Raw genomic sequence first — 252,233 nt, 5'->3', positions numbered from 1 at the left:
ATGGGGGAAAGGGATGCACAGATTGTTACAGCATATGCTAGGGGAGAGGAGCAGCATTAGCATCTGCCTGTAACCCAGCCAAGGGCAAAAGCATTGACTGTTAATGGTGTAAGATGACCAAATTCCAGGGCCATTCTCCATGCAGCAAAAGCTAAAGCAGAGAAAAATGAATCTCTGCTTTACTATAGGTCCTTCAATAGCAGCAAGCTGTTAAGCTGGGGAAGGTGTTAGGTTCAAACAGCTCCCAGAAACAGACACAAGGGTGACCTCTTGAGTGTATGAAACTTTTCCCCTCAGACAACTAACACCAGTGGGACCTCCACTGCATGGGGCAAGTTAGCCTTGGCAAAGGGCTTTTCATTTCAACCAGGAAAGTTTATAACTAGAGACAGGCCTGAACCAAAACTGCGGATCTGCTTGTATATGAACTTTGAATCCTGCTTTGAACTGCTAGCTACACGCTCCTCTCTACTGGCAGCCTTCTTCTCCTACTGGGTCCATTTTTCATTTTTTTGGCTACACCACACAGCCTCCGTTCTCCTTCAAACATAATTTGCCTCATTGAGCCCTGCAAGGGGCTCCACCAAGTGAGGCTTCATGTTTAGCCACGAGGAATTAAAGTTTCTACCTTCTATTCCACATTGAGCCAGTGTGTAGCATGTTTTTCCTTTACTTGTTCACTCAGAGCCGGCGGAAATCATTGTCTCCTATGCTTCAGGCCAGGAAGTTGTGGGCAGACTCCAAGAAACCAACTTACATGAACAGAGATGGAAGACTGAAAATGGGCCACTGCCAAATGCACATCTCCAAATGTCTCCTGTTTGGTACAAAAGCTAAGAGTGGGAGTGACCACCCAAAGATGTGTCATTTGCAGAACTCAAGGGTTGCATTCGAAAGCTGTGTGATAACGGGCCAATAGCTGAAAATAGAGCTATAAAACATCTATTATCGTCATTAGACCTACAGCCAATATTAGCCAACAGAGTGATTAATTACAATTAAATAAGATCTGACATTTTTACACTAAGAAGAAAGACTACTTCTTGTGACTGGGTTTTTATATTTTAATTTGTAATTGTGTGTCTAGTAATAAGGGGAAAACAGAACTATTTCCTTTGTTGGGTTACAATTGAATACATCTCTGGTCTAATTTTGTCTTGGTCACAGCTGTGTGATTTCACTGGCTTTTTACCCTTTAATATTTAAATATTCCATAATTGTTAACTTTTACAATCAGCTCATTCATCTCTCTAAATCAGTGCAGTTGTTAGCACGTACATACATGCTTTGGGATTCTTAATGCAGGGCTCAGTATGCTCAAAGCAATTAGTTATGGGCTGATAAACTCACACCCATTTGTGGAGGATTATTACAAAGCAACAGATTCTATGATGCATAGTATTTAAATTAGACTTTTTTTAGCACCAAATCATTGATTCTTGTTCTGTCCCCCCCCCCCCCCCCCCCCCCAAGATCTGCAACTGTTGTTCAAATCTTTTCTCTTAAGCCTCTTGCCCTGTTTGGATTGATTAATTTTGCATTATTATAAAAAAAAATCCAATTCTGGGACTTTGGTTTATTTTGCTAGAATAGCCCCTCCACTTCCAAAGAAAGGCATGAAAGAGCCAGGGTTTATGGAACAGAAACATCAAGACTGGGGAGCAGGAAAAGCAGATGGTAGCCTGAAAGGACAGGAGAACATCCGAACAGTTAGGGGGAGCAACAGCTACTAAAATGAGGAAGCTCGGGTGACTGAAGAGGGACTTTTATGAAAGAATAGACAAAGCAGCGAGAGCTGTTTGGGATTGTCTAGTCTTACTGACAGCATGAATGCTAATACATAACTTTCTGCTACCTGACTCTGCGGTGTCATTTAGCTTTATGGCTTTCTAAGGTCTCCCAAAACCAGCCATCTTCACTGTTGACTGTGAAGGCTTTTCCCCAACAGTGTAGGGAGCCAGCACTACCAATGCTAACTTCAGCAAACTAACAATGAAGGGGAAATCTTAGGTCTCAACAAATAGTCCTGTAGCACCTCAGAGAATGCTCATTTTTTTTAAAGTTACAAACTAACACGGATACCCCTCTGAGACTCTTGGGTCTCAGTGTCTAGTCTGTGGCTTGGGGTGGCTCAGTTCTGGGAATGTAAGAAAAAAGGTGGAAATAGCCAATAAAATGAGTCCCCCATACGACTGGCAAGGAGTACAGTAGTTCCTCTGAAACTCCATGTTCCAGGGGATTGATGCTAGGGATGTGTCCCTCTTGGCTGTTCGTCTTGGTTTGAGTGCTCATTTCTCAGGAGGGTTACACCCCTGACTCTCTGAATCCTTCCCATCCTAACAGACCTCCTTTCAGGCACAAAGATGGCCAGGGTGGCAGCTGGGGATTAGCGGAGCAAGTTTTACTCATGCTCTCCGGTTAGACAACAGGGCCAGATTTTGGCCAAACTTGTCGTAGGCCTGCAAATGATATTCTCCTTTCTAAATCTCCCTTATTAGGAAGCATCTGTATGAGGCCAGTGTGAAAGCGAGGGCTCTCTGACAACCCCCGGGTGTTCAATCGGTTCTCTGATTTTTATCTAGCAAAACCCATAAAATACTTTCCATCCGCCTCTTTCATCTGTGTGTACAGAAAGGGCACTATTAGACGGCGGCAGGGAAACTTCAAACAGCATCCTGGGGAAGCCTTCGCCAAAACACGTTTCATGAGACTTAGCGCCCCATGCAGCTGCACGAAATTAGTTTGGTCAGAACTCCTTGCAGGCTTTCTAAACCACTGTCTATAGTTCCTTTAATAGTTTCTGGCATGTCTACTGTGCCTCACAGCTTAAGAGCCCCAAATGGTTCATAAGTGTTGTGTAGATATATATGCAGCCACCACTGATGTGCAGCCATTTCTAGGGCAGAACACAATGTCTTTAACAGCAAGCGGGAACATTGCATAACAGTTGAGTGCAGCAAATGATGTGATGAAGGGTGGGGGGGAACGCCCAGTACATAAGCAATTGAGTGAGACCACAGTTGGATTGAGGAAGGATGAATGAGAGTGAATTGCAACTTTACTTCTTTGAGCTTTCTTATAGATTATATATGAAATTCTGGCCCCATTGAAATCAATAGGAGCACTGCTATCAACTGCATTGGGGCCAGGATTTGACCACCCTAACATTAATAAGTTAAAACAAATATATTTTAAGAACTGTCACCTGACAGACACTTGCTGCATCCTTCTATAGGGCTGCTATTTTATTGGTCTCACCTTTGTCAGGGTCCTTCCTTCTTTTGCCACCTACTAGTCCAGACTCAGTTTAGAGCCTATGCCTGCAAACCTTTCCTATCAGTCTCGTTAGGCATTTTTAACCACACCCAGTCGCTGAGGGCCTTCTGACTGGGCATGGACTTGTAGAGGTCACAGGCTCGTCCTGGGAGAAAATGGTCTTATGTTTTGAGAATTAAGCTTCTAATTTTCAAGCTCTTTAGCAGAAAGTTCGTCTACATTTGTTCTATCAAGCACCCGGCTCAACTGTGGCACAGTTCACAGCAAAAACAGGGAGACAATGCAATGCAGCAACTAGAGTAGCTGTTCTCCAATCCACATTAGCTCACACAGCGCCTGGGCCATTATAATCTATTTACTGTGGGACGGCTTGTTAGCTGGGACATCAAAAGTTATCCCTCAACACTCTTCTGAAACATGTCTTTGGATTGTCCACCTGGCAAGTGGAAGGAACTGGACAGGCCCCCCAACAGGGGATGTCAAAAGGGGCTATTGCCCCAGGAGTTAGCAATTAGGTAGCAGCCGGAGCCCTAGGCCCTTTAAATTGTGGCTGGAGCACTAGGCCACATTCTCTGACCAGTGGTAGGGGGGGGAGGAGTGTCATGCTCTGTGCTGAGGGCCAGCTGCCCCTGGCCCTGCCCCTTCTGCCTTCCGTGCCACCTTTTCCAGGAGTGTGGCACCAGGGTCCCCCTCCATGTGGCCCAGGGCCCATGGAGGCTGTTAGCACCCCTGGATCTGGGGCAGGTGTGACCTCCATTCAGTGTCTGAGACTCATATAGTTACCTACATGCTTCCAGCTCCCATCCCGCACACACCATACGATCCATCGTCTATAGCCAAACCCTTTGATACAACCGCATCTGCTCTAATCCCACTGACAGAGACCAGAAACTTCAGGATCTCTACCAAGAATTTATAAACCTCAACTACCCACCCGGAGAAATAAAAAAGCAAATTGAAAGAGCCAGATGAATACCTAGAAACCATCTACTTCAAGACAGACCCAAGAAAACCAACAATAGAACACCACTTGTCATCACCTACAACCCCCAACTTAAACCTGTCCAACACATTATCAATAAACTACAGCCTATACTGGAACAGGATACCAAACTCCAAGAGGCTCTGGGAGACAGACCCATAGTCTCCTATAGACAACCACCTAACCTCAAGATGATTCTTACTAACAACCACAGGACATACCACACTAATACAAACCCTGGTACCTTCCCTTGCAACAAACCCCATTGCCAGCTTTGTCCACATATTCACTCTGTTGATACCATTATTGGACCTAACCAAGTGAGTTATAAGATCAAGAACACATATTCCTGCGCATCCAGAAATATAATGTATGCTATCATGTGCCGAAAGTGTCCGTCTGCTATGTACATTGGACAAACGTCTCAGACACTTCGCCAAAGGATCAATGCCCACAAAACAGATATCAGACAGGATCACAAAGAAAAAACAGTTTCTTGCCATTTCAACCAGAAAGGACACTGTCTCAACGACTTAACTACCTGCATCCTACTACAAAGACCTTTCAAATCTGCACTTGAAAGGGAATCCTCTGAACTGTCATTCATGCTAAAATTCGACACTCTACATCTGAGTTTAAACAAAGGATCTAGTTATCTTACCCATTACAAAGATAGCTTCCCCAATTATCACCTCTAATATCATTAGCCCACAGACATTCACCTCCCCCCCCCCCTCATCCCGCTTTGGTTCTGAAATTTGATTTGTCCTTTTCATATGTGTTCATTTTTTAAAATTGTATCCTTTGGTATATATGGTTGTGACTATTTTCTTCCACTACTTGATCTGAGGAAATGGGTCTGGCCCACGAAAGCTCATCACCTAATAAACCATCTTGTTAGTCTTTAAAGTGCTACATAGTCCTGTATTTTGCTTCAGCTACACCAGACTAACACGGCTACATTTCTATTACTCAGCTGAAAATGGCAGCCTTGTGTCAAATGGCCCAGTGGGAACTGGACAACAACCAGGCCTGGTGTGGAACTTCAACCCATGATTTTTTCAGTCCAGAGTATGTGCTGTCAAATGGTTTGGTCTCTTACTGACAAAAGATAGTTCAAGACATACTAAATGCCTTGTTTGAGCAATTCACACCCCTCACCGTGCCTGTGCTTCTTATTTTAATGCCTCAGGTGACATGTCTGCGGTGGGACATTTAGCTTTCCTGAACTCTATTATAACAAAGCACCAACTAATTGCCACGGAATTCCAATGTACTTTTAAAAAGCCTGCAACCTCCAAGGCTCTAGAGATGTCTGTGTGGGCCCTTTCCGTCAATGGTAGGATTTACTCCAGCACTTCTCATAACAGCTTCTCAGGACATTATTTCATGAGGAAAATTATTTTGCTGCTACAGAGTCTGCATTGAAGCTTTGGTCTTTTCCCAACTGAACTCCTCCATATGCTAAGAGCCTGTAGGCACATACAAATAGTATATGGTCTTTCTGTATTTGGCTCTTAGCACATTATAATCAATGTTTCCTTAGCTTTTTCTCTTGATACACTTGAAACATAATGGGTTTCTGCTTTCCAGACAAGACAGTCTGGGTTAGTAATGTGATGCAGTAGTGCATCATAGTCCTCCACTGATATTAATATTACAAATGGCACCCGGTGGGAAATATTGTAGAAAACTACTCCGCTCTTCCCAGCCCTATTGAGTCTTTGATTAGGCCTGTAGGCGTACATGGCACAGACTGTAAGTCAATGCATGGGCCCTTCCCTTGGAAGAATGGGTTCAATTCCTTGGTTAGGTAATAAGTCATCTTAGTCAAATACATAACAAGCCAGTCTGGATGAGATAAGCATTATATGATGTGAAGTAGTCTAGAGCTAAAAGAGCAGGAGGTACTGCAGGGCATCAGTGGAGCCATTTTCGACTACAAAAACTTGGTGCGTCTAGACTGGCAAGTTTTTCTGCAAAAACGGCTGCTTTTGCAGAAAAACTTGCCAGCTGTCTGCACTGGCTGCTTGAATTTCCGCAAGCATACCGACGATTTCATGTAAGATTGTCAGTGTTCTTGCAGAAATGCTATGCTGCTCCCGTTCAGGCAAAAGCCTTCTTGCGCAAATGCTTTTGCGCAAGAGGGCCAGTGTAGACAACACGGTATTGTTTTGTGCAAAAAAGCCCTGATCATGAAAATGGCAATTGGGGCTTTCTTGCGCAAAACCGCGTCTAGATTGGCACGGACGCTTTTCCGCAAAAGCAGTTTTTGCAGAAAAGCGTCCATGCCAATCTAGACGCTCTTTTCCGTTAAAAGCATTTGCGGAAAATCATGCCAGTCTAGACGCAGCCGAAGTGTTGAAGCAGAAGAGAAAGGTTGTTGAGGTGGAGAGGGGGAAATAAAATGGTCACCAAGGCTGCAAGTAGTAGGGGTGCTGCAATCAGAGCTAGATGGAATTGCTGCTGGGAACCTAAGTACTGGAATTTAAAGTGGATGTTGCAGGTCAGGATACAGGTGCTTTGGCAAAAACCTATAGGCAGCAGGAGATTGCTGCTGGTTAGGACAAAGAAGGTATGTCTACACTGTACCTGTAGCTCAATATAAGCTATGCAATTTGAGCTACACAAATTGTGTAGCTTCTTCCAAGTATATTTCAAAATAGCTTATTTTGAAATTTGGTGCTGACTACATGGGGTCTAATTTCGAAATAGAGCACTATTCCAAAACATCCCTTAATCCTTGTGGAATAAGGTTTACAAGGATGTTGGAATACCAGGCCTGTTATTTCGAAATAGCTTTCAAAATAACAGGCTTGTTTAAAATATGCGGAATAGCTTATTTTGGGATATTGGAAGTATCCTGAAATAGCACCGCCATATAGACACCTTTTTGTGAAAAGTGCAGGAGTGAGAGAATAGAGCTTTGCCATTTGTCCAAATGAAACTTTCCTGGGGAGAAGAGACCCTAAAATGGCTCTTGATTTAATTTTTCTGGGTTTCCTATCATGTTATATTTAATCATCTCTGTTATAAAATGATTCATTTGCAACCACAGCTGCCATGGATGTGTATTTAAGTTTGGCAGTGATTTTCATCTTGTGATTCAGCTGGAAGGCTGTAAAGCAAAAGTAGCTTGAATTCTGAACAAATGAAAACTTCTTGAACCAAACATCCAAGAAAATACCCCATGAGAAACAAAACTACAGCCTATTAGGTTTATGTGAGAATAATGTAGGTAGGCTCTGTGGCATTATCACCAAAATGTAGGTACATGCACTGTGGTGGGGGCACTCCTTCCTGCCCCCACTGACAGACAGGGAGGGGCCCTGAATTCACAAACCAAGATACCTTCTACCCCCTAGAGCCTGGCTCACTGGCCTGAGTCCATAACCACAGTCTCAACATATGGCCCTTTAAGGCAAGGCTTGCGCTGGCCGATCAATGTTATAGTGGGGCCACACCTCTGGTAGGGGGACACAGGCCCACCCTACTCCACTGGGTCCTGGCCCAGGGCCCTGTGAGTGACCAGACGGCATCCCACTCCCTCAGCAGGGAAGTCCTGCCGAAACACACCGAGGTTCCCAGGGTGGGAGAGGCGGCTCCCACTCCTGCCCTGGGCCACTTCCTACCTGGCCCACTGGGACTACTTCCCAAGTACTGGTGAGGTTTGCTGCCCTCCCTGGGGCAACATCTCCTCGGCAGGTGGCCTCTGCAATGCCCCCAACTTGCCACAGGGTCTCTACTGGTTTCTCTTGGAGTCTTGGGTCACTGCTGGTCAGGCACTTCTTCCATAGGTCTTTCTCTTCCAGCTGCCAGCCCAGACTGAGCCCTTCCCCAGGCTTTTATAGTTGAGCTGCAGCCTGGGCATGCTCAGTAGGGCTGCGGGGGAAGGGCCTCTGTAGCCAGGTAACCCTGGCTAGGCCCTGTGGATTCAGTGTGAGGCAGCCTCGTCCTGTCACATGCATGTATGCACAAAGACAGGGACAACTTCCCAGCAAGCAAAGTGAGCATTTAGAATAACAAATCAGCTGTTTTATTTTCACTATCTTGAGACCTGCCTCACAGGCATTAGCGTTCTTACATTTTCACTTTTTATGAGCTCCTTATATCTGTGGAAAATATTGAAAAATAATCTTTTTATGAGGCACATGTGTTATTGGTTCCAAAGTAGAAAAGACTTTAGTAAAGGTTGCAGGAAGGCTTTCATTCTAGCCTTCCTGTTCCCCCGGTTCATAATATTCTGACAAAATAATACTTTTGGGCTAGGATTTTTCCCTTTATGTTCTTAGACTATAAGGCTATGTCTACACGATAGCCTCATGTGCAAAAACATAGGCAAATGAGGCCAAGCATGGAATATTGCTGTGCCTCATTTGCATATTTCTTGCACCAAACGGGCGCAGTATAGACATAGTCTAAGTGTTTCAAGGAAGGAAACCTACTTTTTTCTTTCCTCTAGCCTCCTTACTGAGCCATGTCATGGGCTGTTACACCTACAGCACTGTATATAATTAGTAATACAGGCAGTCCCCGACTTACGCGGATCCGACTTATGTCGGATCCGCACTTACGAACGGGGCTTTCTCGCCCCGGAGGTCGGGGCGAGAAAGCCCCATTCGTAAGCTGCTCCGGTGCCCCTGGTCTGCTGGAGACCGTCTCCAGCAGACCAGGGGCACCGGGCGGGTTCCCGCGCTTCTGAGGCTTTGCCAGAGCAAAGCCTCAGAGGCGCGGGGAACCGCCGCTGCTGCCGCTTCAGTCTGGGTGCCTGTGGTCTGCTGGGGACCGTCCCCAGCAGACCACAGGCACCCAGACTGAAGCGGCAGCAGCGGCGGTTCCCTGCGCCTCTGAGGCTTTGCTCTGGCAAAGCCTCAGAGGCGCGGGACCCCCCCGCGGCTGCGGCTTCAGTCCGGGAGCCTGTGGTCTGCTGGGGACCGTCCCCAGCAGACCACAGGCACCGGGACTGAACCTGCTGCCGCTGCGGCTCTGCTCCCCGTGTCCCTGGTCTGCTGGGGGGGGGGGAGGGCGCAGCTAGTGTGCTTTCCCCCCGCCCCCCCAGCAGACCAGGCTTTTGTTTTCGACTCTGGGGCAGAGCAGCTGGGGCGCTGCCGATTGGTCCTGCAGCGCCTGCTCTGGGCACTACTGGACCAACCCGGCAGCACCCCAGCTGCTCTGCCCCAGGTCCTGATTCAGCCGCTGCTGGTCAGTTTCAGCAGCGGCTGAATCAGGACGCCTGGGGCAGAGCAGATGGGGTGCTGCTGGGTTGGTCCAGTAGCACCGAGGAGCGGCGCTACTGGAGCAACCCAGCAGCACCTCAGCTGCTCTGCCCCAGGCGTCCCCAAGTCAGCTTCTGCTGAAACTGACCAGCGCTGACTACAGGAAGCCCCAGGCAGAGTTGCTCTGCCCCGGGCTTCCTGGAATCAGCTGCTGATCAGTTTCAGCAGCAGCTGACTTGGGGACACCTGGGGTTCTTAAGTTGATTCTGTATGTAAGTCAGAACTGGCGGTCAGTTTCAGCAGTGTCTGAATCTGGATGCCAGTTCCGACTTACATACAGATTCAACTTAAGAACAAACCTACAGTCCCTATCTTGTACGTAACCCGGGGACTGCCTGTAGTGCTTGGGTCTCAAACAATGGGGAATTTGTTTGTTTTTTAACTGTTTGAGGTAAATGTGTTCCACTGTTTTTGGGGTGTCTAATTAGGTGAAGGGCTTTGCAGACTTCAAAGGAGATTTTATTTATATATTTACATACAGATAATTCATTAAAAAGATCAACTTTTAAAAGTTCTGCTACACATGTGATGGTTTAAAAGTTGTACTATGCATGTGAGGTCTGAGAGGCATATCCAGTGAGTGAGTCAGGAGTGGGCAAAGGGACACTGAAAAAGATAACTATAAATAATTAAAAATGGGGTTTACATATGTGCTGTAACAGTGTTTAGGACAGAGACAAGAATCCACACACATAATAACATAAGAATGGCCATTCTGGGTCAGACCAATGGCCCACTCAGCTCTGTCTTCCTACTTTGCCTAATGCCATATGAGTCAGAGGAAATGAATGGAACAGGGCAGTGTTTCGAGTGATCCATCCCCATCATTCCCACCCAGCATCTAGCAGTCAGAAGCTTATGGACACCCAAAACTTGGGATTGTGTCTCTGACCATCTTGGCTAGTAGCCAGTAACAGATCTATCTTCCATGAACTTACCGAATTCTTTTTTTAACCCTGTTATATTTTTGGCCTTCACCTCATCCTCTAGCAAGGAGTTCTACAGGTTGAAAGAAGTACTTCTTTCTGTTTGTTTTTAAACGTCTATGTATTAATTTCATTGTGACTCCTAGTTCTTGTGTTACTTGTAGGTGTAAATAACATTCCCTGAATCACTTTTTCCACACCAGTCATGATTTTATAGACCTCCGTCATATCCCCCTTTATACATCTCTTTTCTAAATGGTACAATAGAAATCTTTTCAATATCTCCTCAGATGGAAGCTGTTCAATACCCCGATCATTTTTATTGCCTTTCTCTGTACCTTTTCCAATTCTATCTGGACCATATTTTCCACAATCATAGAATCATAGAACACTAGGACTGGAAGGGACCTTGAGAGGGCATCGAGTCCAGTCTCCTGCCCTCATGGCAGGACCACGTACTGTCTAGACAATCTCTGACAGACATTTATCTAACCTACTCTTAAATATCTCCAGAGATGGGGATTCTACAACCTCCCTGGGCAATTTATTCCAGTGTTTAACCACCCTGACAGTTAGGAACTTTTTCCTAATGTCCAACCTAAACCTCCCTTGCTGCAGTTTAAGCCCATTGCTTCTTGTTCTGTCCTCAGAGGCCAAGATGAACAACATTTCTCCCTCCTCCTTATGACACCTTTTTAGATACCTGAAAACTCTTATCATGTCCCCCCTCAATCTTCTCTTTTCTAAACTAAACAAACCCAATTATTTCAGCCTTCCCTCATAGGTCATGTTCTCTAGACCTTTAATCATTCCTGTTGCTCTTTTCCAGTCAATCTCCAATTTCTCCACATCTTTCTTGAAATGTGGTGCCTAGAACTGGACATAATACTCCAACTGAGTCCTAACCAGCACAGAGTAGAGCGGAAGAATGACTTCTTGTGTCTTGCTCACAACACACTTGTTAATGCATCCCAGAATCATGTTTGCTTTTTTTGAAACAGCATCACTGTTGACTCATATTTAGCTTGTGGTCCACTATACCCCCTAGATCCCTTTCTGTCATATTCCTTCCTAGACAGTCGCTTCCCATTCTGTATATGTGAAACTGATTGTTCCTTCCTAAGTGAAGCACTTTGCATTTGTCTTTATTAAACTTCATCCTGTTTACCTTAGACCATTTCTCCAATTTGTCCAGATCATTTTGAATTATGACCCTATCCTCCAAAGCAGTTGCAACCCCTTCCAGCTTGGGATCATCTGCAAACTTAATAAGCATACCTTCTATGCCAATATATAAATCATTGATGAAGATATTGAACAGAACCAGTCCCAAAACAGACCCATGCGGAACCCCACTTGTTATACCTTTTCAGCAGAATTGAGAACCATTAATAACTACTCTCTGAGTACAGTTATCCAGCCAGTTATGCACCCTCCTAAGTTGTAGCCCCTGTAGTAGCCCCATCTAAGTTATATTTGCCTAGTTTATTGATAAGAATATCATGCAAGACCGTATCAAATGCCTTACTAAAGTCTAGGTATACCACATCCACCATTTCTGCCTTATCCACCAGACTTATTATCCTATCAAAGAAAGCTATCAGATTGGTTTGACATGATTTGTTCTTTACAAACCCATGCTGGATGTTTCCTATAACCTTACCTCCTTCCAAGTGTTTGCAGATGATTTCCTTAATTACTTGCTCCATTATCTGCCCTGGCACAGAAGTTAAACTAACTGGTCTGTAGTTTCCTGGGCTGTTCTTATTTTCCTTTTTATAGATGGGCACTATATTTACCCTTTTCCAGTCTTCTGGAATCTCTCCTGTCTCCCATGATTTTCCAAAGATGATGGCTAGAGGCTCAGATACTTCCTCTATCAGCTCCTTGAGTATTCTAGGATACATTTAATCAGGCCCTGGTGACTTGCAGGCATTTAACTTTTGTAAGTGATTTTTAACTTGTTCTTTTTTATTTTATCTTCTAAACCTATCCCCTTCCCACTAGCATTCACCATGTTAGACATTCCTTCATCAGACTTCTTGGTGAAGACCAAAACAAAGGAGTCATTAAGCATCTCTCCCATTTCCAAGTTTCCTGTTACTGTTTCTCCCTCCTCACTGAGCAGTGGGCCTCCCCTGTCCTTGGTCTTCCTGTTGCTTCTAATGTATTGCCTAACGTAGTGAATACAAGCAGAGAGAGGGTAAGTTTAGAAGATAGGATACACAAAGAACAAGTTAAAAATCACTTAGGAAAGTTAGATGTCAGCAAGTCACCAGGTCCTGATGCATCCCAGGATACTCAAGGAGCTGATAGAGGAGGTATCTGAGCCTTTAGCTATGATCTTTGAAAAATCATGGCAGACAGGGGAGATTCCAGAAGACTGGAAAAGGGCAAATATTGTGCCCATCTATAAAAAGGGGAATAAGAACAACCCAGGAAACTACAGACCGGTCAGTTTGTCTGTCCCAGGGAAGATAATGGAGCAGGTAATTAAGGAAATCATATGCAAACACTTGGAAGGTAATAAAGTGATAGGGAATAGCCAGCATGGGTTTGTGAAGAACAAGTCATGCCAAACTAATCTGATAGCTTTCTTTGATAAGATAACGAGCCTTGTGGATAAGGGAGAAGCGGTGGATGTCATATACCTAGACTTTAGTAAGGCATTTGATACGGTCTCGCATGATATTCTTATTGATAAACTAGGCAAATATAACTTAGATAGGGCCACGATAAGGTGGGTGCATAATTGGCTGGATAACCGTAGTCAGAGAGTTGTTGTTAATGGTTCTAAATCCTGCTGGAAAGGGATAACAAGTGGAGTTCCTCAAGGGTCTGTTTTGGGACCCGTACTGTTCAATATCTTCATCAACGATGTAGATATTGGGATAGAGAGTACGCTTATTAAGTTTGCAGATGATACCAAACTGGGTGGGGTTGCAACTTCTTTGGAGGATAGGGACATAATTCAAAATGACCTTAGCAAGTTAGAGAAATGGTCAGAGGTAAACAGGATGAAGTTTAATAAAGAGAAATGCAAAGTGCTCCACTTAGGAAGGAACAATCAGTTCCATACATACAAGATGGGAAGCGACTGTCTAGGAAGGAGCATGGCGGAAAGGGATCTAGGGGTCATAGTGGACCACAAGTTGAATATGAGCCAACAGTGTGATGCTGTTGCAAAAAAAGCAAATATGATTCTAGGTTGTATCAACAGGTGTGTTGTAAGCAAAACTCGTGAAGTCATTCTGCCACTCTACTCTGCACTAGTTAGGCCTCTGCTGGAGTACTGTGTCCAGTTCTGGGCGCCACATTTCAAGAAAGATGTGGAGAAATTGGAAAGGGTACAGAGAAGAGCGACAAGAATGATTAAAGGTTTAGAGAACATGACCTATGAAGCCAGGCTTCATGAACTGGGCTTGTTTAGTTTGGAAAAAAGAAGATTAAGGGGGGACATGATAGCGGTTTTCAAATATCTAAAAGGGTGTCACAAGGAGGAAGGAGAAAATTTGTTCCTCTTGCTTACTGAGGACAGGACAAGGAGTAATGGGCTTAAAGTGCAGTAGGGGAGGTTTAGATTGGACATTAGGAAAAATTCCTAACTGTCAGGGTGGTCAAATATTGGAATAAATTGCCAAGGGAGGTGGTGGAATCTCCCTCTCTGGAGATATTTAAGAACAGGTTAGATAGACATCTGTCAGGGATGGTGTAGACGGAGCTTGATCCTGCCTTGAGGGCGGGGGGCTGGACTCGATGACCTCTCGAGGTCCCTTCCAGTCCTATTATTCTATGATTCTATGATTTATAAAATGTCTTGTTTCCTTTTATTCCTGTAGCTAGCTTGAGCTCATTTTGTGCCTTTGCCTTTCTAATCTTGCCCCTGCACACCTGTATTGTTTGCCTATATTCATTCTTTGGAATTTGTCCTACTTTCCATTTTTTATAGGACTCCTTTTTTATTTTTAGATCATGCAAGATCGCGTGGTTAAGTCAAGGCGGTCTTTTGCCATATTTTCTAGCTTTCCTACGCTGCAGAATAGCTTGCTTTTGGGCCTTTAACGTTTCCTTGAAAAACTGCGAACTCCCCTAAGTTTCCCCCCCCCTTCAGTCTTGATTCCCATGGGACCTTACCTATCAGTTCTCTGTGCTTACCAAAATCTGCCTAACTGAAATCCATCACCTCTATTTTGCTGTTCTCCCTTCTCCCCTTCCTTAGAATTGTGAACTCTATGATTTCATGATCACTTTCACCCAAGCTGACTTCCACTTTCAAATTCTCAACCAGTTCCTCCCTATTTGATAAAATCAAATCTAGAACAGCTTCCCCCTGGTAGCTTTTTCAACCCTCTGAAATAAAAGTTGTCACCAATGCAGTCCAAGAACTTATTGGATAGTCTGTGCCCCACTGTGTTATTTTCCCAACATATATCTGGATAGTTGAAGTCCCCCATAACCACCAAATCTTGGACTTTGGATGATTTTGTTAGTTATTTAAAAAAAGCCTCATCCATCTCTTCCACCTGGGTAGGTAGCCTATAGTAGACTCCTAGCATGATATCACCCTTGTTTTTTTACCCCTTTTAGCCTAACCCAGAGACTCTCAACATTTCCATTTCCTATGTCCATCTCCACCGCAGTCCAAGTGTGTACATTTTTAATATATAAGGCAACACCTCCTCCCTTTTTTCCCTGTCTATCCTTCCTGAGCAAGCTGTACCCTTCCATCCCAACATTCCAATCATGTGTATTATCCCACCAAGTTTCAGTGATGCCAACAATATCATAGTTGTATTTATTTATTAGCACTTCCAGTTCTTCCTGCTTATTACCCATACTTCTCGCATTTGTATATAGGCATCTTAAGATACTGATTTGATCTTGCCTCCCAGTTTTGCCCTGACCCTTCTCTCTCTCTGCCATTATAGCCCATGCTCCCTCCCATTTCTGACCCATTTCCCAGAGCTCCATGTTCTCTACTTACCTGTGGCTCACCTGTCCCCGTCAAACCTAGTTTAAAGCCCTCCTCACTAGGTTAGTCAGTCTGTGTCCAAACAGGGTCTTCCCCCTCCTCAAAAGGTGAACACCATTTCTGCCTAGCAGTCCTTCCTGGAACAGCATCCCATGGTCAAGGAAGCCAAAGCCCTCCTGGTGACACCATCTTCGCAGCCAGGCATTCTCCTCCAGGATGCACTTGTCTCTGTCCGTGCCCCTACCTTTGGACAGGAAGGATAGAAGAGAATACCATCTGCACTCCAAACTCCTTCACCCGTACTCCCAGAGCCCTGTAGTCACTCTTGATCCACTCAGTGTCACACCTCACAGTATCATTTGTGCCCACATGGATGAGTAGCATGGTTGGTAGTCAGAGGGCCGGATAATCCTCGACAATGCCTCTGTAACATCTCAGATACATTATGATGTACATTATGGTTTTTCTATCAAAATTTAATTTCATCTGCCATTTTGTTGGCTAGTCCCCCAGTTTTTCGATCCCTTTGGAACTCCTTGCAATCTGCTTTGGACTTAACTATAGTAATTTTATATCATCTGCAAACTTTGCCATCTTATAGCTTACCCCTTTTCCAGTGCAGGCACTGGTCCCTGTCCAGCTCATTGGGGAACCCCACTATTTACCATTCTGCACTGTAAAAACCAGCCACTTATTCCTACCTTTTGTTTCTTATTTTTTAATTAGTTAGGGTATGTCTACACTCAGGGCCGACCTGAGGCATTCTGGCACCCCGGGCACAGGCGTGTGGCGCCGCCCCTGGGGCGCACGGTGCAAGCATGGCCTAGTCCGCTGCTGGCGCACGCACCAGGCCGTGTAGGGCCCTGTGGCCATGGGGGAAAGGGCGTTGCTGGCCGGTGCACAGGGATGCAGGCGGGCCGGTGCTGTGAGAGCCGGGTGTGCGGCGCCTGATGGCAGCTGTAAGGGACGCTGTGCCCCTCTTACAGCTTCCATCAGGCGCCCCCCATTGGTTGGCACCCTGGGCAGCTACCTGGCTCACCCATGCCTCCATCTGGCCCTGTCTACACTCCATTCCTCTTTCGAGAGAGGAATGCAAATGCAGACAAATGAAATTGCAAATGAAGTGTGGACTCATTTTATAAGGAGTAAGGGTTATTTCAAAAGAAGGGTTTTTTCTTGAAATAACCGTATCTAAACAGCATTTTTAATCTCGAAAGAGGGTATTTTGAAAAAGCGGCCGGCCGTGATTATGCAAATGAAGTGCAGGAAATTCAAATCCCCACTTCATTTGCAATTTCGTTTGTCTGCATTTGTATTCCTCTCTCAAAAGAGGAATGGAGTGTAGACATGCCCTTACTGATCCACGAGAGGCCCTACTCTCTAATGCTAGGAAAGCCTACTTTGCCTAAAAGCCTTTGGGGAGGGACCTTGTCCCAAGCTCTCTGAAAGTTCCTGCACACTATCACAGGATCCACGTTTGTTGACCCCCTTAGAGAGTTCTAATCCGTAAGAGAGGGGCATGATTTTCCTTTGCAAAAGCCTTATTGACTCTTCCTCCCCAAAATTGTGTTCATATATGTGTCTGATAATTCTGTTCTTCACTGGAGTTTCAACCAATTTGCTTGGAATCAAAGTTAGGCTTACTGACTGTAACTGCCTGGATCGCCTATAATTACACATCACTAATTAGTAGTTCAGCAAGTTCATAACACTGGCCTGAATAACAAGGCCCTGATGACTTCTTACTTTTCATTTTTTCAATTTGTTCTAAAACCTCCTTTTACGGATACTTTAATCTGTGACACTTCCTCAGATTTGTCACCTAAAAAGAATGGCTGAGGTGTGGGAATCTCCTTCATATTCTTTGCAGTGGAGATTGATGAAAAGAATTAATTTAGCTTCTCAATGGCCTTGTCATCCTTGAATGCTCCTTTAGTACTTTGAATGTCAAGTGGCTTCTTATATGCTTTAAAAACTTGGTGTTACTTTTTGTGGCTTCTGCAAGAGGCTTTTTAAAGTCTTCTTTTGGCCTACCTAATTATACTTTTATGCTTCTTTTTCCTCAGCAGCATTTGATATCCAATTTTTAAGTTTTTTTATATCTTATTGCTTCCTTTACTCTATTGGTTAGCCATGGTGCCATTTATTTGATTTGCTCACTTATATTTTTTATTTGGCATTCAACATTTAGCTTGAGCCTTTATGATGATGACTTTAAAAAGTTTTCATGCAACTTCCAGGCATTTCATTCTTGAAACTGTTCCTTTTAATTTCCATTTAATAACCTTTCAATTTCCTCCTCATTTCTGCGTAGTTCCCCTTTTTAAAGTGAAATGTTATTGTGGAGGGTTTTTTTGGTCTATTTCCCCCTATGAGGATGTTAAATATAATTACATTATCGTTGCTATTACTGAGTGGTCCAGCTATATTCATCTCTTGGATCAAATCCTTTGCACAGCTTAGGACTAATTCAAGAATTGCCTCTGCCCTTGGGGATTCAGGACTAACTGCTTCAAGAAGTAGTAATTACTAGTGTCTATTCCAGGGGTGGGCAATAATTTTCACAGAGGAGACACTTAATGAATTTTGGTATGTGGTCACAGGCCACCCCGGAAAGAGGTGGAGCCTAGAGACGAAAGGGTGGGGCTGGCAACTAGCCTCTCCCCCAGAGTTGTCTGGGGCTGGAGGCTTTGAATTAAAATCACAATAAAGGGCTCCTGGCTCTGGCCCCTACCAGGGTAGCACCACAACAGGGAGTCATTTAAATAGATTCCTGCTGCCTGAGTCACTTCCTGGAAATTCAGTTGCATGGGCAGCACGATATAAATAGAAACAGCCAGATGCAGTCCGTGGGCCAGAGGAAAGTATTAGACAGGCCAGATCCAGCTCCTAGACCTCATCTTGCCCAGCTCTCGTCTATTCTATACTTGGGTGATATGTTCCCAGTCAATATGGGGATAGCTGTAATCCCCCATTATTGTTGTGTTTTTTGTTTTTATAGACTTTGTAATCACCCCAAGCATTTCACAATCATCATCACCATACTGGGCAGATGGTTGGTAGTATATTCCAACACGTGTACACTTATTATGCAAGCATAGAACTTTATACATAGAGTTTCTATAGAACTGTTTGATTCATTTAAGATTTTTACTATATTTAATTCTGTGCTTTCTGTCATCTGGAGTGCCACTCCCCCACTAGTGGAACTGATTCGGTCATGCCTGTGCATTTTGTACCCAGGTGTTATTGTATCCCATTGATTATCATGGTTTCAAGTTTCTGTGATGATAATTATAGAAATAGCCTAATTTAATAGTAGGCACTAAAGTTTATCCACTTGAGTATTTGGTCTTCTCGCATGTGTATACAAGCACTTAAAAACATATCAATATTTAGCTGTCTGCCTTCATGTGATGTAATTGAATGGAACTCAATTTTGTGTGACTGCTTCTCTTCAGTTCTTACTCGTATTTTATTAGCCTCTAGTCTCTCCTTTTTACAAGGCTATAGAGTATCTCCATTAATAAATAATTGCCTATGAATTCGTCTGTCCAGACAGACTTGTGTTCTGCACCTGTTGGCTTTCCACCAGAGTTTATTTTAAAACTCCCTCTACAACCGTTTTAACTTTACATGCAGTCTGGTTTTGTTTTGGTTCTGATGGACCCCATGTTTCCTGTAAAAGGCTCCTGCTTTCCTGAAAGGCTCCCCCATTCCTAATAAACCTAAAGCCCTCTTCCCAACACCAGTGTCTCATCCACACATTAAGACTAATCAGTTCTGCATGTGGAATTGGAAGCACGGAGCTCCTGGACTTTACTCTTTTACCTAGCTCGCTGTTGTTGTTCCATGAGACTTTAGTCCTGCTCTACAGTACAGAGTCCAAAAAACAAAAACTGGTCTGGTAGCACTTTATAGACTAACAAAACATATAGATTAGTGATAGAAATGTAGCTGTGTTAGTCTGGTGTAGCTGAAACAAAATACAGGACTATGTAGCGCTTTAAAGACTAACAAGATGGTTTATTAGATGATGAGCTTTCGTGGGCCAGACCCACTTCCAGATGGTATCATGAATTTTTGTGGGCACAGCCCACTTCTTCAGATGACCAGAGTTTTGAGTTTAGGGTGTGCAGACCCAAAATAAATAGGGGAGAAGGTAGAGGGGAAGGCAGAACTGGCAATCAGTAAGCACCTGAAGATTGGATAGTTAAAACAAAGCAGATAAGAATCAAAGGCAATAGACAGGGAGGGTATTAATGCAAGAATCTACACAAAGAGCTGTTTGCACCTTCATTGAATGTTAGGGGCTTACTGATTGCCAGTTCTGCCTTCCTGTTTTTCCCTTTGATATTTTCATAACCTCTGCTCCTTGTTTCCCACCCCCCTCCTTTTTTTCCTTCTCCCGTATTTATTTTGGGTCTGCACATCCTAAACTCAAAACTCCAGTCATCTGAAGAAGTGGGCTGTGCCCATGAAAGCTCATGATACCATCGACATGTTCTGTTAGTCTATAAAGCGCTACCAGACCAGTTTTTGTTTTTTAAGTTTATCCTGCACAGACTAACTTGGCTACCCCCTGAAGCTTCAGTACAGAGGCTGTCAGACTAGGGGTGGGACTGGGTCCCAGAAAGTCTCATCTGTGTATCCATCTGTCTCCCTTAGCTCCTCCGGTTCATCTACTCTGATGTCAAGGACATGGGCAGCATGAGCCCCTAGCTGCTCTTCTTTTGTCTCCAAGACCCCTCCCCTTTTCTTCCTTTCTGCCTCCCAGGAGTCCAAGCCACCCCCTCCTTCTGTGCTGTCTGGCGCTAGCACCACATGGCTGGGGGTGGGGAGGGAGACCCCCGCCCTGGTGCTCAGGCAGCTAAGCAGTGTGATCACTGTGGTCTCTGCCCCAGTGCTCACAGTAGTCAGAAATGTTGCAGTCGGTTCAATAAACCGGATAGACATTTGCTAGCATTATTTTTACTCTTGCAGGGGTTATTGGTGTGTTTTGTGTCCGTGTGAGACTTTTTGTTTGTGTGTATTGATGGGGTGAGGTGGTTCTTGGCCTAAATTGAGAAAATGATTTTTAGTTGTATCCACATGGTGCATATTGTCGGTTCAAAGTCTTAGCTTTGCGTTGCTTAATTTCCTCTGGCCAAACAGCTGCAGCTTTCACGTGCTGAAAATCTATGATATAGAAGCAGGATTCTAAGTAGAACAGTATCTTGGTGCCCCTTAGCACATCTTGCCTCTTATGCCGCACGGGGCCTAATCTTGAGGATTGCTTAACATATATCGCACAGCTCAGAAATAAGTCAATGAGCCTTGAGCCACACAGCATCTTCCCAGGGTCAGGCCTACACTTCCAGAGGTTGCATTGGAATTATTTCATTTTGTCTGAAAGGAACTCTGACAACTTCCTTGGGCAAACTGGAGGAAATTCTAAACTGAAACTGAGTGGACAGTTTTCAACAGGCAATTTATTTGGGGAAATTTAAGCCATTTTCTTGGCCACAAATTCTTACCATTCTGTTCACCTCCAGAAATTGCTTGACACATATTTGTGCAATCACCTTCTAGTCCCTGGGAGGTTCCAGACCATTCACTGCAACTTCTCTTTGAGTATTCAAGTGTCACATTTTGAGCTGTTGGACACTCAAACCACGAAATAGGTTGGTCCCTCGGTCACATGGGCTTTCTATTCCTTGACTGGATGACCTAAAATTTACAAACTATTTGTGCAGTTCCACTCGGAACAAAGTTTGTTTTGCAAGCAAATGAATGTTAATTATGTCCATGCTCTTGGAGCTTCCAAAGCAACCAAACTTCACTTGCACAAAGGCTTGTGAAACACAAATTGTGTTGTAAATGCAAGATTGTATAGTGCCGGATATAGGGCATTAGATTCTTCAACCATGGGGTGTTGTTCTAGGAATAAGGATCGCTAGGAAGAGATAGGATTCACCTAATGAAGAGAGGGAAGAGCATCTTCTCAGGTAGGCTTGCTAACCTAGCGAGAACAGCTTTAAATTAAGTTCTCTTGGGGATGGTGACCTACATCCTGAGGTAAGTTGGGAAGTGGGATACGGGGAGGAAACACGAAGAGGAGGGTGCAACAGATGAAGCCTCCTGATTCATCCTGCAAAAGTAGCAATTGGCTGGTTATCTTCAGTGCTTGTACATGAATGCAAGAAGCATGGGAAATAAATAGGAAGAATTAAAAGTCCTGGCACATTCAAGGAACTATGAAGAACAGCTAGCCAAAAACTCAAAAAGTAATAGCAAAATGTTTTTAAATACATCAGTAGCAGGAAGCCTGCTAAACAACCAGTTGGACCACTGGATGATTGAGATGCTAAAGGAGCACTCAAAGACAATAAACTCATTGTGGAGAAACTAAATGAATTCTTTGCTTTGGTCTTCACAGCTGAGGATATTAGGGAGATTCCCAAACCTGAGGAATTGTCCCAGATGGAGATATTATTAGAGGAGGTTTTGGAACAAATTGATAAACTAAACAGTTACAAGTTACCAGGACCGGATGGCATTTACCCAAGCTCTCTCCTGAGGGAGAGTTAAAGAGCTTGGAGGTACCCCAAAAGAAGAATTTTTAGGGGAAGTAGAAGTAGGTGGCAACCTGGGCAGTGGTGACCGTGAGATGGTCAAGTTCAGGATCTTGACAAAAGGAAAAAAGGAGAGCAGCAGAGTACGGACGATGAACTTCAAAAAAGCAGACTTTGACTCCCTTAGGGTATATCTGCACTAGTTCATTAATTCAAGCTAGGTAGGCAAATCAGGGAACTGGGGTTGCAAATGAAGCCTGGGATTTAAATATCCCGGGCTTTATTTGCATGTTCCTGTCCGGCCGCCATTTTTAAATCCCCCTTAGTCCAAACGAACTGCCCACGGCTACATGCGGCAGTTTAAAGTTAATCCGAACTAAGTATTTAGTTCGGATTAACTGTTACTCCTCGCGGGCAGTTCGTTCGGACTAGGGGATTTAAAAATGGCGGCCGGACGGGAACATGCAAATAAAGCCCGGGATATTTAAATCCCAGGCTTCATTTGCAACCCCAGTTCCCTGATTTGCCTACCTAGCTCGAATTAATGAGCTAGTGTAGACATATCCTCAGGGAACTGTGGGGCTGGATTTCCATGGAGGCTAGTATGAGGGGGAAAAGAATCCAGGAGAGCTGACTGTATTTTAAAGAAGCCTTATTGAGGGCATAGTTTGTTTCTATCCCAATGTGAAGAAAGAATAGCAAATATGTCAGATGACCAGTTTGGCTTAACAGAGAAATCTTCAGTGATCTTAAACACAAGAGGGAAATTTACAGGAAGTGGAAACTTGGACAAATGTTTAGAGAGGAGTATAAAAACATTTTGGGACCATCTCAACTGTCCCCCATTTGATATTCAATTACCAAAGTTAATTGTAATATTGCAACAATCATTTACACAATTTGCATGCTACATGCTGATTATTATATCATGTATCTCCCTTGTTATTGTTATAAAACTTAGAGCATCATTTTACAGTTTTAATACCATATTCCAGTAATATAATTTTATATGTTTTCTGTAAAGCTTGTTTTTTAATGTTGCTTACAAATTTGACATTTAAACTGAAACCTACGAAGAATAGTACAGCAGTTTTAGAAATTTAATACACCATTGCCTATTTAATTTTTTTCCATGCTGTTACTTAAGATAATTTTATTTTTTCACAACTTTTTTGAACAATTTAACATTTTTGAGCAAGCATACACTTTTACAGATATTATTAGTGTACACAAAGCCATAGAGAGCACGTCCTAGAGAATCTCCAGGGATGCTAAGAAAGCAAGAAGTGAGTTTGGAGAGGCAATGGAAAGAGAATGTGGGTTTTTTAATTGGAAACAGTGGTCTTCCTGTTCCAGTCTTTGTATGACCAGAACTAACTGGGAGGCATGAATTGAGCCAGGGAGTGAGGCATGGAGATTTTAGTGACAACTATGCCTAAGGAAGGATTATACAGTGGAGCAACAGACATATGAGTGGAACAGGGAATGTTTAGTCAAAGAGACGCAGAATTCAAAATGAACGTTCCTAAAATGTACGGATTCCTGTGCCAACAAACTTGTTCCATGTTGTGTACCTGTTAACCAATAAATCCTATATCTTACAATGATGACTGAGTTAGAGTTGCCTACGATGTTGGGGTGAGGGCTCATGGTTTCCCCATGAGCCACGCCTAGGGATACTGGCAATGCCAAAGTCAGACACAGAAAGGTCAATAACATTTAGGCTTCTTGCCTGGCAAGAGTGTGAGTGGAGGTTTTGACTGCCCTTTTTTGTTAACATCTTGGATTTTAATTCTCATACCCACATAGACATGCATGCCTTAAAGAGCCATATTCCTTTTATGACTTCTGAAGGAAGGATAGATTTTATTACCATACAGTGTCAGATTATTTTTATTTGCACAGGGACTGGAGTGCATAGTTTCTGAGAAGAGCCTGAGTGAACTGAGTTTATTTAGTCTTCATAGAAGAAGTGTGAGAGTGGTTAAGCACTGGAATGGGTTGCCTAAGGAAGTGGTAAATTCTTCATTCTTAGTGGTTTTTCAAGGTTTGGCTTGACAAAGCTCTGGCTGACATGATTTAGTTTATTTCAAGCAGGGGATTGGACTAGAATAACCTATTGGGACCTCTGCCAACCCTAATCTTTATGATTCTCCAATTTTATGATCATTCTCCCCTTTACTGGAGTTAGCTGCTTGACATTCCTTTATTGAGTTGAGAGTATTTTTACTGGAGACTTAGTTGCCTGGACAGAAAATGTTCATTCCCTTTCACTTTTTTTACCCCCTTTTTTAAAATCCTTGTGAAATAAATGCTGCTTGAGTAAACATTGTCAGGGAAGTAAAACAACCTTTACGTGGCTTTTGGACAGCACTATTGCAAAGGCTGGTCATTGCTCCTAGGAAAGTGTACTTTGGCTAGAACCTTGATTAAACCGACACCATTATGTATCTCAGTACTGGAATTTAGACTTTTCAAAAGCTCCTAAAACTTTCAGATTTTGGAGTTTTTCTATGTTAATAGTATATTAAAAGTAGGAAGCCAGCTATACAGCCAGTGAGGCTATTGAGTGATCGTGGTTTTCTCAACATGTTGGAACACCCAAGAAGAATCAAGTTAATATAGAAAAACTTCAGAAATCTGCATTAAAGACCAATATACTAGAATTCTTTAAGAGGATTATTAAAAATATAGGCAAAGTGATCTAGTAAATATAAATTGACTTTTTCAAAAAGGCTTTGAAAGTTTTTCAGCGAAGTGAGTTGTTATAAGATAAGAGAAAAATATCTTTATGGATCAAATAACTGGTTAAATGATGAGACAAAAAGCAAATATGACTAGTTAGTTTTCAGACTAGAAAGAAGCAAACAGTAGAATTTCCAGTAGTTTGTACTGGGAAAAGGCAGTACTGTTCAATGATCTATATTAAAAAAGCAGATAATGAAGTGGCATAAATCTGTAGATCAGTGTTTCTCAGCCAGTGGTACGAGTATCTTAGGGGCACTTGAGAGAAGTCTGAAGGGTATGTCAACACAACTGAAATTTGGAGAAAACTGAATTGTTGTTTTAAGTTTTACAGCGCTTTGTTATTTTTGTACTTTTTACACTCAAAAATTTCATGGCCTGCCCAACTACAATTAAGTTGTTTAAACAAATGTGTTGCATTGGTAGAAAAAAAATTAGTGTGTCTGAAAACTGTAGGTACTGGGGGTACTTATAATTTTTTTTAAAAGGGGGTACTTTATAAAAAAAGGTTGAGAAACACTGCTATAGATGATGCAAAACTTCCAAAGATAGTCAAATCCAAAACAGACTTAAAAGAATTGCAAGGAGGTTCCACAAAACTCAGTAAGACTGAAGAAGAATATGACATTATATTTAATACTGACAAATGTAAAGTAATGCAAGTTGGAAAACATAATTGTAACTATACATATACACAAATCTAGAGTCTATGTTAGCTGTTACCATTTTAAAAGATCCTGGAATCATTGTTCACTTAAGATGCAACAGCCATAATTGGGGAAAAGGATGCAGAAAAATAACCAAAACTCATAGTTAAGAGAACTGGAACAACTTTATATAAAAAAAATTTAACAAGACCAGAACCTTTCAATTTGAGAAGAGATGACAAAAAAGAGAAGACATTAGAGCTGTATAAAATCTTGACTCAGTTGTTGAAAAAGTAAATAAGTGTTATTCTCCTACAAACACAAAAACTAGGAGGCACTAATAAAGTTGCTAAGCCATACATTTAAAATAAACCAAAGAGACATACATGCAAAACAGAAAATTAAACTATGGAACTTATTATTAGAAAACATTATAAAGGCCAAGACTATAACAAAGTGTTTTTGTTGTAATAGAAAGAGATGAATTCATAGAGAGTAAGTCTATTCATAGCTATAAGTCAAGATGTGCAAGGATGGTGTCCCTGGCCTCTGTTTGACAGAAGCTGGGAATGGCTTAAGTCATTATTTGATGATTATCTATTCTGTTCATTTTCTTTAAACACCTGGCATTGGTCATTCTCAAAAGACATGACACTGGGTTAGATGGACCTTTAGTTTGACCCAGCATATTTTTGTGCTTGTACTCCTAAGAAAGGTGCTCAATATATTGACACTTGAAATATTTGACAATCTGCTGGCTTATTCTTTGAATGGAATCCAGTCACACGGACAGGTCTAATAGTGGTCACATCGCCAACAAGACTTAGCAAATTACACAGCATATTTCCTGCTTCCATAATTTTTAGATCACTCTGCAAAACATAAGCAAACAGAAAACAAAACACAAAGGGCCTCTGTCCAGGCCTTTTGGTTAGTACATACATTTATTTCTGGGGATTATTATATCTAGTCCCTTGCAAGAATAACTGGATTTGAGCTGAATGTTTTTACATGTCTCCATCTGGAATGGTTATTAAAATTACCATGGGAGTGGTCATATACTTAACTATTAACTGGAAAGGTTTTCTTTATATAGGTTGCTATATAAATCTTTTTTTAAATAAAGGTTTTATTTTTCCTTTGCTTAGCACTTTTTAAGCAGCACTGTGTTTTTTTATTTTCCTTCAATATTTCTATTGTTCCTTTGGCTTTTGTTTTTATTTGTGTTGATTTTTTCATCAGAGTGTTTTCCAAAGTTTGCATCAAATTTTCTGTTTAGATCTTCTTTTGTACCAGCTTAAGTATTTGTTTATTTGAAGTTAACAGGAACTCAGGAGTTTAATCTGTTATTAATTCAAAGAGGTTAATAACATAACAAAGAAACAATTAATGTCTGGTACAGAGAAATATTTTACCCTGGCCACTGCTTTGGCCATTGTAATTGGAAGCTTGGCTTCCACAGGGGTCAATTTACAATTATATCCTTATGATATTATTATGGGATTCCATCTCTTGTTGGTTTTTCCTACAAACCAGATTCAGGAATCACAGGGGCTTTGACACGTTACTCTCATCCCTTGTGCTTTTAGATCTTGCAACAGTTTTTTTTTTCTTTTTCAACTAGCCCTTCTGCCAAATGAACATTTTTCCTGTTGTACTATATTTGCTTTCAATATAGCTTTTTCAGATACTCTGTTACAAACCACTGTATTTATTTAAAATGGAGTTTGATTTACTAGCCACGGCAGGTGTTTTAATATAAGACTTGTACAAAAGAATAATGTGCCCTTTCTGCATCCTCCTGCACTGATTTAAAACTGCCTTTGCTTATGTATTTATTAATTAACGCCAGTAACCATTATATGCTTCCTCTGTCCCTTTTTTTACATAAGATTTTCTAATTATGTGGACCTGTAATTTGGCTATGAGTTGCTATGGGCATTTTTACTAATATATGGGACCATCCTGATGGGGACTGCCATCTTAACCAATCCCATGGATAACAAGCCATAAGAACTCACTGGCAGATCTTCTGTAGCTATTCCCACAGTCTCACTAGCCTTAACTCCTAGTTGCAGCATTGACTATGATCTTATCCCAGCCATCAAATCATGTAACGAAACTAGCAAAGTCTCCAAAGGCTGCCCATCCAAATGAAAAATATTTGCTCCCCTTTCCTGAAGTTGAGCCCTTAGCTATGCTTGCAATGATCCTCCACTTGGCACTCCATGTCAGCTACCACACTGTCCTCAGCCTTGTCCTATTTCATTATAGCTACCACATCCCATATTGCTGCGGTGAAGACATTCTAGCCAACTTGAGTGCTGTGGACAGCACTCACCTTCTGAGAAGAACTACCTGTTCCTCTTACAATCCTTTCTGCCTTCCAAGCTACTTTAATCAATCCAGCTTGATGTAAATCCCTCCAAGATCCTATGAACACCTTAATAGGATTCCTTAAGCCATCATAAATCAAATCTGCCAGCTGTTCCTTCTCAATTTCAGCCAAAGAGGATACCGGCAACAACCTTGTACAATAAGCCATAAGAGAAACTCTTACCTTCCGATGTATCAACAAACCCTTCCTTTTCCATTCAAAGGGGGACAGAAAGTATCAAGCTACCTTCTGTATAGAACTAGCTCTGCCATCTTTGCTTAACTCTGCCTCAATTTCTGCCAGCAAGTCTCTTCCTTCCATAGCACAAGTTACTATCAGGGCTTTCATATTTCTGTGGTCTAAATATTGTCTAGCCATGGATTCCAGAAGCCCAGGCAAAGCTCTCTTAGTCACAGAGCCTAGTTGATTAGCCAGTGACTGTTTTTCAGTTTCAGTCAGAGGGCAGTTTACTTCCTGTTGCATTTGCCGTGAAGGCTGAGGCATTTTTACTATCACTACTGGCACAGCTCCCAGAGGCCCTGGGAGATGCTCCTCTTCCTCTTCCACTTGTATGATTGTTCTTTCCAGAGGTGCATGAGTTAAGGCTGTTATCGGCAGAGCCTGGATCGTGGTCTGTGCCACAGCAGTTTGCAAGTCACATTTCAAGCTTTTATTCTGCAGTATTAGTTTTGCCAAACTTCCTTGCACAGCATCTCGCTCCTTTACAAGTGTATCCATAGCATGATACGTAGCACAGGGGCTGCTATTTGGGCCTTCTAAGGAGTGTAACACTTTTCATACCGCAATGGCAAGTTGTCCACATTTTCTCATGTAGTGTAGGGACTGCACTGGCCAGACATGGATCAGACTCCAAGCTTTTAAACACCTGTCTTAATAAGAACTTTTCAGCTTTCCCTGGGAACTTCGGGGGGTCCCCTTTAGTTTCTGGGTCAATAAACCCTTCTCTTTCTGTGTTTGTGAAACTTCATCAAATCTGAGAATGACCAATACAACCCCACTCACCAGTATACATTCCTCTTGTTATATTGCATCTCATGTTGACCCCTATGTGATCAGTCACATGAGTCCAAACTAATCCAAAACACCCATTTGAACTAGTTGGTGCACACCACCATGAATCTGGTTACCAAGCCTCCTACCAGGCCCTTGTTCCAATACAGTACGAATTTAGGACCTATTAATTTAGACCCAACAGAAACATCCTATGCTATCAGAATGTTGGACAGTCGGGGGGATAGGAGTATTCCTATCCCTGCTCCCCTTTGCCTTCCCCCCATTGTCCCTTATGAATCTTTAATGGCTCCCTGGATCGCATGGTCTGATATCTGTGCTTCCCAGCCTTCGAGGGATGTGTCCGTGGTAAGCATGACTGAGGGGTTTCTTGTTGGAATGCATTTAGAGATTGACGCCGCCCATTGAAGGGAGCAATTGACTCTGTTGGGCATGCAGAACAGTTTGTGTAATAGTTCTCATCCCCCTTCCAGGGCTATCAGCAGTCCTCAGTCTCTCTACTGCCGCCAAGCCCAATGGCAGCCTCAATCTAGTCCCTCACCACAGAGACAGGCCACAGCTTCTAAAATCCACTCCTCAGTGTGGTTAGGCTGAGGTCCGAGAGGGAAGGGAGGATCCAGGCCTGCCCACTACTCTGATACCGCACCAATCAGTACTGCAAGTGGGTCCTTGGGCCAGGACTCAAAGTCAGTGTTGACGTTTACACCAAAAGAAGGGCGAAATGTCTGTGAGCAGTGCCTTGGGACCTAACGCTGGCCAATGACCATGCCGGTGAGTGTAGACTCCCTTCCCCTTGGTACCAACTTCTTTGAGACAAAGCCAATTTTGGCAACTGTGAACCAGTGACTGGGGGACCAATGGTGTTCCTGAGACCTATGCAAAGAAGAGGGTGCCTGATGCCAAAAGCCCAATTGGGAGCTGGAGACCCTTAGCTCAGAAGAAGTCCACCTTAAAGAAAACAGCGCCAGTGAGCAGGGGGTACGTGTCCTTTGAGCGGTGGTAGAGTGTGGAGAATGGTTGGCCCTGGCATGTCAAGACTGCTGTGGGGTGGGTGCCTACAAAGTTCTATGCCCAGCCCCCAGCGATGGTTGTGTCAATTCACTGGGCCCCATTTTGTCCCTTATAGATTGTGCAGGACCACGAATGGTACTTCTGTCAACACTAGCCAGTTAGCCCGTCATAAGACGGGATTTTTAGGTCTCTCCTCCACGTCAGTCTTCTCTCCTGAGCCTCCGGTCTCTCGCTCTGTCTCTCTCGCTCTCTTTCTCCTCCTCCTATTGCTTCCCCTGCGCTTTCTCTTCTCCTCCCCCGCCTGCCTTTCACTCAGGGGACCGCGGAGCCCAAACAGCTGTTTGGGCTCCTCACTCCCTGTGCTGCATGGGGAGAGCAGAGCCCAAATGATCGCTCGTGCCACTTGCTCCTACGCGGTGGCCAGGCTGAGCGGCACAGAAGTCAGCCAAGCGCCACTTCGTGGGAGGCGAAGGGGGGCAGGGAGGTGACATTCACGGCCAGGGGGCGGGGCCTGGAGCCGCTGTCACGCCCCATGTCACCGCCCCGCCTCCCTTCGCCTCTCACCGTGGCACTAGGCTGACTTCTGCGCCGCTCAGCCAGGCTGCGGCGGGGGAGCAAGCGGATCAAGCAGCCATTTGGGTTCCCCCATGTCGGCCTGGCTGAGTGGCAGAGAAATCAGCCAAGTGCCACAGCGGGAGGCAACAGCGCCACTCAGAGGGAACAGCCAGCATTTCAGCGTTACAGAGTCACAGACATTGGGCTACTGTATATATGGTGGGAGAGCGAGAGCGCTGAGCACATGAGGGCTCTCCCCTGTGGTGTGGCCCGGTTGCTGCTGGCAAGTTTCAGGGGTGGATGGAACATGGGTGCCCTGGGATGGGCAGTGGGGAGCAGGGAGGACTGACCTGCTCCACCTGGGGTGCGGCTCTCTCTGGCGTGGAATCCCCACTCTGGTCTCCGACCTGTTTGGACTTGGGGACTTGAACTTGCCCATCTTCTTAGGCCTTTTGACCAGGAATGCAAATGAGGCACAGTGCTGGCTAGCTGACAGCACTGGGGGAGCTCCTTGCTCTGAAGCTCTGGTACTTGGTGCCGAGTCCAAGCATTTGTCTTGTGGGGCTGACTCCATAAGTAAAGCCTTGAGGTGACTAACTGTCCTTTTCAATCTGGGCGTGGAAAGATCTACAAATCCAGCGCTACTCACTAATGTGAGACTATCTTAAGCACTGAAGGCAGTTGTCGAGTGGCTCAATGACTGGCATAGGCCTCCGGCAGCTAGCACACTCTTTAAAGCCTTGCTAAAGGCTAGATATACCACATCCACCACTTCTCCCTTATCCACCAGACTCGTTATCCTATCAAAGAAAGCTATCAGATTGGTTTGACATGATTTGTTCTTTGCAAATCCATACAAGTGTGAGTTGAAGTCTCTGGCTTTCATAGATCTCACCCATAATTTTTGCTGGATGGAACTGGGTCACAATAAAAGGAATTTTAAAAAATAAGGAAAGGGGGAATTAACTAAGGCAAAGTGGGGTAGATAAAAAGGTAGAAGAGTCTTATATACATGTTAGTCAGAAGAAGTCTCAGAGGTGCTGTATTCCGACCTAAGCCTAAGGCAGTAGAGGAAGAACTGATGGAGAGTTGACGGCTCACAGTGGTTAACCACTCTGGGTATGTCTACACTACCCCGCTAGTTCGAACTAGGGGGGTAATGTAGGCATACCGCACTTGCAAATGAAGCCCGGGATTTGAATTTCCCGGGCTTCATTTGCATAAGCGGGGCACCGCCATTTTTAAAACCCCACTGGTTCGAACCCCGTTCCACGAGGAGTAACGGTAGTTCGAACTAGGAAGCCTAGTTCGAACTACCTAGTTCGTGCCCCGTGTAGCCACGCTGCATGGGGTTCGAACCAGTGGGGTTTTAAAAATGGCGGCGCCCCGCTTATGCAAATGAAGCCCGGGAAATTCAAATCCCGGGCTTCATTTGCAAGTTCGGTATGCCTACATTACCCTCCTAGTTCGAACTAGGAGGGTAGTGTAGACATACCCTCTGAGATAGACACTGTGCATGCACCACCATCCAGTCTACAAATCTCTGCAGGGTGCTGACACACCTCATGGGGAACCCTCATTGGGATGCTCCTTGAAGAAGGATTTAGTTGGGGTTTGCCCTGCTTTGAGCACCAGGCTAGACTAGATCTCCTGAGGTCTCTTCCAACCTTAAGCTTCTATGATTTTATGATTCTGTGTCTGAGCATGTGAGAGTGCAATACACTATCTAGAAACCACTGCTGAACTTTCCCTATCAGGGGCTACTTAACCAAAGCAACCTGTACTACCTGTCAGACAAGGGGCAACTAGAATCCATTTATTCCTCAAAACAGAAACATCCATTGCAGCTGTGCCTGTAACTGTCCCATTTTAGAAACATTTGTTAACCAGAGAAGCTAGTGCTTATTTTGTGTCTGTCTTATTGGGAGCAAGGGAGGAATTCCCCAGGGCTGCAGATCTCCCTGAAACCATGCTGGTGTCAGATGGGAAAGGGATCCCTTCGTTTTCTTCATATATCTGGGGATACTTCAGTAGTGGATGCCCAGGAATGATCCCTGATCAGGCTCTGTTGGAGCAGCCTGAAAAGACTGCAGTTGCGCATGGCTCTAGTCCAGCAGTATATTGGATGAATCTACAGACAGTGCAAGGGAGTGTGAGCTATTACTTACCTGGGGTATTTCTGCTGCCATCTGATTGGACATAACACTTTGAAGGGATTGTTACAGCCTGTAGCCAGGCATGAAGCCCCATTTTAACATCCATCTTTGTCTGCTTAAAACCATGCAGGGCACATAAGAGCAGGAAAACAGCATATTCTTTGAAAACCTTGGAGCAGGAGGTTTAGATATGCTGGCTCAGTGACCGTGACCAACTGTAAGCAGAGATAGGAGGGTGGTCAAACTAATTGTTGACCAAGAGGCTGTACATCGCGCTCTTGACTTAACCCATATTGATACGAACACATACCCGTCCACGGGGGAAGGAATCTCCCGCCCAACAAGAACATCCGGCAGTCCTAATTTAGTTATCTTCCTCTCTTACAAGTGTAAATTAACTTGTAACCTGCTTGTAAGAACTGGCACCACAAAATGGACCAGTAAAATTTGGCCTCTTAAGATAAGAAAGAAAATACGGGCCCCCAGGGGTATAAAGATAGGTCCAGCAGCGCATTTTCTCTGAGTGTCAATCTACCATCTATCTGCTGGTCGGGTTTGGTGTTTGACCTCCCGAGGGGACGCCCACCTTGTATTCGTCTTTCCGAGGAATTGAGAGACCGGCCCTGGCCTGACACGCTGGAGTCGAGAGGCACAGAAGGGGGTAAAAATTGTACCTGGATGTGGTCCTTTGTTTAAGTATATATACATAGTGTTAGAGCTCTTTAAAGATTAAGCTGTCATTTGGTACCATTATTTCTATTTTTCTATCTTTACCTTTTTCCTGTAACCATTTTAAGATCTATATTCTGCTAATAATTAAGAAATAGAGCAATAGCCATTGTAACCATATGATTTATAAGTTCCTTTAATAAACCTGTAACTGTTTAAGTTTTAACCTGACTCCTTCAGTTGCTGTAATAGAACCAAGCACAATTTAAAAGAACTTCAGCCGGTCATAAAGGGACAGACATAGGGAGAGCTTGGGCGTTTGGATCTGTGTCACTCCCAGGTGACAAGATCCATTGGGGCACCTTTCCAGCCTTTCCCAGGCTGCCCGCTGTGAAGGAACTTTGTGTTCTAGCAGTTAAAATCTAAGGTGTAATAAGCTCTTCCTACACACTGGGGCGTCTGTTAGCCTGTTTGGCTACCCTCTGCGACGGGACCTTGGTCCTAGCAGTAAAGTCACGGACGTTAAACACTCGGGGCTCCTTTCAGCCTTCTGGGCTGCCCGCTGCGACGAGACTTCGTGTCTTAGCAGTTAAAGACTTAGGAGACATACCCACACACACTGCCCTGACCGTCGGCTGACACAGCCCACAATCTGGATCAAGCCGGAATTGGCACTCAGCAGGTTTCTGTGAATGTGTGGAGCACTTGGAAGTGCTGTAGGAGGAAAAGTACTAGTGAAGTGTACATTAGATTTAGTCATAATTTTATGTGGTGCTAAGATTTCCTGGTTTATGATCCCTGGGCAGGCTGAACTGAAGATAAATATTGGCAAGTGACTTAAAAGCTCTGAGCCAACTTGGGGCTGACTCAGCTGGTATCTGGAGTTCCCAGAGAAGGCTCAAGTCTGATTCTTCTTTTATAGTCCCCATTATATTAGCAACACCTATTCCTTGCCTTGTGCTTTCAGATGACAACTGTGCTGCCAAAGGGGCTAGAACCGACTGCTGCTCAACCACGGTCTGTGGTTCTTAAGGCTTACGGAGGAGTGCAGGGCTCAGTTGCTGGAGTGGCCTCATTAGCCCATCCTAATATTTTGTATAAAAAGGCTGGTCAGCTGCTCCAGTGGAGAGAAACCTTTATAAAGTGCTATCAACCTTCAGACTTCAGGCTCCCTAAGAGGTTCGGAAGTAGCCTCCGCCATGGCCAGCCTAGGGCACGATCCGAAGCTGCTGAGCTCATAGGATCTCAGTCCATTGATGGCTTTGGTCTGGGCCATCTAGATCCACAAAGGGGCCTGGGTGCCTACCTGCCATGTAAGGTGGGTTAGTGTAACCACTGAGGTCCTCAGATGCCCGCCCCACACCTGACCCTACATATCCACCATTAGACATACACTAAATTGCTGAGTCCCAACATTGCTGAGCTGCTCCATTGCCCTAGGTCGTATGGCTAAGCCCCTGAAGAATTCTAGGTATTCTCCACCAATCCCTCAGGCAGGGCCTGGTGTAGGGATGCTCAGAGCACGTCCATCAGACTAGGCCTTACACACCAGCCAGGAATGAGCTCACTGGAAGCCACTGGGGCTGGCTGGCAGGTAGGTGTTATACCCGTGAGTCTGGAGAGCTCCCCTGGAATTGGGAGAACCCATCTGTGAATCCCTGCTCTGTCTAGTTTGCAGCTGGTACTTGGCCCCAGCTCCACCACACTCCAGGAAAGTGCCCTAGCAGCCGGCCATTGGCTACGAAGGGTGGGCAGATCTCTGGTTTGTTGTGAAAAAGGTTGACCTGCCATAGGCTGCAAACTCTAGGAGAGGCTCAGCCCTGAGAATGCTCAGGAGAGGAAGGTGCCTTCTTGCTTAAGGGATGGGGCTCATGCAATCGGATCTGCTCAGCATTTTCTACTGGCTAGTCAAGCCACTCCCCACTTAGCTTGCTGATTTCTGCAGCACACTTTGTACATAATTGTCTCGCATGGATACTGCATTCAAGAACAGATCAGTCATGGGTCTCATCTGCCAAGGTGGCTCATCCCGTGTCTGCATTGCTCTGCATGGAGTTATGGAGCTGAATTGGCTACCTAATACTCAGCTGAAGGGCTTAGAAAATTATACACATTGGTGATGTGCAACTGCCCTTGCTCAAACAATTTTTGCCTATTTCAAGCTGCTTGAGGAAAGACACGAATTCACAGAAGGATCAAAGAGGAAGGGAATGTTCAGGCCTACCACATGTTGCTGTGCAGACTTGTGTTCTCTAATAATGAGCAGATATGAGGAAACACTGCCTGGAAACTGCGTATAGGATGCTCATATTTGGGCCCAGTTGACTAGAAACTCTCTCCCACAGAACATTACTTTTTGGTGCTGCAGCCATCTCTGTTCCTGTGTAGTTCACAATAGCCTCTGAGGAGATTTCTCAGAATTTGTTTTGGCTCTCCCGAACCCTAGGGAGTGTGACAGCTGATTGTTTCCACCTTGCATGGACAGCAGGACCACAGCAGTCACGACAGAGACTTCAAACAAAACTAAACCGTTGTTCCCGGAGGACCAAGAATAATAGAGATAATGCACATTTGATACATTTGTTCTTTGATTCTCTTGTTGTGCTGACATGGAACATCTTGGAGTTGGCTAAAAACGACACCTTGAAGTCTTGGGAGAGCTAGAAGAAAGGCAGAGATTTCACTAACCCTTTGTCAAATAGGACAGAACTGCAAGCGCCAGGAGGTTGCTGGCCTTAAAACAAGGCCCAGGCTGAATACTGTGGTTTGAGGGAGTCTAACCTCCTGCTCCTGAGTCCGTGGTTGATTGTTTTCAATGTTGATTTTGGCTCCTTCCATTAGGTTTAAAACACAGCCTGTGTGGCTTGTAAATGGGAATTGGGAACTGCATCTTATACTGAACTTTAGATTGCATAAAACAGACAAGCTGTCTTCTGAAACGACTTTGCTACCCTTCCAAGTTTTTATGTTTTTAAAAGGAGTCTGTGTCACAATATTTCTTTTATATTTATTTTTTACAGTAACCGCTGCGAAGGATAAAACTTAACATTGCTTCAGAGGCACTTTAAACAGGCGTACTGGTTTGTGATCGAAGGGATGCTTGTGAGCCCTTGGACTGTAGCCACTGCTTGGTTAGTAGGCTGCATGAACTGTTCTGTTCTATTTATTCAAATTCTTATACCATATTCACATCTCCCTACCACCTGAGCACTCACCGAGTTGCAGTAAGTGATGTGGATGACATATATCACATGATAAACCTTCTCCGTTTCTCTCTTGACAGGGAAAATGTTTGTGTAGATTTAACAAACAAAGCCTGTAAATATCAAGCTACACATTGGTCTGCCAATGTAGGTTTGATTAAGAGTGAGCCACTTGGTTTTGATTTAAAAATACCAAAGCAGAAAAGAGCAGCCTATAAACAATTGCATAGACTTTCCAAACGTACACAGGAAAAATAGAAGGTAGGCCAAATTTGGGACCTACAGCCTTGATCCAGAATCCCTGTAAGAACAGGGAGTTGGACAATCTTGCAATGATTAATATGGGACATTCTGCCTGCCAAATATGCAGTAATTGCATCTCGACAGTTCTGCTGCTGTTTGTTTTGGGGGGGAATTATTTCTGAATTTCATTATTTGGTGTAATCATTTTCTTTTTTAAAACCTCTCAATAGCAAATGGGACAATGTTTGGGGACATCTGCCCCTGACTCAAAAAAAAAAAAAAAAATCCAGGATCTTATAAGGCAGTAGTTCTGGAACCACACAGGAATCATATATATAGTAGCCCAATGTCTGTGACTCTGTAACACTGTAGCATTTGGTGTTGCCCCTGGGGGGGGGCGTTGTTGCCTCCCGCTGTGGCACTCGGCTGACTTCTGCGCTGCTCAGCCAGGCCACCGCACAGGAGCAAGCGGCACAATTGGCCGTTTGGGGTCCGTGCTCCCCATGCAGCACCCCTGTGCTGAATGGGGAGAGCGGGGCCCAAACGGCCACTTGCACCACTTGCTCTTGCATGGCGGCCCGGCTGAGCAGCGCAGAAGTCAGCCGAGTGCCACAGCGGGAGGCGAAGGGGGGCGGGGCAGTGACGTTCACAGCCAGAGGGCGGGGCCTGGAGCCGCTGTCACGCTGCACGTTACCGCCTCTTCCCCATTCACCTCCCACCATGACGCCTGGCTGACTTCTGCACCACTCAGCTGAGCTTCCACAGGGGAGCCCAAACGGCCGCTTGCTCCCCCGTGGTGGCCCGGCTGAGTGGCGCAGAAGTCAGCTGAGCGCCATGGCGGGAAGCGAAGGGGGGCAGGGTGGTGATGTGCGGCATGACAGCGGCTCCAGGCCCTACCCCTGGCCGTGAACAGACCCTGGCTGGGGGCAGGGTGCAGGCACGAGGGGAAGGGGAGGTGGAGGACAACTGGGAGACTGCAGTACTGGGGTGAAGGGAAACAGTGCAGGGAGGCAGCTGGAGCTCATAGGCAGCCACTCAGCTGGGCTGCTGCGCGGGAGCAATTGGCACAAAAAGCTGTTTGGGTACTGTGCTCTCCATGCAGGAGGAGGGGGCGAAGAGAAAGGGAGATGGAGAGAGAGGCAGGAGACGGAGGAGAGCTGAGAGAGAGAGAGGGGAAGGCAGTAGAAGGAGGGGAGAGAGAGAGAGAGAGAGATGGAGCAAGAGACCGGAGGCTCAGGAGAGAAGACCGAGATAGAAAGAGAATAGGACGTGGAGGAGAGACCTGAACGTCCCATTTTATGACGGGCTAATTGGCTAGTCTTTTTATAAAGAATAAATCCTTGCCTTAATGTAACCCTGCCTGAATAGAGGTAGGAGCATGTGGCTGTCTTAGGACACCTCAAAAGAGAGAGTGTCTTGTTCCTGGCAGGTAGGTGGTAAGGAATATTGCATGGACGCATTTGCAATTCAAGTATGATTTCTGTGTAATTTTTCTTTAGTTAAGGCAAAACTAAATTTTCCTTTAGTTAAGGAAAGAGTGGTGGGGCGGAAATAACAATAGAGCACAGTATTAATGGTGAGGTGAGCCTAAAAACAAACTAGTTCAAATAAAATAAGACCCGACCTACACATTTGTTCAAACCCAAACCTTTGCAAATGTTCAAGAAAGCTCATCTGCATTTTGTACCATTTGTTATACTTTTGCAGCTGGTGTGAACCTTGATTCTGCAACCAGGATGGGATAGGCCAAAAACCTGATGAGAGAGGCTGTTCTTGAAGTATTTCCAACTGGACTGGAGTCAGGAGCGTATGGAAATTGTTCTTACACCCTCAATACCCATTGCTTGTGAAATTTCCAACCCACATTTGTAAATCCAACTGGTTCAGATAGTTTGGACATGAAGGTGGCTAGCCATATGGAAGCTCAGAACCTGTGAGTCTGGCACTCTCCTAGGTGAGATGTGCAGGGCTGATGTTAACTGCAGCAGCAAAAGGAGAGCCTCCGTCCCCCAATGCACAGTATCCTGGGATGTGTTGTTGATAAGTGTGATTTTTCCCCCCCTTAATCTCTGTGGCTGCAGTGCGGATAGATGCTGCACGAAGGCTAATAAATTAGGTTCTGTCACTTAGGGATTTCCTTGGAAAGGTTATGTTGTAACTGAAAATGTGTAACTTTTGATTAATATGGTTGCTTTTCCCACATGGGCTGTTAAAAGCAAATGTGTGTTGCTGAGTAGGGAGGGATGACCACAGAAAAAGAAATAAAATAACACGAGGGTGAGAAATGTAGTTCTAGAGGCTCCCAGCAGGCTTGTCTTAGGCTTCACAGGCCCAGTAGGGCCTCAGAGCCCCATTAAGCCTTAGGCCCTTTTGGAGAATACGCTGAATGGCCTACTGGTTGAGCTCATAGCAAGACTGGGTTGGCTGTTGGGAGTGGGATGCCCTGTTATGCACCTGCTGTTTTTTGGAAAAGGTTGACATGGCAGTGGCTGAGGGCATGAATTTCACTATGGCACTAGTTACAGCAGTGGTGTTATATAGACAAGCAAGATGAAAGCTTCACCTCTGTAAACGCTTTCAGTGTGTTGCACGTCCAACTAGTCAAGCAGTCCCCTCCCAGCTCTGACAACAACCCTCATCCTCCGCCCCTCTGGGTGCCCTGAAAGATTGGTCAACTGGTCAATTAACTTCAAGCTTGATCTGCCACCCTGCCATGACCTGCCCTGCTGCTGTTCACGGCTCCCCGCAGTGCACTTCAATGCTAAGTGCAGCTTCTACTGCTCTTTTCTAGGGTTGCCAGATGGTTTCAGCAAAAATACCGGACACATTTGACATTACATCACAATCAACATTACATCTTATTTAGAAAATACCCGACATTTATATTGTCTCAATTTGGATCCTGAACAGAAAGCTCAAATACTGGACTGTCCAGTTGAAAAACTGAACACCTGGCAACCCTACTTCCCTTCCCCACGTGGCTCTACCAACACACAATCCTGCCACTCTTGGGCTGCGTCTAGACTGGCATGATTTTGCGGAAATGCTTTTAACAGAAAAGTTTTCTGTTAAAAGCATGTGCGGAAAAGAGCGTCTAAATTGGCACGGATGCTTTTCTGCAAAAGCACTTTTTGCGGAAAAGCGTCCATGCCAATCTAGATGTGCTTTTGCGCAAAAAAGCCCTGATCGCCGTTTTTGCGATCAGGGCTTTTTTTCGGAAAATAAATCTGAGCTGTCTACACTGGCCCTTTTGCGCAAAAGCTTTGCGCAAAAGGACTTTTGCCCAAATGGGAGCAGCATAGTATTTCCGCAAGAAGCACTGATTTCAGACAGTAGGAAGTCAGTGTTCTTGTGGAAATTCAAGCGGCCAGTATAGACAGCTGGTAAGTTTTTCCGCAAAAGCAGCTGCTTTTGCGGAAAAACTTGCCAGTCTAGACGCAGCCCTGGGGTCTTGGCTTTACTACTTAGTGACAGCATAGGCTGCTAAGTCAGTATGGAAGTTGGAGTTAAAAGTTGAACCTAACAAACTCATTTGCAGCTGTGACTCAAGTGAAAGTTTAGAGTGCGACACTCAAGAGGACTAAATCAATGCAATCCCATTGCTCCATGTTCACAGCCTTTTATTATTATTTTTTGCATTGTAAAAAGCCGTGAGTACACTTTGGTTTCCATTTTCAGGGCATCAGTACATATGTAATTACCATGTCGTTACAAATTAAACGTGTGGTTACTTGTTTAAAAATGGGTGGTTTTGTTCTTGAGCACTTTAGTCTGGCCAGTTTAAGACTAAACCATAGCAAAATGGCTGTCTGCTCTGTGAATGGAAAAATGGGCTGATAAACAGACTGTTTTGTATTACTTGGCAATCACAGGTCGAGTTGTCAATTTTATAATGAAGTCAGAGCAGACTGGCTTTACAGTTCCTGGTAAATAAACCACGACAGAACCAGAAAATAAGGACACTGACTTCAATAAATATATTAATAAAATAAAAGCCAATTTTAAAACATCCAGAGGCTGAGCTGAAAAGATTAGTTCATGTATAAATGAATTAATAATCAAGATAAGGGACTATTTGGCAATTTTCCAGTCAGCTTTTGTTATGAATAACCTAAGCATACAACTTTGACACTGGAAAACGGGGCAATTATTCATTTATTTGTTTTATTTTGGCAAGCCTAATAACAAATATTTTTAACACTGGATGACATTTTCCAAACTCATGTCTGAAATAAACAAATGACAAACACTAATTTTCCAACAAACAAGGTTTTGACTTTTATTAAATTCAGAGCAACAATAGATTCCAAGGTTACAAAAAAAGAGCTGAATGCTACTGCATGAAGTTTGTCCTGCTCTAGTATCGGCTGGGTGCCCCACACTGAACTTGAGCATGGACTAAAGAAGTCATAAGCAAAATTAATGTTTCTGTTTTTATTTTCCCTTGTACTAGGGTCAGTTGGTTGTTTTTTCCCTTAGTAGCAAAAATGCTTCTTTCTGGTTCGTTACAAGCAAAAATAAATGAAGTCCACACTAGCATGGTAATTTCTTACTCAACAGCCCCTGTTGGGGAGGCATTTTCAGCCATATCTTGGTGGAATGAAGTATCAGGGTGTCAGTAAATATTAAGCTGCAATGAAAATTAATATTGCATGTCTTAGTTTTCCTTAATAATGCATTTAGGGCCCAATCCTGGCTCAGCTTAAACACAAAACTCCCACTTGGTTTCCACATGAACAGAAGTTGGGTCTTAGCAGCTATCAGTTTGGGGCACTATACCATTTTTTTATAAAGTTGACTGTCTGAAAGAAAGCCACAATTCTGCATATGTAATTAAAGACAATTATACATTTTACATAATCACAAACCTTGCAAGGACAATAAAGAGTTAACAAAAGCAGTATATGGGCCATGCTGTGACTGGGCTAAGAGCTGCATGGATTATTTGCCTCAGATGCCCAAAACCTAGCTATCACCTTTGAATCACAGAATGTAAAAACAAATCTAGTGAACCGGCCTCATTATTCTACCTGAAGTACCTGTCTGCAGATGGAGTGTCAAGGTTGCTGCTTCCTGGGCAAAAGCATTTGGTCAACCCTAACACAGTTCCTACATAAACTCAATTACCAATTTGCTTCCCCCATGCAATATCAGTTCTTAAGTGGAACCAAAATGTGACGGTGCAGAGGTATGAACAGATCTAGGCATAAATTTCTCTTGCTCTAGAGATCTACCTTGAAACATGGTGATGAAACACATACCAGTTTCCAGCATGCTACAGTTCTTTGCCTCAGATTGAAGAAAAGTGTTTTGCTGTCAAAAGGAGAGCAACCTGGTTTCTCTCTGCTGTCCTTCCAGTGCAAATATCTCTGAAATATACAGCTTCTCAGACCAATACTGGCACTGGAATACAGCATATATTCTATTTGAACAACACAAGGATGGACCTTTCAAAAACCTGGTCACTAGTACCAGAAAAAAAAATTAAAAGAAAGCTTCTACTAACACAAACAGACACTTAGGCTATGACTACACTACAGGGTTTTTGCACAAAAACGGCGGTTTTGCACAAAAACCCACGGAGCATCCACACCTCAAGTGTGTTTTTGTGCAAGAAAATTTACAGTAGATTGGCAGAACAGAGGGCTTTTTGCGGTGAAGGTATACCTCTTTCTGTGAGGAATAACTCCTCTTTGCCCAAGAATTCTTGCACAAAAAGGTGTGTGTGGATGCTCAACAGAGTTTTTTTGCGCAAAAAGAACCTAGCAGAAAAAGCACAGGTGCTCTGATGGCCATTCTATTAATGGCCATCAGAGCTTTCTTGTGCAAGAACATCCATGCATTATTTTGCGATGCGCATTTTGTAGTGTGGATGCGCTTTTGCAATGTGCTTTTGTAGTGTGGACGCACTTTTGCACAAGAAGTTTTTGCGGAAGATCTCTTCCGCCAAAAGCTTCTTGTGCAAAAAGCCTGCAGTGTAGATGTAGCCTTAAGGAGCCATTTTCTGAAGGAGATTTAATCTGTCTCAGTGTGAACCTCACAAAAATTGTTGTTTAAATCATTACTATATATAGACATCTTTGGTAATATAAAAGGATATATCACTTGTTCTTTTTAGTTTTGAACATGAAGGGAGAAATCAAAGTTTTCCGTTAAAAGCATTTGCGGAAAAGAGCGTCTAGATTGGCATGAACGCTTTTCCGCAAAAGCATTTTTTGTGGAAAAGCGTCCGTGCCAATCTAGACGCTCTTTTCTGCAAAAGAGCCCTGATCGCCATTTTCGCGATCGGGGCTTTTTTGCGGAAAACAAATCTGAGCTGTCTACTCTGGCCCTTTTGCAAAAAAGGACTTTTGCCTGAACGGGAGCAACATAGTATTTCCGCAAGAAGCACTGATTTCAGACAGTAGGAAGTCAGTGTTCTTGCGGAAATTCAAGCGGCCAGTGTAGACAGCTGGCAAGTTTTTCCGCAAAAGCAGCTTCTTTTGCGGAAAAACTTGCCAGTCTAGACACAGCCAGCGGGTGGAGTTTTCAAATGCACTTCAGCACTGGCCTAACTCTTGTTCCTTTTGAAGTCAGTAGTAAAACTTAGGCCAATATTGAACACTGATCACCCCACTATTTTTTTTCTTACCAACCATACTGCAGATTACATGGGTTTTACTCTCACTCCATGTAGCTCTTTAGAAATATGCAGAAGGGTGTAGTTCTGGCTCCTTGCCACATTACGAATTCTTCCTCCTTATGCCCATGACTCCAGGAGAAAATGAATTCTTGTATATGAGAGAAGAATAATCCTGTATAATTGGAGGGGTACTTGCAAGCTATTTACACTTGTATTCTGGAAAGCATTGCCAAACGGCTTAATGAGCCCTGAAGCAACATAAACACATAAGCTGAGCAAACTGTAGTATTATTAAAGACAATATCTACATTATCATATGGGTTGTGGGGTTCTCTTTGTTTTATTTAAGCACAAGTAGAAATAAAAATGCAAAATAACATAAAAAGTACAGAGGAACATGTCAAATCAGCGCTTTGGCATTTCTCAAGCCTTTTTCCATTTTGCAGTAGCCACTGGAAGTAAACTGAAGAAGAAAGTATTTAAACCCCACAGTGAATACACATGCCAACAGATGTGTCACTGATCCTAGTTATTGTGAATGGATCCTTCAGTTATTCCTCTAACAATGCTGAACAAAGCCAGATTTTGAATTAAACAAAAAGTGATATTGAATAGCTTCCAAGCAAAAAATCTAACTTCCCATTACAGCTGATACCGCACAGAAACTACCGGGGAAGGTCAGTAAAGGTAACTTAGTTGTAATGTACAATATTGGCTGGGTGGATCATACTTCCAGTGAGTCACATGCCCCTTTCCTAAAGGATTTACACTTTGTATCATCTACAAAAATGTTTGCAACTTGTGCGTATAGTGCCTGGCACAGACAGCATCCTCACTCTCTCACCCCCCCTTGTTCAGTATGTGGTTCTGTCCATCAAATGGGGGTGTGGGTAGGCAAGCAGTACATTTACTGTAGATCTCTGACCAGTCTTTCATTGACATTCTAGAAGGGTACCAAATAACCCAGCTCCATGAGTATACAAAGGTGAAATCCTTGCATGTACTTGAACAAATGTGAAATACATGCATTCCTGCATACTCAAGATAGCCTCCCCTTTCATTGTGGAGTGAGCTGTGCTGTGCCAAACCAGCCTGTCATTGTATTCATCCGCTAACTAACTGAAAAACCACAGTGCAAAGAAGCAGGCTTTGGTATAAGCTGATCTTTTACCTGGTATATTTTCAAAGTCAGTGGAGCCTTACACCAGCTGGTTATAATCACACCAAAATGTCAATATTTTATAAGCCTTCAAAGAGGAAAAAAAAGATATTCATAATACCAGAATAACAACTGGCTGATATAAAAAGAGCTTATTCTAGCCCTCACAAGGAGGAACATAGGAACGCTGTGATCAGAGCCATCAGAGCTGCAGGGGAGGAAAACTCACTCACAACTGCTGAAAAGGTATTTTTCTGAAAAAATGCAACCCCTTAGGGAAATTGTGTGATCACTTTCTGCACTGAGAAGCACTCTGCACAGAAGCCCGAGTATGTCATCACAAAGCTTGGGAAGCTACTTCTGTTTCACTCTAAGGCTGATGGTGGTCCCCAACTCATGAAAGGCACCCAATAGCAGCAGAAATGCCACACTTCTTTTGCCTGGGGGAGGAAGAGTTGGGGGGAGATTAAGGGTGTTAGGCTGGAAAAGCCTCACATACTTGAGGAGAGTAAACTGGTAAGGATCCACAGGCTGAAACCTCTGATTATCGATGGCTGTGTCTACATTGGCCCCTATTCCGTAATAGGGATGCAAATGTAGCACTTTGGAATAGGCAAATCCGCGGGGGATTTAAATATCCCCCGCGGCATTTGCATTAACATGGCTGCCGCTTTTTTCTGGCTTGTAGATAAGCCGGAGAAAAGCGCCAGCCTGACGCGATCCTCCGGAAAATAGGATCCTCCGGAAAGTAGGAATAAGAGATCCACCGGAAAAGAGCTTATTTTCCGGAGGATCGCGTCCAGGCTGGCGCTTTTCTCTGGCTTATCTACAAGCCGGAAAAAAGCGGCAGCCATGTTAATGCAAATGCCGGGGGGGATATTTAAATCCCCCGCGGATTTGCCTATTCCAAAGTGCTACATTTGCATCCCTATTACGGAATAGGGGCCAATGTAGACACAGCCCTAGTGTATAAAGGAGGCATATGGCAAATTTAATCTTCTGGGGGATAGTGGGATGCCCTATTATGCAAGATACTCATATCTTCCTCTTCAAAACCTGGTTCACCAGCCAGTCCTGTCAACATGGCTCTTGTTGCTCTGTTGAGCTCACGATATGAGGGGAAGGTCTCAGGAGTGAGCACAGAACCACCAGGAGACACAGGGTCAGATTTCTGCATGTATAGTACCCACCCCTTCCCCAAATCTGAATAAAATTCCTAGGTGGGCCAATGTGTCCTTAGGAACTCCAGGGGGATGATTTCAAGCCAACTTTAACCTGATTTGAAGAAACACACATTCCTCTTGGAAATACAGTAATTCCTCATTTAACACTATAGATGCGTTTCTGAACATGTTCGTGCTAAGCGAAAATGTGCTATGCGGGGTCAATTTTCCTATTAAAAATAATGGAAAAGGTGGGGGTTGCATTTCAGGTGGTGGTGGCAAAGTCAATTTTTTGTTGGTCCTGGGTCGTCAACATTAGATATCGAGCAACACAAGATATCTAGCAACTCAAGTCACTGCAGTTTGTCAGAACACAAAGATAAACGTGAGTGAGCGGAGGAGCGCTGTGACCACGTGTATTCATCCGCTCATGTGTATTACCACTGTTTTCACCAACTTATGCTGCTGCATGAAGTAGTCTGCCACTTGATTATTTTCGTGTTATTTCAGGGTCAGTCATGTTATTTGAAAAACGTTCCCTAAAAAAAAATCATGCTATTGCGAAAACGTGTTAAGCAGGCACGTGTTAAGCAAGTAATTACTGTACTCCTGACCCTGAAAGCTGCCAGTAAGTGAAAATGACAAACCTCTGATTGTTCTTGTTTTAATGACAGTGTGTGTGCATGTTAGGCAGTGTTCTCCAGCCGGCATCTCAGTAGTCAGGCTGCAGTCTGATGACACAGCCTGATGTCATCTCCATGGGGCTTGGGTCTGGGCTTTGCTTGGGTGCTGATTTTACAATATAGGGATTTTAGTGACATTGAGAGGGCTTGTTTTTTTTCCTTGGTGGACATCAATTACTAACATTAAGGGAAGCTATGGGCACCCCCAAGTAAGACAGCATGCTCATTCCCTGGGAACAGTCAAGCAACAAATCAGGAGACGGGGGGCACATGACCTTGCATGCTCCCCCACATACATCGCCTCTGATCTCAGGTCATATACAACTGTTTCCAAAAGAATGCAAAAGATGCAGAATAATCCCAAAGTCACTATGCCTCATAGAGTCCGAAGAGCCAAAGTTCCCTCTGCTTTGCTTCTGGGATTCTTTTCAGTGTTGGCTTCTGAAAGACTGCAAAATTGCTGGATAAAGGGCAAATGAAAACACCACTGGAAAATCTAGACCTGCAGGCACCCATGGTGAGCTGAACAGATGATGGGATGAGACAAGTGGAGACTTCAGCTATCCAAAGGGTGCAGGCTAGAGGCAGAGATGAGAGGAGACTTCAGGCACTCATACTGCACAAGTGGTTTCCAGAGGGTAATTTCTTTGCTGGTGTGGAGGAAAAAAAATGTTCGAAATTGGAATGTGATCACTAGAGGTCTGCCCAGTCTTTGGACAGACTTAGATCCAATTTGACTCACAGTCCACAGGAAAAATACCCTAGATGGAAGTTAGCCCTCTGTAGTCTTCATTTTCCAAAAGTCATAATCTTCATCAATGCTTTTTACTGACATGACAACACGCCAAAGATTATTGTGAACTGGGTATTTCTTTGGTGAGTAAATACGTAATGCTGCTTTTAGATGCTGAAAGGACGAGAGTGTATGGGCCTGGGTGCATGCTCAATGCAGTCTGGCATAAGGGTCAGCATGGTATGATATATGGGTCTACATGTATGAGCAAACTGTTGTGGTATAGGGGTCTACGTACATGACCAGAGTAGATGATAACAAGGATTTTCCCCACAAATGTACTGTCTGATTTTGAAGTGGTCTGTTTCTCTGTCCCTTTCCTGTCTCACCATTTTTAATTCACATGCCTCTTGAAGACATGATGCAAATAAAAAGGAAAATACCTCAGGTTAGTCAGAAAAATAACCCACATTCCCAACTTGCATGTTTAACCTACTTCTTGTTTTGTTTTAAAGAGCAAACAAATGGCGGAATTTCTCCCAAGCTGAAACTTCCTGTGGCACTGGGCTATCAAAAGTCACTGTGGAAAATACACAAGCAAAAGGGTATAAACAAGACCCACAAAGTCACCATGCCACAATGTTTATAGAAGTGCAGAGCCATCCAGACATAGGCAGAAGCCGTGGCGGGTAGTTCAGTTCAGAAATACCCCAGAAAAATTGGAAATCAAAGAAGTCCCAGCAGGTTGCAGTTTGGCACTGTGCATCATCACAGTATACCGCATCTTTAGAGGAGACGCCCCAAGGCACTGCAGTACAGTAGTGCAGAGAAAACAGGCAGGAGATGGCTGGAAGGGAGTGGCGGGGAAAGGAGATTGCCTCTGCGACATCACTGCATGTGGAAGTAGATGGGTTTGACTTTCCCAGACAAGATCTTGGGAACCTGGACGGAGATGATCTCAGCCATCATTTCGGGGAAGTCCACGCTGACCATGTGTGATTTAATTAAAAGGTCAAACGTAAATTGGTGCAGCTCCCTGGCAATCTAAGAAACAGAGAGAAAGTAGGAAGGTTAAACGAATGATATTGTTTATCCTGCTAACATTGCGGTGACTATACAGGAAATATCAGCAAGTACTATGTTACAGGATTGGCAGCTGTGCAATAAGACTCAATAGTTTCTGTTGCTCGGAAGCTACAAACTCTTCTGCATGTGGGAACAGCCAATACCTGCCAATTATTGATCCTGAGAAAGAGCAAGTGAGCAATCCAGTGCTATGGGACTCCTGTTCTTAGTTCAGCAGGCACCAGACTGTGGTTCTGCTCTGTTTAAGTGACTGTAAAAATGGCAGCTTATTCAAACTGAGACCAGCGCCTTGTGTATGTGCAAAGTCATGTCTGCTGGATTTGTTGAGTAAAATCTAGTTTCTCTTATCATTTCCCTACAGAGATACAGCTGTGTGGAAGTGGATGGATTCTATACTTCCTTGTCTATCACCAACAGAACTGTTAACCAAGTGCTGACTGCAGAATAAATACATACACTTATTTTAGTCTTTCTACAGTATTCCATTGTATTTCCCTTTACTTACTGCCAGAAATACCTTCAAGACTGAAACTGCTGAGGCTAGATAACTGCTAATCTGGTTTAATTATCTCAGACAACTGACAGGTTTGTGGGTACTGGTGTCTTAGATCATATTGTTTCCTGAAAGTTTTTCTCCCTTTTTCTTTATTATCAGTGACACTGGCATGGGAGCAGGATCTGTGTCAAGAGTTTGTCTGCCTCTGAGCTCTCACCTACAGAAATGCCAGTAAAAGAGAGAAGAATTAAAGAAATAACACCAGGTCAAAATCCTCCTTTTTGACATTTCAGCCACAACTTATGAAGCTGAGTCCTTATACTCCTTACATTTCTTGTTTGGATCTGCAAGATTCCTGTCCCACCACCTAAAAATCTCAGAATCCTAACTGAGACTGCTAGACCTCAGCTCAAGTTATTATTGTTTTCAGATTTCTGACCATTCAATCCCCTCTTACAGGCTGCACAGTGTCCAAGAGCTTGGTGAGCTGGTAGAAGCGCCGAGAGCAGGATGTGGGATTCTTTCTCTTGCAAGAGATGATACGATCAAGTTCCTTTATGTAATTCATTCGAAGTTCATCAAAGAACTTCTGATTCTTCAGGCCATCCACCGGAACTGGCATAGGAACAGGGAGAAGAAACAATCATAATGTGGAGAGAAAAGAAAACAAAAGGAACAGGAAGACTGAACCTCCCCTTGCCTCCCTCACACATCCCCAGACATTCCTCTCATCTTCACTTCCCCTGTGAATGATTGAGACTCGATGTCTAGGGTTGAGAAGTGAGGAAGGGGGATTGCACCTCAACAAATGCAGCCTTTGTTTGGGGCTGTGATTATTACAACACAAAGGTAGTTCCACCACGGCATCTCATTTTTATTCCTAAAGTCAACTCTCTGCCTCTCAGCACAATGGGGGGAGGAAACTACATACAGGGTCACACAAGACATATCAGCAATTAGTCTGCTCAGAGAAGGATGGCTGCCACTCACTAATACTGAAGAGGAGTAGAGCCTTCATGCAGAGAAACTCCTGGGGAGTGATCTGAAGCCACCCGAACTCTTGGGAAAGATGTCGCATCCTCACACACTGGCTGTACATTCTGGATTTGTGCATTCGGTACCTGGCAAGATGCATTGGTGAGAAGATTAAAGCATTGCTGGTCTGAAATGCAGGCTGACTGAAAAATTACCCAAAGACTCAACACCTTTGCATTTACCCGAAGCATATTCTATCAAGTTTCTATCTTTTGTGGGATCTCAACAGCAGCATGACTTAATTTAGGAAAGTTTTCCAAAACACCCTGTTGCATCTGCTTGATGGGGAATGGAGGATCATGTGGGATAATAAGGATCACCTGAGCTTCTCACTTGCAGAAAAATTAGGGCAACAATGTACCGTATTGAACAAACCACAAGGGGCATGTGTCCTTGTGTGAGTGCATGGAGGAAGAATCAGGATTTGTGTGGAGCACAGTGCTCAGTCTTTATGTCTGTGGTCTCAGTGATGACAGTAGGGGAACGTCAAAATCCTCATAATTATTTTTTTTACGTAATTTAGCGGAGGAGCAATCAGACAGTAACATGGCAGGAATTTCCGATAGTCCGTTGCCATCATTCCATGCTGGTAAAGTAACAAAGCAATAGTTCTGCTGTTGCTTCCTTGACAGGAAGCAGATTTTCTTGTCAAGTCTCTAATTCCCTCCTAATCCTCCCCCCCCATGCTACCCCATACTCTTTTGACCATTGTCTACATTTTCCATGGATTTCTTCACTGTATAAACACAGAGGTGAATCAGCTGCAAATGATCTATGACACAGAGAGGCCTGAGCTTCTAATACAGCAGTTTGAACCTGAAAATCAGGGGCTTCTGGAACATACATCAATGCACGAGCAGCTGAAGAGATCAGCAGCAGCTGAAGAAGCGAGTGAGGAGGGATCCAGAACACCAGCTGAAGTTAAGAGACTGATACCAACCCTACAACACCCCCAAGACTCAGTAGTCAGGTGCTGGAGACAGCACCAGTGTATTGTGGAGATGGGGGAGCAGTCAGGCATATCATTCAAGCATGCCTAATGGTTACTGTTATTAGTCATGAGAGCAAGGGCTGCAAAAATGAGAAAGGAAGGTAAGAGGGAGAAAAAAAGGGAGACAAAATAATAAAGTATCAGAAGGAAGAAGGGAAGGAATTGTCTGGAGATTAAGACTGAGCCCTGCCTAATTCGGCATCAATACTGAGATATTTCCAGCCTCCTCAGGTTGCAATAAAACAAGGGCAATGAGCCAGGTCACCAACCCTCCTCTTTTTGGGGACTTGATAAAGAGGGACCAGATGCTGGGACTGGGGTCCCTGACATCACAGGACATTGGAGCCTCACTTGGCTGGAGTGCTGGATTTGGTGTTCAGGGGTTTCCAAACAACATGAAAGGGAATAGGGTAGTTCTGTGTGGAAAAGGTCACAGATGCCTCATGTTATAAAAATACTTGCAGTTGTCCCATTTCACGCCCCAGAACATGTATACAGCTGATTTATGACTTGGCATACTAATCCCTAGTATGTTACCAGGACAAGTCATTACTCATCTAGGCCATTTGCCACAATAATCTGTTCACTGTCAGCTATGCAAAGCTCCCCTTTATTGAAGTATCTTGCACTTTGTAGGGTGCTTTGTGCAAGTACTTCTGTTGCTATTGACTCTGCAGGGATTATCATACTGTCAGTAAAGCCAGTTAACAAGTTCATTATATCTTCCTTTATAAAACTGTGCTGTGGGTCTGAGAAGGCAACAGGCCTGAAGGAGAAACTCATCGAACTCTTGATTTAATAGAGACCCCTTTTCAAGGAAGGCAAATCAGCTGAAGGCAAGTGTTTTGACTATGTACTGAATGAGGCGCTTGGACACACTGGCAGAGAGGGTAGTGTAAGAACTCAGACAAAGAAGACGACATTCAGACAGGCAAAGGAGAGAGTAGGTGGTTTCAGAATGAACCTTGTGGTACAGCGCTCTCTCAACCACCCTTTGAAAAGCCTCGTAAGAATAGTACGGTCTGGCTGATGGGCAAAACAGAAAGGTGTCATAAAAAAGCTGCTATTTTTAGTCTGGTTCATTAATTTATAGCAGTAGTGAGAATGTCTGCGAAAGAGCAACTGGAGTCTGAACACTGCCAGAGCATCTCCTGCCTCTCTCTGCATTTTAAGTCATGCTACATCTCTGATCATGCCATAGCAATGTCTCCTGACCCGCCCAGCAGCAAAAGTCGAGCCACACTGGCTCTCTGAAGCACAGCAGGATCTCAGGGATCGATCTCTTAGGCTACGTCTAGACTGCAAGCCTCTTTCGAAAAAGGGCGTTTAGACTACAACCAGTACTTTCGAAAAAGCTAGCTAGGCAGTCTGGATGCTCTCTTTCAAAAAAGCACACTTTGCATTACATAGCGCCTTTTTTCGAAAGAGCACTTTTGAAAAAAGGCATTATTCCTCATAAAACGAGGCTTTCCGCCGTTGAAAAAACTGATGTACTTTCGAAAAAACGCAGCAGCAGTCTAGACGTAGGGGAAGTTTTTTCGAAAAAACCCTGTAGTCTAGACACACCCTAGAGGCAGCACCACCTTTTTCTGAATGAGGAAGCTATCTGAATGCAAACTCCAGGCCTGGTGATGAAGGACAGAAGAGGCTCTGGAGCCCCCCTTCAGCCTTTGGCAGACTAATACACAGAAAACCAGCAACATTCTTGAATTTTGAAATGTTGTGAGCCATGCTCGGAGTGAGGTTATCTGACCTATGCTTGTAGACAGCACATTAGATATTTGTCCTTCTTTTATTCTCTATTACAACATTTTCAACATGAACAATATCAAATTATTGCTATTTAACACTTACTCATTAAAGACCAAGTCGGGAGCAAAGTAAAGCATTCTGGAGTTAACATTGGTGAAAGATCTCCATCCCATGGCAAAAATCATTAGACCCATCCAGGAATACTGAATTAGTGCCATTTGGTCATCCACGTGCAGGTTACGGAATCCTACAAAAGGCCATAAACAGATTACAAGGTCAGTCTGGATTCAAACAATTCACCAAAACTTCTTTTTTTAATATAGTACTTTAATTCCCAATCTGTGCTCCTGGACTTCAGAAAGTTAAGAAACAGCAGTCCTCTCCATAAGTCCCAGGTTACCAATGTATTCAGCCACGAACCAGCACATATGGGATGTCTGCATACACAAAATAACTCATTCTCTTCTTCCAGGATTGTTGTAAGCATGACACAAGAAGTAGTTCTGCTCTATTCTGCACTGATTAGGCCTCAACTGGAGTACTGTGTCCTGTTCTGGGTGCCACATTTCAGGAAAGATGTGAACAAACTGGAGAAAGTCCAGAGAAGTACAACAAAACTGATTAAAGATCTCAAAAACATGACCTATGAGGGAAGATTGAAAATATAAACGGAGTTTGTTTTGTATAGAAAAGCGAAGCGTGAGAGGGGACAGGAGAACCATTTTCAAGTACATAAAAGGTTGTTAAAGGGAGGAGGGAGAAGAATTGTTCTTCTTAACCTCTAAGTATAGTACAAGAAGCAATTGGTTTAAATTGCAGAAAGGGAGGTTTAGGTTGGGCATTACACTAGGGAGCTATTTCAACCTAACCCCCCTTATTTCAAAACAAGTGGAGTGTCCATATCACTAAGATCATTATTTTGAAATAATGGGCTGGTTATTTAGAAATCTGTACTCCTGCTTTCCTTAGGGAATAACGCTTATTTTACTATTGTTCATTTGAAATAATGGTAGTGTGGATGCTCCACTGCTGCTATTTCGAAATAACTACTCCCCAGACTAAACTGAAGTAATTAGTCCCCAGTGCTTCCTGGGGCTATAAGTTGAGGTAGCTCATCCACAATAACGGAGCCTGCCTCAGATGAATTTCAAGGCTTCCCCATAGTTTGGACACACTATTTTTATTTTGTTATATTGGGAGTTATTAAATCTATATTAGTTATTTTGAAATAGTTTCCTAGTGTAGACATGGCCAGGGTGGTTAAGCACTGGAATAAATTGCCTAGGGAGGCTGTGGAATCTCCATCACTGGAGGTTTTTAAGAAGAGGTTTGGCAAACATCTGTCAGGAATGGTCTACTCTAGACAATACGTAGTCCTGCTGGGAATGCTGGAGACTAGACTAAATTACCTCTTGAGGTCCCTTCTGGTCCTATAATTCTATCAGATGACAAAATTGCAACCTTGATGTATTTCAATGTGGGAGTCATGGCACTAGTATAATGTTAGTAAACTGGACCCCTCCAAGTGAGAAACTGCAATTGTGAGTTAGGTCGTGTCTAAACTACACCCCTCTGTTGGCAGAGGGATGTAAATTAGACATATCAAAAGTGCAAATGAAGCCAGGATTTAAATATCCTGCGCTTCATTTGCATAATGGCCACCACCGCTTTTTTTCCAAGCGAGGCTTTTCAGAAAAACCCTGGGGCTACGTCTACACTGGCATGATTTTCCGGAAATGCTTAAAACAGAACAGTTTTCCATTATAAGTATTTCCGGAAAAAGTGCGTCTACATTGGTAGGATGCTTTTCCGGAAAAGCACATTTTCCGGAAAAGCGTCCGTGCCAATGTAGATGCGCTTTTCCACAAAAAAGCCACGATCGTCATTTTCGCGATCGGGGCTTTTTTGCGGAAAAGAAATCTGTGCTGTCTACACTGGCCCTTTTCCGGAACAGTTTTCCGGAAAAGGACTTTTGCCCGAATGGGAGCAGCATAGTTTTTCCGGAAAAGCACTGGTTACAGTAGGAAGTCAGTGCTTTTCCGGAAATTCAAGGGGCCAGTGTAGACAGCTGGCAAGTTATTCCGGAAAAGCGGCTGATTTTCCGGAATAAGTGGCCAGTGTAGACACAGCCTAGCAGTTTAGATGGTGCATTTTTGACAGAAATGCCTTGTTTAGAAAGATCCCGTACTCCTCATTTTTTTAAGAGTACAGGATCTTTCAAAACAGGGCATTTCTGTTGAAAATTCCCTGTCTAAACTGCCGTGTTTTTTTGAAAAGCCCCATTTTGGAAAAAAGTGGTGGCTGCCATTATGTAAATGAAGAGCAGGATATTTAAATCCCGGCTTCATTTGCACTTTCGATACGTCTAATTTATATCCCTCTGCCAACAGAGGGGTATAGTTAGACATACCCTCAGTGAAGAAAGAAGAGAAAGAGATGTGAAAACATAAACACCTTGGGGGTGCTAAAAAAGGACACATGTTGACCTTACTGTGTATCTACATTGGACTGTTATTTCGAGATATCTGGTGTTATTTCAAAATAACAATGCGAGCGTCTACACAGCCATTCTGTTATTTAGAAATAATTTCAAAATAACAGACTGCTTATTCCGAAATCTGTAAACCGCATTCTATGAGGAATAACACCTATTTCAAAATAGCTATTTTGAAATAAGGTGTGTGTAGATGTTCCACTGCTGCTATTTTGAAATAGCCCCTCACCAGGGACATTTTAAGTTATTCCTCCCCAGTGCCTCCTGGAACTCTAAAATGAGATACCACGTCCACAACAGGAAAGCCTGCCTCGGACTTATTTTGAGGCTTTCCTGCAGTGTAGACGTGTTATTTTGAAACAAGCTATTTCATAATAACTATTCCGGAATAGCTTATTTCAAAATAGCTGTGCAGAACAGATTTATCCTTATATAGTATCATTCTCCAAGAGTCCCAAAGAACTTTCTAAATAATATTTAAGTCCCAAAAGTAGTTAATGAGATGGGTAAAGTGCCACTTAACTCTCTCTCTCTCTCAGCTTTACTCTGCTAAATGACAATTCCAAGGCCACACAACAACTCAGTGATAGAGAAGAGATCACAGAGCTCCTAGCTCCTAACCTTAGAGTCAATCTAGTCTGATTTACTCTATATATCTAGGCTGTGTCTACATTGGCACCCTTTTCCGGAAAAGGGATGCTAATGAGACAAAGATCCTTTACAAGAAATATTTCTTGATATCTTTTAGCCCAAAAGATTGATTTACTCTGTTTCAATTAAGATAGTGGCCTATATTTTGAAAAGTAGCTAATGATTGTGGTACCCAACAAGACAGCTGCAAGAGGCCTGGTTTTTCTGAAAATGAAGCTCCTTTAAATTGTCTCAAAATCTGGTGTTCCAAATTACCAGTCTTTTTGAAAATCTAGGCCTGTACATATTGTTAAATGTTTAAATAATGTTCAAGATATTGCCCCTTACTTTTAAAAGCATCAGATTTCCTCCTACATTTTAAAGCATATTTACACTAATACAATATGAGTGATACTTTGGGAATTTCTTTCTTCTGTTAAGATTAAGCTAGATTTATTCCCCAAATAGAGAACGTGAAGGACATATTGGCTACGTCTACACTGGCCCCTTTTCCGAAAGGGGCATGGTAATTTCAGAGATCGTAATAGGGAAATCCGCGGGGGATTTAAATATCCCCCGCGGCATTTAAATAAAAATGTCCGCCGCTTTTTTCCGGCTTTTAGAAAAGCCGGAAAAGAGCGTCTACACTGGCTCCGATCCTCCGGAAAAAGCGCCCTTTTCCGGAGGATCTTATTCCTACTTCAAAGGAGGGTTACTTCAAAGTAGGAATAAGATCCTCCGGAAAAGGGCGCTTTTTCCGGAGGATCGGAGCCAGTGTAGACGCTCTTTTCCGGCTTTTCTAAAAGCCGGAAAAAAGCGGCGGACATTTTTATTTAAATCCCCCGCGGATTTCCCTATTATGATCTCTGAAATTACCATGCCCCTTTCGGAAAAGGGGCCAGTGTAGACGAGCCCATTTAGTATGATTTGGATTTAATTAAAAAAAAACCATTCTATTTATTTAAATTCTTGGCTCCTATTGATGTGCCACTTTTCCAAGAAGCTGCTTGAGAGAAAAGGGGAATCACTGCTCCTACATCTGAAATGGATGCTGTAACCAGCTTCCCCACAAAGCTGTTTTTTGCAAGCTCTCTGATAGGGGCAGATCCACTGGGCAATGTCTGAGCAGGCAGGCAAGTTTCATGGAGAAGTGCCTTTATTCCTTCAGTCATGCATCACTCTGGGGCTTAGGATTCCAGATGCCTGATGTGGGGCAGCAGTGCTTACGCTCAGAGGCAGAGACTTAAGCATCTAGGGAACTTTTACTGAAAAAATGTAGGCACAAAATGAGTTTAGGTACATACCAGTTTTGTGGGCAGCTGAGCAGGAGTTTTGTGAATCCCAATGGGCCCTGAGTCTGAGATTCAGGGTTCTGAAATGACACTTCTGTACCTAAATCTTATTGTGATTCCAGCCCAACACCCCAAAAGTTAAATCTTAATAAGATTCAAGTCATTATTCATTTTAATTTTACAGAGTTAAAAGCCCAGATAGTTTCTTGCGATTAATATTAACATAATACATTTTTATGGAGGGATGCTTTTAGCTTCTCTTAATAAACATTTTTATTTGTCATCTAGACATTTTTATTTTTACAAGATTGGCAGCTTATGAGTTTGCTTAACAAAAAAAATTGGAAATATTAGTTCTTTCTAATCAAAATCAGTTATTTTAATTGATTAAATTTACTGTTTACATTCCATCACTGATTACTCACATGTTAGATTAAATTGAGGTTTCTAATATAACTGAATATCCGCTTTGTGTTCTGGAAGCTGTATTGTCTAGACAGTGGAAAACACTGTCTACTCAAAGTGGAAAACAAGGTTTATCTGGGCAATGGTAAACATTGCAGATGTTAGCTCTCTGTACAGTAAATGAATGACCTTGTATAAATACATGGTTAGATAAAAGATACCTAACAAATTCCAAAATAAACAAAAAACACTGGAGTAGCCATAGAACCTTAACTCAAAGGGCAAATGTACGGACATCTTGTACCACTTTAACATCTAAATATCTGTCTTTGAAGCCATCAGTTGGACAGGTGTTTCTGATGTGGCTAGATGAACACTGAAGGTGGCATGCTCAAGCAATTCCCACCCTTGTACAAACAACAAGAAGTGCCTGAAAACTGTCCCCTGTGCTGACACACAGGCAAAAGGTTTCAGGTTGGTTCTCTGACACAGCACATAATTCAATATTGTAGGGGGCTTTTTAGAGCAAATTTCCAAATAATTTACAGTATTTCCTGTGAAGGAATTAAGTGAAGCATTTTTTAATCATTGCCACTTATTGTAAACAAATCTGTTTGAAACAAAAACATTAAGCATTGTTTCAGTTCAACTGCAATTTCCTGGCTGAATTTATATATATGGTAATGGAGGAAAATGTACTTTCCCTTTCTCCTCAACTTCCTTGAAATGGGAAGAATTCCTGAGTTCAAAGGTCTCCTCTGACTGATTTTTGTGCTGAACCTTGAGCCCTGTCAGCTTGTGGTTACTTAACCCTTCCTTTCCAGCTAGACTGCTGTTTAGATTTCTACAGCTTCATGTCCCAGGCACCCCTTTGACCTACGCAGTTTTCTTAGGACCGTTATATTGGTCTTTCTCTTGCAGAGGACCATTCAAATTAGTTCTGGCTCACACTGAGAACAGGCATATATCAGAATTGTTTTTCTCTGAGGCCTTTTTTTCTCTATTTACAGCGTCTAGCTACAGCCTTCTTGCGAAAAGAAGTGTAGCAATACCTTTTTCCATAGTAGTTAGCCTTTGTATTTATGGGGGGTTAAACATAAAGTGCAATGTAAATATTAACCTATTACCTTAGCATCGTTCTAACTCTGGTTCTTTCACCCTGCACAAAGTGGCAGCTTCTTTGTTCTAGCAGATTAATTGATATTAACCCTTTCAGGCAAGGGTTTCTTGAAATCAGTTCCTTAAGACTATTTCCTTAGCCAAGTGTCATGCTCATGTGATTCACTTATACCCAATTAACCAAAGTTTGCCTACGATGTGCCTCATTAATGTAAAATCTGAGAGGTCTTAAATCTGCAATAGGGAGGACCCTGTGGGCTTTGTCTGACTGTCAAGATTTGACCCTGTGGAGGGCCACATACCTATTCCAGTAAGCTGTATTGGGAGGTTGGGTTTCTGGGCAGAGATGGGATGTCTGCTTCAGATGCCTGTAACAGGAAGAGCTAATGTGATTTGTCCTAAGTTTTACAGGGTGACCGAACCTTTCCTGCATTTTGAGACTGGAAGGGACTAGAATTGCTACTCTGCCTTCTGATTTTTTTTCTCTGGGCTTGATGTACACAGTAACCTGAAGGAACAAGGTGAGCTAATAACTACTTCTGTAGTAATGAGTCAGGTCATGTGTACATGGGATGTTAAAACCTATGAAGTAATATATCAGACTGCATGCAGTAGGTCAAATCTTATTACAAGGGTCTAACATATAGCGGAAAACTCATTTTGCCCCAGCTGCTAAGGTTGATAATTTCATCCTGTCACACATGGTGGTCTCAATCTGTGGGTCCTGCTTCAGCATAGGACCTGGGTGTGGACTGTGGGCCCACCATCATGTTGCTTCATTTCTCGGGGCTGATGGAGGCTAATTTGGCTCCCACTGAAATTTAAAGCAGCCACAGGCTCATTTGTCTTTTCATTTAGAAGGCTGGCAATTCAAGCAATTTGCAGTGTTCAATTTGAATTCAGAACTCAAACTGGGGACTGCAGTATACACACAGCTCCAAGTGACTGCATTAAGTGTTCTGTGAATACAGAGGACAGTAACCTCAGGGATGTGCTAGCTTATGACATTTGGTAATGGTCCCCAATGCAAAGTTTTATTACCCTTATAAACTATACTAGATTTTTTTGAAGATTTTATATAAAAAAAATACAATCAGTTCTTTGTACAGCAATATACATTATTTAACTGTCACCTGCAAAGGAAAATAAATTGGGCTTTTGCATATTTCTTTTACTATTTTAAAATGTATAAATTTGAAAACCATAAAAGTCACTAGAAAGGTTTTCTAAAAAAACATTTTTTTCCTACAGGAATTGAGGACCCTGAAAAACTCTCATGACTGAAGGACTTGCATATTTTAAAACAGCAATTTATGCCTTGTATTCATTCTGCCCAGGAGGATAAAACGGCTGTTTAAATCTTCAACTGCTATTTCAGAGCCCATTTATTTGAATTCTGAGGTGGTCTTACTTTCAGCAATTTGTACTGTTAATCAAGAGTTCTTATAATACATTTTAGTTGAGTTTGCCATGGAGAATTTCTGTTCACACTGGCTTTTCAACACATTAATTTGATGTTTTACCCAGCTCTGAATATATCATAAAAACCTTTGCTCATTATCTGTCAAGTATGTTCATTAGTCATTTCTTATTTAAAATAAAAATACATTATTCTGAAACATTTGGTTATAGTTCCCTAGGAATAGAAATTCTTCTTACTGGCAACTTTCAGTAGCTCTGTGCTCAGAATGTTTTAAATACTTTCATAGCTTCATATAAGTTGCTCAAACCCAATCACTGCTTTTTCACATATAGTTTGATTTACTCAGAAAAAGCTTTTTGATTTCTTTTTATTAGTAATTTATGTATCATATCTAATAAACTTTCAGTTTTTCTAATATTAAAATGTCAGTGTTCTATTTATCATTTCCTAGGGGGGGAAACTAAGGGAAACTGCTCCTTCACAAATGTAGCAGGGATTTGTAGTTGATAGGGTACTTGTTTCTGAGCCTGAAAAGCATACCCTCTGTGAAACAGAGGTAACATTTTCCAGGTACTGTATCAGGGACTCAGGTCTACAGTCATAAACATAACAAGCCTATTATTTACCAATAATTCTTAATTCTCTTTTCCCATGTTATAGCAAGGAATAATGGACATTATAACTTAATCTACTACAAAGCAGGGAGGCAAAGCAATTCTGAGAGATATCTTGTGGGCCTCGGTCCCCTGCCCTCTCTATTAGATACTTCTGAAGCAGAAGAATAAAAAGAATATATAGAAAGGATGGAAAAAGCCATGCTCTTCCTCAAGGGGAATATGATGAGAGAACATAGGACTATGAGAAAAGGAATTTCTTGCAAGTAATACACCCCTCTTCTCCATCCTTCAGAGGGATAATAAGTAAAGCCCTGCAGGAATACAAAATGTATATCTGCAACTGCTCCACAAACGAATACTGTATTTGCAGATTTGCAGGGCTTTAATAATAAGCCAGTTGGCAAATGCAGCTAGCAGTGCCCACAGAGGAAGCTTACAGCTTCCACACCTACTGACCATACATACCAAAAGTGCACTTATAAATGTAGAGGTGCCTTACATACCTAAGTACTAGATACTACTGTCCAAGAAAAACAGGGATGGGGGAAGAGGGGGTTAACCATTATGGAGATCCACAGAAAAAAAAGAAAATCAATGGAACATAGGAAACCCATAGGAACATAGGCAATCAGAGAGACTGTGGAGAGAATGAGAAGAGAATGAGGACAGGACAGGGTGAGAGGATATTGCCAGGTTTCTGCACAGAACTACTGCTTTAGACTAACAGCCTGCTGGCTTGTTTCCAAATGAGGAAATGGAACCTTCAAACCCTTTATCCCAGAGAACTGGCTTGGTGGTGAGTCATTGGTGGTGCTGTTCTAGAAATTCAAATTGAAGCAAAAGGACCTTTTCAGGCTCTAAGGGTGAAAGGATGACCCCAGGGGTCAGGCATCTTGAAGAAAATCTGTGGAGTAATGAAAGGTGGTCTAATTCCTTCACACACTGTTGAAGATAGTGACCTTAAACAGGTGATCTGCTGAGAAAAAAAGAGAGGCCACACTGACTTCAGTATGGCTGTGTGATGATATGTGGGTGTTTAGAAGAGCAGAGAGATTTCTATCTGCAGGCTCAAACTCCGCCATAAAAGAAATGCAGCCTTTAAAACCCAGGATTACTTAGTGTGCAGACGGACAGTTAAAGGGATGACAAAAGGTTGGCTTTTTTTAAGGGGACACTTATGATTCTGGGACATGATGTGTTTGGTATTTGTGATGGTAAGGTACGGGCAAAGGGGTGAAGAAGTGCAGGGTATGTATGGTTACGAGGCCTAACTTTTGATTCCCTGGCTGTTGGTTTATGTTAGGCATGTTCTGTGTGTAGCAATCCTAACTGAAACACTCTCTGTTGTGAGATAAAATCTGACACCAAACTATAGCTCCTGAGAGAGAAGGTTTTATGGGCACCCAGGTCATATCCCGGTAAACAGGCCTTTCCAAAGCCAGTCAAGCACATTTGTGTCCACAGCATAAATCTTCAGTTATAATGTGAATTATCCAACATAAAAACCAAACAACTGTTTTACTGAAGCAGTTTTGTACAGATTCACCTCTCTATCCAGTGTGTGTACACAGATTTTTTTTTAAACAGACATGGGTCAATGATGAGAAGTAGGATTGTCGAGGCAAAATTCTACCTGAACCCAAATTCAAAGGATGCTTATTTAACGTCTATGAAAAGAAACAAAACAAAAACAACATAGAACATTCAAAGGGCAGAAAACCTACCCTGTGTGAAACTGGGACACATTGACTGGATACTTAGGAATGACAAAATAGGAATGATTGCCTCATTCTAAGCCCATTTTAGAATTCAACCCTAATTACAAAGTTACTCCACAATAAATACCACATCACATAGGTTTCACCACCAGTCAAGTCCTCTGCTCTGGGCACACAGGAATACCATCATTAACCATGAGGCTGCCAGCAGCAGTTGTGAACTTTAATCAAATGAATGAAACAGGTCAACTTTGGAAGCCAGCAGGGTAATGAAGTCAGAGAACATTTTTAAAAGGTAGGGATGCTTGCCACAGGACAACCATGCTCTCCTCTAGCTCTCTCCTGCTATAAACTGTGAAAGTGATAATTTGCTAATAACTTGTGCTAAATATTCCAAACTCCGGCCAATTATTGGCATACTTATATTTTTCTGGACAGGTTTGTCCTTAGTTTTATGTGACAGAGAGACTATTACATTTAAAACTTTTTGACCAATTATATATTAAGATGAATTCCAGCACTTGGAGGAGGAGATAGAGAGTGAAACAGGCTGGAAGGACAAAGATTCTTTCATGCCAATGTGCTCTTTTCCCAGCTATTTTCAGACTAGTTTCCACCATTTTCCACCTCCTACATAAGGGCTACACGGCCCACAGCCTGTCTGTTTGCAGCCCACAGTTATATTCCTGGACTATTGTGAAGCCAAAACAAAAAAGGAGTCAATACAGTGGTCTTCTGTTTATATGCATTTTAGTAGTTAAATTCCTGGCCTGTCACTGCCCATTAAAAGTGCTGTCATATGGGTGGAAATTAGATAAATATTGCATTTTATTAATCTCAGCAGAACTAATTTAAATGGAGCCTGCGTGTTGTGTCATCTTGCCTTAATTTTTGTGTTCTTGCCCATCAGTGTGAAATAAACTATTTGCATATATATTTGCATGTATATGCAACCACACTTAAGTTGCGGCCCTTGGCATGTGCTGTATCATTGTGGCCTTCCAGGGCTTCCAAAGTTGAGTAGCCCTATCCTACATCATCAAACAGCAGAAGTGTGTCATGGTTTTGGTCCTTTGTTTTATGAAGGATGCTGCAGCTCCAGCTTAACCCTCACGTCTCCCTAAAGCAGACAGAGAACATTGCACAGAGAAAAACAGAGAAGCTTCTTTTCTTAAGCAACTTATCCCTGCAGTTCTAGAAAATATTTAGGGATTATATTTAGGGAAATATTTAGTTTTCTAAATATTTAGCCTTCTAATATTTTAGGCTTCTTTTGGAAGAAGCTTTTTTCAGAAGAGATCTTCTGAAAAAACTTCTTCCGAAAGAGTGTCCACACTGCAAAAGTGCATCGAAAAAACAATCTGCTTTTTCGAAAGAGAGCATCCAGACTGAATGGATGTAATGCTGTGGTTGCTATGGATGGAATGGTTACCAGGGCACCTGAGCTTTTTCCTCTTTCCTCTTCTTCCAAAAGAACTCCCTCTTCCCCGTCCACACATGCCTTTTTGCAAAAGAGCTCTTTACCAATGCCAGAAAAACGCTTCTGTTCTTTTGATTTTCTTGCAGAAGAATGCAATTGCAGGGTGGACGTTCCTTAAGTTTTGTTGGAAAAACGACCGTTTTTCTGACAAAACTCTGTAGTGTAGACATACCCTCAGATAAATGAAGAGCATAGTGCTCCAATTTGCAGAAGCTGTTCAATAACGGCCAAAACCATACCTGTGGTCCAACCATCGGCCAAGAGACAAAATCCAAGAGTTTTCAGCTAAAAGCACAAGCCTCTTTTGCTTGAGCTAGAGTAAATGTCTGCAGCTGTAGCAGACTCATTCATCTCTCATGGACCAGCCAGTAGGACAGCACAAAACTCACGCTATAGCAATATGAGTTGTACTCAGATTTCATAGATGTAATTTGTGTTCACAGAAGAAAACATTCTGCAAATATTGTGGATTTGGGGGCCCAAATTGTTTGGTTTTCTTATTGAAATGTGTCCCTGCCTCAATTTGAGTGTGAAGGGTTTTAGGGAGATGGGGAAATATGCTAGAATTTGCCATTTTCCTCCTCACCTGGTAAGGCCTTTGCCCACTTCACCACATGCACCAGCTGTCTCTCCCCAAGCTCATTCAGGCTGGTCAGTAGGGCAGCAAAGGAGTCGGGTTGATTGTTGTCATGGCCTGCACACACCACAATAGGCTCAATGGCTTCCAGAACGTTGAGGAAAATGGGCTGACACTCAAACCCGTCTATGCACGTCATCACCATCTTGGGGGTTTGCTCCTCTGTTGGGCTGGATGAGTTGGCTCCCTCACCATCTTCTTGCATCTTCAGGTTGCCCAGTTTCTTCAGCTTGCGGGCTGTGGAGAATGACACAACTTGGCATGACATTAATACATAAACCAACCTTAAGGCTTCTTATACTTCCAGTCCCACCAACTACTATGAGAATGAAGCTGAAAGAGAATTGTGCCTTCACATTTAGTCTAGGCCCAGCTACAGCATGAAAAAATGTACAGGTACCAGGGTGATGTGAAAGAACAAGGATGGAGGTCTATTCTACAGAGAAATCCTTCAATTTATTAATTCATACACAGCAGGAGGTTACTTTCAGATAATTTATTTTGGAAGGATTGTCTGTGTATTTTGGGGAAAGAGTGTGGGAGTGAGGAGGGGTGTATTGATCCAAACAACTATGCAAGTAAAAAACAAACAAACCGTAACACAACATATGACCCTGATGCTCAGAAACCAATCATCCTTTGGCACTACAATGTAGCATAATCTCTACATCATAGTTATTCTGCTGGAAATTTATATTACACCCATCAACCCATCTATGTGGTATCTAGGCACTAATGCTAGAGCCCTGCAAATCCGAGGATATCCACTTTATACCCACGGGTAACCATATCCATAGATGTGGATTCAGATATCTGTGTCTTATTTTTGTGGATACGGATGTGGATACAAATTTTGTATCTAGAACCTTCCACATTTGTGGATATCCACTTTATATACGCGGGTATCTTCACCCGTGGATGTGGATGCAGATCTCTGTGGCATATATGCGGATACAAATTCTGTATCTGCACAGGGCTCTAACAGTTGCCATGCAAATTATCGTGACAAAACAAATCCAATACTGTAACTTTATTACAAGAATAAGCAAAGGGAGAAAATAAATTGTGAACAGCAGGTCAAATCTAAGCCAATCACTGTAGGACACATGCATTGCTATTTGATGATTACTCTACAAATGGGTCAAGGAAATCAGAAGACTAGATGGCACCAGAGCTGCTACACCACAGACATCTATGTCACTTCCTTCAAAACGTGCAACACTCAAGACAAGATGGCAATTAGTTAGAATCAAGTGGAGCTGTCACCTTGCAGATTAATGGTGTTAGAACACAGATGATAAACTGCAGTGCACATGAGCCATAATAAAGATGCTCTGGAAGCCCGCAGCTACACATTATAGAGATGGACATCACAGTTTAAACAGACAAATGCATTAGCTCAGGGCTCTCAACCATTTCAGAATACTGTATCCCTATTATCAAGAGTCTGATTTGCATTGTGCACCCTGCCCTCCATGTTACACCTCACTTAAAAACTACTTCCTTACAAAATCAGACATAAAAATACAAATGTCGCAGCATGCTATTATGGAAAAATTGCTCGATTTCTTATTTTTACCATATAATTATAAAATTAATCAACTGGAATATAAATATGGTACTTACATCTCAGTATGTAGTGTATAGAACAGTACAAACAAGCCATTCTCTATGAAATTTTAGTTTGTACTGACTTTGCTAGTGCTTTTCATGTACAGGCAGTCCCCGGGTTACGTACAAGATAGGGACTGTAGGTTTGTTCTTAAGTTGAATTTGTATGTAAGTCGGAACTGGCATCCAGATTCAGCCGCTGCTGAAACTGACCAGCGACTGACTACAGGAAGCCCAAGACAGAGTTGCTCTGCCCTGGGCTTCCTGGAATCAGCAGCTGATCAGTTTCAACAGCGGCTGAATCTGGATGCCTAGGACAGAGCAGCTGGGACGCTGCCGGGTAGGTCCCCGCAGCGCTCAGGCGCTGCGGGAACCAACCCGGCAGCACCCCAGCAGCTCTACCCCAGGTGTCCCCAAGTCAGCCTCCTCCCAGCAGACCAGGGAGATGCGGAGCAAAGCCTCGGAGGACGTGGGCAGCGGGGCAGCCCAGACGCGCCGTGGTCCCGCTGCCCGGTCTGGGCTGTCCCACTGGGCTGTCCCGCTGGGCTGTCCCGGTCTGGGCTGTCCCACTGCCCGCGTCCTCCGCGGCTTTGCTCCGCATCTCCCTGCTCTGCTGGGGGGGAGGGTCCCCCAGCAGACCAGGGAGACGCGGAGCAAAGCCGCGGAGGACGCGGACAGCGGGACCGCGGCGTGTCTCGGCGGTCCTGCCACCCGCGTCTCCCTAGTCTGCTGGGGGAGAGGGCGCAGCTAGTGCCCCCCCCCCCCAGCAGATCAGGCTTTTCTCGCCAACGCCTGGGGTAGAGCAGCTGGGGTGCTGCTGGGTTGGTCCAGTAGCGCCGAGGAGGACCAGGGAGACGCGGAGCACAGCCGCAGAGGACGCAGGCAGCGGGACTGCGGCACGTCTGGGCTGTCCTGCTGCCCGCGTCCTCCAAGGCTTTACTCCGCGTCTCCCTGGTCTGCTGGGGGGTTTCCCCCAGCAGACCAGGGAGAAGCGGAGAAAAGCCTCGGAGGACACGGGCAGTGGGACCGCGGCGTGTCTGGGCTGTCCCGCCACCCGCGTCCTCTGTGGCTTTGCTCCACGTCTCCCTGGTCTGCTGGGGACTTCCCTCCCAGCAGACCAGGGAAATGCGGAGCAGCTTTTCTCGCCCCGGAGGACGTGGGCGGCAGGACCGAGGGACCGCGGCGCGTTTGGGCGGTCCCGCGTCCTCCGGGGCGAGAAAAGCCCCGTTCGTAATTGTGGATCCGACATAAGTCGGATCCGCGTAAGTCGGGGACTGCCTGTACCTTGTTGTAACATTAGGCAAATATTTAAATGAGTTGATATATCCTTTTGAAGACTCTGGGTACATGCACTTCTGGTTGAGAACCACTATATTAGACAGATGGACAAATGACTAGATCTCACATATAAACTATACAGTCCATAAACAAAACACCTGCAACTTCATGTGTACAATTTTAGAAATGCTTTGAGATTGGATATTTAGTGTTCAGTTTAATTTATAATTTATAATGTACAGATGTTTACATCAGTGGCTGACTAGTTCATATGTATGAAAAATACTGAGCTGAGCATGTTATTCTAGATGATAAATCTTTTATTCCCCAACAGTCCCAAACAAAAATTAATCAATCACAATAAAAAACTGATTGCATAGTTCAAGCACAGAAACTAACACAAAACCTGTTGCCCTGGGGTTCTGGCTCCCACATTATATGATACTCATTTGAAATATCCTTTCAGCTGTAATTAGAAAAATAAGCCTCAAAACGTAAAAATGTCAAGTCAAAGTGCAGCTTTGTAAATCAATGAAAAAGCTGATCTTTAAATAATATGCTTTGGACGATCTACAGTAATAGCAATTAAGGGAGGCTGCTCTGAGAAAATGAGAACATGGCAATAAAAATCAGAGCAGTATGGAAAACAAGAACAAAGTGCAGCATGACATAATCCTGCAATTATTTGTGTGGGTCACAAGCAAAACAAAAAACTAAGATCACTCCTCCAGAACTCTGATGGCAGCCACACTATCAGGACTCAGAGTGATGTAGCTGGCGCTCCTTACTAACCTTGAGATACTTTCCATAAAAAAAAATCTATCATCAGGGCAGAACATGAGAACTGTGCACTTTAAGTTAATAGGTGATTTGATTTTGGACAAACAAGGCGAGACATGAGGACAAAAAGACAATTCTAGGTTACTAAAAATCCCACCACAACCAGTAAAAAATCTGAAAGGCTGCAGGCATGATTGAGCAAGTCAATGTCATGGTGACATGCTGATGTTCTTTGTTCAATCCTATGTTGTAAAGTCTGTGTGCTTATAAGGAACAAGGTCCTTCCATTTTAATGATCGGAAGAAATTTAAAATCAGAAAAATCAGAGCTGAATAATCAAGACAAATAAATAAAGAAAAGTGGTATCCATTATAGGTCCTGCATATATAAAACATTATCTGTTATTATATACTATAACATACATAGGCCTGGATCTGTTTATATGTGAGACCTACAGTAAGTGTTGTATTAATATTTTAAAAACTGAGTTATTGATAAAAAGAATGAACATAAAGAAGACAGCAAGTTGAAATAATCACTCTAACTCTTTCTTATGAGACTACATAGATAAGAAAAAATGGTATATTTCTGGCCAAAAGGTGTGTCAGTGATAGGATTAATTCCCATATCCCAGAGAAGAATGATATAAGCATTTATGTTTATTTTTATTGCCAGGGATGGAAGTTTGATTCTTCCCATCAGCAAAGAAAATCTGATTTACTAGATCCAGAGGAACTTCAGATCTTTCCTCAGGGGAGCAATTATATTGTATTCAGCTTGAATACAATATAATTGTAAGCAGCTTTATCTAAGCTTTATCCATTCCATGACACTGGTGAGTACTTCTCTACAGCTATATATGCCACATCCCTTATGTTACCTCTTTACAATATTTTATTTTTTTAAAATCTAAAAACACAAGAGGTTGTTTCAGTGAGAGTACAGGTGAAACATTCAGACTTCTGGACAAAGACAGCATCCAGGAAAGGACCTTTTATATTCACTCCCTTCAAATCAGCACAACTCCTCTTGGCATAAAATTCCCACAGCTGGCAACAGTCACTCTGCACATGCATAGGAGCAAAAATAATTAGAGTCCAGATCTATTGGGAAGAAGAGAGATTTTCAGCTCCCCAGCCCCAATCTGTAAATAATGTGCTACCATCATTACAAACATGATGGAAACATAATTAGATGAATAACAATAGTGAAAAAAATATTAATTGCTTTTGCTCTTACCAGAAATATGAAAAATTTGGGAGCTTCACAATATACTGGGTTAAATACACTGGTCTTCCACTTACTGACCATAAATTACAAGTGAGATGAGTATTATATACTCCCTTTACTTTTTATTGAATACATATTTTTGCTGTGTTTTGGGGAAAAAGCCAGCTAATTTATGTTAGAATATATATTTGAGAGAGTTTGTCTGTGTGTCTATTTGTTCAAGAACTCCTCCTAAACAGTAAAGAGCTATGAGTACCAAATTCAATATACAGCTTCCTCTTATCATAACTCAAAGCAAGGTAAGAGCTTGGTTGTGCCAGGAAAATGGGATGTGCCTGGAATGGGATTACGGATCATAAAGCCACACAGAAAAGAGACAGAATCACCAGGCACATAAAAGGGCTATCTGGGGGTGCACCCTTCACCCTCTGTCTGAGACTGCTTCAGCCCCAAATCTCCACCCCCTCACGTGCCCTTTTGGGAAAGTGGGAGGGCTGAAGCTCTCCCCTTGATCTGTCTGGGAACTATACTGTCTGTTCCCCTTTGTCAGGGAGCAAGGGGAAAGTGCACAGTGTGCTGTATTACTCATTCTGGCTGGAGAACGCAGGGGGGCAGATTAATCTGGACATGCCCCAGCCAGGGGACAAGCATCCCTCCTCTGGCTGTGCCCGCTGGAGCTGCAGTGGCCATGAAGAGGCACTTCTCACCTGACCCCAAGCTGCTGTGTTGAGAGAGGAGTGTGGTTGTCCTCTCTTCCCAAGTAGCCTGTGTGACGGCGCGTTGGGGGTTCCCCGTCTCCTGCACCCCGAAATGGCACAAATAGACTCCACCAGCCAGTGGAATTGAGGATGGTTTATTGCTCCTCCAGCACAGCGCAGCACAGATGTAATCTGGTTTCAGGAACTGGGGCTAAGAGGCCTCAGTGCCCCCCCTTGAGGTAGGGGAGTCCCAGCCCCCTCCCCAGTTCCTTATTCCCTCCCTTCCAGCCAGGAACTAACTAACCCTCTTCCAGCCCTGCCCCCCAGCCAGGGCAGCATTCCACCTTCCTTTGTTCCTCTCCATGGGGGGTGTCTGGCCACTGGTTCAACAAGTTTGGCATTACCTTGGCCTAGTGAGGCTTTCCCTGCTGGGTCTTGCTCCAGACAGCAGGGGTCACCACAGCCCAGCAAGTACCCCCACTACGTCACAGCCTGCATACTGAACTAGGGATGTGAGTGAGTAGTTGACTATTTGACTACCCAATAAGCTTATGGAGTTCTCGAGTAATCGCTTCCCCCCTTTGCTGCCTCTGCTCAGTCCCAGCTCCAGCTGGCTCCCGCTGAGGCTCTGTGGAGGGCCCCGTTATTGACTAATTATATAGTTGATACAAAGTGATACAAATTGTATCAAGTACACGATTAACCAGATAATCTCAATTTAACATCCTTATACTGAACCCCTCTCCTCCATCCCCATCCCAGAGCAATGATACAAATGAAGCATGTACATTTTCATTTTATTTTCCAAAAAACAAAAATTAATTGAGGTAAGGACCTGAGCAACACTGGGTAAATTTTCTAGTATGACGATAATGATGAAATACTTTCCATTCAAAATTAATGTTATGCAGCAGCTAGTAAAGTTAGGCATTTTTAAATCAGCAGATCTGGATAACTTGGTTCCAAGAGTTTTTAAAGAGTTTGCTGAGGAGCACTCTGGACCACTAATGTTAATTATTAATAAGTTTTGGAATGCTGAGGAAGTTCTAGAGGACCTGCCTGATTTCAAACATGGGCAAAATAATGGAATGGCTGAAAAAAGAAGGTAATACAAGTAATGAAATTGAACATCGGTTTATGAAAATACATCTTGTCAAACTACCAATGATATCATTTTTTTATAACAAATGTGGTTAGTAAAGGTAACAGTGGGGATGTCATGTGACTATATGTCATTTGACTTAGTACTGCATCACTTGGGCCGTGTCCAGACTCAGGGTTTTTTTTCGGGAAAAGTAGCCTTTTCCCGAAAAAACTTCCCCTGCGTCCAGACTCAAGCCGCGTTCTTTCGAAATTATTTCGAAAGAACGCGGCTTTTCTTTCAATGGCGGTAAACCTCAATTTAAGAGGAAGAACGCCTTCTTTCGAAAGTTCCTCTTTCGAAAGAAGGCGTTCTTCAATGTAAAGAGGCCGTCTTCGAAAGAGAGCATCCAGACTCACTGGGTGCTCTCTTTCGAAAAAGCGGATTTCTCTTTCGAAAGATCCGCCTGCAGTCTAGACGCGATCTTTCGAAAGAGGCTCTTTCGAAAGATGCTTTCCAAAGAGACTCTTTCGAAAGAAGCCTGCAGTCTAGACATAGCCATACCGATTAATAAAATACAATGATGCAAAATCTATATGATGGGTTAAAAACTGGCTTACTGATATGTTCCAAAGTTTAATTGTAAATAGGGAATCATCACTGTACTGGTGTGATACTAATGGGATCCTGCAGGGATTCGTTCTTGGCCCTACACCAGGGGCAGGCAAAATATCACCTTCGAATCTGATCCAGCCTGCCAAGCCACTGGATTTGGCCTGCTGCCCAGCGGGAGCCTCAGCCAGGCTCCTTGCCTGCCCGGTCCTGCCTGGTGCTCAGAGCAGCTGGCTGCAGGGGCAATGTGTACTTCTGTGAGCGCTGCAAGCCCAGGGAGAGACTTCATATGGTGCCCCCACCCCCAGCACAATCTTGCATCTCCCTTTGTTGGTTTCTGGCCAATGAGAGCTGTCTGTTTGCAGGAAGTACCCTTCCCTACTCCTGGGCATGCAACTTTCAGAGAAGCACACAGTCCCTGCAAACGGCTGCTCTGTGTGCTGTGCAGGGGCAGGACAGGCAGGGAGTCTGGCTGTAGAACCTGCTGGACTGCTGGCCAGGAGCTGCCCAGATGAGCATCTCCCAGCCAGAGCTAGCCTCTGGCTTCCCAGCCCCTCCCTCCCTTCCACCCTTTGCCCCCCCACTCCTGCACCTCTACCTCCTCCTAAACCTGGACCCCAACCCCCTGCATCCTCACTTGCATGCCTGCCCCAGGTCACAACCCCCTCCCAGGTCCTGTACTTCCTCTTATACCTCTCCTCCAGGTCAGAATGATCCCCTGCACACCCTCCTGCACCCCAATCCCCTGCTCTAGGTCACAATCCCCTCCTTCACCGAAACTCCTTCCCAGAATCCAACCCCCCTTCTGCACTCCACTCCCTTACCCCAAGCTCCCTTCTGCACCCAACCTCCAATCCAGACCCCGCATCTCCTCTTTTAATATCATGGAAGAGTGCGGCCCTTGACCACTTACCAAATTCTTTGAGTGGGCCCCACCATCAAAAATGATTGCCTGCCCCTGCCCTACACTATTAATTTTTTTTTAACGCATGACCTAGAAGAAAACACAAAATCATCATTGACAGAGTTTTCAGATGACACAAAGATTGGGGAAGTGGTAAACAATGAAGAGGACAAGTCACTGACACAGAAGGATCTAGATCCCTTGATAAACTTGCAGCAGCAAAATAATATGTTTCAGTATGGCCACATGTAAGGGGCATACATCTAGGAACAAAGTATATAGGCCAGGCTGACAGAGTGGGGAACTCTAACTCGGGAAGCAATGACTGACAAAGAATTGGATTCATGATGGATAATCAGCTGAACATGAGCTCCCAAGTGCCTTGCTGTGGCTAACAGGGCTAATATGATCCTTGTATGTATAAATGGGAACATCAAGTAGGAGGAGGGTGGTTATATTACCTCTGTCTTTGGCACTGTTGCAAATGCTACTGGAATACTGTGTCCAGCACTAGTGTCAACAATTCATGAAGGATGTTGAAAATTGAAGAGAGTTCATGAATGAGTCACAGGAATTATTAAAAAGCATGTTTTTCAATCCTTTAATGAGAAATACAAGAAGTTCAATCTAATTAACTTAGGAAAGAGAAAGTTTAGGGGTGATTTGATCACAGTCTATAAATACTGATATGGAGAACAGAAATTTGATATGAGAGGGTTTTTCAATATGGAAGGCAAAGATATAACAAGATACAATACTGAAAGTGAAAACTAGATGAATTCTGATGACAAAAATATGCACGTTTTTTAACACACAGGGTAACTACATATTGAAACTGTTTACCCAGGGTGCGATGGAGTCTCTATCACTGGACATTTTTAAACCAAAACTGGATGTTTTTCTAAAAGATCTGCTTTATTTCAACCACAGTTATTGGACTTGTAACATAAATTAATTCAGGGAAGCCCTGTAGCCAGTTTTATTGCAGGAGGTCAGATTAGATTATCACAGTGGTTCTTTCTGGCTTTAACACGGTCTCTCATATTTCAGTCTGTGGTCAGAAGAAAATCCAGACAGGATAAGCAAGGAGAGCTGCAAATCAGGAATGAGGTGCATGGCCAAAACTGTGGCCTAGGAACCCAAGATCAGAATAGCAGTGGGTTCTACAGGATGTGACTACAGTCCACTGTCAGTATGTGTGTTGTCTATACGTGTGTATGATCTAAGACAGGTTTACATTGTATTGGAAGCTCCTATTCAGGCAATGCCCTAGACAGGAGTGTCAGAAAGTTTTGCAGGTCAGGACCAAAATGGATTGACAAAATGATCTATTTATATATGTATTTTAGAGTGCGTCTGTCTGTCTCTGAGTGCATTTGTCTGCAAGTCTGTTTGTTTAAGAACTCCTCCTAAATAGCAAGAGGTAGGACCACCAACTTTGGTATGCAGCTTCCTCTTATCATAATTTAAAGAAAGGTCAGGGTTTAGTTGTGCTAGGAAAATGGAAAGGCCCTGGAATGGGACTGCTTTCCATAACATGGAAAGGGAGGGGGCTGATCAGAAGGAGAGCTGTATGTAGAGTGATCACTAAGGGCAGTGAGTGCAGAGGAAAGCAATACTGCACTGTGACCATGTCTCATGTTGCCAGCCATTGGACCAGGTAAGAGGCCCCCCTGTCCCAAACAGTGCCAGATGGAGGGGGGATCTCCTCACCCATTGGCCCTGTGTCACAGCCCGCCCCTGGCACTACCCACAAGGCTGGGCAGTGCAGCCTGCCCACCGCAGAGGAGACACCCCCTCAGAGGAGAGGCTGGGAACTGCAGCCTGTTCTATGGCCAGCTGGAAGCTGAAGGATGGGGAGACAGCTGCAGGCCAGAGCTGGCTCCCAGAGTCATGCCCCTGTGGACAAGCTGGAGGCACCCTAGAAGAAGCTGCCATCTGGGAAGTACTGCCTTGGCCCCCCAAGAAGAGCTGCCAGCCAGGGAGTGGAGCCCTGACTCCCTCAGGGGGAGCCACTGCTGGAGCAACGCCACCCTTAGTGCCAGAGACAATCCCCAATAAGCTCCCCCGGGTCTCCCAGCCCTCTGCCCTGAGTCCTCTGCCCTGAGTACTGCACCTCCCTCCCCATGTCCTGATGCCCCTCACATACCAAACTCTGCCCTGAGTCCCTCACCCCCTGCGTGGACTCCAGGCCCCCCTCTCAAATCTCTGCCCTGACTTCTGCACTCCTCCCCCTGCTCTGAGCCCTCCTCCCATTAAGTCCCCCATCCCTGCCCTCACACAGTGTTCTTTACCCTCCCCAGCCCCTTGCTCTGACTTCTACACACCCACTTACTGCCCTGAGCACTCCACCCCCATGGCCTGACTCAAGGCACCTCCTGCCCTCTACCCATCCCCTGTCATCTACTCCCAGCCTCTGGCAGTCAGAAACTGGACCAATCAGAACATATGGGGTTGCATTGCTGACCATCCTGGCTAATAGCCATTGTTGAACGTATCTTCCATGAATTTATATAATTCCTTTTTGAACCCTGTTACACTTTTGGCATTCACAAAGTTCTTTAGTAATGAGTTCCATAGGCTGACTGTGTGTTGTGTGAAGAAATATCTTTATTCATTTTTGTTGCCCTTTTCTATATCCTTTAAAATTATAATAAATCTTTTTTTGAGATAGGGCAATCAGAACTGCATGCAGTATTTAAGGTGTGGGCATTTCATGGATTCATATAGAGCTATTATGATATTTTCCATTTTTATAATCTGTCCCTTTCCCAATGGTTCCTAATACTCTGTTTGCTTTTTGAACTGGCGCTGCACATTGAGCTGATATTTTCAGAGAACTATCCACTGTGACTCCAAGATCTATTTTTTGAATGGTAACAACTAATGTAGACCCCCTCATTTTGTATTTGCAGATGGGATTATCTTTTCCAGGGTGTACTACTTTGCAGTATTTATCAGCACTGAATTTCATGTGCCATTTTGTGATCCAGAAACCCAGTTTTGTGGAAATCCCTTTGTAACACTTTGCAGTCAGCTTTGGACTGAACTATCATAAGTAGTTTTGTATGGTCTGCAAATTTGGCCACCTGACTATTTGCCCCTTTTTGCAAATCATGCATGAATAAGTTGAACAGCCTTGGCCCCAGTACAGACAACAGGGCAACACCCCTATCAACTTCTCTCCATTCTGAAAACTGACCATTTATTTCTACCCTGTTTCTTGTCTTAAATCTTTTACTGATCCATGAGAGGATCTTCTCTCTCAGTCTATAACTGCCTACTTTGTTTAACAGACTTTGATGATGAAGGCCCTTGTAAAGGCTTTCTGAAAATTCAAGTGCACTAAATCCACTTAGTCACTCTTGTCCACATATTTATTGACATTATGAAAGAATTCTAATGTTTGGTGCATGGCCAAAACTGGTAGAAGGCTAGGTAAGGTGCATTACCAGAGCAGTTTGATTGCTTAGGAGTAGAACATCTGGGGTACTACATGTTAGGGATGTAAGCGAGTAATCAACTATTTGACTACCCGATAAGCTTATGGTTATCGGGTAGACAAATGGAGTTCTCCACTATTTGCTTCCTACTCCCACTGCCTCTGTCTCAGAAGCAGCAAGGGTGGGTACAAGAGCTAGTGCTGGGGAGAGCTGTCTTAAAAGCTGATTCCCCCCAGCATCGTCTTTGTGGTGCTGTCTGCTTCCCCCCCTCCCCATCAGAGGCAGCAGGAGCGGGAGATAGGGCAGTAGTAGTAAGAGCCACCAGGATGCAGAGCTGCAAGGGACTCCAGAGCTACCACGAGCTGGGACAGCTCTGCACAGGGGCCCCTTGTGTAGTCAATACAAATTGTATCGAGTACATGATTAGCCAGATAATCATAATTTAACATCCTTACCACTGGTCAGTATTGAAATGCATCAGCAGAGCTCTATAGGTGTCCAGACTGCAGTAACAAGGGAGTCTCTAGGGTAGTGTGTTGCACTGGGATCCTCACTGAGAAGTTACAGACACTACCAAGTGCTATAACTACTTCACATCTTCCATTCCCCCTGCTTTTTTTTTTGGTTTGATGGTATGGGTCATGTGAAGATCCTGTTTAATGGATTTCAGCTCTCATGTCAGAGTGAACTAAATCAATAATGAAGGCTTCAAAACTGCTGTTCTACGCCAAAGCAGAGGGAGTTTTAAATAAGACATTTGCTTGGTCTCCTCCTTATAGCACTATAAATACTCCAAAGTGCAGGTTCATTGGTCACATAAAACCCTTTACCCAGAAGTGACTCATGATTACTAAACAGTTAATACTAACTTTTTGAGCCTGGATGCATTCCTGAAAGCTTTGTCTTTTGACAGTGGGGAAAATAGCTGTGTATGCGAATCCACAGCATACACGGCTTTAGAGCTACTTTTAAACCTGCATTAAAAACCAATGTAAAACAGATGAGGCAGAACCGGTCAGGCTGACCCAGTGAGTGAAAACTACGCCCAATCGTTAGCAGCATTAATTGTCGGTCTGTCCTGTGTGAGAATACAGCACTGATGTATTGCTGCTTTTATTCAAGGAAACTTCACTATGAATCTTCAAGTAAAAAGAAAAAGAGCTTAAAATAAATAAAGGCATGTTAGCTTTTGCAAACATAACAAAAGACTGTTTCGTTGGCCCAGGGCTTCGCGCTCTGCATTGCTGTGTGGGATATCCAAGTCTGATTCCTTGTCTTTGTCCTTCTCAGGCTGCCATGGGCTAGAAGTAATACTGTGCACTATTCAACAGCGACCCCCTCTGGCCAACCAAGGAAGTGTGGATCAGTTTCCAAGAAGTACTCCTTCAGTATTCCTCATTCTAAGGATCACTATGATGAGCCTCCAGGGGATACATATATTGATCCTGCACTCTTAAAATCAATGGGGATTTTGCCATTAACTTCAGTGATAGTGCCATAAGGTAGCATACCACTAACATCTCCAATGTGAGCCAAGGGAGTGTAATGGTGTCCCTCACACGCACATCTTTTACACGGGCAGTAGGAAACGCCACAAGACTGGAGGGTAGAAGCTGTGAACTTCCTCTCCCCCTCTATTACCAAGTGCCACAGAAATTTCAGCCCATCAGATGGTGAATTTATCCAAAATATCCTGCGTCTCATTATACATCTGGTTGGCCATGTGCAACAGTAAAAAAAAAAAGTCCTGCTCAAATGTCACAACCATCAGTGGCTCGTAGGATTTTATTTCATGATGCTTTTCTGCTCTGAAACATGCCCCAAATGATATCTTCTTAGCTCCACCAATACATGGATTCAGTCATATTTGCTCACTTCGTTGACTAAATCTTTCTCTGGTTGGTTTTACTCCTGTTAGTCCTTCACATTCAACTGAACTCTGGAGATGCAAGCAGCATTCCATTCTGAACTGTGCACTATCAACAGAAATTGATAGTGGTGTTCTGATTACGAAAGGTTCTTTGTTGCCAATGAGTGAGCAGAAAAAACTCAGTTTGACTCAAAAGCCCCAAAGGGTTGACAGATTAGTTAAAACAACCCTCTGTCTTCTACTTGTAAAACAGGAAATTTGATCTCGAGTCACCATGATGAAAAAGGGAGCCCCACTATTCCATTTTTACCATCACATTTTTGAGCAGAACTGAGATTTGAATGAAACATTCAAACCAGTTTAATGTTTTTAATAGCACATTCACTTTTGTACCCACTGAGGTATGTTTTCACCTTACAAGGACTGCTGGTTTCCTGACATTAGGTGAAGCAGAAACCATACATTTTTACTTCTTACACTTTTGGTCTCTCCTACATCTTGCACCCAGGCAGTGCTGCTTAGTTAAAAGAGGTTGTTTTTAGACCAGTGGTGGGTAACCTGCTGTCTGAGGGCTGAATGTGGCCCAGTGGGGTTCTATGTGTGGCTCATGCAACATTTCGTTTACCACTGCCCATGCACAGAGTTGGTAAATTCTACTGGTTTTCGTCTGCATAGTTTTTTTTCCCTAACGGTATTACAAAAGTGACGTGCACATAAAGCAAGGGCATGTGACGTGAGGTGTGTGCCGACTGCACACAAAATTGTGAGAGCTGTGCACTCCTTCTATATCCATTCAAAGTGCTGCTACACACTGGCACACACTATGCAAGCACAGTTAGCAAAACTACCCTGTCTTGGGAGGCCATCTTTGTTACGACACTCTTGCAGCCCACTGAGCTGAAGGAGGATCAAATGTGTGTCCCATTCACTAGCCTAGGTTGCCCCTCTCTGTTTTAGGTTATGCAACCTGCCTCTCCCCCACCCAGCACAGTGTGATTGAATAGCTAGCCAGACCTTGTGCACTAATGTAGCAGTGAGTGGGAATGAGAGTAAGGAATCATATTTACATTCAGTAATATATTTTCCCTACTTGTCTGGAAGGAATGGATGGTAGGGATTGGGCTGGCTGCTTGCCTCTGACCTTTCCTTCCCTTCTTTTACCTTCTCTGCTTTGTTACCACCATTCTTGCACACACACTACTTGTTGGTGTAAAAGCAGAAGAGGTGAGGCAGGCAGGGTATTAACTGCTCTACTGAGCATGTGTGCATGATGGGGAGGAGGGGAGGTAAGAATAATCTTGGAGATGGGAAAAAAACTGATCTAAATCATTGCTCCACAGAGATCAACAAAACTCAGCCTTTTCACTGATAAGTTCCTTGACTATTTCACAGCAGTCTAGCAATCCCCATCACATATTATCCAACTCAGCAATGGGAAACACTGTGAAATTAACATGCTTGTGTAGCTAACAATCACTAATGAAGGCTCCCACGCCTCAATTTGTGCTATGTTTAATGCTGCCAGTCTCTTTCATTTTCATTATACTATACTATACTATACTATAAGTAACCCTAACTGGCAACTTCCTTGCTTCTGCCTGTTACATGTAACATCAGCCCTGTTTGGGGAGGAGGAGGGGGGTATTTTCTGCCCCATGCTCACTTCAAATAAACATCAGAAGTTTGCCACAAATTAGTTTGGGTTTGAGCTGGTTTTGACAAAGCTTCATCATATGTTTTTCATCTTTTATTCTTCTACGGTAGCTAAACTGGAGACCTGGCAAAAATAACTTACAAATCTTGCACAGCAGAGGCTTACATTTAGTCAAAAAATCAGGAGCAGATACTCATTTACACTAGGCCCTTTCACATTGGTCTGGCAGTGTAAAGTCACCAGAAAACGGGGAATGAGTGGGGGAAAGGCACTTTGGTGTATCTGAAAATATGACCTTCACAGTTTTTACAAAATTTTCCTGGATTAACAAGAATTTAAATGAAGGGAAGGAATGTTTCTTACAATTCAAACAAAAGATTTATAAAACTCAGAACTTAATTTAATACATTCCAGATGTTTCATGAAACTCAACATCACTGGATTCTCACCAGGCCCACTTTCTGGATACCAACCGTAAACAGACTAGATTTACTGACTACGTGATCAACATTAGCTACTCCAGATATTGATGTTGACTCCCTACATGGCACTTTCAGAAAGAACCAGAAAATTAAGCGGCTAGTGCAACAACACACCCTGGAAGAATTATATTAACTATCGACTAGCAATCACAGCAGACAGGGGCAAACTGTGTTTAATGTGTCCTCCATATCACAGCAGAAGATAATGCACATTTTTGTCTCAAAAAACCTGTTGTCACGTGCTCCAGAACTTTCAGCAAAGGCAAAAGAACATGGGACTTAATTTCTCTCTCTTGCTGGTACAGTAGACTTCCGATAATCACTACCTTTGGGAGGTGGTGCCGGATTATCGGATATGCCGGAGTATCGGGAGGTACTCCGGTGGGGGGCTGCGCAGGGAATGGCGCGGCGAGGGGCGAACCCTCCGCCATTTTGCAGGAAGGTGGGGGGAGCCCCATGCCACCGCCAAGAGTTTCTGGGAGGGGAGCAGGCTCCCCACTTCTCAGACTGCAGTAGTTATCGCCGAGCATGGGGATGAGGGGCGGCGCTGCGGGACCAACCCGGCAGCACCCCAGCTGCTCTGCTCTGCCGCTTCCCCAAGTCTGCTGCTTGTCAGTTTCAGCAACGGCAGCAGTGGACTTGGAGAAGCAGTGGAGCAGAGCAGCTGGGGTGCTGCCGGGTTGGTCCCACAGCGTCGCCCCTCACCCCCCTGCTCGGCGATAACTACTGCAATCTGTGGGGTGGGGAGCCCGCTCCCCTCCCGGAAACTCTCAGTGGCGGCACGGGGCTGAGCGCAGCCAGAACGGGGCAAGTTCGGGGACTTAGCTCTCATGGCTGTGCGAGACAAAACGGCAGAGGGTTCGCCCCTCGCCGTGCCGTTCCCCGCCCACCCCCTACCCCCTGGCTGGACGCAGTGCAGGTCCCGGCAGACCCGTCACAGGGGTATAATCTCCTTCCCCTCTTCTCCCATTCCCTTTCCTAGCCGCGAGCGCCCATGGGGCTCACAGCAGCACTTCCGAGTTCCAGTTGGTGCCAGACCATCGGGAGTGCCGGACCACTGGATGCCGGACAATTGGAGTTTTACTGTATTTACTGAACACCAGTAATACCTAGGTCCTGAGACGCTCTCTTCTTCCATGTTCACAGAAGTACGTTTATTTCAAGTTGCACACGTGTCTGAGCTTCAGACCTTTCAGATACTTTCATGATGGCTCCGGTGGATCTTTTCCTGGCATTCCTAGCTGCTTTCAGGGAATTTTAGGGCAATAACCTGAGGTGCAATGTCCTTGGAATTGCCCAATCAGATAATGAAAGTACCTTATACCTCAAGAAGCCACTGCCAGATAAGCCTTTATTAATATAGATAAAATGACATCAGAACTCAAATATAATGGGGAGCTTAGAGCTGCCAACCAATCAGAAATCTACAGTTGCCGATCCAGTGAATGAGCAAGCTTGATTTTTTCCTTCCCATATAAACCCATTTATATGATACTCCTCAAGTGGTCAAAATGGCTGATTTGTTGGCCTCATGCCCTGAAACAGCACCCAACAGGGGCTAAGTTGACCCAGAACCGGCCTGTCTGTTGTGCTTCATTCTTTCCTTAAACGATAGCTGTTTGCACACTACAAAAGGAGCACAGTGACCTGGAAACTAGCCAACTGCAGCAACAGATGCCTTAGTATTTCCTGTGATGCACCTAAAATATTGTTCCCAGATAGCTATAGGGCATCAGCTAGTATTTTAAAAATATCTGCCTAATACAATATCTCCTCAGTGACATTCTCATGATATTTTTATGGGCCCTGTTGAGCTGCATATTTCAGTACACTGAGAAGTTTCTGTGGGAATTTGTAGTTATTGCTTTGCTGCTATGGCAAGTGACAGCTGGATCCAGCGTGACCCTCTCTGAAGTGGTAACAACCCAATGGAACAGCAGGATTGCCACGGTGACATACATAAGAACATAAAAACGGCCATATTGGGTCAGACCAAAGGTCCATCCAGCCCAGTATCCTGTCTGCCAACAGTGGCCAATGCCAGGTGCCCCAGAGGGAGTGAATCAAACAGATAATGATCAAGCAATCTCTCTCCTGCCATCCATCTCCACCCTCTGACAAACAGAGGCTAGGGACACTATTCCGTATCTATCCTGGCTAATAGCCATTAATGGACTTAACCTCCATGGATTTATCTAGCTCTTTTTTAAACCCTGTTATAGTCCTAGCCTTCACAACCTCCTCAGGCAAGCACAGGGGTGGAAAATAATTTTTGCCCAGGGGCCACTTCAAAATTTTTTGAAGTAGCCCTGGGCCACCCTGGAAGAGGTGGGGCCTAAAGAGGAAGGGGTGGGGGGAGCTCCTTTGCTCTCTACCCACTAGGCACCCATGCCCTGGAAGAGGCTTGGCACGCTCCCTCACCCCCAAAGCCTGGGGGTGGGGGAATGCGAGAAGCCTCCTCCCCACAGGGCTGGGGCAGGGTGAAGTGAGACCCTGATTGACGTGGGGCAGGGTAGTGTGCAAAGCGTCCTCCGCGCCCCCCCCCCCCCCCCGCAAGCAGCACATGGCGCTGCTCGTGGCAGGGCAGGAGGAGGCTTCGCGCATTCGCCCGCCCCCAGGCCCTAATTGGCCTGGGGGCGGGGGAGCAGCAGGGCCTCTGTGGGTCGGATCCACCTGCTTGGCAGGCCGGATTGGCCCATGGAGCCCCTTATGCCAACCCCTGGGCAAAGAGTTCAACAGGTTGACTGTGCGCTGTGTGAAGAACTTCTTTTTGTTTATTTCAAACCTGCTACCCATAATTTCATTTGGTGGCCCCTACTTCACCTATTATAGGAACAAGTAAATAACTTTTCCTTGTTCACTTTCTCCACACCACTCATGATTTTATATACCTCTGTCATATCCCCCCTTAGTCTCCTCTTTTCTAATGTGAAAAGTCCTAGTCTCATTAATCTCTCTTCATATGGGACCCATTCCAAACCCCTAATCATTTTAGTTGCCCTTTTCTGAACTTTTTCTAATGCCAGTATATCTTTTTTGAGAGCAGTGAGAGTGAACTGCAACTGTTCTGACCCCCATTCTCGATCCATCAGCCCACACAGGGTAAATAAACAGGAAAGAGGCGCATTCTCAGCTTGAGTTAACTAACACCAAGTAAAATTCTAGTGAAGACAAGGCAGTCTGTCGCTTTCACAAAGGTCAGCAGGTCAAGTTAGGATACATTTGCCCAGAAAAAAAAAGAAAAGAAAATCTAGCGGCTATGCATCTCAGTGCTTGGGTCAATGGACATAGCCCATGCTACAGAGCTAAAAATAGCAATGGAGATGTCCCTGCTCAGACTGTGTGTCAGCGCCTGGCTCCAGGCCAAGTGAGAACAGCTACACTGATACTATTAGTTCCATAAAAGTGAGATCAATGAGTCTTGAGTCACTGACCTGGGCTCTGAGACATGCTGCAATACAGACATGCCCTAAGAAACCACCATGACCAGCTAACTCAGCTGAAAGCTACAACTTGCCTTGTCTTCGCTAGATTTTTACCTTCTGTTAGCTAACTTGAGACAAGACGCACCATTTTCCCCTAGTGAACACAAAACCTTAATGACCTGCAAACAAAACTGCTCTTGTGGACAGGAGAGCTCTATAGCCCGGTCACTTTAATTTCAAGGCCTTTTCACAAACGTTGGAGTGAAATGTGATACAGCCACAGTAGAAGTCAGGATTCCAGTTGCGTACTGAAAAACAAATGCTTGCTCTCCCCTTATTAACAAAGGGATGCTGTCCAGCCCAGATCAAGGAACCAGGAGCATGGGAGTTCTCAGCTAGCTCTGATTCTGATTTACTGGGGGACCCTTCACTTCTCTGTGTCTGTTTTTCTACATGTAAAATCAGAATGCTACTACTTCCATGGCCATGGCACAGGATGATTTATGAGTTAGGGCTTGTCTTCATGTACAGCACTACAGCTGCACTGGTACAGCTGTGCTGCTTTAGTGAAGATGCTCCTAGGCTGACAGGAGAGCCTCTCTCAGCAACATAGTTAATCCACCTCTCCAAAAGACAGTCGCTATGTTGAGAGGAGAAACTCTACCACCAACATAGCACTGTGTACAGGTCAGGTAGCGTTAGGTCGGTACAACTACAACACTCAAGGATGTGGATTTTTCACATCCTTAAGGCATTGTATTTATAGCGATATAAGTCTATAGGATAGACCTGATGGATGTGTTTAAAAAGCACTCTGAAGATGAAAAGTACTAAACTTTAATGCTCTCTAGGTAGGATTAATCCACATCCACCATGTTCCAGAAAATAAACATCAACACACAATACATTTGACAGTTTAAGTGAAAGCATTAATGACACAATTGTGCAATATCTGAAGTCAGCACACACCAGCATGAATCAGCCTCAATGGGGTTAAGGAAAAGCCAATATTTTAGTGACTCATTCTTTTATTTTCCAAACTAATACATAACTAATAATAAGGTGCAAGCACCTCAATTACAGCTCAAACATAACTATAATCTCACCCGCATGGTTATTTTAAAACAGGAGGAAAGGTCACCAATTAGCTAGAGCTTCTCAGGACTCAAAGGGGGTGTTTTCGAAGGCACATTAGGGAGTCAGCAAAAGAGCTGGAGAATTATATGATTGCAAAGGGAGAGGTGTAAAATGAGAAAATTAAATTGAAGCCTAGAGTCCTTGCATATTTACTGCACCTTTTAAAGGATCAGCCCACTTTAAAGACCAGACCTTGAGGATCATAACCCATGCATGTCATGCCACTAAACACACAGACACAATAAAATGCAAACATTCTGAATAGGTAAAAAGTGTTCTGCAATAGAAAACTTAAAACACAGTAAGGCAAAGTCCCTCCAAGAGAAGTCTCTGAAAATGGCTCCTGTTATTCAAAGGCAATAACAATACAACTACAACACAGGCTACTAAGGATGGGGGAAGGCCCTTTTTTGGGAGGATGGAAGTTGGTGAGTTAATGAGAACAAACTCAACAGAAAAACAAGAGGGAGATGTTTGCAATTACAAGCAGCAATAACAATATCTGACTCTGATAATACGTGAATCCTGTGATAACTTTTATAATTCACAAGTAAGCAGACTACAGAAATTTACGGGCAAATAATGAAAACTCAGTGAGAGAAGATATTGCACTCATTTGTTAAAACTTTGCTGACAGGTGGGGAAAGAACTATTATATGGCTGAAACAGAGAGCGTGAGGATTACCAAAGTATGGGCTGAAGAGGTCCTCCTACTGCCTACTTTTACAAAAAAAGAGAGTCCTCTTAACCCGTTGCTGGCCATGACATGGGATTACTTGTTCTCTTTCAATGATAGGGTTGCATGGCACTCCCAATGGGCCAGATGGGCCGAGGTGGTGTCAGAAGCATGTATCCCACATATCAGAGGTCCTGCAAAGGTAACTGGAAGATGAGATCTGTAAACAGAGTGCAACGTGTCTCTTATACGCTTATCAATTAATTGCAAGAATTTAGCAATAGGCAATGTACGGACCCTATGATGAGGGCTGCCAATAGATTAATGTAGGGAAAAATCTGAAAAAGTGCCGCAGGTGTGCATTCCATATATAAAACATATGGGTGCACATGAAAGCATCAAAGTACACTGCCAAACACACACTACCTCCCAGGGTCATCCCTGCTTCGTAGCACTTTCGCAGGCGACAGGAAGGGCAGTTTTTTCTTCTGAATTTATCGATGGTGCAGTCATTCCGGCTGGCACAAAGATATTTCTGTTTACCTAGAAACATTAAAGAAAAAGCAGATGGACAATGATTACTGCATTTTCACAGCTCAGACAGAAGGTACAATCAGCACAAGCTCTCATGTTTTCCCATAGCATCACTGTATGGACCTGACATTGTTCCCACTGAAGTTAATGGAAGTTTTGAAAATTCACATTCCTAGTTTAATTTTGTCTTCTAGAAAGAGTCCCATATTCAGAGCACTGCAGCTCTGATTGCATGTTAAACAGAAAAGGCACCATTTTGACTCCTGGCACTGGCAGTTTCTGCAGGGCATTCCTGATTTGAAAGGATCTTTCCTGCATCTGGCTAGCAGATTGCAGGGGCTATTGTGGCAGCTGCAGTATTGTTGGGGGCTGGCCAACACAATATTACAAGCTCCAAATATGATATTGTCTTGATGAAACATCTCTGACCTGGAGAATGAAATCTGAAAGTAGCAGCCCAAGAGGGCAGTGCTATTAGCTCCCATCAGCCATCACAGCAGGGACTTGGGAACTCTGATCCTTCCTCCACAGAAAAGATGTGCGGTAAAGGCAAACACAACCCATATCTCCATCAGGACAGTGGCCAGATGGAGCTGCTTTCTGTGAGAGGTTAAGCAAAATTGGTGTACACCTCATCTCCTCCCAGTGGAGCAATGATGCTGTACGTTAACTAGCTATTGAGAAAATTAAACATGATTCTTCACTTATTATATTAGCAATGTCTGTTGCTAATTAGCCACTGGCAATACAGTAAAAACTTTGTTTACTGGTATGTTAGGGACCCAGGGGGTGCTGATTAATAAAACATTCTGATTAAATAAGAGATACTTACCAATGGAATACCAATTTTCAAAGAAACAGAATGCAATAAAATGAATAAACTATAACATACTATACAGACAGACGCTCTCCAATCCAGTAGTAATACTGCACTACACAGAGCGGATAATTTCTTGAAGCACTTAGGTGTGTACAGGCTACGTTTTCTGGGTAGTGCAGGGCATACATCTAGATTGCTAAAAATACACTGAACACTTAAAACGATACTAAACATAATTTAATTTATCTTTGATATTCAGAAAGGCACTTCAGGATCTTGCGGTGCCTCAGGGTCATCATTATCAAGTATCGTTGTAGATGCAGAAGGTGTAATGACTCTTATGACATACCCTGGAAGCTGCTTTTTTTAATAAATCCCTGATATCAGCCTGCTTACTTATCTTCTAACTCTTTTGGACATAAGTAGAGTACAGAATGTGCAACTGCACAATGTCCTGAGCAGTTTACTAGTCCCGATCAGAGCCATTCCATCCATAAGACTATTCAGGGTGGTTGCCCTAGGCACTACACTTTGGGGGACCCCATATTTCAGGAGATACAGGCCCTGGGCAGCACCGGGGTTGCTGGCAGCACAATTGGCCCCGCTCTGCTGTCTGCTGGTGTCACTTGGGAGAGGAGGGCTTTTGGGACAGGGCAGAATGAGGGTCAGGGTAGAGTGGGAGCAAGGCAGGGGCAGAGCAGTGGCAGGAGAAGGCGGTGGGGGAGGGAGGCTGTGCCAGGCCCTGCACTACTGTAGGGCCCTGGTCCTGGTTAACAGACTGAAGATTTGCACTGGGAGATATCAGAAATACCAGTCAATAGAGCTTTCTGGTTAGAAATGTGCCAGATCACACAGTTTTTACTGTACATATAAACTGATTTTGCTGGGCTCCATGGCTCCCTCCTTTGCGTGTTCCACCCAAAGCTACCTGATATCATATATCTGTCTAAAGGCCCACTTTAAAGACCATCTTCCAGCCTGTAGACTCTTTGAGTCACAGAGGGTCTATATTTTGTTTTCCACAGTAAGTCATTAGCAATCAGCAAACAAATAAGAGTAAAAAAGAAAGGTACAAAGAAGATAACCACAGAACTGGGATAGAATGAGGCAACAGCCCTGCCTCGCTCACGATACTTCCTCAGCCTCTGTGAAATACTTTGGTCATGGGAAGGGGAAATGGTCTGACTGGATCTGCTCCTTGCAGTCTTTGGGTTAACAGTTATACCACATTCCTGTAGCTCCTCTGCACAAACATCAAACCAAACACTGGCCACATATTTCCATTAACTCTTTATTGATATGGGGCCGAGTGCATAAAAAGGCATGTAGCTGACTCATCCTGGATGTGTTGTGGGCCTGTTGATTTTCAGAGACAGAATTAATAGAATCGCCCACGTTGTAGACTTTGCATTTCAATAGCACATTTAAAGACAGACTGAACAGAGCACTAAGCAACAGATTGTGGAGAACAAACCCGAGTTACCTGGGAGTGACCTGGATGTGATCGAATAGGTCTGTCTAGCTCTAATCACTGTGTGCCAAACTCTGCTTGAGTGAGGACTGAAGCATCTGGCTCAGATGGCATGTATATCAAGGCACAAGAAATAGGCAATCGGAAATGAACTGTAACCATGGCGATGCCTAGCAGGGTATAGGGCCCAGGTGGAGGGTCTAGGAAACCCCCTGCTGCAGGCCCAGTCCCCACATGCCTCTGCTCCACCCCTCCCGACCACACTCTTTTCCCCAAGCCCCACTCCTGTTTGGCCCCTGCCCAACTGCCTTGCACCCTCCCCCGAGCAACACAAGCCAGGGGATAACTAGGGGGTCTGATGTGAGACAGCAGCAGGGGTTAGGCTCCCCACACACTCTCCACAGCCTGCTCTGCTCTTCCAGATGCCCCCTCCCATCCTGCTGGGCTCCACTTCTCTGCAGTAGTGGGAAAGCAGGGTGCCCTGGGGTGGGGTGTAGGGATGTAATAGTATAGTCGATTAACCCATTAACCAATAAGCAAAAGCTTATAGGTTAATGCTACAGACTACATGCATTTCTCTCCCTCCCCCCGCATATGGGTAAAGAGGTCCCTGGCAACATGTCAGGAAAGTAACTGCTCAGTGATGCAAAGTTCCCCCACATCCCAAGGGGCTGAATACGTTGTACATGCAGTATTCATAGCCTAGTGGAATATTTTTAACTGAACCTATCTTCTAACTGTCCTTGCTTAATGTGAGATTTCCTACGAAGCAGTGAATTTATGAATGCCAACAGAGAGCTGAGAGGCCATTATTTATCATAATTTATAGCTGACGTCTTAAAAGCACCATTCTTCAAGTTCACAGGGAAGGGAAGTACTTGTAAATGATAATATTTATCCTGCTTCTATCTTATCAACCTCCATGTCTCAGTCTTGAGACATACCAAGAATTAACTTTCTCTCAGTAGCAATGTGTTGTCTATTGCTTTACATTTTGCTCTCTTGTCAAGTCTGAGCTCATTTGGTAGATCAGATTTATCTGGTACACTTCAGGCTCTGACCACCCAAACCTGGACTAATCTCAACAAATGAAGAAGCTGTACATCCAGTGTACTAAGCTGTTGTGGAGGCACAGAAAATTATGCCTGCTCAAATTTCACCAATCGTGGTTTACTCTGAAATCCCCCACACCTTGGCTTTCAATGCCACTTAAGGAACCCATCTTTTGATCCATCCAAGCATAGGTCTAATCTAGCAGCTTTATTAAAGGATTCACTTTTGTTGCAAAATCACATCAACAACCTGTAATCAAAGTGTCATGTAAGAATTATGAGGTTTTCTGTTATAATAATAATAATCTTCCTTATGAAGCCTGACGCGAGGCTGTAGCATAGGTCTGAGAACTACAATACTGTTAAACTCCATGTAACTGCCCTTATTAGCATCAGGTAGGTTATAGCACCCCAAGAGTATGGCTGCCAAGAATGGAAACATAATGGGGCTGGAATGCATTACCTACAGCAGGTGATATTTCACTCAATTCTTTTAACACCACAAACTCATCAGCTCTCTCTCTCTGGCTCCTCGCGCCTCTCTCTCTCTTATTGTCACCTTAAGGGACACAGAAAAAAAAAAACCCTTCAGAAGCACAGACCATGCAAAATCCCACAGAACTCCAATTCTAGCCTCTTTTTTAGCAATTAAACTGAAATGGCTGGATAATGTTCAGCCTCAGTAGAAATGGGGTTATTTCATATTATTTGTGTGGGTGTGTGATGAGGAGCCAAGCACTGAGTTCATGCTCTCCCTGACAGATCTCCTTGTACGAGTTAATCAAACAAGAATGGATGCTCTGCTTCCCAAAGCATTGACGTGGGGAATAGCAGAATAGCTCGTGTGGACACTTTGCTCTCTTCCCCACAATTCCTTTCCTATGGTGAAGATGGACACAAACCCCGCCTTTGAACTCACCAATATTACCAGGGTCTGAAAACAAGATGGAACCGGGAGAAACAGGAATCACATGACACATATTCAGGGCCAACTCAGAACTTCCTACCTGTGTTTTTCAGAGGGGGCTCCAATACTGGTTCACCCCTTGGAAGGAGTCGCCCAAGGGCAGCTCTCTCTAAAGTACTATCTGGTTCTACCTCTTTGCAGTTTGGCTCCTGCTCCGCCCCTACCATTTCCCTAGTCTAAACTACAGTGTCTTTGCTAAAATAACAGCTAAAAACCTTAGGAAAGCCAAGTCTCTCTCCCCACAGGGACATTAGCAAAGAAATGCAACAAGATAACTACTCAAGACACACAAGGACGTTCCAGGGTCAGATACATCATTATCAGAACTTTCTCTCTGGCTAACCAGACACCAGCACAGCGCTAACCCCCCTCTTTAATCGAAACACATAACAGCTTCCGAGGCTGTTTTTTCTGTTACAAGTGTTCTCACTTTCCTCACTTAGCATCTATGGGGCTCTGCATGTATGTGTGAGGTAATACCACCAAAAGCAGTAGGAGGGCTCTGGGGATTGGTAGTGGAATACAGAGCTTCTTAGTCAGACCACCTGCAGTCTGATGTTTCAGTGGTCTACTTGGAATGAATCAGTGGCATCAACCTAATTCCTTAGGGGATTAGGTTCACTTCAAAACATATTAACATCACCGGCTGCTACTACTGGTCACTCTGTTGGGCAGACTCTTATCTAGCTAGATATATAATTACATACAACTGTGCATGCTTTAAAAAGCACCTGTACTAGATTCTGTTTCCTGCCAAGGGATTTAGGTAGACACTGGGCTCATCATTTCAAGTCAATTGTTGATTGAGTGGTCAGGACCTGCTATTCTCGCTGGGACAGCTGGGTTCAATCCCCACTCACAGAAGATTCTCCCTTTTTTACCTGGATTGCAAAGCTTTCTGTTATATGTGCGTGCACAAGGAGCTGCGGTTTCTAGTTTTTACCCTATACAAATAAAAGGGCTAACTGTTCACATACCTGTTACTTTTTCACAGGGACCTGCTTGTGTCATTTTGACCTGGAAGGCAGAGCATTTTTATTTTTTTAATTAACAGGGCACCCTAAACTTCTCACATCTGGGAGTGCCATGGGTTAACAGCTCAGATGGTGGGCAAGAAACCATGTTTCATGTCATCTGCTCGGCCTAGCTAAAAGCAAACCTGGCAGGTTCTAAACTGTCTCCTGTCCCCTCCTACTTGGATGGATGATGAACATAACTGAGGGTATGTCTACACTACCCCCCTAGTTCGAACTAGGGGGGGTAATGTAGTCATACGGAGTTGCAAATGAAGCCCGGGATTTGAATTTCCCGGGCTTCATTTGCATAAAGCCGGACGGCGCCATTTTTAAATGCCGGCTAGTTTGGACCCCGTGCCACGCGGCTACATGCGGCACGGACTAGCTAGGAAGCCTAATCCGAACTAGCTAGTCTGTGCCGCATGTAGCCGCGCGGCACGGGGTCTGAACTAGCCGGCATTTAAAAATGGCGCCGTCCGGCTTTATGCAAATGAAGCCCGGGAAATTCAAAACCCGGGCTTCATTTGCAACTCCATATGACTACATTACCCCCCCTAGTTCGAACTAGGGGGGTAGTGTAGACATACCCTAAGATATTATGAATTTATGTGTGGATCTTATTAAGATGGATGCCAACTAGGGAATCTCCTGTATGTGTATTAGTAATGTTGTATCAGCACTTGTGTTTTCTCTAATCATCTCCGCAAGTATCAATGAGAACAAATATACAACAATTGACATAGAAATGAATCTCTGGATGTTGTTGTGTGATCATGGATCTCATATGTAGGACAGTAGTACAGTAGACCTTTGAATGAAAAAGCACAGGCAATAATGAATAGCGGTTAAAATACAAAAAGCATCTCACATATCTATGTGCCCTTTTCTGTATTATTTCTAACTCTTTTCAGGGTAATTCATTCTCTTTCCAGTTTCAGGAAAACTGACACATTTGCAGTCAATTAAAAACAAAAACAAAAACTGAAAATAGCTTAGTTTTTACTGCTCTTTTTTCCTATTTTCCATTGTTTATAAAACTTCTCAAGAACTTCAAGGCAGGGTTTAATTCTGGAATGGCTTTGTCTTTTTTCAATTTAGCAAATGATTATCTTCTTCCGTTTCTAAGCCATGGAACTTATGGCATTGTTTATCTTCTCAGTGGTGCAACTGCTTCACCAAGGGTGTCACCAAAAGCCTCTGAACAAAGAATTTCATTTAATAGCTATGTCTGCAGAGGGAATGCCTACCATTTTTTGTTATTCCCGTAACAGTAGCTGTTTAACATGTTACACATGCAGGTCCTACTGTAAGGGAATCTGAAACAAATTTGATATTTTTAACAGGAACAAGACACTGTACCAGGCAGCATGCATGCTAACATTATTCGGTACCCAAGTGTATTTCAACAGAATATGCACATACCGTATATAGTCTATACCCTTTTTCTGAGGCTGGATTTTACAGGTAATATAAGTCACAACACAATATTAACTGCAAGTACTGACAATAATCCCATATATGGATTTGGGGCAATCTCTCCCTCTAAAATGTAGATAATAATCCTTCTCAATCTAGGGAATTTAGTGATATTAAATGAATGTTTGTAAAGTGCTCTAAGATCTTTGGCTTGAAAGCTCTATGTCGAGTTAATTTATTGTTGCTATTATACATGTGGTAAGTAGATGTTAACTATTGTTTATTGTAATGCCTTGAAGTTCCAACCCAGACCTAGGGATGTTAAATTTAGATTAATTAACTAATCAAATAGGCGATGGGATTTCCATCAACTACTTGATTACTTGTTAAGGGCACCTCAGTCTTTGAACTGTAGCAAGAGTCCTATTGGGCTCTTGCTACAGTTCAAAAGTAGAAGCCCTTGCAGGGAGCGTGGGGTCAGCAGGACTCCCCCGCTGGCCCTGCACTCCCTGCAGCGCCTGACCCTTGGAAATGTACAAGAGCCCTGTCGGGACTCATGTACATTTCAAAAGCAGAATCACAGTAGAACTGGCACCAGGGGAGACTGCTTCAGTCACTGCTCATGCTGTTTCCCGCTGTGCCTCTACTTCCTGTGCCCTCAGCAGACACAGTGCTAGGAGTAACCAGCTTTTAAGCCAGCTCCCCGCAGCACCAGCTCCTGCTTCTCCCCCCCTGCCCTCCGCTGCCTCTCTCTGATAGAGGCAGCAAGGGGGGAAGCAACTAGTCACATCACTAGTCGACTATCCAATAAGCTTATGCTTATCGGTGGGGCTCGACAAATTATGGAAAACCCTACTCGCCAGACAAAAAAGGGACTCGCCACCCTCCCCCTCGCCCCCAAAAGTGTTTTTTTAACGGCATAAATTCCTAATAAGAATAAGAACAGTAATTACTAATACATTCTTAATAAATATCACACAAGTTATTAATAAATATCTTTTAAACTTCTACCTTTTCCCTCTGCTGCCATGTCTCCTCCTCTTGCTCCATCAGCTCCCCTGGTGCCTGCTGCCCCCCAACCCCTCACCCTCCTCTGCTGTCCAGACTCCTGCCCTTCTCGCTGCCCTCAGCCTTCCTGAGACCTGCCCCCCTCCACCAGCCCTTCTCTCCCCCCTGTGCCCACTCCTCCAGTAGTCCCACTCTGATCAAGTGAGCTACCCCTCCTCATCCCCTCTCCTAACACCTCCCTCTACACACCTGACCTGCCTCTCTCCTCTGAGGCTGGTCCCTCTCCTGCAGGTGTCTGCCCTTCTGCTTCACCCCCAGAATCTCCTGGCACCTGCACCCTCCTGGTTCCTCTCCCTTCCCTCACTGTCCCTGCCCCCTTTGCCCACTTTTTCCCTGATACCCACCCCCTCAGGACCCTCTGCCCCCATTCCTCTCATGCCCCTGTGCCCTCACATGTGCCTTGCTCCATCCCCACCTTCCTCGTGCCCATCCCTTCTTTCAAGGCTTCTCCCAGCACCTCCCCCTCCTCCCTCTAGCCCCCAGTGCCCTTACCCTCTCCTCTCCCAGCATCACCCTGTTTCCCCCTCCCACTGACACCTCCCCTCCTGCCCTTTTCCTCATTGTCTGCACCTGGCCCTCTGGGATTTGTCTCTCCTGAACCCCTGTCCCTTGGTGCCTTCCCCTTTCTTCTTCTTCTTCTCCTGACCTCCTTCCCTTCCCTCCCCTCAGCACAAGCCCCTTCCCCATATTTTTCCCCTCCCCTCTTCACAGCCCAACCCTGCCACTTCCCCTCCCCCAGGGCCAAGCAAAACATCCCCCCCTTTTTTTGTTGTCTTTTACACATTTGCATTTTGCAAAGAGTTTCTTTTGTTTTCATTTTTGTCCCAGCATTTTAGCCCTATAAATAGCAAATAGCATTTTCATTCATTTTTTTCCATAAAGGCAAAGGTGCTTCAAGTGAACTCCCCCTTTCACTCGCTGCTGGGTCTCAGCAGCCTTTTCCCTGCACTGTCCAGCCCCTCCCTATGGACAAGCACCCCTCACTCCCAACCCACAGGGGAAACAGGGTGCAGAGCCAGCACAGAGCCAGCGGGGTGCAGGGAACAGTGGGGGGGAGGCAGGGGTGGCGCGGGGAACAGGAGGCACAGGGGCAGAGGAATGCAGGGATGGGGGAAGCAGCGTGCAGGGTGCGATGGAGGGGGCGCAGGGAACAGGAGGGACAGAGGGATCGGTGTCTAGGGGCAGTGTAGGGAACAGGCAGCACAGAGCTGGGGGGGGAAGCAGGGATCGGGAGGAGCAGGGTGCGGGATGCAAGGGCTGTGCATACCCAGAGGGAGAGCAGGGGATCCGAGGTGCAGGGGCGGCATGGTGAAAGGGTGGCAGGAGCCAGTTGGGGTGCGGGGTGGGCACGGAGAGCCAGGCGGTTGGCTGAGAGCAGTCTCTCACAAGCGAGGGGCTGGGGCCGTGGCAGGACTGGAGCCGGTGGGGTGAGGCCTGGCTCCGCCACGCGCTGCAGCCAGCTGCCGGGGACACGCAGCCAGAGCCGAGCTGCCACAGCCCTTTAAAATCAGCGTGGCCATGTCACGCCAGCGTCCTGGCATATGCCGGCACTCCATCTCCTCGCACCACAGCTGCACGCAGGCAGCCCGGCGCTCAGAATCACTGCAGTTCCCCCTCCCTGGCAGCACTCTGCTCCTCCGCCGGCTGGCGGATTGGATGGGGCTGCGCCGCCCGTAGTGAGGGCTTCGGCCAACCCGTTACAACGGCTCACCGGGCCAGTCCGCCCCTGCACTCGCCAGCTGGCAAAATCTACTCGCCACGGGCAAGTGGGCGTGTGTATTTGTCGATCCCTGCTTATCGGATAGTAGACTAGCCGCTTACATCCCTACTCAGATCAGGCCCGGTAGTGCTATATTCACATAGTAAGAGACCACCCCTTCCTTTAAGAACTCTAAATAACCAAAACTAACAAAATGGTAGTGAAGGGGAGGAAGAGGAAGTATTATCATCACAGTTTTATAATAGAGAACTGAGGTACAGAAGGATTAAATGATTTGCCTAAGGTTACACAGAAAGTCTAGGATTTTAACCCAGGTTGCCTGAGTCACATCTTACTGACTTCCCAAGACTACCTTTCTTCTCTGTAATACAAGTGAGTGTTTCCATACTCTCTGCTAAATGCTATTTCCTAATTTATTAAAGTAACACGTCTCTGATACCCTATAGCCCTGCACTTCTACATAAGAACATAAGAATGGCCATCCTGGGTGAGACCAAAGATCTATCTAGCCCAGTATCCTGTCTTCTGACAGTGGCCAATACCAGATGCTCTAGAGCGAATTAACAGAATAGATAATCATCAAGTGACCCCTCTCCTGTCATCCATTTTCTGCCTCTGATAAACAGTTGGTGACCCCTAGTTCTCATGGTATGGGAACAAGTAAATAATTTTTCCTTATTCACTTTTTTCACACCAGTCATGATTTTATAGACATCTATTGTAACCCCCCCTTAATTGCCTCTTTTCTAAGGTAAAAAGTCCTAGACTTTTTAATCTCTCTTCATATGGCACCCCTTCCAAACCCCTAATCATTTTTGTTACCTCTCTCCATTCTGAAAACTTACCATTTATTCCTACCCTTTGTTTCCTGTCTTTTAACTAGTTACCAATCCATGAGAGGACCTTCCCTCTCATCTCATGACAACTAACATTACTAAAGAGCCTTTGGTTAGGGACCTTATCAAAGGCTTTCTGGAAATCTAAGTACACTGTATCTATTGGATCCCTCTTGTCCACATGTTTGTTGACCCCTTCAAAGAACTCTAGTAGATCAGTAAGGCATAATTTCCCTTTACAGAAACCATGTTAACAAATTATGTTCATTTATGTGTCTGATAATTTTATTCTTTACTATAGTTTCAACTAATTTGCCCGGTAGCGACATTAGACTTACTGGTCTGTAATTGCCAGGATCACCTCTAGAGCACTTTTTAAATATTGGCATCACATTAGCTATCTTCCAGTCATTAGGTACAGAAGCTGATTTAAAGGATAGGTTACAAACCACAGTTAACAGAATTCAGATGTGAAATTATGGAACTTTCAGAACTCTTGGGTGAATGCCATCTGGTCCTGGTGACATGTTACTGTTAAGTTTATCAATTTGTTCCAAAACCTCCTCTAAATGACACCTCAATCTGGGACAATTCTTCAGATTTGTCACCTAAATGCAATCATCTCTCTCTCTCTCTCTTTCTCTCTCAAAATTCTTCCTGTCACGTGAAAGAATTAGGTCATCAGGCTCTCTGGTCACTAGAGAGGGGTGTTGGTGAGCATAGCGAGTAGTGGGCGCAACCCCCAGTACATTAGAAAGACTATTTTTCCATTTTGTTCCCTGACACAAAAACCTGTACTTTATTGTGATTCCAATCTTTTCTGCAATAATGCAATGCCAACAGACTTAAATGTAGACCCTGGAAAAGAAATTGACCAACACAGTTTGGTATTAGGTGTAGATAAGAAATAATCAGAACAGGACAACTCTTAGAATGCATTTATTGACTGTTTGGGTAAATTAAGCAATAAGGATGTCAGAAAAGGTAAGCTTCTCTTTTCCTAAGGCAACACCTATGCTACAGCAGAAAGCCACTTAAGCTATGCAATTCCAGCTATGTGAATAATGTAGCTGGAGTTGGCATACCTTAAATTGAGTTACCGTGGGCTCTACACCATCAGCAGGTCAATGGGCGAAACTCTCCTGTCGACTTCCCTTACTCTTCTCAACTGAAGTAGAGTAATAGGGCCGACCAGAAAGTGACCTGTAGTTGACTTGGTGGGTCTCCACTAGACCCAATAAATCGACCACCAGTGTTTCAATCTCAGAGCACTGATCTGAGCTGTAGTGTAGATGTACAGACAGTCCCCGGGTTACGTACAAGATAGGGACTGTAGGTTTGTTCTTAAGTTGAATCTGTATGTAAGTCGGAACTGGCGTCCAGATTCAGCCGCTGCTGAAACTGACCGCCAGTTCTGACTTACATACAGAATCAACTTAAGAACCCCAGGCGTCCCCAAGTCAGCTGCTGCTGAAACTGATCAGCAGCTGATTCCAGGAAGCCTGGGGCAGAGCAACTCTGCCTCGGGCTTCCTGTAGTCAGCGCTGGTCAGTTTCAGCAGAAGCTGACTTGGGGACGCCTGGGGCAGAGCAGCTGGGGTGCTGCTGGGTTGCTCCAGTAGCGCCGCTCCTCGGCGCTACTGGACCAACCCAGCAGCACCCCATCTGCTCTGCCCCAGGCGTCCTGATTCAGCCGCTGCTGAAACTGACCAGCAGCGGCTGAATCAGGACGCCTGGGGCAGAGCAGCTGGGGTGCTGCCGGGTTGGTCCAGTAGCGCCCAGAGCGGCGTTGCGGGACCAACCGGCAGCGCCCCAGCTGCTCTGCCACAGGCATCTGGAGAAAAGCCTAGTCTGCTGGAGGGGGGGGCGTACTAGCTGCGCCCCCCCACCCCAGCAGACCAGGAAGACGCGGGCGGCGGACCGAGACACACCGCGGTCCCGCCACCTGGGTCCTCCGCGGCTTTGCTCCCAGTCTCCCTGGTCTGTCCCGCTGCCCGAGCCCCCCCGCGGCTTTGCTCTGCGGCTTCCTGGTCTGCAGACCAGGGAGACGCGGAGAAAGCCCCAGAGTACATGGGCGGCAGGACCGCAAGGTCCCGCAGTCCGTGTCCTCCGGGGCAGCCCTGTTCGTAACTGCGGATCCGACATAAGTCGGATCCGCATAAGTTGGGGACTGCCTGTACCCTCTTGTGCAATGCATACTGTCCCTCTGGCCTTCCCTGCTGCCAGCAAGGGTATGACAACACAAGGCCATCCCCTACATGCTAGTGACATATTTCCTAGTGTGTTTTTTTCTGTATCACTTTATCATTCTCTCTGTGCCATTCTAATATAATTGTCACTATTAACGGAATTCTCTTGGCTCATTAGCTGAGATTACAATTAAAACAGAAGTGAAGGGCAAAGAGGGAGAAAAATTATCTAGCCTCATCTTAGAACAAAGATTAATGTCAGCTGGCTAGCCATGCAAGCAGCAGAAATTATTCAACTAAAAGCCTGTTGATCACCATTTACTGCTGACCCTGATGCTTTGATTCTGGAGGAAGCTGCTGCCATCTGTAAGTACATCTGGAATTGTCTTTATAATAGTATAAAAATGCTAAAAAACTATTAAAGTAGTTTTGGATAGAATATAAATCCTCTTCTTTCAAGGTATATATACCAATCTACAACTACCAGGAATTAGAAGAAAACTTTTCTTGGAGACCAGTTATCCTAGAGCTGCTTGCTACAGGGTTTCTCACTCTTTTCCCCTGAAAAATCCAATACTGGCCATTGTTAGAGACAAGATATTGCACTAAAAGAGACACCTAGTCTGATCTAGTCTGACAACTTCTGTGCCTCTGTGTTCCCAAACTATTATTACTCCCATTAAAAAGTCATCAGGAAGACATAACCAATTAGCTTTCAGGATCCAGTAATCTGTTAGTGGTAGTTGATTATCCTTGCAAAGTGACTTTGGTAACTGCTGTGTGTGCAGCATAATTTTAATGCAACTGATGGAAATGAAGGAACATCGTGTTTGAGACAAATATATCAGCAGTCTGGTAGAGCTAGAAAGGCAGCTTAGCTCAATCTGGGAGCGTGGATGTTGGGAGAATAAAAGGGGAATTATAAGAACTAAGAATGTTCCACCTCAGATACAAATTAGGGATGTGAAAGACTAGTCGACTAGTCATTCCTCCCACCCCAACCCCCTTGCTGCCTCTGTCAGAAAGAGGCAGCAAGGAGTGTGGGAAAAAGAGGAGGTGCTTCCAAGTGGCAGCGCCATGTGGAGCCGGGGGCCAGGCCCCGGGCTCCATGAGGCACAGCCGCTTTGAAACGCCTCGTGCAGCCGGGGGTCCCCTGCTGACCCTGAGCTCCATGCAGTGCTGCCACTTTGACAATTTCACGGGAAGCATGGGCCAGCAGAGGACTACTTGAGTCCCCTGCTGACCCCATGTTCCCTGCAGCACTTTTGCCTTTGATGTGTAGCAACAGCTATTGCTACACTTCAAAGGTGGAAGTGCCCTTATCAAGTAATCGATTGACTTGATTGCACTGACTATTTGATTAACCAAGTAATCAAAATGTTACATCCCTAATACAAACATCACCCATTATCACAATGTTTTCTTTAAACTTTTCCATGCACATGTGGAATCAATTTGTTATGTGCACCGAGGCATGTGCGAATGTGCACCACCAGAAGAAACAAAAAAACCTAGCTGCAGGTGCTCTACTAATCAGGTGGGTGGCATGTGAATCTCTCCTGAGCCATCATATGATATGATGGCTCCCACTCTAGGATGGCAAAGAGGAGAGCCAAGAAAAGTAATCGAAAATAAACTGCATTTATTTCCCTTCTGGAAAAATCATTAAGCCACGCTGAGTCAGACACACTGCCTGTGCCCAGAAATGGGGGTCAGTGGCTCGCAATGCATGTCACCCTAGTTCCAGCAGCAGGGAGGGGCCAAACAGGCTGCACACCAATCTTCAAAAGGACTCTGCCAAAAAGTTAACTCAGACTGCATGCACTTTTCCATTGAGCCTCTTCTGCACCATTAGGGCATGTCTACACAACAGGGCTGAAGCTGAAATCAGCTACGCAACTTGAGCTATATCAATTGTATAGTTTAAGCTGAAATAGATTATTCTGTCTTATGGCATGGTCTACACAGCAGGAAGTCCAAGAAAGAGCACTCTTCCTCCGACTTCTCTCACTCCTCATAAAATGAGGGTTACAGAAGTCCAAGTAAGAAGTCCTCCAGCTCGACATTATGTTGAAATAACTGCTTGTAGTGTAGACATGGATTATGTTATTTTGGAATAACATCAGTTATTCTGAAATAACGCTGCTGTGTAGACATTGCCTTAGAGACCTCTGAGAAAAGGATCCAGAGGCAATTGCAGGCAATGAAATTCTTGGCATTATGACTCCAGGACCCTTCTGCCAGGGAGCACTGGGTAGAGGGCACTATAACTGCCCTTCCCCATGGCCTCCAAGCACTGTTCCTTCTACGCTATGTGGCAGCATGGCTTCACAGGTGACTGACTGGGCAGGGCTGATTAATCACCTATGAAGTTGTGCTGCCCTGCAGCTTAGAGGGAACACTGCCCCCAAGCTTTCATGAGGTCTCAAGGAATCTGCATCTTTGGGGAGCAGAACACAGCAGGAGATGGAAGGGATTAAAACAGAATGGTTTGATATGAATTCCACGAAGGAAATCTGAGGGGTCATCCCCTCCCCCACCAGGGAATCTGACACATTCAGGCTCCTTTATGGGGCTTTTCTCTGGGAAAGAGAAATCAGGACTAGGAATATTCTTTCAGCAAATCATCCAATCGAATCCTATTCTGATCACTACCTCAGACAAGGTGTAAGAATCCTGCTGTGAAAAAGAAGGTCTGCAGCTCTAACTCAATGCCTGAATCTGCTCTGGTAAAATGAAAGCCTAAAACTCACTTAGATGGAAGGGTTTCTTGTGTTCATCCTCTCTGCACTTTTCACAGAGATTAATAGTCATGATTATTCTTTCTTTGGATGCAGAGAAAATGCCTGGTGGAATAGTTACAGCAGAACCTTCCACCAGGAAAGAGGAAAAATAAAAACTTGCCTGTCTGGATTCTCTAGCATACAGGAAGCAGAATGGGACCGCATTCTGAGTAAAAGAAATGCCAGATTTGATTTAAAAATAAATTAATCCCAGCCCATCCGGCTTGCAATGAGGAAGCCCAACTCAGGGCTAAAGAATCTGTGTGCACAAGTTTTGGAACAAGCCTGTATTTAACCTGGCCCTACATGTGCCTTAGAATGTCCATAAATGCAAACTGCTGATGGGCTAGTGAGGAGAAAAGATTTATTCCTTTTTTGCCACTGTTCCAGCATCTTGTGGTCAAGATTGCGAGTCTTGAGTGGAAAGAGTTAGTCAGGATTTTTATTAAGAAGAGAGTGAGCTTCTTTCCCTTCAAGCACAAAGTGCCACACAGTCCAAACAGCCTTCTTTATAAAGGAGCGACAGTGCTAAGATAGTGGTCATTGTTCGTTGAAAAAACATCTTTTGTACTTCTGTATCTCCCATTTCAATGTATTTCTATGAAGTGTTCTGCCTCAACATCCCTCTTCACACCTGTGAAATCTTTGCAGGTATTTACAATACTTAATTGATATTCAGATACTGTGATGAGGGCCAAAGAAGTACCGAGATGCATAGGTGCCCCCACGTCACCAAACAGCCTGAATACATGGATCTTCAGAGCACACTAAACAGCCCATTTCTCGTCCATAGGTTTTGCAGAAGGAGGAATTTGCTGCAAGCTGCTGGCATAGATAAATGGTAAAAGGAGTGTATTTTCAGGTTTGTATAAACAGCTGTTGGTTTTGTTGGTCTGCATTTTTAGAGTATAGTAAGGTACCTCACTAGAGCTTTTCAGATACACACTTTTTATAGGACTATAGAAATCTGAAGTAGTAAAAAAGTATTGGATGGTGCAGAATCCCAGATTTCAAGTTTACATTTGTATAAGAAGCAAAGGGACTGTCTATGGAAAATTACTCAAAAGGAATATGAAAATTGTTACAAACATGGAATCAAGGATAGAAGTTGGTAAGAACCCTCATCTACTGCTCCCCTACCAAAACAAAGACACCCACAGATTATCCCGCTACCCTGCAAGGTAAAGCAAATCCACAAAGTTCTCTTTTTTGGTTCAATTATTCGTTAAATAAAATGTATTGCTATATGATTTATTTAAAAAGTGTCAATGGCAGATAACCACAGTGAATTCCTGCCCTACACTTTTACTTCTGATTATCTAGGTTAAAATCTGGATATAGGTGACCTAAATTGCCTCCCCCTGAATCCCTATGTAATTCATCCAGTCAAATCACTTTCTAGTTTTAAAATCTCCACCTACAAGAGAGCAGTAAGCATTGCAATACGTATAAACAAAGTCATGCAGAAGCCCTAGTCTATGGCCAGTTCTACACTAAGTGCAAGTCTACACCACAGAGCTACAGCTGAATTAAGCTATGCAACTTCAGCAATATCAATTGCGTAGCTGAAGTTGAAATACCTCACTTTGGCTTTTGGTACTATCTACACAGCAGGAAGTCAAAGGAAGAACACTCTTCCTTCGATTTCCCTTACTCCTCCTGAAATGAGGGTTACCATGAGTCAGAGTAAGAAGTCTTCTGGCTTGACTTTATTTTGAAATAAAGGCTTGTACCGGAGATGCGCTTTTTGTTATTTCGGAATAATGTCAGTTATTTTGACATAACGCTGCTATGTAGGCATAGACTTAGGCTATGTTTAGACTGCACTGGTAAATCGGAAAAAGGTACGCAAATTGTATATCTTTTTCTGATTTACTTTCAAAAGAAGCTTTTCCAAAATTTGGCGTGTCTACACGGCACCAAATTTCGGGGAAAAGTGCTCTTTCGAGCCATCCCTTGTTTCTCATAGAACGAGGGTTCCAGAGATGGTGAAAGAGGATATCTGCTTTTTCAAAAAAAATTCCGAAAAAGCAGACTCATTCCTTGGACGCAGTGTTGCTTTTGCCTTTTCTCAGCACAGTGTGACAGGCAGCCAGTCTACACAGGGAGCTGGTTTTTAAACTCACTTCCCTTGCAGGCCATCTCCTGCCTGGCACCCACGCTGCTGACTCTGATACAGAGGCAGCAGCATGGAATGGCAGGAGGCTTCTTGGGGGTGAGGCGCACTGGCTGCCAGCCCTGCCCCCAAGGTCTACAGAATAGTTTACTTACAGATAAGAATTCATGAGGTTACTTGACTATTCAATTAACCAATATTTAATATCCCTAGAGCCCATATTAGATGTTACTAACTCCTGGGTGTAAAAGGAGCAGGGGTTTTAGTGGAAGAATGAGCAGGCTTTTAATTATGGCTGCAGTATTGATATTGCAGACAAAGTTTTGTCCTGCAAAGCAAAATGGATCAGAATCTGATAAAGCAAAAGAAAATTTTCAGTTTTACTCTCACTCTTTAAACATGAACTAACATTGCTGGGTAGCTGAAAATAGAACAACATATTAATGAGATTTTCCAGTTGGAAACCAGTGTGCCTTCCCATCTCCTCTGTCTTGCAATTTAGTGCATTAGGTAAACATGTTTTATTCTAATTAATCTGTCAAGGGAAAGGAAAGAATCTGTTGCTAGAAGAATTATGACCCTAGTAAATGTCATATGATCCTAATTTATAAGTAAAATAATAAAATATTTCTGACACTCCAAACACACCCTGAAGACTAGAACTTGAGACAAGAGTAAATCCCTTTTAAAGAATTCTGTGAATTTAGTCCATTAAGGAGGTGACAGCATTGTATATGACAAAGCATAGTGCAAATAGGCCAGGGTGTCAGCTTTGGCCAGCACCTCACTACTGATATACAGCACCCCCTGTTATTCCAGTCCTGGGTTCCCCAAGCAGCTCTGCCAATGTAACTCAATGCCAAGTTACAACATCCCTGCAATTTCAGTCTTGACTCTGGCAAACAAGTCCAACTGTGCAAACGTGCATGACGCTTTTGCAGTGACGATGTCTGCAGGTTAGACCTAGAAAGTCCTTGGATCCGAAGGAGGCTTTAATCACTTGACTTGTGGATGAAGCAAGCAGACTGGGATGCACTCCAGCAAGTTGTCAGTCACCCTTCATTATGGATGAAGATGCTGAATGGGGGTAGTCAGGGTGCCAACAGCCTCCATGGACCTCTGGCACAGTGGGGTGTGTGTGTCACTCTGCGCTCCAGGAAGGACCTCAAGCAGAATGGCCAAGGCCAGAAGCAGCCAGTCCTCTGCGCTGCCTGGAGTGTGCCACTCCCTTCCCCCAGCCTTCAGAGCTGCCCAAAGTGCGAGACATGGAACTCCGGGAGGCAATTTAAAGGCCCAGGGCTCCCACTACCACTGCTGCAGGAGCAGCAGTGACAGCAGCAGGGAGCCCTGGGGCCTCTTTGAATCACCAGGCCCCAGGGCAGCTGCTGCTTTTGCCCCCCTTTTGTCAGCGGGCCCAGGGACAGTGTCCATTAACCGATCATTTTAGTTCCATTTTACTTTAGCTGTTTCTCAAATGTTCTTTCAATTATAAAATATCCAGATGGAAGTTATACCTGATTTGGGGGGGGGGGGGGGGGGAGAGGGCACGGAAGCGGAGGGGAGGGAAACTTCCACGTTGCTTTGAAATGTTAAACTATTTTGTGCCACACTATTGATTTGTTCTTTTTTGTTACATACCCTTAAGAGATAGCACTGGTGTGGACAGCACTTAGTGACAGTAACTTGCATCACCCGGCAGGATGTTGGATAGACTTACTGCAGTAGTTTATACCTGCACATTGTTTTTCATGTTCCTATTAGCCTACATGCAACAGACAATGTGACAATGCAAAGCAGGCTTCCATTTCACAGATGGGTAAAGTGAGGTACAGAGAAGCGAAAACCCAAGATCACAGTGAATGCAGCCAATGACAGAAGCCAGAGAGTGATTCCTCTGAGTCCTAATATCATGCACTATTAGCTGATAAAAAGCAATGCTTTCCTGCTACAATACTATTATAAAAAACATTTAGCTTATTAGTATTTGCAGCCGGTGCATTGAATAGGTATTAGCATTACGGAACAATCATGATCCATGTAGTTAAATGCTCTCCAGAAGTCAAACTTAACTATTCTGTAATTGACAGGAAAGCTTATGTTAAATATATGGGCCCGATCAACTAACAGCCTTGAACTGCTGGCAAATGAGCATGCTTTTGATCTGCTGTTTTAAAACCTTTGGCATTTCTCACCATCCAGCCTAAAACCCCTGTGTGATTAATGTCTTTTCATTCTGCATATAAAGTACAGTAGTGTGAAAATTCAGACAGTGAAGGCGAGCAGGTTTGGGCATGTTAGGTCCATGTTTAACACAGGAGGCTCATGCACTAAGGACTAGAACTCAAAGGTGGAGCTGGTTACAGAACCTTCAGCCTGGGGAGGCATGGTAAAGGCACAGTGGATGGAGTATTACTCCTGATCTGACCTGTTATGGGTACCATGAAACGCTCTCATTCTCAGGAAGCTAATGGGAGTGTTAATGGGACAGTGCTGAGTGCATTTAAAGATGGAGGGGAGTATGAGGAAATGGGAAACTGGAAAGGGAATAGAAGGAAAATACTGGATTATGATATTTGGATTATGGACCAAAGATGGGTGGACAGAAATATGGTGACCCCTAGGCAGTGTGTAAAGCCAGATGGGTGAGAGAGATTCTGCTCCTTAGCCCAGTTGAACTCACTCCCAGCAGCAGGTGTCAGAAAGAACAGAGGGCTGGCCCAGGCTCTGGTTATGTCAGTATTATTTTTCTGTGACTGGTTCATAATGTGGAATGTGAAAGGTACAATAACGTGTATTGGTACCTTTCTGTGTCTGTAACCAGGGTGGGCAAAAGGGCCTCTGTGGGCTGGATCCAGCCTGTCAAGTGGGTTGATCTGGCCTGCGGAGGTCCTGCTGCTCCCCTGCCCCCAAAGCCAATCAGGGTCTGGGGACAGGGGAGCACACAACACTTACAGTCAACCCTGGAAATTGACACAAGCACCGTGCGCTGGAGGGCAGGGAGCAAAAGACTGTGCTCTCCCTGCCCCCCGGCCAATCAGGGGAGCATACAAAGGGGGGAGCATACAAAGGGTACATCTAAACTACATCCCTTTTTCGATAAAGGGATGTAAATTAGATGTATCGAAATTGTAAATGAAGCTAGATTTGAATTTCCCATGCTTCATTTGCATAATGGCGGCTTTTTTAAAAAAAGCCGCTTTAAAAAAAAAATGTGGTCAAGATGGGCCTCTTTCAACAGATCTTTCGAAATGGGGCATTTCTGTCAAAAGAGCCCCGTCTTGACCGAGGTTTTTTTTCGAAAAGTGGCTTTTCAGAAAAAAAAAAGCCGCGTCTGCCGTTATGCAAATGAAGCGTGGGAAATTCAAATCCCGGCTTCATTTACAATTTCGATATGTCTAATTTACATCCCTTTATCGATAAAGGGATGTAGTTTAGATGTATCCAAAGTCTCCTCCTGCCCTGCAAGGGGCTTGGCATTTAGTTAACCGCTAGCTGCTGCTCAGCTGGAAGGTGACTCTAAGCACGGCGCTTCCTTGTAGGGCAGGGGCAGACTCCCTCCTCCCCCTGTTCCTGATTGACCTGGAAGCGGGGGGTGGGGGTGGAGGGGAGCGCACGAAGTATCCTCCCACTGACAGGGGTGCAGGCTCCTAGAGGGAATCACCAGCTGTTCAGAACAGCTGGCAGTTCTCTGTGGGGGGGAAGGAGAGGGCAGGTGCAAAGACTTCACGCACTCTTCCACCCACAGACCAATCAGGGTCTGTGAGTGGGGAAGCTAGGAAGTGTTGTGGTCCCACCCCTTCTGCCTGATGCCCCGCCCCTTCCGTGGCAGCCCAGGGACACATCAAAAATTTCTGAATTGGCCTCTAGTCAAAAATTACTGCCCACCCCTGCTGTAATTTGTACCTTTTTGTATTAAGGGACTTTAGGGTCCCTCCCTGCTTTCTGCCCAATCCTCAGGCCTCTGCTTCCTCTGCTCTATAGGCCCCTCAGAGCCAGCAGGATAGCCCAGTTTCCTAAGAAGGTGTTAGACATTTAATGATTCTGCTAATGGCCATAGACATTTTATATAACTAATGCATTTGTTTCTAATGAGACGATGAAGTGCAAGGCCATTTCTAAGAAACCGGAGATGTCAGGGCTGGAGAGTTTGCTCTCTGGTGTCTGTGTGATCGGAACAGAGGTGCATTACCTTCAGCTGCTCTTTTGAAGAAGACTTTGCAGCTGCCACAGGTGAGAGCTCCGTAGTGGCACCCAGAAGCTTCATCGCCGCAAATCAGGCAGGTCTTCTGTGGTGGAAAGTAATAGTCAATGGGCAAAACGTGGTCCCTGCCAGCCTCCAACCTTTGGAGATAAATGATAAAGAGAGTCAACAAACACAGTGTAGATGAGCTGTGGGTAAGCTCAGCATGCAGCACTGAGACTGCTCACTTCAAAACAGCAGACCAGTAGACACATGATAGGTCACACACTTACACAGGTGGGAAACAATAGAGCTGAGGATGCACCCTGACAACACACACCCTGACATGGTCGCCCTGCTGACTTTGGGTGGCAGGGGGCGGCACCATGGAGGTATTGTTCTTTGCTTATAGTGGGAGTGAGAGCAGCAGCAGCCCCAGTGCTCAAATCCCTTCCAAGTAAGTCCCCTTGTCCCTCACCTGCGTAAGCCGCAGAGTGTGCAGCCCTACCACAGCTCTTCCCTTTGAATTAATTCCAACCACCCTTACCACTGCCAGTGGAAGAGCAGGACTCAATTATGAGCAGACATGCTGTGTGCTGACTGGTAAAACACTTGAGCTGACAGAAGCATTTCTTTTAAAGTCTGTGAACTAATGCAAAACTGTCTAACAGGTTATGGGGATGGGCCACCTTCCATCAGATATTACACTTGAACCTTTCCTCCTCCAAATTCCCTCATATCTCCAGAGCAGCTCAGGGATAATATCTTCCCCACCCCCAAATATCTCTATCCCATTTTGAACGCATGACGACCTTCAAAAACTTGCAACTGGCTGGAAAGACCTTTTGCATTCCGGGCTATCAATGATACTTATTAAATATCCAGGAAGATTGCACATTCCTGCCCCATGAGTGAGTATGCTGCTTTCCTCGGCAGCATGAGGATGCAACAGGACAGGACTGAGCAAGATGCGGCTTGGGGGCCGAATCTGGCCCACCTAACACTTTGATCCGGCCCGCAGACCGCATCTTACCACTTTGTATTCATATCCTACTGTCCATGCCACTGAATTTCCAGGTGGTGGCTCAGGCAGCAGGATCTTATTTAAATGGCTCACAGTCGCAGCGTTAGGGGCTGCGAGCCTTTTAAATATCCACAGCAACCCCAGGTGGCTGCCAGGCAATGTGGTAGTGGAGGAGATGGGAGCTGCAAGCCCTTTGCTTTGTTTTCACTTCAAAGCCTCCCCACCTTTCACTTCAAAGACAACTCTTGGGGGAGGCTAGTCCCCAGCCCTGCCCCTTCCGTAGGGTTGCCAGAAACAAAAACACCGAACACTCCCCCCCCCCCCCCCAAAAAAAAAACACCGGGGAAAAATTCTGTTGAAGGGGGAAAAAAAGAGGAGAGCAAAGTTGTTGAGCCAAAAAATAAAAATAAAACAGCATTAAAACAGCATGTCTCCTTTTAGTGCAGGGATAGGAACAGGGAGGGGTTGAGTACTAAGACACAGGGGAAGCATTGCTTCCCCTAGGTCTTTTGGCTGGCAGCCATTTTGTGCCGGCAGCCTTGGGGAACCAGGTAAGCATGGGGGCTGGGGTCAGGGGGCTGGGAGTGTTGGGGGTCGGGGGAGGGAGGAGGCCAGGCACTGAGTGTTTGTAGGGTTGCCAGGTGCCCGGCATTTTCGCCTCCTGGCCGGGAAAACTTTCAGAAAATACCGGACATTTTTAGGTGTCTGCTATTCTCTGAATTTTTTTTTTACAGGACAGGAACTGAAAATACTGGACTGATTGGGTGAATACCGGACACCTGGCAACCCTACCCCAGGGAGGGGGTGGAGTTAGCCCATGACCAATAAATATCAAAATTCATTAATGGCCCCCCTACAAAAATTATTGCCCACTCCTGCACTAGGATGATGTAGTGGCTGCTTCATTTGTTGTTAACAACTCTAACTGCCTGTTCTGCCGTGATCATTTTGGACTGATGGTTAAGGCAGGGGTCATGCCATTCTTCATTATGGGCTAGATTTTGCTGGCCCCCACTGAGTGCAATGGAGGGCATAAGAGCTTTCTCCTATTCATTGCACAGCTCACATGAATGCCATGCAGAAACCCAGAAATAAGGTGACATGGAGGAATGGGCAGGAGGTGGACTAATAGCTCAGTCTCTTCCAAATACACTGGCTAGCACAGCCAGCTGGCTGTGTGTGGTGAGGGGAACAGTCTATACCCTGAATAAAGAAGAATTAGCAGATGAGCTGCCCCTGTGTGCCATGGGGAAAGCATATTACCTCCTGCAAGACAGAATACCTCCTACTTCCCCCAGGCACTGTAGCTCTGCACCACACTCCACCGTGGGCTATACCCAAATGGCACAATGTACAAATACCATATTTCATTCGAAAGAATCACTATACACTGTGAATATTTTTCTTTTTATCTAGCCATTTAATTGTCATCTTACACATATTAATCTCCATTCAGGACTTTTTCACTGACATGAAAACTTATGCCTTTAACCTGTCCTCTGATATACACTCTGCATGGCTGTGTAGCTTACTAAATCACATATGTTCAGCAGCTGATTTTCAAAAAGACATGGCACGCAGACTGTGTATCGGAATTATCAGATAATGCATGTACTGGCAGAGACACTGGGAAGTTTGATCATATTTTATTGTTAGTTATTTTTTACGATTTGTTTGCAATAACACCTACAGACTGCTGGGCAAATAATGCTTAATAATCACGTAATATGGAAAGGGACACTAACATCTGTTTGGCTCAAATTTTAACCTGTCTTTTCTTCTTCTATCTGTTTGCAAAATCCATATAACCTCCTGATTTAATTTAACCCTGAAAATACTTTAGTAGGGGTGCATCTACTCAGCACCCTAACTCGAAATAAGATACTCAATTTGAGCTATACAAATTATGTATCTTATTTTGATGCTATTCTGAAATAGCTTATTTCATTATTTGACATAGACTATACTGTGCCAAATTTCGAAAAAAGCACTATTCTGAAATGTCCCTTACTCCTCGTAAAATGAGGTTTACAGGGACGTTGGAATAGCGAGCCTGAAATAACAGGCTTGCTGTGTAGATGCGGGATAGCTATTTTGGGATACTCAAGTATCCTGAAATAGTGTTGCAGTGTAGACATGCTCTAGATGTACTTCTAAAACTCAAATTATAGTAGGAGTGCAAAATCCCACAATAACAAATCCTGCAATTCTTATTCAGTTGAATAATCCTTACACATAAGAAGGAAATGTTTCAGGATTGCCCTCTTAACATGAATAAATGATGGAGAAAACCTAACAAAATTACAGAGGAAAAAGTCTGAAACTTCTAGGGCAGCCGTGGCCAACCTGCGGCTCATGAGCCGTACACGGCTCTTCCTCCTCCATGGTGCGGCTGGGGGCTCCTTTTAAAGGGGCAGTCCTTTTTTTTTCTTCTTTGCTCGACAACTCCCCTCCCCCCTCCGGTTCTTTGCGCTAGATTCACAACTATTTTGGCTCTTTGCTTGTAACGGGTTGGCCACCCCTATTCTAATAACTCCTTTGAGTTTCCTATTTTCACTGTCCAATGCTTATGTCATTTACACAGAACTCAGAGCATAGTGATGCGTCCTGGTGGTTCCTCATCGTCCCAACCACAACTGTAATCTATCATGATTCAGTCTATATTTATCTGCCACTGGACTGGTTCCATTCAGCTTGTGCCCAGTATGCCTGTGTGCTCTGCAAGATCATAGGTATGTCTGCACTTTGGCATATGATTCATGAGGAAGCCTGTACACTCAGCAAGAGATGCCTGTGAAAATAAGGCTTAATTAAGCAAATGCTCATGAGTTATTTGCAGGTTCCAGTTCTCAGCTTTTCTAACTTGAGTTGCAAATATTTATTTCATAATGGGTTGATATTTTAGCTACTTCAAACTGATAATACTGTCACACATAACAGGAGTGCTGTCTATTGTCCTTTTTTATGAGAGCTTCACAATTAATTAAGCAAACCAGGTTATTCATATCTTTTAAATGTAAGATTAGGTCCTTCATCCCTAATCACAAGTAGTCCCAGTGAGATCAATAAGAATACTCATTTAAGTAAGGGCTGCAGAATCACACTCTATGGCCTTGTCTACATAGGAAAGATTTACCAGATGTTCCAATATAGTTATACCCACAAACTTCCCTTGTTCCAGACACACTTACTCTGGAATGAGTAGGATTTTTTTTAGCTTAACTTAAACCCCTTCCTTCCCAAGAGACATAAGCTAAATTGGAAAAGGCCACTCTTAGACCAGTATAAGAGTGTCCACTTCGAGGAGAGGTGCGTGGGCACTACTAATATAACTATATCAGTTTAAATCCACATATAAACTTTACTGAAAAATTGCCATGTAGACAAGGTCCAAGGGTTAACAGAATTTTGGGAACAATTCCTTCCCTTTCCCTTTTCTTCCTTCAAAATAAATGTTAAGTTATTACACTGGAAGTTTCCTTTAGAGAAAAGTTTGAGCCTAAACTCATTGTCCGTGTCCTTTCTGTTAAATAAGGAGTCACACTTCTGGGGATATTCCACTGTGCAGTCACAGGACACTGAACTCGCCTTCTCTGATGATCTCAATTTACAAGGCTGTAAATTTATGTTCTATTTTATTTGACAGGTAGATTAAATGGAAGGAGATATATGCTTACTGCAATATAACTGCCATATATTACGCATGCGTTACTGCCATAAACATTTTGTTACATTGTCCTCTGGCCCTTCCCCAACTTGTCTATTTTGTCCAGCCTTCGCATCCCAGCTGTTATGGAACTGGTGTACTCCAAGGCAGAGGATTGTCTTCTTTGGAGCATGTCTGTCCAGCACCTAACACAACAGGGCACACATCTTCAGCTAAGATTGCTAGACACAATTGAAATACAGATCTTAATAATAAATTACAGGTGGAACAAAAATAACAGTTTTGCCGCAAATGTACTCATATTGCAGGACTTGCTACAGTCCTAGACACACTACCCACCTCTTCTCTAATGGTCTGCCATATTTTTCTTATCCTTTTCCACCTGGCAAATGTTAAGTTCTTCCTCTGCTTATCCTATCTATTTATTGTGGAAAAGAAGTAAATATGCTTCCCTATTGTTTACCTCTCATTTCTGCAGCAGCTGTTTTGGTGGTATCAGTATAAATGTGCAATCCTGGAATGAGAAATTTTTTGAGCTTTAATTGCTTAAAGATTCAAGGGAAGATTATAATAAATGCTTGTCAAGCACAATACTAACATGGCAGATTTTAAAATAATTCTCAGCAACAGAGTAGTGTGTCCAGGGTGTGTGTGTGTCTCTATCGGTAAAAGAGTCTCAATTCAGTCTCCAACTTTGCACTTCCAGTGTTGTACAAATATTAGTATTTAGATGCTTAACCGCTTGATTTGCAGTCAGAGTTAGATTTCCAACTGTAGATACAAAAGTAGAGGTCTTACCATACGTAGGATAGTAAAGCTCATTGGGCCAAATTCATCCCTGGTGTAACAGCACTGACTTTGGTGAATTTAGAACATGGAAGAATTTAGCCCCCACAGCTCCTCCCCGTAATATTTGTTTAGTTTAAAATGAAAACAGCCTCATTGCTATCAAATCCGCAAAGTCAAGACACTTTCACAAGACTATGTCCTGCACCTTCAACCAAACGGCTGAACAAATTCCTGTTCCAGGATCCTCACTGATGGAAGCCATTGCCAATGATATATGAAGCAAAATGAATGCTACTTAAATGTTCTGGTAAGCCCTTGATCTAAGAGCGATAGTGGTTGTTTGAAGATATTATAAAATGTACATGAATGAGTTAGTGAGACTGAAGTAGGCTAACAAAATGCTGCTTTTGAAGTGTCATTTTATATAGCAGTGCTATAGACAGTGTGTCTAATTGTGAGTCTAACATCAATGACAGCCTAATTCAGAAATGAGGCTGGCAAACTAACAAGACACATTTAACTCTGTAACTCCAGGGCAAAGGTGGAAATTGGTGTCATGCCTGCCAACTGGGGCCAGACCCTAGAATAGGTTTTATCAACCAGCCAAGACCACATCTAGTATCTAGGCATGGTGCATGTGTCTGTCAATGCATATGAACAAATGGACAGAGCCCTGTGCTTATAAAAAATTTACATCCACATTTGTATGCACAAGAATGAGCCATGGATATCTGCATTCACATCCACAGATGCGGATATAAAGTGGATAGCTGCACATTTCAGGGTTCTAGATACAAAATTTGTATCTGCATCTGTATCCACAAAAAATGAGCCATGAATATCTGCATCCACATCTGTGGAACATTCATATTACTGCACCAATGCTATAAACAGGCACTTGTGGTATGTAGGTAGCAATTCTTCTAGGTGTGCCAAGAGGGAGCCTCACCTTCGTGGGACTTTGGGATGCAACATGATGTGGTGCGCCCACATCTGCTAGAAATTGTTTTAAGAGGACCTACTCCTAGTAAGATCCTGAATAACTAATAGCATTTGTACTTCCTAAATCTCTGAAGCCAGCTCATGCTGTGTTACTTAAGACTTTCCCTCTATATAAATGGATGTTTCCCGTTCTTTAAAGTTCCCTGGTTTCACACACGGGATACTGCTGTCCATCTCCAGGTATAAACAAAGAGATCCTTGCTATGGAGTTTGAAAAAAATGTATGGCAAATGTCACAGTAACTTGCAAACTCAAAGAATAAAGATAGCGCTGTGCAAGCAGACACAACTTGTATAGTACTGACGTCGGACTGAGATTCCAGACTCAGTTCATGACTAGAAGGCCAAGGTCAGAACTGCTCACAAGGGAGCAAAACAGCTTTTAGAGGGGAATAAAAAACCAAAAAACAAACAAAAAAAAAACTCTCTTGCTTCTTGGCACAGAAGAAGAACTTTTAGTGCAGCACTGGCAAGGCTCTGTAGGAAGAGTAATACCCCAGGCTGTAGAGCAGTCGGTATATAGATAACTTTCTCAATTGAGAGCCATTTATCCTTAATAGAAAGCTTCTGTTTAGCAAGAGTTAATTTCTCCAAATAGTCTGACTTTAATTGTACACCCAAAAAGCTGAAAACTGTAGACAAGAAGAACATTCAAGCACTCTCCGATGGCTCGAGCTAAATTTTCCACCTGAGTAATAAAATGTATATCCTTTTCAAGAAGAGCCAAGGAACTACGCTCTGTGATTCATCTTATGTAACTTCAAAACTCCTCCTAGGCTGTCTCTCCCTCAGAATTTTATGATCATTAAGATAGGCCAGAAAAGAGCAGACTGGCTTCCCTACCATATCTGTGTGGCTCCTGAAGACCATTCCTTATTAGAAAATCTCATGACTGATCTACTGCTAGCACTTTGATCACTAAGCAGCCCACCATGCTAATTACATACTACACGTCAGTTACATGCTTTGTACCTTCCAGGACAATGATCAACTCAGCCACACTACAACCACCAACCCCAATAACTGTTCATGCGTCTTAAATGAGAAGTAATAAACGTGTACTGTCTCTCCCAATATTTCATCAGCCAAGCATTCCAAGTGTAATGTAGCATTTTTGAAACGTGCCTGTTGAAAGGTTAAGTCTTTCTGCACAACAGAGATCGTGTCAGTGGGAAAGCACACAGAGCCAGATTCTTAGCTGTGCCAACATAGAGTTGGTTAGCACTGCCTGAATCAGAGGTGCTCTACACTAGCTGGTTGCAATACCCATTGGGCCATCTACCAAACAGGGATCACTAGAGTGCAGTAACAATGTCATCATAGAGCTTCTCACCCAAATATGCCCCGCAACATGCAGGGAGAATTGCCTGCTTTCAGACCCATTGTGCAGCCACTTCTGAAAATCTGGCTGATTGTTTTGGATTAGCAACGAAGCCATGAACTGAAAATGCACTGATTCTCAAAGAGAGAGGACACAGTGCTCTTCTCACAGCTTAAGTACTGCTGAGTCTGAGGTACAATGTTGTGGTCACTAGTAATGAACCTTGGTTCTAAAACAGTACTCGCCATATATTACACTTTAACTAAATAGTACTTGAATAATCAGTGTCATGTCAGTGAAAGGTTCATGCATGGATAAAACAAGGCATGCAGGGATTAATGATTCAAGTCAAAATGCAAGGAACATGCCTAACTTTGAATACCCTTGCCTGTTCCATGCATGAGCTATACATCAAGCAAGAAAGATCTGTACACTTTTGTATTTTGATATTCAATTGACAATAAATCCTGCCTGCACTGGAAGTTTGGCATAGGACGTTCAAAGGCTCCCATTCTTTAAACTGCTTTGAGTAGCTTAATCTGTAAACACATGGTATTGTAGACTGCATTTTGTTTTCCTTTTTTAAAAAGCCTTGAGTCTGTTTCCAGACTGATCATCTCTTATTTTGATTTGTGGCTACGGGGGCAGAGGTGGAAGATAGCGACCTGTGAGAGCAATAAATATGGCAAACAGTAGGTGTATGTTTATGGTAAACAAAAAACAGAACTTGGTCTTCATTTTGATATTAATAAACATTAGCATGATGCTAAGGAAGCTCCAAACTGCTCTGGCAAGAAGACAGTGGACAAGCAGGTATAGCACAATTTCATAATGAAGGTCCTGTATGTAACAGTGGAAGCATCAGACTTTGCAGCTGACAAGGCAGCCATTTTTACACATGGTACACATTCTATCACTGGATTCAGAGCTCCCCCCTCCAACTAGTTTGGTCATGTATCTTTACAAAGCTTTCTGTAGGATGTAGCGGCATGCCCTAACTCAAGTATTGTTTTTATCCATAATACTCCACTTACATTTATTATCCAACCTGTATGGAATCCCATCCATTTGTAAGGACCCAACTAGCTACAAGAACTATCATAGTTCTCTGCCATGAGTAGGGGCATCTGGTGTTACACTACGTTCTGTTTTCATTACTGTGTGCAGATGGGAAAGCAAGGTTTTACACTCGCTTTCGGGGAGAACAATTTAGCTTAGAATGCCACCTAAATGTCTGTGTCATGGAGCATCCACCTCACACAGAAGTAGAAGGGATTAAGATGGCCAGGCTGGCCAATTAGGTCCTTAGGCTGCACCTGAAGGAAGAGCCAAGAAGCAGGGAATTAACTGATTGCAAGTAGACTCATCTGAGTTGCAGGAACAGGTCTGGGGCCTGTAAAACCAGGAAGATGGCTACAGACAGAGGGATGCAGGAAGGCAGGGATCTAAGTTGAAGACACTCCTTGAGTGGAAAGAGTTGGGAGGCTGACAAACCCAGGGAGAAGGGAAGCCAGATATGTAGGAAGAAAGTTGGAGGAAGACCAGGGGTAAGACCGTGAAGCAAGGGACAGAACCATGCAGAGACTGTCGCTGCTTGTTATAAGGTTCCTGGGCTGGAATCCACTGTAAAGGATGGGCTTAGGTTCCCCCACCAGCCACTGAGAGCAAGGGCATTGGAGATGCCAGTAAGACAACAGGTCTCCAAGGAATTTAATTCCCCAGGAAGGGAGGACGTTAGTGACTTGGCTAGAGAACCTACTTATGGAAGAGAATACTCCAGTCCCTGGAAAAAGAGGGGCTGCAAGAAGAAACAACATGGGGGTGCCATTGCTGTTGGGGAAGTGCAATGTCTGACACAGCTAATCCCCAGTGTGTCCAGCAGGAAGTGCTGCTTGTGGCGAGTGAAACCTGTGACAGTCTGTGCAATACCCATTTTTTGGACATTCTTTGCACATGTGCATGGAAACATTCTTAAACTGTTTCCTAGACCAGGGAGCCCTTTCCTGAAATATACTTTGAATAGACATAATTTGTAACAATGAGCAAACTAATGGGGAATTGCAGCAGCCTTATTTTATCTGTGATCAGTAATCATACTTCATCCAACTTTATAAAAATGGAGGAGAGAAACAAAGTTAAACAAGTGAAACAATAACAGAGGCCAATACTTTTTATACCTGGAATGATTTAGCTTGGCACGTATATACTGCAGCCTTTGCCATGTTTGTAAGTAACGGCTTGCAAGGGGCTTGGAAACAGAATTTGTGAGATTCTGCAAAAATCCTCCCAGTGGCCCAACTTAAGCAGCATCAATAGTTCAGCCAGGAGAGGGAAAAGATGAAACACCTAAGTTCAGGTGATACAGAATCCATCCATTATTATAGTCAGGCACAAGCATGTTGCCATGTTACTTAATAATGGAATTCACCTGATTGCAAAGCATGAGAAAGCAAAACAAATAACAACCCATGCTGACAATCATAAGGCCATCACACCTGCACACTGTGACATCCTGGTGACTTGAAAATCAGCTGGAATTGCCAAGGTCAAGACCTTAGTGGTGTCCTTGGTGAGCCGCAGACGCTCACTAAGAGCTCAAACTAGTTCCCTAGGAAACAATTTATCCTGTGTAACATTTTCTAATTCCATTTAACCTGCACCATGATCTTCAATTCTATACACCATTCCCTATGGCAATGAAAAGAAAATGTGACTAAAAGAGATCAGAAGTAATGAAATAGTCTTGATACTTGTGTTCCATGGCCCCAGGAGACACTGCCAAAATGACTGAGCCAGTATTTGCTATAGATTGCACAAAAAACATTAACTGGGTGTTACTTTATTTTACATGCTGTCTCAAGTTTGTATTATTGTTTACCAGCATGCTATTCTTGTGAACAGGGAGATATTTAGTCTGCCCTATTAAATCATTAGGACTTTACTGAATACTTTTGAGCAGAGGATATGGACACTTTATACAGGCTAGGTATAAATATGAGACTTGATGTGAAACTCTACAATGACAAAAGTTACATGGGCCAGTTAATTCCAAAGCCATTACAAAAGCTGCATTCTAAGGCTGTGTCTAGACTACATGGCTCCATCGACGGAGCCATGTAGATGAGGGTTGTAGGCAAAGGGAAATGAAGCTGCGATTAAAATAATCGCCGCTTCATTTAAATTTACATGGCTGCCGCGCTGAGCCGACAAACAGCTGATCAGCTGTTTGTCCACTCAGCGCGCTAGTCTGGATAATCCCCTGCTGACATCAAAGCCCTTTGTCGGCAGCCCCGTTATTCCTCGTGGGATGAGGTTTACCGGGGCTGCCGACAAAGGGCTTTGATGTTGGCAGGGGAGCGTCCAGACTAGCGCACTGAGCGGACAAACAGCTGATCAGCTGTTTGTCGGCTCAGCGCGGCAGCCATGTAAATTTAAATGAAGCCGCGATTATTTTAATCGCAGCTTCATTTCCCTTTTTCGAATACACAAATCTACATGCCTCCATTGACGGAGGCATGTAGTTTAGACGTACCCTAAGAGACAAATTTTGACTTCTGTTTTATCTCCACAGATCACATTATAGTGGCATGACTGGGAGCAAAATTTTACCCTGTGTCTCCAAACATATGGGAGGATTGCTCTATTTTCTTTTAAGCAAAAGTATGAGTCGGATTCATTCTTTTGCAGGATATGAATAATATGCATAGAGTTAAATAGGTGTTACTTGCATCTGGATAAGAGGGCCCCAAATTTCTACTGTCCTGTAACTTAAATCCACCACCATCACTTTGCCAGCCTCCCTGATCAGGCACTGCACAGAAAACAAATCTACAATGGAAGATGTGCACAGAAGAACCGGGGTTGAGGGAGGGAGAAGAAATTCAGAAAATCTGAAAGAAATGGAGCGCTGGAATTGGAATTCTGATTTGTACTCCAGACCAGAACAATTAGTATGTTACATTTATATAGAGTGCTTTCCAACTAGAGGTGTTATCAAGCTTTTGCAAATATCCACTGCCTTGCTGTGTCAACAACCGCCTTAGTTCCACTGTGGGAAGGATCTCTGTCTCATGCTGATGTGTGTGTGGAAATCAGCCTGTGACCAAAGCTTGTATCTGCACATATATTCCACCTGCATGTAAATGTCTGCATATTCCACACCTACATACCTAGCTGGGTCTGGGAGCAGTCTGTGTCTCCTGGAAAGAGAGACCTGGACAAGCATCAGGAGGCCAAGGCTGGGGGTGGGCATGGGGCCAGGAGCAGAGCCAGAGCACGGGACCAGGAAGGACCAAAACCCTACTTGTGGAACCAGAAGCAAAGCACTGGCTGCAGGACTGATGGTTAGGACTGAGATCAAGGGGCTGAGAGTGGGGCCAGCACCCCAGAAGCACAGCTCTGGACACATGTCCCCAAACCAATATCACATAACACACAGTCAACCTGTGGAACTCCTTGCAGAGGATGTTCTAAATACCAGGTCTTTAACAGGGATTCAAAAAAAACCTAGATAAATTCATGGAAGATAAGGCCATCAATGGCTATTAGCCAGAATGGGTAGGGATGATGTCCCTAGATTCAATTTATCAGAAGTTGGAAATGGATGACAGGAGAGGGGTCACTTGATGATTCCATATTCTGCTCATTCCCTCTGGGACACCTTGCATTGGCCACTGTTGGAGGACAAGATACTGGGCTAGATGAACTTTTGGTCTGACCCTCTAAGTTCTTATAAGCCCTAGGTGTAGAGTTGGGAAGTGGAGTCCTGGGCATGGAATCCCAGGCATGTGGCCACTGGCCAGGGCTCTACATAAAACCTAGAGGTGCTGCAGCATCCCCATAACACTTAATTCCCACACCTTTGGAACCATCTTTGCATTGATGTAGCTCGTACCCAAGCAGGGCAACAGTTACATGTGTGGAGTAGTAATAGGTGTGCTTCACATGGTAGCTAGAACTTTAGGTGATGGGCAAGTTTGCATCAGACACGTTCTCAAGTTAGTAGAGATAAGCTGGTTAGAGGAACCTCAGCTTCAGTGGAGCCAAAAAGCAAAACAGCCTCTGCCAGTAAGGTGGAAGTAAGATTCAAGCTAAAGGTGCAGGAATCTGCCAAACCCTTATCATGCTGCAAAGCAGACAGTGCCACTTGTGAACTATTGTTACTGTAGCGGGGCCTATTTGAAACCCTAAGGGTGGGCGGGCGTCAACCCACCCACTTCTCAAAGTCCCTTCCCCAGCCTTGTGGGAGGGTAGACTAGATCCAGGACCCTACTAATGTCGGGGGACAAATAATGACAAAACAGGGTCAAGGGATGCAGGTCACAGGTTTAAAACAAGGGAACCGGATGGGGACACCAAGCAGATAAGCCCGGACAGTGCCCACTGCTCCTCAAAGCTGTCAATGGAGTCAGTGGATGCTGCCCAAAGGAATTCTGCCTGGATGCATGACACTAGGGAGGAATGGAAGTAGGCCCCACAGTCGTAGAGAACCCGCTTGTCTAGCATCCTCCTCCTGGTATGTACATAGTGGCTTTCGCCAGGGCCAGGAGGAGGTTGACGAGGAGGTATCGCGCCTTTGTGGGGCCACAGACGGGGTGTACATAAATAAAAAGGTGTGAGGAAAAGTGCAGCCAGAACCTCAATAAGAGGTTCTGGAAGAGCCGGAATAGGGGCTGCAACCTGGCACATTTCAGGTATGTGTGTGCCAGGTTTTCCCTCATGCCGCAGAAAGGACAGGTATCTGGGATAGGGGTGAACTGCACCAGTGCTCACAACTCCGTGAAGGAGCTGCCAACTGATGTCCCCAATGGGCTGTGGAATTAAGGTGGAATACACGCTGGTCCATCGTAGTTCCCCATCTTCACCTGGTCGTAGGTGGTCCCGCCACTTGGTGTTGGGGTGGGACATGAGGGGGAGGAAATGTATCATATGGAGCATGAGTGTGTACAGATGATCCCTAGATGTGGTTCAAAAACAGACAAGCTACAGATCTGGCAGCTGGCTAGGAGTCCAGGGGTGGAGAAGCTGGGGGGGCCTGCAGAACAGGGGCCCACGAAAAAGGGCCGGAGGACTTGAAATGGTGGGGGAGGGGCAGGGCGTACCCTCTCACAGGGCTCGCTGCAGGATGACTGGTTGGGAGCCCAGGTATGCACAGAGAGGGAGAGAGGAAGTGGCCCAGGGAACAGTACTGACAGTTAAATGCCCGGGTCTGCATGTTTCGGGCTGGAGCCCCCACTGACCTAGCAGCAGGCTGTACTGCTGCTTCTAGGGCCGTGGGCTAGGACGCAGTGGAGTGGGCGGGCCTGCGTACCCCTGCCACCCACCTACCATGTGAAATGAGGAGTAACGGTAGTTCGAACTGGGAAGCCTACTTCGAACTACCTAGTTCGTGCCCCGTGTAGCCGCGCTGCACGGGGTTCGAACCAGCGGGGTTTTAAAAATGGCGGCTCCCCACTTATGCAAATGAAGCCCGGGAAATTCAAATCCCGGGCTTCATTTGCGAGTGCGGTATGCCTACATTACCCTCCTAGTTCGAACTAGGAGGGTAGTGTAGACATACCCTGTGTTGCTGCCCGCCCTGAACCAGAGTCAGGGCCCTGTAGTAACTGTGTGTGTTTTCTGCCCCACCTTGCATCAGGGCTGGCCTTCTATACTGACCGTTTTTGTCTATACTGACCCTACCCTGATCTAGGGCTCTGGACCTGTGTTTGTGTAACGGTCACCTGCCCTGAAGCAAGGCCAAGTTCCTAACTGTTTACCTGTCGCCCATCCTGAAGCAAGGCAGGGTTCGGAACTGTATGCCTCTCACCCTGCCCTGAACCTGGGCCAGGTCTACTGGACTATCGACTGGCCTCTTTGTTGTTGTTGCCCGAGACCCAGGCTTAGACTATTGACTTGGGGGGTTGTTTTAAGTGTAGTGGGGCGGAGTGGCTACTCACTGAACCAGAGGTTAGGGTTACCACATGCTTTCAACAAAAATACCGGACACACTTGACATTACATCACAATCTACATTACATCTTATTTAGAAAATACCAGACATGTATGTTTTCTCATTTATATTTTCTCAATGTTTCCCGAACAGAAAGCTCAAATACTGGACTGTCCAGTTCAAAACCAGACACCTGGCAACCCTACCGGAGGCGAAGGAACCCCTCCGGGAGGCCTAACCGGCTACAATTACATATGGTCATATTTTCCTATCAAAATCTTCCCAAGTGATAAGCAGAATCCTGATTGTGCTTAGTGATCATCTCTATTCTTTGCTGTTTAATCCAATAGTATGAATAGAAGAAACTCCTCTGATTCAAAACATTAAGGCTATGTCTACACTGGCGCGATCTTGCGCCAGAGATATGCAAATGAGGCTAAGTGTGGAATATCGCCAAGCCTCATTTGCGTATCTAATGAATTGCCATTTTTGCAGAAGAGGCTCTTGCTGCAGAAGGAGCGTCTACACTGCCCCTTCTTGCACAAGAAAAACCCTCTTGCGCAACGCCGTTATTCCTGAAAATAATCAGTGTAATGGCATTACACAAGAGGGTTTTTCTTGCGCAAGAAGGGGCAGTGTAGACAGCTCCTTCTGGCGCAAGAGCCTTTTCCGCAAAACTGGCGGCTCATTAGATATGCAAATGAGGCTCAGTGATATTCCACGCTTAGCCTCATTTGCATATCTCTGGCGCAAGATAGCGCCAGTGTAGACATAGGCTAAGTGTTGTTATAGACAACTAGCGGGTGAGGCCTGTTGTTGACTGGGCAAAGTCATTTTGTGTAGATTACACTTATAGGAAAGTTCAAGAAATTAAATATATGTAATAGAATTTTTTATTAATGTGCTTGCAAAAGGGAAGTAAAAGAACAGTTTTAAATTTGTAGGATTTCAACTTCAAACATTATTCATTTTATTGAATAATTACCATACATCGTAAATTTGAATCAAATGCATAAAGCTTCCAGTACTCTTTCCGTAACTAATTTGAATTATTTTGTGATTTTTAACAGTAAAAATGTTCTCTGCCCTAAAGTGACAGTTTAATAGGTGTCTCGATTTTAATTTTGTTAGCTAATTTTTTTTTTAACTCTAATCATAACAGTCATGACTTTTTTCTGACAAAAACAAAAAATAATTATTTAAACCTTTTACCCAGCATATTCCGATGTAAAAGTAGTGCATTCCGCTAATATAAGTGGCAGGATTTGTATGCAAAAGTTGGTATCTGTAGGTAAATCGCAAAGTATGACTTTATTTTGCACAAACAAATCCAAAAAAATTTTTTTTCAAAATATATAACAGATAATTTTACATGTCCGTCTGCTTTAGATATCTGTAAGATGGTTTTCACCATGTGACCTTTTCCATGTAGAAGAAACAGAAAGAAGCATTTAGCATTATACTGTAAATGTCATAGGTCAGATCCTGAGCTGATATAAACTGGTCTTATCTTATTGACCTCAATGGAGCAAGGTCAATTTACATCAGCTGACGATTGATAGTAGAAGTATATACACAACTCATTTTGCCAACCAGTGAAGTGCAGCCACCTCTTAGGTGGAATGCAACAGCTGTTTAAGAGAATCACAGAACTGATCCGCAATAGTTCAGAGTATGAAGTGAAGAAAAATGGTGTAAATACTGTACCCAATTTGGAACCAAAGGGGAAATGTGCTAACTCCTTTATTCTTGCAAGGAGTATGCCCTTTGCTAAATCATGACTCTTTCTTGCAACACAATATTAATGTGAAAATGATGGAGTCTAGTCAGTTCAATTTGGACTTCTAATACAATACATTAAAGACTTCCATCTTGAATGACAATCTGTAGAAAATGGATACCATCTTCTTATTAAATTGCTGTCAGGTTTGCCAAGGGGAAAAGAGCCCCTCCTATCCTATTCAAAACCTACGTGTAGAGAAAGCAAGACATTCTGATTTGGAAGAAGCAACAGACAAAATAGTCATATATTGTCTATGTAAAGGCTGCCCACGTTCTTTTGAGAGTTTAACCCTCTGTATTTCTCTCCTGAGATCACCTTTGGATAGATAAATATTTCCCTGTTGATTGCATCACTATTCAGAACATGTACTATTTAATGTTTACAAAGTTCTCTCTATTTCTCATATGGCTGGAAAACCAGCACAGGGAAAATCTGCTAGGGTTCTGTACAAAGAAAAAGAGAGAACATGGTAATGACAAGTCATGACTACAAGTTGAATTTCTCTAGTGTGGCACCCTTGGGACCTGACTGGTGCTGAACTAGAAAATTTGTTGAACAACAGGAGGTCAGCATTGTCTAGCAGCATTACCAGCATTTTCACTACTTGCTAGGCTCTTAGAAGACATTTGAGGGTAAATAAGAGCACAGAACACAATCCTTAAAAGGACACAGTCAACTTGAAAAATTATGTTTCCATATGAAAAGGTTGCACTACTGTAGTTACAAGTAACATCCAGGTGACTATGTTAGAAAAGTCACCCAAGTGATTACTAGTTAAAAAATTAGCAAAATAAAATCAAATACATCTCCTTTTGTAATGTGTTACCTTTGTGCATTGGATGCATTTTGTGTGCTGTCAATTTTGCTCTTTCTTCTTTAAAGTCACTCAAGTCAGTTTCTTGCATGCGGAAAAAATCCTTACCATAATTTTTAAAAAAATCTTATAAAAATAGTAGAATGATTCTTAAACATTTTTCAGGAGATAGATTTAAAATGTGCTCACTCAGAAATTAAATGATTTTAAAAAATAAGTAAATTTAAATTGTTTGAGGTTAGCTCTGTCTTTTAAAATCTTATATATTCCAAAGATGTGCACAAAATAAACAATGTCCCAAATCATACCAAATTCATGGTCAATTGCAGGATTATAAGATTTGAAAAAAATCATAAATTTCATTACTTCAGTTGTTTAAATCTGAATTTTCACAGTGTTATAATTGTAGGGATCCTAGTCCAAAAATGAGTTGGGAGGCGGGGGGGAGGAATTTCAAGGTTGGTGCTGCAGTCCTGCGACCCTTACTTCTGTGCTGCTGTTGGCGGTGGCACTATCTTCAGAGCTGAGCAGCCAGAAAATGGCAGCTGCTGGCTGGGAGCTCTGTTCTGAAGGCAGTCTCCATCAGCAGCAGCTCAGAAGAAAGTACTGTCCAGTATGGTATTGGCATCTTTACTTCTGCACTGCTGCTGGTGGGGTTCTGCTTTCCAAACTGGTCAACAAAATAAGGGTGGCAATACTGCAACCCTCCCTAAATAATCTTGAGACACCCCCCTGTCAAGATCCCCTGTTTAAGAAACACCTGTCTCCCTCATGAAATTCTAGCTAATAGACATTGATGGACCTGTCTTCCACCAACTTTGCTAATTCTTTTTAAAAACCAATTTTGGCCTTCACAACATACCCTGGCAATAAGCACCACAAGTTGATTGCATTATATTAAAAAAAAACCACTTCCCTATGTTTGTTTAAGTCTGCTACCTATTAATTTCATTGGGTAATCCTTGGCTTTTATGTGATATGAAGGTTAAATAACACTTCTTTACTGACTTTCTCCACACCATTCATATTTTTATGGCCTTCTTTCATAACCACCTTTGTAGTCTCCTTTCCAAACCAAAAAGCCCTACTCTTCTTAATCTTTCCTCATATGAAAACTGTTTCATACCCTCATTATTTTTGTTGTACTTCTCAATACCTTTTCCAATTCTAATACATCTTTTTTGAGATTGGGCAATCAGAAACTCACACGGTATTTAAGGTATGGGCAGCCCATGGACTTATATAGCAGCACTGTAGTATTTTCTATCTTATTAACTATTCCTTTCCTAATAGTTCCTAACATTGTTAGCTTTTTTGACTGCTGCTGAACATTCAGCAGATGTTTTCAGAGAACTAACCACAATGGCTCCAAGTTCTCTTTACTGAGTGGTAACAGCTAGTTTAGACCCCATCATTTTGTATGTATAGCTAGGATTATGTTATAAACTCATCAATGCTGAATTTAATTGACAGTTTTATTGCCCAGACAACCATTTTTTGAGCTCCCTTTGTAACTCTTGGCAACCAGCTTTGGACTTAACTATCTTAAATAATTTAGTAGTGTCTGCAAACTTTGCCACCTCACAGTTTACCCCCTTTTCCAGATTGTTTATGAATACAGGCAGTCCCCGGGTTACGTACAAGATAGGGACTGTAGGTTTGTTCTTAAGTTGAATTTGTATGTAAGTCGGAACTGGTACATATTGTAGGGGAAACTCTAGCCAAACGTTTCTCCAGAGCTCAGTTTTATTCTCCCACACCTCACTTCCCTCAGTCCTTTATTCTCAAGCTGAGGTGTCTGCTGAGAAAAGCCGCTCTGCGTCTCCCTGGTCTGCTAGGGGGGGCGCGCTAACTTCGCGTCTCCCTGGTCTGCTGGGGGGAAGCAGCTAGTGCGGGGTTGCCTCACCCCGTTTGTAAGTAGGGATCCGATGCAAGTCGGATCCATGTAACCCGGGGACTGGCTGTACAGTATATTGAATAGCACTAGTCCCAGTACAGATTCTTGTGGGACGCTGGTATTTATAGGCAGACCCCGACTTACGCGGATCCGACTTATGTCGGATCCGCACTTACGAACGGGGCTTTCTCGCCCCGGAGGTCGGGGCGAGAAAGCCCCGTTCGTAAGCTGCTCCGGTGCCCCTGGTCTGCTGGAGACCGTCTCCAGCAGACCAGGGGCACCGGGCGGGTTCCCGCGCTTCTGAGGCTTTGCCAGAGCAAAGCCTCAGAGGCGCGGGGAACCGCCGCTGCTGCCGCTTCAGTCCGGGAGCCTGTGGTCTGCTTGGGACCGTCCCCAGCAGACCACAGGCACCCAGACTGAAGCCGCAGCCGCGGCGGGGTCCCTCGCCTCTGAGGCTTTGCCAGAGCAAAGCCTCAGAGGCGCGGCACCCCGCTGCCGCTGCGGCTCTGCTCCCCGTGTCCCTGGTCTGCTGGGGGGGGGGCGCAGCTAGTGTGCTCCCCCCCCCCCCCAGCAGACCAGGCTTTTGTTTTGGACTCTGGGGCAGAGCAGCTGGGGCGCTGCCGATTGGTCCTGCAGCGCCCGCTCTGGGCACTACTGTACCAACCAGGCAGCACCCCAGCTGCTCTGCCCCAGGCGTCCCCAAGTCAGCTTCTGCTGAAACTGACCAGCGCTGACTACAGGAAGCCCCAGGCAGAGTTGCTCTGCCCCGGGCTTCCTGGAATCAGCTGCTGATCAGTTTTAGCATCAGCTGACTTGGGGACGCCTGGGGTTCTTAAGTTGATTCTGTATGCAAGTAAGAACTGGCGGTCAGTTTCAGCAGTGTCTGAATCTGGACGCCAGTTCCGACTTACATACAGATTCAACTTAAGAACAAACCTACAGTCCCTATCTTGTACATAACCCGGGGACTGCCTGTATTTGTTTCCATTGTGAAATCTGACAGTTTAATCATACCCTTTGTTTCAAGCCTTCTAATCACTGCTAAAAAAATACTGTTCTAAATGCACCTTCCCTCTTATTCCATGACTGCTTACTATGCTTAGGAGACTTTGATTAAGGAACCTGTCCAAGGCTTTCTGAAATTCCAGATACATTGGATCGTCCTGTTCGACATGTTTGTTAACACTGTCAAAGAATTCTAATTGGGGAAGTATAGCTTCCTTTCATAATAGCCAAATTGACTTTCCCCAACATATTGCATTCTTCTATGTGTCTGATAATTCTGTTCTTTTCTATAGTTTTCAGCCAGTTTGCCTGGTACTGAAGTTAGTCTTAGTGGCCTGTAAGAGGCTTCAGGGAGTAGCCGAGTTAGTCTGTACAGAAAAAAAACAACCAATGGTCTGACAGCACTTTATGGACTAACAAAACATGTAGATAGTATCATGAGCTTTTGTGGGCACAGCCCACTTCTTCAGATGACCGTCTGTGCCCACGAAAGCTCATGATACCATCTACATGTTTTGTTAGTCTATAAAGAGCTACCAGACCATTTGTTGTTGTTTTTTGGCCTGTAAATGTAAGGATCACTTCTGAAACCTTTTTCAAAAATTGGCATCACATTAGCTGTTCTCCCATCATCTATGAGGGTATGTCTACACTACCACCCTAGTTCGAACTAGGGTGGTAATGTAGGCAACTGGAGTTGCAAATGAAGCCCGGGGATTTGAATTTCCCGGGCTTCATTTGCATCTCGCCGGGCGCCGCCATTTTTAAATGTCCACTAGTGCGGACTCCGTGCCGCGCGGCTACATGCGGCACGGACTAGGTAGTTTGGACTAGGCTTCCTAGTAACTACCGTTACTCCTCGTTTCAAATTCAAATCCCGGGCTTCATTTGCAACTCCGGTTGCCTACATACCCTTACAGAGGCTTAACTAAGTGATAAGTTACATGCCATAGTTAGGCCATATCTATACTATGCAGAAAATAAACACTGCTGCCGTTGATCTTCTCGGCTTTGAATTAGTGGGTCTTGTGAAGACCCACTAATTCAAACTGAGAGGGCTCCCCTGTTGGCGCTGGTAGTCCTGCTCCTCACGAGGAGCAAGGGAAGCCAACAGGAATGTTTGCTGCCATTCACCTCCTGCTGTGTGAACGGCATGAAAACGCAATTTAAGATACGTCAACTCCTGCTACGTAATGAACATAGCTGGAGCTGCATAACTTAAGTCCTTTAGTGTAGACCAGGCCTCAGCAATTTCATATGAGAGTTCCTTCAGAACTCTTGGGTGCATAGCAGCCGGTCCTGGTGACTCTTTAATTTATCAATTTGTTTTAAAACCTCTTCTATTAACACCTCAGTCTGGGACAATTCCCTCAGATCTGTTATATGGAAAGTATGGTTTGTATCAAATCTCCCTCACATCATCCACAGTGAAGACCAATGCAAAGAATTAATTCTGATTCTCTGAAACAGTCTTGTTTTCTTTTAGTACTCCTTTAGCACCTTAGTAGCGCCACTATTTGGCCAGCTTCCTGCTTTTTTTTCCTGTTAATTTTTGTTTCTTCTGTGAGTTTCTGTTCAAATTCATTTTTGGCTGCCTGTCATATTTTACACTTGACTTCCCAAAGTTTGTTCCTTTCTATTTTCCTCACTAGGATATGACTTCCAATTTTTAAAAGATACCTTTTTGCCTCCAACTGCCTTTTTTAGTTTGCTGTTTCATGATGGTAGCATTTTATTGGTTGTCTTACTTTTTTAAAAAATTGGGCATCAATTATGGTGTATTTAAAAAAGTTTCTATGCAGCTTGCAGGCATTTCACTCTTATAACTGTTCTGTTTAATTTCTGCTTAACTAGTTTCCTCATTTTTGCATAGTCCCCCTTTATGAAGTTAAAAGCTTCTGTGCTGTGTTTCTTCGGTATTTTCTTTCCCAACAAGATGTTACATTTAATTACATTATGGTCCCTATTACAAAGTGGTTCACCTATATTCACTCTGTGGACCAGATCTTGTCTTAAAAAATAATGTGTTAATTATATTTGTGAACTGGACTCCTTGGAGGAAAATTGTATGTCTCTTGCTGTGTGACTCACACATATTCTGCCATATATATTTCATGTTATACCAGTTTTGGCTGATGACCCAGCACATGTTCTTCATTTTAAGAACACTTTCACTGCTGACGTGATTTAACACAAAAAAGATACCAATGTGATATTTCTAAAGATAGTTAAGCCCAAGGTTTAAGAATCGGAAGTGCCTGCTACATAGGAAAAAGATGAGATGAGGAATATCTTATCAGAAGTCTTCAAAGAGCAACACTATAATGGATAAATTACAGAACCTGAATCACCAAAAAAAAAAAAAAAAAAAAAAAAAAACCAATCAGATTCAGATGATGAAAATAAACATGCCTCAGTCTCCACTGCTTTGCATTGCTATTGAGCAGACCCCATCATTAACATGGAAACATGTCCTCTGGAAAGGTGGCCGAAATATGAAGGGGCATAAGAATGTTTAACATATCTGACATGTAAATACCTTATAACGCCAGGTACAAAAGTGCCATGAGAATGTCTGTTCCCACTTTCAGATGACATTTTAAATAAGAATCTGTCAGAAATATACCCCATAGCTGTAAACAAACTTGTTTGTCTCCACAATTGGCTGAACAAGGTATAGGACTGAGTGGATTTGTAGGCTTTAAAGTGTTACATAGTGCAGTTATGTAACACACACAAAAATCTGCATTTGTAAATTGTGCTTTCACAATAAAGAGATTGATCTACAACACTTGATGAAGTGAATTGAAAAATACAATATTTTTATTACAAATATTTGCATTGTAAAAACGATTAAAAAAAGTGAGCGCTGTATACTTTGTATTGTTTTGTAACTGAAATTTGGATGTAAAAAATCATCCAAAAATATTTACAATAAATGTCAATGAATATTAGAGACGTAAAAGGTAACCGGGATGCTTATTGGGTAACCAGTTCAATGGCACCCAGCCAGGCCAGAACAGTCCTCCACCCATCCACAGTGTGGTATTGGGGACCCTGCCCAGCCTAGCCAGGGACACTTCACTGTCCATGGGCAAGGGGCTGCTCCATCCCAGGTGGGCTCACCATGGCAGGAGGAGCCTCCCACTCGCAGCAGGCCGTGGCAGGCCAGATATCCAGTTAAGAATATAGTTTAACTGGTTAGAATTTTAAATGGGATTTTACACCTCTAATTGATATTTTATTATTGTTTAATACTGTGATTAAAACTGTGATTAATTACAATTAATTTTTTAAATAATTGACAGCCCTAGTTGAAACACGGAGTGAACTACCTAACAAGTGCACAAATCAGCATGAAATGGATGCCATGGAATGACTTACTGCTATTATGGATTTTATACACAGACAAGGAAAACAAATATGTACACCAACTATACAGACATGGTACAACTCAAGCAAACTGCTCAATTAGTATCCAGAGTGCTGGAGATTTAATTCCATGAATACATCATAACAGTGTGCTAAATGCTTGTACAGCATTTAAGTTAGCAATTATTGTATGCTAGAAAACACCAGTTGTTCAGTAACATTTACAAAATTCATAACTCCATGACAGATGGTATAGACTAGAGCTTGTTGCAGGTAATGATAGATTTTAATGACTGACACTTCTTTTTCATAGAGAAGGCCAAACCCTCCATCGAAGCCAATGAAGCTAGGTTAATTTACCTTGGCTGAGGGTACGATCCATTGTTTGAAATTTAGACTTTTATTGGGAGGGTTAACTGATCATTTTTTCCTTTCCTAATAGTGTCCTCTTCTCCATGTCGAACATTCTTGGAAATGGCAGAGGTGCTTAATGACATCTTTGTTTTGGTCTTCACCAAGAAGTCTGATAATGAAAGAATGCCTAACTTAGTGAATGCTAGTGGGAAGGAGGTAGGTTTAGAAGATAAAATTTAAAAAGAACAAGTTAAAAATTACTTAGAAAAGTTAGATGTCTGCAAGTCACCAGGGCCTGATGAAATGCATCCTAGAATACTCAAGGAGATGATAGAGGAGGTATTTGAGCCTTTAGCTATCATCTTTCAAAAATCATGGGAGACAGGAGAGATTCCAGAAGACTGGAAAAAGGCAAATATAGTGCCCATCTATAAAAAGGGAAATAAGAACAACCCAGGAAACTACAGACCAGTCAGTTTAACTTCTGTGCCAGGAAAGATAATTGAGCAAGTAATTAAGGAATTCATTTGCAAACACCTGGAATATAATAAGGTGATAGGTAACAGCCAGCATGGATTTGCAAAGAACAAATCATGTCAATCCAATCTGATAGCTTTCTTTGATAGGATAACGAATCTGGTGGATAAGGTTACATCTAGACTACATGCCTCTGTCGCTAGAGGCATGTAGATTAGGCTACCAGACATAGGAAAATGAAGCGGCAATTTAAATAATCGCCGCTTCATTTAAATTTACATGGCTGTAGCGCTGAGCCGACAAACAGCTGATCAGCTGTTTGTCGGCTCAGCGCGATAGTCTGGACGCGCGGGTGGCAACATCAAAGGTATTTGTCGACCACCCAGGTATGCCTCCTGGGATGAGGTATACCTGGGTGGTCGACAAATACCTTTGATGTCGCCACCCACGCGTCCAGACTATTGCGCTGAGCCGACAAACAGCTGATCAGCTGTTTGTCGGCTCAGCGCGGCAGCCATGTAAATTTAAATGAAGCAGCGATTATTTAAATCGCCGCTTCATTTTCCTATGTCTGGTAGCCTAATCTACATGCCTCTGGTGACAGAGGCATGTAGTCTAGACGTACCCTAAGGGAAAAGCAGTAGACATGGTATACCTAGACTTTAGTAAGGCATTTGATATGGTCTCGCATGATATTCTTATCAATAAACTAGGCAAATACAACTTAGATGGGTCTACTATAAGGTGGGTGCATAACTGGCTGGATAACTATTCTCAGAGAGTAGTTATTAACAGTTCACAATCCTGCTGGAAAGCATAACAAGTGGGGTTCTGCAGGGGTCAGTTTTGGGACCAGGTCTATGTGTGCCTCCCCTCCCCAGGACGGAAGCCCTAGTGCACGCTTCCCCCCGGGACTCTTCCCCCCCTCCCCGGTGCGTGGTTGCCCTTGGGACTCCTACCTCCTTCCCCGCAGAGGAGGGGAGCCCTGGTGTGTGCCTCTTCCCGCTCCCTCCCGGAAGCCCCAGTACACGTCTTCCTCTGGGACTTCTACCTCCTCCTGGCGCACCACAGACCCGGAAGTGGCATGCAGCTGCCAGACTTCCCTCCACCCCATGGGAAGCCAGCACTACCTGCATTTTCGGAGGTAGGTAGTGGGGCTTCTTGGGGGTGGGGAGTATTGGGGGGGGCCCCGAACACCTCGCAATCGACTGGTCGAGCCCTCCTGATCGACCAGTCGATTGCAATTGACAGGTTGGTGACCATGGGTCTAGACCATCCCTGATAGATATCTGTCTAACCTGATCTTAAATATCTCCTGAGATGGAGATTCCACAACCTCTCTAGGCAACTTATTCCAGTGTTTAACCGCCCTAACAGTTAGGAAGTTTTTCCTACTGTTCAACCTAAACCTCCCTTCCTGGGGGGCAGATTCACACCACCCCTCCACCTCAAAAATTCTCAGCTGGTCAGTTTCCGGAGAATCTGGCCTTAGACTCACAGTTCTCCAATATATAATTCAGATCTTCTCAGCATGAGTAAAGGCTACAGAAATGGGCCACTCAATGTCACACGCTACCCTAGGGCACATGCATATAAACGCCACAGAACAGAAAATGTGAACTTATAGCATGAGCTTGGAGGGCTTGTAAAGCTTTGAAGGGGTGCCAGACAGGATTTATACACAGACATGAATATTCTAAACTTGGAGGGGATTTCTGCATTTCAGAAGATCATTCAATAGTTGGGGAGGATATTGCCACAAAGTCAGCATGGTGATTACTGGATAAAGCACAAGATGAAACTGGACAGGCCAGAGCAGGAACAAAGCCTCTGTTTAAACACAGGTGTCATGAAAAGCTGAAGAAATGTGGTAAGAAATATCAGGGAAAACATTTGAAGCCTGAAGGACTGGAATTAAGGCAGGTCAAAGCTGGGAGTCAAAACCAAAAACAGTACAGCTACAAAGTAGTGAAGCTCCAAAAAAAAAAAAAGGGGGGGGGGGGGACATGCTGGCTGTCATGGATTATTTCATTTACTTCAACCATAAGCAAAAGAAGGAAACAGAAAGCTGCCAAGAGCCTGTCAGTATTTTTTACTTGATTTACACTAGAAACATTTGCTGGTATAGTTATATTTCTTGGGGAAAGGGGTTACAACAGTTATATAATAGCAAAAGTTCTCTTCTAGATGCAATTATACCAACAAAAAGTTATTTTGCTCAAATGGTTTATTTTGAGAGCTGGCATAAATTATAGCCACAAAGTGTTCTTCTCTGTTATACACTGCATCTGCACTAAGAATGTCTGCCGGCATAGACAACTGAAACAGCACTAAGAACTCAGGCTCTTAAGGCAAAACATTCTTTGTGTTAAAACCCTCTTTTAGAAGTTATCAATTATAATGAGCACCTTTCATTACCTGTGGGCTTCTTTACACTTCAACGCAGCCCCAAACTCAGATATGGGTATAGCTGCATAGTTTCAAATATCCAAGTTACAAAGTTAATACCAACTTTTTTACTAGATAACTATTTGACTTACAGCTTTGTATAACTGTCTTTATCAACACACAATGATATGCATGAATATTTGTATGCCTCTAATGCACAGCTGTAAATGTCTACATGATTGCTATCAAAATTCTAACTCATTGTTGCGCTTGGAAAACCCATCAGAACAAATATGGCTTGGTAGATGCAAATTCTAATGCTTTGCTCATGCTCAAATATTGGAATAATAAATATAGGATACAGAAACACAACATGTGGTGTATAATTTTGCCTTTGATATTAGCACAATTTTACACCAGCATGAGCCAGATAGAGGCCCTGCTGAAAAGCAGACCCTAATTGTCAGATGTCTGAAAGTTCCTCTTCGAATACGATGGGACAAATGGGCTCTCACTAAGGCTAGTTTTATACTGGATTAACTCCATTGATCTCAATAGGCTCATTCCTGATTCACACTTGTGTGAAATGTAAATCAAGCCCTGTGTGTTTGAATACATACTGAAGTTCTGATACACCTCAGTTCTGCAGGGTAGCAACACTGCAGGAGACCAAGGGCTTTGGGTTCCACAGGCATCCCATCCCCCTAGTCTGTCTGTTTGCTTCCTTCTTATAAGCAGGCAGAGAACTGAAGCAGACAGAAACTGTTTTCTCTGAAGCCTGCCTGTAAACCAAAACACAGTTGCTAAGTCTAATTTTAGGCCTCTCAAATTCCCTTCATTCTCTATTAACACAGTAATAAGATAGACATCTTAGGACACACATGCTGAAAGTCTTGGATAAAAGCAGAATTAGGCAAAAAAGCCACAAAATTCACACTCTAATCAAAACCTCTTAAAACGCAGGTATAGATTCTGATTCTCTTTTGCAGCTTCTTTGCACCACATGACCAGTGGATTTTATGTGCAAGCCTGGCATAGCTGGTGCTTAAATGATCATCCTCACACAAGGGAAAACTGGCCCACTTCAACATTAAATTAAACTAGGGCTAAACTGCTAACCTCAGCCTTTATTTCTTAGAGCTGTTGGCAAATGGTCTCATCTAGAGCAGCCTGAAGGACCTGTCCTATACACAGCCAGCCCAGGATCAAGTGAGCTTTGCACCTCCTTATGAGCTGTGCCAGATGTCTCAGCTATAGCCAAAGATTAGGGCAACAGTTTTGGCTCAAATTCTTCTGTAAACAAGAGAGAGCAAATCCATATGCAGTACTTTTTTGGGGGAGGGAAGGGATCCAAACCTGTCCTTTTAAGAGGTTGTCATGGATTTTCTGGCAGCCAAGGAAATCCTGGTTTTCTTTGCAAGTATGAAATAAAATCGAGTAAGAGACTTTTCGCTTTTGTCCCTAGGGACATACAACAACAGTCATCAAGTGAAATATTGAAAACATATTTAAGTCAGTTCCAGCAGTGATTACAAAAAACAGACACATCCTTGTGATGCTATCCTATTCTCGCCCACTGTGGCAAAGCTCCAGCTATTCCCTTTGGGTCTTGCGCTACTGGTGGATAGTGTTAGCCACAGAGGCTTGCTGTGGCCCTCCACATGGCCTTTTTGTCTTTATTAGAGGCAGGAGCCACAGCCTACTGAGCCATACTCATCACAGGCTACTGCATACATTTGGGGTAAACTCCCCTCTGGAGTCCTGATCTCCCTTCTGGAGGCAGAGGTTGAGATGTTGTGGGGAGGCGGGGGGAACCCAGGCACGCCCACTACTCCAGGTTCCAGCCTAGGGACCACGGCAACAGGCAAGGTTACTGCCATTCTCAATCTGACAGCTTTTCCCTGGGCCACTTCCCCAAACGATCCCTCCCAGTACCTTTCTTTTGGTATTTGCTTGTCAGTCCTATGCTCACACCTACACAGCACTTCCTCCTTCTTGTCCTTTACTCTTTTCCTCCCCCCTTCCTTGCTTGGGGGACCCCTTTTAAAACAGCACCACAGGCCTTAATTGGCTGCAGGTACTTAATTAGACTGTGGCTTCTATTGGGTAACCAGATGATTTAAAAAAATATTGGACACACTTGATCTGGGGGGGGGGGGGGGGGGGGGGCGGCGGCTGGCCAGGGGAGATTGGGCAGGGTTGCCAGGTGTCCGGTATTGACCGGTATTTTCGCCTCCTGTCTGATAAAAAAAAAATCCAGAAAATACTGGATTCTTTTCCCTCTGCCAGGAGGCAAAAATACCGGACACCTGGATACCTACACACACTCAGCAACCGGGCCCAGCCCCTGGGTTCCCCGCCCTGGGCACCCCCGCTTACCTGGTTCCGCAGGAAATCTGCCTTCTGGCTCTGAGCAAGAAAACAAGATGGCCACCAGCAAAAAGCCTAAAGACTTTTCTTAAAGGGGACATGCTGTTTTAATGCTGTTTTTTTTCCCCTCAACAACTTTGGTCTCCCCCCACCTTTTTTCCCCAACAGAATTTTTTTTGGGGGGAGGGGTTTCTTTTTAGTTAAACCATCTGGCAACCCTAAGATCGGGGGCAGGTGGTGGAACGGATGGTGGGAAGCAGGGTTGGCCGGGAGCGGGGCTGGTTGTGGGAGATCAAGGGGAAGGAACCGGCCGGCAGGAAGCAGGTCTAGCCAGGAGGAGGTCGGGGGAGGGGGAACTAGCTGGCGGGGAGTGGGGCTGGCCCAGGAGCACACAGATCTTGGGGTGCTGCCCATCCTGCGCGTGGTCCTGGTGAGGCGCACAGGTGAGTCCAGCTCCGGGGATTCCATAATGCCCTGGCCCCCACCATCCTCCTCTGTACTGCGTAGTTGCGTATTGCCTGGCTGGTAGACATGCTCATGCAGTGTGAGCGCATCTACCAGCCAGGCACTATGCAACTATGTCCTAATACTCATGATAATAATAAAACTTACTTAATTAGAACATACCAGACATTTATACGTCCGGTATTTTCTTAATTTGTTTCCCGGAAAGAAAGCTCAAAAACTGGACTGTCCGGTTCAAAATCGGACACCTGGCAACCCTAGGCTCCTAGCAAGTTCCAGCTGACCCCAGGTACCTGCCTGATTATGCTGGACTTTGGCTTTGGCCTGTTTTTTACTCAGGGAAGAGAAAGCTGTTTATCCAAGCTCCAGCATGTATTCCCTCCACCAGTGAATGGCAGATGGCTGTTCTGTCACACCATCTAAAGGGACAGTTAAAATACATAAGTGCTTTTTTTTTTTTTTTTTTTTTTTTTTTTTTTTTTTTTTTTTAAAAGAGTAGGGTTGGCTGGGGGTCTTGACCAACAAACATACCCTCTGAATGGAACACAGAGTCGAATATCAAAGGCTGCTTATGAACTGATGAAGAATGCAAAAGAAATCCCATGGTTACCCCCAGTGCTGATATCTAATTCATTGCATGCTAAGTGCTCAGAGATTCTCTGGAACAAATCTATAGGTGATATGTGAGATGGGGTAATGGGAGCCTCCCCTTTCAAATGGACTCCCTTAGACCTACCAACACTGAGGCTACATCCAGACTGCAAGCTTCTTTTGGAAGAAGCTTTTCCGGAAGAGATCTTCCAGGAAAGCTTATTTCGAAAGAGAGAGTCCACACGGCAAAAGCGCAATGAAAAAGCTTTTTCGAAAGATAGCGTCCACACTGATTGGACGCTATCTCACATTTAAGTTGTGAGTAGTCTGGACGGAGTGGCGACCAGGACACCTGTGTTATTTCCTGGAGGCCTCTTCTTTCAAAATAACTCCCTCTTCTGCATCCACACACGCCTTTTTCTAAAAAAGCTTTTTTGGAAAAAGGCTTCTTCCTCGTAGAAAGAAAACCCCTCCGTTCTTTTGACTTTCTGTCGAAAGAACTCAATGGCAGTGTGGACACAAGTATTGTTTTCCTGGAAAAACTGCTATTTTTCCAGAAAAATGCTGCAGTGTAGACACACTTTGAGTGACAGTCCAAAGTTAGGGCTAAGCAGTCTCAACTGGTGTAATTTACAGGTTGGAAGCAGGAAAAGGGGGCAAACTAAAGGGGGGGGTGGGATGCTTCAATTTATACTTCATTGCCCTCTCCTTGTAGCTGATCCTTTTGCTACGCTCCTTCCTTCTGGGCACTTGCATATGTGTGAAGAGTCTCTGGGTCAAATTCACAGATCAGACACGAAAGGGGTGCAAATTACATGCTATTTAAAATGTCCAATAGAACAGTTTTGCATCAGAGAATGCAGTGTCACTGAAATCAAAACCATCCATAGGAACATGTCAATTTCAACCAATTAGTTAATGGGAGAAAGTGCTTTGACCTTCTAGTTTCATTTTAAAATATTTTGATTTAAAACATTTTCATTCATTTTGTTGTGACAGTAATTATTAATTTTTGTAAAACAACAAATGGACAACCGTTTTTTTGTTTTTTAAGTTTATCCTGTACAGACTAACTCGGCTATCCCCTGAAGCTTCTGAACAATTAATTTTTGTGTTAAAGCTTATATATTTACATTATATTAGAATGTTTCAATACAAGCACTACCATCATCATCATCATCATCATCCAAAAAAGAACCTCAAAACCCTTTTCTATATCAAAAGGAAACCTTTTGATGCTTCTGACTCAAAATGTTTTGGAATTTCCATTCTGCAAGACATTTTGACTTTTCATTCTGATTTGAAAATAAATTTCAAAATGCCAGAATTTCCCAACGGATGGAAATTCCATTTTTAGACCTGCTCTATTTGTTAACTAAGGAACTTCAAATAAGTCTATAGGATCTTTACTTGGTGTATGTACATGTCGAAGGGGCTGGAAAAAGGTGTATCACATTAGACAGCTCTAAACTATTTCAGACTTCCTTAAACTCAGGGCTAAATTTATAAAGTGTGCCATAAAACATAATTTCTATTCTGCATGAGACAAACACTTCACAAAATGTGACAGAAATTATGATTACATGGCTTACTTGGATGCTAATTATAGCCTGGATTTCTGCCTCCTGATAAGGAACTAGGTATCATTTGCTTTTTTTAAAAGACCATAGTAACTAATGCATCATATGATATACAAGAAAACTGCAATACCCACGGCACGTTGATATAGGCCCACACATGCAAAGGTCCCAGCTGAGAACTCAGCTACCCTAGCAGCATGTATTGCCATGTGGAAAAATTGGTTTATTGTCAAGCCTTTGACAATTATCCGTGGGACACAGAAAATGCCTAGGACCTCCAAAGAAAGAAAGATGGTGACCAATCAATATATGGGACTCTGCCTCTAGAGAAAATGGTTTTTCTTTTAAACTGAAGGTAAGACAGTAGAGAAATGAATCAAGGAAGAAAATTGTTAAAAATACATCTTTTCCAAAGTCAATTCCCAAGGGACATGGTGAAAATACACACAGAGGGAAATGATCCAGCTTCCAGCACTGATAAATCCCTCCCAAGTGCGGCATACCTTATGGAACAGTAGCACATTTTACATAAACTTAATAAACTTTTTTTTTTAACTCTGAATATACTTATTGGACAATACAGCAGTAAGGATAATGCTTTGTATTCATATAGCAGTTTATATTTTTTAATTGCTGTACAGATATTAAATAATTAATCCTACATATCCATCAACTGTGACTATGCAAGGACTGCATTCCCCCGAACTCGCTTATGCACCCCAATCTCCTAAAAGCAGGATAATATCAAATGCAAAAGACCAGTTTACAACAGACAATATCAGTGTGTCCTAGAAGAGACTCCCTTTTTTTCAAGATATAACCACCATATGTGGACCGGCAGCTGGGTTAATGTGTTGGATGGACATACATCAAGTCCACCAACTAGATGGCGGAGTGTTAATATTTTATGGCCTCCTCAGTGTCTGGCCCCATTGGGTACATCTGACATAGTCACCTTATGCTATGTTGGTATTTCACAGATTTTAAGGCCAGAAGGGATGATCTTGTTTGATCTCCTGGATAACACACCACAGACTTCAGTTAGGCTATGTCTAGACTACAACTTTTTTTTGGAAAAAGGTACACAAGATGCACTCCGCAATTTACGTACCCTTTTCTGCTTTTTTTCCCTGAAGAGGCTTTTCCAAAATTTGGGCCATTTATACTGGGCCGAATTTTGGGAAAAAACCCTCTTTCAGAAGATGCCTTCTTCCTCGTGGAATGAGGAAGACGGGGCTTCCAAAAGAACGCATCTGCTCTTCTGCAAAAAAAGCAGAAGAGCAAACGCATTCTCTGGACGCGGAGGAGTTTTTTCGGGATACCAAAAAACCCCTGCAATCTAGACGTGCCCGAAGTGATTTCATGCCTTACCCTTTGCGCTTCTCTGTCTTTCACTGATATCTGATTCAGAAATACTTAGATAATGTATGAGGAGGAATTTAGGGAGACTGTCTTTATTCCCGGAATGTCTACAGAAAGAACAGGGCTTAAAACCACTGTTTTAAGCCAATGTATTTACTCTGAATGAGGACACTATAGCTGCCTGCACAGCAGACAGTTAAAACCATCCTGTGAACAGACTGAACACACCAAAATACCTTAAAGAACATAACAGAGGCTCATCAAAAGCAGAAATTATAAAGTGCTACCGTGCTCTTAATAACAACAATTAATATTGACTATCCAAATGAATAGGAAGCACAATCGAAATGAATATGCCTTCTGACCTTCTCAAAAACTCTTATCCATTCCCATCAACCAGTTCCAGTGAATTCAAGAAGTGCTGCAGGAAGCTTTTGTGAGTTTATCTTTGGCTGAGTGGTGAATCTATTCTGTTGTTAAGAGAACTGTATAACTTCCGGAAACATTTACTGAAAAATTAGAGTCCTCTACAGTAACAATAAGGTACAATTTCCATTGTTCGGGTGGTACTTGGTTTGTGGATGATACAGAAGAGAGGAAGATAAATTGCTGTGTGTGAGGAGCTGGGGGAGGACTATACGAACTCGGCATAATGGGAAAGTGTCAATATATTGTCATGCCATCTGAAAGTTTACAAGATCTATCAATGCCCTTGTTCAGTGGACTTTCCTTTGTCATCTCTGCAGGGTTCGCCTACCCTTGGCTCCGTAATACTTACACCTTCCCACTGCTTTAATCCTGGCCCCCTAAAATCTTAGCTCTGCATCAGATTGTACCTCCAGCAAAATATGATTCTGTTTCAAAGTTCTAACTTCTACACGGATCTACCATTACACTTCAAGAACAAGTGTCCCATGGACTGTCTCCCCCATCACTTTAGCAGTCAGCAATTGAGAGAGTATAATTTATTTCCTTGGCAGTCAGACATTTACCAGATGTTGGGAGTGCAGGAAAGGAACATGCAGATGTGTACAAGTGTACTGCTTGCCCATGCACAAACACAACTCAAAAAATCACTGTAAATGGTTTGAGAAAACTCAGCAAACATGGTCACATTTCTCAACTTAATCCTTCCAAACATGTAGGCCAAAAGTAAGAAATTAACTTGAACAGTTTTAGAAAGTCTCTGTCTGTCTCTCTCTGGCAAAGTGAAATAAGAAAATAATTCAAACCCTCCTCAGCATCATTCTAAAAAGTGTGCCAATTCTAATGTTTCCTGTTCCCCATATACATGGTGGTGGAAGAGAGAAACGTACATGGTAAATTGCTGATACCAATAAATAAATAAATAAATAAATAAATAAATAAATAAATAAAAATTCCTGTACTCTGTTCTCAGCACAAGTTCCAAGGTCACTGTGGTTTTTTTCTGGCATTAGGATCTAGCAAAGCAGCCAATGTAGCTAAAGTATGCAACGCCTGGCTCTTGAAGGGTTTGCAAGAAAACATCAGATAGCATTAAAACATAATCTCTAAAAAGACAATAGCAACTAAGGAAGAAGGTATTTCACGCTAACAAGGGAAAAAGAGAAAGTGAAAGGCTGATGATTGTCCTGGGAAGCTACTCTCCCCAGCCTCTTGTTCTATCTGTGAATTGCTCTGGCATTGTTTCGATAAGGTTCTGGCGATAACAGCCAATTTCAAGAAAATGTGACAGCATTGGTGGCCTGGCAGGTCAGGTGGGGGAGCTAATCCCAGAACTGAATTTACCCATAGAGTCTCTCAGTGCAAGCCCACTACACAGCCCCTAGCAATGGACTGTCTGTCTGTGGGGAAGGGAGAGTGCACCAGCAGAAGCCCTGCCATAATAGGGCTGCTGAAGTTGGCTGGCAGAGACCATACAGTTGGTGAGGCTGGCTCAGACAGGTAAAGGGATGCACAAGTACTTACAGGGCCCCAGACAGAATTTACACTGGAGCGTCACTAGTGGAGTCCATCTCACTTTCTCTGGGATGAATCTCCCTCTGGCATAGGCCAATGGTGGGATGATAGGAGTTACTATAGAGAACTTTTTCCTGGGTGTGTGACTGGTGAATCTTGCCCACATGCTCAGGGTTTAGCTGATCACCATATTTGGGGTCGGGAAGGAATTTTCCTCCAGGGTAGATTAGCTGAGGCCCTGGAGGTTTTTTGCCTTCCTCTGTAGCATGTGGCATGAATCATTTTCTGGAGGATTCTCTGCATCTTGAGGTCTTCAAACCATCATTTGAGGACTTCAACATCTAAGATATAGGTGAGAGGATTATTCCAGGAGTGGGTGGGTGAGATTCTGTGGCCTCCATTGTGCAGGGGTTCAGACTAAATTATCATAATGGTCCTTTCTGACCTTAAAGTCTATGAGATGCCCATGATTTAATAGATGGATGTAATTCCCAGTACTCTTATACAACATAAGAAGTGCACTAGGTGCTGTTCAGAGGATGAGAGGTGCAGCACCAATAACAGGACTCTGCACATTGTGTGGTGTAGTTTGGGCTCTGCTAGCTAATGTGTATTTAGAATACATTCTCATATCACGCTGGATATTTATCCAGCTGCAAGGGGCAAAGTCTTCCTTTGGGTAATTCTGACGAAGTCACTGGAGTTGCCTTACATTCACAAGTGTAGGCTGCCTGTCCTCCCTGGAACACCTGCAAGTGAGCTGAGCAGAAAGTCAGCAGAGGTGACCTCAGCATTTGTCTGGGATGATGCTCTGACACTTACTCCATTGGACTGTTTTTCTGGAACTTATTAATACAGAACCTTTGTTCCAATGCTGCCTCTTTATGATGCCATACAACATCTATCATCTCTCATATAGGGGCTGCTGTAGCTCCTAATATCACTGCTCTATGTAATCCCTCTTACTCGCTCCTGGCAGGTGAACAGTCAGTTTTGGGCACCTAATTGGGACACTCCTTATCCTGGTGTAATGCTGACAGGAGAAATCAAACTTGGAACCTCTGGAGCTAGTGCACGAGGGCACTCACCATGCTGGAGATTTCTCTTCTGATATTCGATTTAGCAGGTCTAGCTAAGACCCATAAATCGATTGCTGAGGGTAGCTCCAGCCAGCACCTGTATGTCACATTACTGGATTTTAAGGGGCACAGCCAGATCACTGCTGCACCCATGGGGGGGGGGGTGTTTTCCCCAAAAGTTGGTACAAAGGGGCCATGTGAGGTGTCAAACAAAAGCTTATGCTCTACTGATTTCTGTATATTCTATTCATGTACTTGTATAATATCTGTATGTGGAGGTATGAACATGTACCCTGTATGGATGCTGGAAAATTCTCTGTGGCTGAGCAATGAGCAAGGAATGCTCAGCCAATGGCTATGCTAATTAGCAAGGAGACAAGGGATCTCTAGGTGCCAATACACGCATCAGGAAGGTGACTGACTTGGGACACAAGGATAGGTCAATGGACCATGTGACCTTCTATGGCCAGGAGGATGCCAGGATGGTTATAAAATGCCATGTAGCAGACTCCATTTTGGTCTTCAGTTTTGCTCCAAATCCCAGATGCACCCTTGCAGGGAACAATGAGCCGGAAAGAACCGTGGACCCATCCTGACATAGGATGTACACCAGGGTATGTCTACACGACAAAGTTAATTCGAACTAACAGACGTTAGTTCGAATTAACTTTGATAGGCGCTACACATACAAACCGCTAGTTCGAACTTAATTCGAACTAGCAGAGCGCTTAATTCGAACTAGATAAACCTCATTCCACGAGGACTAACGCCTAGTTCAAATTAAGTAGTTCGAATTAAGGGATGTGTACCCACTTAATTCGAACTAGTGGGAGGGTAGCCCTCCCCAGCTTTCCCTGGTGGCCACTCTGGGCACCACCAGGGAAACTCTTCTGCCCCCCCCTCCCGGCCCCAGAGCCCTTAAAGGGGCACGGGATGGCTACGGTGCCCATGCCAGGTGCAACCCTGCCAGCACCCAGCCAGCAGACCCTGCACTTGGCACGGCTCGAGCCAGCCACCCGCTGCCACCCAGCCCTCCGCCTCTTCCTGGGACCAGGCTGGCGGCTCCCAGGAGCCTGCCCAGGTCCGCAAGAGGCGGGTGCCCACCTGGTCTAGTGCGGACATCGTGGACCTCATCCACGACCTCCGCACTAGGCACAGGAAAGTGGCCGTCTAGGGCAGGATTGCTGCCAGCCTGGCCACCCAGGAGCAGGTTTGCATGAAAATCAGGGTGGTCCACTGAGACCCCCGACCCTGAGCTTAGAACATAAAAACATAAGAACGGCCGTACTGGGTCAGACCAAAGGTCCATCTAGCCCAGTAGCCTGTCTGCCGACAGCGGCCCACACTAGGTAACCTGAAGGGGATGGACTGAAGACAATGACCAAGACATTTGTCTCGTGCCATCCATCTCCAGCCTTCCACAAACAGAGGCCAGAGACACCAATTCTACCCCCTGGCAAATACCACTCCATGGACCCAACCTCCATGAATTTATCTAACTTCTCTTAAACTCTGTTCTAGTTCTAGCCTTCACAGCCTCCTGCAGCAAGGAGTTCCACAGGTTGACTATTTGCTTTGTGAAGAAGAACTTTCTTTTATTAGTTAAAGCCTGCTACCCATTCATTTCATTTGGTGTCCTCTAGTCCTTCTATTATGGGAACTAATGAAGAACTTTTCTTTATGCACCCTCTCCACACCACTTATGCTTTTATAGACCTCTATCATATCCCCCCTCAGTCTCCTCTTTTCTAAGCTGAGAAGTCCCAGTCTCTTTAGCCTCTCTTCATATGGGACCTGTTCCAAACCCCTGATCATTTTAGTTGCCCTCTCCGCTCCCACCCTCTCTCTTCCCCTCTCTCACCTCCTTTTCCCAGTCTCCCCGAGTTTTGTTCAATAAAGAGAGTTTCTGTTTTTGAACACACATGTCCTTTATTTTGTACATCAGGAAGGGGGGCTAGGGAGGGGTAAGTGGAAGGAGGTGAGGGAGGAATGGGGTACGAGCCTCCAATGGGGAGGACTGGGGTGGCTCTGAGGGCTCCTCGGGGTGTAAGCTCTCCTGCAGCCCCCCAATTAACCTCCCCCGGATGGCAGCCTGCGGCAAGTGCAGCCGGGCTGATGGCCGAGTTCTGTGATGTGCCAAGTGTGGGCACTCAGGGCACTCCAAGCCAGGACTGCTTTGCTGTCCCTCATCGAGTTAGACAAGTGAGCGGGGAACCTCTGAGAACTGTCTGTCCGGGGTGGGGGTTGGGTCCCTTTAAGCACAGCCCTCGGCTAGCCTGAGGCAGCAGCTCCATGCTCTAAGACCTAATCTGATGCCCTGCCGGCACTGCTTCCGGCCATCCTTAACCTCGGTTCAGGGTCCACTCAGTGTGGACATGCTAGTTCGAATTAGCAAAATGCTAATTCGAACTAGTTTTTAGGTCTAGATGCACTAGTTCAAATTAGCTTAGTTCGAATTAACTAATTCGAATTAAGTTAGTTCGAATTAGTGCTGTAGTGTAGACATACCCCCAGAGACTTTTAAGATAACATCTCTGCTAAGAACCTGCATCGAGACCTGGGTGATTCGATGCATGTAATGTGTTATCCTTTAACAACCTTACTCTCATGCTTTTCTTTCTTTTAGTAATAAACCTTTAGATTTTAGATTCTAAAGGACTGGCTCAGTGTGATCTTGTGGGTAAGATCCAGAGTGTAAATTGACCTGGGATCTGTGGCTGGTTTCTTGGGACCAGGAAGAACTCATTCCAGGTAGATGAGATTGGTTTCTATAACCCCTCATCTGTGTGCAGGCCTGGGACTGATTGGGGCACAGGAAGAGCTGGGGTGCCAGAGGGGTTTTGCTCCTGAAGCTTCTCGCTGGCCAGGTAGGCAGCTGAAGTGCTCTATGAGACTGGTTTGTGGCCTATTTGGAAAGGGCCTCCAGTCAGGGGCAGTAGGGAGCCCTAAATTTGATCAATTTGCCCTGAGTGGACGCCCTCAGCTGTGCCCAGACCCGGCCAGGTCCGTCACACTGTACTGCTCAGTCAGGAGGAGTAAAGGAAGCTGACAGGAGTATTTGCTCCTGTCAGCCTCCCTCCGTGAAGATAGTGCCAATTTCAGGTTAAGGTAAGCCAACTCCAGCTATGAATTTTATGTAAGCGGAGTTGCATACCTTAACCCAACCTTCCAGGTCTAAAACCCAACCTTCCAGGTTTAAAACCTGGCCTGAGTCTCTACTGCATGAGCTCAAGCCAGCTGGCTCTCCATTAAGACTACAGAGCAGACTCATTATTCTCTCTGTAAGTCATCTCAGTGCCACTAGGTGGAACAGTGAACCACACCCAGAAGGTGTGTAGGTTACCCTGGAAAAATAGCTATAAACTAGATCCCTATCTTTCAGTCAGCAATGGGTACTCATTTATTATAGAGACCCAACTCTGCCCTTAGATGAGGACAGCACACAGAAATCACAGGGAACATAATGTTTAGGCACTGAAGCAGAATTTGGCCCTGTGGATTTATCTGGCAAGTGAGGAGCTAGATTGCGTGAGAACTATAGTTCTGATGGGACTGGTGCCTGTTGTGTGGGAGGGGAGATTGCTGGGTACCGTGGGGCGTTAACAATTAATAAATACCTACTATGATTCTTTTTTCTTTTGTTTTGGGGATTTTTTTTTTTACACAAGAGGAATTAGACATAAATGTTACTTCCATTCGGTTTGCTTTGTCTGGATGATTTATCTTTGCTGCTTATTAAGGATTTGTTCAAACTCTACCTGGCTGGCTCTCCTTATTTAACAATGTTTTCAAAGACAGAAAATTCAGTCAACTTTAATTGACACCAGAACTATATAGCTAATCCTGCTCTTAACATTTCTTATCAAGCTGAAATGTTGGGAATATTGAATATTCCACATAATAGGAAACAGACTACGTGCTACACCTGGCAGATGGCACGGCCCCAGGGGGGAGAGAGGCAAAGGTGCTTTCAGACACAGCTTGGAGCCAATGAAGCACCCAGTGGAAATTGGCACACTCATTGGAACCAAAGTCCCCTTCTCAACCTCGACATTCCACTAGACATTGCAAGGACAAATCCTACGCTGGAGAAATTCTCCCACAGCTGGTTGTGGCATCTTTATATGCCCTGTACACTGCTAGAGTCGTGTGCAGGGGCTGGACAGTGTCCAGAACCGGTCCTGTAGCCTTTTCATTTCATGAATATCCTGTGTTGTGATTAACAAAGTAGAGCAAGTCTGGACATTTTTAAACATCTCAGTTATTTCTGGCAGGATTTTCAGGAGCAGGAGCATTGTGGGATTTTTTAACCTTTCAAATATGGGATTTTGACTCATTCTCAAGTCAGATCTGAAACAGTTTGTCTCATGAAAGGTGATTGGGAAGTGTTTGTGTAAGAGTGTGGGAAAGGCGCATACACTGGAGCAGAGAGTCATAATTCATGGGCTCTATTCCCAGCTCTACCATTGCCCCATCACATGGCTTCTGGCATTATAATTGCTATCATTTATTTTATAGCACTCACAAGGTGCTTCGTAAAAAATACAGGTCTCTTTACCCCAATATTGGGCAGTCTAAGAACTGATCCTGCAAAAATGCTTCATTTTCCACACTGTGAAGTTATGGGTGTAGGAGGCAACAGAAGGCAATGCCTTCCTTAGATCTTAGTGATCAACCCTCTCCCACTATCCTTATTCAGACCATTCCTGCAGGCTCCCACAGTGGGCAGCAAACTCAATTTACCTTAGCGCCTGTCCTCAAATTTTCCTAGCTGGACAACAGGCACTCACCTCTGCCAGCAGCTCCGAGAGCAGAGGCATCCTCTGTGCATTCCCCTGCCCTCTGCATCTTCCAGCTGGCCCATGCGCCTCTCCTGCCCTGCATGTCCTTCAGCCACATGGGCCTGATTAAAATAACTTTTTCAAAATATGTCCTTGGCACCCAAATTAGGGAAGTGCTCAGGCTGTAGACCGCCCCCAGGGATTTATCGAGACCCTTGATAAAGGTGAAAAGTCTTCCAGCTTGCCAGACCTATTAACATAACACTGAACCTGTTAAACAGTCACTAAGTGGTGGGTAAAGAAACCACTTAACCGGCATGTTGCAACCTGAGAGTATATACTGTCAATTTCTGAATTTACTGACCAAAAACAGTTGTGCATTAAAAATGAGGCATCCCCTGGCACCTGAAAGGCTAACAAATTTATTTGGGCATAAGCCTTTGTGGGTCCAAATAAATGTGAAACAGATCAACTGGGCTACCCTTCTGAAAGTTGTGCATTAGTGTCATATATCCTGTAGACATATTGCTTTAAACATTTGATTAGTTTGTTGCTGAAGATTAAATTACATCTCTAAAAAATCTTTGCATAGATGTTTAGATGCACTTTAGCTTTAAATGCTTGGATCTTCAGACATATATTTTTAAAAATAAATTCTTCAAAAGATCACCCTTATCTAAAACACACATTTTAAATTTAACTACTGTACTATAGTATAAATACTTACTTCCAAACTTTCCCTGTCCTTTTTGTCCATCTCTGTTGCTGTAATCTTTCTCCTGTTCAAGAAAGCCCTTAGAGGAACAACACCCTTTTTCTTCCAGATTGCTGGACAAATGAGTTTCTCTTTCTTTACTTTTGATTATTTCATGAACTCATTTTAAGAGAACCTTTCCCCAAAATCAGCAGCTTAATAAGATGTATATTCCTTTGTTATGACTAAAATATTTGGGAACATATTTTTAAACAAATATATGGTGAAATTTCATAAGCATGTCTGTTGTTATGGAGATCACACAAAATAAATTAGTGTTCCCTTTTCCTAAAAGCAATGAACTATGTTACGAACACACTAGCCACTCTGAGTGTAAGTCTACACAACAGGGCTAAAGTCAAATTAACCTATACAACTTCAGCTACGTCAATTGCTTAGCTGAAGTCTAAATAGCTTAATTCGGCTTTTGGTACTGTCTACACAGCAGGAAGTCGAAGGAAGAGTAATCTTCCTTTACTCTTCCTGAAATTAGGGTTACCAGGAGTAGGAGTAAGAAGTCCTCCAGCTCCACAGTATTTCAAAATAAAGGCTTCAGTTATTTTGAAATAAAGCTACTGTGTAGATGTACCGTGACTGATTAATTAAGATAATGTTTTTGATTCAGTGTATTATTCATATGTAGTAATCTGAAATGATTATTTTATGAAGACTTAAGAGTACATTTAAAATATAAAATCAGCTTAGAAATGCTGATCAAGAAAATGTAAAACAGAGAAGAGTTGCATCATGTATTCCATAATATTTAATGCATTCAGCAGAACAAATGTCTTGCCCACACTACAAAGTTCTTGTAAATAAATTTCTGACCAACTTCAGGGTATATCAAAAACACCTGTCACTGACATTTTTTATTCCCAAATTTGGTGTTTTTAAATAGGCACCTTCTGCATGTCCAGTTTTCACAATCAGGCATGCAGTGGAAAACATGCTCCATTTTCTTTAGAAAGCAATTTTAGAAGAGTGGTTTTTTTCCCAAATATAATTTGTAACTTTTGGGTTCAAGGATTTGGCTGGAAGAGGTGACCAGAGAGGGGGAGGGAAGAGAAGAGAGAGACAACGGGGAAGGGGCAGGATCTGTGTGGAGCAGAGGGAATATGGGCAGGACCACAGGTAGGGAGCTTGCCTCCCCAACTAGCAGTTTCATCCACCTGGGAAATGTAAGCAGCTTTGGGAAGGCTACCTACACTGCCCAGCCACCTGGGAAGGGCTGGGGCCACACCGTACTGCTCCTCAGCATCTGGGAAAGTCTGGGACCGTGCCATGCACCAGCCCTGGACATTAGCTTGTGTTGAATGGGGCTTGGCTGGGGGGTACTGAAGTTGCATGGTCTCGGGGCAGGAAGGGGTGTGACTTCAAGCTGAAGGGACTGGGCTTCAGCTTGCCTTCCCCAGCTGGGCCTTCACGTACTGCCCATGCCCGCCACCCAGCAGATGTATAAGGATTGAGCTCTAAAGGATGAACTACACGACAGAAACAAGGGGAAAGTAGCCTACTCTCTGTAGCCTTCCATTTCCAAAACAGCAAAAGCTACTTTGCAGTGGTATTCTGAGTCTAAGTTCATGAATATCTGCAAAGTGTTTTGAGATCTTCAGAAGAAAAATGCTATATAAATACAAAATATTATTGCTATGCTTATTACAAGATGTGTTGAAACTGATACTTCATTTTAAAATGCAGACTATTTGCCAAAAGAAACTTGAGTTTATTTTTCAGTAGAACAAAATATAAATGAATTCTGCCTGCAGTTATAATTAACACTACCTTTATAGTTTCCTCCAACAGCTAGAGTCACTAGTGTCTTATGAAATGAGTAAAGTCGAGTCAAGTGGATCCTTAATGGCTTTCTTTCTCTTTTCTTTCACGCGTAACTGTCCCAAATCAAGAGCCCTTAAATGAGAGATGCTGGAGTACAGAATGAGCAAGTCACCCAGCAACAACCAGGCAAAAACAAGATGTTAAAGGCAAAAACAGAGGTAGCAGAGGGATAAAGTGAAATAAGATTTATATCAAGAATCCTTGAGAGAAGCCCTTTGCCAAAACAATCTTGTCAGATTCCTCCTATTTTATTGTGCTTAATCATTTCATTGTTAGAGCTAATACCTGCAATTAAGTTCCATAATATGTTCCTAACTGTTCAAGCCAAAGTCAATTATGGTTTTGACTTTCAACCTGAAATAATGTAATTTTCTTCTCAGATTAAAAGAAAACAATGTTGTTGCTGTAGTTTATCTGTCATTCAGTTATCAAATCCAGTAGATGTATGAGAGTGTTTTAACAAATATGTTTGAACTCTAGCATTCATGCAAATAAATAATAAAATTGTGTGGGACATCTAAAATAATCTCTTGCACATGAACACTTGCATATGACATATATACTATCATACAGAGTCACACATGGGCTGTGTCTACACTGGGCCACTTATTCCGGAAAATCAGCCGCTTTTCCGGAATAAGCTGCGAGCTGTATACACTGGCCCTTGAATTTCCGGAAAAGCAACGATGCTCTACTGTACAAAATCAGCCGCTATTCCGGAAAAACTATTCTGCTCCTGCTCGGGCATAAGTCCTTATTCCGGAACACTGTTCCGGAAAAGGGCCAGTGTAGACAGCCCAGTAGTCTTTTCCAGAAAAAAGCCCCGATTGCGAAAATGGCGATCGGGGCTCTTTTCCGGAAAAGCGCGTCTACATTGGCCACAGACGCTTTTCCGGAAAAAGGGCTTTTCTGGAAAAGCAGCCTGCCAATGTAGACGCTCCTTTTCCGGAAAAACTGAAAACGGAATAGTATTCCGTTTTAAGCATTTCTGGAAATTCATGCCAGTGTAGACACAGCCATGGAGTTATACCACAAAACAGACCAGATTAACTGACAAAGTAAGGAAGAGACATTTCTCACGTTTAACATTTCAATAAAGAATCAATCAGCTATTAATTTCACAGCTGTAAGATCCAACAGGGCCATGAATGGTATACTCTGTACAAAATCATTTGTTCATTGGGCTTACAAAAGGTGAAAGCCAGAGCAAGGTTTGGCCTAAAGAGACTGAGTACAAATATTAAGTTTGCAGAGGATACCACGATGGGACAGTTGCAAGTGCTTTGGAGGATTAAGTTGAAATTCAAAATGATCTGGACAAACTAGAGAAATGATCTGAGGTAAATAGGATGAAGTTTAATAAGGACAAATGCAAAGTGCTCCACTTAGGAAGGAACAATCAGTTTCACACATACAGAATGGGAAGTGATTTTCTAGGAAGGAGTACTGCAGAAAGGGATCTAGGGGTCATAGTGGACCACAAGCTAAATATGAGTCAGCAGTGTGACACCATTGCAAAAAAAATCCAACGTGATTCTGGGATACATTAAGAGGAGTGTTGCGAGCAAGACATGAGAAGTCATTTTTCTGCTCTGCACTGCACTGCACTGATTAGGCCTCAGTTGGAGTACCGTGTCCGGTTCTGGGAAACACATTTCAAGAAAGATGTGGAGAAACTGGAGAACACCCAGAAAAGAGCAACAAAAATTATTAAAGGATTGGAAAATATGGCCTATGAGGGAAGACTGAAAGAATTGGGCTTCTTTAATTTGGAAAAGAGAAAACTGAGAGGGGACATGACAGTGGTTTTCAAGTATCTAAAAGGGTATTACAAGGAGGAGGGAGAAAAATTGTTCTCCTTGGCCTCTAAGGATAGGACAAGAAGCAATAGGCTTAAATTTCATTAAGGGAGGTTTAGGTTGGACATTAGGAAAAACTTCCTAATTGTCAGGGTGGTTAAATACTCGAATAAATTGCGGAAGGTGGTTGTGAAATCTCCATCTCTGGAGATATTTAAGAACAGGTTGGATAGACGTCTATCAGGGACCAACAGTACTTGGTCCAGCTATAAGGGCATGGGACTGGGACTTGATGATCTCTCAAGGTCCCTTCCAGTTCTAGGATTCTCTGATAGTATCCAGGAGTGCACTACTCCCCTTCTCCCCCCCCCCCCCCGCCATGACCCTACCAAAATTGTGATTGCTAAATGGGGTGCTCCCTCATGCCCCTTCCCTCTTCTTCTGGGTGGCCCTCCTACACCCTCTCCCCTTGCAGGCACCAGTTGCCTATATGGCTGGGCTACTGTAGGGTCCATTGTGCACCATGGCTGGGCTGCTGCAAGGTCCCCCTGCCCTCTCCCATCACCTGCTATGGCTGAGATGCTGAAGGGGATCCCCCAATGCGCACCATGTCAGGGGTGCTACAGGTAACACTGCTCTAGTCAGTCACAGGTGGGCTGCTGCGGGGCACTGCCCACCCACCACAGCTGGGCTGTTTGTGGAAGGGTCCTCCACTGCCACTAAGCTGCTAGCGGAGAAGGGCTCCTATTGTACTGCCCCCTCTGCTGCCAGTGGCTGGAGGCCTCTACCAGCATCAGATGAGAATGGCAGGGTTGCCTTCTGAGCGCAGTCCAAACCCAGCCTAGACCATGTCATTGGAAGTCTCCATGACATAATCGTAGCTTCATTTATAAAGCACAGTATTCTGTGAATCCCATTACCACTCTGAATAGCACAAAATCTGCTTCTGACAAAGCAGACCAGGAAAAACAGGCTGGCTTTCAAGAAGGTTAGTCATATTCACACCAAATTTTCACACTGGAAAGGTACATTGAGAAAGGCTTAGAATTAACAGCAGAAGACATGTTTTAACTTTGATCATTTTACAGAACAATTTGATAATCTGGCATAGGGGTCTCTATTGCTTACAAACATCTTGCACCTCTTACCTGACAAACCCACTATACCAAATCCATGTCTTACAGGTCAGTCATCCATAAACAGCAGCATGTAAAGTACCTACAGAAAATTCATCACTTGTCAAGATTCATAATCACTGTGAGATGCATGTGCAGATAATATCAAAGGAATGATATATTTTATTGAAAGCCTTCACTATGGACTTGGAATAGAAAGTAATAACCCAGGAGATAACCTGTCTTGGTGATGGCTCAGTCAGGCAAGGGAGTGTTGCCACTCCACTCAATTTGGCTCGTGATTTAATGAAATAGTTTAGCCTTATGCAATACAAAGATTTTGAATGGGAAGCCCTTGGAGATGACAAAATTGAAATTAAAAGAAAAAAAAGAAACTTTACAGCAAGGGGGTGGGGGAGCTAGCGCTGTCTGCGACATTCACCAAGCAAGCACCTTGTGGAACACAGAGGCTTTCAGGGCATGTTTTGGATCCTGGTTCTCCAAAACCAGTCAGCTCTGTAAGGGTATGCCTACACTACAGCATTATTTTGAAATATCTTATTTTGAAATAGTTATTTCAAAATAGCTATTTTGAAATAGCACGTCCACACTGATAGGATGCTGAATTGCACTTAATGCCAGCCAGAACCGGTTCTGGCAGGGCATCAGGTCAGGAGTTAGCCTCAGGCAGCAGCCACACAAGGTATCTGAGACCTGTGCTTAAAGGGACCACCCCCGGATAGCCAGTTCCAAGGTTTCCCTGCTTGCTTGCCTACCTCGCTGAGGGACAGCAAAGCATTTTTTTCTCTGCATGCTCTGGTTGCCCTCACTCAAGACACCACAGCACTCTGCAGCATGGAGCCAGAGCTACCCCTGGGCACTCTGGTACTTCTCCTGGACGTGTTGCTGCGAGCCTGGCAGCATGTTCTGCAGGCAGTAACAGTCTCCCTGGTGTGCCCCACTGGGGGCTTGTGCCTCATTCCTCCCTCACGTCCTTCCACTTACCCCTCTCTAACCCCCCTTCCTGCTGTACAATAAAATACACGTGTTCATTACAACAAAGCCTCTTTATTGAGCAAAACTGGGGTGGGGTGGGGGGATGAAACTGAGGTGAGACTGGGGAAAGAATGTTGGAGAGGGGAGGAGGGAGGGTGGGAGAGGGGCGGGGGAAACCTGGGAGGAGGGAGCTGGCAGGGGAAGGCAAGGAGAGGAAGGGGGAGGAGAAACTCAGGGCTCAGGGTTGGGAGTCTCACCGACCCAACTGTCTCCCAACACTGTGAGTGCGGGGGCCTCGGCGTCCCTGTGGGTCTGAGAAGGGTGGGGTGGAAGAAGCAGGAAGGGGGAAAGGAGTGGGAGATGGAGCGGTAGCTGGAGAGGCAGCAGGGGCTGGAGCAGCGGGAGGTAGCAAGCTCTGCCCCAGGGTCGATGACCACGTGGGGGGCATGGACTGTCCTGCCCCCCCAGGATGTGGTCCATGGCATCAAAATAGGGGCAGCTCTCTGGGTCTGCCCCTGTTTAGGAGCTGCCCTCTATGGCTCTGGCATACGCCTGCCGCAGCTCCTTTATTTTCATGTGAACCTGCCCTTGAGTTCGCATGTGGCCTTTGGTAGCCAGGCTGGCAACCATCCGCCTGTAGACAGTTGCGTTCTTCCATTTAATGTGGAGATCATGGACATTGGAGGCATCCCCCCCAAACCTGAATTAGGTCGCTGATCTCTGCACTGGACCAGGCAGGTGCTCACCTTTTCCGGCCCCTGGCAGGCTCCTGGGAGCTGGCAGACTGCTCCTGGGGAGCGGTGGAGGGCTGGCTGGAACTGACTGTCTGGCTCATGCTGGGGCCACTGGGTCGGGTGCAGTGATTGCTGGTTCTGGGCTGGCAGGCTTGGAGTTGGCACAGGTACTGTGGCCAGAGTCGACCTCTTTAAGGGCTCCGAGGAGGGGAGGAGGAAGAGGAGTTTTCTTAGTTATGCCCAGAGTGGCCACTAGTGCACCCTGGGAAGGGCTAGCACAATGCTACACAATGCTTATTTCGAAATAGCAATTTCAAAATTGGTGCTTTTCCTTGTGGAATGAGGTTTACCAATTTTGAAATAAGCCCTCCGCTATTTTGATTTAATTTCGAAATAGCAGTTTGGCTGTGTAGATGCTGATAAAGTTGGATCATCTACACAGGTGGAGGAAAACTACTATATTAGCTAGGAAAGGTAAATACTGATAAATGTAGACCCAGAGTCATGTTTTATTATTTTGTTTTATATTGTTTTCACCATACTCTCATTTCTACTTAAATCATTATTCTTTCTTAAATATCTCTCCTTTTGTTTTATTATAAATGCTTACAAGTGCTGCGTAGTTTCAGAGGAGCAGTGATTAAATCTAAAACTGGGTACACAGAAATTTGGTGCAGAGGATCTGGCATTCCTGTGAGAAGCCAGGGTTAGGGGCTGGATGTCACAGGAGAAGAATTCAAAGAGGCTTGGGGATTGAGATACACTTGTTGCTAGCCTGCAAAGCAGAATTAGGGCGGCAGAGCTCAGCTGAGAGTGTCTGAGTGGCAGACACTTTTAACAAGGTGGAGCATCCACACTACCAAGTCTGTTATTTTGAAATAACAACTCTTGCTTGTGAAGAGGAATAAGCTTATTTCAAAATAATTATTTTGGGAGTTATTATTTCAAAATAACCTGGTAGAGTAGAATAGTGATAGAGATGTAGCCGTGTTAGTCTGGGGTAGCTGAAGCAAAATGCAGGACAATGTAGCACTTGAAAGACTAACAAGATGGTTTATTAGATGATGAGCTTTCGTGGGCCAGACCCACTTCCTCAGATCAAATAGTGGAAGAAAGTAGTCACAACCATATATACCAAAGGATACAATTAAAAAAAATGAACAAATATGAAAAGGACAAATCACATTGCAGAACAGGAGGAGGATGCACGGGGGGGGGGGGGGGGGGGAGGAAGGAAGGTAAGTGTCTGTGAATTGATGATATTAGAGGTAGGGAGAGTGGGATGTTTGTGAGTTAATGGTATTAGAGGTGATAATTGGGGAAACTATCTTGGTAATGGGTGAGATTGTAATTCCGACAACAAACATTTGAACTATCTGGATTTCTATATACACAGCTTCTGCAACAACGCACAGACTGACATTATTCGCAAACGACAACAAGCGACACACAATCTTAGCCGCACTGAACACCATGCCATCCAGAGTCTCAAAAACAACCTGGACATTGTAATCAAACCAGCTGACAAAGGGGGTGCTGTGGTCATTATGAATAAGGCCGACTATAACCAGGAGGCAACCAGACAACTCTCGAACACCACATTTTACAAACCTCTCCCCTCTGATCCCACCTTGGAATACCAAAAAAAACTACACTGTCTCCTTAAAAGCCTCCCCACAGCTACTCGGGAACAAATCCACACAGAATCACCTTCTGACTCCCGACCAGGATTGTTCTATCTACTTCCCAAGATCCATAAACCTGGGCACCCCGGACGTCCCATCATCTCTGGTATTGGCACGCTCACTACTGGTCTATCCAGCTATGTAGACACTCTTCTCAAACCCTTCGTAACCAATACCCCCAGCTATCTCCGAGACACTACTGACTTCCTAAGGAAACTACAAAACATCGATAACCTCCCCAATAATACCATCCTTGCCACCATGGATGTAGAAGCTCTATATACCAACATCCCACATGAAGACGGATTACAAGCAATTAGAAACACTATCCCAGAGGACACTACTGCCAACCTGATAGCAGACCTATGTAACTTTGTTCTCACCCACAATTATTTCCAGTTTGAGAACAACTTATACCTCCAGATCAGCGGCACAGCCATGGGTACACGCATGGCCCCACAGTATGCTAACATCTTTATGGCTGACCTAGAACAACGTTTCCTCAACTCCCGTCCCCTTTCACCCCTCCTCTACCTATGGTACATCGATGACATCTTTATGATCTGGACGCATGGCCAAGAAACACTGGAGATATTCCACAGAGATTTCAACAACCTACACCCCACCATCAACCTCAGCCTGGACCATTCTACACGAGAGATCCACTTCCTGGACACCACCGTACAAATCAACAATGGAAAATTAGATACCACTCTCTACAGAAAACCCACCGACTCATACAGTTACCTACATGCTTCCAGCTCCCATCCAGAACACACCACACGATCCATCGTCTATAGCCAAGCCCTTCGATACAACCGCATCTGCTCTAATCCCACTGACAGAGACCAGAAGCTTCAGGATCTCTACCAAGCATTTATAAACCTCAACTACCCACCCAGAGAAATAAAAAAGCAAATTGAAAGAGCCAGACGAATACCTAGAAACCATCTACTTCAAGACAGACCCAAGAAAACCAACAATAGAACACCACTTGTCATCACCTACAACCCCCAACTTAAACCTGTCCAACACATTATCAATAAACTACAGCCTATATTGGAACAGGATACCATACTCAAAGAGGCTCTGGGAGACAGACCCATAGTCTCCTATAGACAACCACCTAACCTCAAGATGATTCTTACCAACCACCACAGGACATACCACACTAATACCAACCCTGGTACCTTCCCTTGCAACAAACCCCGTTGCCAGCTTTGTCCACATATTCATTCTGCTGATACCATTATTGGACCTAACCAAGTGAGTTATAAGATCAAGAACACATATTCCTGCGCATCCAGAAATATAATCTATGCTATCATGTGCCGAAAGTGTCCGTCTGCTATGTACATTGGACAAACATCTCAGACACTTCGCCAAAGGATTAATGCCCACAAAACAGATATCAGACAAGATCACAAAGAGAAAACAGTTTCTTGCCATTTTAACCAGAAAGGACACTCTCTCAATGACTTAACCACCTGCATTCTGCTACAAAGACCTTTTACATCTGCACTTGAAAGGGAATCCTCTGAACTGTCATTCATGTTAAAATTCGACACTTTCCAAAAAGGACTCAACAAACATTTGAACTATCTCACCCATTACCAAGATAGTTTCCCCAATTATCACCTCTAATACCATTAACTCACAAACATCCCACTCTCCCTACCTCTAATATCATCAATTCACAGACACTTACCTTCCTTCCTCCCCCCCCTGCATCCCCCTCCTGTTCTGCAATGTGATTTGTCCTTTTCATATTTGTTCATTTTTTTTAATTGTATCCTTTGGTATATATGGTTGTGACTACTTTCTTCCACTATTTGATCTGAGGAAGTGGGTCTGGCCCACGAAAGCTCATCATCTAATAAACCATCTTGTTAGTCTTTAAAGTGCTACATTGTCCTGCATTTTGCTTCTGGTAGAGTAGACATAGTCATGGGGAGTTTCAGTCCTGGGTGTCCTAAGACTCATTACAGAGATCACAGATAAACCCTTTGAAAGATCCTGAGATGCTGTCAATCTCCAGCAAAGACTGATAATATGATAAAAGCTCTGTACGATGAGTCTCCGTGCTGCATCAGGACAGGAAGCAGAGACACAGAATAGATTAAAACTATAACTAGAATAAGGCAGGCTGGAATACTATCCCTACTTCTTTATGCATCATCACAGACTCTGTGATGAGAAAGCAAGGAAGAGCAAGGGAGAATATGGGTTGCCTCAGGTGGCACTAAGTAGAGGTGACTTGATGTAAATTACAGGAAACCAGGAAAAATAGAACCTGGTAAAAACACTGGAGTAAAGTTATCCAAAGCCAATGATTAATTTGCATAATTGTGTCTCACTTTTTTGAGATACAGATTGGATTTACCTTAAGCCAACTGCAAGCTGAGTATGAATCCCGATATATTCTCAGTATCACTTTGCTATTCTTCCAACTGTCTCCGGTCTCTTGGGAAATCACCGAGATTCATTTGAGGTCATTAATTCAAAATGTTAATTTGTATTGTTTCTCAGCTGGTTCCCCAGCAAACAATTTTGCTAATCAGAAATCCTCACTAAACAGGCAGGGAATTGGACATCAGGACATACAGTTTTCCACTGAAGTAGAGTGGGGAATAAAAAGGGGAAAAAAAAAATCAGTGGTGGCCTCCTCATTCTGCTTTTTATGCTAAAACACCATCAGAAGTTCATAAGGCCACTTCTTTCCCATGCTTCAGCTGGTCTGAGTAGTTATGACAATTATATTTAGCTCTTACACAGAGCTTTTCATCTGTAGAACTCCAAGTGTTTTACAAAGGAGGTCTCATTCTAGATGAGGAAACTGAGGCACAAAGCCAGGCATGACTCCATTAAGGTCCCCCAGCAAGCCAGTTGCAGAGGTGATAACAGAACTCAGCTCTCTAGAATCTTGGCGCTCTGTTCTAGCCAGTCAGCTACACTCCATAACAGTTAAATGCTAACTAAGCTGCAGCTAAAATGGTTATTAGAAAAAAAACCCCCAAAACTGGTGATTTGCCACTTAAATCATGGGCTTTACCTCTCATACCAAATAGCAAAATGAATTTTTTCTGTGAATTATTCAGAATCATGACATTTTATTATATCTTTGCATCAATGTCTATGCAAAAGACATTAAACCACAAGATAACTATAAGTAAACATATGTACTTTTGTATACTAGATTAAATGACTTTGTATCCTATTACTTATTATACAAAGTTTACTCTTAAGTTACACTCTGTACTAACTGTAATTTAAATGTGATCCATGTTAAACAACAGCTACTGTTCCGTGTTAAGAACCCAGATCTGCATGCTGAGGGCTCATCCTTGATGATTTTGGTTAAGTAGTAAATTCCACACTGACTACACAGTAGGGGATTAATTATATTTGCTTTTGCCCACCACTTCAAGCAAAATGCCAGCATTCTGCTACTCCGATCCTTCACACAGCAATTATCTGCAGCAAACAGGATTCTCCAGGGCTTAACAGGAGTCATGGAAAGCAAGGATAAGGTATGTGTAATGTATCATTATAACTAACTGAGCTGCCATAGGGTACAAAATAAACATGGTGTTATGTATCTTTAGCAGTACAATCATCCCCTTATCTATTCAGGGATCAAAAAATCTACATTATCACTGACAAAAAGAATATTAGTAGTGCAGAGCTGAGGCTGCCCAGAGATTCTGGAACAATTTTTATAGTGGGAGTGCTCTGATCCATGGAATCAAACTGTAAATTCTATATATAATGGAACCACTTCAAGATAGAGGGTGCTGCAGCACAATACCCACCCCAACTCCACACTTCTAGTTTTAGCACTTACGTGCATATAGTGCCCTTCCAGAATGTTGAGTTAGTAAAACACAAACTTCTGAAAAACAGGGAAAGAAGAGTTAAATGACCTATCCATGCAACCAAGACTCTGCCCTCTGGGGCTGGCAACAGACACAGGAAGTTAGCAGTATGCACTCCTGCTATGACCATTGTGTTACGTGTCATGCCCTGAGTGATAGAAGGATAAGTTAGAGTAGCTTAGCAGAGATATTCTCTTGATATGAGGGAATGGGGGAAAGGGGAGAAGATCTGAAAAGCTGTGGGTACGTCTAAATTACATGGCTCCGTCGACGGAGCCATGTAGATTTGTTGTTTTGGCAAAGGCAAATGAAGCCGCGATTTAAATGATCGCGGCTTCATTTAAATTTACATGGCTGCCGCACTGAGCCGACAAACAGCTGATCAGCTGTTTGTCCGCTCAGCGCGCTAGTCTGAACGCTCCCCTGCCGACATCAAAGCCCTTTGTCGGCAGCCCCGGTAAACCTCATCCCACGAGGAATAACGGATACAGAGTTTGGCTTGCTATAAAGCCAGGCTTTGTGTCGTCTCTGAGCTCTAACTTCAACCAGACTCCAATCCAGACTCTGATTCCTGCTTCTAGATGATACCACCGTTGATCTCCAATCTCTGTCTGTGACCCTGATTCAAGCCTATGAACTCTGACTATGACCCTGACCTTTGGGATTCCTCCCACTGCTACTTGGAAATTACAAATCCTGATGAGCAGATTTCAGTCCAGCCGTGACCACTAGGCAACACTGCCCCTAAACTCCACTCCCTTACAATACTTAGCTTTTGCGTAGTACTTTTAATGAGCACCATCATCTCAATTGTATAGATGGTAAAACTGAGGCACAGAGTTGAAGTGAGTTGGCCTGGGTAATCCAGCAGGCTAGTTGAAGAGTGAGGAAGATATAAAATCCTTAATAGAATAGAATTTCCAGTATCTCAAGCCATACCTGTCTCTTCCCCTGATCTCCCCAACACTCTTGCTTCCCCTAAACCGATCTCCATTTCATAGAAATCATATAATCCTAGAACTGGAAGGGACCTCGAGAGGTCATCGAGTTTAGTCCCCTGCCTTCACAGCAGGACACCAGGGCTACTCAACTTTGGAAGCCCCTGGGGCCATAATGACACTCATAGCACATGCCAAGGGCTGCAACTTAAGTGTGGTTGCATATACATGCAAATATATATGTAAATAACTTCTTTCACACTGACGGGCATGTATACAAAGATTAAGACAAGACTACATAACATGCGGGTCCCATTTAAGACAGTTCTGCTGATATTTGTAAAATGCAATGTTTACCTGATTTCTACCCATATGACAGCACTTTTAATGAGCAATGACAGTCCAGGAATTGAACTACTAAAACACATATCAACAGAAAACCGTTATATTGACTACGTTTTTTATTTTTGCTCCCACCCTCGGTTGCCATGTGTTGAGCCCCACGTAAACCCAAATCGCGCACCATGGGCCGCGAACAAATGGGCTATATGTTGAGTAGCCCTGGTCTAGACCATCCCTGATAGATGTCTATCTAACCTGTTCTTAAATATCTCCAGAGACGGAGATTCCACAACTCCCTTGGCAATTTATTCCAGTGTTTAACCACCCTGTCAGGTAGGAAGTTTTTTCTAATGTCCAACCTAAACCTCCCTTGCTGCAATTTAAGCCCATTGCTTCTTGTCCTATCCTTAGAGGCCAAGGAGAATAATTTTTCTCCCTCCTCCTTGTAACATCCATTTAAATACAGGCAGTCCCCGAGTTACGCGGATCCGACTTATGTCGGATCCGCAGTTACGAACAGGGATTTTCTCGCCCCGGAGGACTGGAGCGGCGGGACGCCTGGTCCCGCCGCCCGCCTCCTCCGGGGCAAGAAAAGCTGCTCCCCGTCTCCCTAGTCTGCTGGGGGAGCCAGCAGACCAGGGAGACGGGGAGCAAAGCGGGGGAGGACCCGGGCCGGAACCGCGGCACTTCCAGCTGATCTGCTGGAAGCGCCGCGGGTCCAGCCCTGGGTCCTCCAGCAGATCAGCTGGAAGCACCGCGGGTCCGGCCCCGGGTCCTCTGCCGCTTTGCTCAGCGTCTCCCTGGTCTGCAGACCAGGGAGACAATGAGCAAAGCGGCGGAAGACCCGGGGCCAGACCCGCGGCACTTCCAGATCAGCGCCGCGGGTCCGGCCCGGGTCCTCCCCCGCTTTGCTCCCCGTCTCCCTGGTCTGCTGGAAGCGCCGCGGGTCCAGCCCGGGTCCTCCACGGCTTTGCTCAGCGTCTCCCTGGTCTGCAGACCAGGGAGACGCTGAGCAAAGCTGCGGAGGACCCGGTCCGGACCGCGGTGCTGATCTGGAAGCGCCGCGGTCCGGCCCGGGTCCTCCGCCACTTTGCTCCGCGGCTCCCTGGTCTGCTGGGGGGGGGGGACGGGGGACGCAGCTAGTGCCCCCCCCCCCCCGCCCAGCAGACCAGGGAGAGGTGGAGCAAAGCCCGGGGCCTGTGGTAGAGCAGGTGGGGTGCTGCCGGTTGGTCCCGCAGCACCGCTCCTTGGCGCTACTGGATCAACCCGGCAGCACCCCAGCTGCTCTGCCCCAGGAGTCCTTATTCAGCCGCTGCTGATCAGTTTCAGCAGCGGCTGAATCAGGACGCCTGGGGCAGAGCAGCTGGGGTGCTGCTGGGTTGGTCCAGTAGCACCGAGGGGCGGCCGCGCTACTGGAGCAACCCAGCAGCACCCCAGCTGCTCTGCCCCAGGCGTCCCCACGTCAGCCGCTGCTGAAACTGACCAGCGGCTGACTACAGGAAGCCCGAGGCAGAGTTGCTCTGCCCCAGGCTTCGTGGAATCAGCTGCTGATCAGTTTCAGCAGCAGCTGACTTGGGGACGCCTGGGGTTCTTAAGTTGAATCTGTATGTAAGTCGGAACTGGTGTCCAGATTCAGCCGCTGTTGAAACTGATCAGTTTCAGCAGCGGCTGAATCTGGATGACAATTCCGACTTACATACAGATTCAACTTAAGAACAAACCTACAGTCCCTATCTTGTACGTAACCCAGGGACTGCCTGTACTTGAAAACCGCTATCATGTCCCCTCTTACTCTTCTCTTTTCTAAACTAAAGAAGCCCAATTCTTTCAGTCTTCCCTCATAGTTCATGTTCTTTAGATCTTTAATAATGTTTGTTGCTCTTCTCTGGACCTTCTCCAATGTTTCCACATCTTTCTTGAAATGTGGTTCCCACATGTTGCTCCAGCAGGATAAGGACCAGAGATGCGGCCATAGAGAGGAGCCCCTGAAAGAACAAGTCACAGATTGCCTAACCAAGCAGCCACAGAAAGTGTCCACTCTTCCAGTGCCCTGACAGTGCCCTTCCCAGATTGCTTCCGGGGGCTCTAAGTCTGAAGCAGGCTCCAATCAGTGTGGATGAGCTATTTCAAAATAATTCTGACTAATTTCGATGCTCCCTGTAGGGGACACACTATTTTGATTTTGTTATTTCAGGAATTACTTGGATTTTAATTATTTTGAAATCATTTCCTAGGGTAGACATGCCCTAATTTTGGAACAATAACCCTACCCCATGCCTGCATGAGGTACACCAAATTTCAAGGCCATTTAAGTAACCATATAGATTTTAGTGCCCAGCAGCAGCCCTCCCAGCCGCTGCCTTTAGCGCTGCCTGCAGTGATTTAAATCACAGCAATGGCGGTTGGAGCCCCGGGCCCCTTTGAATCACCAGGCCCTGATAGAGGCACAGGCGGAAGATGGAGAGTAGGAGAGGCTGTCGCACCTGGTCCAGCAGCTCCTGTCTGAGGCCAGCTCGAGCAGTCCTGGCTTGCACCGGTCTAGGACTACTGCACCTCTGCATTTTAGTGGCCCTTAATATATTTTAAATGCAGAGCTGCAGTGATCTGGAGCCAGTGCCATACAGGACTGCTCAGTCCCAGCTTGCGCCTGCTCCAGGAACTACCCCTTGCTGTGGCTCTGCAAAGCACCCCACCCCATTTATCGACTAATTGCGGAGTTGATACAAAGTGCATTGACTACACGATTAGCCAAATAACCGTTCCTTAACATCCTTACTCTCGGTCCTATTCATTAACACAGTATGAAACACTGCAATTTGATTTGCATTCCAACAAATTGCTATGATTGCAAAATGAGAGATGCACACAATTATGGCACTCCTGCACAAGTCACTGAGTGCATAGAGACAATATGTTCACATCTGTTTCATAACTGTTTACTAGAAATAAATTTCTGTTGCAGTGCAAGACAATGTATCTGCCTTTCTTCTCACTTTGCACACTGCCTCCTCAGCTCCACTGGGGGAAAAACAGCAGGTATGTGACCAGCATTCTTGCAGCATACCTTTGCTTTGCAGCATTCACAGCCTATGTGTCCTAGAATAGCTGCAGGGCCACCACATTTGAAAGGAGACTGTTAGGAACAGAAAATTACATTTTATTTGATGGCAATGGACTATGGAATTCTTCATCTGAATTGGTGACAAATTCAGTGGTAGTCCAGGTAGGCGTTAATCAGAACCTGTCATCATCTGAAAGCTGTTAGGTGGGCAGCCTGGGAAGAGCTTGCCTCCATTCAGTTCTCAGATTGTAGATGTCCACATCGCAAAAACCAGCCTTACAAACTGGCCGTGATTTTCTTAGAAGATTCAAGCTGAGGACTGAATGGGACAAAGGGACTAAACTTCTCTCGCTCTTTCCAAGTCAAAGCTGAGGCTTACTCATGGAGCAATAGGTGCTGAGGAAGGCTGCACAGCAGCTGCCTGTGCTTTAACTTCTTGGGCTGTCAATGTGGTATTTTCAACAGCATAAAAAACATTTTACTGTTAAAATAATAGTTTATAGGTAAACTAAATCAAGGCAGGACAGATAGGGCTTCACAAATTTCTCAGCTGAGTTAATCTTCAAGGCTGCCTTCTCTGGTTGCATCCACACTTTTAGTTGGCAGTGTGATTTGCAGCTCAAAAAACATACATGCCTGTCCTAGCTCAGATCGAGCAAGCATGCTAAAAATGAAGTGTACCTTTGATCGTACAAGCAGCTGAAGAGGCTAGCTGCCTTGAGCATGATCCCTCACAAGACAGCAGGCATGTATGTACTCATGCTGAGTCACCCGGCCATCTGACAAATCAGGGTATCTGCTCCAGGCCCCATGCTTTGGGGGCCCCCGCCTCGGCCACCTCAATCATCTGTGGATGATGGGACCCAAAGCGGTATGGGACCAGGTGTGGGAAGGCAGCAGGGGTCACCCTTCCATACTCACTCACTCATGACAGTGGCCCAGCAGCCTGCTCCACTACACCCTGCCATGTTGCCCTCTCCTCGCTGGCTGTGCTCTGCTTCTCTGAGGCAGTGAGAAGTAGAGTGTCCAGCCCAAGAGCACTCCGCTTTCTGCTACTGTGGAGAAGCAGAGCACAGTGGGCTAGGAGAGTGGCAGGGCAGAATGGAACTGTATTTAGTATTGCCTTTGTGGGACAAAGTCTTTGTGTCATGATGCTGCAATGTTACATCACTTACAAAATACATTCAGAATTGTTAGCATCTTTAAACCTAATTTGCAGAAAGAGGGACAGATTCAGAGAAATCAGCACAGATGATAACTCCATTAGGACTGCACACCACCTTGTAATGTTCTAACATTAAAATTCTCCATGGGGAAATGTATCACATGAGCAGAGGTTATGCATACGGCTATAGGCTCTATTATTATTTATTATTTGTGCTGCAGGGACACCTAGGAGTCTCAGCCATAGACTAGGATACAAACACAGAACAAAAAGACAAAATGTTACAAGCTAAGTATAAAACTAGAGACAGAGACAAAAGGTGGATATGGAAAGATGCAAGGAAGGAGAGGAGACAAAACGAAACAATTAAACAATACTAGTTTGCGGTTATCATGGCAAATGTGACATTTAAGAAGGGAGACAAGGTGGCTTTGTGGATGTTTTGGGGGCATATACACCACTTTTGTGCCACTTAAGCCCATAGCCTTCGTGTAAATTTAACTCCTTATGCACATTTGCAATTTTGGTTGGTCACAATCATGCAGCTACTGAATAGTTCTCTGGGAGCTATCAGGATGGTTCTAAGGAACAAAGTTTTCACTAAAGTGGGATGAAAATTTTACAGTGGAATAGTTTGCTATGAGATTATACTGACTCAATTGCATAAAAAAAATTATTTTAGGTTATATTTTTACTACATACACTACAAAAGGGAATGATCGATTATCAGACCATTTACCAATTATAAAATGAATTGCATATGACCAATTAGAGTAGCAATTACAAATGAGCACACCAAGTCCCAATTACCAAAATAATGAAAACAGCAATTACCAACTAGAGTAACACCAATTATAACCCCAATCTCAAAGCCAATTACCAATTTATAAAAGAAAAATAGAAATATAAAATTGATATTAATTTTATTCTATAATTTATAACATAAAAATCCAAATGTTTTCCCTAAATTACATCATGTTGACTTTTATAAAATATAACATGAACCTTTACTCTATACATTCTAAATGAAGTATTTCAATCTTATCAAAATGAAATATTTTGATCTCATCAAAACAAAACATTTAAATTACTTGGACAAAAATGATTAATTTTTAAATAAAATTTTGAATCATATTCTGCAGGAAATCTCAGGATTTATGTTTTGCATCCTGATTTGGAGATATTCTTTTTTTTTTTTTTAATTTCAGAACTTCCTGCGGAACAGGAATTCTGTTCCAACCTGCTCCAGTTTTTACTACTTCACTCTATTGAACTAACCAGTTTTAATAGCTGGCGTAGTTCTCAGTGAAGTACTGGCTGTAAATAATATCATTCATCTTGGGTTACCACAAGGCAATTAAGAAGGAAGGCAGAAGTGAAGGATGTCCCACTATTTCCATGATTACCACAGTAACCACTGCCAAATATAAATCTTGAAATAAAAACTTCAAAAATTGTGGGTGTTCTCTCCTTTCTCTATGTAGCTACATCTACACTACATGTTTTTGCATCAGAAAATATGCTAATGAGTCCCTCATTAGGATAAGTTGCGACTTCATTAGCATATTTTCTGCCATTTCTTTTTGCGCAAAGGGTTTTTGCCTCTCCAGGACAGCATAAGGATCTTGCACAAAACAGGGGTTTTGCACAAAAAGAAATGGCAGAAAATATGCTAATGATGTTGCAATGTTCCTCATTAGCATATCTGCGGACACAAAAACGTGCAGTGTAGACGTAGCCTGTGTGTATTCAAGAATCCATAAACATCTCAGGATTTCTCCCCACATAATGTCTGTCTCTCTCTCTCCTCCCTTCGCCCCTGCCCCCCGTAACACCGGGAGTCACATGGAGACTTGTTGAATTGACCCCTATTCTCTCTGTCAGGTAATGTTAAATATGACAGTCCTCTTAGATCCTCCCCAGTTCAGGGGAGTCACAGGTACTGCCAGGGATGAAATGCCTCCTGTGTGACTGTAAAGTGAGCCCAAAAAGCTAGTATAAGTGGAGCTGATTACTTTTTGCTTTGCCTTTGATGAGTTGGTGACACAATCACAAGAAGGTGTTATTTTAATGACAGATACGTGTTTCCTTACAACTCCAGTGAACTGTCTTTTCTTTTGAAGTCTACCAATATAAAGTCACAATTTCTCTCTTCTGTTACAAAACATAGTCTGATTTTATTTAAAATGCATCTTTTGTGACATATCTCCCACTCTTGCGTTGCCCCTTTAAAGAGAATGTACTAGGGGCTCTCTAACCTTCAAACAAAAACAACAAATCCTTTGTATGTTTTCCAACTGTCTATATTTAATATCTCCCACACTTGTTGGAGTTTCCAATAATATGCAAATGGAAAGCATATGAAAAGGCAAAGACTAGTTGAATTGCAGTCCTTAGTTTTGTAGTAGAGAAACATGGTATGAATATCATAAACACAGATCACAAAAAGATGTAAAACTGTGCAGGTTTGGAAAAGCTGTCACAATCAATTGGTTTAATATTATCTATATAAAGATACCAGCTAATACAAGACATAATGCTCATACCCAATACTGCTGTACCTAAATGGATCCGAGTTCTTAAGAGCTATCATACATTATTTCTCTGATGCATTGGTGAATTCCCTCTGTCTTCTATCCACAATGCTTTGTGTATTGATTACCTTTTTGTTACATCTTGGGTTTAAGAGGAAATTCAAAACAGTGTGCTCATTTTATGTGTCAGGCATGAATGTTTAGAATATATTTGTTGAAGATGCCAGATCTCAGAAATTCAAAGGGTGGATGTTTTTCAGATACATCTGGTGAAACAGGTGTTTTGTTTTTAATTACACCACTAGATTCTAAGCACAGTAGGCAAGGAGATTCTAAATCTATGAATGAACAAAGCTCTACATAATATTGGCATGTGCCCTAAAGCATCTACCGTTCCTTGCCATACTAGCAAATTCAGAAGTAGCACATGGAAACAAAAACAAAGAAAAAAGAGAGAGAAAATATTTATCATTTCATGGTAAATATAATTATAAATATAAATTATAATGGTAACAACTGAAATCACACGACCAAACAAAAAATCATATGATGGAGAAAGGGAAGCAAAAATAAACACCAGAAGCACTTTTCCTTCCCTCATTACTACAGCCATGAGAGTCTTTTTAATAGCAGAGAAAAAAACCTACAAATGCAAATATTCCCAGTTCTATGACAATCCACTTAATTCTAACATCAGCCTTCTCTAAAAATCGTGAACAAGTTCATAAATAGAATAGGCATGAAATGATTTATGTTATTAATTTTATGGGTCCTGCTGCTGTAGCAACATAGCGATCCCATCCTGCAAAAGTCTGAGTGTCTCTTGCAAGCTCCAGAGTGCTTGCAGAATCTGGAGGTTAGTTTCCTGAATGGAAATGTTATATTTACACCTGATGTAAATCACATAAACCACTCTCAACTAGTGGCAGAATGAAAACAACTGCTACTTTATAACAGCTGCCACCTGGATTTAGGAGGCCAAATTTTAAAAAGCACAAACTAATCTAAATTAATGTGAATAAAACAAATAGACACATCCAAAGCATAAAATAAAAGAAACACACAAAATGCAATTAACTGAAGTCAACCAACCCAGCAGAGAACTAAGTAAACAAACAGCCTTGCAGAATCCATGCTAACCCGTCAGACATGGGGCTAGGCAGTCTCACTATCAGCCCTACTAGACAGGCTCCATGCTCATGATGAGCTTATGGCTAAAAGTCATCCTAAAAGCTATAGGTTTAAACAACACTTTTAAAGTGGCACCTAGTTTAGTTCTCTACCCTACATGGTGACCAGATTAATTTAATAATTTATTAACTCATCCCTGATAGATGAGATGAGTGTCTAGCTAGCGACATGCCATTCACACATAAAATGGCTGAACGGTTCTTTAAGTGTTCATCAGGGCTGGGTTCTGCTCCTTCCATCTTGTGCTTAAAAAATTCTTTTCATGGCTATGAGTAGAAAACACATGAAAGCCCTTTTGCGCTTTTTAAATTATTATTACGTGCTAAGGAAAACTCAGTGCAGGGCGAGCATCAACCTCATTAAAAGGCGTGTGTGTATGTGTGTGTGTTTTTTTACTTGGTTTACAAGCACATAGCTTCAGGCACTAGATAGGAAAGGGTCTTGCCCAGGGCTCCAGAAGGTATGAGGATCTTAGCCAGGTTTAAGGACTGCCATAATTTTGCAGGGGCAAAGAGTATATTAGTCTGGCAACTCAGGACATAAAACTTAGCTGCAGAAGACTTTGCCATAGTGTTGTAAACACTACAATGCTACAAGCTTTGAACAAAGGGCCTGATCCAATCCCCAGTGAAGTCAATGTAAGTTTTTCCCATAACTCAAATGGGCTTTGGATCAGGCTCAAAGTGTTAAAGATAAAACAAACATCTGTCCAAGTATTATTCTACTTGAAAATGGACTAAATTCATCCATGGAATAACTCTACGGAGAATAACAGGTGAATTTCAATAGAGATTACTCTGACCTCATCTAATCAATAGATCAACTACCAAAACTTGTCTTTTGGTAACCCACTGGTCTATTATCCTGTCAAATGATTTGCTCAGGTATCCTTAGTAATATTTTTTAAAGAAGCAAACTATTGACAGAAAATAACAGACCCTACAGAACTAAATGATCAAAGCAAATCCCAGGAACTATCATTATCAGTAATGCAACGCTCACAGAAACCATTGTTTGTGAGCACTTGCCAGAACCAGGGATAATGCAAATAAACTCTGGGCAAGCTTCTTCTTATCCAAAAGCTATGTCAGCGCTAAAAATTGTTATAAGTATCCCGTTATTTAAGACCTTAGCCTGTCCTAAACAGAAACAGACAATGGCACAAAACTGGTCTTATGACGTGAAAAGGTGCATAAATTCCCCTGTGAACTAGGCTAGGACCATTAAACTCATTTGTCACTAGTGGTCTAGCCAAAAGAAAACCTCGGAATCAACCTTCGTGTGTGTTTGGGAAAATTTTGCAAACCTGCAATACTATATTTTTAAAGCTACAGAAGTGACTTTGAACACAGATCTATTAGCAAAAGACATCACTGAAAACACTTCGATGTTCTGAAAGGAGACGAAAAGTGATATTTAAGGACTGGATTCTGAGCATCTTAAATACCACATTTTTTTCTCTCAATAAAAACTGTCTTTGGAGTCAGTGGTCACCTGTCTAAGAAAGCATTAAGCAAAGACTTCTGGATCTGTCCCAAGGTTTAATCAAATAAACCAGATGTGTTGATAGTGCTGCAGGATAACAGCCTGCTTCCTTACAAGGACAAATTTGCTTCGCTTGTCCAGGTGTAGAAAAGGATAGAATCTGCCTCATCATTTTTAAACAAAAACAAAAGGGTTAAAAATGGGGGGATGAGGGTTATTTTTTTTTCCTGTAATGAGAGACAGGATTTAGTGCATCAATGATTTCCACAATTACCTGGAATTCACTGTACACTAAATCTCTTTTAATAACTGTGGGCTTTGAGCGCATATAAGAAAGCTGGCCGGGATGGCAGGTTTTAGAAACAGCATTCTTCCATGCGCCGCTTCCCTTCAAAAGAAATATTTACATAATATTGCCATTTGCTTGAGCAGAAAGGTCATATTAGAAAACCAGTGGGTTAATTGTGCTCCCATAAAAGTTGATAGGAACATCACTACTAACCAGGTGCAGGATTGGGCTCTTTGATTCTAAAATTAGCTTTCCTTAAAAGACTCATAAAACAAAAAGCGGCATACTGATTACTACTAACGGAAAAAAATCATCAGGTTCAATATGCTTACCTCTTTTTTGGTTGATCTTACCAACACCTTTCCAGTTTTATTAACAATTACCACAATCTCCTCCACTCATAACAATTACTATTATATTAATTATTTACTATTTGTATGACACTAGAACTACAAGCTCTATGTAAGATTACAATGTCATTATGCTAGATGCCAGACTAGTAAAAGAGTCTCTGCCCTGAACTGACTGCAATTGGGTGACAAGTGGGTATAACTCACAAGCAAATGGACAGGATGAGAAAACGAGCAAAGTGAGAATGATAAGAATGTGGTTACAAAGACTATCTCTATATGCACAACTAGATGTTTCTGAGTCAATTAACTCCTCAATTTACTTATAGCCTTTGTTTCCATCACCAGATTAGTGACTAATTCCAGGAGTTTATTATTTTTGTGTGAAATAAATCTGCCCAGAACCCTTACTTAGTCTTAATTTCTAATTTTCACGTCATGTCTTCTGGTGTGTGAACTTTCTGTCTTATTAATATTTTTTCTAGTAATCCCTTTCCTAATTTTGAAAACCTCTATTGTAACCTCAACCAATGCAAAGAATTCCTCAGTAAATGAAACATTGCTATGAGAAAAAAGCTATTAATTCACAGAATAGCAAATGTGCAGATACATTTGACACTCATAAGGAAATAACGCTGGAACATTTATGTGCGACATCTGAAAAGCCTCAAGAGCAATCCAAATTGTGTTAAAACATTTTGTTTTGCTTTTTAAATGTTTAAGTAAATGTGATGTACTATTGTGAGTCCAGCAAACTGAAATACTCTTGTTTATGGTCAGTGATACAGCCCCAGCAACGTTAATTGAAACCTGGAGGGACCAACCCCTCGTAGCGAGTACAATTGTTCACCTCTCTTTCCTATCCACTCCTTGCCCTGTCCCCAGAGACAGCCAATAAGCGGGACTAAGGATGATGGCAGGTTTTATAGATGGACATCCCATTATCACAGGAATCAACTCACTTCACCAGAAGTGACTGCTCAGCCATCAGATGGTACCATTCAGTGTATTATATTCAAAATAATGACATGATGATGCACAGGAGAAAAACCCTGTGTCCCATCAGCAATCTTTTAAGCCATCTGAGCCTCCAAGATGTTTTAGAACTGAAATAACCTATTTTGGTATCAAAAATAAAATAAATTAAAAAGCATGAGCAGATAAGAGATAACAGAAATAAAACAACAAAAGGTCTGGTAGCACTTTATAGACTAACAAAACATGTAGATGGTATCAGGAGCTAACTCCAGTTATCTGAAGAAGTGGGCTGTGCCCACGAAAGCTCATGATCCCAGCTACATGTTTTGTTAGTCTATAAAGTGTTACCAGACCATTTGTTGTTTTTTCTGTACAGACTAACTCGGCTACCCCCTGAAGCTTTAGAAATAAAACTGTCACATGTTAAAAAACAAAAGGGAAAATATGCTAATGTTTTAATGTCACGTATGCATAAAAGGAGCAGAATAAAATATTCAAAATTAAAAAAAGAAGGCACCAGTCCAAAAGAACTGGGGACAAGAAGAGAGAAGCAGACCAGTAAAAGTTGAGAGAATGGATGAAGGTTCCAGTGCAGTGGTTCCCAACCTTTTCCAGATGGGGACCCATTTTGACAATTCAGGAAGACTTGGTGACCCAAAGCAATTCAAAAATGGGGGGTATAGAAGGGGCAGAGCCACCTGGGGAGACACTTGGCGACCCCTTTGAAGTGTAATGGAGACCCATATTTGGGTCCCAACCCATAGGTTGGGAAACCCTGGTCCAGTGTGATGCATGAGGCAGGATGGCTCAGGGGAAGAGGGTTGGTAGCAAAGCATTCAAAAATACTTATTACTACTCAACCCTCCCCAGCATCTGCCACTGACCACAGCATGAATGTCACAGGATATGGGGCTCTAACATTGTTCCAAAATGGACGATTTCTCTGTGGGGCTGCAGAACACTAGAAGGCACATTAGCTGAGTCCCTCACCTAGCACCTAAGAGAGAACTAAGTCCTGGTCTACACTAGGGAGTTATTTTGAAATAACTCCCCTTATTTGAAAATAATAACTCCTGCTTTCCATAAGGAATAACGCTTATCTTGAAACAGTTATTCCGAAATGGCAGAAGTGTGGATGCTCCACTGCTGCTATTTTGAAATAGCTACTCCCCAGATTCATTTAATGTCATTACAGTGCTTCCTGGGGCTCTAAGTTGAGGTAGCACATCCAGGCTACGTCTACACTGGCCCCTTTTTTGGAAGGGGCATGCTAATTTTGAAAGTGGGAATAGGGAAATACGCGGGGGATTTAAATATCCCCCGCGGATTTAAATAAACATGTCAGCCGCTTTTTTTCCGGCTTGGGGAAAAGCCGGAAAAAAAGCGTCTAGACTGGCCCGATCCTCCGGAATAAAGCCCTATTCTGGAGGATCTCTTATTCCTACTTTGAAGGAGGATCGGGCCAGTCTAGACGCTTTTTTTCCGGCTTTTCCCCAAGCCGGAAAAAAAGCGGCGGACATGTTTATTTAAATCCGCGGGGGATATTTAAATCCCCCGCGGATTTCCCTATTCCCACTTTCAAAATTAGCATGCCCCTTCCGAAAAAGGGGCCAGTGTAGACGTAGCCCCACAGTAAAGAGGCCTCCCTTGGACTAATTTCAAGGCTTCCCTGTAGTGTGAACGCACTATTTTGAAATAGTTATTTTGGGAATTATTATTTCAAAATAATTTCCTAGTATAGATATGCCCTAAGAGAATATCTTGCCCTGACTTCAAGGTGAGGTAAGAGGCTCCTCTGCAATCCATTCTACAAAACACTGTGCAACCTCAGGCAAGTAGCTAGCCTAATTACCTAATCTAACCTTGCTTTGGAAATGTAATGTGCGGTCAAAGGTACCAAGTATGATCATTACAGGGGGACTTGTGCACAGGAGGGAGCTGAGGGAAAGAACGTTGATACAAAACCTCTGTAGTTCCTATGACTCTGTCATCACTCAGGTTATTGTCTAAGAAATGGTGTATAAATCACTGCCTCTGTCACAACAACGATTGTCCATTCATCTGTTATCTGTTCATATTCGGAAGTAAATTAAACTGCACAATGCAATCAATAGGCAGTAAGTTGTAATGGTAATAAAGAATCTCATCTAGATGATGAATAACTTTGGTAAGATTGAACTATACAATGTTAGCAGCACCACACAGAAGCCTCATTCCTCTTCACTTAAAGACGGTTAAATTAAAACTAAACACAAAGTGGCATAAAAATCCTGGTTAGTGTCATTCATGGTCAGAAAATTTTTTAGTAATCACATATACTATATGGTTCAAAGTAATATTACCTGAAGTAATTACATTTTAAAAACTCAGCCTAATTCTGCATACCTTAATGTAACTATTCTTTATTTACCTGTGCAGTTATATTGTGAGCAAGGACAACACACATTGAGTAAGAAGTCAGCACGACTGGGTCCTAGGACTTCAAAGTCACGCTATCAACTGACAAAAGCTATGACAAGTAAAAATATAAGGCCCTCATCAACTCCAATTACTTTCCACGGACTTCAGTGGGAGCGCTATTCTCTGTATGTCAGTCTCACCTCACTGGACTATCTGCTACACAGACTCACTTCCACACTCCCTTGCTTTTCCCCATTTTTGACATATCCTTATTTTTTATTTAAAATATTTTGATATATTTAGTGCTAACAATAGCTGCTGTATTGCCCAAGAAAATGAAGATATCTTCTTATCAACAAAAAAGTTTCAGCGCAAGCAGAGACAAGTATGCGTCTTCTGCAAAATGCTGATGTAAAAAGATTTCCTACCTGTTTGACTTGCCCATTTGAATCTTTGACTTCCTTACAGAGAATGTTAACAAAGGTGCCAACTAGGATGTGGAAACCCATCAGAAAGTCTTTGAACTGAGATCACTAACTCACTTTACACACTGTTTCAAATAGTAAGTGAACAGAGTTGGATCGTTTTAATGGGGTTGCCAGGACTAGCGTTAGACTTGATGGGGTTCGGGGTTAAAGTCAAAATTCAAGCCCCATTGCCAAGAGCTAAAGACCTCAAATTCTGCACTCCCTTCCCCGGGCAGCAGGGTTTGTGCTTTGCCCCCCCTCCCCCCTTCCTGGGTTGGTGGGGCTCAGCTTCAGTCCCCCTTCCTGCAGTCATATAATAATTGTAGAGGTCAGAAGGGGGTCACGATGCAATGAAATTTGAAAAACCTTGGTTTATAGTCTTAATTGAAGTGACAGCGTCAGGTAGTCTGAAATTATTTTATCATGACTAGTGCATTGATATGCTCATCGCTTCAATGTTATTTTTACCTACTTCAGACAAAAGTGGTTTACTTCCAACTTTGGGTGAGATTTAATAGAGCTAATGACAGAACCAAGGGAATTACCTTCTGTGAAATCCTTCTTGTAAAATATATAAAAACTCCCTTCTGATTTCTTTTGTTTGTTTGAAGAGGAGACCCATATAACTGGTTATTATTTACAAAGTACTCTAGCATGCAATCTTAGTAATTGCTCCCCCACCTGAATTAAAAACAGACTTTAAATCCAAAGGGACAATTATTATAAGAGCAAACTCACTTAGATTAACTTTTCCCAATGCTGTGATCAATCTCAGGTTCCACTCACAAAGAACTGTAGTGCTCAGACAATTTTTTTAAAATCTGAAATTCAGCAGGGGTCTATACTATAAATTCACTAACCTGAATTCCTTAAGTTTATTGCACCCTAGCCTGATAGTATTCTGGAAATAGATACATGCACCCTAGCCTGATAGTATTCTGGAAATAGATACATAACTAATTTACAGGTAAGTAATAAAATAAATCAGGGTGGTTATACTGTCTCACAGTGTTGTGACTTTCAGAACAGCAATGCAGGCAACAATTGAGGCTAATGAGTCACAAGGAGCAATGCTATAACATTAGAGTAAAACAAAAACAAAACCACAAAACTATTACTCAATTTAGGCGACCAAATCAAACTGTATTGAGATTATAAATTGTTCTGATCTTTGCAAACCATCACCTTTTACAGAACAAACTCTTCCATATACTTTCTTCTTGAATACTGAATCCACTTCACAATTCAAACTGAACAGCTGTAGCCCTCTTTCCTAAGAACCAGGTCTGGGTTTTTTAGAGGGACTCAGCACTTCACAAATGCAGGGGGAAAATGTCCACTAACTTTTATAATTACCCGCTTGCCAGGGCAATTTGCATATTATTTGCCCCTGCGTGCTGTTTATTTCCCCAGCAGTGCCCTTTGGAACAGTCGGATTGCTTACTGTCGCAGTAACCTATATTCACTAGCGCTTAGTACTATTTCAACGCACAAGGTAGTTTTGCTCAACTTTACTTTTCTGAGCAGATGCTGACAAGGCAGACCAGGGGATATTAAACCAAGCTAGTATTTGTGGGTTGAAAATGAGCTTGGAGAGTGTCAGGACAGGTCCTTATCTGCACATGCCGGTGGGTACTTACCGGATTTCCCCAAAAGCCCCAGCGTAGCCTTCCATCCAAGGAGTGAGTTCGCTTTTGATACAACCGGAGGCAGCAGCATAGGGCATCCTGCTCACCATCCCTCCTGGGTACCACATGTCGGATGGGAAGTCGCTTCCTTCTTGACCTGGTGGCCCCTGGTTTCGCCCACAGCTGAAAGGGCCAACAGCTGCCTCTGTACATGGGCTGTAGAGCTGTCCCTCATCAGTGAAAAATGAATGCCAGGCTGGGGCCGAGGAAGGGCAATGAGGCGCCAGGCTGGTCATGTCCCCCCCATACCTGCACTGGGCAGCCCAGGAGCTGCCGGGCCCATAGTCTAGGGGGTTCTCAAGCTTGATACGGGCATGAGGGGCGAGTGCTAGTTGGAAGTTGTAGTAATCACGACCCTGCAAAGCAACAGGCTCCTCCAGGCCTGGGGAGCTCTTATACAGGGACAGGGTAGGGGGCACTTCTACAGCCAGGGCATTCTCACCTGGCCCGTGGCTGCTGCCTGTGGCTGAGCGCCCTTTGAAAGAGGCTGGGCTAGTGCCCTGCTCTTCCAGGAGCACAGCCCCTGTTGAATTCTTGCTGTCCCCAAGCTGGGTGCCTGCTGCACCCCGGGAGTGCCCACTGGGCTGGGCGAACATGCAATCCTCCCGGGGCAGAAGCTCGCTGGGCGTCTCCAGCGCCTCCACCCCCAGACCCATGGAGGCAGACACGGCTTTGCACAGCTCCTTGGCGTTGTCCCCAAGAAAGTCCTCCTTGGTTGCAGATGCCTCGTCGCCACGGCTGCCCCTGGTCTGGGTCTCTGGCGGCAGGAGCTGCAGGGTGCCTGCTTCGCTCAGGATATCTTTGAAGTCCCCAGAACAGCCGTGGAAAGTGGAGCCCATCAGGGACAGGGTGGAGGAGGGGGGGACAGCTGGGCTCTCATCCTCAGGCTGCAACACCTTGGCCGCCGGGGCACACTGGCCTTGGGGATGCTCCTCCAGCGCCAGGTAAGTGGGGGAGCCTGGTTGCTGCTGATGCTGCAGGTGGGCACCGGGTGGGCACTGGACAGAGGAGGAAGGCTGAGGGTTGGTGCCCGGCTCCTCTCCCAGCAGGCCGGCCCCCGGGCTCTGGAAAGCCTCGCGGACGCTCTGGAACAAGGTCTGGAACGCTCCCCGGAAGGTTCTGCCCCCCGGCCGGGAGTGCACGCTGTTGAGCCCAACTTGCACCTCCATCCCCGCAGGGAGCACGTGGGGCAGCCCGCCGGGCAGGCTACAACCGAGGGCAGGCGAACCGAGAGAAGGAGCCGTGCGCGGTGCTGCACCCTCGTCTGCCGCTCACTGGCTCGGCTCTAGCACGGGCTTTGGCCAGCCACTCTCATGCTATCCTGCCCTGCTCCGAGGACGCCCCGCACGCGGGCTGTGCTGGGGAGGGAAGCCCTGGCTGTGCACTAGCAAGTGCCGCCTGGATCGGCCCCTCCGGATTGCCGGAGGTGGTGGCTGCTCTTTACTCTTTTGATCCGCAGCCCGGAGCGAGGCAGCCGAGGGGGCGGGGCGCGGGGGACCGGCCCACGCTGCAAAGCAGGTCCCGCGGTCTTGCAATGATTAAGCTGGTAACTTTCAGCAAGGAGCGCGGCGCGGGTTTAGAAAACGCCGCGGGTGCAGCTGACGTCTCGCGCAGCCAAAGGGAGGGAGCGAGCGCCGCCGCCGCGCAAACAGGATGACACGAGGTTAACGCCAACAGCACAGGCCACGGCAGCCGCTCCGGTCCCGAGCGGCCCTTGACCCTTCCCCCGAGGTCGGCGGGCGCCGCTTAGCGCTCAGCGGGATCACAGGCTACAAACAGTCTCCCGCCGGCTGCAAAAATACGGACTCGGCGAGGCTGCACCCGGAGCGGCGGGCGGGGAGAGGGCAGCAAATTCGGAGCGGCTGCGCTTGTCCCCGGGCCAGAGCCCAAACCGTCCGGGCTCCAAGGGGCTGCGGCAGAGCGAGGTCTCGGCGCGAAGCAACAAGTGCTGGGGGAAGCGTGGCCCTGGAGCCACCCCTTGCAGCAGCGTCTGCGCTCAGCGGATGGCTCCCGGCCGGGGCTCTTCAATGCAACTTCGGCTGGTTTCCCTTCGCCCTGTAGTGGAGCTGCTGCTCCGCCCAGCCGCGGCGCTCTGCTCCAGCAGAGCTGTTCTGCGGGGCGCTGGGAGTAGTGTGAGCCGCCAGTCGGAGCGAGCAGCTGCGCTCCGGGTTTCAGCCTCCTGAATCTGCCCGGCCAGTCGCTCTCTGTCTGGCTCCTCGAACAGCGGGTGGGGTGCGCCGTTGGCACAGAGCGCCAGGATGAAGAGAAGCAGGAGGGGCGTCAATCAAAAGCGGTTCGTAATAAAATCCACCGAACTATTTCCCAGTTATCACAACACAGCGGGGCTTTACCATGCTGGTGCGCACGTGTGTCATGCACATGCCTGTGGCTGGAGAACTCTTGCATTGCGCGCACGCACACACGCTGAAGGGCACGCGCTTGAATCATTTGTGCAATCGTGCACAGGGCGCGTTCATTGCACACGAACACACCAAAGCGCACACATTTCGTGTGCAAACGCGCGGTTCTACTTTCACCCAGCATAAATGCATGGCTTATACTAAACCACATGCGCAACACTTATGATCGTGTGTGTACAGTTTATATTTAATGGAGCGCGCTTGCTGGGTATAAAGATGTATGAAGTTACAGCACATTTGTGTGCACCTGTGGAGCTCTAAATATGCCTGTACAGAGAAATGCACACACATCTAGATAACTATACCTATGCACCCTGTTTACGTGGCCTCAGAGATTTACGTCCATAAAATACAGCGTCCATGCTTCCTAACCTGTAGATAAATGCATTCTCCATATTACACGCAGGATTTCTCTGTCAACAGTGTATCAGAAAATGTGTACAAAAAAGGGGGGGCTTTATTTCTAGGGCATGATGGGAGAGAACAACAAACACCTACAAATGGGATGCAAGATCTGCATCAAATCTTCATCCTCGCCCTGATATATTTTGCATTCTCACACTTGATTAATTCCTTTTCTCTGATCTGCTGACAAATAGTAAGGCAATAATTAGCAGAGCTGGATGGAAGGGGGGATGTTTATGAAAATCTTCATTTTTGTTTTTCACTGAAGATTTGTTTTCATTATCACCAGCTTTAATAATTAAGATGCCTTTCTACCTGGAGACTCTACCCACCTTTCAATTTACAGCTAAGAAAACTGAGTATCATGATACCGTCTAACAAAGGAGTTTGCTTCTATCCGTTTTTCACAGTCTTGGCATCATCTGAAGAGTGCAGAGATATTTAGGTCCAGACAATAAGCATGTCTTTTATAATCCACTACTCTGTATGTGAACTAACTCTCTGTCTCTCTCTGTCATGTACGCACAGGCACATGTGTACACACTATTTGTGTACATCATGAAAAAAGGCTTGAACCTCTGGTTTCTGATCACTTGCAGTTTCTCACTTCCTTGTAAGCACCATTGCCAAGTTCGTGCATCTCTCTGATTATATGATAAGTGAGAGGTGTTCAATGTAAGTGCATAAAAAGAGTCATGTTAATTTGAACTCCTCCAGAGATACAGGGAGTGAAGTGTCAAATACCAATGCATGCCAAACAGGCAGTGGGGAGAAGGAGATTGTAAGGAAAGAAGGGCATTCCTACTTTTGAAACCATACTGACAGGCAATAGAGGGTAACCATAAAATAGATACAAATAAAAGTTGGCGATGTCCTTTATAGGCCCTCAGTAGCTCTCTATAACATACAGTCAACAAGTGTCAGAGGGGTAGCCGTGTTGGTCTGTAACTTTAGCGTCCCTGCTGTGGTGAATGTGCACAGAGACATAGAATGGGGTGACTTAAATCTATACTCTTACTGCCCTGCTTCTATGTACTTCTAACAGTCAGCAGTTGTACACACATATGCGTGTCTCATTTCCCACTCCCAGGCCAGATTCTGCTGTATCCATCCATGTACTCCTGAGCCTTCAATGAGATTAGCAGGGTTACCTGCACAGGAAGGTGTTATGTAGCTGGAGAAAGGGGATATGACTCTTTTCCCCACAGTTTTCGTGGCCTGCTGCTGCATTCTGCTTAGGTCCCAGCGGCTGGCTGTGAACAATCCCGGGACCGACACAATACATCGATATACAGCAAGCATCAAACATAGTGTGAGGAGGGAAAAATGCTGCGTTTCCTGTTACTTTCATGTAATAGGGCTTGGTCAAGTTGTTACTCCTTGGTTTTACTGATCTTTTTCTTCATTATATCACCCTCCTCTATCCTTTATTTCACATCTGGCCAGTTCCCATTGGGACCCGCCATCTCTCTAGCATGGCTTCTGCTCCTTAACTATAATTATAAATGTCTTCTAAACTCTCTCATCATTCCTCTGGTGGACTCTGCAAGTCAACTATTCACCTGCCCTCCAATTCCTGTTCATCTCAGGCCAAAGTGCAGACACACAGGCAACAAAAAAGCTTCACTTGCAGCAAAAAGGAACCACTAGCTGAGCAAAGGGGAGGCAGGCAAAGACGGGAAGAAGAAAAAGAAGACATTTTAAAAAGCACTATTAGGTTAAAAATAAAAGCAAGTCTAAGTTCCCTATTAACATACTAGATGATCAACAACCGTGCAGGTTTTTTCTGGTGTAGTCTCAACTGCGATAAACTGTATTTTTGAAGCTGCAGTTACTAGAATCATGTGAATAGATGAGGCACTCAGCTTTCATTTTAAAAAATCTAGTCCACATAGTTGCTGAGAAAAGCTTGAAAAATGTGTCTCCAGTGAATCCTACATGCTGAAAACCAGAAGACAAATTACAAGAACTAAATTTTGTATTGTTATCAACTTAAATTTCAAACCAGCCTCATGAGTTTTGGAGGGATGACTCATGATTTTTTTAACATTTGTGGTCGGCAGTAAATCAAATGAAAAGTTTTAACTATTTTAAAACAAAAACATGTCAGTATGTACAATATTTTAACTCTTTAAATCTCTATTATATACAAATCTAAATTGTTGTCCTCAACTTCCCAAAGATATTGTTTTTGTTGTGTTTTGTTTTAATGGAATTTTAATTAGGCAGTAGCCATACAAGTGTGTTACTTCCTTGTATCAATTATCAAGCTTCAGATTAATAGCCAATAGTCAATTTGCAATTTAACAAAAGTCAATACTAGAATAGAAATATTTAGCTAAAATTGCTGCAGGGTCTGGTGATGTGAAGCTCTCTTTGAAGCTATGTCTACGTTATTGGGATTTTCCAGGATACCAGTATCCTGGAAAAACTCCACCGTATCCAGAGGGTGCATCTGCTCTTCCACTTTTTTTTTGTGAGGAAGAAGGGCTCTTTCAAAAGAGGAGACTTTTCTGAAATTTGGCCCAGTGTAGCTAGGCCAAATGTCAGAAAAGCCTCTTCCAAAAAAACTATCGGAAAAAGATATGCAAATTGCAGAGTGCAGTTTGCGTACCTTTTTCCAATAGATCATTGTAGTGTAGACATAGCCAGAGAGACAGATGTATTATTGATGCTGGGCTGATATCTAAAAGATGAGCCTTTATTTCTTGTTAATTGCTCTGTCACTGGAATCTATTTTATTCTATTCTAGTTATCAAATAAATCCATACTTCCTACTCTCTTATGGCTGATCCTGAATAAATGAAGTCATTTGGAGCATTTGCCATTGTCTTCAATAGCGACAAGAACAAACTCTTAGGATTGAAAGCTCTTATTCCAATCTTCCACCACTTTGAATCCTTGTAAAGTAAGTAATGCTGTATTTTGTGTTTGTTACACTTTCTATAAAGGCCACTTTTTATTGCTCTGGAACTACTGACAGTCCCTTCCAATCTCTAGAGGGAGCTCTAGAGCCGTGGTCCCCAACACGGTGCCCGCGGGCGCCATGGCGCCCGCGGAGGCATTTCCATGCGCCCGCCAGGTGCTCGGGGCTGGCCTAGCTCTGGGCGCATGGCGGGGGGAGCGCCGGCTCCGGGCGCGTGGCGCATGGTGGGGGGGAGTGCCGGCCCCAGGCGCGTGGCGCATGGCAGGGGGAGCGCCGGCCCCGGGCGTGCGGCGCATGGCAGGGGGAGCGCCGGGCACGCGGCGCTTGGCGGGGGGAGCGCTGGCCCCGGGCATGCAGTTATGGGGGGGGCCCGCCCCCGGGCATGCGGCTATGGGGGGGGGCCGCCCCCGGGGCGCAAGTGTCCCTGCCCCCTGGCGCCCGACGGGCGAACGGCCACACCCCCTGGCGCCCGACAACTTCGAAAGGTTGGGGACCACTGCTCTAGAGGGCCAGCCTGTTCAATAGCTAAGAGGAACTGTCAATAGTAAGGGGGAGTGGAGGGTAGACAGAGACCTGTCCTGACATATCAGCCAGTATGACCTCTTGCTCTGGATTTGAGGGCTGTGTGTATCCCAAAATGTGATCAACCATCATGAATTAATAAAATAAGACACAATGTAGTACTGGGTTAATTTGAAAGCCAGCTTTTAGAGGCAATGCCAAAAGTAGATGGCAGTTTCTGCTAATTAAAAATTTAAAAAATCAACAAATAAAAGTAAAAAAAATTAAGTAAACAAAAAGCTTTAAATATAAGGGCCTTTAATACACAAGTATTATAATTAAAATTATTAACATGTTTGCTAATAGTTTATTAAACATTTTAAAAATAATACTGTAATATGGGTCACTGTAACCTATGTGTTTGTAAAATTAGTCATAATAACTAAGGGTATGTCTACACTGTAGTGTTTTTCCGGAAAAATGACCATTTTTCTGGAAAAACTATACTTAAATCCACACTGATATTGTGTTCTTTCAACAGACAGTCGAAAGAACAGAGGGGTTTTCCCGACAGTGGTAAACCTCTTTCTACGAGGAAGAAGCCTTTCTCTGAAAAGGCTTTTTAGGAAAAATGCACATGTGGATGCAGAAGAGGGAGTTCTTTCGAAAGAAGAGGACTCCAGGAAATAACACTGGTGCCCTGGTGGCCGCTCTGTCCATACTAATCACAACTTAAATGTGAGATAGCATCCAATCAATGTGGACGCTATCTTTAAAAAAAGCACATTGCTTTTTCGATGCACTTTTGCTGTGTGGATGTTCCCTTTTGAAAAAAGATCTCTTCTGGAAAAGCTTCTTCCAAAAGAAGCTTGCAGTCTAGACATAGCCTGATATAGTGTACTTTAAAGTAGTTCTCTGAAGCCATCCCAAGCAAAGTTTTTCCTGACTGAGCAGCTGCCACTGCATACCTGCTAATCGCTCAGTCCTGTATCAGATTTTAGGCAAACATTTGGAATGTTCTAAACCTATTGCTTATGGCTATGTGTGCTTACATCTAACCAATTTCCGTATTAGATAAAGTACAGTTACATGCAGGGATGTCCTTAGGATTTATGGTGGTCTATGCAGTACAGGCAGTCCCCGGATTACGTACAAGATAGGGACTGTAGGTTTGTTCTTAAGTTGAATTTGTATGTAAGTCGGAACTGGTACATATTATAGGGGAAACTCTAGCCAAACATTTCTCCAGAGCTCAGTTTTATTCTCCCACGCCTCACTTCCCTCAGTCCTTTATTCTCAAGCTGAGGTGTCTGCTGAGAAAAGCCGCTCCGCGTCTCTTTGGTCTGCTGCGGGGGGGCGCTAGCTTCATGTCTCCCTGGTCTGCTCGGGGAAGCAGCTAGTGCGGGGTTGCCTCACCCCGTTTGTAAGTAGGGATCCGATGTAAGTCGGATCCATGTAACCCGGGGACTGCCTGTACTATTAAACAGGTGTCCCTATACCCAACAACAGCCAGGGGTGGGAGGAGATTGATGAAATATTTTTATAGATGTGGTTTTATAATCTCCAGCAACACTTCAATGAAATATTTTTAAATTTTTAACGAAGGTCTTGTAGATTAACACAGTAAATTCAGAAAGTGGCAGTTTATATTTGAGGTTGGCAAATGCTTGTTAAATTGCTTCATTACCACTTGAATGACTCTTTCACTGTTCAATGTCTGCTAATAGGTCTGGCACAGTTTTTCACTTTTAAGTTAATTAGATCCTCTCTTGAGGAAGAAGAACCACAGAACAGAGGTAGGAAGAGGAAGGTGGGTAGAAATTAAGACCCACTGGTGCCCCAAATTCTTGGGTATCCGACGCAGTTGCAAATTCTGCATATGGGTAAGGATGGAGCTGATTACTTGCATTAATTTTCATCAGATAGAATTTAATGATTTAGTCATGGGAGATGGGTATAAGACAGGGGTGGGCAAAAGGGCCTCTGTGGTCTGGATTCAGACCCAGCTCGAGGAGGCCCTGCTCCTCCCCCGCCTGCAAGCCAATTAGGGCATGAGGGCATGGGAGACCCCGAAGCCGGACTAGGTAGTTTGAATTAAAGCTCCTAATTTGAATTACCATTAAACCTCCTTGCAAGAGGAATAACGGTAGTTCAAATTAGGAGCTTTAATTTGAACTACCTAGTCCGTGCCACGTGTATCCGCGGGCAGGTAGTTCGAACTATGGGCATTTAAAAATGGTGCCCGCCCGGGAACATGCAAATGAAACCCAGGATATTTAAATCCCGGGCTTCATTTGCAAGTTCGAATGCCTACATTAGCCACCCTAGTTCGAACTAGGGTGGCAGTGTAGACATACCCTCAGATATGTTCTTACCCTCTTCCAGTGTTGTGTCTATGCAGGTAGTAGGAACTTGAAGGCTGCTATCAAATCCCCCCTCACTCTTCGCTTCTGTAGACTAAACAGATCCAACTCCTTCAGCCTCTCCTCACAGGCCATATGCTCTAGCCCCCTAATCATTTTGGTCGCCCTCCACTGGACCCTCTCCAATGCATCCACAACCTTTTTGTAGTGGGGGGCCCAGAACTGGACACAGTACTCCAGATGTGGCCTCACATGAAACAAATAAAGGGGAATACTCACATCCGTGGATCTGCTGGCAATGCTCCTCCTAATATGCCATTAACCTTCTTGGCTACAACTTAGTCCGTGGCTACACAGCAGGCAGTTATTTTGAAATAATGTTGAAATACTGTCAAGCTGGAGGACTTCTTACTCCAACTCCTGTAACCCTCATTGTATGTGGAGTAAGGGAAGTCAGAGGAAGAGTGCTCTGTTTCGAAATAAGTGCTATGTAGATCCTCCCAGCTATTTTGAAATAAGATACACAATTGATGTAGCTCCATTTGTGTAGCTTATTTCGAGTTAAGCTCTACTGTGTAGATGTACCCTTAGTGAATTACAAAGCCTTGTTAGGCCCATAGCATTTAGATTTTACACAATAATTTTCTAGATTAAATAGGTCTGGGTGTTGCTTCCTAGTAACAGTTTGCATCCTCATTTATACTGATTGCAAATTACAGTGCTTTAGTTTCTACACTAACATTATTTGGGACACCCTTTCTTGTCCTATCAACTATGCTTAATTACCCCCTTAGGTTTACCTCTTTATATGAATTGTGCCTGTTATAGTGTGATTTAGTAGTGGAATCTTAGCATTTAAATACTACAGGGTCAGATTCTGATACTTTTACTCACAGTGCATGTCTACACTATGAAATTATTTCAAAATAACTACATTCATCTTAATAACTCTCAGTTTTACAAAATTGAAATAGCGTGTCCCCACTACAGGGAAGCCTCGAAATTAGTCTGAGGCAGATTTTTTAATATGAACGTACTACCTCGACTAAGAGCCCCAGGGAGTACTGGGGAGTAATTCATTCAGATTGCTCTGGGGAGTAGTTATTTTGAAATAGAGGCACTAGAGTATCCACATAATGCTATTTTGAAACAACTATTTTGAAATTAGCATTGTTCCCCGAGGAAAACAGCGTTTTGCTAATTCGAACTAGTGCGTCCACACTGATTGGACGCAGGGGGGCATTTAAGGGCACCTGAAACTGGTTCTGGCAGGGCATCAGGTCAGTAGTTGCTTTGTGTGGCTGCTGTCTGAGGCTATCTGAGGCTCGTGCTTAAAGGGACCCCCCCTGGACAGCCGGTTCTCAGCTTTTCCGCTTGCTTTCCTACCTCGCCGAGGGACAGCAAAGCATTTGTCTCTGTGCCCGTCTGTGTCAGTGCTTCCCTTTGGGGACGCCGCCGCAGGTGGCAACATGGAGCCAGAGCTTGCCCTGCACCTTCTGGTGCACTTTGTGGACTTGCTGCTGCAAGCCTGCCAGCAATGGCTAGAGGCTGCCTGGCATCACCTGGTGCATGTCAGCCCCTGCCTCTCTGCCTGGCCGCCCTGGGGGCCATGGAGGAGCCACGGCGGCGCCCAGACGCCGGCGTGCCCCGCCGCATCTGGCGTCTGGACACCAGCAGCGACTGGTGGGACCGCATCGTCCTGGAGCGGTGGGGAGACCAACAGTGGACCCAGAACTTCAGGATGAAGAGGGACACCTTCCTGGAGCTCTGCGAGTGGCTCGCCCCTGCTCTGCGCAGAAGAGACACTCGCAGGAAGCGTGTGGCACATCCCCCTCCAGAAGCGTGTGGCCATCGCCCTCTGGAAGCTCTCCACGCCGGACAGCTACCGATCCGTCGGGAACCAGTTCGGCGTGGGGAGATCCACCGTCGGAGCGGTGCTCATGGAGGTACGGCACTCGTCGGCCACTGGACCGGGGGGGAGAAGGGCTGCAAGAAGGTGATGGGCCGCCCCAGGGAAAACGGGGGGAGGGGGAGAAGGAGGCGAAAGTGCCCCGCACCGGAAGGGCCGGTCTCTCCCGGCCGTACTACTCGCCGCCCAGGGTGGTTCCTTCTGGGAGTGGGGCACGGGGCATTGCCAGGGCACGAACACTCCCAGCCACTCGGGCACCCCACTGATTTGCGCTTTGCTGTGTCTCTCCGCAGGTGGTCAAGGCCATCAACCGGGTGCTGCTCCGCAGAGTGGTCCGCCTCGCCGACCCGGACGCTGTCATCCGGGGTTTCAGCGCCCTGGGCTTCCCCAACTGCGGGGGGGCCATCGACGGGATGCACATACCCATCCGTGCCCCGGAACACCAGGCCTCCCGGTACATCAACCACAAGGGGTACTTCTCCGTGCTCCTGCAGGCCGTGTGTGACCACTGGAGACAGTTCACGGACATTAATGTGGGCTGGTCCGGCAAGGCACACGATGAACGTGTGTACCGCAACTCCTCCGTGTGCCAGCGGCTGCAGGACGGGACCTTCTTCCCCGACCGCCACATCAGGGTCGGGGATGTGGACATGCCTGTCTGCCTGGTGGGGGATGCGGCCTACGCCCTACAGCTGTGGCTGATGAAGCCCTACACGGGGCACCTCAATCCGTCCCGCCAGGCCTTCAATGCCAGGCTGACCAGGGCCCGCATCGTGGTGGAGGGGGCCTTCGGGCGACTGAAAGCCCGCTTTCGATGCCTCCTCACCCGTCTCGTCCTCGCCAAGCACAATATCCCTCCCGTGGTGGCAGCATGTTGTGTGCTCCACAATTTGTGTGAGAGAAAGGGGGAGGCTTTCCTGCCAGCCTGGATGGCTGAGGCTGACCGCATGGCTGGCCACTACGGTCAACCTCGCACCGCCGCCGTCTGGATCTGGGAAGCCCATCGGGGGGGGGCCGTCTGGATCCGGGAAGCCCTGCGGGAGAGCTTCCTGGTGGAGGAGGAGGACTGAACTCTCCCTGCATGCCCCAATGGGGCCATCTTCCATCCTCCCGCCCTTCCCCTTTTTCCTCCCTAGCCCCCCTTTCTAATGTCAAATAAAGACACCTGTTTTGCCAACAAAAATCTCTTTTTATTTAACATAAGTGGGGTGGAGGGAGGGAGGTGGGAGGGTGGGAGAGGGGAGGGGGGACACCTGGGAGGAGGGAGCTGGAAGGGGAGGAAAGGGAGGAAGGGAATGGAAAGCTCAGGGGTGGGGGTCAGTGTGCCTCTCCGGTCTTGCAGCACTGCGGGTGCGGGGGGAATGAGCGTGGAGGGTGGGGCAGGACGGATGGGGGAGCAGGGGCAGGAGGAGGTGGGAACCAGTCGAGCAGGCCCTGGAGGTGGCCTCTGAGGGCATGGCCCTGCTCCTCCAGCGCCTCCAAGCTCCGCTGGCGCAGCCGCAGGTCCTTCTAGACCAGTGGTCCTGGGTGCGGAGTTGGTGGTCCATGAACTGGAGGTGCCGCCGCTGGTAGTCCTCCTGGTTTCTGGCTCTCCTGCTTGCCGGGCGCGGGCAGCTGTTGCAGGCGGGGTGGTGCGCCCTGCAGTCCCAGGTGCTGCGGCTGTGGTGAAACAAGAGCAGCATTCAATTATCCCTGGGGCCCAGGTGGGTGAAACCCAGCCCCCCTCTGCAAGGCCAGGGCCCCTGCATGACACCCAGCTGCTGCTCTATGGTGGACAAGGGCCAGGCGCACGGTCCCTGGGCTCCCTCTCCCCCAAATCCCCCGTACACCTAAGGAGGGCATGATGGTACTCACATGTGGAGGCCTCCCTGGCCTCTGACGACACAGGCGATCGGCTCTTGGGGGTCCTGGGTCCTGGCAGGCTGCCGGCAGGCTCCTGGCTCTCGGCGTCCTCCTCCTCCTCCTCCGTGTCACTGAGTGGTCCCTCCGCCCCGGGGTCGATGACCACCCTGGAGGCAGGGACGGCGTGAGCCCCCAGAATGCGGTCCAGAGCCAGTAAGTGGGGGCAGGCCTCCGGGTCGGCCCCTGGCAGGCAGGCCCGGGAGTAGGACTGCCACAGGTCCTTTATTTTGCCGTGGACCTGCTCCCTGCTGCGGTGGTGGCTTCTGGCGGCCAGGCTGGCAGCCATGCGGCCGTAGATGGCCGCGTTCCTGTGGCTAGTGCGGAGATCGTGGACATTGGAGGCTTCCTCCCAAACCTGGATGAGGACCACGATCTGCGCACTAGACCACGCGGGCGCCCGCCTTTTGCGGCCCCGGGCAGGCTCCTTGGAGCCGACAGGCTGGTCCCGAGAAGAGGGGGAGGGCTGGGGGCATCGGGTGGCTGGCTTTTGGGGTGTCAGGTGCAGGGTCTGCTGGCACGGTGCTGGCAGGCTTGCAACTGGCACAAACACTGTAGCCAGCCCGTGCCCCTTTAAGGGGTCCGGGGCCGGGAGGGGGGCAGTAGAGTTTGCCTGGTGTTGGCCAGAGTGGCCAGCAGGGCAAGCTGGGAAGGGCTAGCCTCCCACTAGTTTGAACTAAAGTGCTACACAGCCCTTTAGTTCGAACTAGTAAGTTCGAACTAGGCGTTAGTCCTCGTGAAATGAGGTTTACCTAGTTCGAACTAAGCGCTCCGCTAGTTCGAATTAAGTTCGAACTAGCGGAGCGCTAGTGTAGCGCCTATCAAAGTTAATTCGAACTAACGTCCGTTAGTTCTAATTAACTTTGTAGTGTAGACATACCCTTAGTGATTTGTTCTATGGGTATGTCTACACTACAAAGTTAATTCGAACTAACGGACGTTTGTTCGAATTAACTTTGATAGGCGCTACACAAGCGCTCCGCTAGTTCGAACTTAATTCGAACTAGCGGAGCGCTTAGTTCGAACTAGTTAAACCTCATTCTACGAGGACTAACGCCTAGTTCGAACTTACTAGTTCGAATTAAGGGGTGTGTAGCCCCTTAATTCGAACTAGTGGGAGGCTAGCCCTCCTCAGGTTTCCCTGGTGGCCACTCTGGCCAACACCAGGGAAACTCTACTGCCCCCCGCCTGGCCCCGGACCCCTTAAAGGGGCACGGGCTGGCTACGATGCCCGTGCCAGGTGCAAGCCTGCCAGCACCCAGCCAGCAGACCCTGCACCTGGCACGGCTCGAGCCAGCCACCCGATGCCCCCCAGCCCTCCCCCTCTTCCCGGGACCAGGCTGGCAGCTCCTGGGAGCTTGCCTGGGACCGCAAGAGGCGGGCACCCGCCTGGTCTAGTGCGGACATCGTGGACCTCGTCCATGACCTCCGCACTAGGCACAGGAAAGTTGCCGTCTAGGGCAGGAGAGCTGCCAGCCTGGCCACCCAGGAACAGGTGTGCATGAAAATCAAGGTGGTCCACTGAGACCCCTGACCCTGAGCCCTGATCTTACAATGGCCGTCCTGGGTCAGACCAAAGGTCCATCTAGCCCAGTAGCCTGTCTGCTGACAGTGGCGAACCCTAGGGACCCTGGAGGGGATGGACTGAAGACAGTGACCAAGCCATTTGTCTCGTTCCATCCCTCTCCAGCCTTCCACAAACTTTGGGCGGGGACACCACTCCTACCCCCTGGCTAATCGCACTCCATGGACCCAACCTCTATGAATTGATCTCACTTCTCTTTAAACTCTGTTCTAGTTCTAGCCTTCACAGCCTCCTGCAGCAAGGAGTTCCACAGGTTGACTCTTTGCTTTGTGAAGAACAACTTTCTGTTACTAGTTTGAAGACTGCTACCCATTCCTTTCCTTTGGTGTCCTCTAGTCCTTCTATTATGGGAACTAATGAAGAACTTTTCTGTATGCACCCTCTCCACCCCACTCATGCTTTTATAGACCTCTATCATATCCCCCCTCCATCTCCTCTTTTGTAAGCTGAAAAGTCCCAGTCTGTTTAGTCTCTCTTTATATGGGACCTGTTCCAAACCCCTCATCATTTTAGTTGCCCTCCCCTCTCCCACCCTCTCTCTTCCCCTTTCCCACCTCCTTTTCCCAGTCTCTCCCAGTTTTGTTCAATAAAGAGAGATTCTATTTTTGAACACAATTGTCCTTTATTTTGTCCATAATTGGAAGGGTAAGTGGAAGGAGGTGCTAGGGAAGGGTAAGTGGAAGGACGTGAGGGAGGAATGGGGTACGAGCCCCCGATGGGGAGGACTGGCTCTGCGGGCTTCTGGAGGTGGAAGCTCTCCTGCAGCCCCCCAGTTGCCCCTTCTCCTCAGATGGCAGCCTGCTGCAAGTGCAACCGGTCTGATGGCCGAGTTCTGTGCTGTGCCCAGTGTGGGTTCTCCGGGCAATCCAAGCCAGGACTGCTTTGCAAGCGGGGCACCCCTGAGAACTGTCTGTGGGATGGGGGTCGGGTCCCTTTAAGCACAGCCCTCGGCTAGCCTGAGACAGCAGCTCCACGCTCTAAGTCCTCATCTGATGCCCTGCCGGCACTGCTTCCGGCCATCCTTAACCTCGGTTCAGGGTCCACTCTGTGTGGACATGCTAGTTCGAATTAGCTTAGTTCGAATTAACTAATTCGAACTAAGTTAGTTCGAATTAGCACTGTAGTGTAGACATACCCTCAGTAAATACCATAGGGAGATAGATATTAAAAAAAAAAAAAACCTATTTTGTCTGGGCTAAAGAATGACAGACAATAAATCCGGGTTGGTTACAGGCTCTTGAATGCAAATGCCATAGAAAATTATCAGACCTCTTGAGCTGACAGTCTTAACACAGACTGTAAATATTATTGCATACAATTGCAATGTCGTTTCAACATCTCACCCAACCGTCTGGACAACAGATTTTGCTTGCCTATTTCATATTAAAGTGCTATGTTTGTACAAACCTCTGCAAAACTTGTATTTGTCACTGTGGTTAGACTTTAAAATGTGCCTGCCTTTTCATGTTTTAGATTTTATTTTTGGGATTCCAGTAACTTATGATTACTGCAAATAAAAAAATAAAAAAAGTCCACATTCTCCTCACTTGAACCTGAAACAACAAATCATATGCATATGCTTAATTTTAAACAGGTGAATGGATTCTAGTTGCTTACATGCTTTACCCGACTGGGGCATAGGATACGTAAAGCCCATTGAAATCAGTAGAAAGGCTTCCATCAATTTCTGTAGGCTTTGAGGCTATGTCTACACTACAGACTTCTTGCGCAATAAGCTTTTTGAGCAAGAGATCTTCTGCAAAACTTCTTGCTCAAAAGCGCGTCCACACGGCAAAAGCGCATTGAAAAAGTGATATGCTTTTGTGCAGGAGAGCATCCAGACTGCATGGACGCTCTCTCAAAAGGAAACTCTGATTGCTATTTACAGAATGGCCATCGAGGCACCTGTGCTTTTTTCGATTGCCTCTTTTTGCACAAAAAAACCCTGTTCCCCATCCACACACACACCTTTTTTCACAAGAACTCTTGCACAAAAAGAAGTTATTCCTCATAGAAAGAGGAATACCTATACTGGAAAAAACCCTCTGTTCTTTGGTTTTACTTGCGCACTTGAGGTGTGGATTCTCTGCAGGTTTTTGCACAAAAACTCTGCAGTGTAGACCTAGCCAAGTCTGGTTGATCCCCACTGCACAAGCAAAACAAAAAAAAGAGTATTGGAAGCATGCATTGATATGGGTCTAAACTAAGTGCAGGTAGACAGACATGTGCTAGCTCTGCTTAAACTAGTGTGCTAAAAATAGCAGTGTGGCCACAGTGACATGTGGCAGCTTCTGCAAGAGGCCTCCATATATAGCTGAGTTGTTGGGCTGGACAGCACTTAGATGGCTAGCTTGAGATTTTTGGCCCATGCCACCACAGAGCTATTTTTTGCATGCTAGTTTGAGGAGAGCTAGTGTGTGTATCTATCACACTTAGAGCTGCTGTGGAGGCATACCCTAAGTGGGAGGAGAAGTAAACCAGTGAGTGTTGTTTTCGTTTTAAACTGAATCCTGCAGGAAGGGAGCTAAAACTTTCTTCCCTTAATGTGTATTCACCAATTGAAATTAAAGTGTACTCATTCAGGGTACCTCTATAATGCGGAGTTATTTTGGGATACTTGTAGCTCATTTGGCTTCCTGGTCTGCTCCTAGGATCCACTGCCCCATACATGGAACTTGTAGCAAAGTCACAATTTCCTCATTACTGATCAATGGACTGTTTCAAAGCCCACTGTAGTCAACACAAATATTCATGTTTAAGTCCATGCACACAGTTTCAGGCCTCAAATTTATTACCTCCTATACAATTAAGGATTCAGTTTGATTAACAGGATTGCAAAGACATTCTCAAATGTTAAGAAAATCTCTAAATAGTTCAGGAATATCTCAAACACAGTTAAGAAAAGTGTTCTGAATGCAGTACACATTCCAGAGATAATGTAGAAAGCACTGACATCATAAAAATGGAAAGATATATTAAAGGATGTTTCAGATTTGCAGTTCATTTTCCAACAATCTCAATTCACTAATTAAAGAACAAACACAAAATTTGTTGCTTTCCTATAGGAACATTCCATTCCCATTTTTTCAGATGGGAAAACTGAAGCACGGAATGGCAATGTGAGTTGCTAAAGATCACAGGACAAGGCACTGGCAGCGGTGGGAGTAGAATCTACCTCTCCTGACTCCAATCTTGTGTTGTAAGTATAAAGTTTTGCCAATTATGGCTATGTTAAAGTGGCTATGGTTGGAAAAAATAGTAGCAAAAATGTTATCAGACAATTTCATATTTCTTTGTCCTCAGTCAATTCTATAGCTAGCTTGCTCAGGATTTTTTTGATTACCTTGCCAGTTCAGATAGATAGAGAAAATTAAGCCATATTACCTCAACTTCATACACCATCCTCCAATATTACTGACAATATTGTCAATAATACATGAGGTAAAGGGGAACTCAGCTTTCTTTTCCACAGCTGTACTCGCTCCCTGGCTGCACTGAAAGCAGTAAATACTTGTGTTTGTCAGTAAAGTACATATGACTCAAAATACAAAGTGAACTGTCCCAAAAAGCTAATTTTACTGTCCTCTTTTCCTGATTCTGAATCCACTTTAAAGGCCATGAAATGTTTTGGATCTTAAAAGCATGCTGGCCACTTGAATATAATATTTTTAAAATCCAAGTATCTGATATAACAGCCTCTAATTAGTGTTTCCTGATTGCATATGTGTACATCCTTTTAAAAAAAGGGCCTTTTGGGATCCTTGATTGATGTTTATGATCAAGGATTTAATCGTGTGCCACTGATGTCTTTGGGAATTTTGCCACTGACTTCAGTGGGAGAATGATCAAACCCCAAGGGAGAACTAAGTAACTGTCTAATGTTTTGATTCTGAATCACTGAAACCAATTGGCATTTTGCCATTGATTTCAGTGGCTGTAGAATCAGATTATATGAAGCAAAAACACTGAAAAGTCCTGATCCAGAAAAGCACTTAAGCATGTGTTTAACTTTAAATATGTTAATAGTCCCATTGAAATATAGGAATGCCCAAATACTTAAAGTTAAGCGTATGCTTAAGTGCTTGATGGGATTAGGGCCAAAATGACTATTCATAAACTGATGTTAACTAGTGAAGAAACTGGAAAAAGAGAAAAATAGACTTTAGACTTTTTTTCTGCTAACTTCTTTCAGTTTAGAACATTCTGAGTGTTATTTGAAACTAGAGTAAGTGATTTTCAGGTTGATCATTAACATTTCATTTAGGATTACCCATCTAGCATTGACAATAAACTGGTGCTGCTTCAGTTTTTAGAAGAAATTCAGCACCATGTACTCTGTGAAAGTGCAAGTTCAATTAAGTCCACTTGGAGCTTGATTTTTACCATTATGCTGCAGGCTGATTCTATGTGGAACTTCACAGGGATCTGTTTCTGAGAGGTAGCCATGTTAGCCTGTTTCAGCAAAAACAAGGAGTCTGGTGATGGCTTCACCTTAAAGACTAACAATTTAATTGTGGCATAAGCCACAGATGTGTGAAGTGAAAGAAAAAGAAACAGATAGTAGGTTTAGAGATGGGAGTGTTACATCAGAGCTAATTCAATCAGGGAAGATGTGGCTAAGAAGGTGAGAATATTACAAGCGGAAAAGACCCTTCAAAAACAGACTGCAACATGAAGCTGCTGAATGGGAATTCATATACAAATTTAACACCAACAAAATGGGTCTGAATAGGGACTGGAAATGGCTTTCTCATTTCAATAATTAAGTTTCCTCTTTAGGCATTTTCACCTTCTTAGCTGCGCCCTCCTTGATTGAATTAGCTCTGATGTAACACTCCCATCTCTGCTATCTGTTTCTTTTTCTTTTGCTTCATGCATCTGAGCAAGTGAGTTGCAACTCATGAAAGCTTATGCCATAATACAATAATTAGCCTTTCAAGTGCTACCACCACCAAACTCCTTGCTTTCACAGGGATAAAATCCCAAACTGCTTGCTCCCAAAACAGGTCCTTGCCACTTATGCTGAAGAATCTCCATGAACTGCTCTTAGAAAAGGGTTCATGATATACAGTTTAGCAGTTCTGATTCCATCCATGAGAGGCCTGTGGTACACATCAACAACACATCGACCAGTTGATCATAATATTATTTGGGTTGTATTAATTCCCCAATGCACTGTGCAGCTGCTTGTGATGCAGCTGCAGAAGTGATGAAGAATTTCCTTTCTGACATTCCATAATGTTAAGATTAATAAGCCTTTTACAGTGCAAGAAGGAATCCTTCCAAAGGTGCACGTAAAACAATTCCCAGTTTTCAAACAGAATCTAGAGCACAGACATCTCACACTGTCTGGTGCACATACAGTTTAACGAACCAGAGGCATTTTTCTTTTTTTAATGAGTCAGACATTCCTAGACTGCTTTGTGCTGCACAGAACTAATGATTCCCCAAGATTTTGAAAAGCTGGACAATTTGTAGCAGTATGTGAACTTTTACTACTCCTGCCTCATGAGATATTAATGTGTTGCTCTCATAGATGGGTGAAGATGCTTTTAAAACTTGCCTCTCTAAACAGATGTTTTAAAACATTTTCATTTTATCTATTTTAATTCTTGAAAATAGAATTTTCATGCTTTGTTTTTTATTTTTATTTTTTGCTCAGTATGTTATCTTTCTTCTGTTTTAGGATTATAGGCTATTGTATTTTCTCTTGTCTTCCATTCAGTTGTGTTCCCCTGCTCATCCCCTTACTATTCCTCTCTCAAATATGTCCTTAACCTCTTCCAGTCTTGTGTCTATGCAAATAGTAGGAACTTAAAAAGGCTACGGTCTTGTGTATACTAGAAAATGTTAGCAAAAATACTCTCCCTTTCCCTTGCTGGGGGTAGCACGAAGGGGAATGATCCAATATGAGACCTTAGGTACATACTTAGGCTTCTAGCTTCCCATAATTCCTGCCACCATGGCCAGACTTCTATTTTTAGCATCCTAGCAATCAGAGCTAGTGTAGGTATGTCTGCCTTCTAGTCTTCGTGTAGACGTATTTAGTGTAGACAAGGCTTTCACAATTTTTATCACCCTGCATATTACATTAGTGCGGGAGATAGAATCTAAGGCCGTGGTCCCCAACACGGTGCCCGCGGGCGCCATGGCGCCCGCGGGGGCATTTCCATGCGCCCGCCAGGTGCTCGGGGCTGGCCTGGCACCGGGCGCATGGTGGGGGGAGCGCCGGCCCCAGGCGCACGGCGCTGGGCAGGGGGAGCGCCGGCCCCTGGCGCGCGGCGCTGGGCGGAGGGAGCGCCGGCCCCGGGCGCACAGCGCTGGGCGGGGGGAGCGCCGGCCCCAGGCATGCAGCTATGGGGGAGGCTGCCCCCGGGCATGCGGCTATAGGGGGGGCCGCCCCCCCTGGCGCCAGGCGGGCGAACGGCCACGCCCCCTGGCGCCCGGCGGGTGAATGGCCCCGCCCCCTGGCGCCCGACAACCTTGAAAGTTTGGGGACCACTGATCTAAAGTCTAAAAGAGTGAACAGTGGAAGAAGGAAAAGGTCCTAAATAGGTTTAATTGACCAGATAATAAGAATGCCAGGAGCCTATAGAACATGCTCTACAACTACATTAATGCTTTCACCAAATACAGCTAGCAATTCAGCAAGAGTGGTGGTACATCCATGCAAATTTTGTTAAAAATTTCCTTTTGTAGACACAGCTTTAAGGGTCAGCCCAGGCATTTGTCTGCAGCCCCATCACATCTGAAGCACAGGGCGGCCTATGCCAGTTGGTTTTTATTCACTATTCCACCCTTGGTTGTTGAAGGTTCTTTCATCAGCTCCTCACAGGCCAAGTGCAGAAGCTACACAATCACTTTTTGCCCAGCTTCTCACTTACAGCTTGATCCAAAGTGCACTGTCATCAATGTCAGACTTGCCATTGACTTCCGTGAGCACTGGTCAAGTCTAGGGAATTGGATGCTGAAAGACTTCTACCTTAGGGTTACCATATTTGAACTTTCCATAAAGAGGACACTCCTGAGAGAGAGAGTATCTGTATCAGTATCTACCAACTCATGTTGTATTCATGTGTTATATAGTATAACCCTATTCTATTCCTCAATGACCCACAAGAACTTTTTCCACATAAGGAGAGGGAATTAATTCAGGGTCATCTCACTCTGGCTGACATTGGCAGAGCACTTTGACAGTGGTTAGTTTGCTCTACATCAGAAGTAGGGTTTCCAGCCCTCCAAGACTGGCCCGGAGTCTCCAGGAATGAAAAAATGATTTTTAATTAAAATGTATATCATGTGATAAAATCTCCCAAAGAACATCCAACCAAAATTGGCAATCCTAACCTGAATTGTCGGGAGAGTCAGGGGCCACATGGCCTTTGCCAAGTACCAACAGACAGGGCAACTACTTGGTTGCCTAGCAACCAAGTGCAGTCTTTCAGCCGGGGAAAAAAGCAGTGTTATTGTCTTTTAAAGTCCTTTATTAGCACATTTTGAAACAAATGTTCATCTTTTAGCCAAACACTAAATGTAGCAGCTGTGTTTGGTAAATTTTCCTGGAATAGATACAACCGCTTGAAATTCTCTTTCTTCTTTTTTTCTTCCCCTTTAAATTTAATTCTGTCATCTCCACAGAACTGTCAATGTATTTTATTTCCTGTTTAATTTCAGACCAGATTTCCAAAAGAACTCAATATAGCCATCTAAAATGAGCTGAACACTTTTGAAAATTTGGCCACTTCATTAACAATGGGGGCTGTTGGAGGCTGAGCACTTGAGACAAATCGGCCTTTCATTTTTGATGAAACCTACGTATCTGTCATTTAGAGTGCTTGCCGCAGCCACATGTTCAGTAGAACATTGAGTGTTGGAGAAATGGAATATGGAGACTGTCACTTTTAAGTCATCATTTACATCTGATACAAGCCAGTAGTAACATCGGATACTTTTTACCATCTGATGGCTGTTCCATGACCTGTGTAAAATAGGTTTTATATTATTTCAGTTTCTGGACAGCACAATTGTCCACATAATGTTGGCAGTTGATGGCCTAATGGGGAGTAATGTTAGCAGAGAGACCAAAGATTGAGGTTGAAATACAGGCTCTACTGAAGTCAATGGAACTTTTGCTCATGAGTATGGAGACTGAACCATTGTCTGACATGGCGACCCCATAGGACTGCATGAAGCACATCAGAGGGGAAAAGAAAGGATTGCTGTGAGAAAGTTTGTATGGCTATTGCTTGTTGATATTCACACAAAGAAGCAGCATAACTGCCTTTTAAACTGCCTTTATTGATGTTGCCAACAGTAGCCTCATTTTGGTTGGTTTCACTCTCCTTTAATATGCATCAGAGGATGGATTAAAATCTTGATTCTGCTACTGTTTGGAGATTTTTCAACATTTATAAAGGGAATTTCCTCCTGATGAAAGGTACAGGCTTGGCAGATGCCCTGAATGAATCTTTTTATTTTTCCACAGAACAAGCATGCAACAGGCAGTGCCAGGACAAGCTTCTGTTACACCATCCTGCCAATGTGCTTCAAGCTAGACCTGGATTGACCACCCCTTTCTTTTCCCGCAAAAAAAAAAACAAAAAACAAAAACGTAAAGCAGACGCATTCCCTGGACACGGCAGAGTTTGAAAAACCCCATAGTCTAGACATAGCCATGGCCATATGCTGGGAACCTGTGATAAGGATTTTACCTTGAACCAAGTCTACCTTGTTACGTTTCGATTTGTTTTTTCTTTCTCTTGTACCCATTTCTTCTTTTATCCCTGATATTTGATGTCATCTAACATCATGTCTTCTGTTGTTAATAAACATTTTATATTTTTAATCTGAACCAATCCAGTACTGTGCTTAAACTAAAGTGTTTGATAACTCCAGTTAAAGCAGCTAACAGTTAAATATTGACTCTTCTCAGGTGCAATGGATCTTTAATCTCTGAACTTCCCAGGATAGGGCTGGACAATGGAGAACACACATTTTGGAGAAAATCTGGAACTGGGAGAGTGTTGGGATCACCTTGCAAATTGTAACCACAACTGGTGGAATCCAGAGTGTCCCTAGGGGGCACAGAGCCTGGGACAACCTACCCCCTGCCTTATGTCAGGCCCTACCTCTGCTTCGTGCACCTTCCTCTTCATACCCCTGCTCTGCCCCCCAACCCCATTACACCCATTCCCTCAAACTGCTTCCCAGAGTAATGCAACCCCAGGGTTTAATGGAGGGCCTGATGCCATCAGTAGGGATCAGACCCCCCAGCACTCACCACAGCGGTGGGAAGTGGAGTGACCTGGTCTCAGTCATCTGCACTCCTCCAAGTCTGGCTCCACGTTGCTCTGCTTTCCTCCACCACAATGAAGCAGAGTGATCTGACTGGGTGATGCAGGAGCAGAGTGGCCCAGGGATGTGAGTGTAAGGGCGGGTCCTGCCCCTGCTGCCCTCAGTTCTCTAGGGTTCCACAGAGCACAGAGTGTCTGCTCCAAACCATCCAATGGACAGAGTGGCTCTGGCTACTGAGATCAGAGTTGCTGAAACAGTGCTTTGGCTATACACAGACATTCAGGGTGTGATGTGCATTTTGGTAGGTTGTGAGTGGCCCAGTTTGGGAGCTATATCAGTAAAGCATTGTGAGACTCCCCAATGTGTGGAGCAGGTGGTGACACAACTTCTCATTGGTCTGGATTGCACCTTAAAATGTGACAGAACCACCAAACTCATGTCATGTAAGCCCCTGTACAGGCAATGTATGTGATTCTTGGTCACTAGCAACCTAGGCAGGAATCATACCAGTAAATTAGAGGAGAAAGACTTGCCTGTTTACTTTGTAAATGTGTCTTCAGACTAGCTGGACATAAAAAGCCCTTTCTATAAGAAATCAAACAGAGTACCACTGAAACTATATGTTCTTCTTTTTTACTAAAATTTAATGTAACCCTTCTGCCAGGTAGTGCTGGCAACAGCCAGGGCCAGGTTCAATATCTTGGGGTCCCTTTTCATCCATCTTGCACAGAACTGGCTCGAGCCCCCACCCAGTGGCCTGGGAAATTCACACACCCCGGGTGCCTCTGAGAGACAATGCTTCCCCACTCACAAGCACAGAGACTGAGGGTGGAAAATAAACTTTTAATGAAAGAGAAAGAGAAGTAGAGTGGCATTAACTTGGAAAAATACCATAACCAGAGTTCATAACCAACCCATGAGTAGCCGTCCCAGCTCAAATGGATTGAGCGATGTCCATTGCCTCTCAGACTCACTAGTCCAACAATGTAACGGTCACATTCACCTACCCAAACTTTCTCCATATCCCACTTCAAACACTCTACTTACAGCTCTGTCCAGTCAGTATGGACCCAGATATATCAGCCTGATGACTCCAATCATAGAGCCTGAGGTCATGCCACCATTATGCTGTTCCTGTGGTCCACTTGCTCCTACCAGCCACTCTGCTGGCCACCTGCCACTTCTCCTACCGGCTGCCCACTGGTCGCAATGGGTCTGGCTCCAGGCCAAACCAATGACTTCAGCTTTTAGTGATTGCAACTCTTAGCCACCACCTAGGCTGGCCAAAAGATTCCAGCTTCCACAGGAATAACAAAGCGACTCCTTATGGAGTCTGCTTTAGGTCTAGCCTTAGAACAGGTGGGGGAAGGGGAGAAAGGAGACAGGTTGAACCAGTCTTACAGCTCACACCTGGCAGGCATGGAGTTGGCTGGCTCAAGGCCTTTCCCACCTACCCCCAACTCAGCTCACTCCAATCTGGAAGAGGGAGGCTTGTTCATCTGAGACCCTGTATAGTGATGATGTCTCTCCTGCATGCACTGGTTTCATATTTTGCAGTTCTACATTTAGGGGTAGCATGGTTTGTGACCCTACAACAGCCAAATTAGTTACAATACACAACATTCCATTCTAACAACTGATCCTCCATCAGTCCTGGCTGAATTGGATTTACATAACCGCACCCCGGATTCCTTCCCGATTCCAGCATGAGTGGTATTTACATATCAACAGAATTATCTTGTAGGGCTAAACAATTTGAATGAGCATACCCACACCCACGGCTGCTCTCTCCTTTCAGCTGGCTGCATTGCAAGCAGTCGTACAGACCCTGCTTACATTAATATGGGGACAGGAGTATTATTCTGTCCTAATGAATTTACCAGCCACAAAAACATGGGATAACAAAGGCAATGCACTGGTGTATTGGCAGCAACATCCTGTTCAGCAAAGCTCAAGATAAGGGCTGGGCAAAATATGATCTGTGGGCCGGATCTGGCTTGCAAAAGCCTCAGCCAGCTCCCTGCCTGCCCCACCCCAAATCGACACTCAGAAAAGCCAGCTGTAGAGCCATGTGCTTCTGTGAATGCTGAGAACCTGGGAGAGGGTGCAAAGGCTTCTCTCACTGCTCCCACCCCCAGTAGCTCCCATTGGCAAGTTTCTGGCCAATAGCAGCTGCCTGTTTGCAGGACAGGCAGCATGTGAAGTGCCCTCCCCCCATCCCCTGGCCTCACAGTGCTTGCAGCAGCAAACATGGACCTTGTAGCTGCTGTGAGCAGTACAGGGACATGGAAGGCAGGGACCCTGGTTAAGGAACCTGCTGGGCTGTGGCTGGGAGCCACCCAAGGAAAGTCTCACAGCCAGTGCCTGCCTCTGGCACCCCAGCCCCTTCTTCCCTCAATCCTCTGCCTCCATTCTGCACCTCTCCCCGATGTAGCCCAAATCTTCTGCACAGACACCGCATGTCCTATGCCCCTCCTCAGGATACAGCTCCCTCTCAGACCTTGTACCCCAATTCGCTATCCCTGGTCACAGCCCAAATCCCTGAATCCCCTCCTGCACTCCTGCCCTAGGTTACAACCCCCTCCCAGACCTTGTACTCCCTCCTCCTGCACCCCTCCCCCAGGCCAGAATTATCTCCTGCACCCATATCCCTCCCAGAGCCTGTACCCCATCCCCCATCCCAGGTCACAACCCAAACCCCTGTGCCCCTGCCCTAGGTCACATTGCCCTCTCAGACCCTGCACTCCCAACTGTACCCCAGTTCGCTGCCCCAGGTCACAATCCCCTTCTTCACTCATACTCCCTCCCAATTCCATACCCCAATCCCTTACCCCAAGCTCCTTTCTGCACCCAACTTCCATCCCAGACCCCTCACCTCCTTCATTAATACAATGGAAGAGTGCAGCCCTCGACCACTTACCAATTTTTGGAGTGCCCCCCCAAATTATTGCCCACCTTTGTTCTAGAATCTAGATCATTATTGGACAATCCCGAAAAGGGTTTGAAGGGGTGAACAGATACATACATCTCTGTGCTGCAAAATTTAGCATTAAGAAACAGCTGGCCCAATATATGACTGGGAAACCTACCAAATACTATAATAATTTATTTCAATTATGTCTCTGAGGTGCCTCTCAAAGGAAACAAATCCTGCCCAAAAAATCTGCAATGCAAAAATCAATAGGTCAGATAATGCAGAGTCCTGTTGTTCAGTATTTTATTAATTAGCAAATACCTTTCCCATTCAGTTTTTTGCACACAAATAGACAGTAGCAAAGTCTGTCAAATATGCATAATCTCCAAACCAGTTTTCCACTTGTTTTTCACATATTCTCCTGCAGCATTAATTCTATCTATTACACCCCAGTTACCCTTATTCCCTGTGTTCATTCCCCAACTTCCAAACTGCACATAATTGCCTTTATACAGAAACTGATGTAATCTTTTACAGAAAACCACTCATAAATTATAGAGCCACTCATAATTAAAGAGAAAAAAGTTCTGAAGCAATGTGATGGGGTGTACCAACCCTGCATTGGACCTGCAAGAGTTAAGCAGGGTTCCCTGGCCAAGAGAGGCCTCCTTGCCCCCACAGTCCTGACTAGATATAAAGACCAGCAGAGGAGCTCAGTTTGGGCTAACTGCTGCTCAGGAAGGAGGTACTGCCAGAGCTCTGGAGAAAGAGCTGTGGATGGACTGCACCGCAGAAGCCAGTCAGTGGAGAATGGCTGGAGAAGCCCCCAGTCCATAGGAAACTGGCAAAGAAGATGGCTTTGGTGAGTCTGGTAGGAGGTAGCCCAGGGCAGGGAGTTAGACCCCTGAGAGCTCCCTGCTGAGCTACTGTGGACCACCCCACCACGAACAGGGCCCTGGGCTGGGATGCTACAAGTGTGGTTAGTGACTCAGGCTAACAGGCCACACTGCCCAGAGTGGAGAGGTTTTATTTTTGACTTTGGGACTCACGCCACTGGGCCTTACTGCCCTGAAGGAAGGGAATGTTGTTAGGGGTTGTGACCATTAGGTCGGACTGCCTCATTGGGGATGAGGTGTAGTAACTGGCCCTGAGCAATAGGGATTGAAATGCACATGGGATGGAGCACTCTTTGAGAGGCCTTAGAGCCAGGGTGGGGAATCTCAGGCCCCCAGCTTGCCTGGATCCGGCTCCTGAAGCTCAGAGCTCTCCCTACCCCCAGCATTGGGAAGTCTGTGCTGGTGCTCCAGCCCGCTCCCACCCTACTGTGGGGCCGAAGCACACAAAATCTACTAGGTTGACCCCATCCCCACCCCCACAGCTCTGGTGTGTGTGGGAAATGTGTTTCTCCTCAGTCAGGGGCCACATTGGTGAGGGTGGGTTTTTGTTGTTTTTTTGTTTTGCTTCTCACTTGTGAGCAGCCCCTGACTAATTTTTTTTTTCTGTGCGTCAGTAGCCCTGACACAAAAATGGTTCTCCAGCCCTGCCTTAGAGGTCTAATGCCCTGTCTCTGAGAGGGCGGAGTGTACCTACCATACCCACCCTGTGACAACAAGACACAACCCCCTCTGCCTGTCTTTTCCTCTGCTGTGTATTCTTATGACCCTAATATGTGTCTGTGTGTATACTGCTTGTGTACTATTTCTGAGGAAAAGCACACTCTGGGAAAATGAAGAAAGATGTGTGAGGAAAACCAAATCATTTCATCACTAGGGCAAAAGAGATGAAAAGTCTTTTCAAGTCTAAACTTCACTGGGATGAGAGGTGGAAGTGAAGATTGTAAATAATAAAATGAGCAGTGGCACATATGTAGGGAAGCTCTATTTTTAAAAAGTCAGAATATTTCATGGCAGAGAAAAATGCCCTATGGATAGTAGCAGAGACTGATACTCTTTGTCAACCCACAACACTGATACATCTCGGCAACAGCTGGACAAGTTGTGTGTCATATTACTCATGCCATGGGGGTGAGACCAGAATTGATGCTCTACAGTCAATACTAGGAATGCCTGATAATTAGGACCAAGTGGTGTGATGTGGGCATCTGTCCATCAGAACTATGATCAGCAAAAATTTTTTACACAAATTATGAAAGAATCATCAGCAATGCTCTCTCTAATCTTGTCCATCCATGTGCAGAATAAATTTTATGTTCATGAAGGCATGTGCAAATGTGCACTACAAGTTGAAACAAAACCTACCTGTGGGTGCTCTGCTATTCAGCTGGATGGCATTGCAATCTCTCCTGAGTGGCTGTATAAGTGCACAGCTTACAGAGAGCACTGGCCATGTGTCTCTACTGGCCTAGGCTAGCTTGGAATGAGCATCCTAGTGAGAAATGTTGCTCTTACAGCTAGGCTGTGTCTACACTGGCACCCTTTTCCGTAAAAGGGATGCTAATGAGACACTCCGGAATTGCAAATTCCGCGGGGGATTTAAGTACCACTTCCGCGGGGGATTTTTCTGACTCGGGGTTTTGCCAGAGAAAAGTGCCAGTCTAGACGGGATCTTGCGGAAAATAAAGCCTTTTCCGGAAGATCCCTTATTCCTACTTTCAAGGCTTTATTTTCTGCAAGATCCCGTCTAGACTGGCGCTTTTCTCCAGCAAAACCCCGAGCCAGAAAAAAGCGGCAGCCATGTTCATGCAAATGCCGTGGGGGATACTTAAATCCCCCACGGAATTTGCAATTCCGAAGTGTCTCATTAGCATCCCTTTTACGGAAAAGGGTGCCAGTGTAGACACAGCCCCCTAATGTATTAGCCCAGATTCAAATGAAAGAAGCATATGCAGTGTGCAAATGCAAAAAGGAAAATCCTTTCTGCAGAGCTTAGTTGACAGTGTGATGGTTGATTGATTCTATAAGTTTTTACAGAAGTCTGCCTGGAAAGTTGTGCAAGTTGTATTTTATAGAGTCAGAGAAGTTAAAAGATGGGAAAAACCAATTATATCTTCTAATCTATTCCTCTCCCCTAGCCTGGCCAATGTAAGATTATTCCCTAATGTGCATTTTTTCATTGTTTTCTCCAGTTCTGTTTTTAGACCTTGATTTAGGAAAAACATTTAAGCATGCACTTAATTTTAATCATGTGCTCCTACATTGGAGGACTTAGGCCCGTGCTTTAAAGTGGCCTAGACATGATTTGCTAGGATTGGTCTCTGGAGGACGTCAGATGCTTTATTTACCTGAGAGTATGTCTACACTGGGGAGTTATTTCAAAATAACTCCCCTTACTTTGAAATAACAAGGTGAGCATCCACACAGTGAGCCAAATTATTTTGGAATAATAGGCTTGTTATTTCGAAATAATAACTTCTGCTTCTGACGAGGAATACCACCTATTTCAAAATTGTTATTTCAGGAGTTATTATTTTGAAGTAAATAATCTTATAGTGTAGACATAGCCTGAGTGTTCACAGGTATGGCTGCTCACAGCTCCCGCTGATTCCTGGACAATGGCAGTTGTTGAAAGCATTGGCCTAGTCTGTGCCACTTCCTGGCCAAGAATAGCAAACTCTGGCCAGTGAGACCTGCAGAGCTCCATTCCTGAGGATGCTGAGGTAAACAAACCAACTGGCGGCCCATCATGAAGTGATCCTGGCACATCGCATCCTTATTGCCCACCCTTGCTTTTTTAAAGTAAATCTCAAGTTTGAGTCCTTCCTAAAGAAGACCATTTTTCTGGGACAAGGCCTATATGATGCAAACGACCAGATTTTGACCACTTCTATGGGGGAAACTCTTCTCCACATGGAAGTCTTACAATTAGGACATTTTTCCTGATACAGCCTCTCCCCAAGTTACGAATGAGTTACGGACCAAACACTTGGCCGTAACTCGGGGATCGTCTTTATGACCGCTCCATGGGAGCTTTGGTCATAATTGCGAACGGTCGTAACTCGACTGTTCGCAACTCAGGAAGCGGCTGTATTTAGTTTTATTTTCACCCGATTAATCCTAATTACAACCACTTAGACCACTAAAGACAATTCAGATGGTGCTTGGTCCTACTGGGAGTGCAGAAGAATGAACTTGATGGCCTCTGGAGGTCCCTTCCAGTCCTATGGTTCCCTTCCATGGTGTTACATTCAGGGCTCAATTCTTCTTTTATATTCACTTCACATTCGTATCAGTATATTGACTTGAGGCTACAGGTCCTTGCATAAGCTGTTGAAGTAATTTTATACTAGGAAACCTGTTGTGTTTGTGAATTGCAGGGAGATGTCTTGTTCTGAAACATCATGAGACTGGCAAATTTGCCTGTTAAAAAATACCAGGTCTCATTTTCCTCTACACCAACAAGGCATAACATCACCTAACAAAAATCCTTTGCATTTGCATTTTTGTTTCTTATTTTTTTTCAAGTTGTCCCAGAGGAAACTGACATTTTGAAATCTGAATTCCATTTCCAATGTAGCAACTGGAAACTTGTCCTGTGGCCCATCACGTTTTCAAATGCTAGCTAGATCCCTATCAATATTCAATTTGCGAGAACTTCCTCAACCATAAGGCTGAACTTTCCAAGTCTATGTTTCTCCCCCATGAGCTTGCTCCTTAGCCAGTATTATACTGTGGTTCCATCTCTGTGGCCAGACGGTTGTGGGCTTGAAATGCTCCTTCCCTGTAGATGCAGCAAGCTGCTGAGCTTTTGAGGCACAGCAGGGGACCTGGTGATCATTGCTTTTCAATCTCTTGTATTTGGAAACCAACCAAACAGAATTCATGGAGGTATCATCTCTACTTTCTCCCTCTAATTCCTCCCTTTTCTCTCTCCACTCCAAAGCCTGAAGCCTGTGCCACCGTTGCATGGAACCAGTATGCTGAATGAGCTCTTACCTACTGGTTCCATCAGTTTCTGCAAAATTTAAGTGTTGCTTAAAAATAATGAATAATGAACAAATGAAAGTAATGACGTTTTCTTCTTTCTATTCCTTATGACTGCAGTTATGACCTCTTAAATGTAAACTTGTGTAGTGCTGTATCCCAGGCTGTGGATAGATATCCTGAAACACTAGTTCTTAGGGCATGTTTCTTCAAAATGATGCTATGAACACAGGGTAACTAAGAACATAAAAATGTTGTGTTGCTTTCCTGGTAGTAGTTCAGTGCACACACATAGCGTGCTGTTCTTGTGTACGTGCACAGAGCATTTTTTACAACCATATACCACTACGTTCTCTGACTCCTGAAGCATATTCTACAGTTCAGGGGTAGGGAACCCAAGCTCCGGGGGATGAATGCAGCCCCCTGGCTTCCCTAGATCCAGCTGTTAATGCTCAGGGCTCTCCCAAGCTTTGGGGAGCTGGTGCTGGTGCTCCAGCCCTCCCCCCTCCACTATGGGACTGAGCACACAATCTACTAGCCTGGGCCTCCCTAGGCTTTGGTGTGTAAGGAGAATGTGGGGACTATTTTTCTTCTTCTCAGGCCACATCAATGAGGGTTTGTTTGCGTGTTTTTAGTTTCTGACTTGTGTGCAGTCCCCAACTGACTTTTCTTTGGGTCAGCAGCCCCTGACCCAAAAAAGGTTCCCCATCTCTGCTACAGTGCAAAACAGACTTTTCAGTATTTTCCAAATGTGAACCACACTGCATGGTCTCAGGAGGGTTGGTTTATGAGGGGATGAGTACTGTTTCTTTAAATCTCTAGCAGAGAATGAGGGGGAACAGGGGTGTTTTAGGTAGCAGGTTGCAGACGGAAGTGCCTAAAATGAAAAATGGTTTCCCCAGGCACAATGTCTTCATGTGCACAATTTATTTCTTTATTTATACTGTTTTTCAGAGAATACTCAATACTCACTACTTTTTTGCAGCCACTGCTCACATAAGATAAATGAGGATCTGTGCTATTAGAGGACACGTCTCTTATTTAGCCTATAACAAAAACATAAATTAAAAAGTAATTGGAAATCCCTTTCAGTCTGGTCTCATTGTTAGAAGCTAGTCTTGTAGCTATACTTTGGATGTTTGAAGTCAACAGTGAATCTTTAGGCCCTTGGCAATGGATGTATCTAAAAGGAGTTGTATGGGGGAGGGGAAGGAAGGGGAAACTTTCTGCTTTAAAACGTAGCTGTCTTGGAAATACAAAATTTGGATAGTTCCAAAGGTGTCTACTCTCTGTAAAGCAGTAAACCTAACTTGATTATAGCAGTCTCTAGTCCACTGATGACTCTGTACCACAAGAACAGAGGAAAGGCAAATGCAGAGCAGGCATTTCAATGCAACCTTTCTGGAGGCTGGAGAATAAGCAGATAAACTATCTGATTGTTCTCTCTCACTTTCTCTTTTTTAATCATGGCTAGTCTTTCCCCTCCTTTTTGGATCATCTTACAGTTCAGCACCAGAGCTGTACTCCTTTGATGGCCTTGGTGCCTTCAGGGCATGGCACTCTGCTTTAGACAAAACATCTATACATTGTTATCCTGGTGTGTGCATTCAGTCCAGCTGCTGTCCTTGTACTTTTCACACCATGCACATTTGTCAGATGCTTTCTTCTCGCTGGCATATACTGAAGTATAATGGTCCTGCTGAGTGTGTGCCCAAATTTATTGTCTCCTCAGGCCCAAAACATAGGTCTGTAAAATAAACCATATCCTATTATGAAAAGAAATTATCAGAAAATCTGTAGGACAAAGTGTAGATGGTTTTGAGTGTAAACAATCTCAACAGTACTGGAAACTTGAACACAGCTAGCAAATTGTGTGCGTCCAGGTCTGAGGGAGCCATTTGTGTCTCTGCATGCTATGTGCCCCTTGAGGGAGAGGGACCCTCCACATGCTGCTTTTGCTGCAACCTTGTCCCAGGAAGCTTCTGTTGGCTGGTTTACAGCCAAAGGGAGCTGCAAGATTGTACTGGCCATGGGTACAGTGTGTAAAGCCCAGTGCACACAGTGCACAAAGATGCACATGGCTTCTGCAGTTAGTTGCTTTGGCCGTGTCCAGACTCAGGGGTTTTTTCGGGAAAAGTAGCCTTTTCCCGAAAAAACTTCCCCTGCGTCCAGACTCAAGCCGCGTTCTTTCGAAATTATTTCGAAAGAACGCGGCTTTTCTTTCGATGGCGGTAAACCTCATTTCACGAGGAAGAACGCCTTCTTTCGAAAGTTCCTCTTTCGAAAGAAGGCGTTCTTCAATGTAAAGAGGCCGTCTTCGAAAGAGAGCATCCAGACTCGCTGGGTGCTCTCTTTCGAAAAAGCGGATTTCTCTTTCGAAAGATCTGCCTGCAGTCTAGACGCGATCTTTCGAAAGAGGCTCTTTCGAAAGATGCTTTCGAAAGAGCCTCTTTCGAAAGAAGCCTGCAGTCTAGACATAGCCTTTGAGCGGTGTCCAGGGGGCACGGTAGGCAGGGAGCCTGTCTGAGGCTCCCATTGGGTTGTATGATGGTGTCAGGCCAGATCCAGCAGTTGTAGGCTGGGTCTGGCCCATGAGCTGTATTTTGTCTTCTCTTGCCTTGGATTGATACTATGCTTCAGCTTGCTTTTGGGCAACAACAGATGTCCATAAAGTAAATCACAGGGGACTGATTCATTGCCCATCACAAAAACAAGCATTTTGTGCTGGGAGGCTTTTCTCTTAGTATCTATTGCTGACATCTTAAAGGATAGACTCTGATAAATTAAATTACTTGGCCACCATAACCTCCACTTACTTACACTACATCTCTGGTGACCTTCCTTCGATATTTGTTGGGTCTGTGTAGAAGGCTCCCATCTCTTGAGTGCCTTTAGCAATACTGGGGCTTGGCATTATATGACATTAGCCAGAAGCAGAAAGTGAGAGCAATATCCTAACTGAATCTGTTTTGGGAAGATTGTCAGCATGAAATCTGAATTAACTCTGTAAAAGCAGGCTCTTTTCTGGCCAGGTCTCGTGCGCATAGCCTTCCTTGCCTAAGGCCATCCTCCCCTCAGACCAGGGCGGCCTGTCCATATAGGCAAGCTAGGCGGTCGCTTAGGGTGCCAAGCTAAATGGGACGTCAAATGGGGGTGCAATATCATTGAGGAGTTTGTAGGTGGGGGCACTGATTGCATGGTTCGCCACGGGCACCAGTTGCTGGCAGCTAGTCTAGGGCTGCCTCTGCCTCAGACATGTAAGGGTCATGAAAAGTTTGCACCATCTCATCCCCCTCCCTTCCCCCTCAGTCCTGTCACTAGGCAGACAGAATCTATTAAGCCTATCACAACGAAGCGTGGGAAAGCTCTTGCTCTCTCTATAAAACAGCTTCCCCTCCTGCATAAAGTTGAGGGTTCCCAAAAATTTGGAAGGCTGAACATGAGCCAGGTTCCGAGGGCTGATCACCCGAGGGCCCCCTCCCGCTCACCGAATCAAATAAATCTTCTGCAGAGCGTAACAAATAACGAATATACTACTGTCTCTGTTGTCCCTTGTGTGTCTGATAAGTGTGAGTACTGCTGTCTGAAGTTAGTTAGAGGTTTGTTAAATAATAGTGTTAGGAGTAAGTTAGTTAGAGGGTTGTAAATAGTACTGTTAGGTGTTTAGATAGATGCTAAACCTTATGAGTGAAATTAATGTAAATATAACTGTTAAAAATCCCTGGGTTGTTGTTGATAATTACTGGGATTTGGAAAGACCTCAAGGAATTTTCCTTTATTGCACTGTATTTTGTTTACTGTTCCTGTTAATAGTTATTTGGCGCCCATGCCTGTAAAACTGTTAAATAAAAAGCCATAGTTAAAAGCATTTTTAATACAAGTTTAAAAGATATTCAGTATAAGATTGCCTGTTTCTGCACCTCCCCGGGGCTGGCCACATTCTCGAACCTTCCACTTTCCATTGACAAATCCAACCCTTTTCTGGCTTGCAGACAGCATATAATTCTGCCTACTTGGCCTCACCCTTCTGACCAAGCAGAGCTCTCCTCACTGCTCAATGTCTTAATTGATTCAGTTTCTTAATTTAGTGGGAGACATTCTGAAGGTATTGTGAAGATACAAATCGTGTCCATTATTTATTCCTATTTAAGATGCAAGATTTATCAGCATTACCAGGAATATTTTTCCTGATTATTTTTTCTCTTCCAGCATCACTATTAATATTTTTAGTATATTTATCTGGTTTATTTACGCATCTTTTCATGATAAAGATGGGCTGCATGCTTCTAACTGAGGGAGGCAGTTTCCCCATTCAAAGAAGCGTTGCCTGCTGCTTGTTTTTGTGTTCCACATTCTCAGACTCTGAGGTCGGGAATCCCTTCACTTGTGTGCATGTGATTCCTTTTCCAGATTCTCTTTTGTTCTTACTGTAAATATCCTGTGGCCAGTATTTCTCTCAGCAAGCTTTATTCTGACCCAGCTCCTGGACTTCTCATAGGAAAGCCAAATAGCTCATGGGAGATTTCCAGCTGGAAATACTTGTTTTTGGATAAGTGATCTCTTTGCCACTGGCCCTAGATATTAGTAGATAATATTTATTTGCATAATCATAGAGCCTAAGAGCCTCAGTTATGGACCAGGGCCCCATTGTATAAGGAATAGTACAGGATAAAAGAGTGAATGCCGGTCTCTTATTTTTGCTGTATCTGGGCAAATATTACACTGTTTGTGGCAAGTTTATCATTTTTTTCATGGTCCAGCTGAGGAAAACTCGATGGGAATCCTTTCAGAATCTGTCTATGATGCTCCTAAACTGGCAAGAATGTTCATTATTGAGTATCCTGGTCTTTACTTCCATTATCCCTCCAGGGGCTAAGCATACTGTCTTTGCATGATCCTCAACAGCCCAATGAGTGAGAGCGGAGCAGAACAGGAAAAAAATGACCCAGAGTTTCTTGTGTGTCAAGCTCTGTCCATGGTGCCACTGGATCAGGCCCAGGTCTTCAGGCTTAAATATATTTTTCTTATGTAGTAACTGGAATAAGTAGTAACTTTAGATCTTCATGTGGGTTGGGAGGGCCGCTCAAAGTGTCATGTCCACTAGCACTGAAGCAAAGCTGATTTCATTGTCCTCAAACTTTCCCTAAGAAACAGATGTCTTCTCTAGTTTTAACTTTTCAGGATTTTTTTCCCTTGGAATTTAGTTCTGGGATGAGGTTTACCGGGGCTGCCGACAAAGGGCTTTGATGTCGGCAAGGGAGCGTCCAGACTAGTGCACTGAGCTGACAAACAGCTGATCAGCTGTTTGTCGGCTCAGCGCGGCAGCCATGTAAATTTAAATGAAGCCGTGATCATTTAAATCGCGGCTTCATTTGACTTTGCCAAAACAACAAATCTACATGGCTCCGTTGATGGAGCCATGTAGTTTAGATGTACCCTAGGATTTGACTTCCACTTTTTAAAATATGCCTTTTTATCTCTCACTGCTTCTTTTACATGGTTGTTAAGCCATGGTGGGTCTTTTTAGTTCTTTTACTGTTTTTTTTAAAATTTGGGGTATACATTTAAGTTGGGCCTCTTAGTAATGGAAAACAATCTTTTGTGCCATTTTTTCCCTTTTTATCCATGCAGACACCATAGCAGGGTAAGCATGGAACCTGTTCAGCTGCAAAGTACTATGGTAATCATAACAGCATCTTGTGCCTTATGCTGCAGTATGTCCAGAGCCTAGCCAGGGCCCACCAGACTGAGAGAGAATCTGAGGAGGCCATAAACAGACTCTTGTGTGAAGCACTTGAGGGAAGCGATTGGCAGCTGGTGCGGCATTCGATCCTTTTGACACGGTGGAATGCTGGTTCTTGTGCCATGAAACAAGCACAGACTGGCGGGACTGCATAGTTTTGCAGCTAAGGTTCGATCAGCTGTGGCTCCAAAACTTTTGCATTTATAAGACCACTTTCATGGAAATTTGTATATTGCTTTCCCCTGCCCTGAGGCACAGCCGTAGGCCATAGGCGTGAGCACGGGGTGTGTTGGGTGTGCCCAGGCACACCCTAATGTTTTGGGTAAGCTAGAAGGGGATTTGTGATGGGGCATCATAGCCCCTTATTTTAAATTGCCCCACAGTGCCATGTAGATGGCCACGGGGAGAGAGAGAGCGCATGCACAGCATCCTCAAACTTTGCGCAACAGGTGAGAGGGGTGACTTCACATCCGGGACTTTAAAACCATGCTGCCCCGCTCCAGAGGCAGCTGTGGCCCAACTAAACATGCCATCCTGAGCCATTTTTGCGGCCCGGACCCCCGCCCCACCCCAGCAGCAGCACCGCACAGCCCCCCTGGGTGCCCTCGTCCAGCCCGGAAGCACCATTTGGCCCTCCTGCCTGGCCCGGCAGCACTGTGTGGCCCCCATGAGGTGCCCCTGCCCAGCCCGACAGCACCAAGCGGCCCCCCCGAGGTGCCCCTGCCCAGCACGGTAGCACTGCACAGCACCCCTGAGGCGCCCCGGGCTATGGCCTGGCCGGCCTGTAGTTTGGGCCGACTCTGACTCCAGCAAGATGGAAGGCAGAAGCGTAAGGTAAGGTAAGGGAGGGGAGGGAGAGAAAAATAAGAGGAAGGAGTGGGAGAGGGAGGAGGCCAGGTCAGGAGAAGAAAGGGGAAGGCACCAAGGGACAGGGTAGAGGAGACACAAATGCCAGGAGGCCAAGTGGAGACAATGAGGAAAAGGGCAGGAGGGGAGGTGTCAGTGGGAGGGGGACAGGGTGATGCTGGGAGAGGAGAGAGTAAGGGCATTGGGGGTTAGAGGGGAGAGGAGGAGGTTCTGGGAGAAGGCTTGAAAGAAGGGATGGGCATGAGGAAGGCAGGGATGGAGCAAGTCATGTGTGAGGGCACAGGGGCATGAGGGGACTGGGGGCAGAGGGTGGTGAGGGGGAGGGCACCAGGGAAAAAGAAGGCAAAGGGGGCACGGATAGTGTGGGAAGGGGAGGCACCAGGAGGGTGCAGGGCTAAGGGAAGGTGCAGGTGCCAGGGGATTCTGGGGGTGAAGCAGAAGGGCAGAGACCTGCAGGGGAGGGACGAGCAACAGAGGAGAGCGTCAGGGCGGGTGTGTAGAGGAAGGTGTTAGGAGAGAGGATGAGGAGGGGTAGCTCATATGATCAGAGTGGGGCTACTGGAGGAGTGGGCACAGGGGGGAGAGAAGGGCTGGTGGAGGGGGGCATGTCTCAGGAAGGCTGAGGGCAGTAAGAAGGGCAGGAGTCAGGACTGCAGAGGAGGGTGAGGAGTTGGGGGGCAGCAGGCACCAGGGGAGCTGATGGAGTAAGGGGAGGAGACATGGCAGCAGAGGGAAAAGGTAGAGATTTGAGATATTTATTAATAACTTGGGTGCCACAGTGGCACATCCAAACAAGCCACATTAACTCAGTACTTGTGCACAACACAAAATTCATTCTGCTCATGGGAGGAAACTCTCAGAGGAAACACTTCCCCCAGACTCTCCGCCCCCGAGTTAATGTCACACACGTTGGGTTAATGCAATTGCAGGATAGTTGCATGAGGGGGGTTTGATGGGGGGCCAAATTAATCCCTATTGGTAGGAGGATGGTGGGAAAAGTCCAGGGGGGGTGTCACATGACATCTTTTACTTCTGGTCATGTGTCCATCTTGCCCTGAGAATGTTATCTCCAGAGGTGTGGCCAATGGGGCTCAGGGGTGTGGCCAATGGGGGTCAAAGTGGATTTAAAAAAAATTCTTTGGGTGCACACCCTAATGAAATGTGCTGCACACACCTATGGGCACAGCAATATCAGGATGAGAGCTGCTGTGAAAGTAAAGAAGTGAGTGGCAATAGCCCTGTGGAAGCTTGCAATGCCAGACAGCTATTGGTGAACTGGGAATCAATTTGGAGTGGGAAAATCTGCAGTGAGGGCTGCTGAGATCCAAGTAGTCAAGGCAATCAGTACCTTTCTGATAGGAAAGACAGTGATACTGGAAAACATGCAGAACATTGTGGATGGCTTTGCCACGATGGCATTTCCTAACTGTGGTGCAGCAATAGAACACACATCCCTATCCTGGCACCTAACTACCTTGCCAAAGAGTACATAAACCACAAGGAGTACCTCTTGATGGTGTTGCAGGTGCTGGTGGCTCACAAGAGCCATTTCACTGATATGAATGTGGGATAATAGGGAAAGATACACTAAAAGTGCATCTTTAGGAACTCTGGTCTCTTCAGAAAGCAGCAAGATGGAATTTTCCTCCCAGACTGGAAAATTGCCATCAGAAGCATTGAAATGCCAATAGTAATCCTTAGAGACCCAGCCTATCCCTTGCTCCTATGGCTCATGAAGCTGTACATAGGCAGCCAGGACCCAGGAAGGAGTAATTCAACTACAGGTCATGTGAGTGGAGAATGGTGATAGAATGTGCTTTTGGATGTTGAAAGGGAAGGTTCTGCAGTTCATTGATTAGGTTAGACCTTAGTGAAAGCAACATTCTCATTGTTGAGGTAGCTTGCTGTGTGGAAAATTTTATGCTAAGGTGGGTGGCCAAGGCACAGTGCCCAGCCACTGATTATGGGGTGAGCACAGGTGAACCTGCCTTAGCCCCACTGCACCACCACCCAGGAGTAAGCAGGGCCCAGGGGCGCAGGGCCCAGTGGTGCCCACATCCCAAAACTCTACCCCAGGTATGAACCCCCTCCTGCACCCAGACTCCTGCCCTAGCCCCGAGCACCCTTGCATCCAAACACCCTCCCAGAGCCTGCACCTAGAACCCCCTCTGGTACCCCAACTGCCGGCCGCAAGCTCAGCTCAGTCTCTTCACACTCCAAATCCCTTAATCGAAGACCAGAGCCTGCACCCCAACCCGCTGCCTCTGCCTGATCAAAGTGAGGGAATATAGGGGAGGGATGGAGGATGGAGTGAGAAGGAGCACAAAGGAGGCGGGGCAAGGGTATTTGGGTTTGAGGTAGATCGTGGATTGCACTTAAGCACAAGATCACTTTTGCATTTAAAAAGTTTGGAGACGTCTGCTCTAGCCATACAAGAAATTAAATTCAAATTTTCCCAGGATTTTTCATGAGCAGCTGGAGAGCAGCAGAGTTGAAAGTCCTGGCCAGAGTGGTCACAGGGGGGCACCGTGGGACACCTCCCAGAGACCAAGAACATCACATTTCATAGTGCTGCAGCAGCACAACTCTAAAGTTGATCATGCAAAGTTGAATTTATCATTATTCCTTATGAAAAGCGGGAGTACTGAAATAAACTTTAGTGGCCTTTAAAGTCAATGAAATGGGCTTTGTGGTGTGGACTCACTGTTTAGAAAGTTGATCTCATGTGATTAAGTTTGACCTCGCTTTCTTGTGTAGTCCTGGCCTCAAATGTACATGACTCTCTCAAGAGGCATTCAGTGTCAGAATTAGTATTAGAGCTCAGAAGCCCTTGATTCCCATTACAGTGCTTTGGCCTTGTCTCTTGCAAAACCACAAATCACACAAACTGCACTCCTTTCGTGCCTTCACACACACCACTGGAGAATTCACCACCATTGGGATTTCTTCATCAAGGAAAACCATGCAGGCTACCAATGGTGGACACAGATAGTTATGCCTAAGTGGATGGGTGTTTTCCTTTAAAGTCAAAAGATGGCTTTTTGGATTAGAATGAAATGTCCTTGTTTAACTTTAAATGCTCTGGAGACAGAGTGGGCATCTCTCTTTGCACTAAAGAGTTGGTGTAATTCAATTATTCTCACTGTAAACTAAAAGTTTTTAATACACTGAAGGGAATTTACTTAACTTGGGCAATGGCAGATTTATAGTTTTTAAATGGAATGCTAGAAGGCTGTTGGCACTTAGGGACTCCTGGTTTGTTATTTCGTAATCACTTATTTATGGTTCCCACAGCATATTGTTTTTATCTTGTAGTTCATTTATTTCAGGTCTATTAAGCTGTCGCTGCTTAACTTCAAGGCATTGCACTGTAGTTTTATCCATAGACTTGATTGTACTATAGTAATGCTAGGACCCCATTTTGATGGTGGTCATCATCATTCCGTGGGTGACTGTATAGGGAGCTTGTTCTGCTTATAAAATAGCAATGGAAAGAACAGAGTGTGAATAGGCTGTTGTCTGAACAATATGAGGTGAGTCTATTTAGAAGAGGGCCTAGGACCGGTATTGGTTCTGTGAGTTCACTTCCTAATTGGACAGAAGCCTACATCTCAGAATCAACCCACACTATTAGTTGCCAGCTCTGTTGGTACTCTCAACATAAATGCAAACATTTCAATAGGTCATGGATACTTGCTCCTCTGGAGAAAAATATGCTCTTTGGAAGCCTCTGAATTTTTCTCAGTAGCATTTTTTTTTTAGGCCAGGATGTCGCAGCCTTTTTTATGTTGAAGTCTTAACTATTGGGAGCCTCATGACCTCTTTTCCTTACTGGGTGCTAGGATTCTTAATATAGTTTTACGGGCTGTTTTACAGATTTTGACTTGAATGGTATTCTAGTTGTTTCTAGAAAGCAAAAGAAAATGAAAGTCACATGCAGGCCTGATTGTTGCTGTCATAAATGGAAGCTGCAGAGGAGAGTCTAACTTACCCGGAGAGTGATGAGAGGATTAAGCTAACCTTAAAGCTCTGCTTTGGGCATTGGTCAACGAAATGCAGCAAAAAACCTTCAAACTGAAGAGAGCAATCTCCGTCTATCTCAGACAAAAGAATCTTCTCCCCCCAAAGCAGGTCCCCTGGATTCATCAGAATGTGCAAGTTTAGGTTTTCCATGAGGCTTATTCTCTTTTAACTGTTCACCTGTTTATCCACAAAGTAAATCTGTCAGTCAAAGATAAAGATTTTGTAACATAACTGAACTGTCCTTTAACTGGGGTGGTAGGGGACTGAAAACCTGGAGCGGGAAGGAGGCTCAAGAAGGCTTCTGCTTCCGTGATCGCAGGGTCCTGCCACCTTCCTGCAGCCTGGCATGTTGAGTGAGAGCCAGTCCTAGCCTGGGCAGGAGGTGGGAGGTAGGGAGGCAGCTGTTGGGCCTGTGAGGGCTTGGGAGCAGGAGGGGCTGGGGAGGAAGGGAGGGCTGGAGGAACAGTGGGGGCTGGAGGAGCAATGCCCATGACAGGGGCAGGCAAGGCAAAGACCTCCCACATTGTGGCACAGATGTCAGTGCGCTGCTGGACCAGCTCGTCCAGCAGCCTGGTGCGCCACTTGGCCTCTGCCTCCAACCTCTGCTGGAGGGTCCAGTTGAGGTCCTGCAGGGCCACTACATGCTCCCTCAGCAGATCTGTGTAGACCTACCAGTGCCTGAAGGTGCCACGGGTCCGGGACGGTGGTGGGGCGGGTGTGGTGCTCCCCTGTTGGGTAGAGGGTCCGGCTGTGAAGTAAAAGAAGGGGATACAATCAATGTCTGTGTGCACCTCTGCTGTCCCCGAGGGCATGCCATGGCTGTCAGGGGCTCTCCTTTGGACAGGAGACTCAGGGGTGTTACATGAGACACTGCGTGTGAGTTGGGCAGTGGCCTGAAAGCCTCACAGGGGCCCCACAGTGGCAAAGGGATTAGATGCCCCCCCACACTGCGTTGTGACCCCTCAAAGCACTCACTTGATGTTCCCTCTCCGATGTCCATGGATGCCTAGGAGGCCTCTGGGGTCTGGGTCTCTGCTGCCTCCTCTTCCTCCTCCTCCTTCTCCGGATGCAGCTCTCCTGCCTGGTCTTCCTCCCTCAGGAAGGGTCAGTCCATGATGTGGCGGGATAACCTGGAAGCAAGCAAAGCATCTGGGGAGCTGGGAGTGTGGAGCAGACTGCAGCTGGGTCGCTCTGCTTCCCTCCACCGCAGTGAGTGTGGGGACTGGCCTGATGGCCCACTATTTCTCTGAGCCACCCTGGGCCCCTAGGAGCTTCCAAAATGTGGGGTTTGTCCAATGAATAGGCTGACTCTGCACAGTTGGCTGCTTGCTCCTTGCCTCTCTTCCCATTGCATTTAGACTCACGTGACCCTTCATGCCCCTCTCCCCACATCACTCCTTGCCCTACAAAGAATTCCTATTGACTCCAGATGATCTATTATGACACATTGTAGGATACAAAACGCTGCTTCCCTCCCCATCCAGGTAAAGGAGAGATGTATGTGAATTCCTCCCACCGGCTGAGTTTGCAATTTGAAGGAGAGAGGGGTAAAGAATAAAAGCCCTCTCTTTATGCTGCTTGTACTCTGAAGAGGAAGGATTAATAAGCATAAGCAACAAATCCCTAGTGCTTATGCTGGGGTAGCCCAGTTCTTTCTGAAGACACACTCACACCCAGTCATCTTTCCAATGCTGACCTCCACTGCAGTGCAATGCACCCTGCCTTCTTCACAGACTTTGTTGTCTTTAATTATGCTGCATTAATAATAATAATAATAATTAATAATAAATAAGGAAATAACAGAATGTGTGTAATGCCAAATAGGGAAAAATACATTTGTATTTCTTCTATGAAGTGCCTTTACCCTCAAGTCCTATTCTCCTAAAATACTTTGACTAGAAGTTGGGAGATTCCAATAAATGTAGATCATGATGAGACACTCGCTGAGGGTATGTTTACACTACAGCATTATTTCAAAATATCTAATTTTGAAATAGTTATTTAGAAATATCTCATTTCTAAATAACGCGTCTACACACAAAATGCATTTTGAAATAGTGTTTTGCTATTTCGAAATAGCGTGTCCACACTGAGTGGACGCTGAATCGCATTTAAGGCCGGCTGGAACTGGTTTCGGCAGGGCATCCGGTCAGGAGTTACTTTGTGTGGCTGCTGCCTGAGGCTATCTGAGGCTTGTGCTTAAAGGGACCCCCCCTGGACAGCAGGGGTATGTCTAGACTACAGAGTTTTGTCGACATAAGTTTTGTCGACAGAATCTGTCGACAAAACTTATGTTGACATAGAGCGTCCAGACTACATCGCTTTGTCGACATAAGAGCGTCCAGACTGCAGGACGCTCTGTCGACAGAAGAAGGCACCTGGAAGTGCTTCTGAAAGGTCACAGGGGCAGCCATAAAGCCCTGGCACTGCTGCATGCTCTCTGCAGAGACGCGTGCTTAAAGGGATACTCCTGGAAAGCCGTTCCTCTGCTCCTGCTTCTAGCTTGCCAACCTTTACAGGGAAAGCAAAGCTGCTGCAGTTTTCCTGGCTCTGGTTGCCTTGCTTTGTCGGACACCACAGCTGTGTATTATCTGGTTTGTCTGTTTGTCTGTTTGTTTGTGTGTTTGCTTCTGTGTGTGTTTGCTTGTTTGTTTGCTTGGATTTTGACTTTTTTGGTTTTTTGTTTCTTTGTTTGTATTTTTGTTCTTGTGTGTGTTTGTTTTGTTCTTTTGTTTGTGTGTTATTTTGGCTTTTTTGGCCATGGAGCCTGAGCTGCCCCTGGGCAGGCGATGGCCCCACACCGTGCTGCTGGAAGCTCTGCTGCATGCTCAGGAGAGCATGATGACCTTGGCAGCAGAGCTGGATCCTGAGCCCAGTTTTGAGCCCCTCGCTCAGGCTGCAGCCCTGCTGCCCTTGCCCCCCAACTTTTTCCTGGAGAGGCGGGTTTGGAGGCTGGACACCAGTTCGGACTGGTGGGACCGGCTAGTGCTGCAGCAGTGGGACGATGATCAGTGGCTCAGAATCTTCCGGATGTGGAAGGCCACCTTCCGGGAGCTCTGTACCTGGCTCGCCCCTGCCCTGCAATGCCAGGACACCCACTTGCGGCCTGCCATCCCTGTGGAGAAGCGCATCGCCATTGCGCTCTGTAAGCTGGCCACCCCCGACAGCTACTGCTCTGTGGGCCATCAGTTTGGTGCGGGGAAGTCGACCTTTGGGGCTGTCTTGATGGAGGTAAGTCACTCTCAGGGGACAGTCCAGAGGGGCAGTCAGGACCAGGCACAGGGAATTGGGGATAGGGTGGCAGAGGTAGAAGCCCTCTCAGCCTCATCCTGCCATGGTGCAGGGTCAGGGAAGGGATTATCTGGGGGACAAAGGAGGGAGCACTTCTCATCAAGTGAGCCAATCCCTCTAAAGTCCTGTGATGTGTGTTTCTATTTGTCCCATTCTGCAGGTGGTGATGGCCATCAATGCGGAGCTGCTCCACAGGACCTTTCTCCTTGGAGACCTGCAGACCATCCTGGCCGGATTTGCAGGGCTTGGGTTCCCAAACTGCGGTGGAGCACTGGACGGGACCCACATCCCCATCCGTGCCCCGCCCCATCGAATGGCACAGTATATCAATAGGAAGGGCTACTTCTCTATGGTGCTGCAAGCTCTGGTCGACTACAGGGGACAGTTCACGGATGTTTGTGTCAGGTGGTCAGGCCGGGCACATGATGCCCGTGTGTTCAGGAACTCATACCTGTACCGCAGGCTGCAGACCGGGGCATTCTTCCCAGAGAGGAACCTGGCAGTCGGGGATGTGCAGATGCCTACATGCATTGTGGCCGACACGGCCTATTCTCTCATGCCCTGGCTCATGAAGCTCTAAACCAGCCACCTGGACGCGAGCAGGGAACTGTTCAACTCCCACCTCAATAGGGCTCGCTTCCAGGTGGTGTGCGCCTTCGGCCGTCTGAAGGGCAGGTTTAGGTGCCTGCTGACGCGGCTGGACATGGGGGAACACAGCATCCCTGATGTGGTTGCAGCATGCTGTGTGCTGCACAACCTCGTAGAGAGGAGAGGAGAGCAAAGCCGCGGAGCACACGGGCAGCGGGACAGCCCAGACGCGCCGTGGCTGTCCTGCTGCCGGCGTCCTCAGAGGCTTTTCTCCCCGTCTCCCTGGTCTGCTGGTCTCCAGCAGACCAGGGAGACGCGGAGCAAACCCCGTTCGTAACTGCGGATCCGACATAAGTCGGAGCCACGTAACTCGGGGACTGCCTGTATTCTTCCTAATATCTAATCTAAATCTCCCTTGCTGAAGATTATGCCCATTATTTCTTATCCAACTTTCAGTGGAAAAGAATAGCTAATCATCTCCTTCTTTATAACAGTCCTTATCATATTTGAAGACTTATCAGGCTCTCTTCCTACTCTTCTTTTCTCAAGATTAAATATTCCCATTTCTTTTAATGGAGTAATATAGGGTGACAGGCAGTGTTCCGTTCCGCAAAGCACCATTTCTTCCAAATTAAATGAGCCTGGAATATTTGACTAATTTGAACTGTCCTCAATACTTTGTAACTTTCATTTTCCTTTCCCAGAACCAATATAATTCATTTTTTGTCAAGTGTATAAAATTCTGCCTGAACATTAGGAATATCAGCTTGACAGTGAGGCTGATTAAGCTATGGCAGAGTTTCCCAAAGGAAGCTGTAGACTGGAGAAAGCCTTAGAATATTCACTGAAGGCCACAGCTCCTCAGCACACCTGCAGGACGTGGATTTGAGTCATTTCCAACTCCTCAGAGCTCACAGTCTCCTAATTATTAATACACTGAACATCAGTCATATTGAAGATGACCAACTGATGTATCCATCCACAAAATGTACAAGTACATCAGCTGGGCAGTATGAATGTTGTAGGCATCTTTCATTTTACTATTTTGGCATTCTTTGAAAAACTCAACATTTTGATAAACTATTCATGCCAATTTTAACATCTCACTACTCTTTGGGAATGTTTGTTTTGCAATTTAGTAAAGCAGAACACCTGAATATCAGAAAACACTTTCAGCTCATCTATCTATAGTGAAATGCTAGAAAAATGAGAGAAGCATGAAACCATTAATATCCCTGTCTCTATCAAGAGTCACACTGGCACTTATATTGTGATAGTTATGTAATTTATAGCCTTTCAGTAAATGTTTCCTTCCTTCACAAGTAGCTGGTTGCCCTTTGCATTGATTAAACCACAGGCTTTTATTTTTATTGATTTGCAGCAGAAACATTCCTGAAGAGGAATACATTTCTCTATAGAGAAATTATATACCCACCAAGATGAATTCATTAACATTAATGGTATCTCATTGTGGCAATTCCAGCTCCCAATCTGCTCCCACACTGCAGGCTCCTTGCTCCAGTCAGCTCCCTTCTCTCTTTCCATTTTGACTCTTGTCCCTTCTGAATCAGGCAGCTTCCTCTTCCTGAAGGAAATCCAGAAGGGGGGCCATTCAGGCTATGTCTAGACTACAAACTTCTTTCGGAAGAAGCTTTTCCAACAGAGAGTGTCCACACTGCAAAAGCGCATCGAAAAAGCAATCTGCTTTTTTGAAAGATAGCTTCCACACTGAATGGATGCTATCTCACATTTAAACTGTGATTACTATGGATAGAGTAGCCACCAGGGCACCTGTGCTTTTTCCCCTCTTTCCTCATCTTTCGAAAGAACTCGCTCTGCCCCATCCACACACGCCTTTTTCCAAAAGATCTCTTTTGGAAAAAAGCTTCTTCCTTGTAGAAAGAGGATTGCCAATGTCGGAAAAAAACCCTCTGTTCTTTTGCTTTTCTTTCAGAAGTACATGATTGCAGCGTGGACGTAATTGAAGTTTTTTTCAGAAAAATGTCTGTTTTTCTGAAAAAACTGTAGAGCAAACATACCCTCAGAGCACAGAAGAGATTGTCTGCTCTTAGTTCTGCTGCAGTAGCTGCAGCAGCCAGGAACAGCAATTACAGTGAAAAATCCCAGTGAGATCCTATACTGCAGATTTTTAAAATGTAGCTGCTGAACACTAACAGGTTTTCTACTGAATATGTGCAATCCATGTCTTTTCACGGGCTTATAACACTGGGTTTATAACACTTATTACATGGGCTTACAATACTTATTACACTGCTAAGTCTGGGCAGTTTTTGTTACGAGAAAAGCAAAAGGCACATGCCTAACATTGGGGAGACTGCCCTGAGGCACATCCCTGATCACAGGGCAACAACCTTGTCACATTTTAAGCCCCTGCTCCAGATCATAGAGGCCCTATATCTTCTCAATGGAATGGCTGTAAGAATTTGTTTCATAAGGGCCAATCGGTGTATTTTCCCCATTTCTCATTCTTCAAAATGGTTAAACCACTTTTGCTGAAACTGTAAAAAATATATATATATTTAAGGCAGACAGCTAGCAAGGGAAATTTCAGCACAAATATCTAATGTTTGGCAAACTTGTACACAATTGCATACAGGGTCTGCCAGCTCTGCCTATAATAAACACCAGTGTCAGGAACAGTAAGTTGTCTGATTTGTATACATATATCAACACCTATGAGAAATGAAGAAAACATGATTCAATATTTATTTTTCCACATCACAAGAGTCACAATCACTCACACTTATTGCACAGGTTGCAAGCTCTTGTACATCTGAGTTTAATCACAGGAAGTGTGAAAACAGAACAACATTTTATAAGCAGGGGCGTGTGCCAATATTTATCATGAAATTGCATTTGACTTCTAATGAAATTTGTGAGAAGGGGAAAATTGTGGAGAACTATATTCACTTCCCTGTTAAGACTGGGATTGAAAAGAGAGTTGCTTACTTTCAATTACACACCATCAGCACAAGCAAAAGTGCCAGATACCTCGATGATTTACTCCACGAGTGGGGAACCTTTTTCAGGTTGGGGGCCACTGATCCATAGGAAAATCAGTCAGGTGGGGTGCCACGGGGGCTCTGCACTCCTCATGGATCCACTGGGGAACATAAAGGGGAGATTCCTTTGCAGCAAATGCCACTTCCTCACCCAAGACAGCTGTATCTGCAGCACGGCACAGAGAGCTGAACATTTTCACAAGCAGAGACAGACGTTGCATATGGGGCTGGCCTGATCACTTCAATTTTTTTGCTATTCCTTCCCAACAAAGTGTGCTTCTTTGGTCCACCATGTTCACTTCTACACCCAGGACCAAATGGAGAAGTTACGAGGTGGCAAGGAGGCTCTCTGGGATAATTCGTTGGGACATATCTAAAGCGTGACAAGCTCACAAAAAAGTGTGTATGTGCATGCAGACAGGAATGTTGCTCGGCAGATTGTTAATTCCACCCTTTGGACTGGTTTTCATCAATTCACTTCATTTTGTTTTCAAGACCCCTCACAAGGAAGTGGACTAGAGACTTAACTTTTTTAAGAAACACAGAAAGCAAAGATTCTTCATCATAAGACCCCACCCCCAGGCTGCACTGTTAAATAAGCATTGGCACAATCCCATACCAACTTAGTCAAGTTCTTGACTACCTGGCTGTAATTGGAATTTTGGTAGAATGCATCCATGAACAGCGTTTTCCTGACTTGGACAAGCACACACACATACCTTCCTGGCAAAAGGGCAAGTGTCTTGGCTTGGGCTTAAAATAATTTTGGATCATATTTTTATGAGTAAATTTCTGGGCATTTATCTCTGGGGAAGAGTTTATCTAAGGAACAAATATTTGTTGCCAGATTTTTTTTCCCCATTCCACTTGGCTTTAGTCATGCTATATTTATCACAGGCTGTTTCTCTAGTAAACAGCGCCCATGGGTTATTTCACAAAAGTAGCTGTCAATTCTTCTGTAACCCTTTTTTGGAATTCCTGGGTCAACACAGTGTAATCAGTCTTGTTCCTAAAAGGTGGAAAATACTATTATCCCACATCACTCTGTCTGGGAGAAGACATGGACTGCTAGACTTTATGAAGAGTGTATTTTGAACCAGTAACCCATCTCTCAGATAGTATCAGCAGGAGGGAGTGAACTTCAATCACACCTTGCTTTTTATACTGTGCTTGAATTTTACATACTTGGGGTGATACAAGTGAAGTTGCCCTGACCTACAAACCAATGTACTGGAAAACACTGATGATTTTACAGTGATACTTTCCACGCAATATAGGGCTGCCTGCAATTATGCCAACACCATATTATGTTAAAGTACATAGAAGACTGGAGGGACTTACATCTACAAATGCTCACCCTAAACTTGATCTTGTGGACATGTTCACTTGATTCTAATATAGCGGGAAGAGACATTTGGAATTCTAGGCTGCAAACAAGCAGATAATGAACTGCAATAACTACTAGCTTCTTCTATCTTATGGGTGGGGAATCTAAGACCCAGGGGCTGGATGTGGTCCCGGCTTGCCTGGATCTAATCCCTGAGGCTCAGCCCCCCCTCCCCTCTCCAGGATTGGGGAGCCTGCCCTGGCACTCTGGTACCCAGCCATTCAGGAGTGGCGCAAGGCCAGGGCAGATGTGAACCTGCATTAGCCTCACTGTGTCACCACCTGGGGGACTCCTGGGGTAAGCGGTGCCTGGCCAGAAGCTGCATCCTGTTCCCTTGCCCTGGCACCAAAACTCCCTCCTTGAGCTTGCACCGTGAACCCCCTCCCACATACTGAAGCCCTGGCTGAAGGCCAGAGCCTGCATCCCCTACACGTCAGTCCCTTAGCCCAGTCTGGTGAAAGTAAATGAGGATGGGGGAAAGAGAAGGGATGGAGTGAGCAGGGTAGGGTCTCAGAGAAGGGACAAGAGAGGGGGCAGGGTAAAATTATTTGGGTTTGAGGTAGATCCTGGATTGCACTTGAATTCAAAAAATGATCTTATGCTTAAAAAGTTTGGAAACCTCTGAGCAAAAGTGATACTTTCAAATTGGTAACTAATTTTATCTAGGAACATAAGAATATAAGCCCAGTATCATCTAGCCCAGTATTCTGTCTGCCAACAGTGGCCAGTGCCAGATGCCCCAGAGGGGGTGGACCGAAGACAATGATCAAGCAATTTGTCTCCTGCCGTCCTTCTCCAGCCTCTGACAAACAGAGGCCAGGGCACCATTCCTTACCCCCTGGCTAATAGCCTTTTATGGACCTAACCTCCATGAATTTATCTAGCTCTTTTTAAAATGCTGTTATAGTCCTAGCCTTCACAGCCTCTTCTGGCAAGGAGTTCCACAGGTTGATTCTGCACTGTGTGAAGAAGAACTTTCTTTTATTAGTTTTAAACCTGCTACCCATTCATTTCATTTGGTGTCCTCTAGTTCTTGTATTATTGGAACAAGTAAATAATTTTCTTTATTCACCCTCTCTACACCACTCATGATTTTATATACCTCTATCATATCCCCCCTCAGTCTCCTCCTTTCTAAACTGAAAAGTTCCAATCTCTTTAGCCTCTCCTCATATAGAACCCGTTCCAAACTCCTAATCATTTTAGTTGCTCTTTTCTGAACCTTTTCTAATGCCAAAGTATCTTTTTTGAGGTGAGGAGACCACATCTGTGCATAGTATTCAAGATGTGGGCGTACTATAATTTTATATAGGGGCAGTAAGATATTTTTTGTCTTATTTTCTATCCTTTTTTTAATAATTCCTAGCATCCTATTTGCTTTTTTGACCGCCGCTGCACACTGCGTGGATATTTTCAGAGAACTATCCATGATAACTCCAAGATTTCTTTCCTGATTAGTTGTAGCTAAATTAGCCCCATCATATTGTATGTATAGTTGGGGTTATTTTTTTCCAATGTGCATTACTTTACACTTATCCACATTACATTTCATTTGCCAATTTGTTGCCCAATCACTCAGTTTGGTGAGATATTTATGAAGTTCTTCACAGTCTACTTTGGTTTTGACTATCTTGAACAGTTTAGTATTGTCCGCAAACTTAGCCACCTCACTACTCACCCCTTTCTCTAGATCATTTATGAATAAGTTGAATAGGATTGGTCCTAGAACTGACCCTTGGGGAACGCCACTAGTTATACCTCTACATTTTGAATATTTACCATTTATTCCTACCCTTTGTTTCCTGTCTTTTAATCAGTTCCCAATCCATGAAAGGATCTTTTCTCTTATCCCATGACAACCTAATTTACACAAGAACCTTTGGTGAGGGATCTTTCTGGAAATCTAAGTATAATATATCTACTGGATCCCCCTTGTCCACATGCTTGTTAATCCCCTCAAAGAACTCTAAGGGTATGTCTACACTAGCCCCCTAGTTTGAACGAGGCAGGCTAATGTAGGCATTCGAAGTTGCAAATGAAGCCCGGGATTTAAATATCCCGGGCTTTATTTGCATCTTCCCATCCAGCCGCCATTTTTAAATTCCACTAGTCCGAAGTAACTGCCCGTGGCTACACGAGGCAGTGAAACGGCAATTCGAATTAAGTCCTTAATTCGAATTAACTGTTACCCCTCATTCCATGCCAATCTAGACACTCTTTTGAGGAAATACTTTTAATGGAAAAACTTTTCTGTTAAAAGTATTTCCGCAAAATCATGCCAGTCTAGACGCAGGCAGAGAGAACACTGCTGGGCAGCACTGAGAGGCCCCACCCCTTTCACTCAAGGCTCCGCCTCTTCCAGGAGTTCAGAGGCAAGACTCCCCTCATCCGTTGCCCAGGAGCCAGTGAGTCTGTTGGCTCACCTGCCTCTCAAAGGTGGGCACTGCACTAAGGACCTTCCTTTTGGTCAAGCTTCTCAGGCTTTTACTTATCACTCATTTGATTTTAACCTCCTCCTTTCTCTCAATACTGCTCCAGGTTCACTAACTATCCTCCCATGATCTGCCAGGGATCTATACTGTGCATAATAGTTTCTTTTGTCTCTCCCTCTGGGTTGCCTAATAGACTTTGAGGCCTGGTCTACAGTTCATCACTGTTACCTGAGAGCACCGGGAAGTAACTTCATTTAGGAGCAATATAGCAGTATAGAAGTCTAAAAGACAACAGCACCATTCTTGGCACAGGGAAAAATTGAGACTTTATATTTATCCGAGTTTTTTAAATGCAAAGGACCATATATGAAGTAGAACAGTACAGAGGACTAGAAGGCTCTGGATGGGTCAAATCCTGGACACAGAAGGCACAGAGATGGGCCAGTGCAAGCAAATGGATTGAGAGACTGAGAGGACTTGGACAGGATTCTTAAAGGATAGAGAGAACGTGTGTTGGATGCTGAAAGAAAGGATGCTAGATTGCTAGTGTGTGTTTTCCTGGCTGCAATGGCTGGAATTGTGTTAAAGTAGTGACTATTTTTCCATAAAAATGAGCATAGAAATGTTCAGCACTCTATTCTAAGACTTTCCATGACTTTCCATTTCACAGCAAAAACATTACATTCAAAATTTTGCCTATTTTCAAGGCAACTGCTTTCCATCTGTAAGAATTTTTGAAAATATTCTTGCTTAAAAATAGGCCCATGTGAGTGATAAATGTACTAAAGTAATGTTTTTGAAACATATGTAATTATTTTCTGAAATCTGAAATGAAAGGTGAAAACCACAGTTTTGACATTTTTTCACTTTTATTTTTAAATGTTATGCATCTTTCACCAGGGTGTTTCTACACTGTTGACCATATTACTTGTCTGTTATGTATTTCCATAAGCAAAGAGCAAACATATACTTTCCATCTGAATGGCTTTTATTTTATGTTAGGGTTGTGTCTAGACTATAGGGTTTTTTCGAAAAAAAATGGCCTTTTTTTCGAAAAAACTTCCCATACGTCTAGACTGTTGCTGTGTTCTTTTGAAAGTAAATCGACGAAAGTGGCCATTTTTTCAACCGTGGAAAACCTCGTTTTATGAGGAAGAATGCCTTTTTTCGAAAGTGCTCTTTTGAAAAAAGGCGCTATGTAATGCAAACTGTGCTTTTTCGAAAGAGAGCACCTAGACTGCCTGGGTGCTCTCTTTTGAAAAAGAGGCTTGCTTTTTTGAAAGTACTGGTTGTAGTCTAGATGCTCTTTTTTGAAAGAGACTTGCAGTCTAAACGTAGCCTAGGTGTGTAACCCTTCTGGCAGGTGGAGCCAGCAGCAGCTAGGGCCAAGTTCAATGAGGCTCCTTTTCATCCATCCAACGTAGAACTGGCTCTAGCCCACACCAGTAACCTGGGAAATTCACACCGTATCCCGAGGCCCCTCTGAGAGGCAATGCTTTCTCGCTCAGAAGCACAGAGACTGAGTGTAGAAAAGAGATTTTTGATAAAAAGGGAGGGAAGTAACTTGGCATCAGTTTGGGAAAATACCACGGAGTTCATCAACAAAACCATGTGTAAAAGTCCCACCCCAAGTGGGTTGGGCAGTATGCTCTTCCTCTCAGGTTCTTAAGCAATCTGAATGTCCCCTTCACATGCCCAACCCTTCTCTGCACCCCACGCACAGCTGCTGCCCTTGGTCAGAGCAGACCCAGAGTTCAGAGGTGCATCTGCGTAGTTCACCCGCCATCCTGAGTGGGGACCAGGTAAAGAAGCATCTTACTCATGCTGCAGACCAGTCACCATCTACCTGCTCACTGCTGTCTGCAGCTGCCCTCCTGACCACTCATTATGCCTCAAGCAGCTGCTGCTCTGCTGGCTGCTCATCACATCTCTCCACTGCCACTTTGCTGGCTGTCAGTCACCATCTGCTGCCACCCACTTCTTGGCTGTGACTTCTGCCCATGATTTCAGCTCCCAGCGATTTTAATTCTTAGCAATCAGGGTAGAAGAAACATAACTCCACTACAATTAACATAAGAAAAGAGACACTTAATGATGCCTATTTAGCTCTGTTCTTTGAACAGAATGTGGGTGCGTGGGTGGGCACAGCTTAAACCAACCCAGCCAGGGGAAGCTATATAGCCTCCTGACCAGAATAACCTTATCCAGGGGCAGATGATGATTTTGCAGGGCCCAGGGCAGCACAATTTCACAGGGCCCACCTTTGACATGGTGCATGCGCAGGGCTTCTTGAAGTGCAGGGCCTGGGGTGGCCGCTCCACTTGCCCTGCCCTATATCCGTCCCTGACCTTATCTCACTCCTTAGCCCCTCATAGCGCTCTGAAAGTCAAGCCCCTGCATTTGCATGGTTCCTTCTGCTAACTGTGAGCCCTTTCATTTGGAACACTTTAGTACAGTCCTACTTTTCTGTATTCCCACCAAATTACAAACATTGGTAACTATATTTTAGCTATCCCTGCATTTAATACAAACACAGCTGGTGTTGGGCCACAAAATGGCCTCTTGCCTCTGTAGAAGGAGTCTTTAGACATTTAAAGCTACAGTATATTAAAAATAATCCTACCTGTGATTTAAATTGTGGTTTAATTCTCGTTATGTAACTCCTGATGGGTCGCTCATACTTACAGATTGTGAGGTTCGTTCTGCTGTAGCACTCTCTTAACCAAATTTATATTTAATTTTCCTTTCTTAAAAAAAAACTTTTTGGAGAATGACTTGTATGATTTCTGAGAGCTTGAAGGGACACTGCCAATGTGATTTTTTAAAAACAAACTTTTTTTTAAAACAAGTCCCAAACTCTCTAAAAGAAAGCACAAGGTAATCATTGTCTCTTAATTTAAAGTAATTTTATATTTAGATTTTTAAAATAAGGATTTTTCTGCTCCCTTTGTTGATATTTGTAAGGGTCTTTTAAGAACAAGAAAAACTGGTCAAGCGATTCAGTGTACAGGAGAAACAATCAAAACTGACTATACAAAAAATGCTGTCTCAAACGCAGAAAAAAAATGGAGAAGCTCTTTTTATTTTATTTTTGCTAACTTCTTTCATTTATAGTAATCTTACCAGTTACTTGTAACTATAAAGTTTCCCAACAGAAACGTGATTTTCAAATTGATAAAATTCCTTTACAAAAGTATCTGCTTATCCTTAGTCTTTTTCATATAAAGAAAAGTGGTTAGGAGCAGATGTGAAAGAGACGGATTATTGTCACTAAGATTTTTTTATTGCACTGAGTAATTACTTGTAAAATGAAGTGTTTTTGGTTTCAAATATTTTTATTAGCTCTGTGACATGGCCAGCTAAAAAATATCAGTGTTGATACAATGGCTGCCAGTACTGTTTTCCAAGAAATTGTGGTTTAATTCCTTTTCTTTTTATTGAAGAACTTTCTTTGCTTTGTGAAATGAGGAATTTTGAAAAGCTCCATGGATAAAGTTTCAAAACTACCTAACTGTCTTAAATATTACCCTATATGACTTTATAGCTTAATGGAAATTGAGCTCATAGATAGGTTTGGATGAACCCATAGGAGTCATCACTGGATTAGAGGGAGTTTTTTTCAGGGCTTCTTTTTGGCTTAACTGAGAGACCCTGAGACATTTCCAGAAACACCTTTATATGGTGTGAGGCCAAACGTCCATTAATGTAGGAAAGAGAGAGGCAGCCCCAGCCTTGTTCAGAGTACTTTTTGGCAAACTGGGGGCTATGAAGGCTGTCTGATAAATAAAAGGGTCTTGAAAAAATGGGAGAAAATAGTAAAATCACTTGTGATGGAGTGAGTCAATTGCCATAAAAAGCTGTATGCAAGTGTCTTTTTCTTAGAAACCTCTAGCCTATTGAAATGAGAGGAGAGCACTGACCCTGAACTCCATTGAAGCACAGGATGTTTAAGCTGTTTTGCATCCTCTTTGCTCCCATTAAGGCTCTTTGTGCTTCGAAAAGATCAGGACCCTAACATAGGCAGGGTAATACAACTCCATTTTATCTGGTGTCCTTCATATAAAAGTACATCACAGCATTAACTGTGATGGGGCAGTGACCTCTCCTCAGGCTCAGTTTAATTATAGCAAAGAGTTTTGTACGTTATATGGTGAAATATGAAAGCATTCAGCCCATGTTTTTGCCGGCGAGTGCTTTCTGCCTTCTGGTTTCATTGTGTGTTCTATATGTGCTCCTACTGGTGGCTAGCTACCCTGCGTCTACACAAGCTGCCCATTATTTCAAAATATTTTTCGAAATAATGGGTGCGCTATTTTACCATCCTCGTAAACCTCATTGCATGAGGGATAAGGTTCAAAATAGAGCATTATTTTGACATTTCAAGCTGTGTAGATGAGCCAAATTTCAAAAGAAGCTATTTTAAAATAGATTAGAAATAATTTGTGTAGTGCAAATTGCATATCTTATTGCGAGTTTAGGGTGCTGTGTAGATGCACCCTTGTTTTTTTCAGTGGACGCTTGAGCCCTAGAATGCCTATGGGGTTGATACCTACAATTCAGTCTCTGGATGCACAACCAAAGGGGAGAGAAATAAAACAGCACAGAGAAGAGGCTAGACATATGCATTTAAAAATAGAATTTAGTAGGAGCTGGAAAAGCAACAGAGATGAGGTTGTGGGGGGATGGAAAGGAGGACCAACAGTTAGATATGTGGAGACAGCAGGGAAGAGGATAGAGGAAAAGAATATCCAAAGATAAACCAGAGCTATACCACATAGGGTTTCAGAAACAAGGACAGATTTCAAGTTGATCCTGAAATGTACAGGGAATTGATGGAGTGTATATATATTGGGGTGTATATGAAAGTGCAAAGAACAGAAATCTGTCCAATCTGGAATTTGGGGAAGTCATAGAAAAGGCAGCTGTAATGGTCAAGATGAGAGCAACAACAGTGGAGAATTCTAGCCAGGGGAGTACATAAAGGGTATGTCTACACTACAAAGTTAATTTGAACTAACAGCCGTTAGTTTGAATTAACTTTAATAGCGGCTATACATGCAAATCGCTATTTCGAATTTAAATAGCAGAGTGCTTCGAACTTGGTAAACCTCATTCTGCGAGGAGTAACGCCAAGTTTGAATTAAGTAGTTTGAATTAAGGGCTGTGTAGCCACTTAATTTGAACTTGCTGGAAGAAAGCCCTTCCCAGGTTGCCCTGGTGGCCACTCTGGGCCAAACCAGGAAAACTCTTCTGCCCCCCTCCCAGCCCCGAGCCCTTAAAGGGGCATGGTCTGGCTACGGTTCTTGTGCTGGCTAGCACCTAGCCAGCAGACCCTGCACTTGGCACGCCATGAGCCAGCCACCCGCTGCCACCCAGACCTCTGCCTCTTCCCAGGACCAGTCTGGTGGCTCCCATGAGCCTGCCCGGGGCTGCAAAAGGCGGGTGCCCACCTGGTCTAATGTGGAGATGGTGGACCTCATCAAGGTTTGCGGGGAGGCCTCCAGTGTCCACGATCTCTGCAGTAGGAATGCAGCCATCTACAGCCGCATGGCAGCCAGCCTGGCCACCAGAGGCCATATGCGGACCCAGGAGCAGGTCCGCTGCAAAATTAAGGACCTGCAGCAGGCCTACTCCAGGGCCTTCCAACCAGGGGCTGACCCAGAGACCTGCCCCTACTTTGAGGCCCTGGACCACATCCTGGGGGCTCACACAGTCCATGCCCCCTGGGTGGTGGTCGACCCTGGTGCAGAAATGGAGGAAGAGGAGGATGCAGAGAGCCAGGAGCTGCAGGAGCCTGCAGGGAGCCTGCCCAGGACCCAGGACCCCAGAGTCTTCCCACAGAGCACATCGGCTGGGTTGTCTGAGGCCAGGGAGGACTCCACATGTGAATGCCATCATGCTCCCCTTATGTGTATGGAGGGGGACCGGTGGAGAGAGAGCCCAGGGATCGTGCGCCTGGGCCTTGCCCACCATGGAGCAGCAGCTGGGTGTCATGCAGGGGCCCTGGCCCGTTCTCCACTCACCAACCTCACCTTGCAGAGGGGGCTGGGTTTCACCCACTGTGTTCCCAGAGAGAACTGACCATGGCTCTTGTTTCACCACAGCCGCAGCACCTGCGAGTGCAAGATGCACCATCCCGCCTGGAACAGCCACCCGCACCCGGGCCAGCAGGCGCACCAAGAACCATGAGGAGTACCAGTGGCAGCACCTGCGGCTACTGGGGCAGCAGCTCCGCAACCAGGAGCACTGGGTCCGCGAGGACCTGCGGCTATGGCAGCAGAGCTTGCAGGTGCTGGAGGAGCAGGGCTGGGCCCTCAGAGGTCACCTCCAGACCCTGGGGGACAGGTTCCTACCTCCTCCTGCTCCAGCCCCTGCGGCCGCCCCAGCTCTCGCGCCTCCTCCCACCTCTGCTCCCCCTCCCACTTCCTCTGCCCCCCCGTCCCTCCTACCCCACCCTCCGCACCCACTCCCCCCCGACGCTCCCGCACCCGCTGTGCTGTGAGACGGGAGAGCCTGCAAGACCCCAAACCCTGAGCTTTCCCTTCCCTTCCTCCCCTTCCTTCCCCTTTCAGCTCCCTCCTCCCAGGTTTCCCCCTCCTCAATCTGACTCTCATTCCTACCCTCCCCCCACTCCAGTCATGTAAAATAAAAGAGATTTTTGTTGGCAAAACAGGTGTTTTTGTTTTACATTAAGAAGGGGGGTTAGGGAGGGGAAAGGGGAAGGAGGTGAGGGTGGAAGAAGGCCTCAGTGGGGCATGAGGGAGAGTGGAGGGGAATGGCGGGCTTCATGCGAGTGTCCTGTTGCCACAGAGCAGGAGCGAGCCACTCAAAGAGCTCGAGGAAGGTGTCCTCCTTCATCCTGAAGTGCTGGGTCCACTGTCTGTCTCCCCAGCGCTCCAGGACGATGCGGTCCCACCAGTCACTGCTGGTGTCCAGACACGGTGGGGTGCGCTGGTGTCCGGGTGCTGCTACAGCTCCACCGTGGCCCCCAGAGAGGCCAGGGGGAAGGCCAGGGGGATGATGTGCACCAGATGGTGCCATGCAGCCTCCAGCCATTGGTGCCAGGCTTGCAGCAACAAGTCCAAAAACTGGAGCAGAATACCCAGGGCCAGGGGCGGATATAGGGCAGGGCGAACGGGGCGGCCGCCCCAGGCCCCACGCTTAAAAAAGCCCCGCGCATGCGCCGTGGCAAAGGGGGGGCCCTGCAGAGTTATGCTGCCCGGGGCCCCGCAAAACAGTCATCTGCCCCTGCCCAGGGCAAGCTCTGGCTGCATGGTGCCAACTGCTGTGGCGTCCCCAATGAGAACCACCAACACAGGCAGGTGGAGAGGAAAACGCTTTGCTGTCCCTTGGCGAGGTAGCCAAGCAAGTGGGAAAGCTGAGAACCGGCTCTCCAGGGGGGTCCCTTTAAGCACGAGCCTCAGATAGCCTCAGACAGCAGCCACACAAAGCAACTACTGACCTGATGCCCTGCCAGAACCGGTTTCAGCTGGCCTTAAATGTGACCCAGCGTCCAATCAGTGTGGACGTGCTATTTCAAATTAGAAAAACGCTAATTCAAATTAGTTTTTGGGTCTAGATGCGTTATTTCAAATTAGTTTATTCCGAATTAACTAATTTGAAATAAGTTCATTCAAAATAGCGCTGTAGTGTAGACATAGCCTTTGTGAGTCTGCCCGATTGCCATCATTTAATCCTGAAAGACCATGTGAGACATGCAAAGGAAAACAGTGTCTGGGCACGGGGGCCACTCAGGCTCAGGGAAAGGCCAGATACAACAGTTCTGTTGAAACGGGGGTGAGGAGTGATTTAAATGCTGAAAGTTTTGGGCTTTCTAAACTTGAATACTGGGGCAGTTATGCATCTGGAGCTGGGGTTGAACGTTGAGGGACTGCAGGCTGACAAATCCTAGTTGGGGAACTTATATTTTGTCTTTGAAGGCTTTGTGTATGTGTGCATGTGTGTGTGCATGTTTTTGGAATGTTTGGGTTCATGTCCTTTCCTGGCTCAGAGCTAGACAGATAACACTTCTATTTCACTTTTGAGAGAGACAGACAACCAAAGAGAGCAAGCAAGCACTTGTGACTTTTGTTTTATGAAAGCCACATTCACAGTGCCAGGCTGTGTTGTAGGGTGACCGTATTCCTCTTTACTGAATATGGGATACCTGGTAAAATTACATGTATTCAAGTGAGGTCAACAGCAATCAATGATAGAAACATTCACTTTAACATCCAGTTGTCTGAGCCCCTATTAAAAAGAAATATTGTGTAGCTGAATTCTTTTCATTTACCTTATATTATGGCTTTAGGTGTACACAGAGAGGGTGGCACATCCACACCCACCCTCCCACGCACACAGGGCGAGGTCCCGCACCCCTCTATACATCTCTATCCCATGGGATGGCATGTGTGTGTGACTGACTGACATAACCCTCTCTGCCCAGCTATCTCTACCCTCCATGCCTGGCTGGGCACAGAGAATGGACCCGCCTCTCCTAGTACCTGACATTGCATCTTCTCAAGACAACATATGCAGGGGGCACACAGGGCCACATGCCCACTCACCCCAGATTTCCACCAAGGTTCACACTAGAATGTGGCCAGGAGCAGCCTTTTGGCACTGTGCAGGAGGGCAGGGGTGGGAGCTGCTTTCCACTAGTCCAGAGCTTAGCTGAGGGGCAGAGAGGCTTCCACATGCCAGCACTGTGCAGGGCTTTGGCATATGCAGGGCTTGACTGCTCTTGGCCAGTGCCTCAGGCCAGAGAGTCTTGGGCTTTCCTCATGCACCAGCCTAGCCAGAGCAGTGGGGGTGGGAAGGAGCTTGCTGGCCAGGCTGTTGGTGAGCTGAGTGCCCCGACCAGAGGTTGGCTCTCTACTAAGTGCTGGGAGTCAGTGCCTTGCTGGGGGGATATGGAGGAGCCACAGGGATGATGGGGATGGAGGAGGGACAAAGCAGGGGGAGAATGACAAGAGAGGGAACACATAAAGGGCTGATGGATGGGCAGCAAAGGGGTCACATGACTGTCATGTGGCATCTGACCACGCTCACCAGCCACTGTAGCTCACAGCCATGTCAGCCATAAACGGGACAGGGAGTGGATCCCTGGTGGTCAAGTCAACACATAGTAGGAACTGCACTGAGGGTATGTCTACACTACAGCGCTAATTTGAACTAACTTACCGATCTGTCGGGAACCAGTTCGGCATGGGGAGATCCACCGTTGGAGCGGTGCTCATGCAGGTACGGCACTCATCGGCCACTGCGCCGGGGGGGAGGGGGGCTGCAAGGAGGGGATGAGCTGCCCCAGGGAAAAAGGGGGGAGGAGGGAGGAGGCAAAAGTGCCCTGCACCGGTCTCTCCTGGCCATACTACACGCTGCCCGGGGGGGTTGCTTCCGGGAGTGGGGCACGGGGAACTGCCAGGGCACGAACACTCCCAGCCACCTGGGCGCCCCACTGATTCGCTCTTTGCTGTGTCTCTCTCCGCGGGTGGTCAGGGCCATCAACCAGGTGCTGCTCCGCAGGGTGGTCCACCTCGCCGACCCGGATGCCATCATCCAGGGCTTCGGCGCCCTGGGCTTCCCCAACTGCGGGGGGGCCATCGACGGGACGCACATCCCCATCCATGCCCCGGAACATCAGGCCTCCCGGTACATCAACCACAAGGGGTACTTCTCCGTGATCCTGCAGGCCGTGTGTGACCACCGGGGACAGTTCACGGATATTAATGTGGGCTGGTCCGGCAAGGCACACGACGCACGGGTGTACCGCAACTCCTCCGTGTGCCAGAGGCTGCTGGCCGGGACCTTCTTCCCCAACCGCCACATCAGGGTCGGGGACGTGGACATGCCCGTCTGCCTGGTGGGGGATGCCGCCTACCCTCTACAGCCGTGGCTGATGAAGTCCTACACGGGGCACCTCAATCCCTCCCACCAGGCCTTCAATGCCAGGTTCACCAGGGCCCGCATCATGGTGGAGGGGGCCTTTGGGGGACTGAAAGCCCGCTTTCGATGCCTCCTCACCCGTCTGGACCTCGCCGAGCATAATATACCTCCTGTAGTGGCAGCATGTTCTGTGCTGCACAATTTGTGTGAGAGAAAGGGGGAGGCTTTCCTGCCAGCCTGGATGGCTGAGGCTGACCGCATGGCTGGTCACTATGCTCAGCCCCGCACCGCTGCTGTCCGGGAAGCCCACCGGGGGGGCCGTCCGGATCCGGGAAGCCCTGCGGGAGAGCTTCCTGGTGGAGGAGGAGGAGGAGGAGGAGGAGGACTGAACTCTCCCTGCATGCCCCACTGGGGCCTTCTTCCACCCTCCGCCCCTTCCCCTTTCCCCTTCCTAACCACCCTTCCTAATGTCAAATAAAGACACCTGATTTGGCAAACAACATCTCTTTTTATTTAACATAAGTGGGGTGGGGGGACGGAGGAGTGAGAGTGGGAGAGGGGAAGGGGAAACCTGGGAGGAGGGAGCTGGAAGGGGAGGGAAGGGAGGAAGGGAATGGAAAGCTCAGGGGTGGGGGTCAGCGTGCCTTTCCCGTTTTGCAGCACTGCGGGTGCGGGGGCTTCAGGGGGGAATGAATGTGGAGGTTGGGGCAGGAGGGACGGGGGCAGCGGAGGAAGCAGGAGCAGGGGGAGCAGGAGCAGGAGCAGGAGGAAGCGGGAACCCATCGAGGAGGCTCTGGAGGTGGCCTCTGAGGGCATGGCCCTGCTCCTCCAGCGCCTCCAAGCTCCGCTGGTGCAGCCGAAGGTCCTCCTGGACCCAGTGGTCCTGGGTGCGGAGCTGGTGATCCAGGAAGCGGAGGTGCCGCCGCTGGTACTCCTCCTGGTTCCTGGCTCTCCTGCTGGCCCGGGCGCGGGCGGCTGCTGCAGGCAGGGTGGTGCGCCCTGCAGGCCCAGGTGCTGTGGCTGTGGTGAAACAAAAGCAGCGGTCATTTCTCCCTGGGGCCCAGGTGGGTGAAACCCAGCCCCCCTCTGCAAGGCCAGGGCCCCTGCATGACACCCAGCTGCTGCTCCGTGGTGGGCAAGGCCCAGGCGCACGGTCCCTGGCCCCTCTCTCCTCAGCCCCCCGTACACATAAGGGGAGCATGATGGTACTCACATGTGGAGGCCTCCCTGGCCTTGGACGACACAGGCGAGCGGCTCAGTGGGGTGCCTCGGGGGTCCTGGGCGTTGGGCAGGCTGCTGCCAGGCTCCTGGCTCTCGGTGTCCTCCTCCTCGGTGTCAGGGAGTGGTCCCTCTGCCCCGGGGTCAATCACCACCCGGGGGGCAGGGACGGCATGAGCCCCCAGGATGCGGTCCAGAGCCAGTAAGTGGGGGCAGGCCTCCGGGTCGGCCCCTGGCAGGCAGGCCCGGGAGTAGGACTGCTGCAGGTCCTTAATCTTGCAGCGGACCTGCTCCCTGCTGCGGTGGTGGCCTCTGGCGGCCAGGCTGGCAGCTATGCGGCCGTAGACTGCCGCGTTCCTGTGGCCAGTGCGGAGATCGTGGACATTGGAGGCTTCCCCCCAAACCTGGATGAAGTCCACAATCTCCGCACTAGACCACGCAGACGCCCGCCTCTTGAGTCCCCGGGCAGGCTCCTGGGAGCCGCCAGGCTGGTCTCAGAAAGAGGGGGAGGGCTGGGGGGCATCGGGTGGCTGGCTCATGGGGTGTCAGGTGCAGGGTCTGCTGGCATGGTGCTGGCAGCCTTGCAACTGGCACAAACACTGTAGCCAGCCCGTGGCCCTTTAAGGGGTCCGGGGCTGGGAGGGGGGCAGTAGAGTTTGCCTGGTGTTGGCCAGAGTGGCCAGCAGGGCAAGCTGGGAAGGGCTAGCCTCCCACTAGTTCGAACTAAAGGGCTACACAGCCCTTAGTTCAAACTAGTAAGTCCTCGTGAAATGAGGTTTACCTCGTTCGAACTAAGCGCTCCGCTAGTTCGAATTAAGTTCGAACTAGCGGAGCACTAGTGTAGCACCTATCAAAGTTAATTCGAACTAACGTCTGTTAGTTCGAATTAACTTTGTAGTGTAGACATACCCTGACAGACCAGCAGGGGGAGTGGCCAACCGCCATGCACGACATCATGCCTCGCCACAAGCTTTGCACACCCATTCCCATGACTTGGGTCAGCTCCAAGGCACAAGGCAGGAGCAGCACAGTGGTGCTTAGAGGGGGAGATCATGTGCCAGCACTTGACAGTCTCCTGGACAAACCTGTCAAAGGCTCCAAGATCTACCAGTAGATCCAAACCTACTGGTTGGTGATCTCTGATCTAAGCCCCCAACCATTCATTTCATATAGCTACACTCAAAGGCTCAAGACCTGAGTTAGGTGCACTAAGGGAGACCAGAAAGGGAACAGGAGTGCAATCAGCCTTCTAGCCATGACAACTCCCTTGTGGGTAGGCTCAACCATTTGTCAAAGAATTAATAGTCCAGGGAAGTTGAACTACTTCTCTCAGTTGTAGGTGTAGTCTCTTAAAGTATGTTAGCAGAGGGCAGGATAGGGGGAAAACTTATACTACAGTGCATGTGCTGCACCAGGGCTGTGGAAGAAGATACAATCTGTTAGACACTAAGCCTGTCTATCCAGCACTTTTCACCAGCCCTCAACCCATTTAAAAAACAAATGAAAATATAACAAAACATAAATTGAGGTTTCCCCCCAAAAAACAAGTTTATCTTTGGAGATTTATGTATATATAAAACGTTTTTCCTGCTGGATGACAGAATGTTCCTGCTGGGCAACAGAATAATGTCATCACATCATCAGCGTCAACAGACTCTCAGTGAACTAAAAGTGTCCAGATAAAGGGGAGTAGGTGAGCGTAGCGAGCAGTGGGCGCAGCCCCTTAATATTTTTCTAATGTACCTTTGGTGAAAGTATCTGCCAGGGTTTGGATTCTACAATAAAGTCCCTTTGAAATTTCAAGCATCTTTGGAATCTTTTTAGAGTTAGTGATCTTTCCTTGTAGCTGAAGTTCTGCTCATGATTCCTTCCCATTCAGAGAATAACCTGGAGACATGATATTTTAATTTTACCTTTATTGCCTCAGAAAAAATAAAGTTAATGGATAACCCAGAACTCTACAGCTCTTCAGCCAGGTTAAAAAAACCCAACAACAATAAAAATCAAAAGAGCTCTAGCAGTAATTGAAGCTAGCAACTTACAGACAAGCACCAGAAAAAAACACACTTAAGTACTGCAGTGAATCAACTCATAAGAAGTTATCAGAGTTAGTGAAAATATCAGGACAATGAGCTATGACTATGACAAGGTGAAAATTATAAAAGAAAAATCAGAAACCAAGCAGCATCCAGGTTAAGAAAATAAAATCTCTTCAAAAGTTTCAAACTCAAATTTATTTTGACAGTCTCGAGTATCAGTCTGAAAAACCTGAAGAGGTTTTTTTCCCCCTTGACTTAGTAATATTCGGAGAAATTCCATCAGAGGTTATTGAAAGTTTTATCAGCACGGATTAACCCTCACAACAATGCTGTGAAGTAATGAATATTTTCCCCCTTTTACTAAGGCAGACAAAGATTAAGTGACTGGCCTAAGGCAACAGAGGGAGGAAGTGTCAGAACTTAGGGAACACACCACACTATGGTAGTTTCTAGATGGCTGCAGCAACTGCTAGGTCACATTTGCTCTACATTTGTTATGTATAATGAGTTGCTTTTTGGTTTTTCAGTTAGTGTTCTCTGAAGCCCGCGAAAGATTACTTTTATTATTCAAGCATCTTCCTCTAAGAGGCTTTAGTACTCTTTTCTGGTGTCTGAGGGAACTGGTGTGCATGCATAAAAAGAAAAAGAAAGGAATCCATTAATGTATGTGAAAAGGTTAATAAAAAAGTACTTTTCTGTCTGAAAAATGAATAGCTGCAATTGAAATTCTGCCCAAGAATCCCATTAGCTGAAGAAAATGGTGAATATCATGTTTGCACAAAGTAAGGGTGATGATTTCTTTTTGAGTGTTTTGCATTTACCAGGATGAGCTTTTACTTTGTATTTGAAGTTTGTATCCACTCTAGAAATTTCCTGCTTTCCCTGCCAGGATTGGCCTTTCTAGAAAGACTTACTATTGCTAGCAAATCAACTTTCCTGGTGAAACTCTTCATTGTTTCTAGCTCTTATCAACACAGGATTGGTATTTTTTCTGACTTTTGGTACTAGGCAAGGAACATATCTTCAGATATTCCCAGCATGGGTGAAGGGATTTCCCAGTAAATGCCAGGTCAGTTCTGACTCTTCTTGATACAGACTTGAACAGATCCCTCCTTTCTCAACACAAACTGGGTCTATTCTGGCTCATGCTAGCATGGACTAGGTTTGCACAGGCATTTCTTTGTGTAGGGAAGGACCCTGCTATATTTCCTCTCATAACATGCTGCTGTGCATGCTCTGCTGCTATTTCTAATTCCATTCACAGCTGTTAGTGCTGTGATCTTTGCTAGCAGCAGCACATTATCAAACACAGAGAGGCAACTGCTAGTAGTGATCTTAGGATCCCATAACCTCCTCCTCTTCCCGCTCTATGGTCAGCTAAATGTAATGTTTTTGAAACCAGCCTTGAGTTCATATTTATTGTTCTGTTTTATGATGGCTGTCTGGGAGAAGGGTTTAACTATGAACTCAGTACTGTACTGTGGTTGACGGATGAATTCCCTATGGCATTCATAGAATCATAGGGTTGGAAGAGATTTCAGGAGGTCATTGAGTCCAACCCCCTGCCCAAAGCAGGACAACCCCAACAAAATCATCCCAGCCAGGGCTTTGTCAAGCTGGGACTTAAAAACCTCTAGGGATGGAGATTCTACCACTGCCCCAGGTAACCCATTCCAGTGCTTCACTACCCTCTTAGTGAAATAGTTTTTCCTAATATCCAACCTAGACCTTTCCCACTGTAACTTGAGACCATTGCTCCTTGTTCTGCTATATCTTCATTATTGAGAACAGCCTCTCTCCATCCTCTTTGGAACCTCATTTCAGGTAGTTAAAGGCTGCTATCAAATCCCCCCCACTCTTCTCTAGACTAAACAAGCCGAAATCCCTCAGTCTCTCCTCCTCATAAGTCATGTGCTCCAGCCACCTAATCATATTGGTTGTCCTCTGCTGGACTTTCTCCAATGTGTTCATGTTTTTTCCTGTAATGGGGGTGAGGGTGGGGGAGCAGAATTGGATGCAGTACTCCAGATGTGGCCTCACCAGTGCTGAATAAAGGGGAATAATCACTTCTCTAAATCTGCTGGCAATGCTCCTTGTAATGCAGCCTAATATGCCATTAGTCTTCTTGGCTACAAGGGCACAGTGATGACTCATATCCAGCTTCTCATCCACTTTAATCCCCAGGTCTTTTTCTGTTGAACTACTGCTTAGCCAGTCAGCTCCCAGCCTATAACAATGCTTGGGATTTGTCCACCCCAAGTACAGGATTCTGCACTTGTCCTTGTTGAACCTCATCAGATTTCTTGTGGCCCAATCCTCCAATTTGTCTAGGTCACTCTGGACCCTATCTCTGCCCTCCAGCATATCTACCTCTTCCCCTAGCTTAGTGTAATCTGCAAACTTGCTAAGGGTGCAACTCATCCCTTCATCTAGGTCATTAATAAAAATGTTCAATAAAACTGGCCCTAGAATCAATCCTTGGGGCACTTTGCTTGATACTGGCTGCCAACTAGACATCGAGGCATCAATCACTGCCCACTAATCCTGACAATCTAGCCAGCTTTCTATCCACCTTACAGTCCGTTTATCCAATCCGTACTTCCTTAACTTGCTGGTAAGAGTACTGTGTGAGACAGTTTCAAAAGCTTTGCTAAAGTCAAGGTATATCACATTCACTGACATCCCCATGTCCACAGAGCCAGTTACCTTGTCATAGAAGACAATCAGGTTGGTCAGGCATGACTTGCCTTTAGTGAATCCATGTTGACTATTCCTGGTCACTTTCTTCTCTTCCAAATGCTTCAAAGTGGATTCCTTGAGGATCCCATCCATGATTTTTCCAGGGACTGAGGTGAGGCTGACTGGTCTATAGTTCGCTGGATTGTTCTTCTTCCCTTTTTAAAAGATGAGCACTATATATGCCTTTTTCCAGTTGTCCAGGACCTCCCCCAATTGTTACAACTTTTCAAACACAATGGCCAATGGCTCTGCAATCACAACAGCCAACTCTCTCAGCATCCTTGGATACATTGGATCTGGCCCCATGGATTTGTGTATGACTAGATTTTTCTAAATAGTTCTTAATCTGTTCTTTCTCCACTGAGGACTGCCCACCTCTTGCATCTCATACTGCATTGCCTAGTGTGGTAGTCTGGGAATTGACCTTGTCTGAGAAGCATTGAGTACTTCAGTTTTTCCCACATCATGTGTCACTAGGTTACCTCCCTCATCCGGTTAAGGTCCCACTCCTTCCCCGACCACCCTCATATGGCTAACATGCGTGTAGAAACCTTTCCTGTTACTCTTCACATCCCTTGCTAGCTGCAATTCCAATTGTGCTTTGGCTTTCCTGATTATACCCCTGCATGCTGAAGCAATATATTTATGCTCCTCTCTAGTCATCTGTCCAAGTTTCCCTGTTAAGCCAAGCTGGTCGCCTACCATATTTGCTTTTCTTACTGTGCATCAGGATGGTTTGTTCCTGAGCCTTCAATAAGGCTTCTTTAAAATACTTCCAGCTGTCCTGGATTCCTTTCCGCTTCATGTTAGCAACCCAGGGGATCCTGCCCATCAGTTCCGTGAGGGAGTCAAAGTCTGCTTTTCTGAAGTCTGGGGTCTGTATTCTGCTGCTCTCCTTTCTTCCTTTGGTCAGGATCCTAAACTCAACCATCTCATAATCACTGCTTCCTAGCTTGCCACCCACATCTACTTCCCCTATTAGTTCCTCCCTGTTTGTGAGCAGTAGGTCATGCTGCACATGGCCGTGGTCAGTTCCTTCAGCACTTGTACCACTTTGTACATTGTCCAAAACCTTCCTGGATTGTCTGTGTACTACTGTATTGCTCTCCCAACAGATGTCAGGGTGATTAAAATCCCCCATGAGAACCAGGGCTTGTGATCTGGAAGCTTCTCTTAGTTGTCTGAAGAAAACCTCATCAACCTCATCTACCTGATCTGATTGCCTATAGCAGACACCAACCACAACATCACACTTGGTACTCCTACAGCTAAACTTAACCCAAAGACTCCTGCTTTATAATGGAACTCTGAGAAATCATACTGATCTCTTACATATAGTGCAACTCCTCCTCCTTTTCTCCTGTCTGTCCTTCCTGAAGAGTGTATATCCTTCCATGACAGTGCTCCAGTCATGTGAGTGGTCCCACCAAGTCTCCAGTATTCCAATCAAATAATAGTTCTTTGACTGTGCCAGGGCTTCTAATTCTTCCTGCTTGTTTCCCAGGCTTCTTGCAGTTGTGCACAGACACCTTAGATAACTAGCTGATTGCTCTACCCTCTCTGTACAAATCAGGGGTCCTCCTCTGTTGCACCTTCTTCCTTGTGTTTCTTTGTCATATCCCATTTCCCCATTTACCTCAGGGCTTAGGTCACCATTCCCCAACAAATCTACTTGAAAGCCCTCCTCACTAGGTTTGCAAGCCTGCCTGTGAAGGTGCTCTTCCCTCTCTTCGTAAGGTGGATCCCATCTCTTCCTAGCAACCCTTGTGCCCGGAACAGTATTTCATGGTCAAAAAATCCAAAGCCCTGTCTCCGACACCACCTGTACAACTTTGCATTTACTTGCAGAATGTGACAATCCTTACCTGGACCTTTCCTTCAACAGAGAGGATGGACAAGAACACCACTTGCATCTCAAACTCCTTGATCCTTCTTCCCAGCACTACATAATCTTCAGTGACCCACTCAAGGTCATTCTTGGTAGTATCATTAGTTCTCAGTCACATCCTGAATTCTAGCTCCAGGTAAGCAGCACACTTCCTGAGATTCCCAGTCTGGATAGCAGATGGATGACTCTGTCCCTCTTAGGAGGGAGTCCCCAACCACCACTACCCATCTCCTTCTCTTGGGAGTGGTGGTCATGGAACCCACATCCATAGAACTATGCATCCCATGCCTTCTGGTCGATAAGATCTGTCATCAGATCCCTTTCCTCAGCGAAACATACATTAATATACCTGAACACCTTCTTGATTGGCTCCTTTGAACAACAAACCCAAATGTTGAACATGTGTAGACTACTACAGTTCCTGAGGGACAACCTATCCTAAATTCTCAATTATGGAGAGATAAACTACACTCATTGCTATCCACACTTTCCATAAGCTAGTCTGAGTATAATCTTTTTTGAGTGACATACTTGAATATTTGGATGCTAACATGTTAACTGTATCATTCAATTTATTAATCTTAACTTGAGATATAGCAGGTTATGTACCATATGTATTTTATGACTTTTAAGCCAAAGTTCATACTTCTGGACAATTTAAGCAGTATATCCGATGTATAGACTCTCTTTCCTTAATCTTTGCATGAGATTATTGTAACATTAGCTTTAATACTGGCAGACAGTACTTATCCACAGCTATGTACTTTCATATAGCTGTGTGGGCCAGGTGATGTTTTGGAAGCCAGAGTTCCTTTTGTAGATCACATTTCCTTTCCCTTTTAAATCTGATTTAATAATATGCTCAGCAAATGTATTACAATGGATTTTTGCCAAATTACAATGAATTATAGATTCACTAGCCAATTAGCCCGTCATAAGACGGGATTTTCAGGTCTCTCCTCCACATCGGATTTCTCTCCTGAGCCTCCGGTCTCTCTCTCTCTCTCCTCCTCCTACCTCCCCCTCTCTTTTTCTCAGCTCTCCTCTGCCTCTTGCCTCTCTCTCCGTCTCTCTTTCTCTTCTCCTCCCCCTCCTGCCTCTCACTTGGGGGATCGCGGAGTCCAAACGGTCACTTGCACCATGTGTTGCCATGTGGCGGCCTGGCTGAGTGGTGCAGAAGTCAACTGAGTGCCACGGCGAGAGGTGAAGGGGGGCAGTGACATTCACGGCCAGGGGGTGGGGCCTGGAGCCGCTGTCACGCCACACATCACCGCCCCGCCCCCCTTCGCCTCCCGACGTGGCACTCGGCTGACTTCTGCTCCACTCAGCCGGGCCGCCGCGGGGCAGCAAGCAGCCGTTTGGGCCTCTCCATGGCAGCCCGGCTGAGCGGCACAGAAGTCAGCCGAACGCCACTGCAGGAGGTGAAGGGGGGCAAGGCGGTGACGTACATGGCCAGGCCCTGCCCTCTGGGCATGTACGTCACCACCTCGCCTCCCTTCCCCATCCGCTGTGGCACTCGGCTGACTTCTGCGCTGCTCAGCTGGGCCGCCACAGGGGAGCAAGAGGCGCAAGCGGCCGTTTGGGCCCCGCACTCCCCAAGCAGCACGGGCCGCCCAGAGGGAACAGCCAGCATTTCAGCATTACAAACTCTCAGACACTGGGCTACTATATATATAATGTCATGTTTTAGGCAGAAGAGGGAACCACCAAGAGACCTATATGGTTCTAAAGGAGGTAAGAGCTTTGTTGGCATCGGTAACCCATTGTAACTACAATAATACTGCAAACAGTAGAGTAGCACTGATAATCAGCACTATTTACAGCAGTGAGACCTACAGGTTTAACTTTTTCAATGTTTTCCAGTGAACCAGGGCCCTTCAGCTCAAGAAAAATATGGGCTATGAGCTGCAACGTCTGGTTTTGCTTTCACAGCCCTGATCATCCAAGAAGTCTGTCAGAAATACTTTTAAACAAGAATATATACTGTTGGCATACGTAGCCACTGTGAATAGTGAGTTTCATTAAGGGAAGGAAAATGTTTCATAAAGTCTTAAACACTTTGGCAGCATCCCATATTAAAGAAAAAGCCCTTAAAATGTTTCAAAACCTCAGACATCACAGGGCTCTCCCTTCCTGAAGGGTTTTGTCCGCCACGCCATACTGTAAAGCAAGAGGATTTGAACAAGAAGTATAAGGAACAAGCCAGAACATAAATAAATCTCTGACTGCAGCCTGTCATGCCTTTGATGTTCAGGATGGTGGCTGGAGGGTTGGAGGCCAGGCTAAATTGCATCAATGGCTGTCAACCGCCTGACTGAACATAAGCAAACACCACTGGCCTGCTCTTACTCATCCAGCTCCGCTCCCTCACCCATCCTCCCTCCCTTACTCATTTTCACCTGGCTGGGGAGGGTCCCTTTTCAATTGAGTGTTCGGTCAAAAAATAGACACCTGGTCACCCTACTTGTGCCTGCTTAATTCGTGGCACATGGCTGTTGGTTTCTGTTTTCGAGAATGGCACCCTCTTGATTGTGGAAACATGGCAGAGCTTGTCTGAAGTTCTTCACAGCAGAAAGAAGCTGCTTTTGTTATTAGTGCTGGGGAAGAAAGATTATTAATCTAACAGTCCTGATGACTGGAAACACGGGCAGCCACAACACCAGCTTCATTCATGTGCTAACCCTGTCAACTTGCTCAGTTGCTGACTTAGAGGGATAATTCTGACAGCCATTTCTGACAATTTTCCGTCTCCTCAGAATCAGGCTGCATGAAATAACCATCAGGGGTTAACAAACTATACTCACTCCCAGCCTCTTGAATTTGCACCAGTGACCTCCTAGACCACAGCGCTCCAAATCCCATTCCCAAATTTTCAAACTCTCCTCAACAGAATGGCTAAGGACAGAGTTGGTGCATCTTGGTGGACAAAGGTAGTGAGCCTGACACCTACTATTTAGTATTCCATTTGAAGTGCAGTTTTGCCTAGAAATCCCAATCAGGATCAGGATACAGTTCTGGATGCTCTTTAAACACAGATTTCAGGACAGCTCTTGTCCTGAACTGGTTATAGGCTACATCTAGACTACAGGCTTCTTTCGGAAGAAGCTTTTTTCAGAAGAGATCTTCTGAAAAAACTTCTTCCAAAAGAGAGCGTCCACACTGCAAAAGTGCATTGAAAAAGCGATCTGCCTTTTCGAAAGAGAGCGTCCAGACTCAATAGACGCATTTAAGCTGTGGTTGCTATGGATGGAATGGCCACCAGGGCACTTGTGCTTTTTCCTCTTTCCTCTTCTTCCGAAAGATCTCCCTCTTCCCCGTCCACACACACCTTTTTGTGAAAGAGCTCCTTTGCAAAAAGGCTTCTTTCTCGGGCTAGGTCTAGACTGCAAGCTTTTTCTGCTTTTCTTTATGGAAGAGGCTTTTCCGCCATTTGACCCTGTCCAGACCACAATAGGGTAAAAGTTTTCTGTGAGGTGACAGACACATGTCTTATAAGTCCCATTCCCCTACCATCCTCAGGAGACAAGCAACAGAAGGTGAGGGAGAGGATGCAATCAAAATATGTATTATTTTAATGCTCACTTAAATAAGCAGCTCATTAACTGATCAGTTTTACCTCATGGCTCCCTCAGACTACCTTCAGCCATTACTAGTTGGCTAATTCATTGCAGGTGTCCTCTTCCTTTTCTCCATTTTCCAGGATTGTCAGCATGAAGCCCTTCACCAGCCAACCACAAAAGGAGATGAAATAAAATCTAGAGAGATGCTTTTCAAGCTTAGGAAGAGATCATGAACCCCTACACTTGAGACCCTGCTCCCAAGTATGTGCTGCAGGCCTCAAGGCAAAGTGGGATGCAGGAGAACCTTCTTCTGTGGGGAATATTGTTCAGAAATGAGGCTTTCTGTGATTTCATTGACCTTTTAAAAAGTCTCGTATTTTAATTTAAACTCCCACATACGTTTCACTCTGTTTTCATGTTAGAGCATAAAGCAAGTAAATTCTGTTTGCTCTTTTCACAAATTGCCAGCTTGGAGGATATGAAGCCATACCCTCCTCCTCCCCAGCTTTTAGATTCTGGAGGTCATGGAAAATTCCTGAAGGTTGTCAGATGCAGGATTTCAAATGCCAGGTG

At 44.9% G+C, this 252,233-nt stretch overlaps 1 protein-coding gene and 1 long non-coding RNA gene across 3 annotated transcripts; one reads left to right on the top strand and one right to left on the bottom strand.

Moving 5' to 3' along the window:
- Nucleotides 1–40,874: 40,874 nt before the first annotated feature.
- On the bottom strand, nt 40,875–180,622 carry AR (androgen receptor). The gene is made up of 8 exons (XM_006125241.5): nt 177,834–180,622; nt 107,217–107,368; nt 85,467–85,583; nt 64,109–64,396; nt 52,447–52,591; nt 49,557–49,687; nt 49,024–49,181; nt 40,875–48,028 (listed from the first exon to the last, which is right to left on the bottom strand). The coding sequence occupies exons 1-8, from the start codon at nt 179,048–179,050 to the stop codon at nt 47,873–47,875; spliced, it is 2,364 nt and encodes a 787-aa protein (XP_006125303.2). The 5' UTR covers nt 179,051–180,622; the 3' UTR covers nt 40,875–47,872.
- LOC106732167 (uncharacterized) lies at nt 180,034–200,499 on the top strand. Of its 2 annotated transcripts, XR_012906880.2 has the most exons (5): nt 180,034–180,174; nt 183,459–183,614; nt 184,675–184,828; nt 194,980–195,088; nt 200,375–200,499. It is a non-coding gene; the product is annotated as an uncharacterized LOC106732167 (long non-coding RNA). The 2 variants fall into 2 exon arrangements; XR_003089780.3 differs by lacking the exon at nt 184,675–184,828 and having other exon boundaries at nt 194,955–195,088.
- Nucleotides 200,500–252,233: the final 51,734 nt, after the last annotated feature.

The sequence above is a fragment of the Pelodiscus sinensis genome, chromosome 13, assembly GCF_052426305.1.
Source record: "Pelodiscus sinensis isolate ZL-2025 chromosome 13, ASM5242630v1, whole genome shotgun sequence".
In the NCBI taxonomy this organism is placed as follows: domain Eukaryota; kingdom Metazoa; phylum Chordata; order Testudines; family Trionychidae; genus Pelodiscus; species Pelodiscus sinensis.
The sequence above is the reverse complement of the archived record's forward strand: the minus strand, read 5'-3'. Positions and strand labels throughout refer to the sequence as shown.

What these genes read in the sequence shown, in the direction of transcription:
- AR (XM_006125241.5), bottom strand. Translation starts at nt 179,050, where the DNA reads ATGGAGGTGCAAGTTGGGCTCAACAGCGTGCACTCCCGGCCGGGGGGC. An exon ending in GGGGCTTTTGGGGAAATCCG is followed by an intron (nt 107,369 to 177,833) that starts GTAAGTACCCAC and finishes TTATCTCCAAAG; the next exon opens with GTTGGAGGCTGGCAGGGACC. An exon ending in TCTACTCCTCTTCAGTATTA is followed by an intron (nt 49,182 to 49,556) that starts GTGAGTGGCAGC and finishes TTCCTATGCCAG; the next exon opens with TTCCGGTGGATGGCCTGAAG.